General features: G+C 40.3%; 2 protein-coding genes and 1 non-coding gene across 4 annotated transcripts; 1 reads left to right on the top strand and 2 right to left on the bottom strand.

Moving 5' to 3' along the window:
• The first annotated feature begins 2,978 nt into the window (after nt 1-2,978).
• On the top strand, nt 2,979-3,053 carry Trnat-ugu (transfer RNA threonine (anticodon UGU)). The gene has a single exon. It is a non-coding gene; the product is annotated as a tRNA-Thr (tRNA).
• A 23,327-nt stretch (nt 3,054-26,380) lies between these two features.
• LOC126418789 (uncharacterized) lies at nt 26,381-26,947 on the bottom strand. Its single transcript, XM_050085719.1, has one exon. The coding sequence runs from the start codon at nt 26,945-26,947 to the stop codon at nt 26,381-26,383; it is 567 nt and encodes a 188-aa protein (XP_049941676.1).
• Nucleotides 26,948-57,144: 30,197 nt separating this feature from the next.
• On the bottom strand, nt 57,145-192,874 carry LOC126418435 (vesicular glutamate transporter 1-like). 2 transcript variants are annotated; one of them, XM_050085192.1, is made up of 10 exons: nt 192,665-192,874; nt 178,484-178,615; nt 174,671-174,830; nt 158,043-158,276; nt 134,990-135,164; nt 127,975-128,111; nt 106,226-106,349; nt 99,729-100,005; nt 86,987-87,107; nt 57,145-66,582 (listed from the first exon to the last, which is right to left on the bottom strand). In XM_050085192.1, exons 2-10 carry the CDS (start codon nt 178,594-178,596, stop codon nt 66,382-66,384), a joined length of 1,542 nt encoding a protein of 513 aa, XP_049941149.1. In that variant the 5' UTR covers nt 178,597-178,615; nt 192,665-192,874; the 3' UTR covers nt 57,145-66,381. The 2 variants fall into 2 exon arrangements, with proteins under 2 accessions (XP_049941149.1, XP_049941150.1); XM_050085193.1 differs by having other exon boundaries at nt 57,146-66,582; nt 127,978-128,111; nt 192,665-192,873.
• Between the last annotated feature and the right edge of the window lie 13,594 nt (nt 192,875-206,468).

Genomic DNA, 206,468 nt, shown 5'->3' on the forward strand with positions numbered 1-206,468 from the left:
AACATCAAAAAAAGCAAAACGAGGATAATGGAATGTAGTCGAATTAAGACAGGTGATGCTGAGGGTATTAGATTAGGAAATGAGACACTTAAAGTAGTAAAGGAGTTTTGCTATTTGGGGACCAAAATAACTGACGATGGTCGAAGTAGAGAGGATATAAAATGTAGACTGGCAATGGCAAGGAAAGCGTTTCTGAAGAAGAGAAATTTGTTAACATCGAGTATAGATTTAAGTGTCAGGAAGTCGTTTCTGAAAGTATTTGTATGGAGTGTAGCCATGTATGGAAATGAAACATGGACGATAAATAGTTTGGACAAGAAGAGAATAGAAGCTTTCAAAATGTGGTGCTACAGAAGATTACTGAAGATTAGATGGGTAGATCACATAACTAATGAGAAGGTATTGAATAGAATTGGGGAGAAGAGGAGTTTATGGCACAACTTGACAAGAAGAAGGGACCGGTTGGTAGGGCATGTTCTGAGGCATCAAGGGATCACAAATTTAGCATTGGAGGGCAGCGTGGAGGGTAAAAATCGTAGAGGGAGACCAAGAGATGAATACACTAAGTAGATTCAGAAGGATGTAGGCTGCAGTAGGTACTGGGAGATGAAGAAGCTTACACTGGATAGGGTAGCATGGAGAGCTGCATCAAACCAGTCTCAGGACTGAAGACAACAACAACAACCACCACTGTAACAAAAAGCAAAATAACTCATGAGAAAACTCAGTACTTCTAAGCTACTCATGTTGACAGGTGTTCTTGTTTCGAATTCTGGAATATTTACTTCGTCGTCTTTTGTGTAGGAATTTCAGAAAGCTGTGTTTAGTAACCCTGCCTTAGCAGCACTGTCATCGATAGTATTTCCATTGCTATCACACAGAGAAGGCATTGATTGTGTCTTGCCACTAGCATACTTTACATACAGGCAGAATTTCTTTGGATTTTCTACTAGGTTTCGAGGCAAAGTTTCAGTGTGGAAATTATAATAAGCATCTCGCATTCAAGTCCGCACTAAATTTTGAGCTTCTGTAAAAGATCACGAGTCCTGGGGATTTTGTATTTATTTAAATTTGGCATGCTTTTTTCATTTTTTTCTCCAAAAGTGTTCTGACCTGTTTCGTGTTCCATGGTGTATCAGCTCTGTTGTTTGTTAATTTATTTGGTACAAATCTCTCAATTGCTATCAATAGTATTTCTTTGAAATGAAGCCACATCTGGTCTGCACTTACATTGTTAATTTGGAAGGAGTGGAGATCATCTCTTAGGAAGGCGTCAAGCGAATTTTTATTTGCTTTTTGAATAGATATATCTTTCGTTTATTTTTGGTGTATTTGGGGGGGGGGGGGGGGGTTGTTTGGGGAAGGAGACCAGACAACGAGGTCATCGGTCTCATTGGATTAGGGAAGGACAGGGAAGGAAGTCGGCCGTGCCCTTTGAAAGGAACCATCCCGGCATTTGCCTGGAGCGATTTAGGGAAATCACAGAGAACCTAAATCAGGATGGCCGGACGCGGGATTGAACCATCGTCCTCCCAAATGCGAGTCCAGTGTCTAACCACTGCGCCACCTCGCTCAGTGTATTTGGGAGTTACAGTATTCAGTTTCGCTACAATAACCCTATATTCACTAATCCCTGTATCCATTTTGATGTTCGTTATTAGCTCAGGATTATTTGTCGCTAAGAGGTCAAATGTGTTTTCACATCCACTTACTATTCGAGTGGGCTCGTGATCTAATTGCTCAAAATAATTTTTAGGGAATGCGTTTAGGACAATTTCGGATGATGTTTTATACGTACCTCCAAACTGAAATATGTATTTTTGCCAGCATATTTAGGGTAAATTGAAGTCACCATCGACTAAAATTGCATGTGTCACCGGCCGCGGTGGTCTAGCGGTTCTAGGTGCTCAGTCCGGAACCACGCGACTGCTACGGTCGCAGGTTCAAATCCTGCCTCGGGCATGGATGTGTGTGATGTCCTTAGGTTAGTTAGGTTTAAGTAGTTCTAAGTTCTAGGGGACTGATGACCACAGATGTTAAGTCCCATAGTGCTCAGAGCCATTTTTGCATGTGTCAGGTACATGTTTGAAATCAGATTCAAGTTTTCTTTGCACATTCCAGCAATTGTATCATCTGCACTGGGAGATCGGTAAAAGGATCCAATCATTATTTCATTCCAGTTGCCATGAATGACTTCTCCCCACACTAGCTCACAGGAACTATCTGCTTCAATTTCACTATAAGATAAACTGTTACTAACAGCAACAAATGCACCATCACTAACTGTTTTTAGCCTATCCTTTCTTAACATCGTTAGATACTTTGTAAAAATTTTGGCTGAACTTAACTTATCTCCAGCTTTAGCCAACTTTCTGTGCCTATAATGATTTGAGCATCAGTGCTTTTTATTGCTGCTTGGAGCTCTGATTCTTTCTCAACACAGCTACAACAATTTACAACTGTTACACTGATGGTTCCTAGATCCACATTCTTCCTGTGTTCAACCTGCACTCTGTGAGACTGAAGCCTTTTTTCGTGTTTATACAGTTATCTTGCAATAAAGTCTTGGGAAGACAGTATTGTCTGAGTTTATTCAGGATGTTACCTCAGTGTATGATAAGTGAATAGACTATTTATGAGTTCTTGACTGTATCATTCTTAGAATTAAAATGCTTAGAATGAGTGAATTTAAATTCAAAAGGTGCATAAATAACATTCAAAGATGTTCTTTCGGGAACAGATACTACCGTCATATATATTTAAAATATGGCTTCCCGGCCATTGACCTTCTTGTGCGAATGCACACGCTATGCCCAAACTCGTACGGGACTTGGTAGATTAATCTGCCACGAGTAATGAGTATGATGGGCAAACATCTATTAGGCACACTATGAATGTAGTGGTGTGGACATGTTGGGAATGTGGATCTCACAGGGAACGTGCAAGGGATAAGTCCCTGCAGACGCGCTATCCTCTGTGCCCGCGGTGGCTCAGATGGATAGAGCGTCTGCCATGTAAGCAGGAGATCCCGGGTTCGAGTCCCGGTCAGGGCACACATTTTCAACATGTCCCCAATGAAGTACATCAACACCTGTTTGCAGCTAGGGTGTCCATTTAATTATCATTTCATTCAAAGATGTATTCTGTTTTGAGGGAAAAGAGTATTGTGATTGACACTTTCATGTATTGTGACCAATCCTGTAACTTAAATTAATTTTTTTAACAAAATGTACAATCATTCAGAAATTTTTGTGGTAAATGTATTAGGTGTATCTGCTGTAGCAAGCATGAAGGCTGCCATTCAGAAATCGTCTTTAGGAAAATGGCAGGAGCGTGTACAAATGCACAGCACTTCACAGTTGAAAGTACAGATTTCTTTTAACATATATACAGATTTCTCCCTTTACAATACATCATAACAAGAAGACAACAGTGAGTACTCCAGAGTTTGCAAGGTAGTCCACATCACTAATGCTCCTCTTGGTCTTTGGTCCCCATTAACTTCCGATGAGTTCAACATGATTTACGGCAAGTTAATTTGCTTCATGATTGTCAGTGAAAATCTTCATACAATGGGACAGAAAACAGTCTTGACCAATCTTACTGAAAAGCTGTTCATCCACTTCATTTCTGCTACACATTCATTCAGAACAACAAACTCTGATTCGACAGTGCTTGTGCTTAGAGCCACTGTTCAGTGTTTCTGATGCTCCAACTTATAGCTGCACTCCCAAAACCTGTCAAATATCCACTAAAGGATTTATGATGATTTGGATCAGCTTCCCAGTCTGCACTGAATGCATTTCAATTTTCTTACCCATCTTGCGGTAACCATTTGCATCATTATTGTTCTAACAAATAACATAGTATGTGTTTGATGACACTGCTTCGCACTTGGATTGCTGTCGTACCAGCATTAAATAAGTTGTTGGATGGGCTAAATACGGCCTTGTACCCGTAGCCAAGTACAGAAGACTTCCAATTATGGTTCTGTGTTTTGATACCCCCTGTCCACTGAGCTTGTTGGCATCTCTTCACACAACATTATATCATCCACATATGCAATTGCTATGAGTTTATGCTGTAGCTCATAGTAAAGAGATTGAAGAAATGTATGATGAGATAAAAGAAATTATTCAGATAGTGAAGAGAGATGAAAATTTAATAGTCATGGGAGGCTGGAATTCGATAGTAGGGAAAGGAAGAGAAGAAAACGTAGTAGGTGAATATGGAATGGGGATAAGGAATGAAAGAGGAAGACGCCTGCTAGAATTTTGCACAGAGCAAAACTTAATCATAGCTAACACTTGGTTTAAGAATCATGAAAGAAGGTTGTATACATGGAAGATGCCTGGAGACACTGGAAGGTTTCAGATAGATTATATAATTGTTAGACAGATATTTAGGAACCAGGTTTTAAATTGTAAGACATTTCCAGGGGCTGATGTGGACTCTAACCATGATCTATTGGTTATGAACTGTAGATTAAAACTGAAGAAACTGCAAAAAGGCAGGAATTTAAGGAGATGGGACCTGGATAAACTGAAAGAACCAGAAGTTGAAGAGAGTTTCAGAGAAAGCATTAGTAAACAACTGACAAGAACAGGGGAAAGAAATACAGCAGAAGAAGAATAAGTAGCTTTGAGAGATGAAATAGTGAAGGCAGTGGAGGATCAAGTAGGCAAAAAGACTAGGGCTAGTAGAAATCCTTGTGTAACAGAAGAGGTATTGAATTTAATTGATGAAAGGAGAAAATATAAAAATGCAGTAAATGAAGCCAGCAAAAACAAACACAAATGAAGCCAGCAAAAACAAACACAAATGCCTCAAAAATGAGATTGACAGGAAGTTCAAAATGGCTAAGCAGGGATGGCTAGAGGACAAATGTAAGGATGTACAGGCATATATCACTAGGGTAAGAGGAAAATTAAAGAGACCTTTGGAGAAAAGAGAACCGCTTGTATGAATATCAAGAGCTCAGATGGAAAACCAGTTCTAAGCAAAGAAGGGAAGGCAGAAACACTGAAGGAGTATATAGTGGGTCTATACACAGGTGATTTACTTGAGAGCAATATTATGGAAATGAAAGAGGACATAGATGAAGATGAAATGGGAGATATGATACTGCTGAAGAGTTTGACAGAGCACTGAAAGACCTAAGTTGAAACAAGGCCCCAGGAGTAGACAACATCCCATTAGAACTATTCATAGCCTTGGGAGATCCAGCCATGACAAAACACTTTCATCTGGTGGGCAAGATGTATGAGACAGGCGAAATACCCTCAGACTTCAAGAAGAGTATAATAATTCCAATCCCACAGAAAGCAGGTGTTGACAGGTATGAAAATTACTGAACTATCAGTTTAATAAGGTACGGCTGCAAAATACTAACACAATTTTTTTACAGATGAATGGAAAAACTGGTAGAAGTCGACCTCGGGGAAGATAAGTTTGGATCCGTAGAAATGTTGAACACATGATGCAATACTGAGCCTATGACGTATCTTAGAAGATAGATCAAGGAAAGGCAAACCTACATTTCTAGCATTTGTAGACTTGGAGAAAGCTTTTGACAATATTGACTGGAATACTCTCTTTCAAATAATGAAGGTGGCAGGGGTCAAATACAGGGAACGAAGGCTATTAACAATTTGTAAAGAAACCAGATGGCAGTGATAAGAGTCAAGGGGCATGAAAGGGAAGCATTGATTGGGAAAGGAGTGAGACAGGTTTGTAGCCTATCCCCAACATTATACACTCTATATATTGAGCAATCAGTAAAGGAAACAAAAGAAAAAAATTGAATTGGGAATTAAAATCCATGGAGAATAAATAAAAACTTTGAGGTTTGCTGATGACATTGTAATTCTGTCAGAGACAGCAAAGAACCTGGAAGAGCAGCTGAACAGAATGGACGGTGTCTTGAAAGGAGGATATAAGATGAACATCAGCAAAAGCAAAATGAAGATAATGGAATGTAGTCGAATTAAATCAGGTGAGGCTGAGGGAATTAGGTTAGGAACTGAGACACTTAAAATAGTAAATGGGTTTTGCTCTTTGGGTAGCAAAATAATTGATGATGGTCAAAGCAGAGAGGATATAAAATGTAGACTGGCTATGGTAAGTAAAGCGTTTCTGAAGAAGAAAAATTTGTTAACATCGAGTATAGATTTAAGTGTCAGGAAGTCTTTTCTGAAAGTATTTGTATGGAGTGTAGCCATGTATGGAAGCGAAACATGGACGATAAATAGTTTAGACAAGAAGAGAATAAAAGCTTTTGAAATGTGGTGCTACAGAAGAATGCTGAGGACTATATGGGTAGATCACGTAACTAATGACAAGGTACTGTATAGAATTGGGGAGAAGAGGAATTTGTGGCACAACTTGACTAGAAAAAGGGATTGGTTGGTACGACATGTTCTCACACAAACAAAGGATCACTAATTTAGTATTGGAGGGCAATGTGGAGGGTAAAAATCATAGTGGGAGACCAAAAGACGAATACACTAAGCAGATTCAGAAGGATGTAGGTTGCAGTAGGTACTTGGAAATGAAGAAGCTTGCACAGGATAGAGTAGCATGGAGAGCTGTTTCAAACAAGTCTCTGGAATGAAGACCATAACAACAACAACGACAACAACAAACACATGGGTCAGCTACTGATGACAGGATCCCTCGTTTGCGAAGGAATTCATCAAGTGTTTCATTCCATCTTCTGGCTGACTGGTGCAGCCCATAGATGTACTTTCCAGTCTGCTTATCCAGTCACCTTTGTTCAGTTCCTCTTGATCTGGTATGCCATTGAATTTTCTTTGTAGTTTCTCAAGTGGCATCTGTGAAATCAATGGGTAATTCCACATAGTCTGGATTTTTTATGTCAGCCATTGTGGGGCGGCGGGTGAAATAATTGTTATTAAAAAATGTAATGTAGAAAAGATGCATTTCCCGGCCGATTAGGAACATATGTGGGGCGGCGGGTGGAATTATTGTTATTAAAATGTTCCTATTATTTATTTAATGCTGTTGTTTGCCATTCTCAACACTGGCTCTCTAACTACAATATTGGCAACCAGAAAGTGATTAGCAAAACGTGAAGCCTGTAATTAGAATTCCTAGTGCCCACTTCATCTGAGAAATACATTTATAGCTACAGCTTATAGCTCTGAGGAATTAGGAGATTGTCTGGGATTCATAATCAAAAACGATTCTCTCTAAAATGTTCACTATATTCTGAAAATCACAGACCAAAAAGGAATCCACACAATCAAACTACCAGAGCAGTTCAGAGTCTAATGCGCTGATGCAACTATAACTGTTCAAATTAAATGTTTAAATGAATGATCTCCATAATTTGATGATAATGTTCATCAACCACCTGAAATCTCCAGACAGTGCTAATAAATACACTGTTTTCCATCAGAGCATTCAAGGCTTATTAAGTAAACTAGATAAGCTATCCATAACATTCTAGACAAGGTCTTTATTAATAATCTGATGTAATCTATTTTACTGAACACTATGAAACTTGGTTCTGACACTCCCTGAATAACTATAACCCAGCAGCTCTTTATTGTAGACATACTTTAGATAAAGGTGGAGTGGCGATTTATGTTAAGAACAAAATAGCTTATAGATATTTAGACTTGAGTGAGTACTGTATTGATCAACATTGTGAGGTCTGTGGAGGTGCAATCTGTAATGACTTTCTGAAATTACTGACTTCTGATTTTACAGGGCTTCTAGAGGCAAAATTTGTATTTTCCTAAAACAATTGGGATCTCTGTTAACTCATTTTTTTGCAAAAACAAAAGATATTATAATTTTATGCGATTTTAATGTTGACTTCCTTACTGATAACATGGGAAGAAATGACTTACCACATTTAATGAACTCTTTTAATTTAACAACACTGGTGAATTTTCCCACTAGAGTCACACCTAACTGCATGAGTCGAATTGACAATATCTTAGACAGAAGCAGAAATCTAAACATAACTGTAAAACATATGAGTATATTAAATGGTTAATGGATCTCAGACCATGATGGTCAGCTACTTTCAGTTGAAGGTGTTAGCCCTCTTAGTAAGAGCAATTCCTGCAGTAAAACCTTCAGAGTAATTGACACACAATCTATCAATACCTTCTGTAATTCCCTACAAGAAGTTGACTGCGACCAGTTTGAGCTCTTTGACAATGTTAATGACAAGTACAACGCTTTTCTAAATGAATTTATCTGCCTATTCACAGCGGCCTTTCGTAAAAGGACTGCCAAATTCAGACGTGAAACCCATTCTAATAAAAACTGGTTAACATTGGGCATCAAAACTTCCTGCAGAAGGAAAGGGAATCCGTGTGTCTCACTCAAATCCAGTTATAGCCTAGAAAAGGAAAAAATTCTCTAATAATAAAATTAAAACCACATGGGACATAATAAAAAATGAAACAGGTAAAATCCCTGCTGGAGAAAACATCATAGAAACTAAAACAAATGATATCATTTATAAAATTGCTGAAATAATTACTGACATTTTTAACAACCACTTTTTGGAACCAGCAGCCCAAACTGGAAAAAACATGTTCTCTTAATGAAGCCATGTTATCCCTTCAAAATGCTATTTTAAAAAAAAAGGAGATCAAAATGTCTCCTGTCACAGTACATGAAATTGAGAATATAGTTAGAGAGATGAAAAGCAAGAATTCTGTTGGTACTGATATCTCTTCAAGATTATTGAAGGAATGCTATCAGCCAATGAGCAAAATGCTGTGCCATATATTCAATGAATCCATCCAGCAAGGGACTGTTCCTGGGGGATTAAAGTATGCTAATGTCAAACCTCTCTTTAAAAAAGATAATAAAACTGACATTACCAACTATTGGCCTACATCCCTTTTAACAACTTTATCTGAAATGGATGAAAAATTGGTTCACAAAAGACTTATTGACCACCTCATTCATTATAAGGTGTTAAACAGTAGCCAGTTTGGATTTCAACAGGGTGTTTTAACAGCTATTTTCTCCTTGTGTCTTTTAATAAAAAATTATCTCCTGTTGATATCTTCTGTGACCCTTGTAAGGGCTTTGATACTGTTAACCATGAAATCCTCTTAGCAAAGGCTGAATATTATGGTATAAGTGGATCAGCTGGCTCATGGATTAAATCCTACCTCACTGGAAGAAAGTAGAAGGTCATGTTGAATGAATCTGAGGGGCTCTCTGTGTAATCTAGCTGGGGCTCTACTGGCTGTGGTGTTCCTCAGGGCTCAGTACTTGGCCCCCTTCTCTTCCTCATCTTTACAATGACCTTCCCTTGTATACTAGCTTTAAAACTCATTTTACTCTTTTTTCTTATGACACTTCCATCCTCATCAACAAAACTCCCAACAACAATCTTGAGGAATCAGCCAATATTGTCTTTAATGAAGTACTTAATTGGTTTGAAAATAATGGGTTATCACTAAATGTTAACAAGACCCAGTTTGCTCATTTCCAAGTAACTTAAAAAGTGGAGGCTCAAATAAGTATTAAATGTAATGGTAGTGAGTTACTACAAGTTGAGTCCTCCAAGTTCCTGGGTGTACCCATTGACAGCAATCTAAAATGGTCTGAACATATTTTACAACTTCTCGAAAAACTCAGCTCAGCAACATTCACTATTCATTTTATTTCCACTGTCTGTCACCGAGACCATAAAAAACTGCTTATTTTAGTTACTTCCATGTGCTGTTGTTGTATGGCATAGTTATCTGCGGCGATCAGACACGTTCCAGAAAAATATTCATTGCCCGAAAGATAGTTATTAGGATAATGACTGGAGTCCAGCATAAACATTCATGTAGAAACCTTTTTAGAAAATTAGGGATCCTGACAACTGCATGTCAATATATCTACTCCCTGTTATGTTTGTTTGATAAAAATGAGCAACTATACAAAACCAATGATCCATACCATACTCACAATATGAGGAGGAAAATGGACCTCCATCATGAATTAAAAAATTGTAGTATTGTACAAAAAGGAGACCATTACATGAGCTGCAATATGTTCAATGCTCTCCCCCCATCACTGAAATCACTTGTCCACGAGCTTCCCAAATTTAAACAACAGTTCAAATGTTATCTATTAGATAATTCCTTTTATTCAGTTGAAGAATATTCCAAATGTGCTAACTCTAATTGATTTTTCTTTTAATTAAATCTAATGTACTTTTATGCATTACGATAGTTGGAATCATTGTTAACATTTCTATGCCTTTTATGTAGCTATTAGGATCTACTTTTATTTTAACATCTTTAAGTGTAATTTTGTCTATGTCTACTAATGTGTATTTTGTCTCATATCTATACTGCCTCTTGTAAGAGGGTTCTTTGTGTGTTCCTTTTGTATAATTTGTAATAATCTGACACGTCCTACATCCATGTGAATGTCTCACTGTGTTGGATTTATGGGATCTAAATAAATAAATAACATATTTGTTTGATTTTGCAGGAAAGATTTTTAATCAAATACAGCATCCCTGGCAATCACTATATATTTAATGATTTTTGAATATCCAACAATTACATGAAGTTGCCCTTCAGGTTCAAATTTTCCACATCTGTTTTCCATGACATCCAAATAATCGCAGACAGACAATCAGTGTGTGTTTGTTATCCATGCCATCATTTGTAGGGACTTTATCATTTGCTGTTGTCAGACATCTATTTCGCAGGTAATTTACCATTGCTCTTGCTTCGTCCTTGAAGTTTTGTGATGTTCCCCCTCCAACAGCATACATCGTGCACTATTTCAAGGGTTTGGTTGAACTGTTCTGCAACACTATTTTACTGAGATGTGTCAGAGACAGTCAACTGCCTCTGAATCCCTTCTTACAGCAGATGATGCTTGAAGTCTTTTCTCATACATTGACCTCCATTGTCCATACATAGCGTTCTTATTCTTTTCTGCTGAAAATTTTCTGCATACACTCTGTAATTTTTGAATGACTGGAACACTTAACTCTTGACTTCTAGTAAAAAGCAAATACTACTAGTTTATTTTGAATAATCGTCAATGAAAGTAACAACATTTCGCTCCACCAAGTGATTGTGACCAGAGAGACACATTACTTCAATGTGTATCAAACATAAATATAATGGAAGGAAACATTCCACGTGGGAAAAATTATATATAAAAACAAAGATGAGGTGACTTACCGAACAAAAGCGCTGGCAGGTCGATAGACACACAAACAAACACAAACATACACACAAAATTCAAGCTTTCGCAACAAACTGTTGCCTCATCAGGAAAGAGGGATGGAGAGGGGAAGACGAAAGGAAGTGGGTTTTAAGGGAGAGGGTAAGGAGTCATTCCAATCCCGGGAGCGGAAAGACTTACCTTAGGGGGAAAAAAGGACAGGTATACACTCGTACACACGCACATATCCATCCACACATACAGACACAAGCAGACATATTTGTTTGTGTGTCTTTAAATATGTCTGCTTGTGTCTGTATGTGTGGATGGATATGTGCGTGTGTACGAGTGTATACCTGTCCTTTTTTCCCCCTAAGGTAACTCTTTCCGCTCCCGGGATTGGAATGACTCCTTACCCTCTCCCTTAAAACCCACTTCCTTTCGTCTTCCCCTCTCCTTCCCTCTTTCCTGATGAGGCAACAGTTTGTTGCGAAAGCTTGAATTTTGTGTGTATGTTTGTGTTTGTTTGTGTGTCTATCGACCTGCCAGCGCTTTTGTTCGGTAAGTCACCTCATCTTTGTTTTTATGTATCAAACATAAGGTTCATTTGTTCTGTTTTCAGCCTGTTTGGGGCAATGAGTTTGAATTTCATAGAGTGGCTATACATTCTCCATATCTGAAGAAAACTGAATTCTCATTTGCCATTTTATCTGTAATCAAGGGTGTTTGCTGCATCACAATCTCTTGAAATTGACTAACCTCAAACAGTTCATGCTAGCTTTGTTTTTTTCTCGAAATAACATTAACCAGCAGTGATTTTTGTGTACAGTAGCAGCAACAGGGAAAGTTTTAGTAGAAATGTGAATAAACTTATCACTGTAGGTAAAATTGAAGGTGACTTAAAATATTTCCATCCACCACAATAACTTCTTATTGCACCCAAATTGAATGTAAATTAATCCAATTTTAGCAGGTACCACCAGAAGATTTTGGAGTAAATTCAAAATGCATTGTGGTTAGCTAGTAGAAATGGTGACTGGCGCTGAAATTCTGTGCCTTCATTTGTATGAAAATATGTACAAGCAGTGTAAATATTAAATTACATACTTACTATGTGCTACTCATGACTCATTAAGAGTTTTATTGACCAAATTGTTAAAAGTTCACTTTCTGGGCCCTGGCTGAGCAATTTTTTCTTTCTTTCTTTTAATTATGTTGTGGAAAATAAAAGAGAGTTGGAATTGCTGGGCAAAATGTGGCTCTGACCTCATGTGTCTTCAAAGTGATGTGGACAGATGTAGTTCATTTTAGTCGGAAACCATTTGTCCCATTTCATATTTTTAACCCATCTCTTCAGTAGCTCCTGTCATTTTGATTCATGCAATTGGCATGTTTAATTCATATTTCATTAAACAAATTGCAACAAAAAATTAAATGATTCACCAAATAAAGCAATTCACTTTCCATACAGACAAACTATAGGCTGGCTTCTCTCAGTGTTCTGGCCACCATAAATATGGCAGCCGAGTTAACGTTAGTTGCCACAAGGAGTGCTGTAACTTGAATGTTACCCGCTCTATTAAATTTAAACTCGTTGATTTGGGAAAGGCTTGGCTTTCATCTTGCCCCCCATCGCAAACAGTACAAACAGATTTGTTCGGTCATCTGATGCTTTGAGAGTTATTCCACTACATTTGACATGTTTCTAAGCTTTATGAATGTGTACATGGCTTAGCCCTTGGTGCCATAAATCCATTTCCCGACTAGTGATAAGATTTGACACACAGCCACATCCATGCATTGAAATTCTTGAGTTTTCTTCCCTAAAGTAGTATGCATTGCCTTTCTTTGGATCTTTTATAATTATTTTCTTGCTTTGTTTTATGATTCTGGCTTCAGCTTTTATTAAAGATATCTCTCTTTCATCAGTCATCTGAGACACTAATATAAAACTACGCATGATGCCTGGAATGTACAACATATTGTACAAGCTGACTGTTTGTCTTACACATTATTCTGATACAATGCCAAACCAGTAGTTTACAAATGTCAACCACCAATTACTTTTACTGACTCCTCACACTCAGTGAAAGTGACAAATTTTTCATGTAAGTCATTTAATCTGTTGTTTGACTGTCCAAAATCCACACATTATTTCTTTCATTTTCTCAGAAAATGGTGGATAATACACAACAGTGTCCAACATGGCTGCACTTAATTCATTGCTAGGATGACATTTTGTATCATTGTGTTTCACTGTCTGTAACACACTTTTGCTAGCAGTTGGCATCACAGTATTTGAAGAAGTTTTACCTGCTGTCTTCCTGTGGTTTGCTCGGTCATTGTTTGAAACCTGATCATCAAGTTGTAGGCAATATTTTCCAGTATGTCTGTAGTCTTGACAATGAATTTACTCTGAAAACTAGCAAGTTTTCTTTCTTTTTGAGTCTGTCTTTTTGTCAACTCAACACTTCTGCTTTTATTTACCTCCCACCAGAAATTTCCTGCAACAATTATACAAACTCAATGTGTGCTATATGCTGATGAAATGGGTGACTGATGAGGTAATAAATGTTTTAATGGGCAATCTCAGAGGCACCACCTACACTCCAATTGTGTCAGGCTTACTTAAGCACTCAGTATTCTGCCCGAGTTACTTTATGTTTTCTTATCTTCTCATGGAACTCACAGATTTAAATTAAAAAAAAAGTCCCAGCAATTTGGTCACACGTCCAGGGAAAACCAACAGCCACCATCGTAAGAGGACTCAAATATGTAGTCCTTGGATTGATGCATTATCAACAATAAAAGGAAATAGTAATAATAACATAACTCATATTGTATTCCAGAATGTGTTTTTTACAATGAAGAGTATGGAAGGTATTTTCAAAAAGCATTTTTCATTCCATATCCAATTGAAATAGCAACATCATATCAGGCAGCAAACTCACTGAGAATACTCTGTAAGTGTATCCAATACAATATGAAAAACACAATCCATCTCTGCTATATGGTGAGTCGCAATTATCCTTTTCATAATATTGTTACAATATATTTAAGAATATTAAGAAGTAATTATTACACACTGTAACATAATGTCAGTTGGTGTTGAACAGGAATGGGATAGTGACAGAGTTATGCATGTATGAAACATACTTAAATAAATGTATGGGGAGCATAAGGAGCAGACATTTTCATATCCACCAGTTAATCGAGCTAACCAAAAAATGTATCAACACCTTCAACTAGCATAATTTGTACAATGAAAAGTTTATCCATAAAAATACATCTAGCATACTGTGATATACCATGTACTTATTATTGCTGATCTTGTATGTGTGTTTTTTTAGTCATATTTATAGTTTCCCTTAATTCATAGGCTGTCACAGTGTTGCGGCAGGGCTCCTCCATGAAACTAAATGCCCAGGCACCTTATAGTTTTGGTTATTCTACTAATAGAACATCTCCATGTTTAATGAACACATATTATTGTTGAGTTCCTGGAAATTCTAAGATGAAAATAAATTTAAAAAAAATGAGTAAAGATAACCACAGTCCTATGATAGCTGGTACACAGGACTTCTGACAACACTAAATCTGACAAGACCTCCCACAGTAAGATGGCGGTGATGAAAGGTACACGAAAATTGAGTTCCACAAAAAATGCAAAAAAGAATGAGTCTTTATGTACTCAGTGCAAAAAAAGTATCATGGTTCGACCTGTAAAATGTTACAGCTGCGAAGTTAAAGTGAAAAACGCAAACGAAATCATTACTACATGATCAAAATCTAGTGAAAAAACCGTGGCAAATATAAATTCAATTTACATCCATATGTAAATCAGTGAACTTAAAAGGACTGTTGTCTCACTGGAGAAACAGCTGCAACATCTTGGTTGTAAAACTCAACAAACAGAGCATCAACTGAACCTGGAAGAAATATTAGCTACCGGAGATATAATCAAAGAAAGAGCGACTGTGGAAACCAGCACAAAACTTGTAAATAATAAAGTAAGTGCATCAAATAGTTATAATGACAAACATGATTCTACAAACAATGTCACTCAGAAACATATGAGTCCAGATAATAATTACAAACAACAACAGCCGTGCACTGTAAATTTTTTGTGCTTGTCATATTGTTAACAATGAAATATGATTAAAAAATCAGTCGACTGGCCACAAGTGTGCAAAAAAAAAAAAAAAACGACAAGTCTTGATTTTTACCAATAATCATGGGTGTCAGATAGCAGAAAAAGTAGCAGATACACAAACTAACACAAATGTCCAAGCCTTTGTCAAACCAGGAGCAGGCATTGCAGAAGTGACAAAAACAGTGGTAAAATCGTGTGAAAACCTTAACCCAAAAGACTGTATCGTATTTTGTGCAGCTGCACATGATGTTTCCAGAGATAAAGGTAGTGAACTCACCACTGTTCTTCAAATTAGGCAACACCAATGTAGATATTGTAAATCAACCACACAGATACGACCTACCTCCTTGGTCATGTGTAAATAAATTAATAGGAAGAGTAAACAAAGAGAGAGATTATGTATGCAAAAAATTTCTGTGTGTGAACTTCATAAATGTAAGCATGCTGGACAGGTTCATGCATACCAACCACGGCCTTCATTTAACCACAGTGGGAAACAATTTTTGGTTGAAGAAATCTGTCATTTAGCAAATTTGACTCACAAGAGGCATAATATGGGTCATAAAGAAAGATATGATGTCTTATAAAAAGGGCTAAAGACATTTTTTAGGGAAGTAGACTGTATCACAAAAAAATGTGATGCAGAATTAAACTGCAAATACACACTGATGAGTGTACACCAGAATGTACAGTAATTAACAAAGTTGATGAAATAAATATACTCCTCAATAGCGAATGGAAAGATGTGTCAGTTTCATGTTTTGTTAGCTTTGGTTACAAAACGACTATTTTCAATATATGGGAAACAGGAATACGGATCACTGTATACCAACAAACTGTTCCCATAAATGTCTATACACACTTATATTTCGGCACAATGAAAGATACATGTGTACACTGTACAAGGTACAAAGGCTGACTGGAACATTAACATGGTGGCTCATCAGAGCAGTTAGAGTTCATGCTTTACGTGGTCAATGTGACCTATCGACACCACACAGCTCCTTTGATGTAGCATACGTCTGTAATAAATTGAGAGACCAGGTCAAAGTGGCGGAAATGCCGAGGGGATGGGTTCTCGGGAGGGTTAAAGAAGTCATCCGCCAATGATTTGTGGTCAGAAAGGATGAAGAAAGAACGACCCTCAATGTCAGAGCGAAAATTTTGACAGCTTCATAGACCTCCAGAAGTTCTCTATCAAAAGTGGAATATTTCTTCTGTGCTGTAGACAGTTTTTTAGAGAAGAAATGAAGGGGTGAAACCATGTCGCCTTTGCATTGCTTTAATACTGCCCCAACTGTGATGTCGGTGGTGTCTGTAGTGATAAACAACTCAGCAGACAGATCAGGGTGGGCAAGCATGATGGCATGAGCTAACGCTGTCTTTAGAGCTCTGAAGGCCTCTAGCATAGGTTCAGTCCAACAAACTGGCTTAAGGCCTGAGGTCTATTTGCGAGACAGCGAGTCCATCAGCAGGGCCTGCACTGTGGCAGCAGAAGGTAGATGTCAGCAGTAGTAATTTATAGTACCCAAGAAACATCAGAGTTCTTTGTATGTAGCTGGGGGAGGCACTGACGTGGTAGCCTGCACGCGGGATTTGAGAGGCTGCATTCCGTCTGTGGAGGCGGTGTAGCCCAAAAATTTCACAGGAGACTGGCACAACTGGAATTTATCTTTGTTGACCTCAACACCATTTGAGTTCAAGGTCTGGAGGACCTAGCATAACTGGTCTTCATGGTCCTCAGTCGACTTGCTGAAAATGAAGATGTCATCCAGGTATGCGAAACAGAACTCGAACTGTCATAAGATTGAGTCAATGAAACGTTGCCACATTTTTACCACATTGTTTAAACCGAATGGCATGAAGTTGTATTGTAACAAACCAAGCAGCATGATGATAGCAGTCTTTGGAATGTCTTCCAGCACTACAGAAATCTGATGATAGGCATGTTTACAGTCAATCACACTGAAGATTGTGGCGCGCGATAACATATGGGTGAAATCGTTTACGTTTGGCACTGGGTAAATGTCCATGACAGTACGAGCATTTAAGCATCTGTAACCACCACACATTCAAAAAGAACCGTTGTGTTTGGTGACGAGGTGAATTGGTGAAGACCAGTTGTTGTCCGATGGCTCTAGAATGCCTGCCTCCATAAATTCGTTAATTTGCTGCCGGGCCGTGCGCAACTTAATGGGGTTGAGGCATCTAACCTTGTGCCTAATAGGAGGGCTGGCAGGGATAATTATCTTGTGTGTCATTCCGTCACTGACGGAAGAGACTGAGAACTGCACAGAAGGCTGAGTAACATCCCGTCATGATGTTTTGGGACGAATGGGGCGCGATGAGCTGTAGCCATTAGTGCAAGTGGGAAAAGGCAGCACGAAAGTCACTTGCCTATTATGTGAGTGTGGCGTGTGCTTATTTGGAGAGTTCAACTGCGCATGCAGCACGGAGCGGATCAGGGCGTGCAGTGACCTTCTGTTGTTAGCTTGGCCTTGAGTAACTGAGGTGGGCGAGAGAAGCATTGGCATCGCGCGGGAAACGGCGATGGCCGACGAATCACGTGGTTGGTGCATGAGAGAGGGGGAATGTTTACCAACACGCGGCATGGCTGCCTGCGCTGTGGGCGCGTTTGCATCACATGTGCGACTGTCATTAGAAGCGCTGTTTGAAATACATGGCACTATACGTAGCGGACATGTGGCGGGTGCAGAGATCACTGAACACAAATCGTCACACACAATGAATGTTTTTGAACTAACCTGATGAGTGTCCATACTGGTATCTGCTGATAAAGGTCAATCAGGTGACGTATTAGCCGCAGTGAGCTCATTGAAAATGTGAGCAATGCATTGTTTCAACTCGTCATTTTTCTGACAGAGTTGTGCCGCAGCGTCCTACTCTGACAGTAGTTAGTGACGCAGGTCACAATTTTGTCCGCAAGGGTGGAGCACTCGCAAACCAAATCACATGTCGCAATGGAACTGGAATGACGAGCATAAGTGCCTGAGCACTTATCTGGATGTCAGAAGGGTGATGTAGCACTGAACCTTGGACTATGTTCTGGGAGAGTTTGTAATGGGGCAAGAAATCCATACCGAGAATTGGTTCATCAATCTCAGCGATGTAAAAAGTCCACGGGAAACGTAGAGTAGGAGATAGATGCACCATAACTTTAGCAGAGGTGACAGTTTGTAATGTTGATTCGTTGACAGGACACAGAAGCGACTTCGTCGGTGGAAAATTGGGAGGAGCCAACGATGTAGGTATGATGGATACGTCAGTGCCTGTGTCGACTGTGAAAACAAGCCATGAGGAAATGTCACGTATAAATGAGTGCTCGGCCAACAGGACGAGTGGACAGAGTGCAATGTTTGAGGATGCCTGTGACGTTCCCCGCAGGACTCGGCGTTTTTTAGATCCTGTGGTTGGCGTTTGGGTGCTGTCAGGGTAACCTGCACTTCTTGGCCTCATCACCGAAAATTTTGCGGTACCAACAGTACGGATGAGCCGGATGTGGCGGTGGCGGTGATTTTGACAGCAGAGGAGGTTTGTCCTCGTTGATCTGTTCCAGAATGTAAACAGGGACATATGGTGCGTGTACGATTGTTGAGTGCTCGGAAAGAGGAGAGAGCGGACAAGTACTGCCTGATGGTGTAGATGGGGTGGAGGCGGAAGAAGCCCTGCCTCTGCTTGCAGACGGCCGGTAAACAGGAGGCATAGTGCCAACCAGCGGTGAGAGGTGTGCTGATTGTTTTTGTCGCAATAGTGCATACAGCTGATCTGCGATGTGAAGGCGAGAGCCAATAGACTCAAAGGAGTGCAGTAGCAGATGTATCTGCAGGTCAGTGTGTAACTTGGCAGACCGTACTGCCCACAGGGTAACGTCCGGCATTGTGTGTTCACTCACAAGTAGCTGAAGGCAGCGCCAGAATTGTGACGGAGTGCGGACCCCCAGATGTTCCTTGTACACTATCTGGATTATTAACTCCTGTGGCTAGCAGGCGAGTCAGTCCAATATTGTCTTCTTTGTGAACTTGTATTTTGGCGGCAGCGGTGGCGAAAGGAGGAGGTCACAATTTAAATCTGAGTGGTCATGGTGGTGTGTGATGAGACATAGAAATTTAGAGTTGTCGTCAGTCACCTGATGTAACTCGAAACGGGGTTGTCCTCGTATAAAGGAGGTAGCTTCAGCAGGCAGCGGAGGGAGGGAGGGAGGGGAGGGGGGAAGGAGGGGGGGAAGGAGGGGGGGTGAAGGGGGGGGGGGTGACAAGTGTGGCTTCGGCGTATCTTGAAAGCCCTGGTGTCCTGTGGTAGGATAGGCTGTCCAGTAACCCGGCACTACTGGCGTGGGTGTATTACTAGCAAACACGTCCCAAACAATGGTCTGTTGCAATGTCCCTGATGAGTCATGGAAGCACAACGCGGCAGACACGGTCAGTACCGTGGGAACAAACAGGTGAGTAGCGCGTGAGGTAGGCCCGTAAACTGGATCGGAGGTTAAAGGCACAGTACTTAAATTGTCCACTTCAGAAATGACGCGGAAGGCTAGCATGGCAGGCGCAGACGGTACTGCAGAAGGAATTGGCTCCTGCCCCGCCCCCCCCCCCCCCCCCGTGAGTAAGGGGGGGGGGGGGGGTAGGGAGGGATGGTTTGGTACTTGGTGTGGCAACAGCGAGAGTTTTCTGTGCACATCGGAGACACAACCCATGTGGAAGGACCATAAATCACAGGTGAAACCTGCTTGCAGTCACATTGTCGTGGTACAACCTTCCTGGATGGCGAAGTGCCATTGGGTGTGCTCAAACCCACGTGGTCGAGAAACTGGGTGACAGATCTGGTGGTTGAGCCTGGCGAACTTGATGTATAAAAATGTCCATTATTAAATTGTGAGGAAGGCAAAACTGGCATAGCTTGATAGCAGCTGACCGCATGTGTGTTTTGCATGAATGTCGGCATTGCACACGGCACTACTGTAACCGACATTGCGGCGGGTAGAGGATCAAAGCACATGTGCGAATTTGGGTCCCTTTGAACACTACACAAGTGATCAATCGTTACACAATTCTGGAAATCGTCCACTTCACCTTTCACATGTTGGCATGCACAGTCCAGTGACACGAAATCTGAATCCATGTTGGAGGTAACAGTGTAACACTCGGCCATTGTAGAGCTGCAGAGTTTGAGGTTAACTCTGTTGGAGATCGCGAATCACTGTCCGTTAGCAGTGAAAGAACCATTGGCAGGGGATTGGAGTAGCCTGGTAGAAGTAGCTGAGCCTCCAAATCCTCATATAAAATGTTGGGTGAGGCAGCCATGGTGCAGAACGTAAAGCCTGTTGATTGACACAGCCAGTGCAGAAGTCGCGGAAGATGTAGAAACTTCGGAGTCACCAATATGAGAAACGGGAATACGTATCATTGTATATGAAATAAACTGTTAACATAAATGTCTATACATACATATATTTCAGCACAAAGAAAGATACACGTGTACACTGTACAAGGTACAAAGGCTGACTGGAACATTAACATGGCAGCTCATCAGAGCAGTTAGAGTTCAAAGATCTTGTTTTACATGGTTGATGTGGCCTATCGACGCCACAAAAACTTAAAAATAATGCATTTTAAACTTGCAAACTGCTTTTGTAGAATGGAATCAAAACATGGGGGAGCTTCTATACATGTGAAGGAAAATGTAGATTGTAAGAGTATAGGCTCTGTTTGCAAACTTGGTTGTGAAAGAGACTTTGAAATCTCAGCTGTTGAGTTAATATCTGAAAAAACTATTATTTGATATGTGTATAGATCTCCTGTTAGCAACATCAGAGTTTTTTTTCTTCCCCCCCCCCCCCAAAAAAAAAAAAAAAAAAAAAAAAAAAAAAAAAAAAAAAAAAAAAAAAAAAACTGGACCTTGCTTCAGGCAAGACGACTGGGAAAACAGTGGTACTATGTGGAGATTTTAATATTGATTTTCTGAGCCATAGTCCTCACAGGGAAAAGTTCTTAAATATTATAAAATCCTACAATCTTTGTCTAACTGATAGCTCTCTAACACATGTAACAAAAACTAGTGTCACTCTCCTTGATCAGGTATGTGTAAACATGGACAAGTGTACATCATAAAACACTGATACTGGCTATAGTGACCATCTTTTGCAATTACTGACCATACCTGTACATCACATTTCGACAAGTGTACAAAATCTTATCCATAAGAGGATTTATAGCAGGAAAAATATTGAATACTTCCAGTATCTAATCAGCGAAAAATCTTGGAGAGAAGTATATGATACCTCTATTACCAATGAAAAGATGGAAATTTTTTTGAAAATTTTCAAGCATAACTTTGACATAGCTTTTCCACAAAGGAAAGTGATTTCCAAAAGCACAGATAGATTCAAAAACTGGATTACATCAGGAATTAGAGTATCCTGTAAAAGGAAGCGGGAACTTTTTCTGCAGTCAAAAACTGACAGCAGTCCAGAATTTCTTAGTTATTTGAAAAAATACGAGACAGTTTTGAAACTTGTCATAAAAGAGGCAAAAATTAAGGAAAATGACCAATATATTGTGAAGTCATCCAATAAAACTAAGTCCATGTGGAAATCTGTGCAGGATCTTATGGGGAAGAAGACAACTCACAAAAATATTGTGATATCACACAATGGCAAGAATGTCACTGACCCTAGGGTAGTTGCAAACAGTTTCAGTTCCTATTATGCATCTGTTGCTGGAAAATTTGTGAAGCAAAAATTTGGTAATCCACCTAATATAACATGGAAAGAACTTTCATCTATTGAAATTAATAATATATCCATGTTCCTCAGTCCAATAGGCCCAACAGAGCTCCTAAATACCATTAATTCACTGAAGAGTAATTATTCAACTGATATTGATGATAGTCCAGATTATACTATAAAAATAACAGCAAGATAAATACTTTTGCCTTTATTGGACATATGCAATTCATCCTTATCATGTGGTGTCTTCCCACAGCAACTGAAAATGGCAAAAGTAATACCCCTATATAAAAAATGGTGATCATCAATGTATGGGTAACTATTGGCCTGTGTCTCTACTGTTCCTTTCAAAACTAACTACATTCTTTGACAATAATAATATTGTTTCTGGATGTCAACATGGCTTCAGACTACAGCGATCAATTGAAACAGCCACTTTCAATCTGATAAACCATGTCTTAAATTCAGTGACAACTACATAATATCTCGCGTTTATTCTTGGACCTAACAAAAGCTTTTCATGAGATTGATCATTCTGTGCTCCTGAGGAAGCTTGAACAGTATCATGTAAGAGGTGTGCCAAATCAATGGATTAAATCATATTTGGAATATCACTCTCAGGTAGCTGAAATTAAGTACATGGAAGGAAATGAACTCCAGGTACACCTTTCAGAACCATGTGGACCAAGTCATGGTGTTCCACAGGGCTCCACTTTAGGCCCCTTTCTTTTTTTGGTGTACATTAATGATTTCCCATCACACTTTAAGGATTCTGAACCAGTACTGTTTGCAGATGACACCAGTCTATTGATAGAAGGGAATAAAGAAGAAAATCGTACTGCATCTGCAAAAGATATTACAAAAGGAGTGTCTGAATGGTTTCCAGAAACAGGCTAATAGTTAATCCCTAAAAAATGGTACTCATGAATTTCCACACCAATCAAAATAAAAATGCGACAAAACCCATAACACATATAAATAATCAAAACATTAGTGCTGTCAATGAAGCTAAATTTCTTGGGATTCATATCCAGGAAAATCTTAAACGGATCAGTCATATCACATCCCTAAATTCAAAACTAGCAAAAATGAGCTATGTAGTAAGAATTCTTTGCAACAGTACTAGTGCAGAAACAGGTGGGGCTGTATACTTTGCTCATGTACATTCAGTACTGAAGTTTGGTATCATTTTCTGGGGAAATGTACACCAGGCAATAACAATTTTCAGGAAACAAAAGGCAATTGTAAGAATAATGAAACAAGTGAGCAGGAGAAAACCATGCAAAAACCTTTCTTTAAAGATCTAAAAATCCTAAACCTTCCCTGCATTTATATACTGGAAGTAGTCATGCATGTCAAAAAAAGTATACTGAGAAAACCTTTTTTCTCAAAACAAAAGTGTCCGTGATTACAGTACCAGGTCAGACAGTGACATACATGTTAATCATTGTAACAACACATTATGCCAGCCAAAAAGGTGTATATCATGCAGGAATAAAACTATACAACAGATTACCAAGACATATAAAATCTCTTCCTGAAGTACAGAGCTTTAAAAGTCCGCGACAGCCTACCTTCTGAAAAAGAGCTACTATTCAATCTCACAGTATCTTAAGCAAGAAAAAATGTAATTTGTATCTTTAATTGTAGAAATAAGTAATAAATATAAAGTATTTTTAAAAAATTGTAATTATTAACTATATAGATCCAATTTGTTATAAAAATTTAAATAATGTATGTTTGACATTTGAAAAACCAATAAATAAAAAGGTTTTCTGTCCAATATCCTGTGTACGATATATGTACTGAAAAAGAGATTTTTATGGACAAATAAACAAATATGCATGCCTGACATCTCACAACATTTTACCACAGGAGAGCATAGATTAGATTAATACTTGTTCCATAGATCATGAATACGACACTTCGTAATGATGTGGAACGTGTCAGGTTAATAAAAGATGTCTGTACAAGATATTACATTACACAAAATATTGCATGACACTAATGTTGAAGTAGTTTTTTTTGTCCCCCCTTAATTTATATCTAAAAATTCAGCCAATGAGTAGAACGAGTTGTCATCTAGAAATTCTTTTAATTTATTTTTAAATGTTAGTTGGCTATCTGTCAGGCTTTTGATGCTGTTTGGTAGGTGACCAAAGACTTTTGTGGCAGCATAATTTACCCCTTTCTGTGCCAAAGTCAGATTTAACCCTGCATAGTGAAGATCATCCTTTCTCCTGGTGTTATAGCTATGCACACTGCTATTACTTTTGAACTGGGCTGGATTATTAACAACAAATTTCATAAGTGAATATATATACTGTGAGGTTACTGTGAGGATCCCTAGATCCTTAAATAGATGTCTGCAGGATGATCGTGGGTGGGCTCCAGCAATTATTCTGATTACATGTTTTTGAGCAATGAATACTTTTCTACTCAACGATGAATTACCCCAGAATATGATGCCATACGAAAGCAATGAATGAAAGTAGGCATAATAAGCTAATTTACTGAGATTCTTATCACCAAAATTTGCAATAACCCTAATAGCATACGTAGCTGAACTCAGACGTTTCAGCAGACCATCAATGTGTTGCTTCCAGTTTAACTTCTCATCAATGGACACACCTAAAAATTTTGAAAATTCTACCTTAGCTACAGACTTCTGTTCAAAGTCTATATTTATTACTGGAGTTGTGCCATTTACTGTACGGAACTGTATATACTGTGTTTTATCAAAATTTAAAGAGAGTTCGTTTGCTCTTCATCAATGTGGAATGGTAAGTCATTAATGTATATCAAGAACAGTAAAGGACCTAAGACCGAACCCTGTCGGACCCCGTACTTGATAGCCCCCCAGTTTGAGGAATCAGCTGATGTTTTAACATTACATGAACCACTTATTTCAACTTTCTGCATTCTTCCAGTTAAGTATGAATTAAACCATTCGTGCACTGCCCCCCTCAAACCATAATGATTTAGCTTATCTACAAGAATTCCATGATTTACACAATCAAAGGCCTTTGAGAGATCACAAAAAATACCAATGGGTGATGTCCAGTTATTCAGAGCATTTAATATTTGATCAGTGAAAGCGTATATAGCATTTTCTGTTGAAAAGCCTTTCTGAAAACCAAACTGACATTTTGTTAGTGCTTTATTTTTACAAATATGGGAGGCTACTCTTGAATACATTAATTTCTCAAAAATTTTTGATAGAGCTGTCAGAAGAGAGATTGGGCGGTAGTTGTTGACATCCGACGTATCCCCCTTTTTATGCAATGGTTTTACAATGGCATATTTCAGTCTATCAGGGAAAACACCCTGCTCCAAAGAGCTATTACATATGTGGCTGAGAATCCTACTTATCTGTGGGGGACTGCCATTAGCGGCCCTCACACGGATGCTCCTAACCGCGTGAATTAGGATGTGCCACGCAGTTCTGCATGCAAGAGCGCCCGTGTGATTGCACGTAAATTCAAGACGCAGGTGCGCGGTCAAGCCGGCGGTTAGATGCACCCCGCTCTTGCCAGCCAGCAAATTCAAACTTACACACCTGGCGTGTGGCGTTCTCACGTGTGCTGCTTGTGCTTCCCTTAGTTGCCTACAGTGACGTGAATTATTGTGCGCTCTCCCACTGGTTGTTGTCAGTAACCAACAGTACTCGACGTGATCATGGCAGAGTCCCGTTGCTGGACGAAGGACTTTTTGACGAAATTTATAAACATCTACAAAGAGCAACAGTGCTTGTGGAAAGTGAGATCAAAAGGCTACATAAATAAGAATTTAAAGAATGAAGCTTATGATAAATTTGTTGTGTTTTGTAAACCAGTTTTTCCTGAAGTGAACGGCGACTTTGTTGCAAGAAAAATACATAGCTTGCGGGGCTCATTTAGAAAGGAGCTGAAGACAGTTTGTGACAGTAAGCGTAGTGGCAGTTCTCTCGATGACATTTATGTACCAACTTTGAGGTACTACGACTTGCTTTTATTTACTGTAGATCAAGAGCTGCCAAGTGCGAGTTGTTCAAACATGGATATTTCTGTGGGTGTGCAGAGCGGTATCTCTGACTGTGAAGATGACAATGGAATTGACAATGAAGGCAGTGATGAGGTCAATGAGGTTATGATTGATGGTGGAAGTCAACACAATGAACGACAACTTGAAAAAGTGAGTTAACGGTTGTGTATTTATATTGTTAAGAGTACAGTTACTTGAGTGTATTTTATAGCAATAGAACTTCCAGAAAAATGCTAGAACAATATTATATCTTTTACTATACAGTTCCCATGTAATGAAACAAATTACGCTCTTCCAGCACGTAACATGTCTTCCTGCCAGGGCACACTTCCTTCTGATACAAAATATTTCTTATATGCTTCTCGATTGTCTTTTGCTCGTATAGATGGATTTCTTGACACTGCAGACTGTAAACCCTTTCGCCAGTCACCCTCGTGTAATGTACAGTCTACCAAATCTTCCATGTCCAATGCTGTAACTGTAATATATCCTTTACTTCGTCTACGTAAAAAATTGTGTAATGCACATATGGCCAAAATAATGTACTTTATCTTTCCGATCTTCATGTTGATTGGTGTGTGGAGGATTCTAAATCGTAATGTTATTATACCAAAAACATTTTCTACAACATTGCGAGCACGTGATAATCTGTAGTTAAAAATTCTTCTGTCGTGATCTAATTCTCTTTGAGAATAAGGTTTTAAGAATTTCTCTTTCAATGAAAAAGCTTCATCACCCAAAAACACAAAATTTAAATTCTTTATAGTTTCATCATTATTTGACAAATTTAAATGTTCGTTCAGCAGTGCGTGAAATAATTCTGTGTATTCAAGAATTCCTCCATCAGACATTCTTCCATTTTTTCCCACATCAACAAATACGAATTCATAATGTGCATTTACCAAAGTGAGTAAAATGACACTGTAGAAGTTCTTGTAGTTGAAGTAATGGGCTCCAGAGTGAGGTGGTGGCACAATGTGTGTATGTTTTCCATCTATTGCTCCTCCGCAGTTTATAAATTGCTACTTTTCTTCAAATCCTTTCGCTATGTCTATCCATTCTTCTTTTTCTGTAGGAAACTGTGCCGTGCGGGATTAGCCGAGCAGTCTCAGGCACTGCAGTCATGGACTGTGCTGCTGGTCCCGGTGGAGGTTCGAGTCCTCCCTCGGGCATGGGTGTGTATTTGTCCTTAGGATAATTTAGGTTAAGTAGTGTGTAAGCTTAGGGACTGATAACCTTAACAGTTAAGTCCCATAAGATTTTACACACATTTTTTTTTAGGAAACTGAAGCAAAACCGAAAACAGTAATTTACTATTTCTCCTCTTACAGGGAGAACAAGAACAAACACAACCTACATGTATGTCTTTGCCAGAAATTAAAAAAAAAAAAAAAAAAAAAAAAAAAAGGAAACAGAAGTGTAATATAGCATTGGCCACATATGAGATGATGCAAACGTGCACCAGTGCTTTGCAGCAGATAAGAAGAGATGATCTGAAGGAACATGAAGCTACAGGTATCAACGTGGCGAATAAATTAGAATGGATGGAGCCTGTAACAACAACAACGCTGTACTATTATACAAATAATATTTTTTTCTGATTTTTCGATAAATTAGTGTAATCGATGTTCTGATTTCATTTCTTTTTTGTTTCATGCCATTATGTTAAAGAAACTGTAAACAATTTTCGATGTGAATATTAATGTTTATGTCAAATTTCAAGCAATATTATTACAGAATTGAAATGTAAGAAACATTGAAACTATTGTAAGATGTTAAAATTGTAATTGTGCATCTGGTCCATACATAGGCAATGTATTAGGATATGTAGAATGCAAAACCTCGGGTGAATACCCTGTCTGTAGGGGAGCGGTAAAAGGTGGATGGCAGGCGAGCGCTGGAAAATGCACACGGGCACTGCACGGCATAACGGGCTCAGCAGTACTAGTCAGAGTTGGGCATCGGTCTGAGCAACACGTTCTGGATCGAGGAGGCTCTCCTGGAAGACGTAGTTTCATTGAGCCTTGGATATGCTGTTCAGACGCCTATACAGCATGGCAAAATTCCATAGGCACTAAATGGGAAAGTATTGCGACGCTATGAAGAAGTGAAGTGCCGATACATCAAGAGCCATTGCTGTGGTTGTATGTGTGCTCTGTGCCTCGCCATCTCGCCGCCCGCCAACCGCCACATCGATACAAACAGGTTGAAACTTTTAGTACTGTATTCGTGTGGACCAGTGTTACTTTTGTTCCATACTGTTCAACAACAACTTAAATTTTACCAGAACTGTCCTATCATTTAATTATCCTCACAACTAACCTAGACAGGGTCCTTTCCAAATGTTGTGCAATCCGAGTGTCCCAAAATGAAGAATTAAAGTTTATGTTAATAATAATTACTGGTAGACCTAGCTATGTTAGAATGATGTTTGAAGAACTTTTTTTGTTAATGAACCAATAGACGAATAACAAGGTCTGACAAAGTTGGAAGATAATTTTGATATTGATTTAGTAATGAAGCTTAATTATTTCGAGACAGATATAATGGTATTTAAATGAGCAGGAAATAAGACAAAAAGAGTATTAAATCATATATTGGAAATCTTGAGGGCATAATGATTTCAGTAATTAATTGTTTTAATACAGTGATCATAACAGTTTCAGGGTCCCCCCCCCCCTTTTTTTCTTCATTTGAATTCTGAAGTGTTCTAAACTGATTTGACCAGCAAAGTCAAAGCCAAAATAGAAACAAAAATTTATCAGTGTTTTACCTTTATCAAAATTGACATTGTGTGTGTGTTTCAAAAGTGCTATTTCTAGGGTAACCTATGCCCAATTTTAATCAGATTAATAGACAGTACGAAGTTTTGTAGTAAATATTATAGTGTAATGTTATGTATTTATGGTTTATCCATATTAGTACAGAAAGTGAAATTATCAGTTCAGTAGATTTTCTGGTTCTAAAATTTACCATATTATGCAGTGTTATTACGTATGGTTTCGCATGAACGTACATTAACTTGTACAGGGAAGAAACTCAGTTAGTGCCTAATTAGGCTGGCGACCATATTATTAACAAATTGGTAGCATCTTCTGTGTTGTTTCTTGTCTGTCCTGACGTGTAGTTGCATTTCGGACTTGCTCGATGTATCATTGTTATTACAGGGTGGGTGTAAGTCTGATTTGCCTCCATTCAGGTACACGCGGTCAATTTCTATACAAAAATCCTTTCTCATAAGGTGAAGCCCGTCAACTTACCATAGTACAGGCTTTAAGGAGTATCATGTGCCCACAAGCGCAGCGTTTACAAGACCATACAAGCAATATATGCTGAATCATTAATTAATGTAGTGTTAATATGAGGTTTGCTGAAAACTTCGACCCAACACACTGATTTGTGTGATAATGACATCTTTAAAGTCAGGCTGTTGTCAGCACCATCCCAAGCTTCTACACCTATTTCTGCTTCATCTCCTTCTACATCAGCAGTGTCTCAAACTTCTGTTATAGATCAAGGCACTGTTTCCATTAACACTTATTATGATCAATATGGTCATTATATGATCAGAGATTAGTAACAGTGGTGATTTTTTTCTAATTTTTTAAGCAATGGTTCCAGTATGTTTTTGTAAGTTTCGTACCATGTAATAATAAGCTACAGGTACTTCTGAAATAATAATTACTAACACATCGTCAATATTTTTAATTGCTTAGCTTCATGACCTCTGGCCGAAGTGTTTCATAAATTGCTTTGCATGTCTCTGGAATTATATTTGACAATGACAGTGCAGAAATTCCTGTGGCAAATTTTAAATCTTCAAGGGAGTGACCCGTTGCTAAAAATCAGAGAGTAGCTGTTCCTCTACAGAAATGCTTTTTCTCATCACAGTGTCCCTCCGGCTGTTTTTCTGCTTGATGTTGTCCAGCAATGCATCAAATTTTTCACTGTCCATTCTTAAATAGTTTCAAAAGTCATCTGGATAATTGTCTCGTAGTTCTTTAATCAAGGAAGTATGGTTGTGACAGTACCTGTATTCCTTAACCCAAGTACCAGTTTTTTAAAAAAATTTTTATTTTTTTAAATTTTTTTTATTTTATTTTATTTTATTTATTTATTTTTTTTTTTAATTTATGGTCATGCTCATAGCTGCAATACCTACTGCTATAGTAGCGAGAGCAATACTTCTTCGTTCCTCTTTCGCACAAAACATGGCTGCAACTAGAGCACTTGCTGCGCACGCGCCACACAAGATTTTAGAACTGACAAAATTCCACGCGCCATGCTTGCACACGGGTTTCACAGTTTACATGCAGACGCCTGCACGGGGCACTCCTGACTGCTGACTTGTGTGTGCGCAAGAGCATGTCCCTAAACTTCCCTCCATGCACCTGAGCGCCACAGTTCAGCACGCGTTCAGGCGCACGCGCAGATCCGCCCCGCTCAGTCGCGCGGTTAGGAGCATCCGTGTGAAGGCCGCTATTGTTATAATGGCTTACAGTAAACTGTCCTTGTTTTTCAAGCAGAATGAGAAATAGTAGGTGTGTAAGATACTTGTCTTGAAGTACAGGCAGATAAGGACATTGTAGTGAAGAACATGGTTGCAGCTCCTGAGAATATGCTACTGAGAGAGAAGTAGCTCATAATCAAGACACTTCTCTAAGGTTTTACGTATGTGGAAAGGAAGTAGTTTAATTTGTGCTAAATATGCAGGGCTCATGGATCTGTCTCTAAAAATACATAACCATATCAGCAAGAACATTATCACCATTCATCCTGCCAGCACCCAATGCTTTAATTGTCACAAATAGACACATGTCATAAAATATTGCCACAATCAGCTGACGTGTTAAATGTACTGTCAAACATGATACCATGTAAAACTGGTCAAATCTAAATAGTAAAGCAACAAATCTCTCTCTCTCTCTCTCTCTCTCTCTCTCTCTCTCTCTCTCTCTCTCTCTCTCTCTCTCACACACACACACACACACACACACACACACACACTATTGTTTCTCCCAGTAGCAAATAAGGGCCACTCTCCTCCAAAAATAAAAGATTTTCATTATAGCTGAAGTAAAATTATAGACATGGAAAGGGTCTTGATCAATTTTCTCCACCTGTCATCCCCACCAATAGCAATATGACACTGTCAGTGGCATTTGAAGGTATGCATTCAATAGAAATTTATGTTAATATTCATAGATTATATGTAAATTAAATGAGTAATGAACTGAAGCTTGATATAAATTCATATTTTTCCACATAAAAATATCAACACTTTTGTTCTTTCAGATCTATTATATACATACCTATACACAAGAGTCTCTCACAGAGTTTAGAGACCACTCCAGTATTATGAAAGACTTGTCTACAAAGATCAACTGGCAGAGTCATAGGTGGGGAAAGCTGGGTGCATCTGGTCTCCTCACAAAATCACATGTACATAATGTCTTGGTGTTAGCTGATGCCTCTGAACCAGTGTGAATTTCAGTTAGGGTAATTGTCATTTTTAAGAGTTAATGGATATCATGACAGAAAAATCATTGATGTCAACATTGTGCATTCTGTCATGGTATGTTAGTACTTTGTATGGGCCAACATATGGTTGCTGGTGCAGTATTCAAATGGTAATGTGTCAGATTAAAACCTCTTCACAGGCATGCAAGTTGTAGGAATGAATAGTCACTGGATAGTATGTTTTTTCGAAACAGCTGGGTGGGACTTGTGGATCTGAAAGTGGAGATGTTTGTGCAAAGTGTGATGCTTCAATTATATTGTTTGGTATGTTGGTGAAGAATTCTCGTGGCAGCCAAAGTGTTTGTCCATATACTAATTCAGAACATCTTTGAAAGCTCCTCAGAGATCTCATAGAATTATAGAGAGGATGACATTTCAAATCTCTGTGACAAGGGGTCTGAGCAAAGCCTTTGTCAGTGGCACCATTTGATGAGACATTTATGAGAAGTAAGGTATGTACAAGCCTGATCCATGTTCGTGGCAAGCAATCTTGAGAGTGCTTTTAAAAGGTTTGATCTGAAGTGTTTGCCCTGATCAGTAGGATGCGAAATGTATGCCAAATCGGACAATCCACTCACAAGAAAATGTCTTGGCGACAGTTGTTGCTGTTACATTTTTTTATCCGATACAATTTAAGCTAATGAGAGAAATGGGCTGTTGCTGTCAGGGAGTGTTGGAATCCTTCTGACAGTGGTAGGTGGGGGGGACAATGATGTCAATATGGACATTCTCAAATCACTGACTCAGTGGAATGAAAGTATCTACCAGAGCTATATTTTGTTGCACTGATAGACAAATGTCTTGCATTCTTTCACAAATTTGCCAAACAAGTGTCCTTTTCACTAGTCACGTAGTACCTCTGATTCATGGATGAGAGATGTTGAGGAGAGATGTAACTGCTTGCTCCCAGAAATTTGCTGTACCAAATGGTCAAGCTCATGACATCGATATGTCACACTGTAGTGCTACGTTCGAGCGTGGTATTTGACTACATCAGAGCGTGATGGTGCTTTGAGGGACATCAGTTTGCTGTCTCCTTCTTGAGTGTTGGTAAGTGCTATGAATTCTAGTTCCTTCACAATACGCCAATGTGAGACACTGTGTCTACTGGCTCATTTTGCACTCAACATGTTGAATACCTGTAGTGAAATGTGCACTTCATTCACGCCTCATCTGTCTTCTGACAGAAGGTGAAAATGATTGGCTTATGATCTGTGACACGGGTGAAACATCTACTTTCAAACATGTGTGTGAACTTTTTGACTGAGGACATAGGCCACATACAGCCCATGGTCATACATGGATGAAATTGCTTGCAATGGTGATATATTTTTTAGAAAACCAAATGTTGTACTCGCTGTTGTAATATAAGACCTATGGCAGTTGATGGTGTGTCTACAATAACTGTTAAGAGGCACATCAGGAAGAGGGTGAATTAATAATGCAGGAGGCTTTCTTTTCCTCGGTTCACAACAACATGGTTCCTGGTTTAGGCAAATGTTTTAGAAATTTATTGAAAGGCACTGCCAACAATACATGACTGTGGACAAAATCATCAACAAAAAAAACTGTCAAGCACAAGAAACAGCATAGTTTGCAGAGTGCAGGGAGCTCCTGAAATTGAGAAATAGTTTCCACTCTTGTGTTGAGGTGGCAGGATTTCTTGTGCATTGGTAAAGCCACTTAGGAATCATTCCAAAGACATATATTCATCCGTCAGTCACTAAAGGGGCCCTCACATGCTCAATATTAATTGCACAACAATACTGACAACAAATTACTTCCTTCACATATGTCTTGGAAATGACCATGAGAAAATCGGAAAAATTACAGCTCATACAAATGTTTAACAACACTAGTTTTTCCCACACAAGAAAGAGGGGGATGCATGAATGATAGAGGTATGAGAAGTATCTTTGGCCACAGACCATAAGATGGCTTGCGTGGTATAGATGGAGATGTAACAATAAACTGCAAATACCATCTATGTATAATTCATTTGTTCAAAGTTCAGAGACAATATGCTTAATCAAAGAATATAAGCATCACATAGAATATAACTAACAATTTACTATCCACAGGTTCATTTGGGCTACTCATCCTGGGTAATGCAGTTTTTACAGATATCTGTGTAACCATTACACAGTAATGAAAAATCAAGGACAAATTCCTAAATAGCAGCGGCCTTTCCAACCATGTGAACAGTTATTACAATACCTTCATTCATGATATTGTAGTGAAGACATCTGTTAACAACACCAAAGCAGAGTATGAATGTAATTTACAAATTAGGTGTGGGAATGGGTTGGAAGCTGCGGAATGGAATCATCGTAGGGTTGTTGAAGGAACAAGTAGGCATCATATGGCCATAAGACTTGGAACAATGGCCACAATGCTGGTTTGAACAACATATAACTACTTGACCAAATACCCAAAAACGTTTAACTGCAGTTGATTGGATTAAGTCCTGAAAGAGAAAGGGGACTAAGAAATTTCATCAAATGCCTGAAAAATTTCAAGTAATATCCATTCAAGAGAAAACAAGGAGTGTCAATGGAAGAGTTCTGCACTAAGCTATCAGTCTTCATCTGATTCCGAACAAATTACATTTGGCATCTCACAAGGCCTTGCCTTAGGCCCATTGTCTTCTGTTATTTACATTAATGACATTTCATGAACAATTGGTTCACAGTCAGTTCATTATCATGAGACGGGGGGGGGGGGGGGGGGGGGGGGGGGGGGGGGGGAAATCTGGGCGTGGTTTCAAGCCAGTATATGCATAAAGTTTAACAACACACAGGTAGTAACTGGTTGACAATCTTAAATTCTTGGTATTAAGATTATACTCAGTTGCAAAAGCTTATCATATAACTCTACGAAATGCCAATATGAATGTTGTCAATCATAAGTGACATAAAGCAGTAGAAAGTTCAGGGTGGGATAACAACAATATGGAAAGGACCACATAAAGGAGGTGCTAAGGTGCAGATGGCACAATGAAAAAGACTGCTGAAATGATTAACATTTTGGACACAGTCCTACTTCTAAAATAGAAAAAACATACATTACACAAGAAAAACCCACACGAACAGCGCTGCTAGGTGCAGGGACAGGCAACTATACTGAGGATGGAAGGTGGAGGTAGGAAAGGAGGAGGGGAGAGGAGAGAAGCAATGACGGGGAAAAGACTCGTAGGCGCGTTAGTGAGGTAGAAGGTATGTGTAGCGTTTGAGTAAGAGCTGGGAAGGGGATGGGTAGGTGGAGTAGAGAGACTAGTGAAAGGTGACGCTCGGTGGGGTTAAGAGACTGAAGGATATGTTGTAGGAAGAGTTCACACCTACTAAGTTCAGAAAATCTGGTGTTGACAGGAAGAAACCAGACGGCGCAGGCTGTGATGCAGTCATTAAAGTGAAGCACATTGCGATGGGTAGCATGTTCAGTAACCGGGTGTTCCAACTGTCTCTTGATCACATTTTGGTGGTGGCCTTTCATGCGGACAGACAGCTTGTTAGTAGTTACACCTGTGTAAAAAAGTGGCACAGTGGTTGCAGTAGATCACATTGCTGCTTTCACATGTAGCCCTGCCTTTTGTGGGGTGGGAGATGCCTGTGACAGAACTGAAGTTGTTGGGGGAGCAATCGGTCTTGCATCTAGGTCTGTTGCAGGATATAAGCCATGAGGCACAGTATTTATAGCAGGGTTGGAGTAGGGATGGCCAACGATATTGCTTGGATTTTTTTTTTTTTTTGGGGGGGGGGGGGTGAACTACCACTATGGGATAGATGGGAAGGATAGTGGGGAGGATGGAGGATATTTATGATTTCAGGGCACAATGTGGTATAGCCGAAAGACTGACAGAGAATGTGATTCAGTTGGTCCAGTCCTGGGCAGTATTGCATCACAAGAACGATGCTCCTTTGTGACCAGACAGTGGTTTGGGGAGGAGGTAGGTGACTAGAGAGACAAGGTTTGGGAGATCTGTTTCTGGACAAGGTTGGTAGGGTAATTTCAGTCCATGATTGCCTCTGTGAGACACTTAACATATTTGGAGAGGGATTGCCTTTCACTACAGAAGCAACAGCCACAAGTAGCTGGATTTTATGGAAGGGTCTTCTTGATGTGGATTGAGTGGCAGCTGTCAAACTGGAGGTATTGTTGGTGGTTGATAGGTTTGATGCGGATGGAGGTCCTGATGAAGCCATCCTTGAAGTGGAGATCAACATTGAGAAAGGTGGCCTGTTTGGTTGAGGAGGACACGGTGAAATGGATGGGGGAGGTGCTGAGGTTTTAGAGGAATGTGGGTAGGTCCACATAAAAAAGATTTCATCAATTAATTTGAACCAAGTATGAGGTTTGGGATTCAGGGTGGTTAGGAAGGATTCCTCTAAATGGCCTATGAATAGGTTGGCATAGGACGGTACCATGCAGGTATCTATTGCTGTATCACAGATGTAGTGTCCTGCAGTCAGCAGGAAAGAACTAATGATAAAGTTTGAACACACTTTATTTTAACTAAAATGCCTTCTTGGTGTGCACTAATTTCCAAATGCAAGAACAACAAGAAGCACAACAATTCTTGTGGTGGCAAAAGACAGGTAGGAGTACAAGACAATGAAAACAAAATAATAACAAAAATATTACTCTACACAATTACAAAGACATGACTTTCTACTGAAGGTTACGACGAGTGTCTACCGGGCTAGAGCTGGCATAGGTACTGGCCAGAGATCCTAGCTGTAGGTACACACTGCCGGTCTGACTCTGCTGACATGCTTATAATGCTGACTGCTACATGCAGTCACATTAGTTCCAATAGGAGGATCTCTGTCACATGGCTTTTCATGAAGTAGTGCCATGTTTATGCAGAAAGTCTGTTGATGTTTACATCCACTGGCAATGTTTTGAGCCGAGCTCTTGAAGGGAGGTCAGCAGCCCATCTTAGTTGTCCATTGTGTGGGCCCTCCACAAATGTCCATAGGAGGAGGAGGGTCCTGGTTGACGTCCATAGGTTTGTGGCCGGCAGGGGCTGGAGACAGTGATGCAGTAGGGACAGCTGGTGGTGACGGCAGGCGCCCAGCGTGCCCTTGGATGAGAGAAGATCCGCACCTAGACCTCCTGCCCGACGTGGAAGGAATGTACCGGAGTGCAGGCAGGAGGGTGAGAAGTCTCGGGAAATAGGACAGACAAGGGAGAGCGGAATGGTCAACTGTGAAATACCTCTGCTGGAATTTTACCGGCATGGGGGATGGCATGGTATGTAGCCAGCAGGTTATGGCTCAGCAGCTTATTGAGCTGGATCTTGAATGTCTGCACAAAATGTTCTGCCCGGCCGTTTGACGCAGGGTGAAACAGGGTGGTGTGGATGAGGAAAATCCCATTGGCTGCGCAGAATTGCTTAAACTCGGTTGAAGTCAGTTGTGGACCATTATCTGTAACGATCATTTTAGGGAGTCCCTCAACAGCAAAGAGGTGTCAGAGAATTTTGACAGTCTCAGCAGAAGTGGTGTTCACAATGCGTGATATGTAAGGGTATCCTGATCCAGAGTCGATCAGTATGAGTGACTGCGAACCATGAAATGGCCCTATGAAATCCAAGTGGAGGCGTTCCCACAGAGCAGCTGCATCTGGCCACGAAAAATACTGGCACAGGGGTGCTGCCTGACGTGTTTGGCACATGGTGTAGGCCGACACGAGGGAGGCAGTGTCTTTATCCAAACTGCACCAATAAATGTGTCGGCGGGACAGCTGTTTGGTGAGGACGATTTCCCAATGGCTCGCATGGAGGTGGTCAAGGGCATGGCGGCTCAGTGCATGCAGTACGACCACCTTGGGGAACGTCTGAAGCACTGCAGAAAACAGACTGTGCCGATGATCCTAAAAATGCTGGACCCCTGCATCGCGGATGCTGCAATGGCTGGTTGGCCAACCCACAGAAATTTGGCAGCAGAATGCTTGCAGTGTCTGATCCAGAGCAGTGGCCTGCCGGAACCCATCGTCATCCAACAGAAGCGCGTCCAGAGCTGCGACGATGTCCGGTTCCATGTGGAAACATACCAAGGGGAGGTGTCAAACTAATGATCCAATCTGGCACACAACCGGGAAAGAAAATCAGCGTTTGCATGCTCTTCAGAGGTGCAATAGACAATATCAAAGTCAAATGTTGCCAGGAAGAGCGCCCAACGCTAGAGGCAGCATGCTCTCCAGGTGGGCACTGCGGCACCCAAGTGAAACAAAGAGACCAAAGGTTTGTGGTTGGGCTGCAGAGTGAAATGATGATCATACACAAAATCGTAGAATTTCGTCAGGGTGAAAACCAGTGCCAAGCTTCCTTTTCAATTTGACTATATTTGGTTTGAGCGTTTGGTCAATTTTTTGATATGACAGCCACTGGCCTCTCAACGCCATTGACCACTTGCGAGAGGACCACACCCAGGCCAGAGTCCAATACATTGGCGGGGATGATGAGGGGCAGGGAAAGGTCACAAGTGGCCAGACAAAGAGGGCGGGAGAGAGCCGACTTGAGTCTCGTGAAAGCCTGCTCACATGCCACGTCCCAAACCCAATGCACACCCTTGTGCGACAACCCGGTCAGGGCGACGAAATCTCTGTGGCATGGGATATAAAACGCCAATAATAGTTGATTTTACTGAGGATTGATTGCAGTTGCTTCACGTTGGTGGGAGGAAGCAGGTTATGAATCACCTTGACGTACTCCTTAGAGGCGTGGAGGCCGCGGGCATCAATCTTGAACCCGAGATAACTGATCTCGCGCTCAAAAAAGACATACTTTTCTTTCCAGCATACAGGTTAGTCTCAGGAAGACCCTGAAACAGCCTATCCAGCTTGTCCACGAGGTCCACCATGGATGACCCACCAATGATGACATCAACCAGATAATTTGCTGCACCAGGCCCCTGCCTTTTGAGGTGTTCAAAATAACTTTGTGAAATGGCTGGGGCGCTTGCAATGCCAAACAGGTGGTGGTTTTACTGGAAAAGGCCTCACGGGGTATTGATGACTAGGATCTGCTGAGATTCCTCGTCCAACAGCAGCTACAAATACGCATCGCACAAATCAATTGTGGCGGAGACAGTGGAGCCCGTAAGACTTGTCAGTATGACATCCACAGACGGGACAGGATGTTCATCGATGATGGACTGAGAATTTACCGTGACCTTAAAATTGTCCCAGATGCGTAAAGCACCATGCAGCTTCTTGATTAACACAATAGGTGCCTTTGTCTTGTAAGTGGCGAAGTTCCACCTGGAGCCTGTCTCAGAGAGCAGAGGGGACCGGATTGGCCTTAAAAACACGAGGGACAGCGGAGGGAAGAAGCTGAACATGCACGGTGAAACCCTTCACTCCTGGTGTGGAGGATGAGAACAACGTTTCCTGCTGAGCAACGGGGCAAGGAGGGTATCAAAGGAGGGGATCAAAACCCCCTGTACTTCGTCCTGCACTGATAAACCCAGATGACCAAAAATGTCCACACCCACAAGGTTAGTAGCACCGGGATAGCTCACCACCAAAAACTGAGTGTTGAAGGAACGACCACTGTAGGAGCTTTGTGTTGAAAATATGCCGTAGACTGATATGTGGCGATTACTGGAACTACGCAAGGCGCGAATGTATGGAGACAAAGCTGGCGAGCCCAAGCGTTGGTCTGTGGCACCATCCACAATAGAAATGGAAGATGCCGTGTCAATTTGGAAGAGCACAGGAATATGCGCAACCTCCAATGTAAGGAAGAAACAGGCTACCAACTGGGGAATGATGGAGATAGTCGTTCATGAATGGAATGCAAGGCGTCCAGGTCATGCGGTGATGATTTGTGATGAGCCGCTGCATCCGCAGGAAGCCTGACACACAATGGCGATATGGCCTGTTTGGCTGCAAGCCGTGCACCTTGCTCGCCGGTGGGGGCACTCCAACCATTGGTGAGTCCGGAAACAGTCTGGATGTGATGGAGAACAGGCAAAAGACTTTCTGTCATGGGATGTACCAACGGACCAACATGACTCCCACTCAGTGCTAGGCAACTGGCGAGCCACAAAAACAGCCAGATCAAGATGCGGCAGTTGTAGCTGGTGGGACTGTTCAAACACACAAATGACTGGCAGACAGGTGTCGAGGGATGGGACCTGTAAATTCAAAATATCAGCCCAAAGACTCTCGTCTGGTGCGTGAAACACCATCATACCATGAATCAATGAAGAGGCATAAGACTGCTTGCAGGCAACGTTGGCACACTGGAATTTGCAATCACGGGAGAGACCCTAGAATGTTGTTATCCATTCCTGATATGTCTGACCTGGGGACTTTCAACAAAAAAAGAAAGTCTGACGGGTGGAGGTGATGTTTATTTGTGTGTCAAAGTACTCAAAAGGACAGACCTTAATATGGGCAAATAAGAGATCTCAAGGTCACTGCTCAGGGTTCAATTGTCAAATTAAATGATACACCTGTGGATCGACTGTTGCTTAAAAAATAAAAAAATAAATAAAAATAAAGCACGACTTCGATTTTCATCGTGGATCCCCTGTGCCAGTAAATGTTGTTCCAACTGTTCGACATAATTTGACCATGGTTTGACAGACCTATCGAAAGCTGGAAATGTCAGTGGAGCCATGTGCAAAGTGTTCAGTTTTCATGCAATGGAATCAACTCTACGAGCTACAGCGTGTGTTCCATAAGTAATGCGACCAAATTCATAAAAACCATTTATTGAATATATTCGTACAAATAATCAAAAAAATTCAAAATAGCACCCTCTTGCATCGATATGCTTGTGGAGGCAGTGTTTTCATGCCTGGAAGGCATCCTGGAATGCCTTTTCTGGAATGTCCTTTAGAGCTGATGTAACATGCGCCTGGATGCTTTCAATCGTGTCCCGATGTTTACCTTTCATGACTCCTTTTAACCCAGGAAACAAAAAGAAGTCAGTGGGAGCCAGGTCAGGACTGTAGGGAGACTGGGAAACCAATGTGGTCTTGGTCCTAGCCAGGAAGTCGTTGACAATGAAGGCACTCTGTGACTCGGCGCATTGTCGTGGTGAACTTTCCACGTGTCCTTGATGTCGTTTCGGCAGCGCGAGACTCTCCTTTTCAGTCTTTTGAGCACGTCCAAGTAGAAAGCTGAGTTCGCTGTAGTCCCGGTAGGTATGAATATGTGATGGACAATGCCTCTGATGTCAAAGAAGAAAATGAGAATGGTTTTGATCCTGGATTTGCTCATGCGTGCCTTCTTGGGACGGGGCGACAATGGGGTGTGCCACTCTGAACTCCGCCTTTTTGTCTCAGGGCCGTACTCAAAAATCCACGACTCATCACCAGTGATAACTGAGTTTAAAAAATGATGATCATTTACACACATTTCCAACATTTATTGGCACCGAAGCACTTGCATGTGCTTGTGTTCGTCAGTCAACATTTTTGGGACGAGTTTGGCACACACCTTTCTCATGTTCAAATCTTCGGTCACAATGTGGAAAATGGCGGTTTTTGACTTGTTCAGAGTTTGTGCTATAAATTGAAGGCTCAGCCATCTGTCAGAGTTCAAACAATTGTGCACACGTGTCACATTTTCGTCGACTTGTGCGGTTGATGGCCATCCACTGTGAGGTTCGTCAGTGATCTCCTCTCGGCCCTCCATGAACAACTTGTGCCATCGGAAAACTTGTGATTTGGGTAAGCAATCATTCCCAAAGGCATGCTGAAGTAATGGAAACGTTTTGGTGGTGGACTTGCCAAGTTTAATGCAAAATTTGATAGTGCACCGTTGCTCTACAGAATGATCCATTGTATTACATAAACTCAAAATGGGGTTGACGGAAATGCACGTCCTGACTCTCTGGCAGCTTGCAACCGAATGAGACAAAGAGCGTTCTGAAGCTAACACCCCCCTCCAATTAGCCCAGCTGGTTACAACATGCTGTGGTGTACCGTTGCATCAGAAGAAAAACTGGTCGCATAACTTATGGAACACACTGTACGTCTTGCAATGCTGGGAAGTGAGGGCGAAGTTCTGACTGTGTGAGCACTGCTTGAATCTGCTGTGATGTTTCCATCAAGGACTGATGAAATTCCTCTAATGAATCCATTTCGTCCAAAAATGAAAGTTTTATTCTCGTTGCCAGTAACTGTAATGTCCAGCGGTCGGCACGAAAGAACTTACGATCAAGTTTGAATACAGTTTATTTTAACTAAAACACCTTCTTGGCATGCACTAATATCCAAATGCAAGAACACTAATAAGCACAACAATTCTTGTGGTGGCAAAAGCCAGATAAGAGTACAAGACAATGAAAAGAAAATAACAACAAAAATACTACACTGCACAATCACAGACACAACTTTCTGCTGAATGTTACGGCGAGTGTCTACAAGGCATAGGTTTTGGCTGGAGCTGTCCTAGCTGTGGGTACACACTGCTCACATGGCTTTTCACGAAGTAGTGTCATGTTTATGCAGAAAATCTGTTGATGTTTACATCCACTGGCGATGTTTTGATCTGAGCTCTTGAAGGGAAGTCGGCAGTCCACCTTGCTTGTCTGTTGTGCAGGCCCTCTAACTGATAAGGGCCACTACAACAGATTTGTTTGTAGGTGATGCCTGCAATGGAGTAGTAGTTTTGGGTGAGGATACAGTTTGTCATGGTGAGCAGGAATGAGGTTGCAGGTTTGGAGTCTGCCAGACTTTAGGAGAGGTAGTGTTCAATAGCAGGTAGACCATGGGGGCTTTGGGGATGTAAGTGTAGATTACTCTTACTCCCTCACCTTTATCTGTTTTTCTGTACCATTCAGTGAAACTTTGTTGAACCTTGCACCTTACCCCCAACCCCGCCCGCGCCCCCTTTTCCCTCTTTCTCTCACTTCGTGTCCCAGCACACAATTGCCGAGCTCACTTAACCCAGTCACAGCTGATGCTCTCCTCTCTTCGGGCGCATCCACCCAGTGACCTGAGTCAACGATTAACGTCTTTTATTTATTCTTCTCTTTGATCTCATTGTGTTTTCACGTTAATTTTAGTTCATTTTCATCTTTCACTGTATGCTCTAATCCCTCCAGCTTCATCTTCTTTCCCTATCTTCATATGTTTTGTCCTTTTTCTGATTTTTCCACATATATTTTTATACCTTTGTACCCTCCACTGTGGATCCTTGCTCCTTCCAGCTGCGCCAATACAGTAAACTTTCCTTGTTGTTGTTGTTGTGGTCTTCAGTCCCGAGACTGGTTTTATGCAGCTCTCCATGCTACTCTATCCTGTGCAAGCTTTTTCATCTCCCAGTACCTACTGCGACCTACATCCTTCTGAATCTGCTTAGTGTATTCATCTCTTGGTCTCCCTCTACGATTTTTACCCTCCACGCTGCCCTCCAATACTAAATTGGTGATCCCTTGATGCCTCAGAACATGTCCTACCAACCGATCCCTTCTTCTGGTCAAGTTGTGCCACAAACTTCTCTTCTCCCCAATCCTATTCAATACTTCCTCATTAGTTATGTGATCTACCCATCTAATCTTTAGCATTCTTCTGTAGCACCACATTTCGAAAGCTTCTATTCTCTTCTTGTCCAAACTATTTATCGTCCATGTTTCACTTCCATACATGGCTACACTCCATACGAATACTTTCAGAAATGACTTCCTGACACTTAAATCAATACTGGATGTTAACAAATTTCTCTTCTTCAGAAACGATTTCCTTGCCATTGCCAGCCTACATTTTATATCCTCTCTACTTCGACCATCATCAGTTATTTTGCTCCCCAAATAGCAAAACTCCTTTACTACTTTAAGTGCCTCATTTCCTAATCTAATTCCCTCAGCATCACCCGACTTAATTAGACTACATTCCATTATCCTTGTTTTGCTTTTGTTGATGTTCATCTTATATCCTCCTTTCAAGACACTGTCCATTCCATTCAACTGCTCTTCCAAGTCCTTTGCTGTCTCTGACAGAATTACAATGTCATCAGCGAACCTCAAAGTTTTTATTTCTTCTCCATGAATTTTAATACCTACTCCGAATTTTTCTTTTGTTTCCTTTACTGCTTGCTCAATATACAGATTGAACAACATCGGGGAGAGGCTACAACCCTGTCTTACTCCCTTCCCAACCACTGCTTCCCTTTCATGCCCCTCGACTCTTATAACTGCCATCTGGTTTCTGTACAAATTGTAAATAGCCTTTCGCTCCCTGTATTTTACCCCTGCCACCTTTAGAATTTGAAAGAGAGTATTCCAGTCAACATTGTCAAAAGCTTTCTCTAAGTCTACAAATGCTAGAAACGTAGGTTTGCCTTTCCTTAATCTTTCTTCTAAGATAAGTCGTAAGGTCAGTATTGCCTCACGTGTTCCAGTGTTTCTACGGAATCCAAACTGATCTTCCCTGAGGTTGGCTTCTACTAGTTTTTCCATTCGTCTGTAAAGAATTCGTGTTAGTATTTTGCAGCTGTGACTTATTAAGCTGATAGTTCGGTAATTTTCACATCTGTCAACACCCGCTTTCTTTGGGATTGGAATTATTATACTCTTCTTGAAGTCTGAGGGTATTTTGCCTGTTTCATACATCTTGCTTCCTTATCCCTAGCCAAACCAGGCACAACTGTTGCTCCTGTGTTGTCATCTAGCTCATGGAATCCCCCCCCCCCCTCCCCCCCCAAATGCTCCAACCATCAAATTACCTATGTCTGGCTGCAACCCAACCTTCCAGAATGATCTGTATCTGTTCAAATTTCCCTCAGTCCATAGCCCTCACCAACATGGTATTGCAATACCGTGTAAGTCAGTCCCAAACATCCTTGTAATACTCGAAAAACTCTACAGTCCGTTCATGTCCTACTCCTGCCTTGGACTACCACTATCCACCATCTCTACAAGAACTGAACAAAACTCCTCTGCATCAATTTACAGCTGATAAATCCTGCCTCACATGCCTAACACATTTACCACACCCTCAGAAACTCCCTCCCACTGCCATACAGAATTCACTACTTAAATAAACCCAAAACGCAGTCATGAATGTGTCTTCCAAAAGACACAGTTTCACAGAAGTGTCAGCCATTTCCACATGCCTTACCTTTTGCTCCACTCACAGATTCAATAATGCTGGGCCTGTTAAAGAGCTTATCTCCTTCTCCAGGTCCATACAGTGGAAGCAGTTTTTTACCACCAATCCTACCACTCAGACTCAATCCAAAGCCACTACTAAACCCTGCCAGACTCAGTGCACTCCTCCATCCAACCATGATCAACTCCCATACTTCCAACTCACACCCTGTTAAATTTCAAGAATTTCCTAAACTTGAAACTTGCCTCATCAACATTCCCTAGAGTCTTCAACGTGGTTTCCATCTGCAGAAAGAACCACTAACCGCCATCTGAAAACTGATTCCAAAGTTACAGTACTACCTGGCGACAAAGGCTCCAACACTGTGGTTATTGATAGTGACTGGGCCAGATATCTCACGAAATAAGCATCAAACAAAATAACTACAAAGAACGAAACTCGTCTAGCTTGAAGGGGAAACCAGATGGCGCTATGGTTGGCCTGCTAGATGGCGCTGCCTCAGGTCAAATGGATATCAACTGCATTATTTAAATAGTAACCACCATTTTTTATTACTTATTCGTGTATTATGTAAAGAAATATGAATGTTTTAGTTGGACCACTTTTTTCGCTTTGTGATAGATGGTGCTATAATAGTCACAAAAGTATAAGTACGTGGTATCACATAACATTCCGCCAGTGCGGACGGTACTTGCTTCGCGATACATTACCCAGTTTAAAATGGACCATTTAACAATTGCGGAAAAGGTCGATATTGTGTTGATGTATGGCTATTGTGATCAAAATGCCCAATGGGCGTGTGCTATGTATGCTGCTCAGTATCCTGGATGGCATCATCCAAGTGTCTGGGCCATTCGCCGGATAGTTACATTATTTAAGGAAACAGGAAGTGTTCAGCCACATCTGAAATGTTAACCATGACCTGCAACAAATGATGATGCTCAAGTAGGTGTTTTAGCTGCTGTCGCAGCTAATGCGCACATCAGTAGCAGACAAATTGCGCGAGAATCGGGAATCTCCAAAATGTCGGTGTCGAGAATGCTACATCAACATTGATTGCACTCACACCATATTTCTATGCACCAGGAATTGCATGGTGACGACTTTGAAAGTTGTGTAAAGTTCTGTCACTCGGCACAAGAGAAATTATGGGATGATGACAGATTTTTGGTATGAGTTCTATTTAGCGACGAAGCGTTATTCACCAACAGCAGTAGTGTAAACCGGCATAATATGCACTATTTGGCAACGGAAAATCCACAATGGCTGCGACAAGTGGAACATCAGCAACCTTGGTGGGTTAATGTATGGTGCGGCATTATGGGAGGAAGGATAATTGGCCCCCATTTTATCGATGGCAATCTAAATGGTGCAATGTATGCTGATTTCTTACGAAATGTTCTACCGATGTCACTACAAGATGTTTCACTGCATGACAGAATGGTGATGTACTTCCAACATGATGGATGTCTGGCACATAGCTCATGTGCAGTTGAAGCGGTTTTGAATGGCATATTTCATGACAGGTGGATTGGTCATCGAAGCACCATACGATGGCCCGCACGTTCACCGGATCCGACATCCCCGGATTTCTTTCTGTGGGGAAAGTTAATGGATATTTGCTATCGTGATCCACTGACGACTGACAACATGCATCAGTGCATTGTCAATGCATGTGCGAACATTACGGAAGGCGAAATACTCGCTGTTGAGAGGAATGTCGTTACACTTGTTGCCAAATGCATTGAGGTTGACGGACATCATTTTGAGCATTTATTGCATTAATGTGGTATTTACAGGTAATCACGCTATAACAGCATGCGTTCTCAGAAATGATAACTTCACAAAGGTACATGTATCGCATTGGAACAACCGAAATAAAATGTTCAAACGTAGCTACATTCTGTATTTTAATTTAAAAAAAACCTACCTGTTACCAACTGTTCGTCTAAAATTGTGAGCCTTATGTTTGTGACTATTACAGCGCCATCTATCACAAAGCGAAAAAATTGGTCCAACTAAAACATTCATATTTCTTTAAGTACTACACCAAATATGTAAGAAAAAATGGGGGTTCCTATTTTGAAAAATGCAGTTGATATCCGTTTGACCTATGGCAGCGCCATCTAGCGTACCAACCATAGCGCCATCTGGTTTCCCCCTTCAAGCTGGACAAGTTTTATTCTTTGTAGTTTTTTCGTTTGACGCTCACGTGAGATATTTGGCCCGGTCACGATCAATGGACCACCCTGTATACCACACTGATTACCTAGCTGTGGGACTCTGCTGGCTGTCAAACATTTCCACTTACAAATTGTGTCACAGTGACACCATTCCAGAAATCCAGCGGTATTTTCAGTCCCTCCCCAAACCCCCAAGTCTATCATATAATCTCTCTGTCAAGTCTATCCTTTACCACCTGGCACAGTGCTCATCATCGTTGATGCCACCTCCATCCACACTAACATCCCCAGTGTCCATGACCTTACCTTTATTGAAAAACTACCTTTTCCAATGCGTGACTGATTCCTCCCCATTCCTGCACACCATGACCAACTATAACATCACTCACACTTACTTCTCCTTTGCAGGCATCACCTACAAACAAATGTGTGGTACAGCAGTGGGCTTCTGTATGGCACCATCCTATGCCACCCTACCCACTAGAGGAATCCTTCCTAACCACCCAGAACCACAAACTCCACACTTGCTTCAAATTCATTGATGATATCTGTATGATCTGGAATTTCTCCTCAAATTGCTTTACCTGATCCTTGTCAACTCAACAAGTCCCCTTCCACAATGTTGACCTCAACCTCAAGGATGGAAACATCAGAACCTCTATCCACACCAAACCTACTAACCACCAACAACACCTCCACTTCAACAGCTGCCACTCAATTCATATCAAGAAGTCATTTCCATACAGCCCAGCCACTTGAAGTCATTGCTTCTAAGTTGATGGGCAACCCCTCTCCAAATGTGCTATGGGTGTCATGGAGGCCTTCACAGACCCCTCCAACCCTTTCCAGAAACAGCTCACCCAAGCCTTCTCTTTCCAGTTACCTTCACCTACCACCTCCCCATACCGACTATCTGATCAAAAAGGAGTGCTGTTCTTGTGGCTCAGTACCATCCAGGACTGAAGCAACTGAAACACATTCTCCATCAGTGTTTCAACTACCTCTTGCTGTTTTCTGAAATGAGAAATATCCTCCCCACTGTCCTTCCCCACAGTGGTATTCTGTCACCTACCAAATCCATGTAATATCCTTGTCTATCCCTACTCCACCCCTGCTGCAATTCCCTTTCCTCATGGCTCATATCCCTGTAATAGACCAGATGCAAGACCTGCCCCATACATCCTCCCTCAACCACCTACCCCAATCCTGTCACAGGCATCTCCACCCCATCAAAGGCAGGGCTATATGTGGAAGCAGACACGAGATCTGAAAATTAAGCTGCAAACACTGTGCCACTTTCTACATGGGTGTGACAGCTAACAAGCTGTATATCCGCATGAATGGCCACTGCCAAACGGTGACCAAGAGACAGCTGGACCACCCAGCTGCTGAAAATTCTGTCCTACACAATGTACTTCACTTCAATGAGTGCTTTACAGCCTACATCACCTGGTTTCTTCATCCCAACACCAGCTTTTCTTAAATGCACAGGTAGACATTCTGCCTCTTTTGATCTTGTAATCCTCTGGGAACTCAACCTTTGCTAGTCCCTATCTTCCACCTACTGATCTCAATATAGTCCACACAGGAAACGGAGGCTGATGCACAGTGACCAGTTTTCCTCTAAAACGCTGGGCAAGTTTATTTGTTTGTTCAGAAGGGGAGGCTTACAAGTGTTTTCCACCTCTTGGTCAGTCAGCAGTGACAGAATCGAGGCGCACTCCCTACAATCTTTCTCAAATGATTTTACAGAACCTATTTTCTTTTGCTTTACTTATTGCTTTAGATGTTAGGTTCTTGATGATGAGCCCATCATTTTGTTAGTGGTCATACTTACTATGATATTTATGTGGAAGTAAGACACTGCACAAAATTCAGAAAAGTTTGCAATTAAAAATAGAGGTTGCTATGATTTTGCATTTGGTGCATATTACGTAATATGTTATTGCATATGAAATTTAGCTAACATACTGAATATTTCTTCAAACTTGGGTAGAGGTATCTGTCATCAATCTCGAGTAAATTGATCAGATGTAAAACACTCATTTGTAATCATGCTACACCAGCGACAAAGCCAGAGTGAAATATCCACAACGTTCCTCAGATTTCATAAATGGTCTCACATATCGAAATGAGATTATGGCAAATGATAGCACACAAAGAGGAGAGTATTTTACCATGGTATTATTATGTAAAACTTCATTATAATAAATGAAAAGCACCAGTTTGCTTTTGTTCTACAATAAAAGTAATATTGTAGAACAAAAGGAAACTGGTGCTTTTCTTTTATTATAATGTTGTTCTACCAAGAACCGACGGAAGATTCTGTTAATATGATAAAACTTCATTATCTACCATGTTATTCCACTAATTACAGAGTTTTTCAATGAAAGAATGTAATATTTAACGGCCATCAACAGCTGGTGCAATGAGAAATACTATGGGTTTTGGAGCAATTTAAGTGAAAACATTACATATGGTTTTTTTTTTATTTTTATTTATTTATTTATTTATTTTTTTTTTTTTAATAGGACGTACTTTTTCATAAGATACTGACCTTACTTTTCCTCACTTAATAACCCATGGTTTCACAAGTCTCTCACAACTGTGTCTGCACATGTTAGGAGATGAGACTGTGTAAACTCCACTTGTTTTGACAAAAAAGCAAATTTTAAAATGGCAACCAAAGAAATGTGTCCCTGAAAGATACAAATAGTTAACAAGGCAGGCAAAAATAAAGCATTACATTTTCAGCAGCATTCTTTCTAGATACTAATGAAAGCAGAGGTGACAGTAGATATTTTTGAATGGTCGCCATGTAAGTGTGGGTGTGGAGGTGCCCATTTAATATTTACAAAAAATGTGAGCACAGGGTTCAGTTTAGAAAGGCATTTCCCTTGCCACGGCTGTCCATAACCCCCACCACTACAGCTCTCCCCACACATATGGCTGTCTGTGCATCTACTGGCCATGACATTCTGCATGGACTACAGCTGCTTCCACTCCAGCACTAGACACATTTTCTATCCTACCAATGCAGTTTTTTCTCCTTTGCTGCTTCTCTTCTCTCTAGCTACTGCCCCCCCCCCCCCCCCTTTTTCTCCTGTACCCATCTCCTACCACCACCTCACGACACTGCACCAGACAACCCTCCATCATACCCCTGCACATTCCGACAAGCAGCAGAGCCTCTTCCTCCACCCTTACCCTGCTATCCGCCCCCCTTTCTGCCCCAGGCCAGACACAGTTGTGTCAGCACCACTGCACAGAGACATTGGACATGTTTGTGTGAGTTGTTCTTGTGTAATGTGGGTGTTTTTTTCTACTTTGGAAGTAGGACTGTGCCTTAAAGCTTAATTATTTTAGCAGTCTATTTCAATGTGCCTGTCTGCGACTCAATGCCTCCTTTATGTCGTGAGTAGCAGTCTAATCCTTTCCTTATTGTCATAAGTATCATAAATGTAGAAAAGCTGGCATATGTCACTTATTTTATTACTATAATTGCACATGATATCCTCAGCAGCATCATCATGGCAAGTTGAAAAAGAGAGTGAGAGATATGGTGATATATATGTGCATATTATAAACCCCTTCCCTCAAAAATGTGTCTCTCCTTCATACCTCCTCTGTGTTACCACAGATGACATGTTACTGATGTCATTTGCACTAAGACTGCAGTACACATGAGGTGCCTATTTGCTTCCATCACCCTGAGTGGAATGCGAGTTCTAATAAATGTACACCAACCTGCGGTCTTTTACAGTTGCTGTCCCTTGCACAGAAAACAGCATGTAGATTGTGAATCCGTTATCCTGAGGGTAGGGGGAACTGTTATTTTAGAAATAATTAAATTTCCAATCAGTTTGTTTATATGGGATGCCATTTGCTTTTTATTAGCAGAACACAAGAAACTGCACAATTACATTCCACTTTAAAGTCACAAATATTTTCTATTCTTCAACAAATTAATGAACTGCATATGTCTGCAATGACAATCACACTATTCTCAGCCACACACCCATAAAACCATACTTGCTAATAAAGTCTTAATCTGACACCTACCATGGTATACAACATGTCTGTCCTCAGAGGCTTCTGAACCAGGTCTGATCTTACAGCTGAACCACCTCGCCCGCCAACCAAGTTAGGTGCGATCCAAAGTACATCATCTGCCTTTTCATTTAGCAGTTGTTTATTATACTGCTGGTTATTAATACTTGTGAAATAATGAAATGATGGCATGCTGTTAAGAGATGCTTTAATTTGAAATTCAAGTAAATACACTGTTTAGTTTTTCTAATATTAATAATAGAAGATTAACTTATTGGCACACAACTTCCTCATGCAGCAGCCAATTGTGGAGAAGGACCACAATTTAGGTAGTCTTCCTCATGATACCTGTGCCAAACAAAACCACCTGTCATCGGTACTTCACACCACATTATGTCATCTTGCCACTGCTGCGTTCTCCACTGCTATAAAAAGAGCTTCTTGTAGTCAAATATGATGGCTGTAAAGCCAGATATATTACGCATCCATCTTCTGACATATAGCTTGATCTCCTATGCCAAACTCTTCATGTTAGAGTAGCATTTGCACCTAACATGCCTGATTATTTGTTAAACATATTCCAACTTCTATCTTCTGCTACTAGTGTTGTCCTCTTTGGCCCCCTCTTGTACCATGAAAGTATTTCTCTAGCGTCTTTGCACATGTTTTATCAATCTGCCCCTTCTTCGAGTCAGTGTTTTCCTGAAACTCCTTTCTGCACCAATTCTGTGATGGATCTCCTTGTTTCTTATCATGTCTACCATTGAATTCTCAGCACCGCTATGTAAAACTATGCCTCAAATTATTCATTTCTCTTTGTCCCAGTTTGTCAAACACGAATTACTTCAATACATTGCAGTGATCCTGCTGTACATTCTTTGACATAAAACCTGTGCGTTGTCCAGAGACTGCAGAGTCTAATTCTGCAGCAGTCACATCATGAGGCAAATAACATGGCTATCTGCACAAACTGGCTACACTGTATGCCACAGCAGTTCCTGTAGGAAGTCTTGTCTTCTGTTTGAGCTGTTCCGCTACATCTACACCCACGGTCCAGCGGCAAAGAGCGTGACGTCTCATCGCAATATCTAGCGGTTGAAATCACACATTGCCTAAATTTTAATAGCTCCTATTGCCTGAGTTCTGGAAACCTGAGTGTAATGATAGCACAGCTAAAATGTATTTCTGACACATCACTAATAACAGATCTGTCCCATAACATTTCTTTGAAAAATTTCTCAGCAGACTGTCGCCTTTAAACAGGCTCATGTGCCACAGCTCTCTTGGAACCATTTTCTGGTAACCAGCAGTGACTGCGGCACTGTACTCCCTCACCCTTTGCTGAAAGTGCCAGCTACCACTCGTTGCTCTGGACATTATAAAATGCTTTACTATTGTTGAGTGATGCTCCACAAAAAGTCTACGATACGCATTTCACACTCAACAGCAATGGAGGCAGATGACCCATTTTAATACAATGAGTATTGTATTTCACTAATATGCGAGGCATGAGTATTACTCCAAATTAATTTTATAGTTTGTAATCCAATTAGAATACCAGTCTATGTTGTTTAATGTTATTATTATTAATAATACTTTATATTTCATTGCTTTTCCCTTTTAGAAGCAATCCTTCATTCAATTTTTTCATCAGTAATTCATATGTTTTCATCAAACCACAGTGAGTAATAGTGGTGTAATGTGTTTTACTATTGTTGTTTGATTTCTTATGGTAAACGAATGTGATAAACTGTGTGAATACCTTGCAGTGCATAAAGCTGATCAAAAGTGATATTCAAGGTATTCAATTAGATGTAAACCAAGAAAATTGGCCATTTTTTGAATCTACCCAGAGTGGAAGAAAGTTGCTAACACAAGTGTCAGCAAAAGGGGTGTCCAATAGCTGTTACACAGATTTTTCACAGAGGAACTGTATTCACTTGATAACTCTTCTCTTGACATATGGATCCTACATGACAAACAGAACTCTTAATTCATGTTGTTGATGGCCAAGTCAAAGCTCTTCTGAGACATCTCTAGAGAGAAAAAGTTTAGTTTTCACAAAGCAGGTGTCTGTGACCATTAGTACAGCTTTCTGAATTGAGCTTGTGAGAATGCTTAATGTGTGAAGGTGTTTAAATGCGAACATTTTAGGTTAGGCTTTACTGTGACTGTTACTGACGTTAAATGAAACAACAAGTTTACTGTTTAACAGTCATGGTTTTATTTATTCACTGGAGGTACTCTAGTTTACTTATTTTATGTTTACCATTACATATCAGTTTAATTTTTTGTCAGAAGAAATCCAAAACCATGTTCTGAAATAGTGTCTTGTTTCTCCACTAGGCAGTGCCACAAGTTCCTCCAAAAAATCTTAACACAACACAACACACACACACACACACACACACACACACACACAAATGTCACACTAAGTAATGTAAATCCACCCGATGATGGAGGTTTAAACCTTTGAAATGCGTCATGGAAATAAATAAAACAGTGACTGGTAACAGTAAACTTGTTGTATCATTTAGTTTAAAGGTGTCCTTCAGTTTTTGTTAAAGAATATCTTCAAGCAATTTGCTGCTCTATTAAATAAAGCAGAAAATTAGATCTTAGAGTGCACTGGGCTGCATGACAACAAGAACTGACAACTTACACTGCCTGTGCATCACAAGAAATTGGGAAGCTACTGAGCTAACAAGACACTGCTGGGAGCGATAGCTCATTGCAATAATTGTCAGTGAGTCTGATAATGCAATGGTAAAGATAAGGACAATTGTCACTTACGTGACGAACAGCATTCCTGGAGCCCACAAATTCGTATGTTTTTCACCTTGAGATCTATACATGTAATACTGTAGGAACCTGCCAGATGCAGACTCCTATGTGAGTGTACAATAGTCTTGAGGGGTGCAGTGGTGGAGTACTGGGACACTAACGAGACATTGTACAATTAACAGTCATTTATTTCTGAGAGTTTTATGATCATTCTGTCTTCTTCTCAGTGTGACCTGATGGTGGCCATGCTCAGCCCACACTGCATGGACCCATGAGACAGTACATCAGTTCACAATGAGGAATTTGCTGGTGCAAGCCCCTGTTGTCTGAGGTCAGTGCTGCAGCCTTGTCATAGGAGGATACAGTGGCCAGCACTTCGCTGCAACTTGGTGTTGCTGCAGACTTCTGTCGGAGCCTCAGCACTCTCGTTGAGTGAAGCTGCGCTCAGGCTTGGCCCCAGAAATCCGCATGCCCCTGTTGTTGGTTATCAAGATGGCAGGTAGGTAGTAACCCAACAGCAAAACAAAGAACAGTCTGAGAGGCAGTCCCAGTATGCAGTTGGTAAGGTGGCACTTGTACTGCCCAGGATTGGTCACGCAGGTGCCCTGCTTCCTAGATGAACAGCTTGTAGATGGCAGATCATTCATTCACAGATTGGCCTGGTCCTCATCTTCAGGTAGTCACAAGTGTGGCCAGAAAGAATACAGCTTGCAGAGTTAAAGTATCTCCATAGCTGGATGGCTGCAGACTCAGAGCCTGGACCCCAAGCTGACTGTGGCTGGTGACACTTCTTCATGTTCATCTAGTCATCTTGCAACTAATAGAGCTACCCTTCCATCAGTATATGTGACGCAAATGGAGCAGCCAGACTCTGAGAGCAAGTAGATGGAGGGTGAGGGTTGTATAACAGCTGATGACGTGTTTACCAAGTACTGATGCCCAAATATGCTCCTGGCTAACCAACTATTTAGCTTCAGGGTTTCACAGCATTCCTTTATGCAAAGCTTGTTCTTGTGTCATTCCTATGTGAAATTACTACATATAGCCCCATTACAGAAGAGCATTGTATCTGCTCAACACTGTCATATAAATCAGATGTTCCTGCCATTCTCTCTCACACAATCTGAGGCAATGAGCTCACTGAATCTTTGTAATTCAGGTCCTCAAAGTGTTAACTCCTCATCACAGCATATTGAACGGGCATACTCCATGTATCATCATCCCAGTCGATTACAACAAAATTTTATTCCTACACTTAATTACTATTCTGCCATGCGACATTCCATTGTTCTTTATAAAATTCATCCCAAACATTTGCACTTTGATATCTAGTACATGTTATATTAACTCACCTTTCATGTCATATGCCAATTTTTAAATTAAAGCTAATTTCACAAATCCGAATCCCCTAACTATTACAGTAATCAATTCTTTACTCGTATTTTTAGTTCTAGGATTCAAATTAAATTATTCCTTAGTATTTCCTGTTATACCAGTAAATCAAGAAACAGGTATCTGATGAATAGGTAATTCTGGGTGTTGTACAGTTCTTCACTGTAATAAACTTGTATTATACAAATGGCGACCAAAATCACTACAGTACCACTAGCCGAAATGCTTATGTTCATAACTTAGTTATGTTGCTTCTTGTGATACTGTTGGATGTGTTGCAACATCTATTCTGCAGAAATCCACCCTTTTTAAGATGCTATTAGTTGATCTGATGAGCAGAGGATATCCGGGTTTAAGGATTGTTTAGATATGTTAGGTTTTGGATTGGCAGTACCTCTAGCAGCTTCTCTGGCCAAAACAGCAATGTATGGGTCAACTCAATCAACATTGTGCCGGTAATTGTGGCTAGTACATGAAACATTGTCCTGGCTATGTCACAAAGCATACTGTTTATTAGGATTTTCAGAAGTCCTGCATCAACTCTTCAGTGAGTTCACATGTTACAATAAATGCACCCAAGATTAATCATAAAAAAAAAGAGAATTTCAAGAGCAACCTCTCCATCTTGTACAGACTGTAACAGCCAGTTTCAGTATGGACAGAGAGCTACAGTATCTGCACTGGTAAGTAAATACACTACCAACACTTTTTGAGGTTTCAGTTTAAGTCTGCAAACAATTTTATGACTGACACTGCTTACACACTAGGCTGAAGTGCTACACGGCAGACAAATTACCTTGAACTTTTTTCCAAGACCACTTGTAACTTGTCTGGTTTGTCTAAAACTCACACTCCACAAGCCGAAGTCCAGAGTACAGAGATTATGCAGCAATCAGAGCGTATGTCAACAGTGCCGTTCCCCGCACAACACTAGCTACAGCTCTGTGTCATACATGAAACACACTGCACTTGTAACAGTGTGATGAGTTGTGCCTTTGTGTATATCTTGATGATGATGATGATGATGACGATGACCATTTCACTAAGCTGTTTACAGTAGTTCACTCACATTCATTGTTCATTAGCACAGATACTTGTGTATTATCTTTATTTGATTTGCTTTGATAACCATTTACTCATTTAATGATATTATAAAAACGATAGTTGCTACTCACCACATAGTGAAGATGCTGAGTTGCAAATAGGCACAACAAACAGACTGTCACAAAATAAACTTTTGGCCAACAAAGCCTCTGTAAAAAATTGACAAAACACACACACACAAATGCAGCTCACACACACATGACCACAATCTCTGGAAGTTGTCCCCCCCCCCCCCCCCCCCAAGGCTTTGTTCGCCAGAAGCTTATTTCATTACAGTCTTTTTGTTGCGCCTATCTGCGACTCAGCATCTCCGCTATATGGTGAGTAGCATATCCTTTTCATAATATTGTTTCATTTACTTATTTATAATAGAGGGAAACATTCCACGTAGGAAAAATATATCTAAAAACAAAGATGATGTGACTTACCACTTTGACCTATGGAACACATGTGGTAAATGCAATTCAGATTTTGAAAATCTTTATGGATGCATCTTAGATATTGTGTAAAGGGAGCTGTGGCAAGAAAGGTGAGAGGAAAAAAGATCATGAACTGCCAACAACAGACAAGTTTGTGATGTTGAGATTTTAAATGTTGCAGTCAGCTTGTCTGAGAGGAGAAAACAGAATGAATATTAAAGTTAACATTGGAATGAATTTCGCATTATTAGGGCCAAAAACCTGATTCTTGGTTGCTAGACTACTGTAATTTCATTTTTTTTAACCTCCTATGATCAGAAGGTTAATCAGAGACAGAACCAAACCACTGTTTAAAATTTTATAACAATGTATCAGTGACAAGTACAAAGTAACTGTTTCAAATGAGAAATCTTGTATCTTTACTTTCTGAAGAATAAGGCTCAAAGATTAAGCATTGGCAACAGTTGTAAGGCATATGCTGTTTAATACATGGGATTGTAATACATCATAGTAGTTAAACTTACTTGAGATATGTTTGATAATACTTTTAGAATAAACTATTTGACAATGTTGTAAATATATATGATAAATATCACTGACAAAAATAATTGCAGATTGTGCTCACTGTAGTGTTCATAGGCAAAATTGTAATAAAAAGATATATATTATTCAAATATAGTCAGTAATTTAAGAAATCAGAATATATCACAGAAATATTCATGTATTACACAGTAACACACATTATGATTACAATTTTAATGTCTGTGTCCATTTCAGAAGATTGTGTACTTAAGGAATACTGTTATTATTGAAAATTTACACACACGCATGCATGCATGCGCGCGCGCGCACACACACACACACACACACACACACACACACACACACAGAGAGAGAGAGAGAGAGAGAGAGAGAGAGAGAGAGAGAGAGAGAGAGAGAGAGAGAGAGAGTGTTTTGAGGAAAACAATGTCTCTGCAATAATGAATAATAAGAAATTTGTTTACTTTATAAATGTATAGCGTTTGTTTGTGCCAGAATTATGTCATATTTTAGAGAGATTCAACATTAAACAGAAAAAAAATAATATATACTAACATTTTAAAGGTGGAAGCTTTAACTATGAATAGCATAACACAAAAGAACTTTGCTAATGACATCAGTCATAGAGTTATTATCTACACATCTTCATATTAAAATCACATTCTTGGGTATGCAATAGCTGTGTAAATTACACAATGAGTTCAGACAATGTTTATTTCTTCCACTTTCTGAACATTTCTACTCTGCTTTTGTAAAAACTATAGGTTACTTATTTCTTTTTAAACAGTGCATTTGGAGCTGCAGTATGAGGTGATAATGTTTAAATTTAATCATTACAATTATTTATTATTTTAGATGAAGGAAAAAACCACCTGTTGTTAAAGTTACACAATTTTAAGTTCATGATTGCAGAATAATTTTGTCTTTAGTTAAACAATGTTAAATTAAGATTTTTAAGGAGCTATTACCATGAGGCTAGCTGGTAAAGAGCATTAGAAACTTATTAGCAGTCATTAAAGTTGTATGTACCCTAAAATTTCAGAATATGAAAAATGGTTCTCCTTAGAATTAACATTCCATTAACGGTTAGGCCCATTTCTTTCAACACACAAGCAATCAATCTACAGAATGTGAAATTAGAGAATAACAATAATCCATCTGATAATTCCATTTGTTAATCTTGGTGCACTTCATTTTATGCTTATTCCATAATATGGAATACACGTGAACCACAGAGCAAAACTTTTTTAAATCCATTTTTATGATGGTAGGCGCCACTGTAATGCTCTGAGTAATGTCTGTGCTCCTATCTTTAGGTAAGCTTAAAATAGATTTCAGTTTGCACAATGTTTCTCACTTATCCGTAGCAAAACATAACAAGTTTTCATGAATATGTAAAAATCTTTAACAGTCACTAGTTCCTGTTGTGGGAACCACTCAACAAGCTGTTGATATGTTTTCACAAACACCTATGATACTGGAAAGAAATTTCAACTAGTCCAGAAATTTGAGGCTAGCATTTTATCTCCAAATTCACTGTGATTGTGTGTTGCTCCTATGACTATAAATTCGAATATTCAAATATCATATTCAGCCAGATTTAATAAATATCTCAGACGAGGTGTAGTGTATCCACAGGCATGTCAGGATAAGACACATATATGCATACATTCACACCACCACTAATCCAATTTGTATAAGTGTCGATATATAAACTGTCATTAGTATCCCCTGTATGTCTGGTAAACTTAGGAACCTTGACAACTTTTGTCAGCAATTAAATGGGGTGCCTCATAGTTAGACTAGGAACAAAAATGTATTAACTTTCCTTAACTGAAATATTCTTCTCCGTCCATGGAACTTTTCTTATACACACAAAAACAGACACAAGTGTGTACACTAAATGATTCATAGTTCCAAGTAAAATAAACATACAGCCATAAATCCTCATGTGTGAACCACATGAATGTTTTGTACACCAAGCAACAAACATTAAATCCAATTTAATTTCTACTAAGTGATTAGTCACGTTTTCATCTTGAACTGATAAAAAGTATAATAAGTCATGTAGCAACCTAGTTTCTGGTCTGGGTCCTGCAGTGTATACAGATAGTATATACTGCAGAAATTCTTACATCTATGCACAATCTGATTTTCTTCTGCACTTCAGGAAATATACTAAGATAAGTCAATAGAAACAATTACAACTTAACATCTAATACGTAAGTCTCAAACAAATTCCTCCTGTGTTTCCAAGATAAACTGATGTAATTAAACAAATCTGAAAGAATTTAGTTTCTGAAAATTTTCAGAAGTGCAAGCATAACAGTGCAACAACAGTTTTTGAACTTTTTTCCCCTAGTACAAAGTGATCAGATGGTCCCTCCCCCTCCCCAATATATTAAACAGAAATTGGGGTACAAACAATTTTCATTTTTTGTTAAGGTGGCCACTGATATCTAAATAAGACAATGTTAGATGCCATCTTCATTGTTTACTTAGGCTATGTGCAGTTCAACTGGACCCAACAATACAGAGAATTTTGAAAGATGATGTGAAGTTTCTTTTATTTACATTTGCTAAATTTGTGCCCTTTCATTACATCATCTTCAGTATTTATAACAACTTCTCTCTATCCAATAGATCAATAAACAGTCAATGAAAATCTATATCTCAGGATAAGAGGCAAGAAATTTTCACCACAATTTAATAACAAATTGAGAAATAGTAATTTTCAAGTCTAATGAACAAAATCCTGACTATTAACTTAATTTTCATCAGGGAAAGTTCATACAGCACTTCTCTTGAGATTACTTATGTCTGACTTATCTAAAGTATCATAAAAATCTTTCTATATGTTCAGCAAGTAGCCATACTTAAAAATTAAGTTGTGACGTGTATGTGAAATGACTTCTTCCACATTGCACAAATGATGCATGGAACATGAAACTAACTAACCAGAAAAATTGGGAGATCAACTGAAAATAAAATCTGACATGTAAAAAAAAAATGAGGGTGCAGAAAAGAAAAATATAATCTAGAAGAAACAATGAATCTGGCAGATAAAAACACAAGAGTGGCGTAAAAAATAAGGCAACGAGATGCAAAGTAAAAATACCCCATTAAATTACTATATTACTGGAGATAGAAAGCTATGAAAAACTGAATAATCCATATCTGCACCAGAACTCCTGAAGTCTGTGAAATACTTAGCATTTTATGTAATTATTATGAGTTATTAAACTTACAGTGACAGTTTAAGATGATTATGAGATCCAAATTGGACAGGAGGATCTAAAGATATGTGAAGATGATGATGATGATGAGGATGTTAGGTTTGTGGGGCACTCAACTGCGTGGTTATCAGCGCCCGTACAATCATCCAATCTTTGCTCAGTCCAATTTCGCCACTTTCCTGGATGATGATGAAATGAGGAGGACAACACAAACACCCAGTCATCTCGAGGCAGGTGAAAATCCCTGACCCCGCCGGGAATCGAACCCGGGACCCCGTGCTCGGGAAGCGAGAACGCTACCGCGAGACCACGAGCGGCGGACATATGTGAAGAGATGTTTGTCATGGACTAAAAGTGTTGTGCCAAGTGAGTGATGTGAAGTGATTACTGTGAAGTTCCACATCACACTTGTATAAAAAGGCAAATTTTCTCTGCGCCTTTTCTGCACTGATGTACCCAAAAACATTTTGTGTTGGTTTTTCCATTTTTTTTTTTTTACATTAAAAACCAAAAGGATTAACCAGACTTGATCATGTTGCCATGAAGAGTTTTCAAACACTTGAAAAAATAAAGGACAACAGAAAAGATTATGAAGAATATAGAAAATTGAGAGAGGGGAGAATAAAATGGACATAGAGAAAGGAATGAGACAAAAGGGGGTGGGGGGTGGGGGGGGGGGGGTGCAGGCAGCAAGAAGGGGATGCTGAAGCAGCAATGGCAGCTTATAAGAATTCAGACACTGGACAGTTGGCAGAAAATGCGGGTAACTGAGGGAAAGTTCGGAAGAAGAACTTGTCCAAAAGTTTAGCACTTTGCCATCCGCACGTCTTATACAAATCTATTCACTTGGCGCCGATAGCGGTGATTCCGATTACTTGGCTTGTCACCGGCCGTTCTTGACATTGATCCCATCGTTAGTTCTCATAAGTTCTCAATCATGTTCCCCTACTTTCATGAAATTTCGAAGATATACATACTTAAATAAATACAAAATTTGTTTGTTTCATATATTTGTTTATTTGCACTGTCTTTGGTACTTTGTATTTCTCTTTCATATGATATGCAGAAAAACAGTCTCCAAGATGTAACACAACCCCACAAGCCTTGCACATTAAGTTTGTTGTTTTTTTTTTGTTTTTTAATGTACATGGCAATTTCTTCAGTTTAGTTTACTTGTTTCGGAAATAAGTATTAGCTGGTGTTGCTTTACGTGACCGGAAAGTCTGTCAACCGGATCATGATGAGACATATGTGATGTAGTGGCAACGTCCAAGTTTTGCTCAGAAGCAGGTACATGGTCTTTTATCCACGAATCAGACACTTTCAATAAGTACTGAAATATTGACGTGTACAGAAAGTATAAAAGGTAATAACTCAAATATTGGTCTACTCGATTCACTCCTTTCATGTATTTGTTGTAGTCTAGAACACTTTCAGGTTTTTTTAATGTGTAATTGGTTTTTCTGCATTTTTTTTGAGTGTCAGTCAAAGTGCCATTATGTATTGCATACATCATTCATACCATTTTAGTTTTCAAAGCTCTCCATACCTGTGTGAGTACTTCACCTTTTTGTTGATGACAAGCTTCAAACACATTGACGTTTGCATGCTTTAATTTTTCCAGAAATTCTCTATGTTGCCGTACATTCCACGAAATCGAATTTCATTTTCAGATAACTTCTCTGCAAGTTCTACACTATTATAATAATTATCCATGTAGGTCGTGTGGGATTAGACGAGCGGTCTAAGGCGCTGCAGTCATGGACTGTGTGGCTGGTCCCGGCGGAGATTCGAGTCCTCCCTCGGGCATGTGTGTGTGTTTGTCCTTAGGATAATGTAGGTCAAGTAGACTGTAAGCTTGGGGACTGATGACCTTAGCAATTAAGTCCCATCAGATTTCACTTTTTAATCCATGTAAAGGCGTTGCCACTTTCCATAAGAAGGCTGTCCAGCACCGGAATATATCTTGAATGTGGAAATGTATCTCTTACTTGAATCGCACAGCATCTGAATGAGTTTGCCATATTTCATAGTTTTCAACAGATTGTAAACTTCAGAATTTAATTGCCCACGCCACGGTATCATTCCTTCATCAATTGGGATGTTTTGACACATAGATTAATTTAATTTAAACTTTTTGGAAAAATCATCAATTACCCCATAAGGACAGCAAGCCCAAACCATTTTCTAAGTCTGGGTCCCATAACATTGACAAATTGGCATTTTTTAAAATCCAGTTTCCTTCATTGCAATTTTGACTATAGTACTTGCTGGTTTCGTTGCTGATATATTCAGAGAGATTGTTCCCAAAATATAATTCTATGATATTCTTGACACTCTGTGTATCTTTGGGAATTACGTTATTGGTCCTCAGTAAATTTATTATTGGTCCTTGGTAAATCAAAGTCTGACCACTGCGCACTGTCTGAATCAGTTGGCAACTGTAGCATTCGCAGAATTCTTCTTGGACGTAATTCACTATCTTCCAACAATTCCACTTCACTTTCATTTTTTTTTTTATATATCCAATGTCTTCTTCCCAATTGGACAAGTCGTCTGGAAGGTCAGACAAGATGTCCGCGCATTCATTGTGTAAATAATCGTATCGTCTCTTTCGTCTGTCATGATGAAAGGGCACAAGTACTTATAAAAACAAAAAAAACTTGTTGACATGTGGAACTTATTGTTACCTAAACAAAACACCAACAGAATGCCAAAGATACTAAAGTGCTGCCACCGACCACTGAGTGATACTATGCACTGTTGACCGCTGTTTTGAGCACAACACCGCTGTGGTGTCGCCAGATGGCAAAGTGTTAATATCTTGGTAGCCTTCCTCATTGTGCCTGTCAGCAAATCAATGCCTCTTCTATGTGGTGACTATCAATCAATACTTTCCATATTATTCTTATTCAATGGCGGAAAAAAAATCACACATGAAGCTGTGAAACACTTTTGTCCATAAATTAGAACCAAGTACAGCAGACAACTAAAGAGGAAGTTCTACGGCATTAAACATTGTGCTACAGTGTGATTTTCATGTTCATATGACTAGAAATATTATGTTTTAGCGCCTCATCTCTCACTTGTGGTTGCACTTCTTTCCAGTATTTGCTTTTACATCACAAACACTACCAACTGCAAAGCACAGTGTAAAGAATTCCTGATGCACCCAACAGCCAGAATCTATTTCGAACTATTTACACACATTTTCTACAGTCCCTGACTTCATTATCTGAATTTGCTGATTGTGGTAAGCTTTGGCAACTGTGATAAACACCATGACCAGGCTGAATGGTGTGGTATGGTACCATTCAGAATGCCACTCTATTTCATTAGTTCTGTTCTGTAAATAGGAGAACACCCTGACATCCATGACAGGGATCTAGATTCCTCCAGTGAAAGGGCACTTAAACTAAAAAATGGAGCGAAACATTCTACTTCATTTGTTGCCAATATTGCAGAGACAACATGGAGCTAAGGAGCTGGAGCTACAGTAAATACGTGTGGACACAATATCTGTACAGCCTACAATGTGTAACATCATTGTTGATGTTTCAAATAGACTTTCAAAATGCTATGGCAAGATTTAATGGTGAAAATGGAAAAATTACATGGGATTTTCTAAAGAATATTATATACAAAATAGTAGTCACATTTTTGCATACACTCCAGTCTTCATATTTAATTGGCCACTAAATAAACAACCTAAAAAAATCAGTCTTACTGAAAACAGCTGTCTCTTACTGTAACATGTAGTTCACAAATGCAAGGGAAGGAATAATAATACAGCATTCACAAGCTTTACTTAAATGATAAACATGATCCAGTGCTTCGATGTTCTGGAGGTGATGTGCCTCTATTTCATACCAGCAATTAGTACATAATTAATTTGGGATTGGTTGGATGTCTGCATTTTACATTTTATTGGGTCCTGTGAGCTTGTAGTATAGCATAAAACACATTATGCCAAAACCAAGACTGTAATCTGGACTTCATTCTTCTAGCCATTTATCTTTAATAAGAAACAGAAAATAACAGAAGCTGAGTTACAAAATACCTTTTTAAAATGTAATGTCACTTGGAAATCTTAATTTAATATGCTTAGTGATTTCCAGCCAAATGAAACAGGGAAAGTAGATTTAAAATAAAAAGAAAGCTTAATACTTGCTCTTCAACACAATGCCAGCGTTAAGTGAGGAACTGCAACAGTGGAACATAAAATGCACTTGTAAGAACATCTGTTGTTATACATATGACTGCCATAGCTCATTTACATTTTCCAAGTTTTCCCTGAATGCTAAGATGGTTTTGTGAGTGAGATCCCAGTCACTGGGGAAATCTGAGGGAGATGAAGCAGTAATTATAAGACTCAGCTCTGCCTGCAAGGACTTAAAATATTTCCTACATACTGTTTCTTTTACAGAATAAAATGTAACAAATAGATGTGTCAGCTGCCACTTTGTTACCAATGTAATTTTTCCATGTATACTGTTCTATTCCTCTAACAATGTTTGTTCTCATTACTTCGCATGCTTCAATTCACATTACCATTGATTGCTTTACATCTCCTTTCTTTTCATGGTCATTCAAATGGATCACACCATAATCAGCCATTTATTGTCCCCTTTTGGCCCTATGGACCACACCATAATTACTCGTGTAATGTCTGTTTCTGTTATGTCAAAGGTATTTAACACAACCATACTTTCTCTTCAGATCATGAATGAATGCAGGAAGGAATGAATATTCGAGTTTTTCATGTCCCATCAATGTTAAGGTCATTAAAGGAGAATCACAAGCTTGGATTGGAGAAATGATGATGATGTTTGGTTTGTAGAGCGCTCAACTGCACGGCCATCAGTGCCCATACAAAGTCCCAATTTTTACTCAGTCCAATTTGTACACAGTACAATCTAGCTATCGACATGAATGATGTTGATGAAATGATGAGGACAACACAAACAACCAGTCCCTGGGCAGAGAAAACCCCCAAGCTGACTGGGAATCGAACCCGGGACCCCGTGATCCAGAGGCAGCAACACTAGCCACTAGACCATGAGCTGCAGATGGATTGGAGAAAAACTAGCTTTGTCATTTTCAAAAGAAACATCCAAACATTTGCCTTACGTAATTAAGAAAAACCACAGAGAACCTGCACATGGATGTTTCAACAGGGATTTGAACTGCAGTCCTCCAGAGCATGAGGTCACTGGAGATGGAAAGCAAGCTCAGACTGGACCAAAAGAGGAAAGGAAATGAGTTATGTCCTTTATAATATTCCTACCTCAGATTGCATCTACAAGGCAACTGGTGATTATTTTTCCTATGACCATTTTTATTGTAACAATATGTTAGCAACTGACAATGTCTGAATGATCATACCAACTCCATTGTCCTTTTGCTTCATTTTTAGCCACGATAGATGTGACATATTGTTTCAAGAAAATGAGATTCTACAAGTATTTCTGGTGGATTAAATCTAAAAGATTTTGAAGAAAGACTTCCAGTGTGAGATTAATGTATGTTAAAAATACATGATTATCTGGACCCATTATGTCACTGCTCATGGTTCAGCTTGTTCTTATAATTTAAATGTTATTAAGGAGGATAATATGTGAATGGAAGATTGTTGGAAGGAAACATTTCCGACAAAAATCATTAGTTCTTAAAACATTGATCACTTGCAAGTCATGATCAACTACACCGTCTTTCAATTTTTTTTTGCAGGAAGCTATATTATGTGCAAGCAGCTTATTTATTTTGAACTGATCAGTATTTAGGCTTTTAATAGCTGTATTTCTTCATGATACCAGACAGTGGGCTGCTTGCTGACGCCATGAATAAAATATAACGCAATACTAACTATGAAACAACACCATGTTTCATTTGCTTCAGATGTGAAAAACTGAAAGTGTGGTTAATCCATGTGAGATTACTGTGTGTACAACTGCAGGAGTTTGTATCCATCCCACAAATGTTATCCATTATTGGCAGGACCCTGTGCCAAATGGCAAGTCCTCTGTCGATGCATGGGAACGCTCATCTCCATCAGGACACAGTGCAATTGTTTCCTGCTCTTCTGCCCACCGTTGCCGTTCTCCAGAGGCAAACAAGCCATAAAAAAGAGCACCAAGGAGATACACAGCAGCTGCTATGTGGAATACTGACTGCCATTCTTGTTGTGTCTGGAATATAATGAGAATACATTTTAATATAATCTGCTATTGCATTACAAAAACACAACAGAACTTTCTTGTTCAGTTGACAGTACTTAACAGGAAATCCACCGCCACCACAGTACTCTTACAGCAGGGTTACTAATTAAAAATCAAATGATGGCATTACAGGAGCACATCTAATAATGAATGAGAAAACAGATATACAGGTGCGCTACTATGAACGGCATAGTGAATGCCTTATTGTAGCCAAGACAGATATGAAGCCAACACTCACCACTGTAATATAAGTTTGTATTCCTACTAGATCCACAGATTATGAAGAGATTGAAATAATGTGAGATCAGAAATAAGAAATTATTCAGATAGTTAAGGGACATAAAAATTTGATTGTAATGGGGGGACTGGAATCAATGGTATGAAAAGGATGAGACAGAAAAACATGTTGTGCCTCGAGTAAGTATTGGCATGGAATTAGGAATTGTTGAAAAAATTGCACAGCTGTGGTCAGAAGGTACAAGTTAAAGGGCTGATGGACACATTGGGTAGTGGGTTCTGCCAATGTTGATGTTAAGTATACAGCTCTGCGAGGCAGGCTTACGACACCACTCGCAGGGGAGGAAGCACGACTGGTGGGCACTATAAACAAATGTGGAGATGGGTGTGCAGTCATCAGGCACAACACAGGGCACTGATGTGCTCTGAAAAACCTGTGTGTTGCAATTACAGCCAAAGTGGGCTAGCAAAAGCTGATATTATAATTATCAAGTAACACTCTTCTTTTCCCCTCCAGAGGACCTATGTCAGAGGTATTTGAAAAGGATTATAAATGATTTAGTCCAGAGGCTCAAGGTAAGCTGTCAAGTTGCCATTCTGTCATTACTGGAACCGGAGAGAATGACAACTGTTTCAGTTGCAAGCCAACCAAGATGACAGTCTAATGACAAATTTCGGTGGCCAGCAGGCCCACTGAGCAGGTGGATGACCAGCCTCTGCTGTCTGGGTGATGTCATCTCAGGGACAGAAAACTGTGTCTGTGAGGGCAGAGCTGGGGCGTGATCTAGCGGCCTCCTGGGTCAATGGCTCTCCTCACTCACATACCGAGTTGCCCTGGGTGAGCGACTGGAGCTGCTGAGGCTCTACGATAACGATGGCTGCTGGTGGTTTCCCTTCAGCACTCTACATGGAGACCACGAGTAATGCCTGATGGAGTAGCCAGCCAAACTCTGGTGGGCTGGCATGGGGCTTCCGGCTCAGCTGATGTACGGCCATGGAGAGGTCATGGGCCATTACATCATGGTGATGGAGCTGCTGGGTGCCAGAGCACATGATGCCAGTGTGGTGTTTGCACTGACACATGTATACAAACCAACCTCCTGCCACAAGGATCAGCAGAGGCACTGCATATTCTTTGACAGAATAAAGTCAATGCCAAACATGCCTGTGTACCTCTGCATACCCCGGCATGATTCAACCCTCTCACCCAAACCACATCTCTCAGTAATCTTGGCACATTACAATCCTTGAGGTTGGTAGGTCATAAAAATTTGGTGTCAAAAAGCGTCCATCACTACGGTATGAGGAGAGAGTTGATTTTGGAGAGTCATGAGTGAGGCTGTGGCACTATGTGCATTCGGTGGAATCAGCTCAGTGCAATGTAGTGTGGTGAGTAAAGTTTTAATTGATGTTATTTTTGGTGTTTGTTCTAGGTATCAAGAGTTTGTGTAAGTTAGGTTAAGCGAAGTTTCAAATTATTGTGAAACCACAGCAACCCATGGACATATCTTTGTTTAGAGGTAATGACAGACATGATAATTTAGTGCCAGTGAGGTGACCATTTTGTAGTTTGTCTGGGCATAATTTGCCATGTACCAGAGCGGTAACAGCTACTTGTTCTGTGTAGGCAAAATGGTCATTGACTAGTAGCTGTACTGAGTGTATATCGGTGATGATTTGCTGAAAGCATTAATTTGTGGTTTGATTTATGTGTCTGGGGTGATTGAATGGGAGTTTGTGGTTTTTTAATAGATGGATTAAGGTAGTAGTAGTGTAGGCAAAATGGTGGAAATGTGCTGCAACTACTGCCGTAGAAGCAATTCCTGCTTTAGCTCAGCTAGTGCATGTATTGAGAGAGGAATTGAACCTGACAGGCAGAGAAATTTCAAACTTTATCATGAGTCAGAAGCTGGGTCAGTGAGTCAAGTTCAGCCGCAATTGGAATCAGATGAAAATAAGTCTTGATTGAGAATTCCTTCTCTTCCATATGACCCAGCAGTGGTCGTACTACTTAATCCCCTCTTGGGCAAGACAATGGAGGACGTGACAATTTTTATTAAGTATGTTAGGGACATTGTGGAAGGGCATAGGTGGCCATACAAAATAACCCTCCATGTTGCTAGTATGCATTTGACAGGGAATGCCAAAGCATATGTTGTATATTCTGAGACCTTGAGTAAAGCACAAACGTTTCAGGAGTGACCCACAGGACTTGCCAGTGGTACCAAAAGCAAAATAGTGCACGGTTTTTTTAGGAGAAACTTAGTACTTCATCAATGCAGAACAACAAGTATGTGGAGGCATTCTCAGATAGAATCTGTAAAGTGAATGCAAAGAAATATGCAGACGCAGTATGCAGAAGCTAATAGGGTGTTGTTGCAAGATGCAGAAAAGAGAGCAGTGGACATTTTTCTGCTGGTATACCCGCAGAGGTGTCAGAGTATGAATGGAAACTCTGGAGGACTTAGTGTCAGCTCTTCGGATAGCAACACATATAGAGGAGATGGATATTACAAAAGAGCAAAGAGTGGACTACCGGGTGTACGCTTCTGAAATTTGGTATTATATATGTAGTGGGGAGGGGCATATAGGGAAGCAATGTAGACAACTAGAGTCCTACGAATGATGCAGAGTGGGCCACTGGGCATCGGATTGTAGAAGTAAGAAAGCTGGGAAGCACTGGCAAGGGAAGCAGCTGCTAAATGCGAACATGAGTGATTCAACCACTGGAAGGCAGTCCTGACAGAACGTAACACTGTACACATTAGTGCACGGATGGAATGCTGCTTAGTGGGCTTGGCCAGTAGCAGGAAACAAAGATTTTTGGTAGTCACAGGGCACATGTATCCTTTATTAGTATGGACCTTGTGGCAAAGAGGAGATGGAGGCCATCACAGTAAAGGTTACGTGGGGTTGGTGATAATAGCAAGGAATCAGTGGGTGTGGCAGCTCTGGAGTTTTCAGCTGGGAGAACTAAGTTCAGCAAATGCATGGAGGTATTGCCTTGTGTAGACGAAGGTTATTCAGTGATTTTCAGGCTATAGTTTCTCAGAAAACATCATACTAAGTTGATCATTGACAACCAACAGTAGAACTCGGAGGAAATTTAATCCAGTTGGGGGAAGCAATTGGAACTTTGGCAGAGGGAAGTGACTCAGTCAAAAGGTGCATAATAGCCACTCTGGAAGTCTTGCAAGCAAACCATTAACATGGAAGTGTTACGAGGAAAAGTGAGTCACTTAAAGGGCAGTGATCGAAGGGCTATGGAAAACTTGTTGCTGAGGTTTAGTGATTTATCTTGTACCAACAGAGGGTTACTAGCAACCCCAGTGACACATCATCATATACTGACATTGGATAGCACACAATTTTATAGGAAGCTATATCATATAATAAGGCATCAGTAACCATTAGTTGAAGAATTTATTGAATAAATAAATAAATAAATAAATAAATACACTCCTGGAAATGGAAAAAAGAACACATTGACACCGGTGTGTCAGACCCACCATACTTGCTCCGGACACTGCGAGAGGGCTGTACAAGCAATGATCACACGCACGGCACAGCGGACACACCAGGAACCGCGGTGTTGGCCGTCGAATGGCGCTAGCTGCGCAGCATTTGTGCACCGCCGCCGTCAGTGTCAGCCAGTTTGCCTTGGCATACGGAGCTCCATCGCAGTCTTTAACACTGGTAGCATGCCGCGACAGCGTGGACGTGAACCGTATGTGCAGTTGACGGACTTTGAGCGAGGGCGTATAGTGGGCATGCGGGAGGCCGGGTGGACGTACCGCCGAATTGCTCAACACTTGGGGCGTGAGGTCTCCACAGTACATCGATGTTGTCGCCAGTGGTCGGCGGAAGGTGCACGTGCCCGTTGACTTGGGACCGGACCGCAGCGACGCACGGATGCACGCCAAGACCGTAGGATCCTACGCAGTGCCGTAGGGGACCGCACCGCCACTTCCCAGCAAATTAGGGACACTGTTGCTCCTGGGGTATCGGCGAGGACCATTCGCAACCGTCTCCATGAAGCTGGGCTACGGTCCCGCACACCGTTAGGCCGTCTTCCGCTCACGCCCCAACATCGTGCAGCCCGCCTCCAGTGGTGTCGCGACAGGCGTGAATGGAGGGACGAATGGAGACGTGTCGTCTTCAGCGATGAGAGTCGCTTCTGCCTTGGTGCCAATGATGGTCGTATGCGTGTTTGGCGCCGTGCAGGTGAGCGCCACAATCAGGACTGCATACGACCGAGGCACACAGGGCCAACACCCGGCATCATGGTGTGGGGAGCGATCTCCTACACTGGCCGTACACCACTGGTGATCGTCGAGGGGACACTGAATAGTGCACGGTACATCCAAACCGTCATCGAACCCATCGTTCTACCATTCCTAGACCGGCAAGGGAACTTGCTGTTCCAACAGGACAATGCACGTCCGCATATATCCCGTGCCACCCAACGTGCTCTAGAAGGTGTAAGTCAACTACCCTGGCCAGCAAGATCTCCGGATCTGTCCCCCATTGAGCATGTTTGGGACTGGATGAAGCGTCGTCTCACGCGGTCTGCACGTCCAGCACGAACGCTGGTCCAACTGAGGCGCCAGGTGGAAATGGCATGGCAAGCCGTTCCACAGGACTACATCCAGCATCTCTACGATCGTCTCCATGGGAGAATAGCAGCCTGCATTGCTGCGAAAGGTGGATATACACTGTACTAGTGCCGACATTGTGCATGCTCTGTTGCCTGTGTCTATGTGCCTGTGGTTCTGTCAGTGTGATCATGTGATGTATCTGACCCCAGGAATGTGTCAATAAAGTTTCCCCTTCCTGGAACAATGAATTCACGGTGTTCTTATTTCAATTTCCAGGAGTGTATTTACCTCTAAATGTAGTTGTGTGTGTAAAACCAAAAATTTCAGTAATATTAATATTAACACTATTCATGTGTGTATTTTTATCTTTTAATCTGACTTGTTCCACATCATATCGATAAAATAATCAGGAAAATGATCTATGGAACATGACATAACTAAAACTAAACTAAACTAAGTGATAGCATGTAGAGAGTGAATATAGAGGTCATGCCAAAGAAAATAGTGTATGGAACAAGAAAATAGAGATTTCGCTATGGCTACAGATATCTAAATGCGCAAACTTTTTGGATGCTTATCCAATTCCAAACATCACAGAAACTTTTGGATAGTCTAGAGCAGTGTATGTTGTTTACAACTAAGGATGACAGGTGCAGGTACCATCAATTGGATGTAGTGCCTGAGGGTAGGCCAAAAATAGCATTTACAGTACTGGATGGCCATTTCCATTACAAGCATGTGCTGCTTGAACTAAAGAACTGACTGTCAAGTTTTCTGCAGTTGTTAGATGGGGTATTGACAGGATTAAAACCAAAACCTTGTCTGGTGTATCTGGATGACATAACTGTCTATTCAAAGGTTTTACCGGAGGATGTGAGACATTTGGAGGATGTCTGTAACAGCCTACACTTGGCACTTTTTACATTAAGTAAGTACAATTCCATTATGCGCAAACTCAGGTAAACTACATGGGGCATGTGATAAGTAAATGTGGCAGACAGACTGATCCTCATCTTACCGATGCAGTTCAAAATTTTCTGACATCACAAACAACTAAGCAGGTACAGTCATCAATTGGCCTTTGTAAAAATTATAGATGGTTCATAAGGGACTTCCCAAAAATAGTTGAATTCCTGAAAAAGCTAGTGAAAACAAATACATTTTTAACTTAGTATCACGGACTTTACCAGTTGTGGAAATGTTCTCACCAGACAATATGAAGATAGAGTTCCCCACAAAAAGGACTGTTATACACATCAATGAAAACTAACAATTTTTGACAGTATAATGTAATGGGATACATTTAAAAAAATCTATTCACCAAGTAGCAGCAGGAGAACACTCATATAAAAAAGGTATTATACATGCAAGCTTTCACAGCTCTTTGCTTCTCATCCCGTCCAGTAAGTTTCCCCTGACACAGGGTTATGAATGAGTTTTCTTAACTCCACTCCTTTTCTTAAACCTCTCCAATCCTTTTCCTTCACTCCTCTTTCTTCACCTTCAACACTTCTGCCAGAAGAAGAGGGCCACTGACTCCAAAAGCTTGCGTACATAATACCTTTTTTGTGTGTGTGTTCTCCTGCTACCACTTGGTGGGCAAATGTTAAACACGTCAGTTGTGTAAAGCCATTTAAAGGAATGGTAGATGGGATACTGCAGTTACCAGCAAAGATACAAGGGGTGAAAAAAGGGAACTGAAATTTTTCAGCATTGTGAGGTGCATGATGTGCCATATAGGCTAAGGGTGTGTAAGTAAGTCGTATGATTGTAATATTTGTTGTTGTTGTTTTTGTTTTACCACATTAGTGTATCAGAGAGTGCGTATTTTTATTGCCAAAGATTTTTTTTACAGTGTGTTCTCAGAAGAGGGAGGGTTGTGATCTGTCTGAGTGGGCAGGTATGGACTGTTACACAGATATGTTAAGTGAGTTTGTTTCTGGGGGAAGAAAGTGGAACAAGTTGTAGGAAGGAGCTTCTGCCACTTGGACTTACTTTCAGAGAATGGGAACACACTGATTGTAATCAGTATTCATGCCAGAAACTGTAGGGTTATTTTGCTACAAAGGAGGAAGATCCGTAGGGTTGAGAAAACTCAAGCTTCAAACAAGCGGAAAGATTATTAATGGCAAGACTTGTGAGGTACTTGGGATGGACTTTCATTTTCTCGCTATGCTCACAGGTTCAACTGCTGTGACACTTGTCACAGAATATGTTGTATTGGCTGGAAGGATCTCTGAGGGTATTACCCATTCGAAATTTAACCTATTTAAACAACACATTCAATCCAGAACTTATGCAGTCCTTCGACAAACTGATAGAGTCCAATCAGGGGAGAATTTCAACAAAATAAATGTTGCACCATATACATGATTTGCAGGAGCAATAACAGCATGAGTGTGTTGGCTACCAGTTGGGGCACGTTTCTAGCACACATTTATGTACTGTATTTCTGGGTAAAATGCAAGAAGGCTCAGGCTGTAGATTTGCCAATTGCCAGCAGAATGGCTGAATGGCATTGGTCAGTGAAGTGACTAGTTTTAAGTAGTTAATTAGTATATTAGAGGTACATAATAACAGTACATGGTAGTTAGTGAAAAGGGTGGTGAGCAATACAAGTGTGGTAAGAAGTTCCATGTGGGAACATTACATAGTGAATTGGGGGGGGAGGGTTGTCCTAAATATATTCATTATTAGCATTAAAGTGCCAGAATGAGATTTTCATTCTACAGTGGAGTGTGCACTGATATGAAACTTTCCTGGCAGATTAAAACTGTGTGCCGGACCGAGACTCAAACTTAGGACCTTTGCCTTTCGCGGGCAAGTTCTGCAAGGTTCGCAGGAGAGCTTCTGTGAAGTCTGGAAGGTAGGAAATGAGGTAATGGCAGAAGTAAAGCTGTGAGGACAGGGCGTGAGTCGTGCTTGGGTAGCTCAGGTGGTAGGGCACTTGCCCACGAAAGGCAAGGGTCTCGAGTTCGAGTCTCGGTCCGGCACACAGTTTTAATCTGCCAGGAAAGTTTCAGGCATTAAAGTAGTTTAGTGGGAGCTCAATATTAAAGATTTGGGATGAATCTTCACAGAATGGAGGAGGTATGCTGTGTCATGATTAAGTATAAGCATGGATTTAGAAATTCTTGAAAATTTTGCGCAGCTATGGCCTGAAGGCACTAGTTATGGGGCCGGAAGACACATCGGGTAGTGAATGCTGGCAATGTTGATATTAAGCAAACAGTTCTGCAAGGCAGGTTTACAGCACGACTTGCAGGTGAGGAAGCACAGCCTGACAGGCACTATAAGTAAGTCTGGAGATGGATGTAAAGTTACTAGGTGCTGCACAGGACACTGTCATGCTACAAACAAGCTGTGTGTTGCAGTTACAGCCGAAGCTGACATTATAATTATAAGGGAACACTCCACTTTTCCACTCCAGAGGAACATCACAAGTGTACAAAAAGGAGTATAAATAAGTGAGTCCAGACAGTCAAGGTAAGCAGTCATATCACCATTCTGTCAGCATCTGCAGCCTGAGAGAATGACAATTGTTTAAGTTACAGACTGACCATGACGCCCATCTGCTGACAAATTCTGGCAGCCAGCTGGCCCCCTGAATCAACTACCAAGCTCCACTATACAACACACAGCAGCTGTGGTGGAAGCAAAACTTAGCACTGCAGAGGTATGGGCAGTGGTCAGCCTCCGCTCTCTGGGTGATGTCTGACTGACTGCAAGCTGGTGTCTGAAAGGGCAGAGCCTGGGTGTGATCTTGTGGCCTACAAGGTCCGCGGCTGTCCTCAATCACAGGTTGAGCCACCCCGGGCGGGCGACTGGAGCTGCTGAGACTCTGCTACTACAAAGGCTGCTGGCTGCTTCCCTTCAGTGATCAACATGGAGACCAAGAATAGTGCTTGATAGAATAGCTAGCTATGCTCTGGAGGGTCGGCGTGGGGCTTCTGGCTCAGCCAATGCATGAATACTGGCCACGTGGCCATGGAGAGGACAGAAGCATTCATGTGGCAGAGGCAGGGAGGTTGGGTGCTGGAGCAGTAGACACTGGTGCTGGTGATTATGCTGACACACATACACACACTGCACCACCTTCACCTGGATCAGCAGTGGTAATGTGCATTCTTTGACAGAATCAAGTCAATGCCAAAATCGTCTGTGTATCTCTGTGTGCCCCGACATCATGCGCCCCTCTCTCCCAAACCATCTCTTCCATTCATCTGGCGCATTAGATCCCTGAGGTTGGGGTCATAACAAATAATTGGAGAACATGGCCTCGTGAAATTAAAGAAAGAGGTAGCCACCTAGTGGAATTTTTCACAGAGCACAATTTAAACACTGCCAACACTAAGTTTAAGAATTGTATATATTGAAGAGATCTAAAGAGCTGGAAGATTGATTACATAATGGTATAACATGGGTTTTGTAAACAGATTTTAAACTGTGAAACATTTCCAGGGGCAGATGTGAACTCTGGTCATGATTTATTGATTATGAATTGCAGATTAAAAATGAAAAAAGTTGGAATTTAAAGAGATGGGACCTGAATAAATTGAAAAAACCAGAGGTTGCTGAGAGTTTCAAAGGAAACATTAGGCAACAACTGACTCAAATGGGGAAAGGAATACATTAGATGATGAATGGGCAGCTTTGCAAGATGAAATGAAGAAGACAGTATAGGATCAAAAAGGCAAAAAGACAATGCCTCGAAGAAATTCTTGAATAACACAAGAAATTGAACTTAACTTATGAAATGAGAAAATATAAAAATTTAGCAACTGAAGCATGCAAAAAGTTGTGTAGGCATCTGAAAATGAGATTAACAGAAAGTGCAAAATATCAAATCTGTAAAAGCATGCATTACTATGGGGAAGACAGATGCTCCATACAGGAACATTAAAGAAACCTTTGGAGAAAAGGGAATAACCACCATGAATATTAAAGACTCAGATGGCATGCCAGTATTTAAGCCTAGAAGGGAAGGCCAAAGGGTGGAAGGAATATATAGATGGCCTATATAATGGGCACAGACTTGAAGACAACATTATGCCAATGAAGATGTAGTGAATGTGAATGTGAATGATATGAGAGATAAGATACCGCGAGAAGAATTTGACAGAACACTGAAATACGAGGGCATTTCAAAAAGTAAAGATACGTTGGCTCGCAGTTCTTAAATAGAACATTTATTTAGAAAATGTCAGTTACATCTTATTAACTGGATTACTTGTTATTTTTCGACATAATCACCCCCGTTACCAAAAAATTTGTTAAGTCGGTGCACAAGCTTTTGTATCCCACAGTCATAGAAGGTTGCTGCCTGTTGTTGGAACCACATTTCAACTTCATCTTTGATCTCTTCATCGTCGTGGAATGATTTTCCACCAAGATGTGACTTCAGGTAACGGAAGACATGGAAGTCGGTGGGCACAAGGTCTGGGCTGTATGGCGGATGGTCCAATACGTCCCATTTTAATTGTTTGAGTAGTGCTTTGGTTACGAGCGCTGTGTGAGGTCGAGCATTGTCATGAAGCAAGCGGACTCCACTTGTCAGCATTCCCCTGCGTTTGTTTTGAATTGCCCTTTGAAGACGTTTCAAAGTCTGGCAATATGCAGCAGCGTTAATTGTCATTCCAGGAGGCATAAATTCCAACTTGTCTGTCCCAAAAAACAGAAGCCATAATTTTCTTCGGTGAAATCGACGTTTTGCATTTCTTGGCTTTTGGTGAATTCGAATGGCGCCATTGCATTGATTGTTGCTTGGATTAAGGTGTATGGAGATAAACCCACATCTCGTCGCCTGTCACAATGTGATAAAGGAACTCATCATCTGCTGCAGCATAGCGTGTGAGGAAGTCGAGTGCAAAGCCCATCCTCTTCTTTTTGTGTTCTTCCGTTAACAGTTTTGGAACCCAGCGCGCACACAATTTCCTGTACCCTAACTTGACAGTCACAACGTCATAAAGAGTTGTCATTGACACGTCTGGTATGATCTGAAGCAATTCTTTCAATGTGAGACGTCTATTCGCACGAATTGCTTCCTCCATTCTCCGAAGAAGGGCATCGGAGATCACAGATGGCCGACCTGTTCTTTGTTCGTCATGAACATCGGTCCTACCTTCAGAGAAATGACGACAGCATTTCATTACATTTTGTCGATCCATAATGCTCCCATAAACAGACACAATTTCTTTGTGAATATCCACTGGTCGCTGACCTTTTGAATGAAGAAAATGTATGACGGAGCGCACTTTGCATTTAGCAGGATCTGAATCGGCACAGCCATTTTAAACACGACCTACTCCAACCAGAAGCAACGTTCAACTGCCGAACGGCTGCAAGGAGAAAGCTAGCGGTTCAAGGTTAACACCAGTGTTGCCAACTTGCTCGCCAAAACTCTTCTGTTCCTCTGGCGTATGGTGTATCTTGACTTTCCGAAATACCCTCGTATTTAAGCTGGGGCCCCTGGAGTAGGCAAAATTCCCTCAGAACTGCTTATCTCATTGGGACAGCCGGCCATGACAAAACTACTCCATCAGCTTCATCTGATATCGAGAACATTTTTGAAATGTTTGTGAGAAAGAAGTGGCAGTTGAAATATTAGCAATTCTGCAAGGTAAGTCAATGGACTGTGTGGTGTCGACTGTGGGGACAATGTTCATGAGGAACACAATGAGGCTGGATGTGGGTAACAGCACAGTGACCACTTAGTTCGATGTGAGGAAACCACCTATAAACCACATACTGGCTGGACAGCACATACCCATTCACCATTAATCCACCAGCTGGATTTGATCCGATCCTGGGATGCTTTCCCAAATCCCAAAAACGGCACACCAACACATGTGGCTATTTGGGCAAGTCAAAGCCTCTGTGTACCATAATTAATCTGATCTTGTTTTTGTGGTTCTTTGGGGAGATATGTAGGAGAGTGTAAACATATTCATAGATCACTCATTTAATACCAGTTCTTGTATCTTTTTAAATGGGCTTTGGTTAAATACACTATGTGATCAAAAGTATCCAGACATGCCCAAAAACACTTTTTCATATTAGGTGCATTGTGCTGCCATCTACAGCCAGGTACTCCATATCAGAAACCTCAGTAGTCATTAGACATTCTGAGAGAGCAGAATGGGGCACTCCGCGGAACTCACGGACTTCGAACATGGTCAGGTGATTGGGTGACACTTGTCTCATACGTCTGTATGCGAGATTTCCAAATTCCTAAACATCCCTAGGTCCACTTTTTCTGATGTGATAGTGAAGTGGAAACCTGAAGGGACACACACAGCCCAAAAGTGTACAGGTCGATCTCGTCTGCTGACTGACGGACACCGTCGACAGTTGAAGAGGGTTGTAATGCATAATAGGCAGACACCTTTTCAGACCCTCACACAGGAATTCCAAACTGCACCAGGATCCATTGCAAATACTATGACAGTTAGGCGGGAGGTGAGAAAACTTGAATTTCATGGTCGAGCAGCTGCTCATAAGCCATGCCTCGCTTGGTATAAGGAGCGTAAATGTTGGACGATTGAACAGTGGAAAAACATTGTGTAGAGTGACGAATCATGGTACACACAGTGGCGATCCGGTGGCAGACTGTGAGTATGGCAAATGCTCAGTAAACATCATATGTCAGTGTGTGTAGTGCCAACAGTAAAATTCGGAGGTGGTGGTGTCATGGTGTGGCTGTGTTTTTCATGGAGGGGGCTTTGAGCCCTCGTTGTTCTGCATGGCACTATCACAGCACAGGCCTACATTGATGTTTTAAGCACCTTCTTGCTTCCCACTGTTGGGGATGGTGACTGCATCTTTCAACATGAGTGAGCACCTGTTCATAATGCACAGCCTGTGGCAGAGTGGTTACATGACGATAACCTGCCTGTAATGGACTGGCCTGCACAGAGTTATGCCCTGAATCTTACAGAACACCTTTGGAATGTTTTGGAATGCCGACTTTGTGCCACGCCTCACCGACCAACATCAATACCTCGCCTCAGTGCAGCACTCCATGAAAAATAGGCTGCAGTTCCCCAAGAAACCTACCAGCACCTGATTGAACGGACACCTGCGAGAGCAGAAGCTGTCATGAAGGCTAAGAGTAGGCCAACACTATATTGAATTCCAGCATTACCGATGGAGGGTGCCACCAACTTTCAATTCATTTTCAGCCAGGTGTCCTGATACTTTTGATCACATAGTGTAGCTGACATCTATCTTGCAGCATCTGCCAGTTCAGGTTCTTCAGCATTACCCTAATGTTCTACCGCAAGTTAATCAAATGTGACCATTTGTGCTGCCTTTCTTTATACACATTTGTTATATCTTGTTAGTATTATTTGGTACTTACCCTGCACACTTTAGCAATATTTTAGGCTGGGTCATACAAGTGTTTTGTAAGTAATCTCCTTTGTAGACTGAAGCACTTATCCTACGCTTTAACTATGACTGAGCCTACAAAATCATTCCATTTATATCACCACAAATTGAGGTATTTGTATGAGATGACTGATTGCAGTTGTGACTGGTAGTGTACTCAGAAGATACTATATTTTGTTTAGTACATAATTTTACATTTCTAAACACTTAAAGCAAGTCATCAATATCTACACCACTGTGAAATCTTGTCAAGAGGTGACTGAGTATTTGTGGAGCTCCTTTCTTATAGTACTTCAGGGTAAATGAATGGACTATCTACAATATGTCCGACAAGGAACCCCTTGAGTGTGAGGTCACAGAAGGTCAATGACGTTTATGGATAAAATTCCCTAGATATCGTCTACGGGGGCAACTACAGCCGTAATTTTTCCCGATGGCATGCAGCTTTACTGTATGATTAAATGATGATGGCGTCCTCTTGGGTAAAATATTCCGGAGGTAAAATAGTCCCCCATTTGGATCTCCGGGTGGGGACGACTCAAGAGGACGTCGTTATCAGGAGAAAGAAAACTGGCACTCTACGGATCAGAGCATGGAATGCCAGATCCCTTAATCGGGCAGATAGGTTAGAAATTTTAAAAAGGGAAATGGATAGCTTAAAGTTAGATATAGTGGGAATTAGTGAAGTTCGGTGGCAGGAGGGACAAGACTTTTGGTCAGGCAAATACAGGGTTATAAATACAAAGTCAAATAGGGGTAATGCAGGAGTAGGTTTAATAATGAATAACAAAATAGGAATGCGGGTAAGATACTACAAACAGCATAGTGAACGCATTATTGTGGCCAAGATAGACACGAAGCCCACGCCTACTACAGTAGTACAAGTTTATATGCCAACTAGCTCTGCAGATGATGAAGAAATTGAAGAAATGTATGATGAAATAAAAGAAATTATTCAGATAGTGAAGGGAGACGAAAATTTAATAGTCATAGGTGACTGGAATTCGGTAGTAGGAAAAGGGAGAGAAGGAAACGTAGTAGGTGGATATGGATTGGGGCTAAGAAATGAAAGAGGAAGCCGCCTGGTAAAATTTTGCACAGAGCACAACTTAATCATAGCTAACACTTGGTTCAAGAATCATAAAAGAAGGTTGCATACATGGAAGAAGCCTGGAGATACTGACAGATTTCAGATAGATTATATAATGGTAAGACAGAGATTTAGGAACCAGGTTTTAAATTGTAAGACATTTCCAGGGGCAGATGTGGACTCGGACCACAATCTGTTGGTTGTGAACTGTAGATTAAAACTGAGGAAACTACAATAAGGTGGGAATTTAAGGAGATGGGACCTGGATAAGCTGAAAGAACCAGAGGTTGTACAGAGTTTCAGGGAGAGCGTAAGGGAACAAATGGCAGGAATGGGGGAAAGAAATACAGTAGAAGAAGAATGGGTAGCTTTGAGGGATGAAGTAGTGAAGGCAGCAGAGGATCAAGTAGGTAAAAAGACGAGGGCTAGTAGAAATCCTTGGGTAATAGAAGAAATATTGAATTTAATTGAGGAAAGGAGAAAATATAAAAATGTAGTAAATGAAGCAGGCAAAAAGGAATACAAACGTCTCAAAAATGAGATCGACAGGAAGTGCAAAATGGCTAAGCAGGGATGGCTAGAGGATAAATGTAAGGATGTAGAGGCAGAAAGGTGGAAGGAGTATATAGAGGGTCTATACAAGGGCGATGTACTTGAGGGCAATATTATGGAAATGGAAGAGGATGTAGATGAAGATGAAATGGGAGATATGATACTGCGTGAAGAGTTTGACAGAGCACTGAAAGACCTGAGTCGAAACAAGGCCCCGGGAGTAGACAACATTCCATTAGAACTACTGACGGCCTTGGGAGAGCCAGTCCTGACAAAACTCTACCATCTGGTGAGCAAGATGTATGAGACAGGCGAAATACCCTCAGACTTCAAGAAGAATATAATAATTCCAATCCCAAAGAAAGCAGATGTTGACAGATGTGAAAATTACCAAACTATCAGTTTAATAAGTCACGGCTGCAAAATACTAACGTGAATACTTTAAAGACGAAAGGAAAAACTAGTAGAAGCCGACCTCGAGGAAGATCAGTTTGGATTCTGTAGAAATATTGGAACACGTGAGGCAATACTGACCCTACGGCTTATCTTAGAAGCTACATTAAGGAAAGGCAAACCTACGTTTCTAGCATTTGTAGACTTAGAGAAAGCTTTTGACAATGTTGACTGGAATACTCTCTTTCAAATTCTGAAGGTGGCAGGGATAAAATACAGGGAGCGAAAGGCTATTTACAATTTGTATAGAAACCAAATGGCAGTTATAAGAGTTGAGGGGCATGAAAGGGAAGCAGTGGTTGGGAAGGGAGTGAGACAGGGTTGTAGCCTCTCCCCGATGTTATTCAATCTGTATATTGAGCAAGCAGTGAAGGAAACAAAAGAAAAATTCAGAGTAGGCATTAAAATCCATGGAGAAGAAATAAAAACTTTGAGGTTTGCCGGTGACATTGTAATCGTGTCAGAGACAGCAAAGGACTTGGAAGAGCAGTTGAACGGAACGGATAGTGTCTTGAAGGGAGGATGTAAGATGAACATCAACAAAAGCAAAACTGGGATAACGGAAAGTAGTCGAATTAAGTCGGGTGATGTTGAGGGTATTAGATTAGGAAATGAGAAACTTAAAGTAGTAAAGGAGTTTTGTTATTTGGGGAGCAAAATAAATGATGATGGTTGAAGTAGAGAGGATATAAAATGTAGACTGGCAATGGGAAGGAAAGCGTTTCTGAAGAAGAGAAATTTGTTAACCTCGAGTATAGATTTAAGTGTCAGGAAGTCATTTCTGAAAGTATTTGTATGGAGTGTAGCCATGTATGGAAGTGAAACATGGACGATAAATAGTTTAGACAAGAAGGGAATAGAAGCTTTCGAAATGTGGTGCTACAGAAGAATGCTGAAGATTAGATGGGTAGATCATATAAATAATGAGGAGGTGTTGAATAGGATTGGGGGGAAGAGAAGTTTGGGCACAACTTGACCAGAAGAAGGGATAGGTTGGTAGGGCATGTTCTGAGTCATCAAGGGATCACCAATTTAGTATTGGAGGGCAGCGTGGAGGGTAAAAATCGTAGAGGGAGACCAAAAGATGAATACACCAAGCAGATTCAGAAGGATGTAGGTTGCAGTAGGTACTGGGAGATGAAGAAGCTTGCGCAGGAAAGAGTAGCATGGAGAGCTGCATCAAACCAGTCTCTGGACTGAAGACCACAACAACAACAATGGCAACAGGGGGCACGACTGGATGTATCCAAAGGTGAGCACAACATGAGGCCACGGAGCATAGTTTAACTGCTTAGTCGACAAGTAACTCACAGCAGTAGTAGTGGTGTGTTGATACAAAACAGAGCAATGGCAACGATAAACACTGCAAATGTTGAATTATTTCTACAACAGCTGCCAAAGTTGACATTTCATTAGAAGGGAACCCACAGCATTTTGCAGAGTGAGAAAGAAGTGGCAGGTGAAATATTAGCGCTTGTGCAAGATGTGTCAGTGGAATGTGTGGTGTCAACTGTGCAGAAAATGTACATGAGGAGTATGATGATGATACATGCTTAAAGTGATACTGAAACAAGTGTAGAGTCATGTAGTTCATCATCATTGTCAGACCAGGGAGCCACAAATCCCGTCTCCAGTGAAATGTAGAGAAGGACAATCGTTATCCCATGAGTGGGTACTACATATAATTATGTACACAGAACATAATACACAGCACAGCAAAGAAAGAGATTTCAAATAAGTCTGCAGCAACATTCCGGTATAGTGCATAAGAAAAACTATGGATATTCAAGGAAGGACAAAGTTACTTGTTACAAAAACTGGTGTTCGCGCATTTCAAGGATGCTCGATACAATTCACAGGCGGTGCACGATCACAGGTGGTGCACGATAGTGACCTACTATGCTAATCACATCAAACTGAACACAACATAGATTACAGGAATTTCAAGGGAAGCAGTGGATGATTGCATAACTTCAAACAAGAAATTTGTTTTCAACTCTGACCAGGTCCCACCTGGAGAGGAACTGCATATGAAAGGAACCCTGGAAATTAGAGGTATCAAGAGAGTTGTATCTATCAAGATCAACTAATGTCAATGACTTAACATATCCATGGATGAAAAATTGGCTGGAAAGTTATTTACTGTGCTACTAAAAGTTGGAGGTGCTCTGTCCTCTACGATTCTTTTGGTGTGCATGATCTTGCAAGCGCAGCGGGGGATATTTACGTTATGCAAGAGTGGAAAAATGGACTTAAGAGAACTGCAACTATGGTGTGAGCACTGTTTTTGACCAATAACTGGTCAAATAACTTGCTTTTGCCTGATTCCTGGTTGTGTGCAAATGTCGTGTACCATTGGAGCAAATTATCCCTCTTGAAAAGTGTGTGACATTGCAGTTCATACCACCTGGCACCACTGAAAAAATTCAGCCTTTTGACGTTTGTTTCTTCTGTACCTATAAAAGATATTATCACACTGTCTGCACCTATGCCTTAAAGGATAGACAGTTTTTCAGTAAGATGCATGACAGACTGTTTTGCACTTGGTTGCATGTCATCACATTCCATCTGTTCTCATTACCCCTTTACACCAATATGTTTCTACATGCATTCGTTAAGAGTGGATACGTAGCTGAACATCCTGCACCATTTGCAACTCCCAAGGTGTCTGCATTTGATCTTGATGCTGCAAACCTTTGTGATATCTGTGGCGCACCATTCTTCTTTTGGGGTTCATGGTGCAAGTTAGTGGTTTGTTTTGAATATATCTTGAATGTCAACAATGTCCATTTTGTGAAGTGTGATACAAGCAACCCTCAGAAAGTTGATCTCTGCACCTCCCAGACACTCATTTTCTGTTGCCCTCCTGATGCACATGACTTTCAAATGAGCCTTTCTATGGACCCTTGCACTCAATGGGTTCATGTGAGCTTGCTATTATCTGGCATGTCATTTATATATTACTTTTGTTAATAAATGTCCATATGTTACTGAGTCAAACACTTTTCAGAAGTCAAGAAACACTGCAGCCACCTGATCCATGGCTTTCAGGATGTCAGTTTTTTCTAAACTAATTAAAAATGCTGTGGCAAAAATAATTTAAAAATCTCACATGAACTGATGTTTAAAAAATTGGTTTGCTTTCCAGAAAAGAAAAATCACTATATATGCCAGCAGTGAATTTTCAGAAAAGATAAGCTCATCGTTAAATCAGAGGAAAACTGTCACAGCAATATTCTATAATCTGTATTTTCAAATTCAGTTAATTACTCATTACTTTTTTTACAAAATACAGAGTTACAGAACCAGGAGTGTTACAGAGTTTAACTCCCATCCAAGAAGTAGTAAACAAAGAGTAACTGTGGTATCAAGTGAATGCCACTACTATTCTGACTGGAAAACAATTTCCCAAGGAGTCCTGCAAGGCTCAAAGCTGGGCCCTTACATGTTTTTATAATATGTAAATGATTTACCACTAAGCACTAATAAGCATTCGGTTTTATTCGCAAATGACCTCACTTTTGAAATAGAAAATGATGATTCATAAAAAAAATTCCAAACAGCAGGCAAAGCACTTTACATCCCTGGTTTCATAAAAAAATAACTAAAACCGAATTTCCTAAAGATGCACATGATGTACCTCAAAATTAAATTTTCAGAAATGAGAGGTAACTAGAAACATTGAGGAAATTATGGCAGAAACCCAGGTGAAATTTTTAGGTCCACATCTCAACAAAAAATCTAAATTTGAAGACACACACATAGACTATTTACCAAACAAATTGAATAGCCTAGCCTGCCCATTAAAACAAAGCTCTACATGAGGACATGGACATAGAATTTCAACCCCTCTAACCCCAGGAAAAGTATTTTTTTTAAAAGTGGGTGATGTGCTTTACATTTTATTAGTAGTCATAAAAAGTTAAAGCCACAAAAAGTAGAAATTTCAGTAAAAACCTGAAATTCTGCTAATTAGAATCACTGTTATTGCAGTTTAAGGTGGCATCCTCAATAACAGGCATAGATAAGATCTTAAAGTTGAGAGCTCTTTGGAGACAAATTTAAAATCATTAAACAAAAATTATGAATAAACGGATTTTTTTTAACGTTCCCAGTTAATAATGTTGTTATAGCCACTAATAGTTGAGAAAATGAGAATGCATGGAGATGGGTCACCAATACTAGGAATTAATTCCTATAATAAAGCACATTTTCTTCACTCCTAAACAACATATTTTGTCATTTCTTGAAATAAATGGCATACTTTTACCTTTTCCACCAATTTTTAAACATTCAACTTAATTTTATTCTCAGGGAGGATCCAACACTGATATTTTTAGTACAAAACATTTTCTTGAAAATATCTGTAATACAGAAAGCAAAAATTACTCCCTCAGTGGCAGCAGATGTAAATACGAAAAATTACATAAAACTGTAAAAACATCCAGAAGAAAAGGAAGGGTTGGAGGAATTCATTTCTTTTTCTCTCATCATGTCTAATATATCTAACCTTGATCAATATCATCTACCTATTTTTCTGGTATTTGTCATAGCCAAGCATCATTTCACGTCATGTTAGATTCTGATAATTGCAACAATGCTGCAATCTGCAGAAAACTTGTAATGAAAGAAATGAATTCTCTGCAAAGAATTATGATTAGTATCATGTTTTTCACCTATCCTTGAGTAGTACAGGTTTCTTTTTCTCCAAACTGGTTCTCTGTTCTGCATATTTTTACCACTTTTCATAGTTCTACGAGTTTTCTATCTTTCACCACTTTGTGAGTATATTTTCTCTTTTTCTATTGTGAATATTTTTACCTCACTGATAACATTCATGAAAATATTTAATTTATATTCTGTCTGTGAACAAGTAGCACTTCATGGCTTCCATGTTCCTGATATTTTTCCTTATATAAGCACCATATCACTCTACCTTTATCAAATTATGACATTTGAAACAATGCTGCAATCTGCAGAAAACACTTTTCAATGAAAGAAAACAAAGCTCTTGAGCCAGCTATGATTACTATAATGCTCAACTGACAACAAATACCTTGTGCTGAACCAGGGTTCCTGTGAGGAGTGGGCTGATCATCCCTGGTAAAGTGGCAACAGTATTGCTCATTCCCATCAAAATGCTTGCAAACTGTGGTGCCAAGTCAAGGTGATTCACACTGAAAAGTAAAGGAACAAAAACTGTATTAATAGACCAGTTCCTTTCTATTTCAAACAGAATGGTACTGCACAGAGAAAGAAATTCTCTGACCTATCATTCCTTCCACAAAAACTAAATGATTTATATTAATGGCTCAGTAATAACATTTTGGTTTGTATCCATCCTGATTACATTTTCAGTGTTCATGTATTTTAAATAATGTTTTGGCGAACATAATACATTTGAAAAAACATTCAATATGCATTACTATTTTACAGTGTAGATGTTTAATATTCAGCCTTTTTTTGTATTAGTGTTGTTGTATTACGAAGGAATATGCTGTGTAAGCTTCTTACCACATCATGATTTATCCAAGTTGCAGCAGTTAGATGCTACTTGCTTCCCAACATCAGAGATGAAGTGACCTACAAAAAGTGTTACATGGATTGCAGTGAGTCACATGGTACGTCCAACTTGTCAAATCAATGATAACTGGGCATCAACCTTTGGGTTAGTATTATCATCCACCAAGTAGTTTGATTATTATTCTTTCATGAAGCCTAAATAGATGGACAAAAACACCATTTCCTTCTGCAGTTATCTTTTGTGACATGTGGTGAATCACTGACAGCATGGCAGAACACATGGTTGATGCATGAAGAAGCTCCTACCCACCTACATATAACTTTAGCCAGCATCTCAATAGCATTGTCCTCAACCATCTGACTGGACAAGCAGGTCCTACAACAAACTCCAGCCACAGAACCTTATCTTTTACATTAACTCAGAGGGCCACCACATGTCATGTATTTATTTACCTAGTTCCTGGTAGCAACATATTTGAACAACTTGTCTTTAGCCCAAGCTGCAACGTCTAAATAGATACATTAACACATATGAACCACCAGTGAGACTTAAACACCATCATAAAAACTGAAAACTTTCGATTTGACAAAAAAAAAATCTAATTAATCTGATTCACAGACACACTGAAAAAGTCAAGATCACAGCTCAATGTACTTTCTTCAGAGCACCCCCTCCCAAGTGCACACACACCTAACTTTTTTGTGTTCTCCTGCCACTACTTGGTGAGTACATTTCTTAACTATCCAATTTAGGGTAGGTGGATAGTTAAAAAATATACTCACCAAGCAGCAGCAAGAGTTCACACAAATAAAGGTATTAAAGTCTGCAAGCTATCAGGGCCAGTGGCTCCTCCTCCTGACAGAAGGACTGAAGGGGAAGGAAGAGGGGTGAAGGAAAAGGACTGGTGAGGTTTATGAAAATGGGTAGAGTTTGTAAAAGTTGCCCAGAACAACTCAGGGAAGACTCACCAGATGGGATGAGAAGAAAGACTGAGTGTCGGGGACTGCATTGGATGAGATTTGAAAACCTGAGAGCTTGTAGATTGAAGACACGGTAATTTGCAAGACACAGAGATTACTGCCAAAACACTATATATGAGAAAGAGTGGAAAGCTCCATACACGGGGGGCAGGGGAGGGACAGAAAAAAATAGATAAGCCAGAAAATGAAAGATACAGAAAACTAAAAGGGAGTGAAGAAAAGAACAGTTACTGTGAAAAAGTGCCGAGACTGAAGAAATTAATGTAAATTACAGACAGATGGGTGGCGAGAACTTAGGGCATGTTGTAACACTAGTTCCCACCTGCGGAGTTCTGAGAAACTGGTGTCCGGGGGAAGAATCCAGATGGCACATGTGGTGAAACATACACCAAGGTCACAACTGTCATGTTGTAGAGTATGCTTTGCAATTGGATATTGTTTGTTGCCTGTATATGCCCCCTGACTATGGCCATTCATCCTAACTGATAACTTGGTGGTAGTCATGCTGATGTAAAAGCCCAAACAGTGTTTACCTAACAACTGGTATGCGTGTTGTCATTTAACAGGTGGCTCTCCCTTTGGCAGTATATGTTTTGCCAGTTACAGGGCTGGTATAGGCAATGGTAGGAGGGTGCACAGGGCAGGTCTTACAGAGGGGACAATGCTGGGGGTAGGAGCCATAGGGCATGCGATCTGGCAAGGATATTGCAGAGCTCGGGAGGGCAACAAAAAGCTGTTCTAGGTGTGGTGGGCAAAAAGAGATGGACCTCATTTCAGAGCATAATTCTAGGAAGTTGTAGCCTTATCATAGTAGCTGATTAATATATTCAAGACCAGGATAAGACTGAATCACAAGTGGTGTACTCTTAAGTTGTTTTTTGGAAGGATCAGTAGTAACAGGATTAGATGTGATGGCTCAAGAAGTCTGTTTTTGAACTAAGCCAGTGGGGTAATTACGTATTTGTGTCCTGCTGTCACTTGGTGAGCAGATTTTTTTTTATCTATCCAATTACATTATATTCTAAAAAACTGATTATTTGTGCTGATGTTACAAGATTATTATTATTATTATTATTATTTCCAAACCTGAAATTACCTCCTGAAGTTAGCCAAACAGTTCAAATTAACTCTGTACAATCATATGTATTGCTGTGTAAATGGTTAATTATCTCTGTGACACAATTAAGAAGTATAAAAGCATAGAAAAATTCAAAATGTGGAATCTCACACTTAATAAATAAGGAAATGAAAATAGAATTTATAGAAACCTACTGTGACAGTTGGAAATTTGTGCCAGACTGGGACCTGAACCTGGATTTCCTGCTTATCACAAGTCACCTTTACCATTAAACTATCTGTTCACACCATCTGAGTATGACTCAAACTTTCACTGTCACTAGTGGGATGTACATCCCCTACGGCAAAGTAAGCCATGGACCTCCACCAACTCCATTTCCTCAGTGGAGTCTTTCCACATATCTCCATGGGAGAACTTGTAGTAGAGTGCATGCCACTTAACTTGGCGGGTAAGGTCCGGATGCGCAGAAGCAAGGATACATCACGTGACGTGCCAACCAATAGCAGTCAGTCAGCCATAACCCATGGACAAGTTTATTTCGTACTGTGCGGAGTGAGTTTATGATTGGTTTTACTCCGTTGTATTCTTTTGAAGGTTATTTTGAGGCAGTCTCATCAATATGAGTGGCAAAAGCAAATCTCACCCAGCATTAAACAAGCAGGCGCAAGAATTAGTGTTTTGTGTGTGTCAGTTCTCAACACAGAAATCTAGAAGCAGCATCCACGTCTCTTCACAAGGCACCTCCCGGTGTTACCAAGTGCCACGAACTTTGTGTATATCAGTTCTTTAGACAGGAGTCAGAAGTGGCATTCACATCTGTTCACAGAGCATCTCTCGGTGTTGCCGAGTAACAAGAACTAACAGCTGAGACGTGGAATGCTGGGGTAAAGACTGTTCAATGGATCGCGAATGAAGCCAATACATCTGCTGAACAGATCACTTAATTTTAAATCGCCTGATAAAAGCCAAAATCAAACAAAATTCATAAATGAACTCACGAATGTATTACGTCACAAAATATTTGACATGTATAGTAAAGGCAAATATCCTGTCGCAGATAAACTGTGTACATACATGAAAGAAGCCAACAGTTTCAATGGCAGCAAATCTACCAAGCTCAGAATATTGAGGGAAATGGGATTTAAATACAGGAAAACCAATGACAGAAGAAAACTGCTCTTGGAGAAAAGGGACAGTGTAACAGCAAGAACTGTGTGCTCAAGATTCATGCACAAGATAAAACAAGCTGGGAAGTCACGTATTTCTAGCTGGATGAGATGTATGTGAATCATAACCATTCAAGGTCAATGTACTGGAAGAAAAAATGATGATGTGGGAGGCCTGCATGTTCTTGTGGGTGAAGGGAGACACCCTATTGTGCTTCACACTGGTTCGGCAGACTTAATACAGACTTAATACCAGAAACTATATTAATATTTAAAGCATAGAAGTCAAAGCATTCTGATGACTACAACTCTGAAATGACTTATGCTGTCTTCAAGCAGTGGTCTGTACAACAGCTACTTCTGTACCGACTGGAGAATTCTGTTATTGTCATGGACAATGTAAGTATGCACTCTGTGCACGTAAATAAGGCTTCCACATCAAATACCAGAAAAGATTAAATTATTTCATGGTTGTCATGTAATGCAATTCCCCACACTGTGTCACAAACCAGGGCAGAGTTACTCAAGCTCGTAAATGCATACCACCCTTAAATACCGCACTTACGAGACAGATGAACTTGCAAGACAGCATCATCACTGAGTAATCAGTTTACCAATATCACTGCCATGACAATCCTATTGAGCTGGTATGGTTGCAAGTTAAGGCCCATATTGCAGGAAGAAATAGCATCTTCTGGACAGCTGACATTGAAAGATGCACACATGAAGCAGTGAACAACATAACTATCACTGCATAGACAAACTGCATTAGACATTCAGAAACACTGCAGGAAGATTTTAAAAAGTAAATCGACAGAGTTGGTGATGGAGGCTTTCACCATTAATCTTCACAATTCCGATTCATCTGAATCAGACAGTGAGGGTGAAGATAATGTTTTGGGCTAATTGTGCCAGTAGCACTTACTACCGCATTTAAATATGTTGTACAACTTAAGCCTATATTACATAACGTGAGACTAAGTTTGCTTGGCTGGTAATGGGCTGATAAAAGATTTTTTATTCCTTCGCAGTTTCTTTGTGGACTTTGTTTAAAGCTTGCCTTTGGTCTTCCAACAACTCAACAGTTTTGTTGTGAACTCTATTTGAAGTATGACTCCTAGCCATAAAAGCCTGTGAAATTTATTTTGTATCTATGATAGTTAGACTGCTGTCTTCAATTTTGAAACAGTAATTCTTCATTCATTCCACATAATATGTCACTTATGTCAGTAAATAAATACTCTAATATCTTCTTCGAAAATTTGTGTTGGAAAGATTATCAAAATCTGTCCTTGCTTTCCCTGAGATTAGTCCCAACAAACAGTGAATGGAAACTGGTTGTATATTATGTATAGCAATAACTACATGCAATAGAAATGATATAAATAACAATTATAAATTATTTGATACAAGTGAAGTGTCTAGAAATAGAAAATGCAATTGCTTTTTTAATATAAGAATTTTTAATTAATATAAGAATTTTTAATGTATGAAGAACCATTTTCATATTTTCTGAATTATGTTTCTTTCAGATGCCTGCTGAAGAGATCCTGTACATGTAGATTGCTAAGACATTTTTCTTAAATCACTTAAAAAATGACAGGCATAAATTTCATATATGCTAATTTTTACTCTGCAACTCCAAATAAATAACTGTAACTGCGTTTTGCAAACCATCAAAAGGTGAATGTATTCTTCAGATTCAAAAGGGTGATATAAATACTTATAAATGTGCTGCAATTTTTCGTGTTAACTACATGTATTGCAAAAAATTTTATGAGTATTACAAAAATTGTGTGAAGATGGTCAAAAGACACTGCTGGTCCAGGATGTGTCAGTAAAGGTAGATTTTTTGCCATTTTCTTCTTCTTTATAAGCTTTATTTTGCAACACATCAAAATATGAACGTATTTTCAGGGTTCAAACGGGAAACGCAAGTAAATATGCAACGGTTCTTCCCAATTATTCATCACAGTTTTTTCTTGCATTGATTGATGGAAACAACAAACAATGCAAATCTGTCTGTTATTGTGGTCACTGTTCATCCTAATACCATACACTGTTATTTTTCTATGTTACACATTTTATACAGCCCCATATTTTCAAGGCACACAGTTTGATGATGTGGTGTTCTTCACAAAGGTGTGAACCATTGTGCTTGTCACATTTCTTGTATGCATATGTAGCTTTAATGGTTGGCAGTCAGTAGCCGACTGCCGAATGGAGTGCAGCTAACGCACAGTCTGGCTACATTGCCACAGATGGCTCCCCCAACACAACTAACTGCTGGCTGTGCAAAATCTCCTGCTACCTACCGAGATAAGTGGCATGCACTGCAGTAGTGTTCAGAAATCACAGGAAGAAATATCAGTGATAAAGTTTGGAATTTAGTGGTTAAGATGAATGCTCTCAATAAGCATGAAATTTGGGTTTGAGCTCCAGTTTGGCACAAAGTTTCAGTTGCCACTATAAGTTTGTTACAATGCAGATTCAGCTTATCTGAATGACTTGCACTGACATCACTTCATGTCATTGCATCTTCGCTCATTTAATCTCCATTGATACTGTAATTTCATTTCAATGCATTTAATTCACCTCAAAAGAATTAATGATGTCAACCATTACTGACTAATCTCTGTCCTCTCATCCATATGATATAGCTTTTAAACATTGAAGACGCCATGACAGAGAATAGTGGTAAAAATGTGAAAACAGTTCTGCAGGTACTTGATAGACATAGCTAAGATGTGGTCACTGACAAACACAGACACACTCATGCAAACACTTAATATCTAAAGCTCTGTAATAAAATTGCATTTCACCCATTCATCAATAAACTCACTAGCAGATGCAACAAGCGCCATCAAGTAAAAAATAAGACCAGCACAAGTATTTTGAGACAGTAACTAAATTTTTAGCTAGTCTAGTATGTTATTAAGGACACAAGAGTTCATGATCAGTTTTAACATGATTAAATAAGTTAACTAAAATGAATTACAGAGGACCACATATACATTATGAGTTCTACAGTGTGAAACAATAGCATTCTATAACAGCAATACCACAGAAAAGGAGCTTTCAGGTATAAATTTTCCTCAGCAGAACTATTGTGTTTTTAATACATGATGACCCACACTAAATCATGTAACGCACACTAGGATTCATTTGTTTTGATTTGAAACACTTTTTCTTTTTCTTAGGAGTTACTGCTGCGGACTCGAATATCTAGCACACATCAACAGACTCTGTAATATGAGAGCTGTTCAAAAAGTATCTGGCTTTTATTTATACAATCAATCTTTGTTAAGACACAATTATTTGACACTCGTCACTTTAAAAGTAGTCCCCTTCAGCTTCTACACATCCGTCTCAATGTTGTTGCCACTGCCGTTCTGGTGCACAGCTGCTTCGTTGAATTCTGCGTAATGTCTTACCTGTTCTGAAATTTAGACCCTTTCAGAGTATTTTTCAGTTTAGGGAAAAGCCAGAAGTCATTCAATGCTACATCAGGCCAATAGGGAGGTTGACAAACCACTGCTGTGTTGTGTTTGGCCACAAAACTCTGAATTAATTTAGAACAATGAGCGGGTGTATATTATCACAGTGAAGGTATCAACTACACAGTGCCCACAAGTCTGGCTGTATGCATCTCACTTTCCACGGAGCAATGCAGAACCTCTTGGTGGTACTCCTTATTGACATTAGAATCTTCTGAGGCATATTCGTGATGAACCACATCACTACATCATCACTGGAGTAAAAAAGGACAGAGCATGACGTTTACATTGCTGTGGATCTGCCTCATGTTTTTGGCCCTCAGGAATGAAGGATGCTTCCATTGCAATGACTGGAATTTTGTTTCTGGACCATACCCATAAACCCAGGCCTCATCACCAGAGAACATTGTGGTATGGAAGTTCACAGTATCCAATGCATCTTGTGTGATCTCCAAATGAAGCTGCTTCTGCACAGTTGTAAGCAACTTTGGCACAAGCTTCACCGAGATCCTCCTGACAACCAAATGTTCTCTTAAAATGGAATGCTTGGACCCAATATTAATTTTAACCTGTATGCAAGTTCTCTGATGGTGATTTGTCTATCCCTTCATCACCAGGGTCCTAATATGATCAATAACAACATTATTTGCGGATGTTGGGGCCTACCTGAATGTGTTTCACGCTTCACTGATAAGTGGCCATCTCTGAGGAGGTAGTACCAGTCCTTTATCTGTGTGCTACCCACTGCTTCATCCCCAAACACTTGTTGAATCTTGTGAATTGTTTCAACTCAAGAATCGACAAGTTTAAAATAAAATTTGATACACTAACACTGTTCCACTTTTTCTTTAATTTTGCCCATAATACAAAATCTGACAACGACCACTTACAGATGCTCACTTGTCAGCCAGCAACTGGTTGTTTCCACAGTCACAGGGGAGGGGGGAAATAGGCATCATGCATGCACACTACATATGCCTACAGACAGAGTGTGTGTGTGCACCCTGATACAGTTGTTGGTTTCAACAATAAATAGTAAAGTAAGATACTTTTTGTACAGTCCTCATATGAAAAACAATATAAAATATATTTCAATGAACCATTCTCATTAAATAGTATAAAAATTTGCTGTTTGAAATACCAGCTGTTCACAAGATTTCTAATTCACAAAGAAAGAATTGGGACTGGCCACAAACAGCCTTTTATGTTATAGGAACTATCTATTCCATTTCATTATTTTGTTATCTATTTCATTTTATTATCCAGTTAAATAAAAATGCTAACTGATGAATAATTTCAGAGCAAACTGAAGCAATAGCTTTTCATGAAATGGCCCTCCAGTTGTGGTCAATGATCATAAATGCTCGTATGTTATACAAACCAATAGTAACAGTGCACTGCAAAACAATACAATTCATTTTGTGAAGGTATGATATACTAGGTTTACCATAATAGCAGCTGCCAATAACTTCTTTGTGAAATAGTGTACAAACTTATCTGAAATGTAAGCTTTTGAATTTTCCCACCTAATTAGGCTCAATTCTCAGCCATGGCCTACCTCAACAAGGCGTACTCTACTGCTTCAATGCACTACATCTTGCAATTTATGGTACACAGCCCACACATTTGAAGAAAAGGAAGGAAGGCAGATTAGAGTTTAATGTCTGGTCAACACCAGGCTCATTAGAGATGGAGCAGAAGCTCAGATTAGGGAAGGATGGAGAAGAAAATCAGCAGTGCCCTTTTTCAAAGGAACCATCCCAGCATTGGAGTGTTTAAGGAAAGATACATCTGACTGTCCGGATGGGGATTCAAACCGTCATCCTCCCAAATGTGTGTCCAGTGTGCTAACCACTGTGCCACCTCGTCTGGTCCCACACTTGCATGCAGTACTGCGTTTGCCTTAACGGTGTGTTACAAATTCTTTCAAACATTCTGAGATCATATTGTAAATCTTGACGATACTGAAAAATCCACTGCCCCAGTTCTTTAACTATATAAATGGAAATTGGGTTCCTGAAGGTCAAACTATCAATCAACATTACTACCTTGAAGTTCTTGCTCAACTTCATGAGAAAATAAGAAAAAAAGACCTGAATTGTGCAAGAACAAGTTGATCAATAAAACATACAGGCTCATACCATATTGTCTCTTAACCTTCCAATAGGTGAGTGTATGTGTCAGATACGCAGTGATAATATTTGTTACCTTTTCTTGGAAAGTGGGAGGGATGGAAATCTCCTCTTTATTCTAGCCTCCTCTTCTGACCCCACCCTACTTCAGTCCTGGCCACTGCCCACTACTGTAAACAGCAAGCTAGTACCAGATGTTTCATATCTGAGGAATACGCGCGACCCTCAGTGTAAGTTTTTAACTTTTCAATTTCCATTATTTATTGTTGAATGTTTAATGCTTATTAGTAATTTAAAGTAGTGTTAATGGTGAATTTACATGTCTCGAATTGACAATGAAATGAAATTAAATTGTATGTGTCACATAAGCGTGACCTTCAATGCTTGCATCATGTTATTTATTCAGTTTCACTTCATATTTATTTCTTAGGTACTATGAGGGACACAGAGATGCATAATTTAAACAATCCTTTGGATGCTGAAGTTGTGATAAATGCAATTCTGTGTAATACCAACGATGAGGATGATCAGGGCAACAGGGCAACACTGATGAAGAAGAGCACATATCGGAAAGAGATGCAGATTCTGATATGGAACTGAGTGCTCAGTCCAGCTAAAAAGACGACAAAGATGAGAAATCGACATTTCAAGCTTTTTTTAAATAAATAAATAAATAAATAATAATATTTAAAAAAATCGAGGTTTGGTCACGGCAAAAGAGCCAAGGAACAGGCAAAGATGAGGTACACGAAATATTATACTTCATATGGCTGGAGTAACTGAACCTGTGAAAAGTGTGACTAATATTCTAGATTTATGGAAATGCCTCATCTCTGACACAAAGAGTCAACATATTGTAGAAAATACAAACAAATTTATTCTTACAATACAAGATAACTATTCTTCTTCAAGGGACGCTCAACAGACAGACACATTGGAAACAGTGCTGCCTTATCTCGCTGGGGTGTACCACACGAACTGTCTGAATCTCGACGACTTATGGTGGATGGATGACTTCCTAACCACCATGACTGAAGTTTTTAACGCAATCTATTTGTTTTGATGATGTGGAAACAAGAGGAGAACGAAGAAAAACTGACTCCCTGACTCCAACGAGAATTATTTTTGAAGAATTCATTGTGAACAGTCAAAAATGCTTTTCACTTGGTGAAAATGACACAGTTGATGAAAAACTCAAGGCTTTTCGAGGTAGATGAGGTTTCATACAATACATGCCAAAAAGGCCAAGCAAATATGGCATAAAAATGTATGCTTTGGTCGACTCTCAGCTATATTATACATGTAATACGGATATAAACACTGGAACCCAACCAAAGTGTCCATTAGCATAAGAAATAAACCATCTGAAATTGTGAAAAGGTTAGCAGCAACCATTTTCTATAGTGGGAGAAATATCAAGGCTGACAATTGGTTTACAGATTACAATTTGGTAAAGAAATAGGCACCAAAAAAAATTTCATACATTCACATGTTACATAAAAATAAGCCTCAGATTCCTCCAGAATTCACAGCGACCAGAAAGCGAGAGCCCCACTCAAGTCTGTTTTCAGAAAGAGGAAACACTTGTTTCATATGTGCCAAAAAGTACAAGAATGTTTTATTGATATCCAGCCTTCACAACGATGGAAAAATTGATGAAGCAACAGGTGATCTCAAGAAACCACAAATTATAACTTTTTACAATCACACAAAAGGAGCTGTCGATACTGTTGAAAAACTCTGTGGGTCTTTCAGTGTTGTGAGAAACACAAATCGAAGGCCTCTGGTGGTGTTTTTTTCGATGATGAATGTTGCTGCCATAAATTCATTTATAGTCTGGAAAGGAAACATCAGTAATAATTTCAAGAGAAGAAAATATATCAGATATCTTTCGAACAAACTTGTGCAGGTACATATAAAAAGGAGAAGTACTAAAGTAACTGTAGACCTCCATACAAACGTTTGTGTCACACACAAAAGATGAACACCAACAGCAACAAGGAAGAGGAGAAGAAGATCAACCTCAGGAGCCTCTGAAGAAAAGATGTAGGCCACGTTTAGTTAGAAAGAAAACATGAATCGCCAGTTTCAAATATGAAATATGTGGACAGTTTACTTGTTTACAGCATTCAAGAAATGTTTGCAATGATTATATTTCAGCTTCTAAATAATCACCCGTTTCAAATGTGATATATATATATGACACACACGGTATGAATATAATAGAGGGAAACATTCCACATGGGAAAAATATACCTAAAAACAAAGATGATGTGACTTACCAAAAGAAAGCGCTGGCAGGTCGATAGACACACAAACAAATACAAACATACACACAAAATTCAAGCTTTCGCAACGAACGGTTGCTTCGTCAGGAAAAAGGGAAGGAGAGGGAAAGACGAAAGGATGTGGGTTTTAAGGGAGGGGGTTAAGGAGTCATTCCAATCCCGGGAGCGGAAAGACTCACCTTAGGGGGAAAAAAGGACGGGTATACACTCGCGCGCACACACACACACACACACACATATCCATCCACACATATACAGACACAAGCAGACGTCTATCAACCTGCCAGCGCTTTCTTTTTGTAAGTCACATTATCTTTGTTTTTAGATATATATAGACGGTATGTTTTGTTTACATAATTCAAGAAATGTTTGCGTTGATTGTATTTCAACTTCCAAATAACTTCAGTATATTGAGAAACCAAAATTTCAGGCATAATCAGGTACAAATTTGACATTCATACAAGGAAAGTAAGTATCAGTACCTAGAGAAACTGCAAGAAGAAAATGTGGGTTTTGAAACATAACTTTATTTTTAAATAAATTTTTTACCTTGCTTTTGTTTCTATATCTCATGAATAATACCTAATATTACTTTTACAATAAAAATTTAATGTTTAAAAAGACAAAGTTCATTAACAATAAGTGGTATCTGCGAGACACGCACAACCACCCTCGTCTGAATAGAAGGTGCGCCTATCAGAAGGTTAAGAGGTTTCTGGTGAAGTGCAGCATTCCAATGTTAGACGACTCACCTTATTCATTTGACCTAGCACCAGGTGACTTATCTACATTAAAAGTAACTAGATTTCAGTCCACTGAAGCAATGAAAGAAAAAGCAGCACATGTTATCAGGAAGCTCATGGAGGAAGACTTCCAGCACTGTTTCCATCAATGGAACATTCGCATGGAGTGTTGTAGGTGTAGTGGAGAGGAGTATATTGAGGGTGGCAATAAGTAAATAGGTATGTTTTTTAATTAAAATGTTGTACAGCAATTGACTTCTTGTTTTATGGCCACACCTCATATACTTTCACCTGTGTCAGTTTTCACTATTAATTATGATACACCTTCTATATCCATAGTACCTATGACCACATGTCTGATGAGTGAAAAAAATATGCCTTTCAAATTACCTAAATCCAGCCCAAGCAAATCCTCCAAATCCTACAGCACCAGTGAGGCAGGCAACAACAGTAGCAGGAGTTGTGGCATGTGCAGCAGCCACCAGGAAAAGCGTTTGGCACGAGAACGCACCGCAGTTGAGCAGCTTGCGTACTTGTGTGGTTGTCAGCTGACCACCTGCTCGCAGCCAATCGGCGAGGCAGCCCCCACCTTGCACGACAGTGCCCATGACCAAGTATGGTAGTGATCCCAGGAGACCAGCAGACTGTAGATCAAAACCCAGCTGCTCTACAACAAATTGTTTGCAGAGAAACTCTACAGTGAGCTGACACTAACATGTAAATCTACATGCAAACAGTGAAATGTATCAACTATCACTCAACAGTATGGCTGCCAAATAAAAGTACAGGTAATATTAATGAGAAATTTCAATAACTACACCTCCTGCATTTAATACAGCATAGGCTAGTAATTATATTTATTTAATAAATTAAAAATGATCATCTTGACATAAAATAATAAGTTCATTATGTAGGACTTCATTGCAACATTGGATCAACAAGACAAAAATCCTTAGTTTTTCACTGCCACCTAATGAACAAAATAATAGCTACAGAATATCAGACCGGCTGTGTGATTGGATTGAAGAGTTTCTATTTAAATTTATCACTCATTAAATGTAATTTTACAGGCCTGTATGTTCCTTTTCGGCTACTTATGAAGTTTTTACAATTACAATTTTTTTAGTTTACATCATTTCTTATGGCATTATGATTCATGATAAATTCAAGTTATAAGGGCATTTTTCAATAAGCCATTGCTTGACTCTCTTTTTAAAAGTATCCCCTGTCAATATTGGTAACAAGCAATTAAAACTTTGACATAAGGGCTTTTCACTGTTAATCTTCTGTTAACCATATGAAAGTTTGTTGATCTTAGTGTCTTCTTTCACTAACATTACAGTTTCTAGTATGCACATGGCTTGAACTCTGAGAATATTGTGTCTAATGAGTACGGATTTGCAAGAAGTTCCTGGTTTTACTTTTACTATGATCTTCAAGGCTCGCTTCTGCAGTATGAAAATAATTTTCATATTATATCTAAAAACAAAGATGCTGAGACTTACCAAACAAAAGCACTGGCAGGTCGATAGACACACAAACAAACACAAACATACACACAAAATTCAAGCTTTCACAACAAATGGTTGCTTCATCAGGAAAGAGGGAAGTAGAGGGAAAGACGAAAGGATGTGGGTTTTAAGGGAGAGGGTAAGGAGTCATTCCAATCCCGGGAGCGGAAAGACTTACCTTAGGGGGAAAAAAGGACAGGTATACACTCGCGCACACACACACATATCCATCCGCTCCCAGGATTGGAATGACTGCTTACCCTCTCCCTTACCTTCCCTCTTTCCTGACGAAGCAAGCGTTGGTTGCGAAAGCTTGAGTTTTGTGTGTATGTTTGTGTTTGTTTGTGTGTCTATCGACCTGCCAGCGCTTTTGTTGGTAAGTCTCATCATCTTTGTTTTTAGATATATTTTTCCCACGTGGAATGTTTCCCTCTATTATATTCATATCATTAATTTTCATATTAGTTTGGCATGTCCCAGTCCACAGCACTATTCCGTAAGACAAGAGAGGGTACACTAACATAATAAACAGTCCTTAGGGTTTCAGAATTAAGATATGGTGACAATCTTCTTAATACATATAGACCATAAAAAAAACCACATACATAATCAGCTAGCTGCTTCCATGAAAGTCTGTCATCTATGCATAAATCCAAGAATTTACAATCTGCACAGGTTTTTGGTAGAATTGTATCAGTCACAGTATTTTGTCTGTTTGGACCACTTGGTTTCAAAGGAATAATATTAGTTTTTTCTATGTTTACTTTTAGGTCCTCTCTTTCAAAGTAAGCTCTTGCTTTTTCAGTAAAGTTATGTATTTCATCAATTCGGCTGGGCTCACTGTCTGCACAGCAGACACTTGATGTACTATCTGCATACATAGTGATCAATTGCTTATTGTCAAGAGAACTTGGGAAATCATTTAAATAGCATATGAATAGGACTTGATCTAAAATGGAGCCCTGAGGAACACCAAAATGTATATTTCTTATACTTGACCTTCTCCTCTCCAGTATTTCTCCATTAGAGTATATAATCTCCGTACACTGCTGTCTACCCTTTAAATACATTTCTAGCAATTGCATGAGTTTTCCAGTCACACCACTCTTTGCAATTTTTAATAAGAGCACGTCATGATGCATCCTATCAAAAGCCCTTGAGGGATACCGGACTACTCCCGCTGCTGCTTGGTATTTTTCATTTATTTTTTCAAGTACATGATGGACGAATAGTACTGCTGCTGACGTGGTACTTTGACCTCTTCTGAAACAAAGCTGGAAATCAGCTAATATGTCAGCACTGTTGCAATGTTCCAGGATTTTTTAATGTTATTTTCTCTATCAGTTTGCTGAAAGTTGATATTAGGAAACACTTTATTTCCCCCCTTTTGTGTATTGGTTTAACTACAGCCAGTTTCAAATTGTCAGGGAACATATCGTCTTTGAGAACACAGTTTATTAGATTAACTAGTGGTTTCATTAGATCATGTTTGCGTTCTTCAATAGATATGGAGAAAGTTCATCTAATCCTGCTGATCTTTCATTTCTGAGGCTATTAATAAGCTGCATAATATCATACGTTCTTACTGCAGGTAGTGCACTGCAGTGCTGTTTGTTACTGGACTCAAATGTATGCTGTGTGTGTGTGTCTCTCTCTCTCTCTCTCTCTCTCTCTCTCTCTCTCTCTCTCTATATATATATATATATATATATATATATATATAATAGAGGGAAACATTCCACGTGGGAAAAATATCGACCTGCCAGCGCTTTTGTTTGGTAAGTTTCATCATCTTTCTATTTATATATATATATATATATATATATAAAAAAAACAAAGATGAGGTGACTTACCGAACAAAAGCGCTGGCAGGTCGATAGACACACAAACAAACACAAACATACACACAAAATTCAAGCTTTCGCAACAAACTGTTGCCTCATCAGGAAAGAGGGAAGGAGAGGGGAAGACGAAAGGAAGTGGGTTTTAAGGGAGAGGGTAAGGAGTCATTCCAATCCCGGGAGCGGAAAGACTTACCTTAGGGGGAAAAAAGGACAGGTATACACTCGCACACACGCACATATCCATCCACACATACAGACACAAGCAGACATATTTAAAGACAAAGAGTTTGGGCAGAGATGTCAGTCGAGGCAGAAGTGTAGAGGCAAAGAAGTTGTTGAAAGACAGGTAAGGTATGAGTGGCGGCAACTTGAAATTAGCGGAGATTGAGGCCTGGCGGATGACGAGAAGAGAGGATATACTAAAGGGCAAGTTCCCATCTCTGGAGTTCGGATAGGTTGGTGTTGGTGGGAAGTATCCAGATAACCCGGACGGTGTAACACTGTGCCAAGATGTGCTGGCTGTGCACCAAGGCATGTTTAGCCACAGGGGGATCCTCATTACCAACAAACACTGTCTGCCTGTGTCCATTCATGCGAATGGACAGTTTGTTGCTGGTCATTTCCACATAGAATGCATCACAGTGTAGGCAGGTCAGTTGGTAAATCACGTGGGTGCTTTCACACGTGGCTCTGCCTTTGATCGTGTACACCTTCCGGGTTACAGGACTGGAGTAGGTGGTGGTGGGAGGGTGCATGGGACAGGTTTTGCATCGGGGGCGGTTACAAGGATAGGAGCCAGAGGGTAGGGAAGGTGGTTTGGGGATTTCATAGGGATGAACTAACAGGTTACGAAGGTTAGGTGGACGGTGGAAAGACACTCTTGGCGGAGTGGGGAGGATTTCATGAAGGATGGATCTCATTTCAGGGCAGGATTTGAGGAAGTCGTATCTCTGCTGGAGAGCCACATTCAGAGTCTGGTCCAGTCCCGGAAAGTATCCTGTCACAAGTGGGGCACTTTTGTGGCTCTTCTGTGGGGGATTCTGGGTTTGAGGGGATGAGGAAGTGGCTCTGGTTATTTGCTTCTGTACCAGGTCGGGAGGGTAGTTGCGGGATGCGAAAGCTGTTTTCAGGTTGTTGGTGTAATGATTCAGGGATTCCGGACTGGAGCAGATTCATTTGCCACGAAGACCTAGGCTGTAGGGAAGGGACCGTTTGATGTGGAATGGGTGGCAGCTGTTATAATGGAGGTACTGTTGCTTGTTGGTGGGTTTGATGTGGACGGACGTGTGAAGTTGGCCATTGGACAGGTGGAGGTCAACGTCAAGGAAAGTGGCATGGGATTTGGAGTAGGACCAGGTGAATCTGATGGAACCAAAGGAGTTGAGGTTGGAGAGGAAATTCTGGAGTCCTTCTTCACTGTGAGTCCAGATCATGAAGATGTCATCAATAAATCTGTACCAAACTTTGGGTTGGCAGACTTGGGTAACCAAGAAGGCTTCCTCTAAGCGACCCATGAATAGGTTGGCGTACGAGGGGGCCACCCTGGTACCCATGGCTGTTCCCTTTAATTGTTGGTATGTCTGGCCTTCAAAAGTGAAGAAGTTGTGGGTCAGGATGAAGCTGGCTAAGGTAATGAGGAAAGAGGTTTTAGGTAGGGTGGCAGGTGATCGGCGTGAAAGGAAATGCTCCATCGCAGCGAGGCCCTGGACGTGCGGAATATTTGTGTATAAGGACGTGGCATCAATGGTTACAAGGATGGTTTCCGGGGGCAACAGATTGGGTAAGGATTCCAGGCGTTCAAGGAAGTGGTTGGTGTCCTTGATGAAGGATGGGAGACTGCATGTAATGGGTTGAAGGTGTTGATCTACGTAGGCAGAGATACGTTCTGTGGGGGCTTGGTAACCAGCTACAATGGGGCGGCCGGGATGATTGGGTTTGTGGATTTTAGGAAGAAGGTAGAAGGTAGGGGTGCGGGGTGTCGGTGGGGTCAGGAGGTTGAAGGAGTCAGGTGAAAGGTTTTGCAGGGGGCCTAAGGTTCTGAGGATTCCTTGAAGCTCCGCCTGGACATCGGGAATGAGGTTACATTGGCAAACTTTGTATGTGGTGTTGTCTGAAAGCTGACGCAGTCCCTCAGCCACATACTCCCGACGATCAAGTACCACGGTCGTGGAACCCTTGTCCGCCGGAAGAATGACGATGGATCGGTCAGCCTTCAGATCACGGATAGCCTGGGCTTAAGCAGTGGTGATGTTGGGTGTAGGATTAAGGTTTTTTAAGAAGGATTGAGATGCAAGGCTGGAAGTCAGAAATTCCTGGAAGCTTTGGAGAGGGTGATTTTGAGGAAGAGGAGGTGGGTCCCGCTGTGACGGAGGACGGAACTGTTCCAGGCAGGGTTCAATTTGGATGGTGTCTTGAGGAGTCGGATCATTAGGAGTAGGATTAGGATCATTTTTCTTCATGGCAAAGTGATACTTCCAGCAGAGAGTACGAGTGTAGGACAGTAAATCTTTGACGAGGGCTGTTTGGTTGAATCTGGGAGTGGGGCTGAAGGTGAGGCCTTTGGATAGGACAGAGGTTTCGGATTGGGAGAGAGGTTTGGAGGAAAGTATGCATACGAAGCAATTTAAAGTGAAATGATCACATACAACTAGTCACAGGAGCACGTAACAGACAGACTGATTGATTCAAGAAATTATCAAGAAATGCAGTCCACCAACAAAAGAAGTAGCTTACAAAACACTCATTTGACCCATACGTGAATATATGCTTGACATTATCAAAATAGTGGGTAATCTAGGTCTATGCAGAAACAGAAGTAAAACTTCAGACAGCTAAGATCACTACTGTACAGCATTTATTGTGATGACTGGTTTCAGCAAACAAAGCTGCCATCATCAGGTCTTCTGCATACATTTCACTGAATCTTGACCAAATGCATATTATATCATATCATATCGTATCATAGAATCATATTTAATGAACATGAAAACAACAGTATATCAGCAAGTCTAGCATAAAATAACTATTACAGAAAACAAGTACACACTGCACTGATTATACAACCTCATATTTGTACATCAGTTTCATAGTGACGGAAGAGATGGGAATTTCACCTACAACATTCTTAACTCTGGACAATATGAACTATTTTTATTATGTACAACCAGCTGCTTTTATCCTCCAGCATTTGGACATCAATATAAAATCAGATACAGTTAACACAGCTATGACAATATAAAGTTATTTACAAAAACACATGAAAATATAACAAATATAATTATAATAAAGTTATATGTGGATATACTTTCGAAAAAATATATAGACATGTTGACACTGTCATTTCTAACATACTGCCAGTTGGCTTTCTAAAGTGGAAGCACCATATATTACCAACAAGAGGTTTCCCATCTCCGTACACTGCTTCCATCTCACTTCCAGCAATGATTTCTTGAAATACAATAATTATTTTTCCCCCTCCCTGTCCTCCTCAAAACCTCGCATGTGGTCACTATATAATTCACAACAAACGTACCTTTCATGAAGGTTGGAAGTTCTGTAAGTAGTGTGTAGAAACCCCAGTTTTCACTGAAATGGGCAATCATTATTGCCCATACTGGTAATGATGTCAGGAAACGCTTCCATGGTACCACCATGTCCTGAAATAATTTGTAACTAATTCTCAACTGTCTTTGATGTCAAAAAAAATCTCTCTCTCTCTCTCTCTCTCTCTCTCTCATTAGTTTATGAGGTTTCCATCTAATTTTCAGAACAGGATTCAGAGTATGCACTGCAAAATATGAAGTCACACATGGACAAGATAGACATGAGAGCACAAAAATTAATTAATTATGTGCCAGAATGGTAGAAATGAGAGAGAGAGAGAGAGAGAGAGAGAGAGAGAGAGAGAGAGAGAGAGAGAGAGAGAGAGGGAGGGAGAGAGAGAGAGGGAGGGAGAGAGAGAGGGAGGGAGGGAGAGAGAGAGGGGGGGGGGGGGAAGGGGGGAGGAGGGAGGGAACACAGCAGGTATTTCATGTACATAAATTAAGAGGAGATATGATTTTATTTCTAACCATAATGTTAACAGACTGACTGCAAAGCCACATTGGTCATCCACTGCACTGGTTCCATACGGCAAATGTTCAATCACTCTACGACAAATTGCCTGAATAGCCTAAACCTGCAAGTTTGGTATATTATGAAATTACAGGAATTAGCAAAATTTCTGCAATGATGTAACACCCTGCTCTAGATAGATTTTCTGTGTGAAGTTACTGAAATTTTTTTCCCACTTAGCACATACACATTGAAACTGATGAATGTAGACATTTAAAGATGGCAAAAACCATTTGTACTGAATGGGTGATGATCAGGTACCTAAAGATGTTACCATCCAGTGGGCAAAATGAATGTGGGAAGACTACACAGAAGTTGAACTTTAGTGTGACATTGATAAAGGTAGCCTACTAAAGTCTATAGCGTAAAAGAAATGAGGGAACTTTACATAAACTAGACATACTGCATAGGGCATAACTTACAATCAACTTTATATTATGAATATTTTTAAACTTGTATTTGTGATTTGCCTACAAACATGAAAATCTAAGTCTCCTCTTCTCAGATTTTCAGTGCAGTTTACATAATCAACTAATATGTACTGACAGGAGTAGAGAGAATTATAAACTAACTACTAACAAAACTATAAAATAATTTACAAAGTGCATCATTGTGCACAGATCTTTAAAATTACAAAAAAATTAAGAAAAATTCATCAGTGCATGACCACTTACTAAAAGAGCCCCTTCCATTCTGAATTATTTTACACTGATTCCAGGAGATACTTTATTTCACAATTTAAACCTCTTTTTCTTCCTATTTGGCCTTCCAGACACCTGTATCAAGTTTCATGCTCCCTCTTTTTCTTCCTATTTGGCCTTCCAGACACCTGTACCAAGTTTCATGCTCCTTTGGTACATCCTACATCAAACCCTGTGTGTACAAAACCTCCTATAAGACTGTAATTAAGTCAGTTTACTATAAAACATTCACTCTACCAATGGCTACTCTTACAGCCACAGCAGCATTCCACCACTGCGTTATTCAATCTGCTGCAGCCTTACTTCACCAGCCATAGTAACCTTCCAGTACTGCATCACTCCAACAATAATTGCACCACTATCACTGTACACCAGCATGGCTATACATTTGGCTGTGGTTCTATTTAACATTACACAATAGGATTACTACATTATAGGTGTAGCTTACTTGGAACCAACTCTTTGGGGTATTCATTCACATGTAAGCATTAGTGTTATACACTGAGATGGTGAAAACAAAGAAAGATAAGTGCTTAGCCACCAATGTGTGATGGTGAATGGATTTCCCACTAACCTTTTGTGAGCTGTTACATGTTGCCATTACATGCAAAAAATAATGAACAGTGTTTTCTGTTCTCCTTTACTTTATTTGAAAAATATTTCTTATCGATATTAAAGTTTACTTACCACAATGTGAAAACAAGCCTAGAAACTTAATAACGCAATAAAGGTATGAGCTGATACAGGTCAGAATAATATATATTGCAGAGAGAAGCAATGTGTTCCAACACCAGCAGCGAACCCACAACAAACAGAAACTGAATGTTTATCAGTTACACTCGTGCAGCGTAACACCAAAAGATGTCAGGTATAGACAGCGCTGGTAAGAAGTATTCCCAAAAGCTTTGGGATACCCCTTAGCTGGTGGTTGGTTGGTTTAAAGGAGGGGGAGGGGATGGGGGGGGGGGGGCAACTGCGAGATCATTGGTCCCTTGTTCCCAGTAAAATAATTACACAAGGGAAAGAAGAAAAGAAAGGAGACGTACAGCACAATAACAGGAGAACGGAAGAACCAGAAGAACGACAGAAGGACAACCAACACTACTATGGACAAAACAGGAAAGGTAAACCAGAGAGACAAGCAAGAAACAGGTAGAAGTGATAAAAACAAGAGAGCAGATGGCCGTAGCTGGCCGACCACAAGAATGAAAAGGAAAAGCCAGTCACTCTGCAACACATTAAAACATCCAGCCTAAAAGCATTAGAATGGAGAACACAAAGGGACAAAGGCCATGCCCAAAAACTTACACAGAATGATAAAACCCACCATCACGTATAAAATGTAAAACTAAATTAGCCGATGATGCGTTGTCAGCTGAAATTAATGGCAACGAGTCTGGTAACTGAAGAGTCTGTTGCAGGGCAGACAAAGACGGACAGCTGTACAAGATAGGGGCCACTGTCAGCCGAGCACCACACCAACACAGAGGTGGGTCTTCACAGTGCAGGAGGTAGCCATTTGTCACCCAAGGGTGGCCAATGCGGAGCCAACAGAGAACCACAGAGTCGTTGCGAGAGGCCTGCATGGAGGTCTTCCACACATTCTTAGTCTCCTTAATGGCAAGCAGTTTATTGTGCATACTGTTATGCCATTCCATCTCCCAAAACCGTAAAACCTTGCAGCATAGTACTGAACGCAGGTCAGTTGCCGAGAGGCCAATCTCCATTAGCGGTTTCCACGTAGCCTCCTGGCAGCTTCGTTGCCTGGGATTCTGATGTGACCTGAGGTCCAGACAAACACCACTGAACAATTGGACAGTTCCAGGGTGTAGATGGACTCCTGGATGTTCACTACCAAAGGATGACAAGGGTAGCACTGGTTGATAGCTTGTAAGCGGCTGAAGGAGTCAGTACACAGAAGAAACGACTCCCCAGGGCATGAAAGGATGTGCTCAAGAGCACGAGATATAGCTACCAGCACAGCAGTGAAAACACTGCAGCCATTGGGCAAGGAATGCTGTTCAATATGTCCTCCATGGACTACACAAAGCCGACACGATCATCAGCCATCGAGCTGTTGCTATAAACCACTTCAAGGCCTCGGTACACGCGAAGAATCAAGAGAAAGTGGCAGCGGAGAGCCATGGGGTTAACTGAGTCCTTAGGGTCATGTGAAAGGTCCACGGAAAGCCGCGGCCTAGGTGTACACCATGGAGGTGTGCATGAATGGACCTCAAGTATAGGTGGTATGGACAAGGACCCCAGTTCAGATAGACAGGATTGGACACAAACTGCAATTGGAAGCCCTGACCTGGGCCGCCGATGCGGGAGATGAACTGCTTTGGGTGGGAAAAGGAGACAGTAATTCGGACGCACAGGAGAACTACGAACGTGTGCAACGTAAGAGGCCAGCAATTGTGCACACCTAACCTTCAATGGAGGGACTCCAGCCTCCACCAGGATGCTGGTCACTGGACTCATCCTAAAGGCTCCTGTCATTAGCCGAACGCCCCAGTGTTGCATTGGGCTGAGTAAACACAATGCTGAGGGTGCTGCCAAACCATAAACCAGACTCCCATAGTCAAGGCAGGATTGAACAAGGGCTCTGTAGAGCTGCAGCTGTGTAGAGTGATCTGCGCCCCAGTTAGTGACATGCTGCCAGCACTTATGCTTAAGCTGACGAAGGTGAGGAAGCCAAGTCAATCAGACATCAAAAACCAGTCCCAAGAACCGATATGTCTCCACTACAGTGAGTGGATCGTCATTAAGGTAAAGTTCTGGTTCCGGATGAACGATATGACACTGACAGATGTGGATAACACACGACTTTGCGGCCGAAAACTGGAAACCATTGGCTAGAGTCCATGACTGCACCTTGTGGATGGCTCCGTGTAGGCACTGCTCGGCAACACCAGTATTGGTGGAGCAGTACAAAATTCTGAAGTTGTCTGCATACAGAGAAGGTGAGCCCTACAGCTGCTGCTAGACCATTAATGGCCATTAAAAATAGAGATACACTCAATACAGAGCCCTGTGGGACCCCATTCTCCTGGATATGGGGGGAACTATGGGAGGCACCAACTTGGGCACGGAAAGTATGAAGTGACAGGAAATACTGGATAAAAATCGAGAGAGAGCTTCAGAGACCCCACTCGTATAATGTGGCAAGGACACGATGTCGCCAGGTCGTGTCATACGCTTTTCATAAATCAAAAGTGACGGCAACCAAGTGTTGGCGTCTGGAGAAGGCTGTTCGGATGGCAGACTCTACGGACACAAGATTATCAGTGGCAGAGCGACCACGGCGGAAGCCGCCCTGACATGGAGCCAGTAGGCCACGTGACTCTAGGACCCAAACCAACTGCCGACACAACATATGTTCCAGCAGCTTACAAAGAATGTTGGTGATGCTAATGAGCCAACAGCTATCCACATCAAGCAGGTTTTTACAGAGTGTGAGCACCGGAATGACGGAGCTCTCCCGCCAATGCAATGGAAAGACACCATCGCACCAGGTCCGGTTGAAGATGATGAGGAGATGTCACTTGTAGTCAGATGAGAGATGTTTAATCATTTGACTGTGGATCCAATCTGGCCCAGGAGCAGTGTCGAGGCAATGTGCAATGGCAATGAGGAGCTCCCACTCTGTAAACGGGGCGTTATAGGATTCACTGTGGTGTGTAGTGAACAAGAGGACTTTTCCTTCCATCCTCTGTTTGAGAGTGCAAAAGGCTGGGGGGGTTATATTCTCCAACACAGAGGCTCGAGCATAGTGCTCGGCAAAGGGCTCGGCAATCGCGACTGCGTTGGTGGAGAGCATGCCATTTATGTTAACACCAGTTGGGGGTCTGGTACCCAAAAACACGTTTGATCCTTGCCCAGACTTGGGAAGGTCACGTATGACACCCAATGGCCGAGACATAACTCTCCCGACACTCCTGCTTCCGTCATTTGATAAGTTGGCGAATGTGGGCACGGAGCCATTTAAGGGCTACGAGGTGCTCCAGCAAAGGGTGCCACTTATGCTGCTGTAGAGCTCGCCGACACTCCTTAATTGCTTCAGCAACGTCTCACGACCACCAAGGGACTGCCTTTCGCCGGGGGCACCCTAAAGAGTGAGGCATCACGTTTTCTGCCACAGAAAGGATTGTTGTTGTCACCTGCTCAACCATCACATCGATGTTACCATGTGGGGGAGATTCAACGGTGACAGCAGACGTGAAAGTTTCCCAGTCTGCCTTGTTTAAAGCCCATCTGGGCAGGCGTCTGTGACTCTGATGCCAGGGCAGTGACAGGAAGATGGGGGAGGGGTCACTACCACAAAGGTCGTCATGTGCTCTCCAGTGGACAGATGGGAGAAGTCCTGGGCTGCACATTGATAAATCAATGGCCGAGTAACTACCATAAGCCGCACTGAAATATGTGGTGGCCCCAGTATTTAAGAGGCAGAGGTCGGACTGAGACAGTAAGGTTTTGACATCTCTGCCCCGGCCAGTAAGCACGGTGCCACCCCACAAGGGTTTATGGGCATTAAAATACCCCAAAAGTAGGAAAGGTTTAGGGCGTTGATCAATCAGTGCAGCTAATACATTCAGAGGTACTGCACCAAATGGAGGAAGATATACATTGCAGGCAGTTATTTCCTGTGTCGTCCTTATTCTGACAGTAAAAGCCCCATGGGGGGTTTGAAGGGGCAAAGTTTCACTACAGTCTGAGTTTAGGACACAAACGCAAACTCCACCTGATACTTTATTATAGTCGCTATGGTTCCTGTAATATCCCTTATAGCTGCGGAGGGCAGGGGTCTGCATTTTTGGAAACCAGGTTTCCTGGAGGGCAATGCAGTAAGCAGGTGTAAAGCTTAACAGTTGCCGTAGCTCAGCCAGGCAGTGGAAAAAAACCGCCACAATTCCACTGGAGGATGATATCACCATGAGACTGGGAAGGCATTGAACATTCAAAGAGGTAGTTTACACCTCAGGGTCATCTGCTGTCACTGAATTATTGCCGGAGCAGTCTATATCCATTGTGTCTGAGGGTCCGGTGAGGTCTAGGTCCTTAGTGGATGCCAGAATCTCTACCTCATCCGCAGACACAGAGCTTGTAGGTAGTGGTGGTGGTGGTGGTGGTGGTGGTGTGGGTGCCACCGCAATTCCCTTGGTCTTGGGGATCTTCTTTTTGGATTTCTCTCGCTGCTCCTTGGGTTTCCATGCCTGGGAGGATTTCACTGATTCAGTCTCCAGGACTGAAGATGAGTGTGAAACCCTACAACCAGCTCCTTTTGGGCTCTTCAGCCACTGCTGGGTCTCATCTTTCCCACTAGCAGAAACCTGGGAAGGGAGTGATCCAAGGGACCCCTTCCTAGTGAGAAGAGCCAAAGAAGAGTTACACTTCTCCAGTACAGAAGTGGGGACTGATACTCCCGATGGTTGAAGAGGGGGGGGGGGGGGGGTGTTGCTCCCAAAGTAGGTGGTGCAGGAGCAACAGGGAGGGAAGTGCCCTTCACCATCAATGAGCAAGTGTAGTTTTCCGGCTCTGAGAGTTTACTGGGATTGGTGGAACTGATGGGGGTAGAACTGTTCTAGCAGCGGTGTAAGTATTCAAATTTCCTCTTAGCCTCAGTGTAGGTCAGTCGATCCAGGGTCTTGTACTCCATGATTTTCCTTTCTTTCTGGAGAATCCTGCAGTCAGGCGAGCAAGGCGAATGGTGCTCTCCGCAACTGACACAGATGGAAGCGGGGCACATGGAGTATTGGGATGTGATGGCCGTCTGCAATCTCGACATGTGACGCTGGAAGTACAGTGGGAAGGCATATGGCTGAACTTCCAACATTTAAAGCACCGCATTGGGGGAGTTATATAGGGCTTTACATCACATCAGTAGACCATCACCTTGACCTTCTCGGGTAATGTATCACCCTCAAAGGCCAAGATCAAGGCACCGGTGGCAACCTTATTATCCCTCTGACCAAGGTGGACACGCCAAATGAAATGTACACCTCCCCACTCTAAATTGGCATGTAGCTCATCGTCAGACTGCAAAAGAAGGTCCATGTGAAATATGATACCCTGGACCATATTTAAGCTCTTATGGGGCGTGATGGTTACACAAACATCCCCCAGCTTGTCACAAGCAAGTAACGCCCATGATTGGGCATAGGTTGTTTTTTTTATCAAGACTGACCCAGATCTCATTTTGGACAAGCCCCCCACCTCCCCAAACTTGTCCTCTAAAGATTCTTAGTCAGCTCTCTAACATACAAGGTACCGGGGCGAATAAGAGCCGCTGCCACCCTCAGCCTGACCCTGTGAACGCTTAGAGACTGCTGGTGTTCGACTCCCAGCAAGAGATGATGTACTATGCTTCATCGCATGTCATCTGCCCTGATGCCACCCACTCCAACCAAAGGCCCTCTCTGTGGGCGCCACCCAGCACAGCAAAGGCCATCTGGCAGGATTGCCATTGCCGAGAGTCCCAATGCCCCAGTGACATGGGCATCTACTCCTCGGCATACACGGGGAGTTAATGGCACAGGCATCAGCAGAGTGATTCCTGTGTGGTCAGGGGACTACAACCAGTGGGGTATATGGTGGCCCCACCACAATGGACTGCCTACCATGCTGGATATCTGGCGCAAACAAGTCCATTATCATCATCAGCAAAGAAAATGATACTGCACAGTTGATGGAAAAATACGCACCTAGGAGGGTGACCTCACCCAACAGTTGGAGAATGAACAGAAGTGCAGTTCCATGGTGACAAAGGATGCGATAGGTCTCAGCGCTAAGCGCATGACGGACATGATGTACCATGTAAGGCGCCCTTCTCCAATTCGCTCGCTCTTTGGGAAAATTTTGAAAAATGGAAGTCAAACCCTACAGAGGACCACATAAAGGCCGAAACGTGTGAAACTCCTTTTAGTCGCCTGTTGCGACAGGCAGGAATATCCTGGGCCTACTTTAGCACCCGGACGCGAAGGGGAAAGCTAGTGGTAAGTATGATACCCAAGAACCATTAAAACACCATTGTTTGGTGGGATAAATACTTCCTGCAATCCTGAAAGCTATATTTTACAACAAACAGAAACTACAGCTGGAGCAGCAGATTGCCACTAGATGCCAGGAGTGTACAGAAGTGGTAACACATCACAGCCAATGAATTTGCTAACAAGTAAAATGCTGACTACCAAAGAGAAATGTGAAAAGAAGAGAATAAATAAATAATAAAAAAAGACAGCATCAATTCTTTTAGCAATTTCAGTTAAGACATAGTAAAAGATTAGGAACAAAAATATGGTGGTGTTTCCAAGACTCGGAGTGGTAAGCCAAAAAGGTTTTAGATTTTTTAAAGAAAAAAAATGAGGCAGACAGAAATATGTGTGGAGATATACTGAATAAAGAAGTAAACTGGTTACAGTATGCTATCTGTTGAGAACAAATAATAGAAAGAGATTTGTAACATTTGTCAAACAGAGTTGCCAAATGCAATGGGTCTCAAATCCCAAAGGACAAACAACTGGTGGCTCCCAGTGCAAGCATATTTTTATCAATGCTTAAGAAGACAAGATTTTGGGTAACCTCAGGTAAGATGGAGCCAACACTTTCATTCATTTTTCAATGGGTTTGTACTCACCTTTGTGTGGAGGAAAAAGAACAACAACTTGAAAAACCACAGTGCATCATTTCTTTCTAGGGTTCATCAAAAAGCCACCATTTTAATTTTTGCTATACACCAATTTTTATGGATTCTGATGACTGTTTCATTAACTGGGCTTGTGTCAGTTACAGTGTGGCTCTGTAGTGAAGTGACAAATGCAGAAATTTGTGACACCATTTCTGGTTAGTACTGGAACTTTTTTCCGGTACTGCTTTGTGTAAATGAAGAATATTGAGTTCAACCATGATTCAATAAACTGACTGTGATAGTTATTTCTCTCACGAGTGCAAGGTACGGATATACCACTCCTAACAAGACCATGGTACATAAAGTATTGCAGTTTTCAAACAAATACTCAAAATGCTAATTTCATTACTTTTTAATGTCTTCAGTACAACAGGTATGTGTGATGGATTAACATACTGTATCACTAATATTTAGTCGAAGGCTCATATATGAAACTAATGTGAAGACTGAAAAATTATATACTGTTTACTGGCAGTAGTGATGGGTGATTATAATTAGCCAGCTTCATGTTCGGTGGAGCATCTGCATGATAAATCATAATAATGTGAAACAAGACAATTCACACACCCACACCCACATCTTTTACACATAACGATAACAGAAATTCGTCTATGGAATATTTTTTTAATTTTATTTACACGTCTACTTCCGTAGGACCATATTGAGGAGCAAATCTCCAAAGTCATAAAAGTATTAAAAGATGAAAATAAAATGGTTATGAACCCGAGAAAGAGTCAATCCATAAGTTTAAGTAAATGCAAACAACAATACGACAAGAATCAGCTTAATTTTTCAAGGAACTCCTCAACGGAATAGAAGGAGTGACCCATGAGGAAACTCTTCAGTTTCGATTTGAAAGCACGTGGATTACTGCTAAGATTTTTTAATTCGAGCTGTAGCTTATTGAAAATTGATGCAGCAGTATACTGGACACATTTCTGCACAAGAGTTAAGGAAGTCCGATCCAAATGCAGGTTTGATTTTTGCTGAGTATAACTGAGTGAAAGCTGCTTATTCATGGAAGTAAGCTAATACAGTTAACAAGAAATGACACTAAAGTTTATATATATTGGGAGGCCGATGTCAAAATACCCAGACTCATGAACAAGGGTCGACAAGAGGTTCGTGAACTTACACCACTTATTGCCTGAGCCGCCTGTTTCTGAGCCAAAAATATCCTTTTAGAATGGGAAGAGTAACCCCAAAATATAATACCATACCACATGAGCAAACTAAAATTAGCTAAGTAGACTAATTTTTGTGTCAAACGATCACTCACTTCAGATACAATTCAAATAGTAAAAATGGCAGCATTAAGTCTTTGAGCGAGATCCTGAATGTGGACTTTCCATGACAGTTTACTATCTATCAAAACACGTAGAAATTTGAACTGTTCAGTTTCACTAATCATATGCCCATTCTGTGAAACTGAAACGTCAGGTTTTGTTGAATTGTGTGTTAGAAACAGTAAAAACTGAGTCTTACTGTGATTTAGCATTATTTTATTTTCTACCGGCCATGAACTTCAGTCATGAACTGCACTATTTGAAAGACAGCCAATGTTGCACACAACTTCCCTTACTACCAAGCTACTGTCATCAACAAACAGAAATATTTTAGAGTTACCCGTAATACTAGAGGGCATATCATTTATAAAAATAAGGAACAGGAGTGACCCCAACACTGTTCCCTGGGGCACCCCACACTTGACTGTACCCCACTCAGACCTCACATCACAGCCATTCTCAACAACATTGTGAATAATGACCTTTTGCTGTCTGTTGCTAAAGTAAGAGGTGAACCAACTGTGAGCTATGCCCTGTATTCTTCCATAATGGTCCAACTTCTGGAGCAATATTTTGTGATTAACACAATAAAGGCCCTTAGTTAAACCAAAAAATATGCCTAGCGTTCAAAAGTTTTTCTTTAACCCATCCAGTACCTCACAGAGAAAAGAGAACATAGCATTTTCAGTTGTTAAACTGACTTCTAAAGCCAAACTGTACATTTGATAGCAAATCGCGTATTATAAAATGATCAATTATCCTTACATACACAGCCTTTTCAATAACTTTAGCAAACACTGATGGCATAGAAATACATCTAAAATTGTCTACATTATCCTTTTCTCCCTTTTTATAAAGTGGCTTCATTACTGAGTACTTTAATCATTCAGGAAACTGAGCATTCCTAAAGGAAAAATTACAAATATGGCCAAATACAGGGCTAACATTTGCAGCACAGTACTTTAATATTCTGCTAGGCACTCCATCATAACCATGAGAATCCTTAGTCTTCAGGGATTTAATTATTGACTCAATCTCCCTCTTGTCTGTATCACAGAGGAGTATTTCAGACATCAATCTCGGAAAGGCATTTCCCAAGAAAGTTATATGATTCCCTGTAGAAACTAAATTTTTATTTAATTCACCAGTAATGCTCAGAAAATTGTTGTTAAATACTGTACATATATCTGATGTATTAGTAACAGATATATTTTTACTATGAACTGACTTAACATCATCGACCTCGAGCTGCTGACCAGACAGTTCCTTCACAAATGACCATATGGTTTTAATTTTATCGCGTGAATTAGCTATTCTATTTGCATACCACATACTCTTTGCCTTCCTAATAACTTTTTTAAGCACCTTAAAATTTTGTTTGCAATGGGCTACTGTAGACTCTCAAAGAGCATGAGAAATGTGTTAAGGAAGCATTATATTTATCATCTATGTTATCAGCACTATAATCATTCTGCCACGCTTGTTCCTTGACGAGGTTTAAGAAACTCTCTATTACTCTTGGATTAACTTTCCTACATATTTTGTAATTATATGTGACATTTGTTTGAGTACAAAAACCTTTTAGTGTTAAAATTTGTACATAATGGTCTGAAAAGCCATTCACCCTTTTACTAACAGAATGCCCATCTAGTAATGAAGAATGAATAAAAATATTGTCTATGGCTGTGCTACTGTTCCCCTGCACCCTAGTTGGTAAAAACACAGTCTGTATCATATCATATGAATTTAGGAGATCCAGTAAATCCTTTTTCTTGCACCATCCTGTACAAAATTTATATTGAAGTCACCACATACAACAAATTTCTGGTACTTCCTACAAAGTGAATCAAGAACCCTCTCTAGCTTGAGCAGAAATGCTCTGAAGTCAGAATTAGGGGACCTATAAACAAAAACAATTAGAAGTTTAGTTGCACTAAATTCAACTGCCCCTGCACAAGATTGAAATATCTGTTCAGTGCCATACCGTGACACATCTATGGACTCAAACAGAAAACTGTTTTTTATGTACTAGAAGGAGTTGTCTAGGGGAAGCTTCTTCAGTTTGTTTTCAAATTTTACTTTGCTGTTGTCAGACTTTTTATATCACTGGATAACTGATGAAAGATTTTTGTTGCAGCATCGCTCACCAATTTTTGTACTAAAGGTAAACTTAATGTGGAGTAATGAATGTCATTTTTTTCTGGTATTTTAGTTATATACATCCTTGGTCCTTTTGAAATGGATTGCATTTTTACAAACTTCATAATGGAATCCATACATATTATAAAAATGTATGTATGTATGTGTGTGTGTTCCACATCTACTCCAAAACCATTAGACCAATTTCATGTGAACTCAATACACACATTCCTTACTGTCAGTCAACAATTGCTGTGGGGGTAAGAACCACTTACCTATCATAGTTCAGAAGACATGAAGTCATAAACAATAAGATGCACGAAAAACTGCCGCATCATGTATGACATTTAAATGTATAACTAACTCTGTTCACAACATAATTTGCTGACAGTATCCACATAGTCTGCTGAATCTACCTACACAAATATATCATTGCATGACACGTAGTTCAAGAGATAAGATGTCATAAGAACTGAGATACATGAAAAAAAAAATGCTGCATCATGCATAAAGTTTAATGCATTTATTCGTTATGACTAAGACACTCTTAAAATTGAGTCAATTTGAGGAAATCCCTGACACCAGACTGCTCTTTTGACAGCTTTCTCCCTGCAAAGTGCAGATGGCTGTAGGCAAAACCGACAGCCATTTACAAAGCTATGAAATGGCATTACATGAAGCAGTTGTGCTGTGATTTCTTAATTTGGATACTGTACTCATACATTTTTAAATTATGCATATTTATTTGTAGGACTGTTTCATAATTTCATAAGCATTTTCACAAATACACAGAAATGAAATTTTTTCAAAATTTCACTACAAACTCAGTTCATTTTCTAATAGAAAACACACACACACACACACACACACACACACACACACAGAGAGAGAGAGAGAGACACACACAGTGAAAAATGCTCCTACCACAGCACAAAAAACAAGAATTAGGGATGGAAAAGAATGGAACTAGTTTTTTTGAGTTATCTGGCAGCTTCCAAGAGATTTAAATCAAAACATTTTGACATATTCATGCTTTTTTACTTTTTTGTATTAGTACCAATGTCATGTAATACAACATAAAAAAATGTTTTGCATCACCTCGGTTCCGAGAGTTCTGGAACCTGTAAAGAAAATTGGAGTAGAGACCAACATAAACATCATTTCCACCCTTCTTATTGCTCATGAAAACCACACATTGCATGTTGTACCACCATACAGCGAGACCTTCAGAGGTGGTGGTCCAGATTGCTTTACACAACGGTACCTCTAATACCCAGTAGCACATCCTCTTGCACTGATGCATGCCTGTATTCGTCATGGCATACTATCCACAAGGTCATCAAGGCACTGTTGGTTCAGATTGTCCCTCTCCTCAATGGCAATTCAGTGTAGATCTCTCAGAGGGGTTGGTGGGTCACGTTCTCCATAAACAGCCCTTTTCAATCTATCCCAGGCATGTTTGATAGGGTTCATATCTGGAGAACATGCTGACAACTCTAGTCGAGTGATATCGCTATCCTGAAGGAAGTCATTCACAAGATATGCATGATGGAGGCGAGAATTGTCATCCATGAAGACAGATGCCTCGCTAATATGTTGCCCATATGGTTGCACTATCGTTCAGTGGATGGCACTGAGGTATTGTACAGCCGTTATGGCTCCATGGCCAGAAAGACTTCATTTTAACTAGATAGTGGTCTGATCCACACTGGGCTCCTCTATAAGATCTGACGTCTACTGCTTTGAAACTACTTGTTTGCCTAATGATAATATAATCTATTATAGAACGAAGTTCTTTGGTGTTCTGTTGCCAAGTATATTTATGAATGTCCTTATGTTTGAAAAATGTGTTGGTAATTTTTAGATCAAATAGTTCACAAATTGCAATCAATCGTTCCCCATTGTCATTATATTCGTCCTCTCCATGTTTTCCTACTATTCTACAAGATTCTCTAATTCCTACCCTTCCATTAAGATCTCCCCTGATAATCAGTTCCTTTCTTCTTGGGATTTTTTCAATAGTCTCCCTGAGGGTGTCCCAAAATGTATCTTTCTCCTTATCTTTTGTGTCGTTCGTGGGTGCATATACGCCAATAATCACAACTTCCCTAGCAAATAATGTCATTTCAACAGTTGTAATACTTGATTGATGAATGTCCAATTTGTGATTCTTTCTTTCCATGATTTCTTTATCATAATGGAGACTCCTGCTTTGGCTCTTACTGCTTTTGATACCCCACTCCAGATATGTACATAATTATCCAGTTCTTCTTCTCCTTAGCCTTTCTTCTTTGTTTCAGAGAGTACGACAACATCCATGTTGAACATGTCAAGTTCTGCAGGTAGTAAATTTATTTTAGTGGAAATACCTTGCACATTCCAGCATCCAAACATAATTTTCCGTTTCGCATCGCCAGTTCGTCGTCCAAAGTTCCATTTTTTCCGAGGCATATTATTAGGTTTTCTAGCATTTTTATGTTTTTATGTGAGTGAGGAGCTGCCCCACTGCACAACCCCCAACCTGGAGGACCAGGTATTTTTTACTCAAGGTTTTCTTCCTTTAGCCTTTGATAAGCCAATATCATACTACAAGGCAGCAGTTTCTAGTTTTGGTCCACCCCGGGTATTTTATTTCCCCGGTACCCATCATATCTGGTGAGCATTCCCCTATCCGCCACCTGGGGAGGCGCCCGATGGGAGACGAGCAAAAACTTTTCTTTTATTTTTTAATTTCTTTTCATATTTTCATTTTTTTTTTTGTTATTTTTATTGTTTTGTAATTTTGTTTCATATTTTTTAATTTTGTTTATTTTGTTAATTTTTTGTTTTATCATTACACACATTTTAGCCATACACACAAGAACTTAATATGCAAGCATTAGAAAAACAAGCATAAATACTTAATAAAGTGTCACAAAACATGAAATAACAGCAAATATAAATACAATACTGAATGAAACATTAAATACTGTGCAAAGTTCATGATAATAATGTATATAAACAGTTATATTATGTACATGAACTTACAATATGATCATATTACATAGATGAAATTACTTAAAAGCTTACTGCATCACAAGCTGAACGATTCATGCAACAAATAATAGGCTACTGAAAAGCATACATCTTATTATTATCTCTGAACCTAAAATTCTTGGCAATATTTATTTAAAGCATGCAATAATAAAAACTGAAAATTAAGAAACCACTGCTACAAAAACTCTTGAATAACTTGGTCACAAACTGTTACAACAATCAGTTCGAATCAAGTACAAGTATGATTGACTGAAATAAGCAAAGCAATTTCGAAATAAAGAATGTCTGACAAAATAACATCAACTTTCCAATACTGAACAACAATTGATGGACTTAAGCTTGTTTTGTCCTAAAATAAATATTCTACAAGATAGCATAGTAGAAAAAGCAGTAAGACATTTTCTGCTGATTAGAAAAAAGTGTCCATTTTCCAAAAATTATTTTTATAGCAAATTTCGAGTTACAGTAGTTTAATTTTTTCTGTGGTCATCGACAGAGCTTTAAAGGCTTGATGAAACAGTATACAATTTTGTACAAGGTTAGGCATAACTCTAGTTTGGTACATGCACTGGTTTGGATGGCTAAAGATTTTTGATTATTTTAAGCCACTGGTGAATAAGCTCTTTAACATATAAAATAATGAAACAATAGTCATCTCTAATATACTGTTTTTTTTAATTATATCCAAATGCAGCACTTAAAATGCAACACATTTCTACAGAAAACAGTTTCTTGCACAAACATGTGGTTTTTCACATGGAAAAACCTGGATGATGAAAGAGTTTTGCAAATACTTCATATAATTACAACAATATTTTTTATCATCATCTGTATCACTTTAAACCATCTCATCTCAGCAAGTGTGATTCATGTAAAACCAGATTTTATGTTGAAATGATTTGCGCAGGTCTGAAACATCCAACTGGTGTGCATACAAACACTCACGAAAAATGTGTTTTATGCATATAAAATCCAAATAAAGCTAGATTTTTGAAAGCGAGTTTCCAATTTTATCATAAGAATGCATTTATATGATTCACTTTATACCATTTCCCAACCTTCAATTCACCCAAGAACAAATTTTACATGCTACATTTGGATCAACTTTAAACCCAATTCTTGACAATGAATAAATTTTATTGGATAAAAAATTTTTAGTTTTGACATTATCCATTTTCTCCGTGCAAAGTTTGAACGAATCACACAAGCATAAAGTACACAACTGGTGAACTTCAAAAACATTCCAGAAAAACATGTTTTCACACGTGAAATCCAAGGAACAAGGTCTGAAACACCGGTGGACCAAATTGAATTATCTGTTCCCGCTCCAGTCTGGAATTATTTAAGGGTGACTGTTTATGCCTGTAAAATCTGAATGAGAGAGAGTGTTTCCGCACATAAAATCTGAACAGTGCACATACAAATGGTGCCATTAGCTGAGCATTAATTTCAGCTTCATTACAAGTTTTTATAAAAGGAATTTATCAATTTCCGGTTTGTCATTCTTTGCTTACTATGCTATTACATGGCTGTAGTAAGACAGATGTTCCTACCTCAAACAGGAACTGAACACCAAAACCACCCCCCAAACTGCGATTCTGTGCAAGGCCTTTTCATACTTGTTTGCTACAGCACTTCTGCACTGTGTGTGTGTGTGTGTGTGTGTGTGTGTGTGTGTGTGCGCGCGGGCGTGCATAATTTGTTTTTCTATTTCTTTTATTTTCTTTTTTTCCAAAGCAGTAGTCAAAATGCGTAACTCCTTAAGGTGATTGTGGGTGAGCACCGTATGTTATTCTTGCAGCACATTTTTGAAGACTTACTTTCTTAATGATGAGTTATGCCTCAACATTATTCCCTATCCCCCTCCCTGAATTTGGCCAATTGTGGCCCGCAAAGAACTTAAGACTTCTTGGCTTTTCTTGTCTTCTCCTCCGAGAACCTCTTCATTCTTTCTTTTTCTCTTCTCCTCAGAAATGATCCATTTGGGCCTCCTGTTTGGTGGTCTCTTGGGATTATTTTATTCTGTTAACTCTGCTTCTGATCTCTCTTGTACTGTGGGCCATGTGTGCCGTAATTCCAACTTCTGCTGCAGGCATCCTCACCTCACCCATTTCAATTTGATCTTTAACCACATGATGCAGCTGAAGATCCTTTTGTTCAATCTGCATTCATCCATCCTTAGTAGGTATCTGCAGAACTTCAACCTCCATTTCTTCATTCTACCTGTGATATTTTCAGTGTACTTTTAGAGTTCTTCATTTTTCCTCTTCTTTCAAGTCCCATAGTAGTCTTCCGTGGTCTGAGTATTTTCCTCAGAATGTTCCTTTTTTCTTTTTGAGCTCCTGAAGCTCCCAGTTTTTATTTAAAATAAGACACACCGAAGTGAACAATCCTTCAAATTACTGATTTGTTACTCCCCAATGTTTACAGCAATTCTACGTGCAAAAGTGGCTGAACTAAGTCACTTTAGGAGTTCCTAATTTGTTTTCCCTGTTTAAATTTTCATCAATATGGACATCTAAAAATCCTGAAGGTCCCACTGTAGTTATTATTTCTCAGCACTTGTTACACCTATGATTGGTGCAGTACCTCTAGATGCGCAGAACTGAATAGGTGGTGGTTGTTGTTGTTGCTGCGGTTTGACAGCGAGGCCATTCAAAGAAAATCATTAATTGATGCTTTTAAAAACATTTACCCTATTTTCTGTTGCCGTATGTATGCTTGGATTGATTACAATTCCATGCCATCCAAAAGAAGAACTAATTGTGCTTGTTGTATATTAGATGGAAAGGTCTTTTATATAAATACTTAGAAACAATAGTGGGCAACAGATTGAGCCTTGGTCAATCCCATAAATGATTTCTGTCAGGTCTGAAGAAGAAGAAGAAGAAGAAGAAGAAGAATTTGACAAATTAAATTCCATTTTCAAAACCACAGTTCATCATTTCTTTTTGAGCCTATCAAAAAAAGATTTTCTATTTTTCGCAATACGACAAATTTTATGTTGAAAGTACAAAGTTAATGTTACTCAATGAACTTCAGCCAGTGATGTTACATGAAAGTAAGATATACCAAGATGAAAACACAAATAACTGAGCACCATTATGTTAATGTTGTTGTCGTGGTCTTCAGTCCAAAAACTGGTGTGATGCAGCTCTCCATGACACTCTATCCTGTGCAAGCCTCTTCATCTCAAAATGACTACTGCAACCTGTATCCTTTTCAATCTGTTTACTGTACTCATCTGTTGGTCTCTACAATTTTTATGTCCCACACTTCCCTCCAATATTAAATTCATAATCCCTTGATGTCTCAGAATGTGTCCCGTCAACTGATCCCTTCTTCTATTCTCTTCTTGTCTAAACTGTTTATCATCCATGTTGCACTTTCATATATGGCTACACTCCAGACAAACACCTTTCAAAAATACTTTCTCACACTTAAATCTAAATTCGATGTTAACAAATTTCTCTTCTCCAGAAACACTTTGACTGCCATTGCCAGTCTACATTTTATATCCTTTCTACTATGGCCATTATCAGTTACTTTGCTGTCAAAATAGCAAAACTCATCTACTACTTTAAGTACCTCTTTTCCTAATCTAATTCCCTTAGCATCACCTGACTTAATTCAGCTATGTTTCATTATACTTGTCTTTCTTTTGTTAATGTTCATCTTATATTCTGCTTTCAAGACACTGTCCATTTTGTTCAACTGCTCTTCTAAGTCCTTTCCTTTCTCTAACAGAATTACAATGTCATCAGCAAACTTCATTATTTCTTCTACCCGAACTTTAATTCCTGCTCCAAATTCTTTGGTTTCCTTTACTGCTTGTTCAATGTAGAGCTTGAATAACAGTAGGGATAAGCTACAATCCTGCTTCACTCTCTTATCAACCACTGCTTCCCTTTCATGCCCCTCAACTCTTGTAACTGTCATCTGGTTTCTACACAAATTGAAAATAGCGTTTTGTTCTCTGTATTTTATCCCTGCCACCTTATAATTTCAAAGAGTATATTCCAGTCAACATTGTCAAAAGCTTTTTCTAAGATTACAAATGCTACAAACTTAGATTTGCCTTTCCTTATCCCATCCTCTAAAGTAAGTCATAAAATCAGTATAGCTTCACGTGTTCCTATATTTCTCCCAAATACAAACTGATCTTCCCCAAGGATGGCTTCTACTAATTTGTCCATTCTTCTGTATAGAATTCCTGTTAGTGTTTTGCAACAATTACTTATTTAATTTATTTTCACACATGTCAGCACCTGCTTCCTTTGGAATCATAATTATTACATTCTTCTTGAAGTCAGAGTATTTTGCCCATCTCATACCTCTTGCACACCAGGTGAAATAATTTTGTCATGCCTTGCTCTCTGAAGGCTATCAGCAGTTCTAACAGAATGTAGTCTACCCCGAGGCCTTGTTTCAACTTAGGTCTTCTCGCAGAATCATATCTCCCAATCTCATTCTCATCTATGTGCTCTTCCCTTTCTACAATATAGCTTTCAATTTTATCTCCTTTCCAGAATGAGATTTTCACTCTACAGCGGAATGTGCGCTGATATGAAACTTCTTGGCAGATTAAAACTGTGTGCCCGACCGAGCACACAGTTTTAATCTGCCAGGAAGTTTATCTCCTTTGTACAGACACACTGCAACCTTCTTCCACCTTCCCCTTCTTTAATTAGGACTGGTTTTCCATCTGAGCTCTTTATATTCATACAGCTGCTTCCTGTTTTCTCCAAAAGCTCTTTATTTTTTCTGTTGGCACTCTGTCTGTCTTTCCCCAAGTGAAATATGCTTCTAAAGCCTTAGATTTGTCCTCCAGCCATCCCTGCTTAGCCATTTTTCACTTCCTGTGAATCTTGTTGTTTAGATGTTTGTATTCATTTTCACCTGCTTCATTTGCTACCTGTTTAAATTTTCTTCTGTCATCAGTTAAATTTAATATCTCCAGTGTTATCCAAGGACTTCTACTAGGCCTTGTCTTTTTACCTTTTTGATCCTCTGCTGCTTTGACTATTTCATCTCTTAAGGCTACCCATTCATCTTCTACTGTATTCGTTTCCCCTGTTCTAGTCAACTGTTGCCCAACACTACCTCTGAACCTCTCAGCAACCTCTGGGTCTTTCAACTTATCCAGGTCCAATCTCCTTAATTTCATACCTTTTTGTAATTTCTCCAGCTTTTATCTACAGTTCATAACCAATACATTGTGATCAGTCTACATCTGCCTCTGAAAATATCTTACAATTTAAATCTGGTTCTGAAATCTCTGTCTTCTCCCAGTGTCTCCAGATCTGTTCCACATATACAACCTTCTTTCATGATTCTTACACCAAGTGTCTGTGATGATGAAATTATGCTCCATTCAAAATTCCATCAGGTGGCTGCTCCTTTCATTGCCCCCCCCCCCCCCCCCCCCTCAAGGTCTATAATCACCTATCCTTCTCTTTCTTTTCCTACTATCAAATTCCAGCTCCCATCACAATTATATTTTCATCTACCTTCACTATCTGAATAATTTATTTGATCTTTTCATACATTTCTTCAGTCTCTTAATCATCTGTAGATCTAGTTGGCACATAAATTGTGATGGATGTGGGCTTCATATCTCCCTTGGCTACAATATTGTGTCCACTATGCTGTTCATAGTAGCTTACCCGCATTCCTATTTTCTTATTCACTATTAACCCTGCTCCTGCATCACCCCTATTTGATTTTGTATTTATAACCCTGTATTCATCTGAGCAGAAGTCTTGTTTCTACTGCCACCAAACTTCACTACTTCCCACTATATCTAACTTCAACCTATCCATCACCCTTTTTAAATTTTCTAACCTACCCGCACAATCAAGGGCTCTAGCATTATAAGATACGTAGAATGCCAGTTTTGTTTCGCCTCATGATGATGTCATCTTGAGTAGCCCCATCCGTAGATTTGAACAGGGGACTATTTTAGGTCTGGAATATTTTACTCAAGAGGAAGCCATCTTTGTTTAACCTTACAGCACAGCTTCATGCCCTCGGGGAAAAATTACAGCTGTAGTTTCCCCTTGCTTTCAGCAGTTCGCTGAGGCACACAAGCCACCCCAGCAATGGCAAAGTTCATGTTCATGGTGGGGAGGGGGGCGGGTATGTTAATATACAGAGATAAAAAACACAAATTTTAAATTTTAATTTTTGTGTGATATATTTTAACTTACTTCCAATCTTACTCCTGCAATGAAATTGAGTGTATCCTTACCACTTCAGTGAAACATCTAAACTCTCAAATAATTAGTAACCTCCACCTGTTAGTAAACAAATGGTACTTTACCACCTTTATGTGGTTGGCCTGAGGGCCAACAGAAGACCGAATGTAATCAAGTTCTTCATCAGTAATCCTCCTGTCCTGCTGTGGTGTCTCAGTTACAAAGGCACCCCATGCAATGCACCAACATAGACCCACCAAACCTACAATACAGAAGGCAAATCTTATACCAAACCATAGCAGTATAATATAGTAATCTATGATGATATTATTATTATGAGAAAGTGTTCAAGTTACATCATTTCTGAGCTAAAACTCAATTTCCCAAAGCCATTCAGCATCTTTTTTGTCAGGAACTGACTGTCAGGACCAATGAGTGCCTCTTAAATAGTTATGGCCTGGCTTACCACTGGTGGAGTGATGGCACTTGGGGTATGATTTGTATGTACAAATGTGGGAAATGAACAGTGAAACACGTGGAGGCCTCGCTGCCCCCCCCCCCCCCCCTCCCCCCATTTAATTATGTGACAGAAGAAGGTAGATTGCCCACTGCAGAATAAATTCATTTTGAATTACATTTCTAATTTTGATGCTCTCTGAATCCTCCATTTCCACCACCCAATTCCATGCTCCACTATGATTCTAGTATCCACACTGGTCCTGGTAGACAGTCAGCTCCAGGCATACAAAATGGTGAATCATTTCAAGAGCTCAAGTTTTAACTCAGATGTGGTGCAGTTTTAACACCAAGAGATTAGTATATATGGATTCCACAGTGAAAAACTCCAAAGACAAATAACATAAAAAGAAAGTATACATTAAAATGCCTAAAACACATTATTCACCAATATAAATATGTCTTAGACGCAAAGAAGATTTTAATAGAAACTGCAAACACAGACTACTCCAACCAACAACCACAACCATTACAATAGATTCACATCCAAGAAATAAAAAACATTTGAAATACAACTGCAATAGAAATGCCACTTAAAACAGAAGTAAAAGTTGCCTATAAATAGGTAAGCAAACGCAGCTATGACAACATTCTTCAGCTCAAGGAAACTAATGAAACAGCTGCAAAAAAATCTTAAATCGAAACCCGTGCAAGTTGTAAGTCAGTAGAGATGCACCAGCACATGTGTGATGCAGCACATCTGCGTATGCCTCCCCCCCCCCTTCCCCGCCTCCCCTAACAAACATACACCACCTACATTTTCATAATGTAGGGTAGGCAACATCTTTAATTATACTAGAAGTATTTTTACCACAATATCATCTGATTTCAACACAGTCATACACTTTACACTGGGAAAAAGGAGGCCCTACCCGGTATTTGGTAGGTGGTCCTAATTCAGTGACCATTCTGTATATACTACATGTTCCCATCCTACTCAGTTCTGTACTGGGCATCTTCAGACATGACATTCTTTGTAGAAATCATTTCTTAAATGATAACAGTATTAGAACTGACGAAAGTTCAGAATTTTGTACTTCTTGGTTGAATTCCAGTACACAACACATGGGTATCAAGAATTTGCATGGATTGAAGTTAGAAAAAAAATAGTCTATATATGCTTATTTTCAACAACAGCATGAATACACAATGCTGGACAATGTCATTAGAGGACTACTGTGGTAGGTTACATAGTTACTGATATGTATCTAACTAATGATGAAGTGGTAAAGACATTGTGGGATAAGCATGGATAAAGATTGTCAATACAAATGGCTTTTATTAAGAGGAACTATATACGAGAGAGACAATAAGATACCAAAACTGAAGACTGCCATTCAATTTAAAACTGAAGTAGTGTAATGATCGATTATCTCATGGAGGAGTGGAATTGGCAGCTGGAGGAGTAAATGTAGAAGGCACAATCTTCACCTTTTCTGCACACTTCCCTCACTCGGGTTCTTGCAGTACACATAAGTCATCGTAAGTCAGAAGCCTTCGGGCTGACACTTGTCGAGCCAAACCTGGCAAGCTGCGCCATCAGGCAATGCTGTTTGGCACATGTATGCTCAAATGTATTATAAGGCTCTCATTTGGAAATGGTATGATAGCTTAAACTAGCAACTGGTGCACTACAATAAAGATTTTATAATCAGAAGTAGGCAATGACTTATTTCAAACAATTTTTATGATTGTAAAACCATATGTCAAGAATATGTATAGAAGTACTGTAGTAAAACAGTAGTCTCTACATTTTAATGTATTCTCATCTGTTTTGGAAAGCATTTTAGAGCCAGATATGTTATTACTGCTCATCTGTTAACATATTAAGCTATTTCAGTTTTGATTCCATCAACAGTTAAAAATTACTTACCTTTGCAAGTTCGTTAACCTTGGTACAAAGCAGAGAACATGGGTCTTCTGTTCCCCACATTGACAAACATGCCAGCACAGGCAGTGTATACCCAGGGGTTGCTCTGATTCATATTGATAAACTTTTGAGAGAAGAGAGGAAAGGAAAGATGACAAGAAATGGAGCAGTGAGAGAGGGAACACAGTTCACAGCTCTGGGGAGGAGAAGGAACAAGAAACATAACATTTAGTGCATTTTACTGCTGTTTAATTGTCCTGTTCTGAAGACTCATTATCTGAGAGTCATTCAAGCAAAGACAATGCTTTCAATGAACTTTTCTCAGATGTCTTCCTTCAAAAAGTAATCTTCTTGCAAATTTTCAGTGTGGTGTATGCATTTAATGCAGTCTTCCACTGTGACATCAACATTTGCTCCTACAAATAAATTGTGCACATCTTTCATTCTGAATGTGTAATTTCTGAATGTGATCTTCTCTTTCACTACAGCTCATACATTTTCTGTTGATTTGTATTGGCAGTGATATGAGGGGCAGCCTCATAGCATCATGGCCCATTTCTGCTGCTAAGCTGTTAAGTTCACATTGATTATAAAGGTGCTTGGGGTGCCTGACTTCCACCTACATCTCCACTTTTCTTCTGTGGACTGAAGTCAAAACATTTGCCTATTCTAGCTCCTATACAATTTCTTCTTTTTTTTTTTTTACTTGAATCAGGAATTTTCTTCTTTTTTCTTTAATGATAACTGGCATTATCCATTACCATCACACAACCCTCTTCTAAACCATGAAATAAATCTAAAAACCAGTGTTTCAGTACATCACCACTCCTTTCTTAAAGATAATCATTGGATTTGAAAAATGGAAATATGAACTTTGCATCTTTGATAAAGCCGTTTTCAGATGATCCTGCAAGACAGGCATTAAGTCTCTTTCCTTTGATAGTATTTTCAATCCACCACTGCCTTTTAAATCCTGCCATGTGTGTTGTCTGGCATGATTTTGATTAAGGCAAGTCTCATTCACATACTTAATAGAGCAATAATGATTTTCTTTCCCAATTAGGAGCATTTTTCTCATCAAAGCATCCCTAGCTGCTACAATATCAGATCTCTCTATCAGAACTGTATCACTGCATTTTCTGTACCTAAATTCCAAAGATTTGAGTATTCTTCCACTGAAATGGTGGCCTCCTGTAAGAGCCATCTTGTCATTTAAAACATCTGCTACCTTTTGCCTTATAGGATACTCACCATGGACATAAAATTCCAATACAATGTGATCAATATCTTTCTAGAAATTGTCCAAATCAGTGACAGTTCTTCTTCCACTAATATCTTTCCTCAGGGATTGAAACTTCATTTCCTGATCACAGATCTCGGTTGCCCATGTTTCTGCAAATATTCTCTGTACAGTTTTTAGTGAAACACCAAACACCTTTGCTGCTGCTTTGTACACATAAGTGAATGCTGGGTATCAAAAAAATTACAAAGCTATGCCTGCAGCAGCATAAATGGTACTCAGAATTGGTACATAAATCCTGTTAACAACAGGTATTCATTTGCTAGCCATTGCTTCTTATGATGTTACCTGGATGACACCTGTGGTGGGAATGACACTGTGACTACAGGGTGAACTTAGAGCAATGGACCAAGCTGCGCAAGGCCAAATAATTCTCATTGGCAATTAGTAAAGGAAGGAAGAGGTGGGATGGGATGGGAGAACTGACCTGCCCTTCTGAACTGTCACTTCACTGCTCACTAGTATAGTATTATTTTGTCATCACTCTTGACTGGTCTGATGTGGCCTGCAACAGTTTCCTCTCCTGTGCTAACCTCATCTCATAGCGTATACCCCTAAGGTCTTCATTAATTGTAATATTCATTCTGATCTTTTTCTTCCCTTACAATTTTTGCCCACTACGGCTCTCTCTGGTACCCTGGAAGTTAGTTCCTGAAGTCTCAATATATGTCATGTACTGTCTGGTCTTGCTGTGTAGTATACATCTATTTTTCTGAGGATTTAAAAGATCTTGCACCATTTTAAGTTGTTCAGCATTTTTTCTAGGTCAATAAATCCCATGACTAAACCTTGGTTTTTCTTAAGTCTTGCTTCCTTATCAACCACAATGCCAGAGCTGTCAAACAGCTTCCTTTGCCTTTCATAAACCTAAACTGATCATCATCTTGTAGATCCTCAATTTCCTTTTCCATTGTTCTATTTGTTATTCTGGACAGCAACTTGCATGCATGAACCATCTATCTGACTGTATGGTACTTCTCACTTTAGTTTGCCTTTCTATCTTTGGGATTGTATGGATGACATTCTTCATAAAGCCTGGTGGTTTATATCCATAGATTCACTATACTAACTGGAATACTTATTTTGTTGCCTCTTCCCCTAATGATTTTAGAAATACTGAAGGAATCTTATTTATGCCTTCTGCTTTGTTTGATCACAAACCTCCCATTACTCTTACAAAATCTGGCTAATACTGGACCCCTGCGTTCTCCATATACACACATATTACATCTACAATCACATTAGAGGAGAACTTTGTATTCTTTCCACCTACATATAGCGTCTCACCTATTTGTTTAACAGTGGAATTCCAAAACTTTTCTGTATGCTGAATTTTCCCTTCCATTTATAATTTCCCAACCAATTCATTTTCATTTTTCTTGGAGCAATAGTGTTTCAGCTTCCTTATCCTTCCTATTGATTTCACTTCTAAGTAACTTCTATTGCTCTATTCCTTCCTTTTCATGACCATTCTCGGATTTCTTTCTTTTGTTGGGCAGTTCCAGCATTTCCTCTGGTGCACACAATTTCTTGCAGTTACTTCTTATACCTCTATTTTTCTACCAATCTTCCGTGATTATCCTTTTCAGGGATGTCTTCCTCAACTGAGTTACCTGATGTGGTATTCAGTATTTTAGTGTCAACAGCCCCAGAGAACTTTGAACAAGTGTCATTAACCCTCAATATTTAAGTATCACATTTCCATATACACTGATTCTTTCTGAGGATTCTCTTAACTCTACTTGTCGTCACTACTAAATTATGATCAGACTTTACATTTGCTTCTCTCTACATCTTAAAATCAAATATCTGATTCCAGATCTCTAGCTCATGATGTAATTCAGCTTTTATCTTCCTATCTTCCGGCCTTTTCCAAATATGAGAGTTATCCCAAAAGCAATGTCTCAACTTTTTAAATATAAAGAATGTTTGTTTACATTAAATTGTACATAGTTTTGAAGCTTTAACATTTTTCTATTTTGATACACAATCACCACTTCAATGATGCAGTTTTGTATGCCCATGTCACACCAGTCCACAGTCATGTTATTGAAGAATATTGGACTTCATCTTTCACCTTGTTGTTGTCACTGAAGTGCCTTCCAACCAAGAATTCTTTCAATTTGGGAAAAAGTGGTAGTCACTGGGCACTAGGTCCAGAACATAGAGTGGATGGCTGATGACTTCCCATCCAAACTGTTGCTCAAGATTCCCAGTTTGATGGGCAATGTGGGGCTAAGTATTGTCATGAAAAAGGTATATGTGCTTGCTCAGAATTCCTTTTCTTCGGTTCTGAATCACCAGTTTTAATTCTTTTAATGTCTGACAATACCTGTCAGCATTTGTTGTTGTCCCACGAACAACAAAGTCAACCAACAATATCCCCTTTCAGTCCCAAAACAAAGTTGCCACGACTTTACCAGCAGTCTGTGTTCTTTTGAATTTTCACATCTTGGGCGAATCGGAATGCTGCCACTCAGGTTATTGTTGTTTGGTCTCTGGTGTAAAGCAGAAAGCCCAGGTTTCATCACCTGTGACTATCGAATGCAAAATTTTCTTCTTTCCATCTGCATAGCATTTAAGAAATTGGCGGAAAGCTTTAATGTGTTGCTGTATGTGGCCTTCTATCAGCATTCTTGGGACCCATGTTACGCACACCTTCTGAAATTTCAACACTCAGTCGAAGTCCGGTGAATGGTGCTTTGAGAAACACCAGGAGCAGCACTGTAGAGCTCATTGAGAATGATCCACCAATCCGGAAGTACAATTTGTTCAACCTTCATGATTGTCTCTTCGGCAATTGGCGTTCTACTTCTTTACTTGTCATGAGTTTTAGTACGAACTACTGCAAACTCTCTACACCACTTGTGGACATTTTTGACATCCATACATGGCTCTCCATACACTTCTGTCAATTATGAATGAATATAAATTGGATTAATGCATTCTGCACTCAAAAACCAAATAATGCACGAACTTCACATCTGGCAGTAGTGGCTAATAGGAGCTCCATTACAACTGGCTGCCAAGCCAAGACTGAAGGCTCCAGTGGATGTGCAGTGCTTCCTGTAGAGAGTGGATGGAACAAAGAGAAAAACAATGTGGTCAACAGCCATCCAAACAATTTCCCTGCTGCCCCAGCACGTTGGAGACCCTACTTTTTGAATTATGCTTGATATCTCCTCCTCTTGTGATTTTTCAAAATTCTCTACATTATTTCTAGCTGAAATATGTTTTAGAACTCAAGAGTCATTCTGCTGTCGTTTACCTACAACTGAGCCTGTAAGCTCCCATAACGACAGTCCATCCTTCCCCCACAATTGTATTCCAATCTTCCATGATTATTAGACTTTTCATCTCCCTTTACATACTGACTTTCTTGTGATCAATGTAAAAATACAACAATCATAATAATAATAATCATCATCGTCATCATTATGAATAAGAAACTCACCAAAAATGTAGAAGATCGATGGCCATCCCACATGATCGGCAAGGACTCCAGCTGCTGGCATTGCAATGACAGTCCCAAAATAGCTTCCAGAGAAGGCTATAGTTGCCAGGCGACTACGTTCCAGTGGGGGAGCCCAACGTGCCCATACTGCATGTATTGATGGATAAGTCACACCCTTAGGAACAGAAACCAATTTACACTATACTCTAAGGATATGACAGCCACTTTACTGTTCCAGAACCACAAACACATCTGCATTCAGCACAGAACCAAGAACATGGACAAATGATACAACTATCACAACACTGATTTAAATAGTCACTAATTTCAGTTATTCAGGAATAATTCTTTAAACAATATGTATACTTCAGAAGCACACAATTTAAAACACCCAAGCATTGCACAGGATTAGATTCCTACATATGGCAACATAATACAGCAGATAATCTTCTATGTTCCTTTCCATGGTTGCTGACAATGGTGAGCAATCGCATTATTGTAAAGACAAAAGTTTAAGGTGTTAAGTTCTAAAAACAATCAGATCATTAATTTGGAAGCACTCAGGTATGGATCCAGGATACAGTTCTGCGCGGGAGAGGGAGGTGGGTGGGCAGGGGACATAGCTTGTTACTGTCTCCCAATGGCAAATAAAACTTGCAGTCAGACTCAGTTTTGGTGTGGTACAGATGCCTAAGATTTTAATCATAATAACAATAAAATATATAAAATGTATTAATACAATATTCAGTGCTTAGTACACCATTTTAGCACAATATCAAAGAAATTAAATTCAGAGAAAGACATGATTTGAAAAACATTTGTTAAAAATTTGAGAGGTACATCTACCATGCAATTAACTTAAGAACTGTGGTGGTGGTGGTGGTGGTGGTGGTGGTGGTGGTGGTGGTGGGTGGTGGTGGTGGTGGTGACAATAATAACAATTTCATTTGGCTTGAGAGCTGTAACGGTTACATGCTCAAACAATTATGATATTATTGAAATAGACAAAATATAAAATTGAAGTGCGTCATCTGCATGATCAGTATTTCACTTAGTACTGTTATTTAATTTGGATAGGGGTGGGGTAAGCTGTGGGGTTGGGGGTGGGGCTATCCTGTTTTTGTTAGTCATTTCTGCCTACACTGGGACAAGTTACTGGTATATATACACAATTTTTTTTTCCCTCGTACCAGAGAGTCTTCGCCTTTCTGTTTTGCATAACCCAACTTTCTGTCATTTGCCAGTTCTGCCAACCATCTCATGAGTCATATTGCCCTTATTGTTGGCCAACCTGTGAATTGGGGTGCCTTTGCCTGGCAAGAATGTTGTCTGCTGCCAGTCGGGTCACAAACCCATCTGCATGGGCTAGCCCTCAGGTAACAAAACCTGTATTTTTCTAAAGTTAATATCCAAGTTCAAGACCCTCAGTTTGCATGCTACTACATTCTCAGAGTTAGCTCAGAGAATTTTAAACTGATACACGTGGAAAAAAAAAATGTTTGAAATAAAATACACTCCTGGAAATGGAAAAAAGAACACATTGACACCGGTGTGTCAGACCCACAATACTTGCTCCGGACACTGCGAGAGGGCTGTACAAGCAATGATCACACGCACGGCACAGCGGACACACCAGGAACCGCGGTGTTGGCCGTCGAATGGCGCTAGCTGCGCAGCATTTGTGCACCGCCGCCGTCAGTGTCAGCCAGTTTGCCGTGGCATACGGAGCTCCATCGCAGTCTTTAGCACTGGTAGCATGCCGCGACAGCGTGGACGTGAACCTTATGTGCAGTTGACGGACTTTGAGCGAGGGCGTATGGTGGGCATGCGGGAGGCCGGGTGGACGTACCACCGAATTGCTCAACACGTGGGGCGTGAGGTCTCCACAGTACATCGATGTTGTCGCCAGTGGTCGGTGGAAGGTGCACGTGCCCGTTGACTTGGGACCGGACCGCAGCGACGCACGGATGCACGCCAAGACCGTAGGATCCTACGCAGTGCCGTAGGGGACCGCACCGCCACTTCCCAGCAAATTAGGGACACTGTTGCTCCTGGGGTATCGGCGAGGACCATTCGCAACCGTCTCCATGAAGCTGGGCTACGGTCCCGCACACCGTTAGGCCGTCTTCCGCTCACGCCCCAACATCGTGCAGCCCGCCTCCAGTGCTGTCGCGACAGGCGTGAATGGAGGGACGAATGGAGACGTGTCGTCTTCAGCAATGACAGTCGCTTCTGCCTTGGTGCCAATGATGGTCGTATGCATGTTTGCCGCCGTGCAGGTGAGCGCCACAATCAGGACTGCATACGACCGAGGCACACAGGGCCAACACCCGGCATCATGGTGTGGGGAGCGATCTCCTACACTGGCCGTACACCACTGGTGATCGTCGAGGGGACACTGAATAGTGCACGGTACATCCAAACCTTCATCGAACCCATCGTTCTACCATTCCTAGACCGGTAAGGGAACTTGCTGTTCCAACAGGACAATGCACGTCCGCATGTATCCCGTGCCACCCAACGTGCTCTAGAAGGTGTAAGTTAACTACCCTGGCCAGCAAGATCTCCGGATCTGTCCCCCATTGAGCATGTTTGGGACTGGATGAAGCATCGTCTCACGCGGTCTGCACGTCCAGCACGAACGCTGGTCCAACTGAGGCGCCAGGTGGAAATGGCATGGCAAGCCGTTCCACAGGACTACATCCAGCATCTCTATGATCGTCTCCATGGGAGAATAGCAGCCTGCATTGCTGCGAAAGGTGGATATACACTGTACTAGTGCCGACATTGTGCGTGCTCTGTTGCCTGTGTCTATGTGCCTGTGGTTCTGTCAGTGTGATCATGTGATGTATCTGACCCCAGGAATGTGTCAATAAAGTTTCCCCTTCCTGGGACAATGAATTCACGGTGTTCTTATTTCAATTTCCAGGAGTGTAGTTTTTATTGGGGCATAGGAGGGGAGAGTGAGTCATTGCAACCCCTCCCAGCTTCAATCTGTGCTTGATCACCTACTAGCTTGGTTGAAGACGTGTGCTGAAGGAAACTCGTCATAATCTTATTACGTGAAACATGCCAATATCTATATTATGCAATTCTAGGAAAAAAGGAAAATGTACATCTCAGTGACCAGACAAGAATTTGACCTTTCGAGGTAGACTTTTAAACCTTAACAATTAGTTCAAATACATTAAATGTGTTCACAATTGTGAATATGGACAACCATCAGCTGTTGAATGGAATGGCAACAATGAAAATTTGTGCTGGACCGGGAATCGAACCCGAATTCCCCGCTTATTCTGGGCAGTGGCCTTACCATTTGGATACTTGTATGCAATTCATGGCCAGACCCAAACTTCCATTTGTCATCAATCATGTGTTGACAACCTGTACTCCCACATCCATTATGTATGTTCCCTTGCAGGCAAGATATTTTACTTGAAAGTCGTTCACCTGGCATTGGCAAATAAATATGATATTGCAGTACCTGTGTTATCCCAAATACAGTGCAAAGTTCCTTTCGACATGCTTGCATGTTCAACGGACCTTTCCATCTTATTTGGAATAATACAGGTACTGCAATATTGTAATAATCAAAATGGATAATCTCGTACTGCTAGACGAAAAGAATCAGATGATATAACAACAAAGGTAGCAGTATATGCACAGTGTCAACTGCAGACAGAGATAAATTGACAAGTTGCTAAGATGGCAGAACACAAGAATCTTACACATAGACTGGATCAAGACCTGCCTGCAATCCTTTTCACTAAGAGACTGCAGAGACAATACTTCAATTATGTTGAGCTGGATATTTGAAATTGATGCCTATGGAGACAGACAGACAGACAGACAACACTGTAGCACTCACAGATCAACTTGCATAACACTAGTCATGCTCCAGTATCAGACAAACAACTCCATTCACAATTATTCTACAAAATTTTCTATGTGACTGCCCTTCCATTTTTCTGCTTCTGCTTTATCTTCAGCTTTTATTCACCCACATCTGGAGGAGGAAAATGCTTAATGTCCCATTCATGATGAGGCCATTACAGATTGAGCACAAAGCCTATGTTGGGAAAAGATGTGAAAGAAAATTGGCCATGTCCTTTCAAAGGGCCCCAACCCAGTATTTGGGATGTTTTAGTGAGCAGCACCGTCCTTGTTTTCCACCTGAGCAAGGTTAGGTACACAAGAAAAGCATATGATTTAATTATGTATTTCTGCGTGTGATGTGTGTACTAAAAATGTTGTTGTTTTTCCTGTATTATGAAAAGGATAGTTGCTATTCGCCATACAGCAGAGATGCTCAGTCGCAGATAGGCACAATGAAAGGACTGTCAAACAAGTCAGCTTTCAGCCAAACATGGCATCAGAATTACACACACACACACACACACACACACACACACACACAGTCTATGGCTGCCGAGGATAGACTGCAAGCATCAGCACATTATGGGAAAATCAGTCTGGTTGGGTATGGGTGGGGGGTGGTGAATGGTAAAGTGCTGCTTGTGGAAGCATACAAGGATGAGGTGAGGTGAGGAGAGGGTAGGACAGCTAGGTAGAGTCAGGTGGTTAGACAGATGACAGGGAGGAGAGAAGTATGATGATGGTGGGTGCGTTGGAGGAATAGAGGTCAGTGTAGCACTGGAATGGGAACAGGGAAAGGGATTGGCGGGCAAAGGACAATGACTAAAGAAGGTTGAGGCCAGGAAGGTTACGGGAACATAGAACATATTGCAGGAAGAGTTCCCATCCGTGCAATTCAGAAAAGTGTTGGTGGGAAGGACCCAAGTGGCACAGGCTGTGAAGCAGTCATTTAAATGAAGAACTTCGTGGTGGTTAGCATGCTTAGTAACTGGGTGGTCCAGCTGTTTCTTGGCCACAGTTTGCTGGTGGCCTTTTATACAGACAGGTAGCTTGTTGGTTGTCATGCCCACATAGAATGCAGCACAGTGGTTGCAGCTTAGTTTGTAGATCACATGACTGGTTTCACAGGTGGCCCTGCCTTTGAAGGGGTAGGTGATGCTTGTGACCTGACTGGAGTAGCTGGTGGCAGCAGGATGTATGGGGCAGGGCCTGCATCTAGGACATGAGCCATGAGGCAAGGAGTCGGGAGCAGGGTCTGTGTAGGGATGGACGAGAATATAGTGTAGATTCTGTGGGCAGTAAAATACCTCCCACCTCCCCTCTCCCCTGTCCACTGTAAAATCTCCCAACTGTACCTAGTTGCACTACCCTCTCCCCACCTCGTCCCTGTATGCTCCCACAAGCAGCACTTTACCATCCCCCTCTCCCTACCCTGCTATCCCTCCACCTCCCTGCCCCAGTCTCCTCCTTACCCCCACCATCCATATTGCTTCTCCCATCATGTGCTGCTGCCCACAGCCTGGCCTTAGCAGCCAGAGACTGTGATCAAGTGTGTGTGTGTGTGTGTGTGTGTGTGTGTGTGTGTGTGTGTGTAATTCTGATGAAGGCCTTTTTGGCCAAAAGCTTACTTGTTTCACAGTACTTTTGCTGTTCCTATCTGTAACTCAGCATCTCTGCTATACAGTGAGTAGCAACTATCCTTTTCATAATATTGTCATTAATCAATCCTGGATTTTCCATTGTTGCATTTTGCCTAACAGCTTTTCTTCCATCCAGTAACCTAGTGCTGTTTTCCTTTGTTACTATTTTCCAACACCTTACTATGCTCAATGTTCATTCTTGTTTCTGTTCATTCCTGTGTTTTTCTTGTTATCTTCAAACGGCACCACACACTCTACTTACAAGCCACACCGTTTCAACTGCCACAGACAAGCACAACAGACAGCTATAAGACCATATTAATTGTTCATGCAGCATCTCTGATTGTTCGTGCAGCATCTTGTGTCCCACATTACTGCCGCCATTATCATTAATCCTATACCTTCAAATTGATCACTCCACCCACGTGTCTCTCCATACCTTCCTGTGCCACATTAACTTGTACCTCAACCTAATCTGTTCTCATCTACCTTCCCCCTTCTTCACACTTATCCACCCACAGACCTGCAGCCCACATGACAATTTTTTTAAATTTGATATCATTGTGTTTTCACATCAATTTCAGTTGGTTTTCGCCTTTCCCTATTGGCCTACTCCGTCATATTTCATATTGTTTTCCCAAATTTCATCTATTTTGTCCTTTTTGTGATTCTTCCCATGTGTTTTGGTGTATTATTGCGAATTTTTTCGCAAGTATTTCAATATTATTTATGTGTTTTTTATGATCCACCATGGATCCATGCTCCTTCCATCTGCAGCAATACAGAAAAGTTTCCTTATCCCTAGTCAGAACACAGTCCTACATACTGTTCCTGCATTGTTGCTTGGCTCATGGAATACCCCCACCCACAAAGTCTTACCATCAAATTACCCGTCACTGGCTGCAACCCCTCCTTCCACAATGACCTCCATCTGCTCCGATTCCACCAGTCCTTAACCTTCACCAACACAGTCCTACAAAACCATGTCAATCAGGCCCAAACCTCCTTGGAATATCTTCCGTCCATCCACAAAATTATCTTGGTACGCAACCCCAAGTTCCTGGATCTCATATCACACACAAACTCTTGCCCTCCAGGGACAAGAGAAGCATGCACAATGCGATCTCAAAAAACTCTCCAACCTGTTCACTTGCTACATCTACCTAGGACTATCACTATCCATCATCTCTACAACAACCCCCACACCTCCCCACGTCCCCTCATAGCTGACAAACCCTGTCTTGTAGACCTACTACATTCACCACACCCTCAAAAACTCACTCCCACCACCATACAGAATCCAGAAGTTAAACAGACCTGCAACACATTCATGAACCTTTCTCCAAAAGCCTTAGCCTCACAAAAGTACCAGTCTTTTGGAAATGACTCACTTTTTGCCCCACTCCCAAATTCAACCATGCTGGAGTTGTCCTCTCCTCCTCTTGGTCCTCCTTTGCCACCAAACCTACCAATCAAACTCAACCAAAGACCAATGTTGAATCCTGCCTTCATCCAAATGTGATCCACGCCCACTGCCCTCAAATCACCCCCTGTTAACTTTCCAGAATTTCTTAAGCTCAAACCTTGCCTCACCCTCATTCCCCAAATCCTTAACATGCAAGTGAGCCTTACATTTGCAGAAAGAACCACAATCCACCACCTAAAGACTGATACCAACCTTACAATCCTACCTGCTGACAAGGCTCCACCACTGTTGTTTTGAACAGCAAAGATAACCTGGCACAAAGACTCCACCGGTCGACAGATTCATTCACCTACAAACCCTTCCACAATGACCCCATTCCAGAAATCTGTCAGGATTCCAGTCTGTCCTCAAATCCTTAGGCCCATCCGAGACCTCTCACTGGCGTCCACCTCTCCGCTCACCCCTACCACGCCCGCACTCCTACCAACTACATGCTCCCTGAAGTCGATAAACCCAGCCACCCAGTGTGCTTTATTTTGTAGCCCGTTACAGTGCCCCACTGAGATAATCTCTGTCCTCATAGACCAACACCTTGTAAAGGGAGACCCTGCTCTAGCATTACTTTTCCTCAACAGATGTAATCGATACAAAAAAAAATTTCAGATTCTGAATAGGTTAATATAATCCGCTGTTTTTCTAAAAGAATTTCCTATGATTTTGTACACAATGTATTATATTTCAGGATAAAATCTGTAGAAAGACCTTACTTTTTGTTGTTACAATCAATATGTACTAGCTTTGAATGTACAGTTAAAATTACTTTTCTTTTAGAAATATTTGAAATTACAAAATATATGGCACACTTAAAATTTCTATTATTAATTACACAATCTGACAATATCTGTTACGTTTATTTCTGAATTGATTCATAAAATAATAATATAAATTGGTGGAGATTTGTTTTTCAAGAGAATTTGTAAACCCTTTGGAATATTATTGTTAGCGCAGAGTGAGGTAGTAGTGGGCATGCCTCTCGTGTGATCAGACATATTTTTATTTTTGGAAATAGCACTGTAGTTTTCGATTTTTTTGACGTGGAAATTGTAAAGACAGTGTGATATAGAAAAATGTGAGTGAATAAAAATTAATGTAAAAATGAAAAATTCAGCTCAGGCAATCCTTCATAAGTTATTATGTCAATTGGAACTCATAATGTCAAAAATTTCAGCTTCAAGAATCACCCCTAGACATGAGGAACTGGACCCAACCATGAGAAAAGAAGATAAGTAAAATGTTTATAGTAAATCTTACTCCTCTCAAAGCTTGTTAACAGAGTTAACCATAAAGACAGAGACAATCAACAAATTATGTGAGTGAGAGGTAGATTACATACAACCTTCAGCCTATTACCGGCAATTTACCTTCCTATATAAAATATATGAAATGTTTCCTCCATCAACTCTTCACAGTTCGTGTTCCATTATCACATGGTGCTCTGTTTGTCACTATTGATGCCACCTCCCTTTATACTAACATACTGAATACCCACGGTCTTACCGCTATTGAACACTGCCCTTCTCCAATGGATTCCAAAAATACAACCTCCTCCCTAGTCATGACCAACTATACCCTCACCCACAATTTCTTCTCCTTTGAAGGCATCACCTACAAACAACTCTGGGGTACAGCTACAGGCATCCAAATGGCACCATCCTACATGCCAACTTATTCATGGGCCAATTAGAGGAATCTTTTCTAACCACAAAGAGTCCCAAATCCCTCACCTGGTTCAGATTCATTAATGATATGTTCATTATCTGGATCGAGGTTCACGACACCCTACCCACAATCTTCCAGAACCTGAACACCATCTCCCCTACATCCTCCACCTGGTCCTACTCAACCCAATTAACCTAACAAGCTACCCTCCTCAATATCGACCTTCACCTCAAAGATGGCTATCAGTACCTCTGGCCATATCAAACCTACCAATCACCAGCAATACTTCCACTCTGACAGGTGCCCCTCATTCCATACCAAGAAATCTATTCCAACAACCTAGCCACCCATGACTGTCTCATCTGTAGTGATGAGCAGTCCCACTCGAAATAAACCAAAGGTCTCACAAAGTAATTACCCTCCCAACCTCATACAGAAACAGATCTCCCTTGCCTTACCTCTACAGTCACCACTCACCTCCGAAAGTCCTGTCACCCAGCTACAGAGAAGCATTCCCATCACGACTCAGGAGCACCCAGGACTGGAGCAACAGCATCGCATTCTCTGCCAGAATTTTGACTACCTCTCATCATGCCCTGAAAAGAGAAATATTCTACACACTGTCCTTCCTGCCCCTCCCACAGTGATATTCCACTGCCCACTGAATCTACACGATATCCTTGTCCATCCCTGTGCAGCCCCTGCTCCCAACACCTTGCCTCACAGGTCATAGTCCCTGTAATAGACCTAGATGCAAGACCTGTCTCATACATCCTCCCATCATCAGCTACTCCAGTCCGGTCATGAACATCACCTACCCAATCAAAAGCAGGGCTACCTGTGAAACCAGTCATATGATCTACAAAGTAAGCTGCAACCACTGTGCTGCGTTCTGTGTGGGCTTGACAACTGACAACCTGCCTGTACGCATGAATGGCCACCTATGAACTGTGGTCAAGAAACAGCTGGACCATCCAATTGCTGGGCAGCCTGCCCAACATTATCTTCATTTCAATGTCTACCTTCTAGCCTGTCCCATCTGGATCCTTCCCACCAACACCAGCTTTCCTGAACTGCGCAGGTGGGATATCTCCCTGAAATATATCCTATGTTCTGTAACACCACTGACCTCAACATTCATTAGTCATTGTCCTCTACCCACCTATCCCTTCCCTATTCCCATTCCACCTACTTTGTAATTCTCTCCTTTTCCGCTGACCCCCCCCCCCCCCCCCTCCCGGTTCGTGGTATGCTTTTGCACCCAGATGCCCTCCCCAATCCCCACGTTGTCCCTGTATGCTGCCACAAGCACCACTTTACCGTCCCCCACCCTTACAAAGCCTTTTTGGCTGAGTGCTTCCTTGTTTGACAGTCTATTTGTTGTGTCTATCTGCGACTCAGCATCTCTGCTATAGGGTGAGTAGCAACTATCCTTTTGATAATTTTGTGATTATTCCATGCTGGATTTTCAATTGTTCGTTTCATGTTGCTTGTGGGAGATCCTGGAAGGTGGCCCTACAGTGTTTAACCTATGCAGCAGTGTGAATTACTAATCAGAAAACATCAGCAGTCTGCAACACCAAGAATATCAGATCATCATTGTCAGCATCTTCTCCATGTATTATTATAACACTGATGTTGGAAATGAATTTTTGCAACTGTATCAGTTCACAATCGTGGAAATGATAGATTGCTGCTCAGTGTAAGGATGACAGTGAGTTGTCGACAGGTGCAAAGTAAAGACTGTTACACATTAAGCTTTCGCCAGAGATAGTGGTCAAGTGCGTTGAGGTGGGTGTGCTTACTCGTGTGACTGTGTTTGTGCTTCGTTTCTGAAGAAGGCTTTGGCCAAAAGCTTAATGTACAACAGTCTTTTTGTTGTGCCTGTCTGAAACTCAGTGTGTCATATTTATGGTGAATAGCATTCCTTTCCACAACTGTTGATATTCCAAACTGGAATTTCCATTACTTGTAACAGTTCCCAAAAAGTAATGAACTTGTAATGACCACTGTACATTATTCCAACATCTTGTAAATAAAATTAAAGTTATTTTAAATGTGTGATTACTATGTCTCTTGAGTAGTGTAGACTCTGCACAAATGAGCAAGACAGAAATTATTTCAATTTTATTTACGCCAGATTAACACTGAAAAGCCTATGAGTGATGCATATGAAGGAAAGGACTTTGATTTTAACATTTGGTGATCATTGAACCCTACTTTGAAGTCATTAGTGAGCAAGTTAATTTTGGAAGTCAGATGCACATTGAAATATGTACTTAAGCCTCATCTAATTGAGGAGAAGTGTTTGAATTATGATTCCGAACTAAGAGAAAGAGTGAAATCGTAATTTGTTTACAGGACTGACTTTGAACAATACAGCAAAATAGTTGTATTTTATTGCCTCGGAACAATATGGTAAGTGAACTTTACTTCCAGCTATACAATCTGTGAATTTTACTTACTAACAGTTTCAGATTAGAGGTATGTTTGATGGTGAAGTGGACAGAGGAGTTTTAAAGAGTAACAAATCTCTCATTCTCATTGCAGACAGTTTAAAGTGACATTATATCAATGTTGCGCAGCAGTGCTCTCAAAGAGTATCTGTGGCTGAGTGAATTTAACGACACGATATGTTATTGTTCTAGTGAAACGAAAAAAGCATTTATTACATGACAATAACAATTTATTTGAACTTTAAAAGACCATCCCTTCTCAACTACGTAGACTAAATGATCCTGCTTAATAGAAGCAGAGATTGGAATCCACTTTCCATTAAAATAGACATGAAATAATTATGAAGAAATTTTCATATGAGGTGTGGTCCTGCTGATTAACATGGTCATTCATACCAATGAAAGAAGTCATTTGAAGAATATTAAAATTTGTAATATAGCTGAAGAACAATATACAGGGTGTACATAAAGTCCGGGAACACTTTCAATTATTTATTGCACAAGAACCAAACACTGTACAGATATCATACATATGTCATTTTGAAGAAACACCCTGAAAGTTTTTTTTTTCATGTATACCGCCACAGTGTAGTTTCTGTAATTTGCCGATAGTCAGCACTAGTCGCAAACATCGAGAATTCAGGTGCGGAGCGAGTTTTGTGTGTGTCGGAGTTTGACAAAAACAAGTTTGCTACAGCTGTTCGACGGATGTTTAGAACCAAGTACGGTAAGAAGCTACCAACACGGAAGGCCATTTACCACTGGCACAACAAATTTGTTGCGATGGGTTGCTTATGCCCGGCAAAGAAAGTGTGAGTGAAGTGAATGTGGAGTGCATACAAGACAGTCATAAGGAGTCCAAAGAAATCGGTGCATCGTGCATCCCATGAACTTGAAATGGCTCTGTTCATCTTTCAGAAGGATGGGGATCCAACCCATTTTCATTGTGAGGTTCGTGGGTACCTGAATATGGAGCTGCCCCACCGATAGATCGGCCATGCTACAGAAGAGGACAGTTGTTTCATGAAATGACCTCCTTGATCACCAGATCGCACTCCGTGTGACTTTTTCTGTGGGGACACATTAAAGATCTGGCGTATGTACCACCTCTACCACATGATGTAGCAGAGCTCCAGGAGAGAATACAAGAAGCGACTGCCACTGGCGACAATGACATGCTGGGACAAGTATGGCAAGAATTATATTACCACATTGACGTCTGCCGGGTCACTCGATCACTCATGGTTCGCATAACTAGTATTTGTAAAAAAACTTTCAGAGTTTCTCTTCAAAATGCAATATGTATGACATCTGTACAATGTTTAGTTCTTTTACAATAAATAATTAAAGTGATCCCGGACTTTATGTACACCCTGTAATGTTTTATCCTATCCTGAATATACCAGCCTGATTCTGTGGATTATTGAAGACAGTAAGGAATTGAGTTATCCATATCATATTAAGTGAGAGAGTATTCAGTTGGTGTTGTACAGCATCGCAGCTGGTATCGGGATGGGATACTCTATCTTGGTGACCAATGTGTACAGGATGTCACTAGGAGAGAAGGGGACAGGAAAATATTGAGTGAGTGGTCGTCATGGGCAGACCAAGTTCTCCAGAAACACTGTGGAGACTGAGAAGTCCCTTGTTTCTACAGCACTCTTAAATTTGTTCAGGTGCTATTTAACTGTCCACATACGGAGTCAAGAAGGCAGTGTGTTGATGCAGCCACCAGACAACTTCGTGTTATTGCACGCAGTCTTCAGAAGCATTGAAGGATAGCAGGCATCTACGAGATAACACCTACAGTGTTCAGCAGCCGAAAGGTATCAGCTGTTGGCAGTCAAAGTAGCAGTAGCAGTGGTGGCTAGTTGGAGGCAGCAGTGTAGCAGTCATTGGCACGAGCTCACCAGCAGTAGTAATAATATACAATGGTCAGTCATTTTCAAAATGGCAATGGCTTGTCTATAATTACATTTACTACTGAATGGCTAAGAGTGTTTGTTGCAAAAATTTTATTTTTGTATCAATAATTAGTGTCACAGCTGCAAAATAGTAACGCGAATTCTTTACAGACGAATGGAAAAACTGGTAGAAGCCGACCTCAGGGATGATCAGTTTGGATTCCATAGAAATATTGGAACATGTGAGACTATACTGACCGTACGACTTATCTTAGAAGAAAGATTAAGGAAAGGCAAACCTACGTTTCTAGCATTTGTAGACTTAGAGAAATCTTTTGACAATGTTGACTGGAATACTCTTTTTCAAATTCTAAAGGTGGCAGGGGTAAAATACACGGAGTGAAAGGCTATTTACAATTTGTACAGAAACCAGACGGCTGTTATAAGAGTCGAGGGACATGAAAGGGAAGCAGCAGTTGGGAAGGGAGTGAGACAGGGTTCTAGCCTCTCCCCGATGCTATTCAATCTGTATATTGAGCAAGCAGTAAAGCAAACAAAGGAAAAATTCAGAGTAGGTATTAAAATCCATGGAGAAGAAATAAAAACTTTGAGGTTCGCCGATGACATTGTAATTCTGTCAGAGACAGCAAAGGACTTGGAAGAGCAGTTGAACAGAATGGACAGTGTCTTGAAAGGAGGATATATGATGAACATCAACAAAAGCAAAACAAGGATAATGGAATGCAGTCTAATTAAGTTGGGTGATGCTGAGGGAATTAGATTAGGAAATGAGATACTTAAAGTAGTAAAGGAGTTTTGATATTTGGGGAGCAAAATAACTGATGACGGTCGAAGTAGAGAGGATATAAAATGTAGACTGGCAATGGCAAGGAAAGCATTTCCGAAGAAGAGAAATTTGTTAACATTGAGTATAGATTTAAGTGTCAGGAAGTCGTTTCTGAGAGCATTTATATGGATGTAGACATGTATGGAAGTGAAACATGGACGATAAATAGTTTGGACAAGAAGAGAATAGAAGCTTTTGAAATGTGATGCTACAGAAGAATGCTGAAGATTAGATGGGTAGATCACATAACTAATGAGGAGGTATTGAATAGAATTGGGGAGAAGAGGAGTTTGTGGCACAACTTGACAAGAAGAAGGGACCAGTTTGTAGGACATGTTCTGAGGCAGCAAGGGATCACAAATTTAACATTGGAGGGCAGCGTGGAGGGTAAAAATCGTAGAGGGAGACCAAGAGATGAATACACTAAGCAGATTCAGAAGGATGTAGGTTGCAGTAAGTACTGGGAGATGAAGAAGCTTGTACAGGATAGAGTAGCATGGAGAGCTGCATCAAACCAGTCTCAGTACTGAAGACGACAACAACAAACAACAATTAGTGTAGACACTTGAGAATGATATTTATCCCATTTATGGTTCAGTACATTAACTAAGAATGGAATCTGATATAGTTCAACTGTTCAAAGAATTGGGAGAGCAGTTAGAGGAAAAATACAGGGTGTATATGCAGACAAGGGAGGGGGAAAAAAAACCACGATTTCCCGATTAAAAATACACTCTCTCCCGGGTGGAAACATAGTTTTTCCCTGTTAACTGACAGTATATTTTCTCTCGGAACTGTATAATTTATCAATCCTTTGAATGTTTAAGGTTTTATACATGGGCATAGCATTTCCTGGCACTTTAGAAAATGAAACTCAGAGAAAAAGACACGTTTTGGAAAAATCTTTGATGTACAGCAACATATACGCAGCTTATTTTTGTATTAAAATGTATAAATTCGAATTCCACCAAACACTGCATGTTACTTTTCGAAGCATTCAAATCAAGATTACGATAGGCTTTTGTAAGCCAGTCTCAGGTCATGTCACGTGAACTTCCCAGCTGATGACAGCAGGTATTCAGAGCTCAGGACATGTGATGTAGTCAGCAAATAACAACATCACTGTTAAGTAGCGCAAACACACAAACAGGGAAAGTTAATGGTTTAAATTGATATACATAGAGTTGCCACAAGAAAAGTAAAGCTTTCACATATAATATTGGTCACTAAGGTTAACAAGCTGCAAGAGAAGCTAAGCACTCACATATAATGTTGGACTTTTATGCGTGTATTACGCTTTAAAAATAAGATATATCACACAAATGTGCCCGTAAAATTTCAATAATGACATAAATGTCTGATCTTCTGGGCTCGAAATTCATCTAAATGGCTCGTCATCAAAGAGTTGATTTTTAAATCAGAGTCAAACGCACTCTGATTTAAGAAATTCATCGTACATTCTCGCTCATAGTTCAGCTTGCATAAAATGAAATTTACTTTTAAAGTAACACTTTTCAAACCATCATTCGCAATATTTATCTGCGACCGGTTAGAAATAGGTTCATTTCAGCAGCTGCCAGAGTGCGCCCCATAACAGGCGCCACCGCACTTGCGCAGCTACAATGACATAGGAGGCTTGTATGTTCGTACGTGTTAAACATCAAAAGGTCTTACATTATGTCATAAAAGAAACAAGACATTGGAGGATACTCCAAGAGCATCGGAATTTCGTGACCCACAATGAAATGTGCACATTTAAAGTGCGTATTTAAAGTGCACATTCGTATGTCCAGATTCCCAGTGCAGAAGGCATCGACCACATATTAAGCTTTTCAATGTGGTTTTTGGGATGTAAATTTTCTTGGAGTACCAGTACTATGTTATCTCATTTTTGGTTCTTTATTATGGCATAATGCCATACTTGCTATAAGATGAAAACGTGCACTTGAAATGCAGCAAAAAGTTGAAACTAGCCAATAATGTGGAATTAAACACTTCGTTTCAAATATATTGACTGCCTCAGCGGAAAAGATTAATAAAAGAAAATTTCTTTCAAACCAACAAAAATAACTTCACTGTTCTGCAGAGGAATTAATGCTTGACTGTCAGAAAGATGGAAATAAAATCTGAAACTAATAACATATTGTAGCCTTTCATAATTATGTGAATGTATTTTAATTCATTTGATAGCTCTCGGCCATAGGAAACCATTTTGTGTTAATGTGACTTGAGAGCTGTAAACGAAGAGAAAACAGCGAAACCACTAAATGTAAACACGGGTCACATGGAGACTACCCACTTCCCCACTATAACTCAGACTGCTCAGTGCATCAGCCCCGGATCTACGATATTTCCAAACCGGGGCAATACTAGATAGTGCCCGCCCCCCATTTCGCCCCCTTATCAAGCATTTGAGATAGGATGACCGGGGGGGGGGGAGGGGGGGGGGGGGGGGAGGGGGGGGGGGCGTTCATTTTGTAGCACACATCTTTCTGAAAAGTCTCATGCATGAAACATATGTGTTCGAGGAAATGTAAGACATGTTATTTGGTCTTAAGTGTGGCAAAGTGCAGTGCCACGCCTCTTCACACAGCATTCTTCTATCGCATGTCACTGTATTTCGCTCTATGGAATTGAAATGTGTATTTTTTTAGTGGATGCCATAATACTATAATCAGGACAGTGAAAATAAAAATGTCCTGTGGTGCCTCTCCTGCTTCTAGTTGGCCGATTTGACACCCTGACCTTTTTTACCCAAAATTGGTATGGTTTCTCGATCTGATTACGTCTATTTTGTCACTGTCTGCTGTATAAAACAAAATAGGCCTTTCTAATACTGCAACTATTGTAACAAACACCAAATAAAAGAACCTGCCTTGGCACAAATGGTCATTTTTCTAACACGACAGAATATAATTCACGAAGTACCAATATCAAATGCCTATTAGGCCTACTACAAGTGAAAAGCTTGACATTAGGAAATAGTTTCACACTTCCTTCATGTTGTTGTTGTTGTTGTTGTTGTGGTCTTCAGTCCTGAGACTGGTTTGACGCAGCTCTCCATGCTATTCTATCCTGTGCAAGCTTCTTCATCTCCCAGTACTTACTGCAACCTACATCCTTCTGAATCTGCTTAGTGTATTCATCTCTTGGTCTCCCTCTACGATTTTTACCCTCCACGCTGCCCTCCAATGATAAATTTGTGATCCCTTGCTGCCTCAGAACATGTCCTACCAACCTGTCCCTTCTTGTCAAGTCCTCTTCTCCCCAATTCTTTTCAATACCTCCTCATTAGTTATATGATCTACCCATCTAATCTTCAGCAGTCTTCTGTAGCATCACATTTCGAAAGCTTCTATTCTCTTCTTGTCCAAACTATGTATTGTCCATGTTTCACTTCCATACATGGCTACACTCCATACAAATACACTCCTGGAAATTGAAATAAGAACATCGTGAATTCATTGTCCCAGGAAGGGGAAACTTTATTGACACATTCCTGGGGTCAGATACATCACATGATCACACTGACAGAACCACAGGCACATAGACACAGGCAACAGAGCATGCACAATGTCGGCACTAGTACAGTGTATATCCACCTTTCGCAGCAATGCAGGCTGCTATTCTCCCATGGAGACGATCGTAGAGATGCTGGATGTATCCTGTGGAACGGCTTGCCATGCCATTTCCACCTGGCGCCTCAGTTGGACCAGCGTTCGTGCTGGACGTGCAGACTGCGTGAGACGACGCTTCATCCAGTCCCAAACATGCTCAATGGGGGACAGATCCGGAGATCTTGCTGGCCAGGGTAGTTGACTTACACCTTCTAGAGCACGTTGGGTGGCACGGGATACATGCGGACGTGCATTGTCCTGTTGGAACAGCACGTTCCCTTGCCGGTCTAGGAATGGTAGAACGATGGGTTCGATGACGGTTTGGATGTACCGTGCACTATTCAGTGTCCCCTCGACGATCACCAGTGGTGTACGGCCAGTGTAGGAGATCGCTCCCCACACCATGATGCCGGGTGTTGGCCCTGTGTGCCTCGGTCGTATGCAGTCCTGATTGTGGCGCTCACCTGCACGGCGCCAAACACGCATACGACCATCATTGGCACCAAGGCAGAAGCAACTCTCATCGCTGAAGACGACACGTCTCCATTCGTCCCTCCATTCACGCCTGTCGCGACACCACTGGAGGCGGGCTGCACGATGTTGGGGCGTGAGCGGAAGACGGCCTAACGGTGTGCGGGACCGTAGCTCAGCTTCATGGAGACGGTTGCGAATGGTCGTCGCCGATACCCCAGGAGCAACAGTGTCCCTAATTTGCTGGGAAGTGGCGGTGCGGTCCCCTATGGCACTGCGTAGGATCCTACGGTCTTGGCGTGCATCCATGCGTCGCTGCGGTCCGGTCCCAGGTCAATGGGCACGTGCACCTTCCGCCGACCACTGGCGACAACATCGATGTACTATGGAGACCCCACGCCCCACGTGTTGAGCAATTCGGCGGTACGTCCACCCGGCCTCCCGCATGCCCACTATACGCCCTCGCTCAAAATCCGTCAACTGCACATACGGTTCACGTCCACGCTGTCGCGGCATGCTACCAGTGTTAAAGACTGCGATGGAGCTCCGTATGCCACGGCAAACTGGCTGACACTGACGGTGGCGGTGCACAAATGCTGCGCAGTTAGCGCCATTCGACGGCCAACACCGCGGTTCCTGGTGTGTCCGCTGTGCCGTGCGTGTGATCATTGCTTGTACAGCCCTCTCGCAGTGTCCGGAGCAAGTATGGTGGGTCTGACACACCGGTGGCAATGTGTTCTTTTTTCCATTTCCAGGAAAGTACTTTCAGAAAGAACTTCCTGACAATTAAATCTATACTTTTGCTCCCCAAATAGCAAAACTCCTTCACTACTTTAAGTGTCTCATTTCCTAATCTAATTCCCTCAGCATCACCCGACTTAATTCGACTACATTCCATTATCCTTGTTTTGCTTTTGTTGATGTTCATCATATATCCTCCTTTCAAGACACTGTCCATACCGTTCAACTGCTCTTCCAAGTCCTTTGCTGTCTCTGACAAAATTACAATGTCATCGGCAAACCTCAAAGTTTTTATTTCTTCTCCATGGATTTTAATACCTACTCTGAATTTTTCTTTTGTTTGCTTTACTGCTTGCTCAATATACAGATTGAATAACATCTGGGAGAGGCTAGAACCCTGTCTCACTCCCTTCCCAACCACTGCTTCCCTTTCATGCCCCTCAACTCTTATAACAGCCATCTGGTTTCTGTAGAAATTGTAAATAGCCTTTCGCTTCCTGTATTTTACCCCAGCCACCTTTAGAATTTGAAAGAGAGTATTCCAGTCAAAATTGTCAAAAACTTTCTCTAAGTCTACAAATGCTAGAAACGTAGGTTTGCCTTTCCTTAATCTTTCTTCTAAGTTAAGTCGTAAGGTCAGTATTGCCTCACATGTTCCAATATTTCTACGGAATCCAAACTGATCTTCACCGAGGTTGGCTTCTACCAGTTTTTCCATTAGTCTGTAAAGAATTCGCGTTAGCATTTTGCAGCTGTGATTTATTAAACTGATAGTTTGGTAATTTTCACATCTGTCAACACCTGCTTTCTTTGGGATTGGAATTATTATATTCTTCTTGAAGTCTGGGGGTATTTCGCCTGTCTCATACATCTTGCTCACCAGATGGTAGAGTTTTGTGAGGACTGGCTCTCCCAAGGCCATCAGTAGTTCCAATGGAATGTTGTCTACTCCCGGGACCTTGTTTCGATTCAGGTCTTTTATTGTTCTGTCAAACTCTTCATGCAGTATCTTATCTCCCATTTCATCTTCATCTACATCCTCTTCCATTTCCATAATATTACCCTCAAGTACACCGCCCTTGTATAGCCCCTCTATATACTCCTTCCACCTTTCTGCTTTCCCTTCTTTGCTTAGAACTGGGTTTCCATCTGAGCTCTTGATATTCATACAAGTGGTTCTCTTCTCTCCAAAGGTCTCTTTAATCTTCCTGTAGGCAGTATCTATCTTACCCCTCATGAGATAAGTCTCTATATCCTTACATTTGTCCTCTAAGGATCCCTGCTTAGCCATTTTGCACTTCCTGTCGATCTCATTTTTGAGACGTTTGTATACCTTTTTGCCTGCTTCATTTACTGCATTTTTATATTTTCTCCTTTCATCAGTTAAATTCAATATTTCTTCTGTTACCCAAGGATTTCTACTAGCCCTCGTCTTTTTACCTACTTGATCCTCTGCTGTCCCTTATGCTCTCCCTGAAGCTCTGTACAACCTCTGGTTCTTTCAGTTTATCTGGGTCCCAGTTCCTTAAATTCCCACCTTTTTGCAGTTACTTCAGTTTTAATCTACAGTTCATAACCAATAGATTGTAGTCAGAGTCCACATCTGCCCCTGGAAATGTCTTACAATTTAAAACCTGGTTCCTAAATCTCTGTCTAACCATCATATAATCTATCTGATACCTTCTAGTATCTCCAGGATTCTTCCATGTATACAACCTTCTTTCGTGATTCTTGAGCCAAGTGTTAGCTATGATTAAGTTACGCTCAGTACAAAATTCTACCAGACGGCTTCCTCTTTCATTTCTTACCCCCAATCCATATTCACCTACTACGTTTCCTTCTCTCCCTTTTCCTACTCTTGAATTCCAGTCACCCATGAGTATTAAATTTTCGTCTCCCTTCACTACCCGAATAATTTCTTTTATCTCATCATACATTTCATCAATTTCTTCATCATCTGCAGAGATAGTTGGCATATAAACTTGTACTACTGTAGTAGGTGTGGGCTTCGTGTCTATCTTGGCCACAATAATGCATTCACTGTGCTGTTTGTAGTAGCTTACCCGCACTCCTGTTTTTTTATTCATCCATACGCTACAGTTTCTCAAGCATGAGGTTGAAAAGCAGTAGTATGAAATTTTTATACAAATTTGGAATCATCATAGTCACCCTTAATTTGTGTGATGTTCCCGTTTCTTCTCCTTCCTCGTTATAACAAACAGTCTTGTCATCGCTAATTCTGTAACTATTCCTGCCAATGTCAAAGCTTATATGCCGGTTAACTTCACTAACTCTACCAGAATCATCGGTTTAGTTATCCCACGATTATTCTCCAGTTAGGCATTTTTACATGTGCGTTCAACACATTTTCCACGCCACTTCAGAATAGAAATTAAAGGGGCTGCTAGCCGGGAACCATACGACTGACCCGTACTAGTCAGCGATCTGACCAAAAATTTTCTGTCAAAATTTCATTTTTCTTGGATACACTGAGAAGATAATACATAATCTTTCTTACCTATTATCCTTGTTAGTTGTTTATTTCCGCTCTGGTAGAGTGAATGTATGGATTTTGCTAGTAATTACAACAACGCTCATCATTACCAAACCACATAATGAGACAGGGCTTGGCATTCATCCGTTTGGCTTTACTCCACTCAGCTCGTATAGCCCCTTTTGTCTGCAGGAAAGTTTGTTTCTAGATGCGACGAGGATGTCATTCAACTTCATGTCTGGAGGACATGCTGACCACTCTAGTCAAGTGATGTTATCCTGAAGGAAGTCATTCACAAGATGTGCACAATGGGGAAGGGGAGGGGGGGGGGGGAGGTGCATGAATTGTCATCCATGAAGACGAACGCCTCGACAATATGCTGCTGATATGGTTGCACTACTGGTCAGAGAATGGCATTCACTTATTGTACAGCCATTACAGCACCTTCCATGACCACCAGCGGTGTACGTCAGCCCACATAATGCCACCCCAAAACAGCAGGAAATTGCCACCTTGCTGCACCCGCTGGACAGTGTGTCTAAGGCATTCAGCCTGATTGGGTTGCCTCCAAACATGTATCCGATGATTGCCTGGTTGAAGGCATATGCAACACTCACTGGTGAAGAGAATGTGGTGCCAATCCTGAGTGGTCCATTCGGCACATTGTTGGGCTCATCTGTACCGTGCTGCATGGTGTCGTGGTTGCAAAGATGGACCTCACCCATCGGGAGTGAAGTTGCACATCATGCAGCCTATTGCGCACAGTTTGAGTCGTAACACAACATCCTGTGGCTTCACAAAAAGCGTTATTCAACATGGTGGAATTGCTGTCAGGGATCCTTCGAGCCATAATCCATAGGTAGCAGTCACCCATTGCAGTAGTAGCCCTTGGGCAACTTGAGCGAGGCAAGTTATAGACAGTTCCTGTCTCTCTGTATCTCCTCCACATCCAAACATCACTACTTTGGTTCACTCTGTGGCACCTGGACACTTCCCTTGTTGAGAGCCCTTGCTGGCAGAAAGTTACAATGCAGACGCGATCAAACCGTAGTATTGACCATCTAGGCATGGTTGAACTACAGACAACATGAGCCGTGTACCTCCTTCCTGGTGGAATGACTGGAACTGATCAGCTGTCGGATCCTCTCTAACAGGCGCTGCTCATGCATGGTTGTTTACATCTTTGGGTGTGTTTAGTGGGATCTCTGAACAGTCAAAGGGACTGTGTCTGTGATACAATATCCACAGTCAACATCTATCTTCAGGAGTTCTGGGAACTGGGGTGATTCAAAACTTTTTTTTAAATATATATATAATGTGTGTATTACAAAAATTGATGTCTACAGAACACAGGTAACTCCAGTTGAATCAGCAAGTGGGGTGGTGCAGTGGATATGATACTGGACTCTTATTTTGAAGGAGCTGAGTTAAAATGTCCCTCTATTCATTCTGATGTAAACATGTATAGTTTACTTAAATCACATAAGATAAATGCTGGAATGGTTCTTCTACAAAATCTATACCATAATTGCTGCAATATCCTTTATCCACTTAACATTTACTCTTTGTCTAACAAATTTTCTTATTTCCAGCAGAATGAGTCTCATTCAAGTACTGCGAGTCGCAGTACTGTAGGGCAGGTATAGCACTGTAATGAACTAGGCTATGAATATTGTTGAATCCTGCAGAAGGATATTCCTGCTCTGTCAGTGTGCAATGGGTCCTAAGTTTTGAGACTTACTTTCAAATTGTATAACAGCAACATTAATGTGTGAGTTGCTGAATGAGTATGCCTTAGGTCAAAAAATAAAGTGACAAGAGTGCTTAATCTTGCATCAATATTTTTAATCATGAATGCTTACCTCAAACAAACCTTCAATAACTCTCCCAAGAACAAGTAGGTACACACTTCCACGTGCAAGTGCAGGAGTTAAGAGAGTGATGAATGAAGTAGCAGCAAGCCCAAGCCCAAAAAGTCTTTTACCACCGATGCGTGTTGCTAGCCATCCTCCTGGTAGCTGGGTCACTATATACCCATAGAAGAAAGATCCAAGTACAAGACCTTGCATTTCACTGTCCCAGGGGAACTCTTGGCTCTATAGGAGGAAAAATACAACATCAGGCGCTTCTGCCCCATACATTTCATTTCATACTATTACCATGTGATAAACACCATCCTTATGTTTCATACATTTACGTCAAGAACACAAATATTCAATTGTGTGAGTCACTTCATTCTGTTGTTATTAAAAACCTAATGGAACAGCAATAAAATGCTGACAAACTTAAGTCCACAACAGCAACATGCGTCACAGGGCAGTATTAATTTATATGTAATACAGTATTAATTTATATGTAATACATTAATTTATACATAATTACATATTAATTTATACATGAAGTCCCTCATGTCCATGCTATAAAAAAAGAGAAAGTTCTTTTCTCAAATAAACAAAAAAATAATTATAGGCTTACATTATCAAAATCTATGAGTGCAATCTATTGTGAAACATATGGCCATAGTTCTTTAAAGTCAATGACAGGTTCACCACTCTACTGTATTTGCAAGATGGTGAGCAATACTATTCTTTCAAATAGTGTTTTTTTATTATTTGTAAGAACCAGCTGTAGAGTTGCCAGCACCATTTGATGAAATATGCTTAAATTACTCCAACTGACTGATCTCTCTTTTAGTAACACAAACATCAAAACATTCAAATGTTACATATCATTGGCTGCCTAGTCCAGCACTAACACCTGAAGATATTAACTGAACAGCAGCTGGTTTGTTTGACAACATTTGTAATCAAATGTAAGAGAGCTCAACCAAAGGAACCATGTACAGTGCACTCCAGTAACTCTCTCTACAAGGAGCTCTATAGTTGGAACACAGTTTTGGGATCAACAATGCAGATGTGCATTTTTGTAAATATATTATTTTCCTATGTTACAATGTTTTGTACATTTGTATTCTCCTGGTTTGGGGTTGTTACTTCACGTTTGTTAGTGCACTATTGTGTCTCACCTACACTTCCGTTTATAATTTCGCATTCTTTCATTTCTAACAATTGACTGTCCTCTGCAGTACTTCTGGCTACAACACAATATGTTTCAAATCTAATATGAAACAGTACTTGTGTTCAATAAAGTCTACTTCTGTAGTGCAGATGGCTGTTGCCATGACGAAGAGGCAGGACAATAACAACTCCCTGCCACGGTACAAAACATGAAAACTGTATTGGCTTAGACAAGAAAATTATATGGCCTTATATGGCCAAGATCTACTGATAATAATACCTCCCGAGCTCAACATTTCACTAACTCACTTTTTCAGATGGCCTGGAGAGAGAGCATGGAGACTGAATGGAATGCAAGGAGTATAACAGCAGGTTCACAGTCCTTGAGTCACCAGCAGCATCCATAGTGTGTGCAATGGCACTGTACAGTGATGCAAAGGAACAGTGCAGAACTATTTTTTATGTTGACACTAGCCTTATATTGGGTAGGATGCAGTTTGCTCCATCCAGCCATCCTGATTTAGGTTTTCTGCAGTTTTTCTAAACAATTTCAGGCGAACACTGGGGTGGTTCCTTCAGAAAGGACGTGAGCAACTACCTGTCCTATCCTCATAAAAACATCATTGCATATTTTATGTATCAGTATAAATAAGACCCTTTTTTTTTGCTTCACTACATTATGATGACAAACCCGTATTATGAGATGATCCATGGAAAAAAAAGAAAGATCCATGTGTTGCCAAAGGAGATATTTGTGCAAATATTAGATTGACTAGGGGATGTACAAATAATATATGCATACTATTAAGGTGTTGCTTTCTACTATTTCTATGTTAATTGGAAACAAGCAACAGAAAGGCTGAATGGGTAATGTTTTTAGGTTTGACTGTGCAAAGCAAATCATGCTTTTGGAGAAATGGGCAAGTAGTTCACTTAATATTAAACTGACAAGAAGCAAAGAGCCATGTTAGATAGTTCACACAGCTCTCATAAAAAATATTCTTCTCACTGGGGACAAATTACTACTGGTGTTTCACAGGGTTCAATTCTGGAACCACTTTAGTTCATGTTTATACAGAAATGATCTGCCATTTTACACTTACAAAGTAACAATAGTGCTCTTTGCTGATGCCAGAAGCATCATAACAAAGCCCAACAAAGTTTTAATAATAGGAGGAGCAATAAAGGAGATTACAAAAGTATTATAGATTGGTTCCCAGTAAATGATTTATAATTTACATCAGAAAAAAATACAGTCCATTTCGTTCTGTATAAGACAAGACATATCATCATCTATAATTGGGAACAGAAGTATGTAAATCAGACTGTTCAACACTTCTAGGTGGTATATTGATCAGAACTTGAATTGAAAATCACACATTAACGATCTTCTCGAAAGCTTGAGTTCAGCAGCGTTTTCTCTGTGTGTAATTGCTGATTTTGGTGATTAAGCATTGGAATATTCAACTGATTTACATACTTCCATTCATTGCAGTCATATAGAATAGCTTTTTGGAGCAATTCCACATTGTCACAAAGTGTAATATCTGCTGTTCTCAAACATCATGTAGACATCTGTTTAAAAAATTAGGCACACTAACAGCAGACACACAATATAGTTACTCTCTTATGAAGCTGAGAAGAATCAGGCACTATTTGCAGATACATTGATTGGGGGAGGGGGGACCAAAAAAAACTGAACACAAAGACGGGTTGCGCAACAGAAACAAAAGTTGGTAGGCATGTTCCTACATTTGAAAGATTATGTCTACTCCAATTTTGCACCATTTGCATAAGAGTAGCACTAGTAGCATCACTATGAGGATGCAAATCAGATTTTCTTTAAATACTTGCTAGAACAGTCATTAGATTGGACATAGTGAGTTGATGTTAGTCAAGAATGCCTTTAAGGTGATAAAGACACCATTATCAGCAAGTCGCTAAGTTTGAACATGGTCATTTAATAGGGCTACAAGCAGCTGGATGCTCCTTCTGCAATACTGCAGAAAGACTTGGCAGGAATGTAGCCACTGTACATGATTGCTGGCAGTGGTGGCCATGAGACTATACAGTAACAAGATGAATAGACTACAGATGCCCACGAGGCATTAATGAGAGGAAAGACTATTATGTTCAGTGTATCACTCTGGCACATCATATTGTATCTGCAGCAGCAATTTTAGTAGCAGTTGGCACCACAGTGACACAACAAACTGTTACAAATTGGTTACTTCAAGGACAGCTCCGAGCCAGACGCTCTGTAGTGTGCATTCCACAGATCCCAAACCACTACTATTTGCAATTCCAGTGGTGTCAAGTGAGAGATAATTGGATGGTAGGGTGGAGGTCTGTTGTGTCTTCTGGTGAAAGCTGGTTTTATCTCAGAGCCAGTGATGGCCATGTGTTGGTTAGATGGAGGTCAGTTGATAGCCTGCACCCAACCTACCTTTGTGCAAGACACACTGGACCTCCATCTAGAGTTATGGTCTGCAGCACAATTTCGTATGACAGAAGGAGCACTCTTGTGGTTATCTCATGCACCCTGACTGCAGAGCCATACATCAACCTGTTGATTTGACCTGTTGTGCTGCCATTCACGAACAGCATTCCAAAGAGTGTTTTCCAACAGGACAACACAAGTCCACATACTGCTGTTGTAACCTGACATGCTCTATAGAGTATCAACAGGTTGCCTCGCCCTGCTCCATCACCAGATACACCTCTGATCAAGCACATATGAGACATCATTGGAGGACAACTCCCGCATCACCCACAAACAGTATTAACTGTCCCTGTATTACCAACCAAGCGCAACATGCATGAAACTCCATCCCACAAACTGACATTCAGCACCTGCATGGATGTTTGCAGGCTTTCATTCAACTTTCTGGCAGTTACACTGGTTATTTATATACCAGCATTTCACATTTGCAAACAATAATCATTTTTTGGTGTTGCAATTTTTTTCCATCAGTCTAATAGGAGCATTCATAAATGTAGCACTAGGAACAAAAATGGTGATCACCAACCACAACACAACCTTACTTTTGCACAGAAAGAAGCAAAGTATATAGGTATTAAAATGTTGGCAGATAATTTTAAAAACAAGTTGAAATCATTTCTATTTCACAACTGCATCTGTTCATAGATTAATTTCTGAACAGATATTACACATGGATTACAGTAGGCATCAAAATGTATCACAAAAGGAAAAGCTATATCTGGTAAGGAACTTCAAATAATCCAGTAAAGTGAAATTTTACAAAAAATACAGTAAAATTCTAAACAAGTAAATTGAGAAAAATGCTCTTCATTTCCTCTCATCCTCACAGCAGGTGGGTGCACCTCTTCCCGGGGTCTGAACATCTGAGTAATCTTGTCAGCCTTTCTAACCTTCCCCAACTTCCCCCCCCCCCCCCCCCCTCTTCTCCCTGAGGAATGAATTAATAGTCCTGAAAGCTAAGAATAGCTTTTACACTTTCAAACATGTCTATTGGCATTACCAGAGATTTGCCACCTGATAGTGTAAGTACTGGCAGCCATTCTGACTCTGTTGTAATTTGAAAATTATGAGATATAAATTCTTATTGATATGAATTTAAAATTAATAATTCAGCTAAAAAAACAGAAGTACATAGAATGTAACAAGGGCTGAGACTGGTGAAGCTTGCACCAGGGTCTCCAATATTGTCTTTAATCTTAATAATAATCAAATTAATCACAAATGAGAGATTACAAATATCTTTAAGTGTTACTTAACAGATCATCAGCTAAGACAGATATCCTAATGCTACAGCTTCCTTGTGAAGAGAGTGCTGCTAGAGAATGCAGGAGAAGCAATATGCTATTAACAAAATAAATATTCATAAGGATTGGAAAATACAGGGAAATTCAACATGAATAGAAGAATTACAAATGGTTATAGTGTATAATAATACATAAATAACATTTATCATTGTAATATATGTCCACTATTTCTATAAAGTTTTTAAATGATGCCATATTCACTTTTACCTGTTATTGTTTTTATTTCACAATTATAAACTCCGTAATTGTACCGTTTTCGAGCATCAAATCTTTGCCTGAAAATAGTACAAATGCTGAAATTGCAATGATAAAATAAAGACAGTAATAGCTAAAAGAGAATATGACCATTTGAAAAAACATTGATTAGCATTACAGATGAAATAAAAGATAATTTAAAGTTTTTTAACATAAATATTGTAGTCGGTGAATCAATGTGGCAGCAATGAAAGCAAAGAGGTTCCAGTACAGTGATGTATATTGTATTTCTGACATCTCTGATTGTTAACTCTTAGTTTTCATTTTTCTGAATGAAAGTTGTAGATGAAATATGTGTGTTTCTCAGCTAAGTCATGAATGCTAATTACTAATAAAGCAATTTTGTATTCTTCGAGTGTTTTACAATTGCATTAAATGCAGCAGATATATAATATCTACAGTGGTGACACTGGTTTTACAAATAAAGTACCAAATTTATGGAAATTAAATGCATATGTGTAAATCCAGTTGACAATGAAAGATGAGAATTTACAGTTATGAGACGGTAGGAAGGAGGAAACAGTGAAATACAAGTCACCACAGTTGAAGTTTCATCCACGATGGTTCTTATAAGTGGCAGATCAGACACAGTTTTGGTCTCGCAAGTTGTCCTCCATTTACCATCATTTCGGCCATAGAACCTAACAACTTTGTTTGCACAACTGGAAACAAATTTTTTCTATAGTGATGTAACAAATGATAAGACAAAGTTCACATATTTGGTCAATCAACTTCATCAAAATTTTGCATCTATCGTAAAGGTATCACTCTCATGCAATCAACCCGCAATTGAGATGAACACTGAAGTCGCTGTTGATACAACTGGTTTACAGATCAGAGGAATAACAAGTTCCTCAATTATTATATCATGATGAGACTGGGGTCAAAACCCCTTCACAATCTCTCTGACATTTAAGAAACAGTGCAACTGAAACATCAGCACTGGGTTTATTTATTAATGTGAACAAAATTGGAATTAGAATGTGTATGCCTTATATGACTGTTTTATGCCTTATATCTAAAATGATGTAACCATGGTACAGAATAACTTCTCTAAGCAAATCTGCAGTCTGAATCAGTAAAAGTTAGGTTCTTAACGTAGCAGTAAAAGTTAGGTTTCTTAACGTAACACTGACAAACCAAATATATATCTACATCTACATCTACATCCATACTCCACAAGCCACTTGACAGTGTGTGGCGGAGGGTACTTTGAGTACCTCTATCGGTTCTCCCTTCTACTCCAGTCTCGTATTGTTCAAGGACTGAAAGATTGTCGGTATGCCTCTGTGTGCGCTCTAATCTCTCTGATTTTATCCTCATGGTCTCTTTGTGAGATATACGTAGGAGGGAGCAATATACTGCTCGACTCTTCAGTGAAGGTATGTTCTCGAAACTTCAACAAACCTGCAGAGTCTTCCACTGGAGTTTATCTATCAACTCTGTAACGCTTTTGCGATTACTAAATGATCCTGTAATGAAGCGCGCTGCTCTCTGTTGGACCTTTTCTATCTCTTCTATCAACCCTACCTGGTACGGATCCCACACTGGTGAGAAATATTCAAGCAGTGGGCGAACAAGTGTACTGTAACCTACTTCCTTTGTTTTCAGACTGCATTTCCTTAGGATTCTGCCAATGAATCTCAGTCTGGCATCTGCTTTACCGACAATTAGCTTTATATGATCATTCCATTTTAAATCACTCCTAATGCCTACTCCCAGATAATTTATGAAATTAACTGCTTCCAGTTGCTGACCTGCTATATTGTAGCTAAATGATAAAGGATCTTTCTTTCTATGTATTCGCAGCACATTACACTTGTCTACACAGAGATTCAATTGCCATTCCCTGCACCATGCATCAATTCGTTGCAGATCCTCCTGCATTTCAGTACAATTTTCCATTGTTAAAACCTCTCGATATACCACAGCATCATCCGCAAAAAGCCTCAGTGAACTTCCGATGTTATCCACAAGGTCATTTATATATATTGTGAATAGCAACGGTCCTATGACACACCCCTGTGGCACACCTGAAATCACTCTTACTTCGGAAGACTTCTCTCCATTGAGAACGACATGATGTGTTCTGTTATCTAGGAACTCTTCAATCCAAACACACAACTGGTCTGATAGTCCATATGCTCTTTCTTTGTTCATTAAACGACTCTGGGAAACTATATCGAACGCCTTGCGGAAGTCAAGAAACACGGCATCTACCTGGGAATCCGTGTCTATGGCCCTCTGAGTCTCGTGGACGAATAGTGCGAGCTGGGTTTCACACGGCCGTCTTTTTCAAAACCCATTCTGATTCCTACAGAGTAGATTTCTAGTCTCCAGAAAAGTCATTATACTTGAACATAATACGTGTTCCAAAATTCTACAACTGATTGACATTAGAGATATAGGTCTATAGTTCTGCACATCTGTTCGACGCTCCTTCTTGAAAACGGGGATTACCTGTGCCCTTTTCCAATCCTTTGGAACGCTATGCTCTTCTAGAGACCTATGGTACACCGTTGCAAGAAGGGGGGCCAAGTTCCTTCACATACTCTGTGTAAAATCGAACTGGTATCTCATCAGGTCCAGCGGCCTTCCTCTTTTGAGGGATTTTAATTGTTTTTCTATCCCTCTGTCATCTATTTTGATATCTACCATTTTGTCATCTATGCGACAATCTAGAGAAGGAAATACAGTGCAGTCTTCCTCTGTGAAACAGCTTTGGAAAAAGATATTTAGTATTTCGGCCTTTAGTCTGTCATCCACTGTTACAGTACCATTTTGGTCACAGTGTCTGGACATTTTGTTTTGATCCACCTAACGCTTTGACATAAGACCAAAATTTCTTTGGATTTTCTGCCAAGTCAGTACATAGAACTTTACTTTCAAATTCTTTGAACGCCTCTCGCATAGCCCTCCTCACACTATATTTTGCTTCGCGTAATTTTTGTTTGTCTGCAAGGCTTTGGCTATGTTTATGTTTGCTGTGAAGTTCCCTTTGCTTCCGCAGCAGTTTTCTAACTCTGTTGTTGTACCAAGGTGGCTCTTTTCCATTTCTTACGATGTTGCTTGGCACATACTCACCTAATGCATATTGCACGACGGTTTTGAACTTTGTCCACTGATCCTCAACACTATCTATACTTGAGACAAAACTTTTGTGTTGAGCCATCAAGTAATCTGAAATCTGCTTTTTGTCACTTTTGCTAAACATTGGGCATTCTCCATAGATGTACATAATAAGCTGCTTAATAAATAAATAAATTGCTTCGAGAGGAGCAATTGTCAGTACTAGTGCAAACCATCATAAAATTACACAGAACTGAACTTAGATATACTGGCAGAGGTTGCTGACTGAGTACAGGGAACAATCTCACTTCCACTGACACAGTTACAGAGCTCCCAACAGCAACAGATAACATCAATAACAGAAGTACACGCATGTTCAGAAAATACAGAACACCTTGAACGACTAGAGACAGGACATTCATTTTCACAGGACATGTACATTAGTATGTTTTGTAGAAATGATTAGCATTTCAGTCACCTCAGTTCAGCATGTGTCCCGTTGCCTAGTAGGCACTGGATCCGCCATGAACCCTGATAACTAGTTGCATGTGTGAGGGCATCGATGCGTACACGGCGCAAATGGCATCCTGTGGCATACCCATCCTTGCTGCACTCACCTGGTTCCAAAGTTCATCTATGGTGGTTGGCACTGGGTCACAGTGCTGCACCCGTCGTTTCACCATATCCCACACATTTTCAGTTGGCGACAAGTCTGGTAAACTGACAGGCCAGAGAAAATGGGATACTTCCTTAGAGTGGCTGAGTCTGGCTTTTGACACAGCTTGCCACAAAGCTCAAAAGAGCACCCCAGTGCAACTGATGTTTGCCTACAAAGTAAATTTGCCTTTAAGTAATTTGTGGTCATAGAGTGATGTTCTACCAGACAGGTGAATCCTGATAACTTGACAACCAGGTGGGAAGCTGCATGGTGTAACAACACGTGCTCAAAGGTGGCAGGCTCAGATCTATAATCAAGGATTACAGGAGACCGAGTGTTCGTGAGGAATGTCTTGGGACAGAGCAAAGGGGTGTATGGGATTACAGATAAAATACTGCCACGGTACGCAAGTCCTGATCAGATTATCAAAATCTTGACATCTGTAAGTTTTTTGGCAGAGCATGTCCATTCCCAGAACCATAAATACGTTCATCTGAGCCAGGTGAAGAGGGCTGGTCAAGGAGTCGATCAAAAGTGTGTTTTTGATCCTCCAGTACTCCCTGCTATTTCCTCACCCACGTCCCAGGGTTTGACATTAGGAGGGGAAGATTGATGTATGTCTGTCAATACATTGCTTTTATCAATGTGTGCCAGCTAGGAAATGAGTTGTGATAACATCTATGAGTGGCATGAGCATTAGTTGGTTGGCAACGGGCAGTGGGAGCAGTCGCATGTGCTAGCAATGAGCTGATGGAACTGCCAATTTGAAGTACAACATGCTGTTGATTGGAGTCTGGTGTGCAAAGTGACAGAGAGGAAGTGCCAGTGGCCATCACAGTCGAGGAAGTACAATCCAGCTGATGCAGTAGGACCCTGGCACAACCTGCTGCAAGCCGAGGACAGCAGGTGATGTACCAAGTTACATACCTTTCACTGTCTAGTTGAAAACTGGTTACTAGGTTTGAAGGGTTTTATTGGTTTGTCTCCTTGATTTTGGTTTAGTAACTGTCTTTGGTGTCCAAAAATTTTATTTGAACAGCCAGTACAAAACTGTATCAGTCTGAGGGTAGCTGACACAGTGTGTCATTTCTTGTAAATTAAGGAATAGATGTCACAGTATGCTAGTCATTGATAATTTCATTTGAATAGGCAGTACAAGCCTGTATCTGTGTTGAGAGTAACTGCCACAGTGTGTTAACATACATAAATATTTTTGAACATTTCTTGCAAGTTAAATAATGGATGTCACAGTGTGTTAGTGGCCGAAAATATCATTTGAATAGCCAGTATAAAACTGTCTGTTCTGAGACACTGTCCCACATTGTGTTAGCAGACGTCAATCCTTTTAAACATCTGTTTAAAGTTAAAGTGTGAATGTCACTGTATGTTAATGGTGGGATATTTCATTGGAACAGCTAGCACAAACTGTTTCTATTTGGCAATAGTCGTCACCGGGTGTTAGCACCCTTAAATGCATTTGAATGTGTGTCTCTAGTTAGAGAATGTGTGCTGCTATCTCTTAGCAGTGGTTAACTCATATGATAAGCACTGTATAAAACAGTTACTACTTTAGTAGTAACTGCCGCAGCTATAGCATTCTTGTCAAAGTATGTCATACACCATTAATGGTCTGACAGTTTGCACGGGTGTATACATCAGTTCATTCTCTGAAGGTAACTGTTCCAGCGAACTGTAGCCTTTAAGATTGTTGGAAGTTCAATATCTTCTTTTTAAGAATACTGTTGGCTAGAGCCTGTAAATTGCATCTTGATGAAAGTCTTAATATTTTCATATTTTAAAGTGTTTAATATTCTGCATATGTTGTTTAACAAAGAGTAATTGCTGCTGTGGGGTAGTCCCCATAATTCTCAGCTAGTCTTTAAGAAAAAATAAATAATAATAAAATTGGTGGGCTAGTGTCCCTAAGTTTATTTATTGTTCAGTATACATTAATTTTAACAAAGTAATTGCTGCTGTGGGGTCGCCCCGTAAATTTCACATTGGGGAAAGATTTTAAAATACCTATTGCTCAGTGACAAATTGTTTGTAACTTCATTTGTTAATAAATTGTTGTTCTAAAAGTTCAGTGGCTTTCACTCCAGGACCGTGCATTCTGGCTTACCAACTCTAAGTACTTACTTCTTTTCACTGTGTGTGCAAAGCTGGTACGCTGTTCATCAATAACTTGGATTTCTTCTTAATTTGGTATAAGTCAGCAATATTTTGAGGCAATGCACACATTACTGATCAGCCCATCTGGAGATGATAGGTGACATTGGCTTTTATAGGTTAACAAGTCATTCAGTGGGTTCAGCCTGCGCTGTGATACATGAGCTGTTGTCACCCCAAAAGTCCGTTGTGCCGGCCCAGTAAAGCAGAACCCAGCAGGCCAGTTCAGGCTGAGAGGGACCAGGTGACCTGGGCTGGGCTGAGACCAGTCATGCCAAGTGAGCCAGCACATGGTGGGGGGTGGGGGAGTCTAGTACAGGCTGTGCATGCCTCTGGCCTTAACACATATCGTATTATCCTGTTTCTCAATCTAGTTAGTGGTTTTCACATATTCCTTTCCTTGTTGAATTTGCAGGAAACCTCCTCAGTTCTTTTCTTCTCAAACACTTTATTTTCAGCCTCCTCCTGTAACCCCTCATCTCAAATCTTCAATGTACTTCTTTTCCCGTTTTCCCACAATCCATGATTGACTTCCATACACCCATGTTGCACTGCAGACACATGTTTTTAGAAATTTCTTTCCAAAACTACAACCTATGTTTGATGATAACAATCTTCATTTAGTGTGAAATGCCTCTTTTCTTGTGCTAGTGTATTACTTTTATCCTTCTCACTAAACCCTTTATGAATAGTTTTAATCCCTATACAGCATATGTCATTTTCTTCCTCTATGATGTGGTCACCAATTTTTGTGTTAAGTTTATCACTAATCTCATTTCTATTGCTCCTTAATACTTTTGTCTCTTTGGTTTACTCTCAATTTACATTATGTGCTCATTGGTGAGTTCATGCCATTCAGCATGTTCTGTAAATGTTCCTCACCACTCCAGTAATTGAAAATTTGTCATTAAAAACATATATGACTTCCTTCCAATGGTTCTTAACAAGTTTACAATCATTTCCCTTTGAGCCAATCTAATAAAGACCACTTTCCTTCAGAACTCCTACAGTCATAAAGATTTAGATAAATTTGCAATGACTTTTTAATCAAAGGTTACAAAGAATACATAGTCTTAAGTTCCTGATTCTGCACAGGCTACAAACTAATCTGGGAACATCACACCTTTCACACTCTGAGGTGATTGGATTCAGCTGCCTTTGCTTTAAGGTGACCAGGACACAAAGGCAGTTTCTATTGCTTATGGGCCCTTTGCTCTGTGGTATTGAATTAATCTTTGCTAGAACTAATTTGTTTTCAAATAAAGCTTCATTTCTGAGAAGAGAGTGATTAGAATCACTTTTAGACCAAGTCCAAGAACCTCTGACAGCAAGCTGTGTAGGCAGTGGAGAATAATTTGGCATTGTTTCACAATATATATTTTCCTTTTTGCAAATAGCAGGGGCAGTGGGCAGGAGGAGAAGCAAAGTGGCAGTGGTGCAGTGGTAAGACACAGGACTCATATCTGAAAGGATGATGGTGGTCCTTTCCCTAAATCACCTAAGATGCATGCTGGGTTGGTCCCATTGAAAAGGCATGGCTGATTTTCTTCCCCGTCCTTCCCAAACCCAAGCATGCGTTCCATCTATAATGACACTGATCACAGATGGTACATTAAACAGTACTATTTCTTCCTTCTGTTATTAAAAAAACTGCTGCTGATTGAAAGACAGTATTATTATGCTACACACAGAGTGTTGGCCAAGTTTTTACAGAACATAACTACTTTGGAAACCAGGATTCCATTTTTCAAATGAAATGACACTTTCTGTTGAACTATCATTTCTACTATGTTGATGAATTTTCAAATGCAAGCATACTAAATACACAGCTGGCCAGCAATCTGGTAATGCCCCAAAAGGGCGAAGCGCATTGTTGATATTAAATAACTTCACAACCAAGACTTTTTTTTATTTTGAAATAATTTGACGCCAATTGTTGTAGCACCTTGGCACAATGGAAAGGATAATGCTTCAGAAGAATACATTATTAAATTCCTATGTTATTTTGGGATGTATGTGGTGAGAAGTTTAGTACACACAACTGCCACCTCTGGCAGCAACAATGGCTTTATCATGGCCAGGCAACTCAAACTAAGCTTTGGTGATAGGTATAGGCCCATCATTCAACACTGCTTCAAATTTATGCAAGAATTCATTAATCTTGGTGGCTGGTGGGTGGTGGCGATTTCAATGGAAAAGCGATCTGGGGAGCTTGTTACCTAGGGCAATAAACACTCTTCTGTATTGAAATGGGTTGGGACAGTATGAATATATGCAATCTTGCATTATATTGTTGGAAGATAATATCACAGAATTTTGAAGATGGTTGGTTGGTCGATTGGGGAAGGGGACCAAACAGCAAGCTCATCTGTTCTGTGATTAAGACTGAAGAAACCAAGAAAGGAACTAGAACAGCAAAGTCTAGTCAAGAGGAAGGAGAAGGTGAAATGCGCAGACAAAGAGGTAAAAGGAATGTCAGGACAGTAGGAATTGTAAAGAGCACGAGAGGGGTGCCCTAGAGATACTATGCATGTTGGGGGACCAGCACTGCCAATGAGCCTTCCCGATCCCTACACCTTACCATGATCATGACAGCAGGTAAAACATCTGTGGAAGAAGACACAAGAAACAGAGAGAGAATATGGCATGAAAGACTAGACAAAACATAGGAAAAAGGTGAGAAAAACATGGCCAGTGTGGAGGCAAGGCCAAGATATCTATAACCAATGCCAGTGCTAACTTACGGACTCCAGTTCCACAGGGAAGTTCAGTTACTTAAACTTAGGTCAAACCACCTTCATAAAGAAAACTGAGGACCGATGTAACCATGCAAAGGTCACCTGCAAATATCAGGACAAGGAAAGTGGGAGGGTGCATTTTGTGCAAAGGACCAAATGGTGAGGGCAGTCCAGCAAAATATGGATCATGATAATGAGGCTGTGCAGCTACAAAGAGGGGCGACTCATTGCACAGTACAAACCCATGGGTCAGCCTAATATGTCCGATGCAAAGATGGCAGAGGATGGTAGATTTCCAATGGGAGAGGTGAAAGGATAAATGCCAAATGGTGGGAGTCTCCTTGATTGCAAGAAATTTATTGGACAGGAGTAGTCGGCTCACAAATGAGCAAAAAGGGGTTTGACATAAAGTCGCAAATCCATCCCTGGAGGGGTCACAGAGAACAGGGGGTAGGGTGGCTGCCCCCTCCTCCATCTCCATCCCCCCCCTCCCGCCAGGTGGTCGGTGGGATACCCACATGGCCGGGAACACAAAGGAAACCAACTGAACATGCAGCACAGCCAACATTAGTGAGAAGATCGTGGATGGCGGAAACCAAAGGGTGGCAGGGGAAAACATCAAATGATAGCCTGAAGGCCACTCATTGATTCTATACATAACAAAACTCAGGTGAGGGAGGACTATTTAAAAAAGCAGATGATCTGATAGACAGCCATCAGGTCCATGGTAAACACCCACATATGGCAGCTAGGAGAAGGTGTTCCACACCAACAGAAGACGTTACGACATATCCCACAGGATCGATGGATTTAAAGCCATTGGTATAGAAAACAACAGGAGGGAAGCAAGGCAGAGCTCACTGGTAAACTGACCTGAGGGCGGGCAGCAGGTGGGCGATCTCCCAAAGCCACAAAAAGAATAGAATAAGAAGGATGACCAGGTAAAGAGCAGGTAGTGATGGAACAGGAAACAAGAAGCTGGGATCGCTGAACCGAAAGCGGAGGGGATCCCAGTGTCAACCAGATGACTGTTGACAGGGCTAGTGAGAAAGGCACCAGAAACTGAATGGGTACCACAATGGTGATCCAGGTCCAAGAGGAGTTGCTGATCCATAAACTTCACAAACGTAGTCCAGGCGAGACAGAACTAATGCCCAATAAAGGTGGAGAGTTGAACGATCTGTGCCACAGGAGGTGTGGGCAAGGAAGCAAAGGACACCGAGTTTACAAAAACGGCCGACCTTCAGAAGGAATGTGTGGGGCAACCAAGTAAGCTTGTTGTCAAAAAGAAGACCCATGAAACGGGATTGGAGGAACCACAGTTGGGCATTGGGCATTCAGGTAGAGCTCCGAGTCAGTATGGACAGTAGTAAAGTAACAGAAATTGTGCAAGAGTGTTCACACAGAAGTGCACCAAAAGGCACCCTGGAGCTGTTGCTCCACAGACCCCAAGCCCATTACAATTGATGAGAAAAAACATGACACTTGACATGGACCCCTGTGGAATGTCATTCTCCTGTGTCTGCGGAGAGCTGACAATGGTGCCAACCCAAACTCTGAATGACTGATGGGACAGGAACTGTTCAATAAAAACCAGGAGGTGGTCTCAAAAACCCCATCTATGGGACATAAACAGGTTGTGGTGGTGCCAAGCAATGGTTTCAACATGGCAGATTCTAGTACCTTTACCTCAGTGTTCCATGTATAGGCTCGCTATGACAGGTAATAATGGAATACCCATCATAATACCATCGGTTTGTTCAAAAAATTTTTTCTGGTGTATATGACCCAAGTTGATGTCAAAATATACCAACAAAGTTCTGAGGAATGATAAAGATGAACTCTTATACTGATGGAGACCTCAAAACTGACCATAATACCATATCCCAGAGCTGCAACTGACTGAGGCAATGCACAAACTCAGCAAAGTTACGAACGTGATGTTCACTCTTCCCCACATATTGGCTGGGAATGCACATTAGTGATTCTGTCAGCTTTGTATGTAGGTGCACCAATATTACTACCTATGGGTCTTAAAGGAATTTCATCCTTGGGTACTTTAGGAAGGCCTTACAGTCAAGGTGGCACTGTTGTTTGTGTTTTTAGAGCTTTAATGATGTTACATGACAAGCCTGACTCACTGAGAAGAGTCATCACTTCCTTCTCAATTTTATTCATGGCACCTACATCTATATTGTGGATAAAATGAAAACAATAAGTCAACAAAACACCCAGAAGAACACCATTAAGCAATAACTCTGAGAAAACCTAAAATCACACAGCACAACCAATCAGTAAGGGCAAAAAAGTAATCCTATGTAAAAAAAGGAGGCCGAATTCTGACTGACAATGGTTAATGTTGGTCCATAGTAGACAGCCAAATCCGAGAGCAGATCCCCAAACAATGCATACCGCAGATACAACTTTGATAATATGGCAGGTGTTAGGTAGTCCGACTACGACAAAAGACTATACTACCTTCTGTCAAACTTTGATTTCAGATTGTAGATTTTTATTCTTTTTCATTCTGCTGAATGCCTTAGATCAAAGGTCATAGGTGACACTCATAATTAATTTCTGATTAACCTTGTTACATCCAAACTGTCCTCTCATTTATCAGGTGCTGGAAAGACACTCTAAAAACTACTATTTTAACTACATCACATTCTTCTACTGATAGGTAAAAAATAAAACTGCATGTAAAGATCATTAAAAAATAAAGTAGTGCACATTTTGCAAATAAAAAATAAAGTAGTGCAAATTTTGCAAATACTCACATATGTTATTGTTCCATTCTGATCCACAGATGTTCTGTTGGAAGACATGGCCACTATGGCTACACTCATGTTGACTCTTAGAGCATAAACATTGCAGAAACCAAGGAAAGCCATCAGTGCAACAAAGTACCTACGAGGCAGTCCATATGTCCAGCGCCACCTATTAACAAAATTTAAAAATTTCTAGTTTCACAGAATATGGTGAAAGCATCACAAGTAAATATAAAAGACACAATACTTTGACATACAAACAAAGAGTCAGTTAGGCAAAGCCATATATGACAGTAATTATTGAAATATGATAGTAATATATTAAGACAAAGTCAATTTTGGAATGAGCCTTTTGTTGCCCACAGTGATTTTAGATATTCACAGCTATTTAGATAGAGAGCCACGAGGAAAAAAAAGAGAAAAAAAGAGAAAAAAACCAACACTGCAACAATCCACACTTCATGTAGAATGAACAATTTATTTTCCTAGAAATATTTGTAGGAAACAAATTTATTTCATAAAAAATGTAACGACTTGTAGTGTTTTACTCTTTTTAATCCTGTTCTGATGAACATGCATATCATAGAAATAATTGCAAAGGAAGAATCAATAGCATCTGAAATGAAGAGAAAATATGAATCATAATACAAAACAATGAATGAATGTTAAAAATATATGAAGAATTAATAGCAATTACGATGATAGGGATGAAAGAGACGAAAGTATGTAGCAATGAATGTACTGAAAAGAAAATGAGACAAAGACTTACAACATGCACAGTGCAGGAATGGGTCACAGGCTCACTTGATATAAAAAGAGCTGCAGCTTGAAGTCAACGGCTCTAACGCAGACCTGCCCCAAAATATATATTAAAATATGTTTCTCAATAATGGATTACAGAACTTAAAGTATCAAGAAACATTTTGAATATTTCACACATAGGTTCAGATAATGGCAGTCAACATTGTTTGAATTGTTGATATCAAATGAAGTTTCTGCCTCAGTATACCGGTCACCTCAGTGCAACAGAGATTTGTGGGTGCGGTTCCTGCGGAGTACATCCTCTAGAGTCCTCTCAAAGGCTCAGTGCATGCTGTCTGACACTATCCTACAAACCTCAATATGATTTTTACATTCCACTAGATACAAAGAAAAGCAATGAACATAATGGCTGAATCTTCACTATCAAATCCCTTTCTCTGTATACCTCTGCTATGCTTTGACATATCATTAATCGGCATTTAATATTAATGGTTTGATAGTGCTGAAAATAGTTTTTTTGTTTCTGGTATTGGCAGTTCTATCCACTGTACCTTTGTAAATATCTAGAGTGCAACAGAATAAGGTAACATACGTGGCACCACCTAGCCAGAGTTTCACAAATGATTAGAGGAAAGAAGTGCTTGAAACATGTCCCATTACCTTTAGTAGCAGAAATTTCCTTGCTTCCTTACAGCCTTTGTGGGATAAAGTGCATTAATAACAAGTTCAAGTAATAACAGTAGCACACCATGAGCTTTAAACAGCACACTCTCGGGGAAAATCGCTCGCATTCTGAAGAAACACCGGGTCGGAACTGTGTTTTGTCCTCCAAATAAAACTCGTGCACTGGTGGGGAGTGCCAAAGATGACCTCGGTTTGAGGAAGGCCGGCGTGTACCAGATTCCGTGTCAATGTGGCAAGTCGTATATTGGTCAGACGATGCGTACCGTCGAAGATCGATGCCGTGAACACCAGAGGCACACTCGTCTGATGTATCCGAGCAAGTCGGCGGTCGCTGAACATTGTTTGTCGGAAAATCACGCCATGGAATATGACCGCACGAGGATTCTGGTACAGATGTCGAGATATTGGGACAGCGTTGTTAGAGAGGCCATCGAAATTCGCACCAATGACGACCTCATAAACCGTGACTGTGGCTATAATCTTAGCAAGGCTTGGGAACCAGCGATCGGGTTAATCAAGAGTAAATCGAGCAAACGTATAGTTGTGACGACCACGGCGGACAGAGCCATCACTCCGACGTCATCTCAGACGCCGTCGCAATCTGTTCCACCGCGCGACCGTGGCGCGGGGCGCGGACGGCGGAGGGAGCGCGCCGCGGGCGGAGGGTATTTAAATCAGCCGCCGCCGCGACCGAACCCAGTTCCCTCTGAGCAGCCATAGCGTACGGATCTCCGTGCCGGCACGTTCACAGGAGCTCAGTCCGTCAGTTCACCTGATGATGGCGACATGTATGATCGCCGAAATATTGTGCCCGTTGGACACTGTAGACCGGCAGCACACCCGTGGATATTTTGACAAGCACAATATAAATTCAGTGTGGAATCTATTAGTCAAAAATCTAAAACAAGAGCTTAGGGTGAAAGTGAAGAGCTTGGTGGAACCACACCCAAACTAATCATTGTGATTGTGATTTTTATTGGTCCCGTAAATTACCTTTTGTACGGATGTGTACTTGTAACATAGGACAGGTCATTAGGCTTACAATCTAGATAATATAAAATATAGAAGTATATAAAATAGCTTACACATTAAAATACATAGGAGCTTTCACAGTATATGTATAATATTACATCATACACAATGACTTATGCTGCAGTATATTCATATTGTTACATGGTACAAAATAACTTATGATACATACAAAAAAAATAATAATTCTGTGAGATATAATTAGCTTATATTATACACCAGTGGTTCCTAATTATAGTTAATTTCCTTAACACTGATTTCTGATGCTAGGTCTTTTTATGATGTGTGCAATTTATCAATCACAGGATGAACTTTTGATTACTGTTTGCTAATGCAGTCAGCTACACTATAAAATTCTCCTTGTATTAGAAACTTTTTTAGAGTTGTGGGGAACGTTTTCTCAGTTTTGAGGTCTTGTAATTCCCTTGGCATTGCTTGTATTAACTTGATGCTAGAGTATTTGGGTCCTTTCTCAAAAATCTTAAGTCTATGTGTAATGCACAGCAGTTGTTTTCCATTCCCTGTGTTGTGTGTATGAACAGTCTGATTCGTCTCCAGTTTTGTGCGATCACATAATGCAATGCATCAAAAACGGTGTAAATCCTGGCAAGGTTATATACTGAATTTCAATGGATCAATGTACGTGTATGGTAACGTGTTTAGTCACCGATGTTGCATTTCTCAGCATCATGCACAGCAAACTGTGCTAAACATGATGCATTTAGGAGATATCTGTAATGCAGTGAATCATTTAAACTGCATATTTTCATAATCAGCAAGTACGAAAACAAACACAGCATGTTAGCTTCACCAACACTTAAATGAACATGGGGCCCCCCTCAGTGTGCTTCTGTCAGCCAATCACAGCACAGGACCTATAATGTTATAGAATGTCACATTTCATCGTGCAAACTCAAAAATGCCACTGATTGAACGCACATAAAAAATTTAATTTCTCTAGTTTAGAACTGAAAACCTAAAGAAAACATTAAGCATGCAGTGAACCTAACATACCACATTACAGATCTCTCCAAAACACATCATTTTTAATATGGATGGTTGTAATAAAGTGTCAGGGAAATGAGATGTCGGTGTCTAAATATGCTACCTATGGATCGTATCTTGAAGTTAGCATTCAGTATTATTTAATAGTTGATTATGGAAATGAAAGGAGGTTTAGTCTATAATCCTATTTGAGAACCCTGGCACTACAGTCTGGATTGACAAACGTCACAGCATTCCTCAGTTTTGAAACCACTCAGCATTTCAATTTGAGATATTAAGCATAAGTAATGGTAGCGGCCTTTGTGTTCTACATAAAAATTAGCTCTAGAACTCTAAACTCACGTGGCTTCAGTCCGCTGGTCATGTTGCTCTTGTATAAAAGAGCGTATTGCTGTCCGTTCTGTTGGACTTTCATTTGATGGTCCTGCAGCTGACTCCATATCAGAGGGGCACATGTTGGCAAGATTTTATAATCTGAAATCAAAGATTATATACTGTTTAGTGAAGAAATGAGAAAAGATTTACAGCTTTCTTGACTTATGTAAATGATCTACTGGAAAGAAAGGGCTTTCATAAACTGCACTACTCGTTAACACAATGGAGCATAAAACATATTGTTCTGGACATTAACAAAATAGTTGACATCTTCAAGGAAATAATTTAAAATATTTAACAGACACTTTTTAATAACCACATGTAAAATATGTTGCGGTAGTTACTTAGGTGAAGCGATAAGCATGTTAAAAACAGCTTTCCAACACCATTAATCAGGTAAGCATAGCCCAATAACCATTAAAGAAATAAATAGAGTTACAGATGCTTACAGTATCTTCAGCAAGCTACTGAAAGCCTGCTTACTAGTTACTAGCTCATATATGCAACACTTTTCTGCACAAAGGAGTGTTACCATAGAGAATGAAATATGTGATAATCAAGCCTTTTTACATTACTGGAAATGAAACAATATAATCAATAATTGATATGATATAATCAATCAACAATAATTTATTATTTTCATGGAAACAAATCTAATATCACAAACAATTGCTTTACTTCTCTCTTAAGTACATTTTAAAAGATTCTTGAAAATAAATAATAGAAGATTCTAAAACAACTTGCAATATCAAACACAATTAGTAAAATACAAATTGGTTTTCCGAAAAGAATATCTGGACATGAACTATTCCCCCAGTCACAAACAATGTCTTGGAATAACTGGACAGTGAGAAGTTGCTGACTGGTATCTTTTCTGATCTTGCCAAGTCATTTGATTGAGTAGATCATAAAATAGTCACAGAGAAGGCCCATCTTCTATTGAATAACAGAAACAGTAGGCAATTTCTTAAAAAGTGAGTTGGCAATTAGTAGAGATTGCTGGGTGTCTCATATTAGGACTTTATAATGGTGGTGGTAGTAGGAACAGCATTCATTTGCAGATCACTTTTGCAGCTATAATGGACACATTGTGGTATTATAATTTAAGAACAAAAAAACAATTCAAATATGGGGTGTTAAAAAAGTATTCCGTATTTTGAGAATGGTAGCATGATACAAAACAAGAAAAGTGTCCAGTAAATATGACCTTTAAAGTTCATACCTTAAGAACTAAGATCACTGTTTATCTTCCCTACCATGAAACAATTTCTTCTACACAAGCTCTTTGCCTGGAGTATTTTGAGAGCTGGTGACATGCATAAAACCAAGGAAAAAACGTACAGTAAACATGGGCTCTAAAATGCGTACCTCAAGAGCTATGAGCACTTGTTCAGTAGAAGAGACATGTTTTGCAGAGCTTGAGATGAATGAGTGCTCACACTCTTAAGGTATGAATTTTAGAGCCCACACTTTCACCTCTCAAAAGACAGAATACTTTTTTGGACATCCTGTGCACAGACATTTACATATATGCATCTACTATGTAGGAAAAGATGGATTGCTACTTACTGTAAAGAACACACATCAATTTGTAGACAGGCACAATTTAAAGACACTCACATATAACTTTCGGCCATAGCCTTCGTCGGTAAGAAAGATAGAGAGATACACACAAGCACCATTCTCTCTCTCTCTCTCTCTCTCTCTCTCTCTCTCTCTCTCTCTCTCTCTCTCTCACACTCACACTCACACACATTTATGTCTACACCAGCATTTGACTGTGTACTTTGATAATGGAGTGTTAAGTCTGAAATGTCCTCTGTTACTTCTACCAATTATTCCCTTTTCTTATGACATAGTAATAGAGCCTTTCATGTGTCAGTATCCATCTTGCAAGTGCCTGCTGCAGCAGTTTTTAAACACATGGAGATGTTATTTAGGAGGAGGAGGTGGTTTGAACCCTAAAAAACTACTTTCCCTACGCACATAAGTTGCAATTGTCTCCGCATGAGGAATGATACACCACAGAGACCCTCAGGGATATACTCTCACACTCTTGTAGTTTCCTACATGTATATGCTAATGACAAACATTCATCAGCAGGGCTACGGAAAATAAGAATACAACTATACAATGTTTGCTGATGAAAACTCTGAAGTCAATAATGTGTCTACTAGTAACTTCGAATCTAATGCCAATGACACACAATGATCAGCCAGAACATTATGACCACGTACCTAATACTCAGTATGTCCACTGGCATGGATAACAGTGGTGACATGTTGTGGAATTGAAGCAATGAGACGCAAGTAGGCCACTGGAGGTAGTTGGCACACGCACATGTACACACAAGTGCACATGTGCATGTGCACTTGCACATCCCCCCCCCACACACACACACACACACCACACCTAAACCCAGAGCAGAAAGCTTATGGACGCTTAACAGCAAGGTTATCAGCATTTAAATTCCAGGGAGGGTAAGCCATAAGCTGTGACAGCACGTTCAATCACATCCCAAATACGTTCGATCGGGCTCAGATCTGGCAAGTTGGGGGGCTAGCACATCAATTGGAACTTGCCACTGTTCCTCCATCCGTTCCATGAAACTCCTGACCTTGTGATATGGCACATTATCTTGTTGAAAAATCCCACTGCCACAAGGAAACATGACCATCATAAAGGGATGTACATGGACTGCAACCAGTGTACAATACTCCTTAGCCATCATCGATGTTGCACGAGCTCCACTAGACCCATGAAAGCCCACATAAATGTTCCCCAGAGAATAATGGAGCTGATGCCAGCCTTTCTCCGACCCCAAGTACAGGTGTTAAGTCATTCCTCCTCGGGGAGATGACATATTCGCGCCCTCCCATCAGCATGACGAAGTATCAGGACTCATCGGACCATGAAACATTCTACCATTATGCCAATGCTCAGCAATGATGATCATATGCCCATTTCAGTCATTGTTGCCAATGTCATGGTGTTAACATTGGCACATGCACGGGTCATTGCCTGTGGAGGCCCATCATTATGAGCGTTCGGTGCACTGTGTGTTCCGAGACACTTTTACTCTGCCCAGCACTGAAGACTGATGTTAGTCCCACCACAGTTTGCCACCTGTCCTGTTTTGCAAGTCTGCCACCCTAAAATGTCAGACATCTGTAACGAGGAGTGGCCACCCAATCCCATGACATCTGAATGTAGTTTCACCTCATGATGAAGACACTCACCACAGCACTCCTTGAACACTCGACAAGTCGTGCTGTTTATGAAATGCTTGTGCTGAGCCTCAGGGCCTTCAGAATGTGCCCTCGGCTAAACTCATATAGAACCTGTGCCTTCCCCATCCTACAATGGACAGCATGCTCCCTAATGCTACATGCAGAGAGTGTGTGTGTGTGTGTGTGTGTGTGTGTGTGTGTGTGTGTGTGTGTGTGTGACTAGTAGTCATTCCTCCCCAGGTGATGCTGCTATCACCTGGATTGGTTTATATCAATAGCAGGTCAGTGTTCATAATGTGCTGCCTGATCAGTGTACATAGATGAGATTCCTGTCTCTGTTGTGAAGACATACATAGATAGCATACAAGCCACATTAACAAGCATTGTAAAATGAATCTTTTAGTTTAGGTGTTTTCCCAGAATACCTAAAGCATGCATAAGTGGTGGCCTAGCTAAAGGCAGTTAATGCCAAAAGCATTGAAAACTACAGGCCAGATTCACTGCTATTTTCATTTTCAAAAATAAAATTTTTAGTAAAACAATTTTCAGACATCAAATACATGTCATAGGTGTTTCTCAGGGTAATGTATTGGGTCCAGTTCTGTTCTTATATAATGGAAAGTTCAGGGTGGAATGTAACAATATTATGCCACACCCCCAAATTCAGTCATGAAGGACTTGTTAAAGACCTTCTCTCAGTCCCTACAGTGCAAACACTTTTTTGCCACCAACCCTTCCAATCAGACTCAATCAAAGACTAGTGTTGAACCTTGCCTGACTCAGTTCACTCCTTCATCAAACCGTGATCCACCCCCACTACCCCTAAATCACCCCCCGTTAAATTTCCACAATTGCTTAACCTCGAACCTTGCCTTACCATAATTCCCCAAATCCCTCAACATACAAACCAATCTTATATCTGCAGAAAGAACTGTAGTGCACCATCTAAAAACTGTTCCTGAGCTTATAATCTTACCTGTGGACAAAGGCTCCACCACTGTTGTTTTGAACTGCAAGCATTACCTGGCAGGAGGAATCCTCCAGCTGTCAGATACTTTCACCTACAAACCTTGCCACAGTGAGCCCATTCCAGAAATCCAGCAGGATTTCCAGTCTCTCCTCAAATCCTTAGTCCCAGCCCAGAATCTCTCACTGGAGTCCACCTCTCTGATCACCCCTACCACTCCCTGCACTCTTACCTTCCACATGCTTACTGAAATCCATAAGTCCAACCACCCAGGATGCCCCATTGTAGACGGTCACTGTGCCCCCCCCCCCCCCCCCCCCCCGAGAGAATCTCTGCTCTCATAGACCAACACCTTCAGCCTGTTACCCAGAACCTACCCTCATATAAAAGACACCAAGTATTTCCTCCACCAACTCTCCACAGTTCCTGTTCTTTTACCACATGGTCCACCTCCCTTTATACTAACATTCCTAATGCCCATGGCCTTACTGCTACTGCACACTATCTTTCCCAATGCCCAACGGATTCAAAACCAGCAACCTCCTTTCTTGTCACCACGATCAGCTATATCCTAACCCACAATTACTTCTCCTTTGGAGGCATTACCTACAAAAAAAATATGGGGTATGGCTATGTGCACATCCATAGCACCATCCTATGCCAACCTATTCATGGCCCATCTAGGAGTCCTTCCTAAACACCCAGAATCCTAAACCCCCTCACCTGGTTCAGATTCACTGATGACATCTTTGCGATCTGGTTTGAGGATGAGGACACCCTATCCACATTCCTCCAGAACCTCAACAGCTTCTCCCTGATTTGCTTCACCTGGTCCTAGTCAATCCAACAAGTTACCCTCCTAGATGTTGACCTCGACCTAAAAAATGGCTACATTAGTACCCCTGTCCATATCAGACCTCCGCTTCAATAGCTGTCACCCATTCCTTAGCAAGAAGTCCCTTCCATACAGTCTAGCCACCCGTGGTTGTCTCATCTGCACTGGCGAGAGGTCCCTCTCGAAATATACTGAGTGTCTCACTGAGGCCTTCACAGACTGTTATCCTCTCAACCTTGTACAAAAACAAATCTCCTGTGCCTTATCTTTCCAGTCTCCCACCACCTCCCAAAGTCGCACCATCTGGCCACAGAGGAGCATTCCCCCCAGCAACTCAGTAGCACTCAGGATTGGAGAAACTGAATTACATTTTCCACCAGGATTTCGACTACCTCTCTTCAAGTCTTGAAATGAGAAATGTCCTGCCCACTGTCCTTCCAACCCCTCCCACAGTGCTATTCTGCTGTCCACTAAACTTACACAATGTACTCGTTCATCCCTACACAATCCTTGCTCCTAGCCGTTACCTCATGGCTCATATCCCGGCAACAGACTTAGATACAAGACCTGTCTCATACATCCTCCCACCACCACCACCACCACCACCACCACCACCACCTACTCCATCACAGGCAGGGCTACCTGTGAAACCAGTCATGTGATCTACAAGCAAAGCTGCAACCACTGTGCTGCATTCTATGTAGACATGACAACCAACAAGCTGTCTGTCCACATGAATGGCCGTCGACAAACTTTGGTCAAGAAACAACTGGACCACCCTGCTGCTGAGCATGCCGCCCAACCCAACATCCTTCATTTCAATGACCGCTTCACAGCCTGTGCCATATGGATCCTTCCCACCAACACCAGCTTTTCCAAATTGCGCAGGTGGGAACTCTCCCTGTAATACAGTCTACATTCCCTTAACCCTCCCGGCCACAACATTCATTAGTCATTGTCCTCAACCATCCAGCCCCCTCCCTGTTCCTGTTCCAGCTCTACACAACCCTCTCTCCCATCAATGCACCCAGTGTCTTTACTTCTCCCCTTTTCCACTACTTCACCCACCCTCCGTCTAACCTCCCTACTGCACCTAGCTGCCCTACACTCTCTCCACCTCGTCCCTGCACGCCCCCCAGCAGCACTTCACTGTCCCCCATCCCTACCCTGCTATCCTTCCCCCTCTCTGTCCCAGCCTCCTCCTTTCGTGTGTGTGTGTGTGTGTGTGTGTGTGTGTGTGTGTGTGTGTGTGTGTGTGTGTGTATGTGTGTGTGTGTGTGTGTGTGCGCGTGTGCGCGTGTGTGTATTTCCGATGAAGACCTTGTTGGTCGAATATTTTGTGACAGTCTTTTTGTTGTGCCTATCTGTGATTCAACATCTGTTCTTACATATGTATATAAATGACTGCCCAGACAGCGTAAGATATGAAGAAAAAGTTTTCTTTGCTGATGACAGCAACAGCATAGTCACTGATGACACATTAGAACTCCTACTAGAGAAAGCAAATGAAACCATCAAGGATGCTTACATCTGGGCAGTAGGTAATAAATTAACATTGAACATAAGGAAAACTAACAGCATGCATTTCAGCATGAAGGGAGGAAGCAACTATGTCACTTTAAGCACAGATGATAAAGCTACAGATTGTGGAGCAAACACAAACTTTTTAAGTGTGAATATTGTCAGCTAACATGGAGGGAACATACAAAGATACGGGCAAAAAGAATGTCATCAGCATGATATGCTCTTACAGTGTTAGCATAAGTTTGTAACTGCAAACGTCTTGTGGTGACATAGTATACCGACATACACTCAATTTTTAGGTATGGGATTCTTTTCTGGTAATTGAAGGGACAAAAGATGGACACGGATTTTAAACTGCAGAAAAGAGCCAAAGAATATTTTAGCCTATTGACTGACATTGTATAACCTATTGTTGGCATTGTATATCCTATATCATTGTAAGATGTTTCTTGGATGAATAAAGATAGAGAGATAAATAAATTTATTAAATTCCATACTTTAACAAGAATCCAGAGGCAACTGGTATTATCCTTTACAACCAGCCAATAAAACAAATGTATTCCTGCAGATCTTTTAGATGTTCAAGCAGGCAGTTAAGTAAGTTGGAACAATCATATTCTCCCAACAATAATCATCAGCAACATCTGTCAAGAGAATCATATCCTGTCTTAGAGACACCACTCTCTCAAAATTAATCAGTTTTCAATTCTTAATGTATTATGGTACAGGGTGTACATAAAGTCCAGGAACACTTTCAATTATTTATTGCATAAGAACCAAACATTGTACGGATATGATATACATATGTCATTTTGAAGAGAAACCCTGAAAGTTTTTTTTTTTCATATATACTTCCACAATGTAGTTCGGTAATTTGCTGATAGTCAGCGCTAGTTGCAAACATGGCGAGTTCAGGTGCAGAGCGAGCTTTCTATGTGTTGGAGTTCGACGAAAACAAGTTTGCTACAGCTGTTCAACGGATGTTTACTACCAAGTACGGTAAGAAGCCACCAACAAAGAAGGCCATTTACCACTGGCACAACAAATTTGTTATGATGGGTTGCTAGTGCCTGGCAAAGCAAAGCGGACGTCCCAGTGTAAGTGAACTGAATTTGGAGCACGTACAAGAGAAATTCATAAGGAGACCATAGAAATCAGTGCGTCATGCATCCCATGAACTCGAAATGGCTCCAATGACAGTGTGGAAAGTCCTGCAACAGAAGCTGTCTATGAAACCATTCAAATTGGAGCTAGTGCAGAACACGGAGCTGCTGCATCGATGGATTGGCCATGCTACATAAGGGGACAGCTGTTTCATGAAATGGCCTCCCTGATCACCAGATCTCACTCCATGTGACTTTTTTCTGTGGAGACACATTCAAGATCCGGTGTACGTACCACCTCTACCACATGATGTTGCAGAGCTCTGGGAGAGAATACGGGAAGTGACTGCCACAACCAATGATGCCATGCTGGTACGGGTAAGGCAAGAAGTCGATTACCGAATTGACGTCTGCCAGGTCACTCATGGTTCGCATATCGAATGTTTGTAGAAAAAAACTTTCAGAGTTCCTCCATAAAGTGCAATATGTATGGCATCTGTACAATGTTTAGTCCTTGTGCATTAAATATGTGAAAGTGTTCCCAGACATTTTGGACTCCATGTACTATCTTTTGAGGAAACATTCCAATTTCAAAGGAAATCCTGAGTTATCTACCCAGCAATATTAAATGCATAAGAGATACTAAACCTTTATTTAAACAGAAAGAGCAGTCAGTCTTCTGTAGTGCTCTTCCAAGAGTGTCATGTAAAGGGCTTTTCAGATGGACTGAAATTATGACAAATTTCACAATGTATGTATTCCACTATTTGTACTGGAAACAAATTCATTCACAATTAGAGAAATAGTGAACCAGTACATCATAGTCATAACACTACAGGAAAGTATGATCTCCACAGTGACCTATAGAATCAGTTATTAACACAAAGGGGCGTGGGAGGGGAGTGTGGTAGTCCTCAAATCTTCAATTCTCTACCAAACAACGTTAAATGCAAGAGAAAGACTAACACATTAAGTGTAAGGAACCACATGCCTGATGTGCCTCTGTACTCTGTACCCTGGAGATACTAAAAGGTATCAGATAAATTATATAATGGTAAGACAGAGATTTAGGAACCAGGTTTTAAATTGTAAGACATTTCCAGGGGCAGATGTGGACTCTGACCACAATCTATTGGTTATGACCTGTAGATTAAAACTGAAGAAACTGCAAAAAGGTGGGAATTTAAGGAGATGGGACCTGGATAAACTGAAAGAACCAGAGGTTGTACAGAGTTTCAGGGAGAGCATAAAGGAACAATTGACAGGAATGGGGGAAAGAAATACAGTAGAAGAAGAATGGGTAGCTTTGAGGGATGAAGTAGCGAAGGCAGCAGAGGATCAAGTAGGTAAAAAGACGAGGGGTAGTAGAAATCCTTGGGTAACAGAAGAAATATTGAATTTAATTGATGAAAGGAGAAAATATAAAAATGCAGTAAATGAAGCAGGCAAAAAGGAATACAAACATCTCAAAAATGAGATCGACAGGAAGTGCAAAATGGCAAAGCAGGGATGGCTAGAGGACAAATGTAAGGATGTAGAGGCCTATCTCACTCGGGGTAAGATAGATACTGCCTACAGGAAAATTAAAGAGACCTTTGGAGAGAAGAGAACCACTTGTATGAATATCAAGAGCTCAGATGGAAACCCAGTTCTAAGCAAAGAAGGGAAAGCAGAAAGGTGGAAGGAGTATATACAGGGTCTATACAACGGAGATGTACTTGAGGACAATATTATGGAAATGGAAGAGGATGTAGATGAAATGGGAGATACGATACTGCATGAAGAGTTCGACAGAGCACTGAAAGACCTGAGTCGAAACAAGGCCCCCGGAGTAGACAACATTCCATTGGAACTACTGACGGCCCTGGGAGAGCCAGTCCTCACAAAACTCTACCATCTGGGGAGCAAGATGTGTGAAACGGGCGAAATACCCTCAGACTTCAAGAAGAATATAATAATTCCAATCCCAAAGAAAGCAGGTGTTGACAGATGTGAAAATTACAGAACTATCAGTTTAATAAGTCACAGCTGTAAAATACTAACACGAATTCTTTACAGACGAATGGAAAAACTAGTAGAAGCCGACCTTGGGGAAGATCAGTTTGGATTCCGTAGAAACACTGGAACACGTGAGGCAATACAGACCTTACGACTTATCTTAGAAGAAAGATTAAGGAAAGGCAAACCTACGTTTCTAGCATTTGTAGACTTAGAGAAAGCTTTTGACAATGTTGACTGGAATACTCTCTTTCAAATTCTAAAGGTGGCAGGGGTAAAATACAGGGAGCGAAAGGCTATTTACAATTTGTACAGAAACCAGATGGCAGTTATAAGAGTCGAGGGACATGAAAGGGAAGCAGTGGTTGGGAAGGGAGTAAGACAGGGTTGTAGCATCTCCCCGATGTTGTTCAATCTGTATATTGAGCAAGCAGTAAAGCAAACAAAAGAAAAATTCAGAGTAGGTATTAAAATTCATGGAGAAGAAATAAAAACTTTGAGGTTCGCTGATGACATTGTAATTCTGTCAGAGACAGCAAAGGACTTGGAAGAGCAGTTGAATGGAATGGACAGTGTCTTGAAAGGAGGATATAAGATGAACATCAACAAAAGCAAAACAAGGATAATGGAATGTAGTCTAATTAAGTCGGGTGATGCTGAGGGAATTAGATTAGGAAATGAAGCACTTAAAGTAGTAAAGGAGTTTTGCTATTTGGGGAGCAAAATAACTGATGATGGTCGAAGTAGAGAGGATATAAAATGTAGACTGGCAATGGCAAGGAAAGCGTTTCTGAAGAAGAGAAATTTGTTAACATCGAGTATAGATTTAAGTGTCAGGAAGTCATTTCTGAAAGTATTTGTATGGAGTGTAGCCATGTGTGGAAGTGAAACATGGACGGTAAATAGTTTGGACTAGAAGAGAATAGAAGCTTTCGAAATGTGGTGCTACAGAAGAATGCTGAAGATTAGATGGGTAGATCACATAACTAATGAGGAAGTATTGAATAGGATTGGGGAGAAGAGAAGTTTGTGGCGCAACTTGACCAGAAGAAGGGATCGGTTGGTAGGACATGTTCTGAGGCATCAAGGGATCACCAATTTAGTATTGGAGGGCAGTGTGGAGGGTAAAAATCGTAGAGGTAGACCAAGAGATGAGTACACTAAGCAGATTCAGAAGGATGTAGGTTGCAGTAGGTACCTACTGGGAGATGAAAAAGCTTGCACGGGATAGAGTAGCATGGAGAGCTGCATCAAACCAGTCTCAGGACTGAAGACCACAACAACAACAACCATACAAAATTGTTATTACTTCTATCTTTTACCTGACACACTGTAAATCAGAAATACAACATTTGCTACTAATTATTATGATGTGGTGTGTGATGTCACATGTATGCAAAAAAGAAAAGGACAGCAGGATACGAACAATGCTTCCCTTCCATCCCATATATATGTTTTGGAATGTAGCTTCTTGTGGCACACAGTCAACAATACACTGAAGGATGGCTTTTGGTTGCAAGTTAGTGAAACCAATAAATGTGAATATGAAATGGTGGTTGTGGAGATAACTAATCTGTATTGTAGCCTGAGATCTAGGTTATACTCAATGGTGATGGCTTGCTTGTGAGTACATAAAGCAGTGATTAAGGCTTCAGTGAATCCATGGGGCATGCTTTACATGTTACTGTTTGAGGGCCATTATGTAGTCACACTCTAATAAACAGTGGTACGCAAAATGTGTGTAACATGCACAGAGGCAAGTCAACTTGCTGAATAGCCTAACTTTCCTTTTCCAAAGCACCGCCTTAGTGCTAGTAAAAATATTTATTCATTGAAGCATATTTAGATTGCAGCTAATGTCCATTGCTAATAACACAAGTCAGAAATGCTAATTTGTTGCTGTAAAGTGCATGCTGTTTTAAGTAGCTGCCTCATCAAATTTTTTTTTTTACACCTCTGGAATTTTTCCCTTACCACCAGATTCATGATATGCAATATCAAAAAAACAAGAAATGATTATATATGTGCTGTTTGCAGAATAAACACGCAAATGGTTTTCAGTTGCATAATATAATGTAAGGAATGCAGGCTAATAAAAAAAAATTACTATGTAGGCACTGTTACATCATTATTTGAAAATAGCTATCTACATGAGATAATCAGGTAGGACATTAAGCAACCATGCAAAAAACTATGGGTCACTAGAGGGATTAAACTTTCTTGTGTTAGGAAAAAGGAAATGCATCTGTTAGCAAGATCAAGCAGAGAGCATGCAGTAATTGCACACTACAAAAACTACTCAAAATTACTAAAGGAGGTTATTAAAAAAGGAACACACACAAGTCAGAAACACAGTTAATAATCATTTCTTACGTATAGTAGAAAATACAGGTATACAGAGTTCAAAAGAAAAATCACAGCAGTATACTGAAAAAGTAACTCTCATAAAATTAAATCATACGAATCTATCGCCAACTTCTCCTTCTGAAATTAAGGAAATTATGGATTCTCTCACACGTAAAGCTCATCTGGTTTTGATGGTGTTTCCAATAGAGTACTAAAGATTTGTTCCGATATAATGAATATGTAATGCATCACTAACTCAAGGCATTTTTCCAGAGCAGCTGAAATATGCCATTATTAATTCTCCCTTTAAGAAAGGGGATGAGAGTGATGTCAATAACTACTGACCGGTTTCACTTCTAACATCATTTTCCAAGATCTCTGACAAGGTTATGTATTCTAAAAATAGTATGTCACCTTAGCAACAACTACATCCTCAGCAAGTCACAGTCTGGGTTTCAGGAGAGTTGCTCCAATTCCATTTACATGCTCGCTCACCAAATTTTATACACATTAAATAATAAAATAGCACCAGTTGGTAATTTCTGTGACCTACCTAAGACATATGACTGTATGAATCACAGTATTATCCAAGATAAATTTAAGTTTGATGGGACTGATGCTATAGCCAACCAATGGATAATGTCATATCTAGCCAAAAGAAGGCAGAAAGTTGTTATTAGTAATTCGATCAATATAGCCCAGAGACGTAATTCTGACTGGGGAGAAATCACTTGTGGGATTCTCCCACAAATCTCAATCTGAGGCCCACTATTGTTCCTCATTTATGTAAATGACCTGTCTAATATACAATAACCAGAATTAGTCCTTGTTGCAGATGATGCTAATACTATAATCAATCCAAGCATACATACAGAAACAGAACAAATGGTAAACAATTATCTTAAAAGCATCATTACCTGGATTTCTGCAAATTGTCTCAGCCTCAGTTTTAAAAAGACATAAGATGTTCAGTAATGTGCAATTAGGGGCACTACACAAATGATACTTTTAGCACAGGGGCAGAAAATAATAAATAGGATGGAAACTTCAAAATCTTAGGTGTCCATATTGGTGATAATTGAATCTGGAAGAAAGTACATTTTGGAACTCTTAGTTCAGCCACATTTGCACTTAGACTCATTGTAAATCTTGGGGAAAGACAAATTGGTAAACTGGGATAGTTTGCATATTTTCATTCAGTAATGTCGTATGGAATAATGTTCTGTGGTAACTCATCTTTAGCTCCCCAACGATCACTCTATAGACATTTGTTTAAGGAGTTCGGAATGCTGATTACTGCTTCACAGTAGGCCTACATTTATTCACTCATGAAATTAGGTGCAAATAATCCATTACAGTTCAAAAGGAACAATGGTGTATATAATTACAACACCAGAAGCAAAAAGACATTCATTACTCCATGTTAAGATCGCCAATAGCATCAAAATGGATGCACAATGCAGCAACAAAAATTTTTAATGTTTTATCTTGTGATATAGAATGTCTGACTGACAGAAAACTAAAATTTTAAAACAAACTGAAAAAGTTGCTCCTTGTCAACCCCTATCCTTAGAAGGATTTCTATTATTGTACTGTGTAAAATGTGGTGGATAGAAATGACTAACTCATATCTCTATATTTTTTAAAAAAATAAAATATTCTGCATATAGCCGTACCATTTATAAATTAATTTTCAATGTGAATGTAAAATGAATCACATCATTACAATTTGCTGCACAAAATTATCCCACAGAACATGAAACTAATAGACAGTTAAATGTGAGGTTTCTGCCAATGATCGTAATAGAATATGGGGATATTTTACTTCATGTAACTATAACAGCTTATTTCATACATTTAGTTGCCTTGCTAGTAGTTTCACTGAGTGCTTAGGGAGCTTCTGAGTAACAACCGACAAAACAACAGAAAAATGGTTACTTTGGGATTTTTCATAATATGGAAATGCAACAATATGCTGCGGCAATTATAAAACAAAGCATGACAGTACATGGTCAGAGCCATAATATCCACGAACCCATACTGGAAATGTTCTTTTGTGTGTTGTTCATACGTTCTCGTGAAGTCTTTATCTACAAACGATAGCGTCTGTCGCGAAGTTAACACAGCGGTGCAAGCAGTTCATACCTCTAGCAAATACTTTCGGAAATCCTTGCCGTGACATTCGATTTTACCACATTCCATTCAACAATTAACTTTCAGTGCATTTATTACCAGTTTTAGTAACAAGTACCTAACCATATGGTAACATATCGAACACCTGTTGTTGCACCTTGCAACAGATCCCTCGCCTACCGGTTTGCACTTTTGACAGAAGGACTGGATCCCAAGCTGTCAATAAATACGACACTGTTGCCAACCCTCAACCTAATATTACTAATCCACGTATGTGAAAAATTCGTTATGTTGAATTGTTTTTGAAAATCAGTCGTTGTAAATGGAGGGACCTGAACCAAGTTGTTCTTAATGAATAATTAACAGGACAAGAGCAATCACGTATATCATTTCTATGCATCGACAATTGCGATGTATCTAAAACGGCGATCGACCACAGTGCAACAGGACTGGTAGCGGCAAATTTAACTTATATGACAGCAACGACGCGCCCACGGTTTTCGCATAATCTAAAACAGTCTTTGATCGACAGCTACGTCTATTTCACACAATAATTTCCCAAAGAATAACTGTAATAAGTACGCATGCGTGCGCGCGCGCATGTGTGTGTGTGTGTGTGTGTGTGTGTGTGTGTGTGTGTGAAAGCCGCTAGAACCACCACGCAACATTCACACGTGTTCACATATTTGCAAGTTTGTACTTTTATTTTTAAAAAAAATTAAAATAAGATCAGTGTAGGGCCGGCGGTACTGTCACGTCAAAATCACAATTAAGTCAAAATCCGAAGGCAGGGTCGTCAGTGAAGTACAACATTTAGAAATGAAAGCCACGTTAATAACGGACACCATAACAGCCAGAACAAAGGCGAACTTCCGGGCGGGGAGTACAGCTATTTATAGAAATATTGAATATGCTGGAATTTATACAAACTTCTTATATCCTAGAAAACAGAAACATAAAATATTTCAAGTATATGTCAGGAACGATAAAAACTAATAAAAAATAATTTCTGGCAGTCGGTTTAGAATAGACGACCCACAGCACACCTACAAATAAATGCTAACCCCTTACGGTACAGTGAGCACGCCATAGCTCACGTCATTGCTTCCTCTTCTAGAGAAACAGTGAAATTTCGGTGAGGTTTCAGAAATTCTCACCAGATCCATTATAGCACATTGGCTCCAGATCTCGTCAATGGTCCTCTGTATGGCAGGTGGCCACACTGGTGGATCCTCTTGTTCTGGTCGTGCTGTTACCTCCTCTTCATTATGATGAGCACTGAAGGTAGCCCCTCCCATAGAAGCTTCTTGGACTACAGTAGGGCTTCATATGGAGGATGTGGACAATGTCTTTGAGCTTTTATCTTTTTGATCTTTTTCCTCTCTCTGAAATGTTTCTGCTTATGCAGGTATTCCACAGAGCCTCTTCCAAGCTGCTCTTTTCTCCCATAGTCCAGAGCCTCTTCCAAGCTCCTCTTTTCTCCCACAGTCTATCATTCAGCATCTCCTCCTACTGCAGTCCTCTTCCGTCCACATCATCCCTCACCTAGTGTCTCCATCTTGTTCCTTGTCTTCAAACTGGCCTTTGTTCTGATTTTGTCCGTCCTAGGGTTCTTCATGGAAGTTTTTCTGGTCCCATACTTTTAACGTGGCCAAACCATTTAGCTTATTTATCTTGATAGTTCCTTTTAGGGATTTGATCTGCTGGGAATTTCGTATTGTTTCTTCTCTTATACAGTCCCTGCTTGTCTTGCAAATAAATAAAATAGCCTAGCATATGCAATGAGAATATTGTACAATGCTACACCAGTACATGCATAAGAAAAGTAGTATATCATAGCTACTTTGAGTCAGTAATAAGGTATGGAATGTGTTTTGGGGTACCTCAAATCATATGTGTCGAATACTAAAACTTCAGAAAACCACCATTAGGAATATGCACAATGTAGGGCGATGAAAATCATATCGTCCACTCCTAAAAAATCTGAGTATACTAAGTGTTCCCTCACTATACATATATGAGCTGATTATCTTTGTGAACAGTAACCCTGATTTATTTGTAGCAAAATGTTTTCAACATGATTACAACACTAGAAAACAAAATAATTTTATGCTGCCCACCCACCGTTTAAAACTTTATGCTCAAACTCCACATTATATCGGTATGAAAATTTATAACAAAGTGAAAGGAAGAGAATTGCTCAGCATAAATTTAGAAACACTGAAAAAATCCTTATATGAGAAACTAGTGCAAAAATGTTACTATTTAGTAGAAGAATTCATAAATGACAACCTGAAAATTTAAGCAGGAGAGAGCTAGTACTTAGGACTGTTAATCTTAAAAGTTTGTTACTTAATTAAGTAATTATTCAGTACTGTATATTATATTATTGGTATTATAATGAAAATTGTAAACTAGTTTTTGTGTTTTGACGAGACAATGGCTTGAAATTGTATGTTATGAGGCCATAAACTTCTACTTCTTACCCAGAATACACTGCAAAAAGCACATTTCTGTTGCTTGTATTCTGCTCGGATCTTTCTTTGTCCAAATCCAACATTCTGATCCATAGATCAGTGGCAGCTCATCATAGGAGGCAGGGCCTCCTCATTCCTCTGTGTTAGAAGTAGTGGTAGTGGTAGCAATAATTGTTTTTTACAGTACACCTTCATGGACTGTTGTCAGTGAGAGCGGAAGAGATTAGTTAACATTATTTCTTCTAAACTGCCAACACTAGAGCACAACTTAAAGAGCGAAAGCTTAATCCTAACATAATGTAGCCAGAGGCGTGAAGCAAATGGCAAGGAGGCCAGAGCCACTCCAGGCTGCCTGCAAATGCTCAGTTGCAGTGGTAATCTGACATCACTACAAGGAACAGAAAATGGGTATGGGCTGTCCTAAGCTGCATTAACGTGAGCTTCGGTGGCACGGGAGGCCAGAAGCTGTGGCTGTGTCACTCTAGGTTTCTCTCATGTTAGGTGTCCCACACACAGTGAATATGGATAATTAAATGGCCTGTAATTGAGGTCTATGAAATTGTCCCCCCCCCCCCTCTGCCCCATATCTCTATTTTGTCACTGTTTTGCACATGGTTTAAATTGAGTTATGTAGCAGAGCTGTTGTTGCATAATACCAGTAAGGATTTTCTTCCCATGTTTCATGGCATTCCTGTTTCCTTCCACTGGTCTTCGAAATATACAGCAATTCTCAACAGTATCGTTGATAAATGCATTGCTTCCAATAGTGAAATGAGATGCTACTGTAACACAAGAATAATATCTGCCAGTTACAAAAACTGTCTGGGGCTAATTGAGGTTTTAAATGAAATAATTGACAGTGCAGACTCTAAGACTCTAGTGCAACAACTACAAGAGAAGTCTGTAGTTTCAAAAATTGCCTCCTAGACTTTGACTTTGTTTTCCTTCTCTCTGTTTTTCAAAGTATATTTTTGAAGACTAAAGTGATTGTCTCAGAACACATAGCTTATATGAAAAGCTTAAGAAATGAAGATTAATTTAATTTAATTTTTAAACTCTACAAAATGCTCAACTAATTTGCAACCTGAAACTACCGTGAATAGAACTGAAATGAGGGTTGAATGCATTGTCAATCCTTTGATATCAAAGTACAAACAAGCACACTTCGAGGTATTGTACAATATTGTAACACAGCTGGAAACAAGATTTTCACATTGTGATAAACTCCTCTTCCTTAAATTAGGCAATGCTAATCAGTTTGCTGGTTATTCCCAGCACTTCCCTGTGGATGATTCAGATTCATCATAGTGCATACTCCAATCACTCACAGTAATGTGTACAGCTGTACGGCTGCAGACTGTATTTTCTCTCCAGCACAAAGAAACATTTCTGTCTGTCAGTTTGGGAGATGTTATCAAAAGAATGATTGAGAAAGAAACACAGCAAATTCTTCCAGGAGCTTTTAAAATATTTTGTCTAATTGCTACCATTCCTCCACAGGTTTTTCAATTGAAAGGAGTTATTCTTGTCTTAAATGTGTGCAATCGTATTTGAGGAACAGTATATCCCAGGATCATTCATCAGCTCTTGCTTGTACTTCAGTTGAAAAATGAGTATTGTGAATACTTGAAAGCTGAGACAAACGGCATGATGATGTCATCAAAAGATTCAGGAAGAAGAACTAATGAGTTAACTTGCTTTACAATTACAACACTCAGGATCCATAGGTCAGCCAGCTTTCTTGCTTCTTTGATCCTGATGATAAGGTGTTTCACATAGTCATCTTGAGTACCATTTGGCTGGAATGGAAACAGTGTATCCATTGTTGTATACAATGTCTTTTCAGCCTTGCAACAATGGAGCATAAAGAATGTAGTGAAACCTGTAGTGTCTTGCTTTGCTATGTTGTATGCAAATGTCGTTGTGGACAGCATTGTATCCCAGTGTCTATCAAGAGAATATCTGCCAGTGTCTTATTAAAGCACCCTATGAGGCCATTTGTCTGTGGTTGGTAGGCATTTGTCATTCTGACAACATGATTAGAAAACTTTTCCATGCTCAGAGATTATGACATGGGATGCTCTGTGCTTGAAAATAATGTCTTCTCTAAGGTATCCTGCAATTTCTGGAACTTTGGAAGATGGTACAGCTTTAGTGGCAGAATAGTGGGTAAGGTAATCAGTGCACACTATTATCCATCAATTCCCCATTTGTCGGCTTCGGGAATCTCACCCCAGAGTTCAGTTCTCCAGAGCAGTAAAGTTAAGTTCCACATTCTGGCCCTAGATGGGCCAACTGGATCTGACTGACCACCATGTCATTTTCTGCCAATGGTGTCACTAGATGAGCGGAATGTGATCAGCAAACGGCTCATGATATTGTTGGTAGGTTTTTTGATCTTGGAACTGCTAATAATCAATCGAGTTGCTCTTAGTTGCCCTCAGGAGGCTGAGCACTCCTTGCACCATTGCTCACACCAAGGGAAAAATCCCTGGCAGTCCCAGAAATTGAATTGGGGTACCCCACATAGCAGTCAGTCTTACTAACCACTCAGCTGCACAGGCAAACATTGGTATCACATGTCCTGGAGCTAATTGTTACTCATGCTTCCATTGTTGGCATTCCTTATAGTGGCTCACACAATGTTTAACAATTCAGTAGAGGCCTGGACAGTGACGCCTGTGGCTAGTTCTGTCTAGAGTCTTCACAAAACCCAGGTGACCAGGTGTTGGAGCACTGTAGAAAAACTCCAGGATGGATGGCTGTAGATGAGCTGGGATGACAAACAACCATTTCTGCCCTATTGGATCATATTTACTCTTATACAATGTTCTATTTATTAACTGGAATTCTCCTTTGGTCAGTTCCTCCTTCTTCAAGGCTCCTATGGCTTTCTGTTCAACAGAAATGCCATTTAATGCAACTGAAGTGGTCCAGGGGTGTAAGACCACTTCTTTGCAGGCCTGGGCCATGGCAGTGTGGTAAGGCCATGGGAACAGGTCATTGGCAGTTAATAACACATCACCAAAAGGAAAAGCATTTTATTAGCACTCATTTGACTACAATGGTAGTGTCTCAGTGAAGGTAGCAGCCACACACCCTACGAGTATGTGGTGAAAGCAGCTTATAGTGGCAGCCAACTGGCAACTATGCCATCATGCTATCATCCAGCATTGCTGACTCCAGTAGTTTACACACCGTTTGTGACCTCAGCAGTGGGATTCAGCACATGTGGTCAGTGTCAGCAGAGCTGGAGACTGCTGAGTTACTTGCAGTGGATACGAACCCCCAGTGCTGGAACTCCCAACAGCATCACAATGGGTAATGGTGCATGGCATCTAGGTTCCCACACCAGCTGTAGTGTATGGGTCTCATTTCACTGCCATACAGGACAGAAGTCTGGCAGCTGCTGGAGTGGGCCAGAAGGCAGCACATTGATCAAGTCCAAAGAGGAGGACTGGGCACTAGCAGGTGGTGTGAGTACAAACTTGTAGAGGTTACACACTTTCGCATGATGCTTGGTCATCCGGCATGGCCCTCTTCCTGTCTATAGATGCTGCAGGACTGCTGATCACTGTGATCAAATTAATCATTATTTATACCTGTTCGCGGCCCACTTGTTGTGCCAACATGTTGTTTCCAGCTCCACTCGTGGCCTGGAAGTGTGAAAACAGCTTGCCTTCCCCTGCTAGAGCTTCATTTTCCCAATGTGCAGTGCTTGGCCTGACCCAACTTATGCTGTGTGAACAACCCCAATGCTGCAATTGGCATGCCAGTACATTATACGAGAGTTCAGTTAATTTGTGGATTACCTCATTGCTGGTCTTCATTTCTGGGAAGTCTGCAAACCCTGACTAGTTGATAATTCTTCTTATGTGTGTAGAAGAACTGAACTTCGACCATAATCAGGACTCATAACTCTGATTTATAGGAAGGCTTTTATTATGCCTTTAATTACAAAACATGATTAGCAACTAGATTTAGTTAATTTTTAACAAACTCTAACCTTCCAAAGAAAAAAACAAGAGTATCAATACATCAGTATTTACATTATTGTTATAATCTTCTGGTCATTGGTATTCCTTGACCCTGTTGTTCACGCAGAAGACTCTTTGCTGCCTCCAATTACTTTGCACATCATGATGCCGAGTGTAGCTTTAATGTAATTAGGATGACATGGAGCTCATGTGGAATACCTCAAACAAAAATAATAAAACATATGAAACAAGAGTTGCTCCTTAGTAAATCCTCTTACGTAATAATTAAACTGTTAAGTTCTGGACAATTTTTCAGGACAAACGAATGTGCAGATCTTCTGTTCGTAACTTGTTCATTTACATTCAAAACTGGTACAAGATTTCACCCTCAATGAATAAATTTTGGCTGTCTTCCACTGCTGTGGCTGAACTGCTAGTTTCTGAGGTAATGCCCAAAAAATTGTGGCAAAATTACATTTTCTCCCCCGTTTGGAAGATCTGGCCCCTGGAGACTCTACCTCAGGCTGGTATGCGACAGAACTCAACATACATGGACACAATGTGCAATATTTTACAAGCTTTCTCTTAAGTATTAGGTGGCTCAAACCACAAGATTCAGAAGCTATCCATTTACTCTACAGGTTTAGCTCTGCAGCTCCACTCTCACATACTCCACAATCATCCCAAGTTTAGCTTTATAACTAACTTCATGGAAGTCTTCATAACACAACTTGCAAATATTATTATCTCTTACTCTTGGTCATGCCACAAGGCCATCTCTATTTGTCATTTAATCTTAGCCACAGGCCCCCCTGTACAATTGTGCTTTGCGTAATCTTAAATATTGGGCAATACATTTCTTAACATTACTCTTTTTAAAATTTTCATGCATACAATTATATTCAAGCTCCCCACTTCCTTTTGCTGTTATTCATTCATGATTGCTTATCCAGTCCACTGGGATCTCTACTGCCAGAGCTTACTTGGTAGGGCAGCTCTGAATCTCAGGCTGATAAAGGTTGCACAAAACAGAGTCACAGCTATTAGAACACCAGGTACTTTAACAGTCAATGGGTGACACTATTTTTCTCAGTACTGCTGCACATGTTGTGGCATCTACTCTGCCAAAATATTCTCTTCTTGTGCTCTTTGAGCTGGTTCAGAGAAAGGACCAGATTGGGTTTCAAGGTGTCTTTGATATAGGTCAAACTCTGTGCTGGGAACACTTCCACTGGTTTTTGTGGTAAGTACAACTGAGGCTAGGTTATGTTTAATTTGGTAAACCCTGAATTAGCAGCTAACAGATGGGCTGTAGGTGACACTATCTCACAAATTGTCCAGTTAATTAACAACCCACTATGGGGCAACTCCATTCTCTTTGCACCTATGAGCCTACCCTGTTCATAGCAATTCACTGCTGCCGTTATGATATCATACATGGAGTAGATTTGGTGTAGCCCTGTTTGCTGAAAGTAGGTTGGGGCTCCACAGGACATGGACAATCCTGACCACCTGTTTTGCCTAATTACAACTGAACTTTCTGTGTGCCCATGCCAGTCTTTATCACTAAGGGCAGGCAGATTGTAACCCTCTACCTTCGATAGTGCTGGAGTTCCTGCACTGCCACTACCATATGTTTATCCCCATCTTCCAATATTATAATGATTTTTCTTGTCCTGAGCTGTACAAATTTTCCCATTTTTCCCACCACAGTGGATAAGCATGGATGGTAAAACATTTGAATTGTGTCTATTTGCAGCCAGGAAAGAAACCAGTACGTATACTCTTGCTTGGTACATCCTAACTTCTTCAGTCAGTACGAGATAGTACAGGTGTAAATTCTGCTTGTACAATGAGTTCCAACTCTGGTGGCAACTTCCTCTGCACCTTTTGCAATGCACTTAGGTAATGCTCTGAAGCTAACAAGCCTGAACTAAGCCATCCATGTACAGAATTGTGAATGGCTTCCTCTAAATTTGTCATAACCACTTGCACATCCCAGATGCTGTCAGCCAATGATCACAAAAGTCTTGCAATTATTATTCTCATATCCATCAAGTCTTTATAATTCCTACATCCCAATTCATGATGTCAACTGATGCCTTTGCATATTCCATCAACTCGGTCATCAGTTTCTGAAGTGTGCCTGTATTGTTGAGCACCTCCTGTTCCAAACTTGTGAACTGCACGGAATGCCACTCCACTATTGCTCTGTTACCTCTTGTCATTTCCTTTCCCTTTTCTGTGGTATGATTTACCTCCCTGATGTTACTTCTCATCTGCAGTTCTGAACACTGTTTTCAATAATCATCTCCCAGTGTCGAAACAACCTTGCTTGTGTTGCTGCGAGTGGATGGCACCAGGTCTTTCACTTGCTGCATCTTTTCCGATAGGCACTCATAAGACTTGTGTCATACTCCCTAATACTTCTTTAAATATACCTTTCTTCACTGCAATGTAATCCTGCAAACACAGCCTCAAATCTCCTTACTTTGTTTCTCATCTCCCATGCACTGAAAACTAGTTTCAACATCCATTGATGACTAGTGAGAACCACATTATCTTGCCTGATAAAAAAGCACTCTGCTGTCCACTTGCTGGTCTCACAGTGTCCCCACTCTGCCCTGGATGAAAAGGTCAAGCACTGCCATGACTAGAATCCCTTTCATTCGTACCCTTGGTGCACAGAAAACTCAGAACACAGAGCCACAATTGCTACCTTCCCCCCCCCCCCCCCCCCCCCCTGCCCCGCACCCCCTACCCATTTGGAAAGGTTTACTGTCTCCTGATATACTCCTTACTCATACATGGAACACACACCCTAACATTATAATAACTGCTGCATGCCAAAAATATATTTCAGAAGTCCTCTTCATTACACCCTGTTTATGCTACCTGTCTCCATGATTACATCATTACTCCAAGTATCCATGTCACTGTTCATTTCCTTGTCCTTCACTTAGATGATGTTAATTGCATAGGTTGCATAACAATTTCATGCTCATCCTCTTCTTCACATCTTTTGCCCTTGCACTTTGCCACAGATGTTGATCGGAGTGGTAATGAAACTGGAGTTCCTTGAAATGGTCATAGGTATCGAGTACTATTGTCATTCTAGTCGGCAACTGGAGGTTAATGTTTGCTAGTCATGATGTCTCTATTACATGTTATGGCCCCTAGTACCATTCAAATTCCCCCCCCCCCCTCCCTCCGAGGGTATAAGGACTTGACAACATTACCCATTGCCCTACTCTGTATCAGGATAACTGGCTGGGCACTCTCCCACGGCCTCTTGCCATTTGAGTGGCTTGGTATTTGCTTTCTGCATGTTCCCACATCTCCCTTAGTGTCTTGGCAAAACTGCAAACCAGTTCTTCATCCTCACCAATTTTTGACCTGGTCCTTTCGAATGGTGGGGCCATATTCTTCCCATACACTACATCATAAGTAAATAGCCAAGCACCAGTGTGAATCTTTGAATTGTACACTGCCAAAAAAATGACAGGTAACAAGTCTGAAATGAAATTTGTACCTTGATCTGTGATTACCATCTCAGGTACACCAAAGCAATTGCATCACCACAGCTGCTTGCTGACTTGACATGGTGATCATTTCCACGTATTATGAAAAGTGGCCAAATAATTATTAAAATGAAATGTTTTCCCACTGGAGAGTCTAGTTAAATGAACTAAGACAGCCATCCCTATCATTTCAAAGGTTTTTGTTGCTTCCAGTAACCTTTGTAATGGTATTCACTTATGGCTCATGCCCATTTGCTGTGCACACTGCCCACAATTTTTTACATATTGGTCCACTTGGCACTTATTTTCTGGTGCTACAGAATGGTACACAGTACTAGCACCTCTTTTCTTACAGTTTGAAAGGTGTGCAATTTATTTAGAGCAAAACGTATTATAAATATCCCACTAGATGGCATTGTCTTCACAATTGAAATTTTCAGTTTTATTCCTTATAAGTAGGCATCACACTTTTCTGTGTCAGATGATGGTATCGGAAACTGGAAATTGCGCAGTTCACTTGCTACATCAGTGTTTTTCATACTGTGGCATTTTCACCCTTATAAGCAGGTATTTGGGGCTGTCCACTTTTAGCTTAAACCAGTGTAATCATTTTTCAATATGAATAAAATAAGTACTTTCTTTATGCCAATAAGTAAAAAATGAAGGCTGAAGAAATATAAAAACAACTTATCCAAGAGAAATATGTGGCTGTGTGGGGCACAAAGCAGACTAAAAAATAACATCAAAGGAAACAATAAAACACTGGACAAAGAGTTCTTCAATACTGTCTCTTATAATAAAGATGTGGTAGGGAATATTTTTCAGTCACTTCTAAAGTTGTGAAGAAAAACCAATCATTAAACAACTTTGAAAATGAAATAAATTTAGAATCAGAATTTTATTATCTCATGACATGCATACATAAATCATTGATTTAAAGTGCAGGAGATCATCAAAATAGATAATGTACCAGAGATACACACAACTGCTAAACAAAGAACAAAAACAGCCTTAATTCACAAAAATCATTACAAATTTGTTTATTGCTCATCAAAGAAATCTTTAGCATCATTTAAAAATTCCATGAGTTAATAATAACATTTTTGCACTTAGTTCCATACTGTGAAAGTTTTTAATTTTTAATTTTTTATGAGTTTTAATAGCCATGTAGTAAGAAGTCTGGGAGTAGAGTTTTAGTCTATGACATGGAGACATGAAATTATCTTTGCATCTTATGTTGTATACACTTTGAAAATGTTTTTCTATAAATAATTCTGGATAGGTACGGCTAAAGACGAACAGTTCATAAATGTAAATACACGGAATATTTAAACTTTTTATGTCCCTGAATAAAGATCAGCATGACTCTCTACACTTAATATTACACATATTTCTAACAATAGTTTTTTGAAGTAATAAGATTCTATTTACACTACTAGCATTCCCCCAAAACATTATTCCATATCTTACAATGGCTTCAAAACAATTGTGGCAAATGACTTTCCCAGTGTCAATGTCACTTGCAAAGGACAATATTGTGACTGCAAATGTTAGATTGTTTGGTTTGTTTGCCAAGTAGCTTATATGTGTAGATCAAGACAATTTCTTTTTCTGAAAATGTCTCCATGTATTTGACAGATTCTGCTCCCCTAAGTTCCTGACTTTATGGATAATTTGAAAGTCAGTTGATTATGACTGTTTAGTTTTAAAACATGTGAGGAAGGATTTTTTAATGTTTAGTTTCAATATATTTACATCAAACCAATGTTCTAAATGATTTAGGATGTCAGTGACTCTTTGGGGAATATACAGGAACTTAATCATGTAAGGAAGGGCATATTCTAATGAAACAATGAAAAATTCAGGATGGAATGTAACAATATTATGAAAATGAAAGTTGCTACTCACTACATAGTGGAGATGCTGAGTTGCAGATGGGCACAAAAAAAGACTGTCATTGATAAAGCTACACACACACACACACACACACACACACACACACACACACACACACAAAATACAACTCACCCACACGACTGCAGTCTCAGGCAACTGTAGCCACACTGCGAGCAGCAGCACCAGTGCATGGTGGGAGTGGTGACTGGTTGGGGGTAGGGAGGAGGCTGGGGCAGGAAGGAGGACAGATAGTATGGTAGGGGTGGTGGACAGTGAAGTGTTACAGGTTAGACGGAGGGCAGTGGAGAGGTGGGGAACATTTCCATAACGCTCCTGGCCTCAACCTTTGCTAGTCATTGTCCTCACTCATTCAGCCCCTTCCCTATTCCCATTCCAGCACTACACTGCCCTCATTCCAGCATTGCACCCGGTCTTTTTACTTCTCTCCTTTTCTGCTAGTCCCCCCCCCCCGCCCCCCCCCCCTCCCCACTTCAGCCTCCTCCTAAACCCAACCTAGTCCCCACTCCCATCATGCACTGGTGAAGCTGCTTGCAGTGTGGCTACAGTTGTCTGAGATTGCAGTATTGTGTGTGAGCTGCATTTGCACGTGTGTGTGTGTGTGTGTGTGTGTGTGTGTGAGAGAGAGAGAGAGAGAGAGAGAGAGAGAGAGAGAGAGAGAGAGAGACAGAGATCTATTTTTGACGAATGCCTTAATGTCCGAAAGATATATTTGTGACAATCCCCAAAAGGATATATTCTTCGTTCTACAAATGCATGCATTAACATTGTGAGCCAGATCACAAACTGAATGAGTAAAACATTAATACACAATACAGTAAAGTACCAGAAAAAAGTGTCATTACTTATTGATGATGTGACAACCATGGGTTAACAGATCACATTCATTGTCATTATTTGTGTGGATCTTCCTGAAGTTTCACATCCAGTGAGTCTTTTACTTGATTTAATACAGTAATCAGGTGTAACTGCAAATGGAATTCTAAATTCTTTAGTCATCTTGAGAATTTGGGACTCTCTTAAGATTAGTTAAAGGAGTCTTAATTATCTGTAGTTTGTGATGGTGTAACTGTGCTATATGGTGTGTGTGATGTTAATGCAAAGGAAGTTTACTTGTGTTATTTTCTGGCATTATGCCAACTGTCACCTTGAATTGCCTGCTAGTAACATGGTGAACAGCCTGGCAGGTGTGAATTGCTTCAAGAGTTTTATGGACAAACTTTATGTAATTTATTATGCTTCACTTAAGCATGCTAGGGAACTACAGGATTATGCAGTGACTCTAGACCTTCAACTTCTTAAAATTGACAGAATTTTAAGGACTTACTGAGTTGCAACTAGCTTTTGCACCATTTCTGCAATGTGACAAAATTTGATAGTACTCATCCATCACTTTCAGGAGGCAAAAGGAGACATAAAAGATGCAAAACAGATCACTGTCTTTATGAGAGTCATTTGAGAAAAACAGTGCCATGCAAGTTTGTTCTTGATTGGGCCTTACGCTTTCTAAGAATTTAGCAAACTAGGTCTAGGTATACAAGAGTGAAATATTGACATATACAAAGTGTACATGAGGATAATATATACAGTCCAAATTTTTGAACACAGAATTGGAAACCTTAGTCCATACTACAGTATCTCTTTCCAATGTAAAGAGACCTGGACTGAACACCACAAAAATGAAAGATTCAGTCCTGCAATTAGTTCATCTGATTTTTGTAAAAGTCCAGAGGAAGTTGTTAGAAAGTGTCTGCTTGAATGTGCCAAGAATTTAGATTCCAGGTATCGACCAGAAAATCCTGAGAAGTATCTGACATTTGGTGAAGCTGAAATTAGGAAGTTAGCATGCAAATTTCATTTAAATGAAGGAGAAGCAATTTGTGATTTCTATGAATATCTTCAAGAAAATAAATTCCCAAATATACTA

This window comes from Schistocerca serialis, chromosome 9 (assembly GCF_023864345.2).
Source record: "Schistocerca serialis cubense isolate TAMUIC-IGC-003099 chromosome 9, iqSchSeri2.2, whole genome shotgun sequence".
NCBI lineage: Eukaryota > Metazoa > Arthropoda > Insecta > Orthoptera > Acrididae > Schistocerca > Schistocerca serialis.

Coding starts and splice junctions, on each gene's coding strand:
- LOC126418435 (XM_050085192.1), bottom strand. CDS start 178,596: ATGTGCCCCTCTGATATGGAGTCAGCTGCAGGACCATCAAATGAAAGT. Junction 135,165..158,042: donor TTATTGAAGGTTTGTTTGAG/GTAAGCATTCAT, acceptor TCTGTTCCTAAG/GGTGTGACTTATCCATCAAT. Junction 87,108..99,728: donor TTTGCTTGGGCTGGATTTAG/GTAATTTGAAAG, acceptor TTTACTTTTCAG/TGTGAATCACCTTGACTTGG.
- LOC126418789 (XM_050085719.1), bottom strand. CDS start 26,947: ATGTCTGATGGAGGAATTCTTGAATACACAGAATTATTTCACGCACTG.